The sequence below is a fragment of the Poecile atricapillus genome, chromosome Z (assembly GCF_030490865.1).
Source record: "Poecile atricapillus isolate bPoeAtr1 chromosome Z, bPoeAtr1.hap1, whole genome shotgun sequence".
Classification (NCBI taxonomy): domain Eukaryota; kingdom Metazoa; phylum Chordata; class Aves; order Passeriformes; family Paridae; genus Poecile; species Poecile atricapillus.
The window spans coordinates 125,936,044-126,224,401 of record NC_081289.1 but is presented as its reverse complement, the minus strand read 5'-3'; the positions used below and the strand labels follow the sequence as shown (position 1 = coordinate 126,224,401).

General features: G+C 38.5%; 4 protein-coding genes across 9 annotated transcripts; 3 read left to right on the top strand and 1 right to left on the bottom strand.

The window, feature by feature from the left end:
- The first annotated feature begins 72,629 nt into the window (after positions 1-72,629).
- On the top strand, positions 72,630-131,156 carry KIF2A (kinesin family member 2A). 3 transcript variants are annotated; one of them, XM_058826168.1, is made up of 21 exons: positions 72,630-72,790; positions 96,917-97,011; positions 98,271-98,390; positions 98,823-98,877; positions 100,909-101,031; positions 101,575-101,675; positions 104,043-104,138; positions 104,908-104,962; positions 107,934-108,096; positions 111,412-111,502; positions 111,646-111,709; positions 112,112-112,203; positions 112,435-112,577; positions 113,267-113,471; positions 116,364-116,474; positions 120,620-120,687; positions 122,354-122,467; positions 123,622-123,772; positions 125,388-125,489; positions 127,456-127,591; positions 129,391-131,156. In XM_058826168.1, the coding sequence occupies exons 1-21, from the start codon at positions 72,727-72,729 to the stop codon at positions 129,474-129,476; spliced, it is 2,235 nt and encodes a 744-aa protein (XP_058682151.1). In that variant the 5' UTR covers positions 72,630-72,726; the 3' UTR covers positions 129,477-131,156. The 3 variants fall into 3 exon arrangements, with proteins under 3 accessions (XP_058682151.1, XP_058682150.1, XP_058682148.1); XM_058826167.1 differs by lacking the exon at positions 122,354-122,467 and having other exon boundaries at positions 100,909-100,974; XM_058826165.1 differs by lacking the exon at positions 122,354-122,467.
- DIMT1 (DIM1 rRNA methyltransferase and ribosome maturation factor) lies at positions 131,113-138,520 on the bottom strand. 2 transcript variants are annotated; one of them, XM_058826170.1, is made up of 13 exons: positions 138,432-138,520; positions 138,280-138,391; positions 138,069-138,142; positions 137,518-137,604; positions 137,086-137,147; positions 136,882-136,975; positions 136,737-136,786; positions 135,748-135,871; positions 135,539-135,631; positions 134,765-134,829; positions 134,417-134,480; positions 133,800-133,906; positions 131,113-133,059 (listed from the first exon to the last, which is right to left on the bottom strand). In XM_058826170.1, exons 2-13 carry the CDS (start codon positions 138,332-138,334, stop codon positions 133,017-133,019), a joined length of 918 nt encoding a protein of 305 aa, XP_058682153.1. In that variant the 5' UTR covers positions 138,335-138,391; positions 138,432-138,520; the 3' UTR covers positions 131,113-133,016. The 2 variants fall into 2 exon arrangements, with proteins under 2 accessions (XP_058682153.1, XP_058682152.1); XM_058826169.1 differs by having other exon boundaries at positions 138,280-138,434.
- Positions 138,521-139,348: 828 nt separating this feature from the next.
- On the top strand, positions 139,349-219,602 carry IPO11 (importin 11). 3 transcript variants are annotated; one of them, XM_058827286.1, is made up of 33 exons: positions 139,349-139,439; positions 139,916-139,984; positions 142,465-142,534; positions 146,301-146,384; positions 146,663-146,806; positions 150,137-150,237; positions 155,001-155,073; positions 158,427-158,630; positions 160,261-160,393; positions 161,316-161,374; positions 162,182-162,230; positions 163,330-163,400; positions 164,763-164,955; positions 165,728-165,880; positions 166,147-166,190; positions 167,068-167,158; positions 168,581-168,628; positions 169,246-169,351; positions 172,980-173,106; positions 175,072-175,105; positions 175,286-175,326; positions 176,417-176,533; positions 177,893-178,006; positions 179,219-179,334; positions 180,810-180,886; positions 185,629-185,708; positions 186,308-186,388; positions 188,711-188,806; positions 190,322-190,435; positions 191,378-191,499; positions 210,681-210,776; positions 214,240-214,324; positions 219,291-219,602. In XM_058827286.1, exons 5-33 carry the CDS (start codon positions 146,669-146,671, stop codon positions 219,453-219,455), a joined length of 2,928 nt encoding a protein of 975 aa, XP_058683269.1. In that variant the 5' UTR covers positions 139,349-139,439; positions 139,916-139,984; positions 142,465-142,534; positions 146,301-146,384; positions 146,663-146,668; the 3' UTR covers positions 219,456-219,602. The 3 variants fall into 3 exon arrangements, with proteins under 3 accessions (XP_058683269.1, XP_058683273.1, XP_058683272.1); XM_058827290.1 differs by lacking the exon at positions 142,465-142,534; XM_058827289.1 differs by lacking the exons at positions 139,349-139,439; positions 139,916-139,984 and having other exon boundaries at positions 142,434-142,534.
- LRRC70 (leucine rich repeat containing 70) lies at positions 200,959-204,542 on the top strand. The gene is made up of 2 exons (XM_058827291.1): positions 200,959-201,113; positions 201,611-204,542. The coding sequence occupies exon 2, from the start codon at positions 201,622-201,624 to the stop codon at positions 203,545-203,547; it is 1,926 nt and encodes a 641-aa protein (XP_058683274.1). The 5' UTR covers positions 200,959-201,113; positions 201,611-201,621; the 3' UTR covers positions 203,548-204,542.
- Positions 219,603-288,358: the final 68,756 nt, after the last annotated feature.

The following is a 288,358-nucleotide window of genomic DNA, read 5'->3' as shown; positions in this document are numbered from 1 at the left end:
GTGTGTTCTGCAGGGACAAATAAGTTTTGTTTTAATGATTATTTCTGACATGGTTCTTACAAGATTTCATACTTACTCAGAGAATAGATTAAATAATCAATCTCTGCTAGAATTACAGCAGGGATATGAAAACCTTTAAACCCTGAGTACTGCTCTGGGCTCAATCCTAAATGTTTTCACAGCTGAAAATGCATGATGATTTTAGAGAAGTCTTGCTGGCATGAAGGATTTGGGACCAGATATAGAAGTTAACTCTTGAGTTCAGGGCCAGCATGCTTCATCTCAGCTCCTGAGTCCCTGAAGTGATCAGCCCCCAGGCACCCATGCAGCACCACTGCCCAGGTGTCAGGATGAGAAGGTAACAGTGGAGGCAGAGGAGTGTGTGCTCTCAGTTTGATCCAGAGGGCCATGGCCAGAGAGATACTCTAGGATGCTGTGATTTCAGTGCAGATGGGCAGCGATTTCAGTGCAGATGGGCAGCACAGCTCTGCCTGGTTAAATCAATGAACATTTTGCAGTTGATTTTTGGGGTAGCTGTGATAGGTAGTATGGTTTAATCCCTCAATTTCTGTGGCACTCCCCTCATTTTAAGCACATTAGCAGCTTGATTGAAGTCAACGGAATAGTTCAGACACTTAAAATGAGTTATGTTCTTAAGAATTTTGTTGACTTGAGGCCTTAATGAACATAGATAATGAAGGTGGGATCCTCTGAGATTTGGACCATCTTTAATCTCATAGTTCACACTTCAGAGTTGCTCGAATTCAGTAGTAGTCCTTGTCATCAGAAGGAATATCACCTCCCTCTTTCCTAAAAGATGGTCTTCAAGTCTCCGGCATTGGGACCTGCAGTCACGTTGTTGTGCACTGTGCCAGTTTGGACCTGTTCCCTGCACATAGCTGGGCAGGCAGCAGCCAGAAACAGGGTGCTAGGGGTGGTGACAGAGGTGCTGGGGTGTACCACCTTCTCTGGTATGTTCTGGTTGGAAAGGATCATGTAACCACAGCACAACCAAATCAAGATAAAAACCATGTATTAAACCACTGGGCTGATTATCTGATTACTAAGTATCCAACAATTACCTCAGAGGTTTAACAAGCATATAAAAATTCTTTACCAGGAAAAAGCTGCATTTACGTAGACTGTCATGAGTGCATTCAGGCTAAACCTTATCTGCAAACAAGAGCATATACAACTAAGAAACATAATGAGTGTACCCCCTAGTGCCAATGGTTTGGGATTTCAATGTATTATTTCTGATTGAAATAATATGCACATTTTGGGGAGAAGATCTTGTTAACCAGGTGTGCAGCTATTTTGGATTTCTTCATGAATGTTTAAATCCATTAGCCTTTTACATGCTGTTTGCCTAAAACCCACACTCATATTGTGAAGAGTTTCTAAAAGTGTTTTAATGGTTCTGGAACCCATGAGTATGATGCTGACATATGGTACAATGGGGAAGGAAATTAGTAAATGTGACAGAATCAGAGAGGGACATACAAAACATTGCAATCATGTATATACAATAAGCCCAGTGGTTTTAAGGTCAGTGCCACTGCACACCTGTGGTTCATTAGAAGCACATTTCTGGGTGTCCAGAAGCCCAGATGAAATTAAATTAAATTAAGAGAAAATTAAAAGAAAAACCACAACTATGTTTTCTGCTGGATCAGGAGAGCTGATAGTATAGTAAAAGAAATCCTGTTTTCTCTGTGGTAGACCACAACTGTTTGATTCATGTGGTGTCCTTAGAACTCAAGGGTGAATGCCATGTTCTTTTGGATCCTTTGCCATGAAATGTGAATGGGCTTTCAAGTAGAAAGTGCACAAAAGAAAAAAACTTTGGATGAAAATGTCTCCAGACTTGGCAAGTCATGACTTAGACATGAAGAGTGAGATCATAACACAAGAGAAAACAAATCCTATCATATTGTAAACATTTTAATTGAAAAATGTTCCATTTGAGAATCATTAGACATTAATTTTTATAAGCTCTACAATAAACGTTTAAATTATAAGAAGCATAAAAATGATGCTTATCCTTCACAACCATCCAGTCACTCTATTCTGAGCAGGTAATCCCATGCCCACACTTTGTGACATTTTTGGTATCATCAACTAAGCAGAAAAAGGCCCACAGATAGACAACATGATGTGGCAACAGACTGTCACTTGGGTTTAGAAATGGGCAGAAGCACAGCAATTTTTTCTAGACAGGATGAGGAAACCTGCAGGCAGACCAGGCTGGCTCTACTCAGCATGTTTCACGCTTGAGGTATATCAGTAAAAAGTTCCTCCTGAGACTAGGCATGAAGTCCTGGCTGTGGTGAAGTTGATACCAAAACCTCTGTTAACTGCACTTGTGGCACCATTTCACCTGGTGCTTCCAGTGATTTACAGCATATGGATGCCAGCTCTGGAGAGCTAGCCTGAGAAATCCATGGGAGGATTTGAAAACAACCCTCACAGACAGAAAACAGCCGTGCCAGGTGCTGTTTGTCTGTCCCGTGTTTTCTTGGCAAGAGAAGGTCAGAGGGTGGTGTTCACCACTGACCAATGATGGTGATGTAGTGATTTACTAACCAATAGGAGTTTCCTTTCTGTACTTTCCACGAAGCAGTCTATAAAACTAGCCTGAAGCAATAAACTAAGGAATTCTCCTGTTCTGACTCCATGAGAGTCTGTGTCGCCTCTTTCCGGCCATTCCTTAATAGAGCGACAACAGCACTTCTGAATTGGATTCTGGATTGATATGTTTATTAATCTCACAAAGCTGCTTACAAAGTGAGGCTGCTTGATGGGACTGCAGCACACATTGTGTGGTGATTACTCCATACCCATTTCAATCCTATTGTTGATTATTATGTGAATATAACTTCAGCTTTGGAAAGCTGCTAATAGTTGCCATTCATGAAGTTGCCAGCTAATTCCATATCTAATTACTTTTTAAAGACCTACACACCAGTAGGGGTGGAAAAACCCAGGACAGATAGAGTTGGCATTGTAATACCCTGAGCCAGGGCAACAGTGCAAAGAATTCTTGCACAAAGAGAGCAGAAATGTAATAAATTTGACTTCAGATTTAGGAAGGACCCCTTTGATTGATGAGTCAAACTATCTACTGAGAGCCTATCTGAAAATGATTTGTCATTTAATGACAAAAATCATGACCTGCATAAGATCATTAAATTACAGGTCCACTAGTGACATATGTACTGCAGGACAAGAACTGAGTATTTTCTTCTGTAACACTGAATTTCAGATCTGTCTGTTAGAGAGATAATAAAAGTCCTTTGAAAAATAAGCTGAATGCATCGATCAGTGAAGGGGACAAGTCCATCCATCAGATCAGCTTCCCTCACAAGCACCTGGAACCTGTGGAGCCTATCCTCACACACCCTCTCACAAATGAAGCTCTCCGAGAGAAAGAACACAGGTGAAATAACAAGGGCACACATATGAAACTACAAAACTCTTGGTTGAGAGAGCACATGCTTGTGATAAAGAAAACCCCATCTTGTTCTCTCTAAGGAATAAAGTGGATGAAATGAAACTATTTTCTTGTAGGAATAAAGAGTCTGTCTTTATTAGCAATGTATCAAGAAAACATGAGTTTTGCCTGGCTTGGAATTACTGAAATCTGTCAAGTTTCATAAAAGTCAGCAGGTAAGGCTGCCTTTCGATGATATAATGAGACACATTTCTGCATTGTTTTTGTCCAAGTTGATTTTCCTAAGTTAGGTTCCTGTACACAGATTTCTGTCTTATAGGCAGAACCTCTTCTTGCTTAGCCCTGCCACCTCCCATCAAGGGAGAGTGGATTGAGTTTGCTGTGGAAAAGAGCACAACTAACACTTGTGCTGGCCCAAAAATGTGATCCCACTGCAGGCTACTATGTCACATGTACATTCCTCCACATCCTGAAATAAACTGCATTCAGGTCTCTGCCCTTTTCTACCTGCCCACTTTGTTATGTTCCTTTTCTGACGTTACAAATACGGCGACTTCAGACCAAATGGCATATAAAACCTTAATATCAGACTGAAAAAGAGCACCAAGTATTCTGCTCATGTAAAGAGGCACAACCAAAGCATGTATTGATTTGAAACGAAAACCACAGAACAGCCATGTGGAGTGTAGTGTTTTTCTAAGAAAAAATACTACATGAATGTACTTTACTGAAGCTGCCACTGCAAGTGTCAGTAATGATAGGAAACAGCTGGATTGATAGGTGTGACTTCTGGACTGCTCCCTTCAAGTATAGGCAAAAGTTTCCATATGAATTCCACAATTCACGTCATATTCTTGTCCTGGAAAAAAAATATTCTTCCAGCAGAAAAGGACTACGTGTTTTGTCTGGACAAGCACCCTGAAGTGCCAAACCATAAGGTGTCTTCCTACAAATTACCTTCAGTTCAAGGGAGCTTGGAAGCATTTCTTAAGTCAAATGACAATACTGTCCCTTGGCTCTGTCAGTTTTGCAACATGTGCCTTTCCAAATACAAATAAGTGTTTTATAAAGTTTTGCACTTCTCAATTACTTAAGTACATTTATTTTGTTTATAATTGATAGCTTGAAAATACTCTTGCATTGCTTGAAGAGTTGGTTCCAGCTGGTTAGATTTTTACACATAGATGTCAATCGAAACCTCAGGCAAAACAAGAACTGTCTGTCATACCTTTTACTTATTAACTAGTTCTTGGCCTCCTAATGCCATTCTTAATTGGGCTACACTGTAAGTAGCCATTAAGAATAAATGGCCACTTGCTGAGAGCTGGTGAAAAATAAACTGCACCTTTAGGCATTCATGTTCTCCAAATAAAGTGCAGTTGCCTTACTTTGGTGTTAAAGAAAGAAGCTTCTTTTTTTAATAGCTTAGTGTATTAAAGAAAAAAGAATTATTCAATTCACAGCAGGGAAATTGATTTTGACTGGAATTATATTTTTTTAAAGTCTTTTTTTTCTAAGTCCACTTTGTATATTTAAAAGCTCCTGACTGATAGCACTGGAGGTCGGACTCCCTGGTCCTAGAGCAAAGCAGTGACAGCTATAGCTGCAATAACCTTACCACACTGATCTACCTGTAACTAACAAAAGCATCCCAGGACTAGAAAGAGATTTTCTGATGCAGTCCATGCACTGCTAGTCTGTCAGATAAATACTGGATGCATGACTTAGCAGTGTAAATGAAATCTATCTAACTATTCATAGCTCTAAATAATCCTGAAGCCCCTAACAGCCTATGTAAGATCCTCCCTCTTCAGAAATAAAGCTGTGTGAGCCTCATGCCCTTCCTCTTTAGTGGTTAAAATAAATGCCTACGGTGAACTTAAATTATCTTTGGAGGATCACAGATCCTTATTTGAGAGAAAAGTCACATTCACTCCCTTAAGGCACTGGAGGAAGGAATTTGCTGCAGTTAAGAGAAAATTTTGTTTCTGAATGGCTAAGCCTGAGGAGGACCACTGACTCTCACAGCTGGCAGTCTGCTGCCTTTCACTCAAGCAAAAGTTGGGATCCTGACAGTTTCCTAAACTGTTTCCCCTTCTAACCTTAGCTGCACCCTGCCAGCATGCATCCTTCCAACTCTGATGCTAAGCCAGCTGCCTCCTGCTCCCATTCTCAGGGCACTGCTGAAAAGCCTGTGCTTGGACACCTTCTCTCTGGTTTAGCACTTAGCAGCCCCTTCAGCCACCGAGTTCTCAGCCTGCCTGAAGGGATTTTGTCACTGGAAACCTTCTGCAGTACTGTCCAACTGGGAATAAACCCCCTCGTGGGAGACAGACTCCATGCAAACCGGCTGGATGGGAACAGTGAAAAATGCAACTGTGGTCTCAGCTGTTTGGTCTAAACCTGGACAGAAAATACAACCAAGAAGATACCAAGTTTTGTGGGAGGGAAGCCTATATTTATAATGGTTGATCAAGAGTTCAATCAAGGTATCAGCCATAGCCTCTAAATGTGTTTCTGAGCTCTGAATGACAAGACTTCCACATTGGCTTGAACGTAAGGAGATCTGATAGGTTTTCTAGGAAAGAAAATTATTTCTGTGGCACATTCTTACTGAAAAAAAGATCTTTGTGAATCCCAATGCTCACATCACTTCCATATGGACTGTAAAAGCCTGAATGCCTAGGGATTTGTCTAAACCATATTACATGCCAGGAATTTCACCATAAGTTTTTCTTTGCATAAAACATTTAAAAATAGGAAACATATTAGTTCACAATGTTATCTGTATGTACATTTACATTTACATACTTTTAACTTTCTAAATGCATTCTCTCCCTCCACTGAAACCAAGATCTGAAAGTGCCTTATCCACTATTGCAGGAAGTCTCAATATCATTAGCATCATTTCATCACGAAGTATTATCTAGCATCATCACTAGAATGACTTAGCCTGATGAGATAACACCAGCAACAGTGTTATTTCATTATTCTATTCCCCAAAATGCATTTCTTCACAGTTTAGCTACTACTTAGCAAAAATACTGCTGAACACCTGCAGGATATAAAGCAAACTTAATCCAATTTATTTTGCAGATTCTGAGTGCCAAGGTCCTCTGCCACTCATGAAGTTTAGATAAGACTTCTGCACATTTTAAAGGAGAAGCAAGTTGTTTGCCTTGTTTCTGGTAGTGATATAAACAAACATATTCTGCCTTTCAATGATGCTATGTGCCTGGGAAAGGCACAATGTGAGGGAAATGGAAGAACAAACGTCTCAAAGCATCCAGGTATAAATCAGTAGCAATGGAGGAAGAAGCTGCTTCACTATCTGTTTCTCTGTCCATTTGTGCATCTGAGGCCAGTCAAGGTGAAACAGAAGGGATCAAACAGAAAGCCACTTCTTACAGTAAATGATGCACACTGGGAACTAGGCTCTGAAACACACTCTATAATCTGCTCTGACTCAGAGACCAGATGCAGCTAATTGGCACAGTTCCTTAATTAGCAGAGAGCTGCCATCTCTGCAGACAGTGCAGGAGTGTGTGCAACGTGCTGCAGTGGAGCACAACACCTGTCAGTTGGGAGCCCTCTCCTCCTATAACGATGCCCTGGCCAGGAAGGTTGCCCTTGGCTAGAGAGGACTGGAAGCCAGAGGACACTATGAAATGGTTCTTTCTGAAGTGCAGGGGCTCATGCAGCTCAGCAGCTGTCGTGGTTCTCTCCAGGCTGTATGAGAAGGAGGCTGTCCCTGGGGAACTGAAAATTGGAAAGCAAATGTGCAGGTGGTTTCTTACACTTGTTATATCCTTACTACAAAGGGAAAAAGGTGGTGCTTCCTTTGACATGCTTTCACCTACATTCTCTAAATGCATTCAGCAGTGCAAACCTTTCATGTCCTGGAATGGGCTGGTGTTTTCACCTCTAACCCACAGATTTCACTGTCACTTCAGTACTGTCATACGCAAACGCTCTGTCCACAGATCAAGAATATTTGACTAAAGGTTTTTACTAAACAATTCATATTGAGTATTGAGCTACCTCTTCAAAGAATAACATAACATATTATACAAAAGGCACCAATTTTTTCTCAGCTACCAAAACAGCCCTCAACAGGCAAAACAGGAATTTTACTTTTTTTGGGTTTCTTGGGAAGAGGAGACATTTTTCAGAATACTTCTGAGGTTACATTTGCAGAAGCAGTTATATGTTCTGTTGTCCAAAGGGGTCCACCCAAAGTGTCCTCTGCCACCCATCCTTTTCATACTTACTATTCATCCTGCAGCTACTGAAGCAAGGAACTCTCCTGATGCTTATGGGGTTGGGTAGGGATGCAGAAGACTGATGCTTCCAGGGCCATATTCAGAGTCCTGTGACACTGTGGGAAGGCCATGGGGATAACTCTAGTCTAGTTAGGTTATCCCAGGAATCTCCTGCCAAGGAGATACAGAGACACTTGCATACCATCTATCTTACAGGCCAAATTCTTTATACTGTTACCACTTACCATATCTGCAACAAGTCCAGTTGAGCCAGCTTTCAGTGTTAAATTACATCTCTCTGCTGAGTTATTCTGGGTTGATGTTGCTACACAAAACCGGAATTTGGCCCTTATTATAAGCATATTTTTAAACAGAGGATGACAAATATTAAAAACATGATTTTTTTTTTTTTTTCTGGAAAGGGCTATTCTGTTCTTGAAGATAGGAAGACCCTAGGAAAGCTTCCCACTAAAATAAAATTTAAAATTGTATCAACCCTTCTCTTTCCTTCTTCCAGGAAGAGACTGGGAAGAATCACTGCATATAATTACAATTACAATAATTACTCTTAGGCCCAAATAGCTTCCCATATTTACAAGTCTATGTGCCATTATTATAGAAAGTTTTTATACATAAAATGCCAGTCTCTGTAGCTTGTGCTTGCATTCCTAAACTAAGACATAGAGCTATGCTTTTAGTTTCTATCCAGAAGAGATAATGCTGCCAAGTTAACAATGTAGCTGTAAGCTTTTCACTAATTTTTCCAATGTACTTTGTCTTAGTGGGCAATGTAGATTTGAAAGATGTAGATGGAAAGAAAAAGAAAGAAAAAGCCTGTTAGGAAGTCAGTAGCTAATGACACAGAGCAATACAGTTAACTCCAAATTTTAATGTAATCACATGAGCTGTGTGCAAATATATAAGGTTTTTTTTAGTTTTAAATTTTTCAAATTTGGAACATTCTTGGTGGAAAGAAATCCTCTCTTTTTCTCTCTTGCTGCAGTCCTTTACACACATACAACTTCCAGACCTTATGTGCTTCATCCCTTTTATGCCCCTGAGGCTGCCCGCACACCTTAGGAATGGAAGTGCATTTGTGTAAGAATCTCTGCAAGTGTAACCCAAGCAAGCAGGCTTGGTTTCGTTTGCTATTCCTCCTGCTCATGGGCTGGAGCAGTAGATACTGAGAAAATGACCTGTGGCTGCATGAGAGTGTGCACGAGAAAATTCAACAGGAATTTTCCATAATTCAAACAGCTTGGGATGCTTTCCCTCATCTTGAAAGGTTCAGGTAATTCTGGTGATATCCAGGGAAGGGAAAACAAGGCTTCAGGGAATAAGAGCCTGGCTTGTGACTGGGTTCCTTCAGATCCAGCAGAGTCTGGCTGTTTCAACATCCCCCAAGTACCTAATTCCTAGCAGTGAACCAGTTTTCAGATGTGTTTTTCATAATCTCCTGAAAAGCTCACCGTACTCCCACACCCTAGACTGTATGGGACTTATTAAATTCTTTGTAATAAATATACAAAGTCTGAGTTATGTCACTCAAAAAACAATGTGTCTCAATTCTGACATCAGTCATCTGCCATAAAAACAGCGTGATGCAAGTGAGAATAATATATTTCTCACTGGCATATTGTTGAGGATTGTGAAGAATGTTTCAGATTGATGATAATAATATGGTAAAACTAGATAGATGATTTCTTACTTGTTTGAGAACAGTGGAAAATGTAGATGGCCTAGGGAAAAGATTATTTTTTTCACAGAGATTAAGTGGAAAAACCTCTTTGGGGTCCATTATATCCATTATATCCAATGTTTCACGGTTTTTATTCTGCATTTTAAAAAATTTAATGTCCTGGGGTGGGGTGGGCTAACTCTACACATGTCACTTCCTGGGTGAGCTTGTCCTGATGCAATTAAAAATAAAGAAAAGAACATCCATAACAGATAGAACTTCCACACAGAACAAAATCTCCTTTACCCTCAGTTTTTCCCACCCAAATTCTGTTTCCCACAGAAGAGACTTAAGTATGGAATCAAATTAGAGCTAATCAACCATAGCATTTTGTAGTTAATAAGAAAGCCACATGGAATGATGGGGTTTGACAATCTATTGCCAATTTTGTGACTTTTTCACCCATTTATCTGGGTCAAACTCTGTTTTCTGTGGAAGAAGAGTGAGTGAGTGAGTGAGTGAGTGAGTGAGTGAGTGAGTGAGTGAGTGAGTGAGTGAGTGAGAAATAACTCCACTGAAAGGCATGGAGTTACTCTATATTTATATACTATAGAAATAAGTCCAGATTCTTTGTTTTGAGGAGCAGATGCAGATTGAAGGCAGTTCGGTTCTGTGACAGCCCATTACAGTGGACTGTCGGAGGGGTTTTACCCTGTGGTTCAGGCTGTGTCTCCTCTGAATGCATCATTCCATCATCATTACTCCTGCTATGCAGGAACAGCAGGACTTGAGGTTGTAGTAACTCCCTTTGCTAAAGCAAGGTCCCTTTAAAACTCTAGGAAGAAGCATAAAAATACAGGAGCTCCCCTTGCTCCAAATTTCCCATGTGAGCAGCACCCAGTCTCACTTCCCTTCCAGCATCTACAGAGAATTCTGCTGCAACCCTGAGACAGCAGGGTGTCCCAAAACAACTCCAGCTGTACCTTGCATCAAGAAACAACACTATCTGCACCCTGCATCAAGGCCTCCTTTGTTAAAAAGAAAAAAAGGGTCGTTGGAATAGGTATTTCCCTTCTAAGGGGAATGGAGGCCAGACCCAACTCACAAGAAAGTCATCTGTCCCCCAGAAGCTGGGGGCAAGGCACATTACTGGGAAAGCTTCCAGTCTAGTAAGGCCTTCTGATTATTTTCTTATTGGTTGTTTCAACTGGCAGCATCAAAAAACAAAGAGAAGTCTGAGGGTGATTGGAAGAGACTTCAGGGCCCTGGGGTGATTGGTAGAGGAATCGAGAGTACTGGTATTGATTTCAGAGATGGGAGTGAAAAGTGTCTGACAAGAGATTAAAAAACCTTTGAGAATTATTAAGGCAGAACCCATCTGATAAATCTCCAGACAGCTGAGTATTCAATTAGCATCCACTTTGTTAATCCTTTTACCTTGCATTGTCCAGACCACCATTTTCGGGATGCATACCATGCCACTGTATTGCAGTGATTTTATTCTGATGCTTGGTTGGATTTTGACTGTCTTCTAAGCAGAAGAAGATCAGTGGAAATATCACAATGTTTATTTTAAAACCATATGTTCTTTTATGTTGAACAGTTAGGAATTTCACTAAATTTGAATTATTTAAGTGCTATCTTAATATTTCTACCAAGGCTGATCAGTCTAAAACATTCTGCCTAAGTTGTTTCATGGCATAGACATGGTAATTGCCTGAGCATAGAGACAAAACTTCGTTTTGTTTTGGTTTTGTTTGGTTTGGTTTTTGTTATTGTCCAGGAATGACACTCAGAGACTCCTTAATTTATGGGGAAGCAAAGCAAAAACGCATCTATTGGTAAATCAGATCATATCTTTCAGACAAGATGCACAAATGGCTTCGTTAGTGACAGAATTATTGAATATTTAAACCAAATAGTGAATGAGACCAAAGCTGTAGAAGACTTTGTCCCTCATGTCTTTCCAAGTCTTCTGCTTACTTAAGGAATTACTTTCTATAAATGAACATGTGATTTCTAATAGCAAGCTCATTTGTGTTCTCTTAGCTCAAAGCAAACACAAGCTGAAAAAAAAAAGCCCAATCACACTGGCTTATATTTAAAATGTAAAACACTACACATAAATATGTACAGAGTCAACAAAGCGATTGCCTTTTAAGCAAGAGACATGAGAGAAGTTCCTAGAGAGCTGTTGTTCTGAGGTACTAAATTTCTGAGTAGCTTCAGAGTACTTTTCAAATGAATAGAGATATTCCCTTTAATTACTAAAATACTGTACAAATCTAATTAGTGTCCATCATTTTCAGGAATTGTCTTACTGAATTAAATGGAAATGCTAATGGAAGCACTAGTCTTAAAATACTTTTAGGATATCTTTGTTTTAAAAAAAATCATGATCTTAAAATCAAATTTATTGTTTCTCCTGACGTGTTATGCAGATTTCAGCTGTGTCTACCACCCAGCCACTGTGAAAAGCCCTGTCACTCTCGACGATGTGCCTGGAATCCTGATGCAGAAGAAAAATGCTACCCAACTGTCAGCTGTATTCATTTTTGCAAAGCCCTTGCCAGAACAAAAATCTGTTTATTTGGAGTAAAACACACTACTGTGCTCCTGAAATTCTAGGGTGGGTCATTTTTCTGAGTGTAATTCTACAGTTTCTATACTGTGAAAACTGTTGTTCCTTGTGTGGGTTGTTTCCAGCCATTTCAGAAAGGTCAGAGGAACCAAGTAATGTCCAGCTATTCCTCCAGTGAGGCTCTCCTGCACAGGCACCCCCACCTCCCTTCAATATCTCCATCACTGAGCAAAAAGAAACTGAAAGGGAGGTTTAACCATAGAATATCCCGAGTTGAAAGGGACCCACAAGGATCATTAAGTCCAGATCCTGGCACTGCACAGCACAATCCCAGAAATCACACCATGTCCCTGAGAGCATTATTCAAATACTCCTTGAGCTCTGTCAGGCTGGTGCTGTGACCATTTCCCTGGGGAGCCTGTTCCCTGGGGAGCTGGTGCCTGACCACCCTCTGGGTGAGGAACATTTTCCTAACAGCCAATGCCCAGCTACCCTGAGACAGCTTCATACTGTTTCCCTGGGTTCTGTTGCAGGTCATGACAGAGAAGAGAGCCCCTTCTATTTCGCTCACAAGGAAGTTTCCCACTGCAATGAGGTCTCCCCTCAATCTCCTCTTCCCTAGGCTGAACAGACTGGATGTTGCTCCTAAGGCTTCAACTTCAAGACCCTTCACCATCTTCATGACCTCCTTTGGACACTTTCTAACAGATTTTTGTCCTTCTTATATTGCAGTGACCAGAACTGCCCCCAGCACTCGAGGTGAGGCTGCCCCAGAGCAGAGCAGAGCAGAGCAGAGCAGAGCAGAGCAGAGCAGAGCAGAGCAGAGCAGAGCAGAGCAGGAGAATCCCCTCCCTTGCCCCACTGGCGATGCTGTCCCTGATGCTCCCAGGACACAGGTGGCCCTCCTGGCTGCCAGGGCACTGCTGGCTCACATTCAACTGGCCATGGACCAGGCTTCAGGAGACTTTTCAACGTAAAACTGAATATCCCTAGTTTAGATGAGTAAAACTGGAGATAAGTTGGGCTATTAAAATATATCAATATTAACTTTAATGAAAATACAGCTGAACCAGCATAAAATCTAGAGACCAAGAAGTCTGGGATTTATCTGGGTATTTTAGTGCTTGCTCTAAGGTGACACGTTTTGAGCTAGGAAAGGTGGACTTTGGTCCTCTGAGAAATATTGACCCTTGTCTCCTGCTCCAATGAACAGAATTTTGTTATTTCACCAAGCAGAACTTGCATAGATGTGAAAAATAACATGAGGAAAGAGAAAATATGGACAAAAAGTATTTATAGACTGAGGATAGAGCTTTCCTTCTGAGAAAAATAAGTCTTAGAAACAGTTACCTTTATTTTTGTACGTTCATAGGTCACAAATTATCACCAAAGTCACACAGTGATATCCCAGCAACTTTGTGCTTAATGCTGGTTTTTTAGGGATGGGACATAACTTCCTATTCTTCCCATTCAAGAGAAATTCTACTGAAGACTTTAGACATTAATTACCTTCATTGTTCTTTATGGCACTAGCACACAGCTGAATTTTCGTTACAGGTTGTAACTGCAAGGGAGGCAGCTGCCATGAAGAAGGAATTCACCTTATCAGAGCACCACTAGTGGTCTTTCACAGGCATCAAGCATTCAGACAGAGTCCTGCAGCTATTTGCACACTCAAAGAAAGTTTCCATGGAAATTTTACTCAGAAAACACTCTACAGCAGAACTGAGGTAAGTGTAAAGATAATGGTAATTATCCAAATATAAAAAGAAACTGTTAAAGAAACATCCAGTGTTATAGCTTTTTAGTTGACAAGCATAATCCAATTACTCAAATTTTGTGCTAGCACAATTCCTGAAAAAAATTACACAAATTAGAGTAACTTTTCCAAGTTATTATTCCAAAAAACGCAAAATAATAACACAACAATCTAAGCTGAATTTCTTCTCTCCCAAACCTGAAAACATGTATGTGACGTGTTTTTTCATTAGTGTATAGAGAAGTGAGAGAGAATGAAATGAAGAAAGGGTCTGAGTAAATTAGGAGAACAGGGAATGGAATGGTACAGGGAGAAGGGGCTGAGACCAGAAGGGAAAACAGAAGAACAGGAAGTACCCCAAGAGGGAAAAGGTGAAGATAAGCAAGAGGTAAAGCACATCCATCTGGAACTGTGTTGAATCAGGACAGTTGTAGATTTGCAGGAAGAAATTAATACCTGGTGCTCTATTTTCCTGAAATCTCTACACCTCATAAATTCAAGGTGTCTCAGATTGGTCATGCTTGTGGTTCCCACAGAGGATAAACAAGCTCTTTCTAAATAGGCTACCTGACTAGTATCTCACATCATGCAGGCAACTATACCATTGACATTTATAAACCTTCTGCTATACAGAATATCCCCAAATCCTTTTTGATAGAAATCAAAATTCTAAACTGAAGTGGAGCTGAGGAAGGGGTGCAAATGGAAATGTGAAGGTAGAGTTCTTGACTTTCAGTTAAGAGGATTAATGTCACTGAAGAAAACAAAATTTCTCCAGATCTCTATTGGTGTAATTGAGGGCAGCACCTGGCCCTGTGCTGTATTCACCTAACATTGAAGAGGGCAGTGTGCTCTTCTCCAGCTGTAACTTTCATGATCTTTAAGTCTAACAGAAGCAGCTCAACAACTTTGAAGGATATTTTCTGGTCCAAGGTGGAAACTGAAGCAAAGAGAAGGCAAACAGCCCTGTATTGGAGCTAAGATCACCCAATTAATTAGCCCTGTTCCACTAAGCTTCTGAAGCTGGCTAGAAAATTCATATGTAACCTGAAAGTTACAATAGCCACTCACTGTTTCAGAGAGGAAAAAAAAAATATTTCTATACTATGCTGACTAGCTGCAGCTGGCAGAGGTCAAAGACAGCATGGCCATGATACTATTGCTCTCTTCTGAATCTGGAATGAAATCTGTTGTATACACTGCAATGCAGTCAACAGTGAAATTACTTCCAGTTGGGTTGCTGCTGTTTTTGCTAATCTCAGCTAGAGTTTAGCTGGCTGTTTTCTCCTGAAGAATCAGTGTAAAGAGGAGGAAGCTAATACACTGATGAAAATTACTTCTGTTCAACATCCTATATTCAATAGTATTTGCTAGGCTCCTCTAAATATAGCGGTGCATGTTTGGTGGTGGATGCTGCACACTGTTCAGATTCACGGTGCTATGTGGGAGCAATGACCTTCCCAAACTCCTTGCGTGCAAATCACTCCCACAGTCTTCCTTAACATCAGCTGCATCAATTTCTTCTTCTTTAGTGAAACAAAATTGCAACAGTGAATTAATTTCCACTGGCTACATTCTTCCTTTTCATTCAAGTATTTTTCAATTTTAAGCACAGAAGTAAATTAGGACTCAGACAGACTTGTAATTAAAATGACTGAAGATCCAAGGATGAGTCAGATGTGTACTGATGTACACAATTTCCACCAAAAATGCCAGTTAATTGAACCTAGATAGCTCTCCTCAAAACATCCCAGCTTGATCCTTCTTCTGGCCCCAGAAAGAGGTTTATTGTTCCTAACAGCTCCTGTGGGGAAACCTGGAGCAGTGTATGTGTGCCCAGGCAGGAGCCAGGCTCCAAGTTGTGCAGAAGGTGCTGCTGGCATGACCATCCCCACCAGTGGTTGCTGGACATGTCCAGGACCTCCCAGCAGCAACTCCCACCTCTGCCCAGAGCCACAGGTGATTTCCAGAGCCCCTGTCCATGGCAAAGCTGACAAGGACGGTCATTCCAATGGCAGGCTGCTGGGTTGAAGGAGACTCTGGTTCATGTGAATTTGGGTTAGAGAAAGATTTCTTTTCAAAATACATAAAAGAAATACAAATCTGTAAAGCTGCACACCTGGTTTCAGGGCAGTTCTAGTATTCTTCCAAGGCATGAAAATCACCATCTGTATCAGCCATAAGCTTTGATTAAGAGACTAAGGGGAATCTTATATCCACGTGCACATCCTCACAGCGTCAATCCTACAGTTTATAATGCTCATGCAGACCACTCAAGTGGAGCACTATTAACTTTAATGTGGATTCCAGCCATGCATTTTAAATTGCCAGATCAGAGGCTGAAATTATATGCACACAGGGGCAGGTGATGTCTACTTTATCTTCTACAGTGTGGAGCACATTGTGAGCATTTAACAAAGGATAATAAAAATATCATAATAATAACAACAACTATAACAATACCAATAGAAAGTATGACCAAAAAATAGATATCACTGTCTACAATATTCTGTTTCAATTTTCTTTGAGTAAAAAATAAGCATTTTTAATGGAATAAATTAAGATTTCTGACCCACTATGCAACATTAGTCCAATTTGAGAAAATTCATCCCAGAATATTGAATTATTTTGCTGAATAAAAAAACATCATACAGAATTATTTAAATAAGAAACTTTTTATAGCTTGTGCAGCTTTCCAATTTCTGATCATAGACTAGTGGTGGATGTTTTTGTGACTGGAGGGACTCATCTCAGAGTCAGCAGACTCATGGCTCTCTCCTCAGCACCTATGCCTGGTCCATTTACCCCCTCCTCCATGGCCTCTGGACCACCTTTCTCCAAACTCCACAGATATGTGGGCAGCCCTCCCACTGCCTCCCACATATTCCTCCTCTGAACCTCTTGGTCTGTTCAGCCTGGAGGAGACTGAGGGGAAACCTCTCTGCAGTTACAGCTTCCTCTATAAGGTAAGAAGAGGGGAAGGGCCTGATCTCTTATCTCTGGTGAGCAGTGACAGGACTGAGGGAATGGCCTGAATTTATGTCAGGGGAGGTTTAGGCCAGGTATTAAGAAAATGTTCTTCATCCAGAGGGTGGTTGGGCACTGAATAGGCTACCCAGGGAAGTGGTCACAGCAGCAAGCCTGACAGAGCTCAAGAATGTCTGGACAACACTGTTGGTCAAATTGTGTAATTTATGGGGCTGTCCTGTGCAGGGTCAGCAATTGGACTTTGGTGATCCTCACAGGTTTCTTCCAGCCCAGAATATTATGTGATTCTATAAAATGTAGAGAAGCAAAACTTGGCAGCCATCCCACTCTGTTAACTATTAAAATCTGAAAATAATTTGAATTCAGTTGGTTTCAAGATAAGTCTATCTTTTCACTAGATCTTTCTCTGCGAAATGTGAGGGACATATAATGGTTTATATTTTCTCCCCTGTAGACACCTGTATACCAAATAATTTTCATTATTAATTTTCATAAGATAAATATCTCAAGGTCCTGAAGTTTGTTCTTTACAGCTTTTCCTCTGTGCATTTGCTGAACCTATTTCTGTATCCACATTGCTAATGCTCTTCTCAGAGAAATACAACCAGTCCCAGCAATGCCACACTGCCAGTTAATCCTCTTGCTTCTATTTGATACTTCTATGATTGCATGTAAGGACAGCTCAGGGTGAGAGACTTCTTTTTATGTCTATCCTGGACACAGTTTTATCACTCCTTATTTTGCCTTCCACAGATTTTAGATTGCTGTAATGCTGCACCTACCTACAGCTGACCAGTAAAAACATTAATAAACCAGGCATAATCCTGATTCCTGCATAGTTGCCCCAGGAAGTTCCATGATGTGCATATCCAGAAACCTGTAAAAATCTGCTTATTAAAGTAGTACATGCATATATGTAAAGGTCTTAGAAATTATTTGTATTTTTGACCTCCACTCTGGATAGATTCAATGGACACATTTTTGGGCTTCAAGAGAATATTGCTTAGAAATATAAACTAGGACAAAAAGGAGAAATTCCCTTTGGCATGATCTAGAGTTTAAATCCAGAGAAATCCTCTCTATCTATACATTTTAGTTTACATATTTACCAGAATTGCTAAGAGGGATTATATCTAGCCTTGCAGACTTATTGAAATTTGAAATCCTGGAAGACCACTTCCCTAACCACATGCTATCACTGCACATTGTGACACATTGCAAGAGATTCTAGATATTAATTCATTAGACCTTTCTCAAGTGTGAGATATAAAAGCCTTCCTAAATCAATATTAAATACTAGAAATTACTTATACATTTTTTATTAGGTTACTTATATTACTTAATACTGGATCTAGAATTTCTATTTCCCACTTTAGCCCTTGGGGTAGGCATAAGGGCTTATATGGAAATGAATAAAGAAATTGAAGAGAGATACAATTTAAAAAAAAAAACCAAAATAAACAACCAAAACCCAGAAAAATGAGCAACCACATTAAAGCAAAATTATGCAAACCAACAACCCAAAACTAAATGAACAGGAAATGCTCCTAAGCCTTCATATTCTTGGCAAAGGCCATGACTCAGGAGGCAACTTCACCAAGAATGTGCCGTCTCCCAAGCAGTCCTCTCCAGCCACTCAAACTTTGCTTTAGGCAGCTCTAGACTTGTTTTTGTTCTTGCTGGGAACCTTAATCTCAGTTTTCCCACCAGTCTCTGTTTTTGTAGCTTTCAGAAAAGACAGGCATATTTTGTGAGGCTGTTAATTGCTGACTTGTTAGTATTAATGTGCTTACTACAAGCCACTTGTTATAAATGTGAGAAAAAGCAAAGTTTTTTTCTAATCTATCTCTAAACAGAGATATATTATACTTCATAAATTATCTATAAAGTTAAATTTCTTTTAGACTTATTTTTTTATTAATATATGGTACTTCTTTGGAACATGTTGCCCATTACACATCTTTCTTAAAATGCATTAATATAACTAGGTGAAGAAAACCAGCCGAACTTTAGCATATGTCCTAACCTTTGAGAAGAGCAACATGACCTTAGAGGATTGAAATTATGTCTATCTTCCATTAAAGAGACTTCCATAAAAGAAAGCATGTCTGATAAGGGCAAGCTATGAGGGAGAGTACATTTCTGTAAGCACAAAAGCAGCACAATACATAAAAAGAAATACCAAAAACAGTGAGGCAGTTGAAGGAGAAGAGAGACCCTTTCGGTAAGCCACTCAGCCCATCTGGTAAATCCTACAGATTTATATTCCTCCCAGTGTTTACTGCATAACTTCCATGTCAGTATAGTTAACTCTAAGCTTTCCCCCTTTACTTAATAGTAGCACTCATCTACAGAATGCAGGTAACATCCACATTAGTGACATAAAAGAAAACAGAATACATACTCAAACAATGCTGCAATAGTTGTTCTCTAGTAGCACACAACCACATAAAAATTTTCTTCCTATTTAAAATATTTTTACATTTTCTGTCTTAAGCAATTGTTTATTGAGGTATGTAGCCATACTCCCCTGCAATATGTTGATGCAGTAGTATATGTTTCATATTGGGAAAGAGATATCAATTTCTTCTTCTTAAATGGCTTGCAAATATCTAGTGAAGGATCCTGCTCTGTTCAGATTTTTTATCCTCAATACAGTGCCAGTGCACCATCTAGGAGCTTATGAGGTAATGCAGCTTACTGTCCAGTGTCTGAGGGTTCTTACATTCTTGACTGGGATGATGTTAATTAGCCAAAACATGAGTTGTTTGATCCACCATTGTGGTTGTCTAGTTTAACTCTTACGTTACGGTGCCCTGACCATATTATTCAATTAATTTATTCATTAACTTAAATAATTTCCTGTTTCTGAGCCACTTACACCATTACAGGCATTCCATTATTGACTGGGGAGAAAGCCCAAGGTTACAAAGACCATCTACTTCATCCCAGGAAATCTGTTTAATTTTTAATACAATACAGACTGTCAGAAGTCACAATTTCCTTCTTCTGGCTCATTTGGCTCAGGAAAACCTTGACAGCCTGCTGAGCTGAAGTGGAAGCAGAAACACAGTAAAACAGAAGGAAATTAGACTGGGCTACCATAATCAGCTCATGGACCAAGTACATGTTCCCAGCAGCCAGTCATCTCCCCTTAATGTAACAGCCATGAGCTGGAAACAAAATGTGTTTGTTCTGTGGAGTGTCAGGAGCTCTCTGCTGAAAGCTTGTGGTCCAAGACACAGTGAAGGTAAGTGTCAGTGGCCCTAGTGTGCTTCACTGAATTTGTTTCTAACCTCTTAGATAAAAAGGAAATCGCAGACAAAGTGAATATGATTTAGATTTATGAAGTCAGGAGGTGAAATGCCTGATTGAAGGTAGTGTTATCCTTTGAGACAGGTGTTACAGGGAGGGCAGACAGAGCATGGCACAGGTGTGCTGGGAGCAGCACGTGGTGTGTGCAGCACAGGTGTGCTCTTTGTGGTGCATGGTGTGTGGTGTGCTGTGTGCACTGCCCTTCCCAGTAAACTCATTTTATTCAAACCCATGATCTTTGCTTTTTGTGTCTCCAATTCTCATGTCCTCCCACAGAGAGGGGAGAGGGAGAGGAGAAGGGGGCAAGCAAATGACACATGGTTTGGAGAGTCTCAGTGGGAGCACTAAATTGGGGAGTACCATTCCTAAACCACAACAGGGTGTAATGGTGCCAATATGAAGGTTCAGATGCATGACTTACAGGGTCAAGATACAAGTGTTAAACCTATATGAGTTACTAAAGAACCTTGGTCTTGTTCATCATGTATACCCAGATAAAACCTTTCTCTCTACTTCTGCCCCATTCATCATGCAGACAGGGGTTTAAAGATCTCAGTGCTCTGACTCTTAATGTTTTAATTTATTCTTAAACTTTGCAAGCAAAGCAAAGGGCACAAAAATGCAGAACAGGTGTGATGATAGTTTTCCTAGTAACCATGTGCTGCACCTTACTTAGGCCTCCCTTGTATAAAGGACTGTGCAGACATGAAGAGGGATACAGCGTCTGCTTATGAGAAATTGGTAAATATGACAGTCCCAGAGGAAGGAGGATATGTGAGTATGATAAAAAGCATGTGAGGAGAAAGGATCTGAGATAACATTTCAAAGAGCAGTTTTACCCAAATCCATGGTGATATTCCTTCAAATCTTCCCCTATGATTCACATAGCATGATAACCTTTAAACACAGCTTCCTTATTCTGAGTTGGGCAGTGATAAACTAAAATAGCTATGTATAGCATGTTCCATTTTTTTTCTGCTCATAACAGCATAAAAGCCCTTTATCATTATCTGGTAAAATTATCAGCCTTTTCATAAACTGGCTGTGTGACTACTGAAGACCTCTGGTTATCCCTTACCTCCTGAGCCTCTTTTTGTTTGTTTGAACTGCCATATCTTTTCTTACCTTAAGGGTACAAACCCTTCAAAGAAGAGGGTGTCTTTCCCCTTTTTTTCCTGCTTATTGCTTCAGTCTATTAGAAACCAGAAGAGACTGTATTAATGAGAATGAGAATCCTTATTTATGTGAATGTGTTTATTGAGAAAACACTCCAAATACTCTTGACATACTTTTAACTGTACATAAACAGAAGGGATACAACCCAAAACCTAACTAAAGCAGCAGCATTTTATCCTCAGTCCCTATGACCTTACCATTAGCACAGTTTTAACAGTCAGACACAAATTGTGCCACCCTGTTTTAACTCAAAACCCACTTTCAATAAAATTAACTTTATCAATAGCTGGTCACACAGGTGGGTGTGTTGTGAAATGTTTGGAAGTTAAACATGTAAGGGCACATCAGAGAGTGGAAGAAAACATCGCCTTTAAAAAGAAGTAATAAAACTCTGGCTGCAAACTCATCAATCTGAATAATTTGAAACCTCCAAAGTAAAAAAACCTTATATCCCTTTTTAAATAAAATAAATAAGCCTTATTACCCCATGCAGCCATTGCAGGTAATTTTGTTATTTTGTTCTTTTTTCTGGATTTCTAAGTTGACTGAGCTAGATAGACCTTGATCCATGCCTCTGCTATACTTCCCTCTTTAATTTAAGGCAGCAGTTTGAGTGCAAGGAGCAGTAAGGGGCAAGAAAGTAAAGGTATTTGTGTGTTTTTGGGAAATTGGATTTTCAAAGAAATCATCACTAATACAATGAATATAAGGCAGAGATAAAAAAGGAAGTTTAAAAGAGAACTTTCATATGATGGTGAATAGGAGGATAACAAAAAGATTCACTGCAGCTGAGAAAAATGAGTTCATCTATTCTTTGAGTACTAAAGTATTACGCCACAACTTTGGAAAAGGCCAGAACAATATAGCAACATATCCAAGATGCATGCAGGTAATGAACTGACTTAAATTGAATAAGAAGAGCAGATTGGCAGGACTAGAGTCTAGAAAGTGGTGTGAGGACAAACATGGCTGAAGGTAGTTATGCAGAGAAAGTGAGAAAGAAGTGTTAAAAATTGCAGTTCAACTGTGCACCAGAGTCACAGAAAACAACAATATTGGTGTGATTGGTGTTTAAGAAAAGCATGGAAGTTGGCAAAAGATTGAAAGGAGCTCAGTTCTGACCAAGTTAACTTTAAGCTAATTATCAGATATCTGAAGAAGAGAGAAATATTTTATTTGATCAAGGGAGATTACTATGGGTGACAGAATAGTTTAAAATAGTTGCTTGGTTTTTTAAGGTAAAATATAGTAGTTCGAGCATTAGAGGATATCATCAAAGGGAAGGTCATAGAGTAGACAGGGACCAAGAACTGCTCCTCAAAGGAGAAAAGTGGGGGAATTACCTAAAAGAAATTTTGAACTGGTGTTAGGGAGGATGAATAGACACAAGAGAAGACAGCAGCAAAGCAAGGAAGATCAGCAAGAACTTCAGGTGTGGAGTGTACTCAGTAACATCAGAAAGAGTAGAGAGATAAAGGTAGGGGATGAGGTGTTCCTCTGTGAGGTGGTTAATACAGACCTTAGTCAGAGGCAGGAAGGACAGAATGAGGGCTAGAGCTGAATATAAAAATACAAGAACCTTCACAGTGCTAGGCAGGGTGCACTCTTTCAGTAAGGTGCCACCTAATGGCAGGGAGACTGTGAAGCACTGCATAAGCACTTTGTAAAACTTGCTTTCTGCTGACATTTTACACATAATGCTTTTCCATTTTTAAGCACAAAGTCCTGCATGTGGGTGCTGCACTCATAGTTTCAAAAGGCCTTTGTAAATGCATTTGTTGTACCACTACCTGTACTCTTCATGTTCTTATTCCTGCTGCCAGAATTGTAGACTGGACCTGCCAGGGTCAGAGCCCTCATGTCCTGATGGACCCTCCATTATCCAGCATGATCACATAGCAGTGTGTACCATTTTTGCCACTGCTTTCAGTTAAAGTCATTTGGAGACTGTGTTTCACTGGTAGCTTGGTCATATTTTGAAACTTTCTGTGAGTCTCACTCATCAACATAATTAATTTTACATAATTTGAAAAGTTCAGTAAGAAATATTTTAGTCTATGCTATTTGAATTAAGTCTTTGACAGAAAATGTCCTTATTCTTTCTGCTTCTGTAATATATTTTCAACAGTATGGAACAATTTTGGGTACCAGATTTATATATTAAGGGGTGCGTTTACAGATAGTCAACCTGAAGATGTCAACACATTGAGCATTTGGAAGGTCTTCTACTGAGCTGTAAGATTGTAAATTAATGGTAAATTTGCTTAAGTTCTTTCTGTTGCTTTACGGTGCCCTTTTTCTCCTTACTGCCTTGGTCATCATCTTGTGCTCTTCCTTACAATTCCCCAAAATTTTCCCGGCTGTAAAAGGAACTGTAAAGTGAATCAGATGTGTCACTTCGTAATTCAACAACTTTGTGAAGAGATTACTGATGCAAAGAACACCTAATATGCAAGACGGTGTATTTATCCATGGCTACAGAATCAGTGTGTGAAGAGCCAAAGCTGATGATGAAGAGATCCAGCCTTGCCATGAAAGGGACTAATACTAAGCTCAGACCAAAACATGTTTCTTAAATGCTCTGACACTGCGAGGCTTGAACTTTGAGATTTCAGAAAGAGCCTTATTAAAGCAGGAGGTTCCCCACTTATGTACACATGATTCTGCTTTCTTAGTAGTTCACTGTTCAGAGTAATAATTTGGAATAGGAGGCATGGAAAAGGCAGAGCTAGGCAATGGATCTTGCTGAACTCAACAGCAAAATACCTGTTCATTTACACAGAAAAGAAGCTGCAATTCCAGGCAAATTTATTGCTGACATTGGCAGGGGCATAAGGGAGACAATATGTGTCTTGGAAACTGTTTTCCACTAAGTTGCTGTTATGTGGATGGGAGCACTTGTGTGTTTTATGAAAAAAAGGGGGCGGTGACCTTGAAAGAAATTAGCAGGAAGAAGTAGGATGTAGCAGAGTTTGTTTTAGTCCTAATTACTACTTTTTTCTATTTTCTCCTTCTGTTCAGTCAACAAAGAAATGGCAAAATTATAATAGTGTAAATGAGATAAAAATTAGGCTGAAGAAGCATTATGGGACAGTAGAAAGGCAAATGTGCCTCACAGTGGAATAAGATTGGAAAAACAGGAAAAAAGTCAGAAAACACAAATATTTCTAAGCCTAAATTTTGCCAACAGACTTAATTGTTCTTTATAAAAACAAATATTATCAAATAAATGTTTTGTAAAGACAGAAAGTAATTTACTAACATATTGTTCTAAATTTAATTCTTGAATATTTATAATGTTTCTATGGAAACACATGATCCACAGTATTGGAAGGACATAGATGCATTGAGCCTACACCTGAGCATTCAGACGACTTATAACAAATTAATTACTTCAAAATTGTTTCCTCTGTTACATAAAAGCTATTACTATAGGCCAATTAATGGAATAATGATCAGGAAGACAGTATCAAATTGGCTTAATTAGTTGCATGGCTGGCCAAATTTCACTGTGTATATTTATCTGAATTTAAGCTTTGGGTTTTATAGAATAGAGACTATAACAAGTTACTACAGTGATTCTCTCATATGGTAACCTACACTTCATTTCAAAACATGAGCATTTTAAAATAGGCCTAACATTGTGCAAGCCCTCATGCAGCATCAAAATCACATAAAATCATACTCACAAATAAGCGCTGATTCTTCTACTAACAAGATGCTTAATTGTGCTGTGAGAAAAGACAAAATTCTTATTCCATACAAGACACTGGAAAACTGGAAAAATTCAAATTTTTTTGCAAAACACTGTATTTTAACTGTGCTATTTCCTTTGCTATGCACGCCCAGCTACCTGAAGGATTTAGATTGTCACTCACCACCTTTGTTTCCCAGTGCCTTGCAAATTAAATTTTGAACAACAATGAAATAGCTAAAGGAACCTCCATTTCAGTAAGACAAGGATAAAGTCAAGTGTCTGTCTCCAAATGACTCAATCCCATTGCAGAACCACTGTGACACAGGAATACTTCTATCCATGGCTGTTACTCTGCCGTGAGGCCCTTGGTAAAGTTTATTAGAATGAGTTCTAGTTCTCAGTTCCACATGAGGAAGAAAATAAGCTTCCTCTCTCATTTTCTTCTCCCTGGAGCTCTTGAACCTTTGAAAAAGAAACACATGGAATTAAATTCTCATTGGATAAAATACAGTACATTCATACAGCACTATTTCTAGTTGCTGGATTAGCCAGAGACAGCTGGATGAGATGTCTCTGTCCCTCATCTGGAATTCAGCAACAGTATTTCAATCAGTTCAACCAGCTTCCTTCCACTGTCTGCCTCACAGGTCACTGCCTTAAAAATAAAGCTGGTCATGACAATCCAACGTAAAATATTTATAGCAAGAAATACCTTGACCAAAGGCATTTCATATAGCACAGGGCATTTAATTTTAGCTCAAATACCAGCTTGTGAAGTTACTGAGGGCTTCAGTGTGTTGTGGTTTTAAACCAGTAACTAAAAAATTACTTATTTCTTGCTGTGAGATATGGATTAGAACAAGAGAAAAACAGGCTTAAAACTTAAAAGAATAAAGAAAGTTTATTAACAAAACTACAAGAATAAAAAAAAAAACCCAGAATAAATTTCCAGAATACTCTTTTATCCCCCACTACTTGACCATTCTTTTGTACACGTGACAACATAGAGACAGAAAAAAATTTAGAACTTCGGTGGTTAAAACAGTCCCAATTCCTGCTACAGTCTTTTCATCAGTCTTTGTAGAGAAACAGAAGTCTCTTTCTGTTAATCTATGGAGTTTCTCACAAGAAAACTATTTCTGTTATAGTTTTCTATTTCCCTGATGCCAGCTGCCCAGAAATCCTGTCATCAGAGCTCACTCCTCCGATTTCACATCACTCTGAGGTGTGTATGGGCCATGAGTCTAGGGATGTCATTTTAAGGATGAGTTATTCAAAGGCAAAAGTCCTCTTCATCTGTCTCTGTGAGCTTCTCTGGAAACAGTTTTCTCATTGCCTCAAGTGGCCTCAAATCTTCGCCTCACTCTGTTCCAGCACTTCACTGTATCACAATTACTCTACTTTTTACTCAAAATCCACACTTTGAACACTCCATTCCTCCCTATATACTCTGTCATGAACTAAAGGAGTTTTTTCAGGACACTATTGTCTATCTCCATAGCTTTAACAGAAAAATATTTCAGCTTATAAAGCATCTCCTTATTCTCTACCTTTTCTGAAGCTTCTTTTCTTTACTGTCTCTGATAGTTTGTAAAGTCTCTTTACATGTTGATTACTCTCTTTTTCTCTCTCTGGATAAAAGGATTAATCTGCAAGTCTCATCTGGGTAATGAAAGGGTTAAAATCTTGCCCAGGCTTTGTAGATGGTTCTGTGATCTCTGCTGGAGCAGCAGCTGGAGCTGTCTGCAATGGAAGATTCTTCATGGCTGCTCTGGAGAGTGTGGTCACTGTCTCAGCACGCCGCAAGTCAAGAGTTTTTCTTTCTTTACTCGGCAGTCTCTGGTGAATTCAGTCACAGCAAAAAAAAAAAAAAAACTACAGCCGAGCCAGGGACCGGCCTGGCCCAGCCAGAGCCCGGGGCAAGCCCCGCAGGCCCCATCTCCGGGCCGGGAGCCGCTGGGCCCAGCCCAGCCCCCGCCCGGGCCGGGGAATGGGAACCAGCTAAAGCTCTGTTACCTTTCACAGCCAGAAAACAAAGAGAACAAGAGTGCTCTGACTTTATATCTTAAGGAGGTGTTTACAAGTTGACTTCACTTTTTAATGGTTAAAACTGCAGTCAATTCTTAGAAATGACTGATAATTGGTCAGGAGAAAAGACTCCCATCAGCCACCAGCTGCTTCACCTTCCTTAGCTCCCAAAGCTATCTTAAAGCTAAAGCCACCCCATGACACAGTGTTTTTTGCCTCTTAGATTTATCTCCTGTTATCCTCCTTGATAATACTAACTGCTCATATTCTGAAAAATATTCTGTTGACACAACCTTGCACTAGAATCCACAAAAATACAAATACTGTATGTTTTGTATCTCACTGCTAATGTTTATTAATTAATCCTACAGGAATACCATGTTTTTATAGCCTAGATTTTCGATGAAACAAGTTAATGAAAAGGTTGCACAGCAGAATACCTGCAAACAGCACTTTTTGTTTTCTCAGCATTTCATTTCTAGTAAAATTGGTGTGGTTGCACCATTCTGCAGGAGTGATTTGTGAAGGAAATGGTAAGGCTAAACGTACTGAAAATCTGACATGTTCCCTGAGCAACAAAGGAACTCAAGGCAAATGTTACAGTTTTAGTGACAGCACCAGTGGTGCTTGTTTAAGCATTTGCTTCATAAACATTAAAATGGAGTATTAAAAAAGAAAAAACCACACAGGCCTCACTGCTTGAATCAGCTTTCTTGTGCTGTTTCTCTTTATTCTCCTTTAAAAGAAAAGTTTGTCTGCAATAGCTGCTTATGAACCTTGGTGTTCTCTTCAGTAGCACCTCCTGCCAGATGCCCTTGTCCTCGAAGGTTTTCTCCTTGACATGAGGGAGATATTTTTTATTACTTGCCTTCCAGTGTCATCTCCCACCCTCAGTAGCTGCACAATAAACAAACCATAGGGAAGTTTCTGACCTGAAGACATCATATTCTGTCCTGTAGCACTGCAGAAAAGGCACATCAGTGGCAGGTGAGAGTGTTGGGTTTGCTCATTCATGGGGTTTGTGTGGTTTTGCATTTGATCCAGTTGACTGGAAAATTCAGGCCAAGGGATCTGAAGTCCCATGGCCAAAGCGGCTGGATACGCTATTTGTGCAGCATCTGAAAGCCTGGGAGGGACCTCAGATACTGTGAGAGACTGGGCTGCTGGAGGTTAATGACTCAAACATTTGATGACTTTCAGTAACCAGGGAGGTGCTGTAAGAGACTGGATTATTGGTGCTAAAGGTTCAAACAACCAGCTGTGTGCTTTACAAGTGATGCACACAGTGGCCTCCCAGGTGCAGAAGGGCCTGAGGCTATAAACTGGGTTTCCAGATAAGGGAAAAGGTTGATAAGAGGCAAATCCTTTCAGGTGAGATAAATCCTTCCTATCATCCCAATGTCCTCTCTCACATGATGTCAAAGCTGTGAAAGCTCCCCTCCCAAGTACTGAGTAATTCGCTGGTCTGATGAAGGATTCAGCTTGGCTGACGGGCTGATTCAACTACACTAACTTCAGAGACAGCAGCAGTTTCAAGAAGATATGAAAGATGGAGGAAGTGCCCAGTGATCCAGTATTACCTCATCCAGGGGAGGTACATTCCCACCCAGCCTCAGCATATAAACCCCAGGGACATGGTGTTTTGTAGATGTTTTCCCTCACCAGTTGATGGATACAGTCTACAACCACCATCTAGACACAACTGCAATCACTGAGAAGACTGGAAGAGCACCAACAGGATATTGTTGGAATCTACAGAGCCATGGTATTTTTTCTACTTCATATGTTTCTCTGTCACTCTCTATTTCTTTCCCCCCACCGTTTCCTCTCTGTCTTTCTACCTCTTGTCTGCTGTCTTCCCTGCAATCCTTAATGGCAGAGGAATCAGCAAAAGCTATAATTATAACTCAGATCCAGCATAAAAAACCAAATGTTTACCTTCTCTTATTCTGGTGATGTCTGCTTCCAGAGGGCAGATGAAATCCTCAGGTTTCATGGTGTGATACTGTAGTTTCACACCAAGTGTTATATTACAAGATTATACTAAAGTTAGAGACTGAGCTGTGTAAACCATCCCCTCTCGGATCTTGTTTTGCTTTCATTTCCCTTCAGTTCTGTCAATATTCTGTCTTCAGTACCCTCATAGATTTTATCCAGCTGAGATTCATGAAAAAGAATGTAGAGGTAAGCCTGTTGTCTCCCAAAGAGATGTCAGCTTGGAAAAATCTGGGGAATTTTCCAAAGAAAACTGACAGGAGAGTTTAGGTCACTATTTGAAACAGCAAGAGATAGACATATTCATTACAAAGTGGCTAAACCTCTGACTGTCAACTCTTTCAAAAGAAAGAATAACTACTTTTCCTCATGTGAGTTTTTGAATTTAATAACCAAGAAAAAGCAGTAGCAGCCATTGGTGGCAACTGTGCAGCTGCCTACTGGTACACACAGAAATAATTAAATTGGAATGCTAAATGTCAAGAGGGAGACATGTACAGAGTTCTAGTAGAAAAGCCTAAGAAAAAATTCTGTTAACATGAAATAGACTTTTAGTGCTCTGAAGGGTTCATAATCACAATACACATTTGGGCACATTAGAAGTGGCTGAAATAAAAAATAAATGGAACATTATATTTTCAAGTGCTCAGAAAATAAGCTGAAGGGTAAGATATACAATCCTTGAGGTGCACTGAATGTGTAGGCCATAAAGCTGCACAAAGAAGTAGCAGCTCTGATTGTGGTTAGAGCCACAATTTCACAGAGGAGCCATCCAGGGGACACCCAGTGCCAGCATGGCTTGACCCAGATAGCACTCAATGCCACAGATATCTGCAGCAGCTCACAGCTGGCAGGAAGTTGACTTTTGTTGTTTGTATAATTTCTTAAAGGATTAAAGTGGGGGCTTCTTTTCTAGACACTGAGAAAATATTCGAAGAAAAGGTTTGAAGGGCAGCATTAAAAAAGACAAGAGGAAGAAAAAGGTAAAGAACTGACTCCTCCAAATCTGCAATGTCCTTTCAGAACATTTTTCTTATATTTCTCTGCCACTGAAGAAGTAGCTACAGCACTAAAGCCAAGAATAATTTGAGTTATAAAGAGAGCAGAAACCATACCAAATTAAGTATTATCCTCAAAAACTAAACTCTAGAAAATAAGGCATCTCACACGTATAAAAGGACTAAATCTCATCAGCAAATCACTATCAAGCATGTTGTGTGCTCTGGGTGTTTGCAAGTGGCAAAGGAAGGAATAGCTTCCAACACTCCCAGCTGCAGAACTCAAGAGCAAAATCAGGAAGAAAGAGGAAGAAAGCAGATGGAAAAGCAGCAGTGGCCACGTACCTTTGAGCATGCAGTGCAAAACACTCCTGGCCCATCTCAGTTGTTTGACTCAATCTTTTTTAGGGTTCAGAGACACCAAGGCTATTTTCCTTTTGATAGAAATGACTATGTCTTCACCTCCAAAGAGGCATCAGGAATGATGTTCTGGTTGACACACTGGAGACTCAGCAACCACAGCACTCTACTGTGAAAGGAATTGTCAAATACTGATAGCAGTAACATGTCCCATCAGCTTCATCAGCCTAAGGGCACAGTTTGCCTTCTGACTGATGATGTTTGTGCACATGGGCTCCTCCCATCAAAAAGGAGCCCTACACTCTTTTCCAACAATGAACTAGAAAGGCCAGAAATTATGACAAAGGAATGGGGATTAAACCAGAGAAATTAGGTAGTTTATATCTATTTAAAGATGTGTGTATCAATTCAGATTAACAAGTGAAAAACCTACTGAGTATTACAGAATTTGTAAATAACATTACAAATTAAACAAACAGGTTTGGGTTGGGGCTAGTTTTGTTTGGTTTTTATTTTTTTTCATAGCATTTTAAAAACTAGAGAAAGATGGACATAAGTATTACCTTTCTCACTAACCATGAAAGTGGGATTGTTCCCTACTGAGACACTGAAGGGTGGCAGCAACAGACTTGTGTACCTTGGGGTTCTAGTACTTCCTGGGGGACACTGCTGACTAATATTGCATGTTCACAAGTACAGGGGTCTTTATATTACTAGCTCAGCTTCCAGTTCTGATTGTCACCACCACTCCCCTATTTACATATCTGTAACATTTCCCAAAGACCATACTTTTCACAGGTTTTTGTTTGTAATAATTGCCTAAACAAACCATAAACATTTACCTCCACTAATCTTGCCTGAAAATCTCCAACACATTTGCCTCCATTTATTCTTGTGTCAGCCCTAATGATTTCAACTACTTGAGAGCACACAGTAATATTCTACAACACATTTCTGACTGTGGAAGTTCTAGTAACATAAAATTTCTATACTGCTTTTGCATTTGCATTTTGTTTTGCAGCCTGAGAAGTACTTCTCTCAATCTATACCTTCATGTGAATCATGTAGAAGAAGAAGTCCAGCTGAGGCTTTGGCAGAATGGAAGGATTGCTTCAATTGCTCTACAGCATCATGACATGGTTAATTTGTGTTTGTTTTTTGACCTGTTAGAGGATGATCCTTATCTGTGCTACTGCTGCCTGTTTCATTGCCCAGCCCTGTCACAACACTGCAGTTCATTTTTTCAGTCAATGGGCAGAGATTTTCATTTATCCTCATTGAATCACAGCCTATTTATTTCAGTCTGTTTAAACTCATTTAGATCTCATTTTCATTGAGATCCTTTTGAATGCCACTCCTGTTATTTAAACATTTTCAGTCCTTCCCAGCTTAGACTTACATGAAAATATGTTAGGCATCCTCTCTCATTTCTCAACCAAGTCTTTATTCAACAATAGCCAACACAAGGCCAAAGCCCATGATATGCCACTCAATTCCTGTGACCAAGTTGGAGGTGAACCAGTAATTGCTATTCCCCATGGTCAGTTTTCTGAAGACCTGTGTCATGGATTTTGGTAGTTTCCCCTGGACAGCATTGCACTAGTCTGCCTATGGGAATGCCACAGTGCAAAAAAACACACTAAAGCTGAAATATTACATCTCTACTTTATCCCTTTACCACAAAGCTATTTACACTGCCATAGAAGGAAATCAGACTGGTCTGACATGATGTATTCTTGGCAAATCCATATTGCTAGATACTTATTGTTTTATGAATTTCTTGGCATTGTCCCAGAGTGTATACATTAGCAAGATGCTGACAGTACAATTTGGTTGTATCTCAGTGGCAGTAAGTCAAGAGAGGACCTCCAGCACCCTTCTGTTTTTCTGTATTTGTCCTGTCTATCAGTATCATCACTCAAAAAGCCCCATGACTGCACTCCCTCTCCTCTGTTTGAAGAAGAACAGACAAAGTGATGTGGCCAAAAATTTTAGTGTAACTCCTCACTTCTTTTAGCTGAATGTGCTCACCCACACATGGGTCACTTGCACCACTAAGGACATTGCTCCTAACAACATTCTGTGGGGAGAGACCTTTGTGTGTTGCTGCTTCAGAAAAATCACAGCTACTCTCTGATATTTTATAAGCTTAATGATTTGACTGAAAACTTCGTTTCACTTTGTGTTGATTGGTATTGAACCAGCTGTGAAAACTCTTTTCTGATGGTCTGGGAATAAAGATGTGAAAGAGAGAGCATGAGGAGAAAGGACTGGATAATAAAATGTTTAGGCACAGGAATGTGTAAACACATGGGTAATGTGTGTCATTAACAGGGTTATCACAAATGCCTATGGAGGGCACATGAGAAGACAAAAATGGCCAGATCTGTCTGTGAATTGTAGAACTGCAGTGAACACAGGCATAACTCATACTTATGTTCATTTCTTTGTTCATTTTAAAAAAATGTTGTACCCAAATGTCAGGCTTTCACCTTTATGAAGAGAGGAGAACATACTCTACCTGAATCCATGTGGTCTTGCACTTTAACAGTGATGGCAGACAAACCAAAGTGGGTCTGGAGATGCTTGATCTGTCTTCTCCATTAAACAGAGTTCTAATCCCACCAGCATAAATGCCAGCGTGGATTCTATTTATGCTACTTCTGGTCAGTGAAAAGCCATGGGCACAGTTTGTGGGGTTCTGAGCTTCTCAGGTACATCTTGTTTTCGCTCAGCTGAGCACAGTACCAGAGCCACTGTGGGTACCAACACACCAACAAGAATAAAACCACTACTGCCTTCTCCCCACTGTTATTCCCCTCTGTAAAAAATGTTGAAAGAGGAAGTTGAAACATGATCCTTCTCCCTTACATGAACTTCCTGCCTCTTCTTTTTTTTTTTTTTTTTGCCATACTACAGTGTTTTGTATTTCTTCCCATCCTTAAGCCATTTGCGTGAAATGCTGAACTGATTAATGTGGCATTTCTCACTAAACTGTTTCAGGAAATACTGCACCTTACAGTGGGATGCTTTAATCTCCTCAGTTTAATTAAAATTACATTTTGAAGTTAGTACCTATTTTCCCTGGAGACGCTCATCAAAATGTCAAGTGTTCCCTCTAGTGGAACAGAAGTCCCATACTACAAACAAATATATTTATCCACTGTTGCTTGCAAGTAGGAGACCTTTGCCTCTATTCTTTGTCACTTCATGTTTTAACATGAGCAAATAGTGGATGAAATACTAAACAGTCTTTATGCACAGAGTGACAGAATATTTTAAAAAGCTTGAAGAAAAGAAATGAAGCACCATAGTTGACAATGATTAGAAGTTTTTTTTTTTCATTTTACTAATTATTTGAGTGTGATGCTTAAAATCGAGTTTTAGAATCTACTTATTTAAAAACAGAACAAATATTATTAAACAAAATCTTTGCTCCCCTTAGCTTTCTCAAGGCATGATTTTGCCTTAAAGAAAAACAGGGTTGTAGTGCCACCACCTGGAGAGCCACAGCCATTTCGTCTGTAGATCAAGTTTCTGACAGTTGCTGGGGCTGAATCCACAAGTTTACAGCTGAGTATTGGGCAAAACTCTATTTAAAATTATAAGGACTGGCCTTTCCCTGCAGCCTTCGGCCCTGGGCCACATGAAAACAAGAGTCTATCCTGAAATCCAAAAGTATCAGGTAGAATGTATGTTCTCAGTCATGTTACTTACAGAATTACATACAGAATGTATTTGAGAGTCTTTTATTTGCTTTTGTTAATTTAAAAGAAAACACAGCTAGAAGTTATGATATGCATTTCGGGAATTGAATAAATTTCAGCTAAAACCTACATTGTGTTTGAAGAACTTGAATCTGTTCAACGTATTGTTATTGATAATTGCTCATCTTGTTTAATTTGGATGTAAAATACAGTACAGTGTTAGCTAGAGATAAAGATAAGACAGTTAAATAAATACCTGTTGATCATCAACTTCCTCCAAACAGAGCTAAAGACAGAACAGTTAAATATCTGCTGATCATTATCTTCCTCCTCCTAAGCTGTCATATATAAGCCATTGAAGTTATTATAAAAGACAGTGTATGTTAGTGCAATATAAGCAACACAAGATAGAAGTTTGACATTGTCATACCTAACCTAGGCCACTGGGAGTATGCCTCTAGTCTAAGGTCATCAGGTAACATCCTCCCTAATCACTGAGGACAGAGATACACTGCTGGAATTCTTTCCCCAGCAACAATTTCCTAAATCTCATGCAACAAACTATCCTCTGGAAAAGCCCATCTGTCCTCACCAACCCTAGACACAGCCTGCATACTCTCCATACAGTAGGTAACTCAGCTTGCAGATGGCCAAATGTCTGGTAGTTGTACCTCATCCTGTTTCTAACAACATAAAAGGATTACATAAGCCTAGTGGAAGCAATTTCACTACGTTGTACAACAGAAATTAAGTGAATGAGAGCTTTCAGGTACATGTTTGGAGGAAAACAGTTCTCTAACCAAATCTGTAAAGATGTTGCCTTTATTCCCAGTGGTGGCATTTATATACACATGTATTAGTCATAGCTACTCTGCACTTCCTGCAGCTAATCCTCCTGTTTATCGCTTCGCTTGCAATGCTCCCATTGTAAGAGCACCAGACACAGGGGGAGTGACTGACAACACTGATTAGTTTAATGCATAACATAACTTCATTAGTATCTTCTAAGTACACTTGATGTTTAAACATTTCATGGTTTGCAAACATTTCAACCCTAGCACATCAATGCCATGCTAGGTTAGTTGCTCTTACTAATCCACTAAAGGAAATCTATTGCTTTTGTATGAAATGGAAAACCACAACAAATTTCTTTCATTTATTGGCCTGTTGTATCAAGCATGCATAGTTAGCAAAATTTTAAGCTGAGCCTCCTTAAACCCTACGTGCTCTTATTTTGTATATGTCCATTATCTATTAAGTCTAAACCCCACAGCATTTAGCAGCTGCCTGTGCACAGGCAGGCGAGTAGCAATGCAGCCATACAGCCATCCCAAGGATGCCTTTGGGAGACTATACCACCAACATGCATGAGCTTTCTATCTTTTGATAAACTAAAATTGTCAAGGATCAGTTTGGTAGGGCTTTTAAACTCTTTATCAAGAAAATAAACCTCCATGGTTTTAATTGTTTAAATAATCTCGAGTGTCAGTTATGTATCATTATAGTGTCCAAATGCCTGTGTATGGGATGATTCTAAAGGATGAACTATATGGTGTGGTTCTGGATTCAGAAATACCACAAAACTTGTTCATCACAGCAGCCATTAGTTGTTACAAGAGCCCCTGCAGTGCTTCTGTCATGGATCAGCCTAGAGCACCCTAAAGGGCTGCTGGAGCAGATTCAGCCATCCGTATTGCCACCCTGCTGAGTATCTCAATTTGTCCTTCCCACCTGCACATGGTCTGAACATCGCTGTGCCATACACATCTCCTCCAACCCAGAGTGTAACAGGTGTCTTGTCTGGCACGGCCCAGAACCAGGCAAGTCAGCCTGCCTTCATGGGCAGATCACAAGAGAACTTCCCAAAGTGGGTAGTCCACTGAGAACAGGCTTGTCTTTTTTTTTAATTCCTCAGCTTCATCAGAGGGGTAATTTTTTTATTTGCTAGCATTTTCTTTATCTGTAGTACGAGGCTTACAGTATGTCCTACAGCTCATGTGGAGCATCATGATTAAATAGCTGGTATTTGTAAAGATATGTGTCATGATTTAACCTCAGCCAGCAACTAAACACTGCATTTAGTCCCCCTGGTGGGAAGGGGAAGAGAATCAGAAGAGTAAAAGCTAGAAAACTTGTGTATTGAGATAAAGACTGTTTAGGTAAAGCAAAAGCCATGCACGCATCAAAGTAAAACAGGAAATCAATTCAGCATTTTGCTTGGGCAGGCAAGTGTTCAGCTTTTGCTGGGAAGGCAGGGCCCCATCACATGTATTGATGACTAGGGAAGACAAACAGCATCTCTCTGAATGTCTGCTTCTTACTTCCTCTTACCCCAGCTTCATATGCTAAGAATGGGATGGGATATCTCTGTGGTCAATTGTCCCTGCTGTGTCACCTCCCTGCTTCCCATGCACCCCCAAGAAAGGATAGGGGAAGGTTTTTAAGATTTATTTCACTTCACATTCTCCTACTCTGATTTACTTGGTAATAAATTCAATTTATTTCACCAAGTTAGGTCTGTTTTCCACTTGAGAGTGGTCAGTGAGTGACCTCTCCCTCTAAGAGTCATGAGATTTTATTATAGTTTTTCTACCTTGTCCACTTGAGGAAGGCAGTGATAGAGTGAGTGGCTTTAGTGGACACCTGGCTTCTAGCCAGGGTCAAACCACCACAAGCACAAATCCAAAACATAGTCATATACCACCCATTATGAAGAAAATTAACTCTAGGACAGCCAAAAACAGCACAGTATGGTATGGAAATGATGGGTTTGAACTCCTATGAAGTGGAATATTTTCCTCTTTTCGTCTTTCAGCAATTTAGCAATACCTGACAAGAACACTAATCTGTCAGGTTGAAAATAATATAAAATAATCTTAAATATAGAAAAGCCCCAATGACATCATTATTGTCCAAACTCATAAGGATGTCACTGAATGCTGTGTTTCAACTGTGATGGAAAATAGGCTTTTCCAGTGGGTACAAGTGGAAGTCTCAATCACCTGCAATAGTCATATCACATTCTGCAGCAGAGGAAACCTGGTCATTTTATATACATCTACTGCACTAATGTGAATTTATTTCATCCTTAGTCTCTGGTGGAGTTTGCAACAGTTAATCCTGCCTATTTTTTTTTACAGGGCACTACACAAGGTGTTAGACTTCTCAGTGTCACACACACAGGCTCAAAGTATGAAAGAAAATGGCTCAAATTGCTAAATATAACAGCAAAAGATCCAGAGAGAGAGAATATACCAAAATAAACTCTCATTTAATTAATAAATGGACTGCATATAAAGTACTCCTGGATGTTCCTAGAACTACTACAGATACATATTCATAATTTCTGAATTTACAATATGGCATGAAGAATAATATAGAAAGAGAAGGAGTTCTAATGAAAAAATATTGTAGGTAAAAATTGTTGAAGGTGCTGTGACCAATATACTTTTAGATATTGTGCTGTTTTCCAGAAGTATAATATGATAATGCTGCTCAGAAAAGAACACAGAGAAAGAGATAGCCTTTACCTTTTAGTTTGAGGGAAATAAAAAAGAAGTATGAATATTCTTATTAGGAATACTGATATGTATTTTCTCTAGAATGAGGTGAAATCTTCTTCAGCCTTATGCAAAATTAAATTTTAATATTTTAAAAGATGCTTAGCTTGCATCTGGTGACTTCTGGTTTGGTTTGGGGTATTTTTTTTGTCTTACTGGTATTATCAATTTCTAGGATTTCAATTTCCTGAGGCTACTCAATGGGAAATTTGCAGAGCAGGCTGTAATTAGCCCTGCTGGATAGCAGCCTGGTGGTGGCAGCGCTCTTTGCAGCTCAGAAAGAAGAATGTCAGGATGGACATAATCTCACCCATTTCCAGAGAAGGGATCTGGATTATCACAAAATCTGTACTGGACAGTTAGGGAGTCACTTTTTATAGACCCTTCTTCACCACTTTGGCACTCTGCAGCTGATGTGTGGTTTGGAGAATGAGTATTTATATCTCATCCAGATCTGAGACCTCTCTAATGTAACAACAGAAGTTCCCATCTCAGGAAACTCTGAATACTTCTTAACTATCATATTACTCTCATCAGTGCAGCGAATGTCTGTTTTAAATTGGAATCTTTTCAGCTGGATAGAGACAGACAAAGATTTTAACCTTAAAGAAGTTCATACATATAATATGAAATAGCATTTCACTTTTTCAGCATTTTTGTCCCCTGAATTCCACTGCTGCTGACTGCTTTGTAAAGATGTCTCACGCTGTTTTTACAACCCCATCTGCCTTGGCTCATTGCTGAGCATGGAGAAGAAGTTCAGTGTCCCCCGTGGAGGATGCCAACCCAGCCTGGCTAGACCCCTCTCCACACTCACAAGTTGCTTGGTGTGCCCAGACCTCACACTCTCCCCAATCTTGGCTGCTTCCACCTGCTCTGAGTCACCCACACAATCAGACACCCACACAATTAGACTTCCACCTTTGTTTAATAATTGCTCAGAGTCCTTCAATTTAAACTGTCTGCACTTTGCACTGCCAGGCACAGATTTACGTGGGCACAGAACACAGTCACTGCCAAGCAGCCAAGCTCCTGCACTGCACACAGGCAGGACTGCTTGCCTGTTTCCTTTTCAGTCAGTATTTGCTTATATGTGCATCCAACAGTTTTCCTGTACTTTCTTGCTCCCCAGGAAGGACCACAACCTTCCTATGATATTAGGTTCTGCCTAAGGTTGGTGGTAAATCCTTGGTTTGTGCAGAAAAAAAATCTTGTGAGGTTCCATGTGGTATAAATCAGTGCTTAGATACTGAGAGGGTGAATACCATGAAAACATACCCAAATCAGCATTGAATTTGACCCTTTCTTTTTTCTTACACATGGTCTGTTGGAGACTCAAAGCTTAAATGTATTCCTTCACTGAAGTAAGCATCTGCAGCCTGTTAAAGGGCTGATTTTTTATAGTACTGCTCAAGAACATTTAGATTAACATTTAAAATATATTTTCAAATTATTTTAGGAAAAATTACTAACTTTGAGAAATGAACCTTAGAAAATGAGATTAATTTTGTATAAATATAGTCACATAAATAATGTTTCTGGCTTCAACATGTTTAGTTTAATAAGGACATTTATGATTATGTCATATATCAAGAAAAGAAACCTGAATTACTTAACTAGGCTTTAAAACTCAGCAAATTGTACAATCCTGAAATATTTAAGTTCCCACTGTAGTGTTTTTTTGAGATATAAATAAATGCTTTGAACTGTCTATAAATCTATCCTTCCAAATGTTGAATTCAGATGTGAAAAAAGGCTTATCCTAAAAGAAACATGGAAGAGCTTTTGAGAGCTGAAATCAGTACCTCTCTCAGCTCCAGTGTAGCATATCACCAGCAAGCACATGCTTAACAGCCTCCTCTTTCCAAATATAAAGCTGAGGCAAGAGAGGTCTGACATCTGCTTTGACACCAGGTCTGTACATAGCAATTGAAATGGCTCTGAAACACACCCATTTCCACTCACAGTTTTCACTGTTTTGCCACAGCTGTGCACCAACATAACCAAAAATAGATCTCATCCCCCCAGTTCAGTTTTGACTGCAAGTACCTGCCTGTAAGAGGAAATTGCTTGGAGAACCTTTGAACCAAATCTTTTACTCTACTTTTAAAAAGGTTGTCACATCTACAGTTTAATTGGTATCATTCAATGTCACTTTGGCCCTATAAATCTTTGGCTTAGAATATACTCACTGGGGGGAAAAAATGACCAAAGGGTTTATACAACTAGTTCCTGAATAATTTATTTTAAAAACTACAAAAATACTTAACTTATCAAGCTTGAACTCTCGGGATGCATTTCAATTGGCAAGTAATATGGGATTATAGAAATGGAAAAGGTTCATCTGAGTATATTTTCTTCCTAAGGACAAATAGTGATTACACTAATAAAGACTGAAATTCCAGAAGGAAATACATCCATAGGGTTAAAAACAAGATGTACAGGTGAATTCTGACATGGTGTCTCCTTTTAGCCTGGGCCAGATATCTTCACACATAGATCTTCTTATCTCCTCACGAAGTATACATACAGTATACATGATGGGTGACACTATAAACCCAGTGCCAGTCCCTCCTCATGCTCCTGCTCACATGCCACCAGCCCTCATCCAGAACCCACCCAGCTGCTGCAGGGTGGATATGGAGCATGTGTCCAGGCACACACCAGAGACTGTCTGCCTGCTGCTTGCATCCCCCAAGCACTGTGTGCATCATCACAGCCTGTCATGTGCTGCATGATTTATCTGATGCTGGTGAGAAACACTGGCGCCAGGACAGAATACTCAGGGTCTCATGAATCCAACTTGAAACCATCACTACAGATGTCAGAGCTTCTATGAGGATGAGGGAAGACCATGCCTGGAGCTAGCTGTATTTCCAGTGCAGAGCACCACAGGGCATGATTTCTGACCCTACATGGCATTAACGTTGTTCCACTGAATGGGTCTGCTCAAGTCCCCACGTGCATCCTTTCTCAAAATCCATCCTTTCCCCTGGCCAATGTGGCAGTGTGCTCCCCTCAGCTCCACTGGAGCCATAATCACCAGTGGGGCTGTGATGGCTGCACACAGCTCACTCTGGACTTTGGGGCATGGATGAAACCTGGCAGCCAAGGGCTGTCCAGACCAGTGGCCCCCACATCTTGCTGCTGTGCACCTGTGACTGTCAGCCATAAACAGGAGGCAGCCCAGGGCTTGGGGCTGTCCTGCAGGATCTCCTCCTGAGCAGGAATGTCTGTCCAGGTTATGCCTGAGGGTGAGGGATTCCTTGCAGCAGCACATTCTCAGGAAGTGACTAAGTGCATGCTAAACTTTGACATCTCAGCTGAGTGACACACAGGACTGATTGTGTACATCTCATCCTTCACACATAAAACACGGTCCAAGCCTGGATTGGATCCAGCCCCACCTAAACTCCTCTCTGAGAAGCTTAGAAAGCAAGGGGGCCCTGTCTGAAACTCATGGCTCAATGAATGGGCCTCCCTGACAGCTTTGTCTTACTCTGCCCTCTCTGCTGTAAACAGTCAAGTGCACCTTGCCATCGAATCTTGTTGAAACACAGTCACATCTACTGCTGAAATTTGTTATATCAACAAAGCATATTGTGTCTTCTCTCCTACAAGTGAAGTGCATCACTTCACTGCAACAGACTGTCTTCAAAAGTACAGTTTCAGAAATCCACCAGCATTTTCTCTTCTTTCCTATATTTCATGTTATCTGTGTGTATTCCTACTGCATGTCCTGCCTCTGGAGTCCTTCAGGAGGTAAGACTGACAGTGGGGGGAAAAGGCCCCAGTAATGTCTTGAGGAGCATGTGGTCACAGATATTTCTGAGAGCATAAATTTTTAATTCCTTCAAGAACATTACAAAATTGGCCATTTGTGGACTACACCAAGAGAAAAACAATAAAGAAATTCTGAGGTAACATGCACATTACAAGCCATCGTGGGAAAGTATTAGCAACAAGATAAGGCCAGAAGATGACAATAACATCCCCTTAGGAAGCCAGGAAACAAACATTTTCTAGGTCAATATGCCTTATCACTTCCCACACGGAGCCCAGGCTACAGACAGTATGTTTTCAGGATTGGGGAGGCCACATATTATCTACTAAAGCAGAACAAGTCAATAAAATGAATTTACATTACTAGTGTGAACTTGCCTTTAATAGATCAGGTAAGATCCAACAGAGGCTCTTCATTTACCCAAGACCAAACAAAATCAAACAGAGGGCTCTTGTCCCCTGTTTTAACCAAGAGGACTTAAACAGACAGGTTTCAAGCCTTTTGCATTTTGCTGACCCTTCCCTTGCAGTTTCCAAGTTTCCCATGCCTCTGTATGCCTAGCAATAGCACTTACCTGCCAAAGACATACAAAAATTACTCTGAGACCTTGTTGTTTATATCAGTCAAATATAAAATCAAATAGAGGAGTCTCCAGACCAGGATTCTCCTTCAAATGACAATAGCTGCATCTGGCACTACATTTCTCTTTTCCAGTGTTAGGACAAGGCACGGTGGATTGATGTGATGTTAGGTAAGGCCCATTTTCCTTGATGGTGTGCCATCAGCCAGTTCCCTCTGCCCTGGATGTCAGACATGTCCATAACACATCAGAAAAAGACCTGTAGCCAGAGATTGATGATTCAGCTCTTCATCTCAAAGCTATATCTTCGTGCTTTCCTAGTGTCTTGTAGTGTCCAGGTCAGCCAAGCAACTGACCCTTCAAGAGCTAAACAGACATGGCTGAAGCAGCTCCCCCTTCACCAGGAAGGGTGCCAGAATTTCCCTCTTATGGGAAAACTGTTCTGTATAATGATAGGCCCTGAAGTATGGTCAGTATAGGGCATATGGGAAGAGAAAAAAAGTCTAAAAAGCCACATTTCTACAGTGAGGCAGTCAGCTGGCTCACACTGGATGAACTGCAATTGCAGACGTGTAAAAAATCAGTGATAATGGACTAAAGCTGGAGTTTGATGTAAGTAAAGATGTGTGAATTCAAGAATCTGGCTACAGCTGTGACATCCTCTAAAAGTAGCTCTGCATGGCAGACACAGCACCAGGAGCATCTCCCAAACCCAAGAGAGTGATTACACAGTTGAGCATTGAAGCAGTCTCATCATGGGCTCTGAGTGCCCAGCCATGGACCCATGGCTCATGGATAGAAAAGGATACAGCTTTTATTTTCTTAATCAGAAGGAAAATAATTAATTTATTTCTTTTGAAAAGATCTACCACTGTAAATCATAGAATCAGAGAATGGGTAATGCTGAAAGGGTTGACAGTGGGTCCACAAATGAGGTATTGCCGTTTTACTCATAAGCCATAGATGTGCAGGAACAGAAAGGAGAGATTTTTTGTCTTAGTAAAAAGACACATGTCACAAGATGGGTTTTCCAAGAAGAGGCAATTTATAAATGGTGGAGCTGCTTTTAAGTATCCATTAGTGACCTACCCCCTTTCTCACTCAATTGTACTATTCACTCTAATTCACAAATTATCTTTCCCCAGCATTAGGATTTAAAGCACTAATGCTTCTATTCAAAGCAAAAGAATACATTTGATGGATGTGATACATATTATTAGAAAGCTTAAATCAAAACAATAGTACATAAATCAAAAGAATAGTACATTTTATTTTGGAAGTGAATGACTTGAAGAAATATTATTCTAGGGGGCAATTTTATTTTACTTTTTGTCTCATACAGAATGTGTATATTTTGGAAATGTCCACAGTTCCAACAAAATCCAACAGACATCCCAGGGCCAGGCTCTTTTGTCCCAGAGCTGCTATGGTCTCTGCTCACTATGGGATGGGAGTAGAATGTGCCTGACGCACCAACAATCTGGGAAGCATATGTACTGCCTGATTAAATGTAAACAATGTTTCTTTCCAAATCCTTTTCTAATCCATGTCTGATAAGACTGAGCAGTAAATATTCAAGCTTGACCTCTCCAGACGTACAGATATTTTCATGATGCTGAGCACAGAACATTTCTAGGAATTAACTCCCTCATGTGTTCTTTATTTAAGCAAATTCCTATAAAACCAATATAGCTGACAAGTGCAAAGTGAGTGATAAACCTAATAAACTACAATGGCTTTTTTTTTTTTTTCCCAGTGTTTGTCTGATGGAAAGCTCTTTCCTTGTTTATTTAAAAATCCTTCATGAATCAAAAGACAAGTGAATTCAGGATTTTTATTTATCAACAGTCACCACTACAGGTCCCATCAAAACAATTTAAAAAACAATGGCAAATGACAACAGGCATGATGGCTGAATTAACAGTCCAGTGAAATTATTGTTTCCTTGTGAGAATTAGTACAAACCTAGTCATAGAATCAGTTATTTCCTGGAAGTAGGATTGTTCAAAAAACATAACCCTGAAATGTTTCAGCCATCACTGAAAATACAGTGTGCTGAAGGAATTATGGTCTCCTTCACAAGCTAGATTTACAGAAGAGACTATGAGCTTGAACTAACCAAGCTACCTACACTTAGGCCTAGAAAGAGAACAAAGTCTTGGGTTCTAGATTTTGCTGGGTTTAAATCCTTCAGATCAGTGATTTCCAATCTCTTTCAAGTTATGGAGAACTACCAATACTCAAGACCTCTCAGAGAGCTTCAAGATATTGACAGCAGTCTCCTGGACTTGAAACTGAAATTCTGTTGTTCTGTTTTCCATGGCCTCCTGCCTGTCACCCTGCAGCCACCCACTGAATTGTCACAGAAGTGGCAGAGAGGAGGGAACTGTTGGTTTTCTGGCAAGCTAGCCAAAATGACAGCTGTCTCTGTAAGGATTCACAAAAGAACAAAGCATGCAGCTAAACAAAAAAAGCATTCTCGTAGATGTATGAAAGGATGATATATGCTGGCTGAGACTGAAGTCCTGATAAGCTGAGGTAATATTTTCTGATAAACTTCTTGCTCACATTAATCTGTACACATCTGGCCCTCAGTGAGAGTAGCACAACATTTCATTTATTTAAAATAAACAAGTTTAATTACAAAAAATAATTTATATAGGTCTATCTACACCAGTGAGTGCATTGGGAAAATGATGGGCACTTTTAAAAGCAGTGAAAAGAAAACTGGATTTACAGGATTTTCCTGTTAGTCACACATCTGTTTTTACCAAGCCCATGATGTTTCCAGGTGTTTGGCTGTGTTATTTGCTTGGCCATAGATGGCAAACACATATCAAGTGACCTGATTATTCTTCCTTAAGGAATTCTGCCTGCAGAGCCACAGCTCCTCATGTGCCTTGCTGCTGCTGCGTGGGATTACAGACAGCTCTTTATAATCCGTGACTCACGTCATGATGGGCTAATTGTACAAACGCAGCCAGCGTATTGTGCAGCACCCGTGGACCCAGATCAACACTCCTTTGTTCTGTGCTCACTGCCAGGGCTGTTGTCCCATCTCTCGGGTAGTCAGCGTTGCATACAAATACCTTGTTTTTTGCCACTAACTCTGCAGCTGAATTGCTAAATATGAGTTCTAAAACCTCAGTTTGCTACAAGTCAGTGGGGTTTTGTTACCACTTCCAGAGGGTTCAGGTGTGTGCACACTCCTGGCTGCTTGTTCCCTACCAGGCCATTGCTGCTTGTCGTGCTTTGACACTGGCCAAATGCCAGGCACCCACAAAAATCGCTCACTCACCCTCCCCTGCCACAGCTGGGCAGAGGAAAGAAAAATTTAATGAAGGCTTCAATGAGATAAGGACCAAAACAAAACATTCCAAAGGCAAAACACGTGCAACTTAGTGGTGCAAAGTTTATTACTATGTTTATTATAAACTAAGAGTTTATTACTAACAAAAGCAGAGGAGGATAGTGAGAAGTAAAACAAGCCCTTAAAAACACCTTTTTTCCCCCAGCTCCTCCCTTCTTCCCACAGACAGCTCAGGGAGACAGGGCATGGGGATTTTAGTCATCACCCGAGATTTTCTTCTGCTGGTCAGGGAGATGAGTCCTTCCCCTGTGAGACCATGGGGTCCCTCCCACGGGAGTCAGTTCTCTGTGAACTTCTCCAGGGTGGTTCCAACCTCACAAGCAGCAGTCCTCCCAAAACTGCTGCAAGGTGAGTCCCTCCCACAGGCACACAGTGCTCCCAGAACTGCTGTGGCGTGGGTCACTCTTCCACAGGGTGCATCCTCCAAGGACAGGCTGCTCCAGCCTGGAAGCAGGGCCCCCCTGTCTCCACTGTGTCTCCCACTGGATCACAGCCTCCTCCAGGCATCCACCTGCTCCAGCATGAGCACCTCCCCCAGGAGCTGTAGCTGGATCTCTGCATCCCCTGTGGATCCCCAATGGCTGCAGGGGCACAGCTGCTTCACCATGGTCTCACCATGGCCTGCAGAGGAATCTCAGCTCTGGCACCTGGGGCACCTCCTCCCCCTCCTTGTGCACTGACCTTGGTGTCCCTCACATGTTCTCACCTCCTATTCTCTGGGTAGGAAAAAAACCTGCACATGCCCCACTTTGTTCTGCTTTCTTCTCAAATATGTCATCACAGAGGTTTCGCCAATATCTTTAATTGGCCAAGGTTTGGCCAGCAGCACATCCATCTTCAGAGCCATCTGGGATTGGCTCTGCTGGACATGGTGGAAGCTTCCAACAGCTTCTCACAGAAGCCTTCTCTGTGACCCCCTGCTACCAAAACTAGGCCATGCAAAACTAACACACTGCTGCTAGTTGGTTTTTGGAATTACCAATTTTTGTATTTTCTTACTTTATTTATCTTATTCATTTGTCTTATTTTATTATCACCTTAGGCATCATTTCTCTGTTTCAGAGAGTTGAAGGTTGGTCACTGAGGCTTCAGAGACTTTGAGAGAAGAATGAATTCTTACCAAATGCAGAGGTCATGAGGGGCTTGGAAGGGGATACTTAGCCACAGTGAACAGGAACAGACTTGATTTATTAATGCACAGTGTTCTTTGCCCATGGCCTGCTGGTCTCTAAAAGAACCTCTGAAGTCACAGACAATCCCTGGAGTATGTTATTTTTCAAAGAGGTGCAGTTTACTTTCAGTAAATCTACAAAAGTGTTGCTGTAGGGCCTCTGAGTCCTTCTTTCCCTGTGACAGTAGTGATGTCCAGTAAAAGTGGGCAAGTAGCACACCTAAAATTCAACTGAATCTTTTTAGTTTGAAATAATGCAGCATGTGCTTTATATACATTAAAGCCATAGCAACAGCTTGTGGATACCAACCCATCCCCAGGAAGATGTCCAAAACCCAGGGAGAGGACTGCCTTGCTGTCCCCTCATCCTGCCTAGCTCTTTGGCTGTGAAATTGTAATAAAGGGTCAGAATTGTATGGTGTCACCTTAAGACAGAGAAAAATTGATGAGACTGATTGAGAAAGCATGAGCTGGATGCCTTGTTTATCTTGCACCTGGCTTGAGCAGGACTATCAACTGCATGACGTCTGAACTGCAGCTGATGTCTCACAGCCCAAGGTCGTTCCACCTGTCCCTCTGCACCAGTCAATGGCCAAACTCCCCTACCATGAAAAACAAGCCTTGCTGGAAATCTAGTTAATGAAGAAGAAAATGATAGGTGCAATTACCCTCTGATGAGAAACCCTTCAATGCCACTTGAGAATGTGGAGTAGGACCAAAGTGTTTGTTCCACTTTTTTGTCCACTATAAATCCTGATTGGAAGTAACTGAGATGCTCATTAATCTCCATTTAGATATTAATTTACATACCCCTCCAGATGCAACTGAGGGAAAACATGGGGTACGTAAAGTATGCACATCATATGTCTCCAAACCCCACCTATAACATGTGGTTGTTCCATTCCTGTGGGACAGGCCAGAATCTATGGTGTAAAAGGAGAGAGCAGAATGTATTGGAGGGAGAAAACACCTCTGGAAGAGGAAAACAACTCTGCCTGCTTGTAATCTGTCAGTGGGCTGTGTCTCTCCTCCACTCCTGAAGAGGATTTTTAGGTGAGATTTTTACCTCCAACTGTGTTTGTGTAGATCCATGAACATTTATTGAATATATTGGGATAACAAATCACCCTCACTATACTTTCTGTTGTGCCACATGTTAACACTTTAATTAGTATATTACCATGTATCACCTGCAACTCTGAACTTGTTTTACTGTTGCTTCAATAAACCACACTATTCATGAATTTGGATTGTGCAAATCCATATTGAATGTGATCACATCTGTAGTACTAAATTGGTAAATTGGATTATTTGTGCATCTGTGCTCATGGAGTTTTTTCTTTTGAGCTCAACCAGACTTACAGTGCTAAACTGGCTATAATGAGAAAATTAGCCCAGCCGCACAGAGCTCTTCTGATATCTGTAGACCAGACAGAGCACAAGGAGGTTTATGCTCTGCTGAATTCCTATACCCTTAATGAAACAGGAGTGAGACAGCCCTGGCTGTGAAGTCCTGTCTTTCTGCCCTGGGAAATTCCCATGGTCCCGGCCCTGGGAAGCTGCTAACCACTACTGTGCCCCGCCATGTGTAGGGCATAAGAAACAAAACCGTTCTGAAATGCAGCTGCCCATCATTCGTCTGTGTCCAGCGCCTGCCTCACCAGCTTTCTAACAGCTGAGGTATGCCAAGACCCGTGTGAAGCTTGGTGACATCAAGCAAAGCACACTGAAAGGAGAGGACTTCAGAGATTCACAGTTTTTTAACCTTGTTCTATATGGGTCTAGCACTCTGACATGGCACTCTGTGAATGCCACAAAAAAATGGATTTGTTAGTCAGGGAAAAAAAATATTTAGCATCCCTTTGTTTCTACTGTCAGGAAGAAAATGCCAAGCACTCCACGGACTTATCAAAAGCTCAGGCAGAAATAAACCTCCCTGAGAAAATCTCAGCAAACTTCAAAACAATTCTGCTCAGGACATTAAAAAATCTGAAAACCTACCAGCACATGCAATGCACATTTTATTTTTATGGACTATCTCTGAAGCAGTGTTCCAAAACACACAAGTGAGGGCAAGGTTTGATATCAGTACAAATAGTTAAAAGGAGATTTATTTCAGTCACCAGCTCTACAAAACTTATATTTTACAATGTGACAATTTACGATTTGCAAAACAACAGCAGATCTCAGTATGGCTTCTCATGTGGAATCAGCTCTGTGGAGCGTAATGTAGGGGAACATCCTTCTCACTCCACTCCTCATGGCAGTTCAAGGAAGATGGATATGACCCATCCTACAGATGCCAAACTCCACTGCTGAGCAGTGAGAATCAAGGTATGGCCCTGCTCTCAAATCTTTCTTCTTTAGGAAGAGAGCTACACTAATAGACAGTACTGTCCTGCCATTTGCTGTGGCTGGCTTGGACCCTCACAAGAAAGCATAATCCAGCAGATAAAGCTTTCCTCCCTGGATACCCCAACCCAAAGGTCACTTCAGTTAAGGGAGAACACTTCTGCTAATTACAGTGAGTGCTTAATCACAGATAAGTGATTCAACACCTAGTGCCTGTTCTCAGGAGCAGGACTTCACCTGTTCTTAGGACTTCACCTCCTCTGGCTAGGGCTGAAACTGTGAAAGGGAAGCTGAACACTTGTTCTCTCCCAGCCAAAGTATAGAATTGTGCAGCATACTTATACTCTTACTGCCAACAGAGGGAAAATGCAGCAATGAACTGGGAAGGAAAAACTTCAATCTTTTTAACTACATGGGACCAAAAAGTAAGTTGGTAAACTCACAGCTTAATCCTCTCTCTACTGCAAATTGAGCCAGCAACAGTTTTGGAATCTCTCTATTTTTGTTACAAAACAGCAGTTGTATGTTTTGGTATTTACCAAAAAGGTATTGTTATGCTCTACCCCCTCTTCAAAAATTAAATCTTCATTTCCAAAACAAATATTATGAATGTGCCTGTGGCAATAAATTATGTTTTCTGCATCATTAATATCTCCTTCTAGGAGATTGCCTCAGCTGTGAAGTAAGAGCTCAGTCCCAGATACACAAGAGTAACACAGTGCTCAGATTAAGCATTGTAGATTTCTTCTTGATTCCCTTATATTTATTCATGACTGTGTATTTTTCCATATTAATCCCAAATCTGTCCATATTTCTCATTTAAAAAAAAAAAAAAAAAGTCTGAAGGACATAGGGAAATAATCAGCCTCATTAAATACTTAAAAAAAATAAAACAAGAATGCAGGCAAACTGGAAATAAAATTGTGTGCTGGACCATGTTATTTTAAAAGTCCCAAGAGAACAAAAGCTGTTAATTTGGCAGTAAATTTCAGTGAATCCAAATAGTAAATAAGTTGTAGATAACACTAATTATGAAGATGCTTCAAATGTTACTGCTGCAGCTGCCAAAACACTTTCTATAGCTCTATTCTGTGACAATGTTTTTATGAAGAATTCGAAAGAAATAGCATCATTTCAACAAGCTGACTTATGTATTTATATGGCTATATTTAAACAGATACTGTCAAGCTTCATTCCTACAAAGCTTCAAGAATACTACAGACTTCTGATTGAAAAAAGTGGAACACCTAAAAAAAATCACAATCACAGCAGAAAATAAAGATCTTTTAATTAAAAGGCTCTAAGTCAGCAAAGATCCACTGAAATATGAGCACACAGGAGTATTTTTCTAATTCTTGGCCTAAAAAATATGTGCCAAGTTTAAGTATTCTGAGTCCATGCAGAACAGAAAAGTCATTGCAAAAATCCATCTGCATAAACAGGGCTGGTTGTATACTTCATGCACCCAAAAGTCAAATTGCCTTCCTTCCTGCCCTAACAGTACTTCAGCAGCTACAGTGTGGTCCTTCTTCTTTTGTGCATAAGATTTGAAGGTTTTATCACTGGTATTTGTGAATAGCAAATGATGTTTTTCAAAGCTGAAAGGGATTAAGTAGCATTTTTCAAAAAACGAATGCATTATGAAAAGTGATATATTCCTAACATTAATCTGTCACTGTAATTTCTTTCACTGAGCTGTTACTTGTATCAAAACAAGTGAATAACTCAGTGGCCTCTACTATTTACTGCATGGATTCCTGCTGTGATCTAAAAGGCTCCAGAATTTTGCAGCAAGTCCATCTTTTTCCAGACAATTATCCCTGGATATTTCAAAATCTATGGACTGACATTGTGTAACTCCTGATTAGCTCTGACAAGGGTAAATATTAGGTTTTTCTTATTATCCTATTAAAAAATTGGGTTTTGATTAATATTAGACCTATTGTAACACAGGAAAATCCAAGTCAATCACAGTGATGGTTTTATTACACTTGTTGATACTTGGTTTGGGTATTTGTTGTGAAATTGTTGTGTCCACTGAGTGATTATCTACAGAGCTTTAGAAAAGAAGAGATGGGGAAACTTTCAAAGTGTTCTCCTGCTGCTTTTAAAAGCTCCTTGTTTAATATTCCTCATTTACTCTAAGCAAAGAATGTGATAGAAGCAAGCTTCTCAGAAAATTCTTTATTACACTTCAACAAGATATAATTCATGAAAAGTACATAAATGATATATTAGGGAGATAGTTATTTATTCATAAGTGTTGTTACTTATTATCATGGGATATCTAACCAAGGGCAGAAAGCAGGAAATGGAACTTTCCAGGCTCCACTTTACAGACTTTTTTTTCCCTTGTATTGTACAAAATAAAATAGGTTTATTCCAACAGAAGCAAAAATACCCTCTTGACTACAGCAACCTCATTGTGCTGTGTTTTCAGGGGAGCTTGTCAGCAGATGTCTGATCAACTCTGATCTTGATTCCCACTGTAAACATCAAAGATGCTTTTTGTGGTTTACCATAAAAAAAGCACCAGACTTCAACAAGGGCTGTTTTGGGTTATAGTTTCCTGGAGACAATAAACTGCAGGAATCCTATCTGCAGAAGTGCTAGAAGATATCCAAACAGTTTCTGCAGCTTCTGCTTCCCTGTTCCAACCACCTTTGATTAATCCTCTTGTTTCACTTACCAAAGTTGCACTATTGGTCTTTTATCCAGACCAATTTATCTCAAAACCTGTATAGTGGCTTGAGTGCCAAACTTGAAACACTTAATATTAGACACATAAACATCTGTTCAACTCCCACATACAGTAGACCAGACCATCAATAGACCCTAACAATACAATGGTTCTATGGATTTTGTGTCAGATTCTGTACTTGGTTACATAGGTAATGTTCACAGTGTTAACCTACCAACACAACAGAGTTGGATTTGTACTGAGAAGAACAGAACATGAGCTTGCAATTTGAGAATTTCTGGAAGCATATCAGCTTCCTTGAATATCTCTTTGGCAAGGAATAATATTAATGTTGTGCTTGGTTTAGGCAATATTGACAGTCCCTCCTGTTGACATCAATTCATTCCTCAGAGAAGACAATTAGAAATCCACTTTAGTCACAGTAGAATTGTATCTCTGATGAAGGGTGTATCTGCAAAAAAAATTGTCAAGGATGTGACATGCCCATGAGGTCACCATGAACACACAAAGATCCATGACCTATGTACAGGGATGTTAGAACACAACGTATCTCAGTATCATTAGGCTGTTCTCAAAGCAATAGGAAAGTTCTCAGCATCATGGAACATCAAAAGCTTTCTGAAAATGTTAATGGTATGTGTACTCCAAAGACTTGCTTCAAATCTGTCAAAGGTCAGGAAAAAAAGGAATTTAGGCAGATAATACCTTATCCTTTTAATGAACACTTCTGTGCAAGCCATTTATTATTGTGATATAATTGTTACTTGGTTAAAGAATCATATCCCATGTTAAACAAATGAAATTGTTAGTATATTATATATTTTTATGCAAATTTCTTGAAAAAGTAGTGACTGGCACTTAGCTTGTATCTAGTGAGTTGTGTCAGTGGCATACAAATAAGATTGCATTTTATATGTGTAATGCATTGGCCAAGTTTGTTTGTATTTTTATCAAACATTTAAAAAATAAGACCCATAACTAAGTGGTTGAGATTTTAGGTACTAGTGGACAGGCTAGTTAGTGCTGGTTTGCATAGATTAAAAGTCAATACACCTTTTCTGGTACAATGATCATTTTATATAACGTGATCCCCATAGCATCACAAAAATGTGGATGTCCTGAGGGACTCTCTGAGTAAGTGTCTCCACGAAACAGCTTGCCTTGAGACCAGTCTTGCCCTGCAGCGAGGGAGATGTCAAAACCCAGTCTCTCTGTCTCAGAGAGAATGGCTCTGAGCTGGGTTCACTGCTAAACCCTGAAGTACCAGGGTTTGCTCTCCTGATTGCTCACCAGGGCGCTCTCCAGTGTGCCTGCTGGAAACACTGCTGGCATAACCATCTGGCCCACAAGGCTTCCTGCTCACCATGCCACCCTGAGCTGAAAGCATGATGACAACTTTCATAAAAACAGATGAAATAGCACAGGATTCTAGGTGTCACTGATGGAACAAGTCCCACAGAGACTCTTCTAGCAATGATTCATTTCCAGATACCAATAATTATGCTCTGTATACAAATACCGCTCCTGTAGGGAAGTAAACAAAACTAAGCCTATGTATCTAGTTATCAGGCAAAATGCAAAGGGAAGAACGGAACCTTTGTCTGTACCTTTCATGGTATTTCCTATGCCTTTTAATAGTTTCAGTGTTTGGAGTGCCAAAGTACTGTTGAAACTCGTAGAATTGCATTGTTTAAAGTTACTGCAGATACATTCATTATTTCTGATTATCAGAGAGAATAACTTTAATCTCAAAACATATCCTGAGTGTTGAGGGAAAAATCTAGGGCACAGGAATGCTCAGAATAACTTTAAGCTACTATTCAGAATAAGTTTAAGGCAATGACAGTTTCTTCCCCATCTATAAAAGAGGATTTCTTTTCATGTATCTGAGATCATACCCTACTTTTCAGCTTTAAAATTCAACAGCTTTTTCTTAAAAAAAAAAAAAAAAAATAAACCTCTCAAATCCTTTTCTAAAATATTGACTAATAAGTGGATTGTCTTGAAATTCTCTGAATCATCTCTTGCGAGATGCCATGTCTTCCTAAGTTACACTGCTGCCAAATATTTTCACCAAGTGAAGGGACAACTAGTGTCTTATTAGGGACTTTTGGATTTGGGTTCTTTTTCCCTTTGAACTGAAGATTGATGAGAGGGAGGCTGGTTTTTTCTCGTTCGGTCTCAGTTGTTTATTTTTTCTTATCAGCATTACAAGGTACAAGGAGCTATGTGCACTATGATAGAAAAGGGGTAAAATGGCTAACAAAGATCCTCTTCAAGGTCTTTTATATGTCCATTTATCCAATTAACAGATGCCAACCAAGCTATTTTTCTTAGTGACCCAATGACCCAACACCTGTGTGCTGCACTGCGGCATTTTTTACCCAATCACTTACTACTACCCAAAAACCCCTAGGAGAAGAACATGAAGAAGAAAGAAGAAGGACAAGAGACAACACCCTAAATCCTCCATCTTGTCTTCTGCTCTCTAAACTACTTTAAACTCTAAACCTCAACCCATTCACCCAGTGATTCAAGAAACTTTCTAATTTACACATTTACATTTTCAATCTTTTCTACTTAACTCTAACCGTTGTCTCCATGGTGCTATGTGAAACTCAGTGCTTTTTTGGGTGTCAGAGTTAGGCATTACAGATAAAGGTATATACCTTGCATCTCTGACGCCAACAAACTAGCATTCACTGTCAGGAATGGCATTTTGTCAAAATTTACCACTGCCATGGCAAATGTTATCACTTTGGTCAATCCAGTACACTGAAATTTAAATATTTTAAACTTTTAAAATATTAAAGAGATATAATTTTTGAAGATGTTGGATTTTTATTTATTTAATTAAATGGTTTAGAAATACATTCTGTAAACTCTTCTACATCTTTCATCTATTTATGTCTTTTATAGTAAAGCCATCACTCTATCACTTCTCTATTAAATAAAATTATCATCAGATTGTATGAACAAGGACCCTAATTCTGCTGTACTCCCTCTTTAAAAAATAATTAATCTTCTTCCTCTTCTAGCCCCTGTCACCTTTCTTTCATGATTCTTGTCTTTTAGTGACAGAAAAATGTGGCAAAAGAGATAAATTGTCTTCATAAGTATTTCAGATTTTGTAATATTCTGAAGTCAAATCTAATCTAACTAATCTAAACAATTCCTTTCCGTGTAAAAGATATGATGCCTAAGGAGTGCTTATTTATAATATGTTACTGTTTTAACCTGACCAAAAGAAGAACAGCAACAATTCATCCTTCATCTCTCCTTATACATGGAATTTACTTTTGATTTCAAATATGAAACTATTGGTATTGCACTGAGTGTAACTATACTGGAGTAAAAAGGTGCTATTCAGTTTGCCAAAATTCATTTATTTTTATATTAGGGATCGATTTTCTTTCTTTTTTTTTTTTTTTCTTAATTCTGGTAGTTTTCAGCTTTAATAGTCCTTAGAGTTTGACTTGCAAGTGCTATCAAATTCTTAAAAAGACAGAATTAGCACACTTCAAGGATTAAGTTTGAATTTAAATATTTAGCACTTCGCATAAAAGTGACCCAGTTTCAACAATATTATCAGGAAAATTCCACATATGGCTGCAAAGCTGGCATTGCTTTCTATGTATGGTTACTTATACCATCAGCAGTTTCCAATCTAATTCAAGAGAATCTATGAGATATATTAGAAATATGTTTCTCCACATGCATCTTTTAGGAACCAATTCAGGGTATTCCAGAAACATGCAGTCATACAGGAAATCAGACTTTCAAATTTTTATTGATCCTAGGGATTAGACACCAATTTGAATGTGATATGTGGCTGAAGTATCACTTTCATCATCCTGTTAGTGATCAACCAGGAAGACTCCCATTCCAAAGAAGCGTCTTTGATGGTGGCCTAGCTGAAGCTAATAAAAACAATTCTCACTTTAAGTAGATAGGTTTGAGATAGAAAAATTCTGAAATGACAGGAAATATTAGTCATTGCCCTGGTCTTTAAAAATGAAATTACTGAAGAACATTATGACATTCAAGTTTTAGGAAAGTATTTATTACATTTATTTCAACAGATTTTGACAAGCACTGTCACCGGGATTTTCAAAGGGGCTTGTCTAGGCACTAGTTGGAGCCACATCACAGGAAATGCACCATGACATTCAGAGTGACCTGGAAGATCTTGAGAAGTGGAGGCATGTGAACCCCATGAGGTTTAACAAGACCAAGTGCAAGGTGCTGCACCTGGGTTGGGGAAAGCCCCCTCTATCAACACAGGCTGGGGATGAACAGATCAAGAGCAGCCCTGCTGAAAAAGGCTTGGGGGTGCTGGTGGGTGAGAGGCTGGACATGACCCAGCCATGGGCACTCCCAGCCCAGAGAGCCAAACGTGTCCTGGGCTGCATCCAGAGCAGCGTGGGCAGCAGGGCCAGGGAGGGGATTCTGCCCCTCTGCTCTGCTCTGCTGAGACCCCACCTGCAGGGCTGCATCAGCTCTGGGGTCCCAGCACAGGAAGGACATGGTCCTGTTGCAGTAATTACAGAGGAGGGCTATAAGGATGACAAGAAGGATGGAGAACATCTCCTATAAAAAAAAGCTGAGAGACCTGGGGTTGTTCAGCCTGGAGAATAGAAGGCTCTAGGGAGACCTTACTGTCCCAGTACTTAAAATGGGCAGATTCAGACTAGATATAAGGAAGAAATTTTTACCATAAGTACCATGAAACACTGGAACAGGTTTCTCAGACAGGTAGAAGATATCCCGTCCTTGGGGCTTATTCAAGATCAGGCTTGACCAGGCTCTGAGCAACCTGCTCTAATTGAAGATCTCCCTGCTCATTGAAGGGACTAGCTGACCTTTACAGGTCTCTCACAACTCAAATACTGTATGATTCTATGAAGAGAGGAAGTACACAGTGCTGCAGCTCCCTCAGACCAAGTTTCACTTTGCACAGGCCCATTGTGCAAAGAGGGGTTCAAAGCCACCGGGGAAATGCTGGAAAGGGGGCTCTGTGGCTGCTGTGGAAAACTCTGAGCTGGCCCACAGCATCATGCACACTATGCACACTAGTCACCCCAGTGGGGTTCCTGGATAATGCATGTTCGGTAAGTGACTGTATTTCTTTAATTAAGGGAAAATTGCCTGGAGAGATTATAAGGTGATATAGTAAGTTATTAAAAGGACAGGTTGCCATATCTCAGTTACAGTTTTTCAGGGAGAGAGAAGGCTCTAAATGAATCTAAATGGAGAATACAATGAAATAAAATAATAAAAAATAAAATAATAAAAAGGAGGGTACAATAAATATGCAGAGTTGCTCCTGGTTGGCATCACAGAAAAGGATTGGGTTGACTTTTGGACAGGGCACTTCAGAACATTTCAGGATGAGGGTGAGCCTGCTGCACTTCACTCTGCAAGGGCCTTGTAAGGTGACAGACTAGAAGGAATGAGTACATATGGAAGAAAATTCATATATGCTGCATTTCTGATCATACATCTTCATCTGTTAGAAGCATATCATTAATCCTTAATAATATCTTTTTTTATTACTGCTCCATAGAACATTTATTCTCCTGTCCAAGGGTGTTTTGTCAGGATTGATAAATGTTTACACTTTACTTTGGATAGATAACATCTTTTTAAAATATCGAGTACAGATCTAAACTGGGGAGCAACATGTCATAGATTCATATATATCTTGGGCAAGACCAGAGAGTTTCTTACAAGGGAGAAATCACAGTCATTTTCTATCTGGTTGAAATCTACATCTTCTACAGAAAAGTGCTATAATTTGGAAATGCATTCCTGTTGATGTACTCTTGAAGCAGAAGGAAAAAGGAAAGCCACAAAAGAAAAAGCTGTGATGAAAATCAAACTGAAGATTTATACCCACAAAGAGGCTAAGAAAGTCAGAAATTGCAATCCAACAGAAATATATTTTTCAGAGAAATCTTTGATATATTGATAGAGTTTCATTAAAAGGAAGGATCTTTATGGGGAATAAATCAGAGAGCACAATGGAACTGATAAAGGAGCCTAGTATCTTAGGCCTAATCAAACAGAAACCATGGGAGAGACAGACACAGGTAACTACTCCCTAGGCTAGAAGTGACCAAAAGATACGTGGTGAAACTTTGTAATGACTGCTAGGTAACTGATGTCATGAAGAATGTGTAACCAAAGGGAAGTTGTTACTAAAAACAGAACCCTGTATAAGTGCCATACGAGTAAAACCCTATACAAACACCTTGTATACTCAATAAAATTGGTTTCTGATCTCGACTCAGATGTCCCTGTCTCCCAATTGCCAATAGATCTTATCTTACCTAAATTATATAATATTACTCAATGCAAACTGCTGAGCTTTGCAAACGGCAAAAGATGAAAAAAATGTGTAAAAGCTCTCAGGTAATAAATCAAATCCTTGAGCCAACTCAGGTACTATGTTTGTCCACTTGGACTAGTAAGATTCCTTACTAAAGCACTAGACTATGATCTGTGAATATTTAGCTCAGCAAATAATACTGCACTGTACCATCTCTATTATTGATTGTGCAGCAATAGGAGGTTATGTTGTCACTAGGCTAACTAACACACAGCTTCATATGTAGCACCAATTTCACACCAAAACACAGATCAACTGTTAAATGAATTGCTGTGGTTGTTCAGCCCTCAGAACAAACCCTCATAGAACAGGCAATGTGTGAAATACTGGCCTTCTGCATGTACTTGTAATTTTTTCTTACTCAATGTATTTGGATTGGAGGACTCCTCATGCCTCTGGTTTCCTGGGATACAAGAATCAAATCTGGACCATGGAAAAAAATTCAATAATTAGCTTTGTTTTCATACATACCAGTTTGTTTTGGAAAGACAAGCTTTTGTAGCAGAAATAGTACACAAGAGATAACACTAGGGTTAATGGTCTTGTGTTTGCCTTCATGGAAGTCCACTGAACATTGATGGTCTTGCTTGGGGGGGGGACATAACCCTGCACATTCCTGGTGTTCTAACACCAGCTAGGGTATCTAAGTGTCATTGGTCTAAGTAAAAATCGACATGTAGAGGACATCTTAATCCAAATAATCTATTAATAACAAATTTTAGCCAGGCCTAGGGAGAATTCTTCAACACAGCAACAATATTTAGACTTATCTACCTGGCAGCTTCCTGGTATTAATGAGCCATCCTCTTGGCACAACTTGCTTGAATATGTAATTTTGTTGCTTATTCAAAGTAAGCCTTTCCCACAGACTTAGACATTTATTATCAGTCTTCCAGCATGGGAGGTATTTTGCAGCAACACAAGTTTCCTTTAACAATTATTCTGATGTGAATACTTCACACTTGTGTGTGAAGTGACAGGTCACTGTTAAGGATTTTGACAAGTTAAAGAGATTTCTGTGAACGCAGTAAAACTTCATGCAAAAAAACCTGTACATTGCTCACCATGGGTCTGCCAAGTGCCATCATCACCCATTCTGTTTGCCTCTTTTTTGGTGAACACTGGGAAATCATGGAAAGCTGGCTTAATAAATATGTGACAATCTATAAGATAGAGACTAAATGAAGTTATGAGATGATCTTTTATCTCTGGGGAAAATAATTGTGTCTCTAACTATAATACCTCATTTGCAGAGTGTGAAGTACCCACACTTGTCTCCATAAGGCCTATGAAATCAAATTCTTCAAAGACTTTAATTAAAATAAGAAATCAAAGCTGAGGGGGGAAAGTTACAGTTTCTATAATTTAGCCACTGTGAATTAAACATCATTCTCTAAAATCTCTGGTAACTTCATGGGTAGATTATAACCTGTAGAATGGAAATCTGTAGGTTCCCTATTTCAGAGTTTCTCAATATGCTGGGTTATTTCACTGATTTATTTTACTCTACGGATGAACAACTTGTGTAAAAATCACCTGTCTATTTAAACCTCTTTCTGTTTCAGAAGGAGATTCATACAGACATTTGTAAATTATGAAGACAGGAAATTATGAAGACAGGGATTTTATTCTCATCATAACTAGGTCTTGTTTCTTTTCTATGTGCTTTGTGTTGATGGCTGCTGACATCCGAGCAACAGAAAACAACTTGTCTGGGAAATTTCTGATATATGTGTACATGTATTGCATAGCCTGAAATTGTCTGGGTTAGCCTGGTTTTGTCTGTTCTTTCTGATTTCCTTAGAGGAGGTTATAACCTCAGAATTAGAAATGAAAAATGCTAATAACTTCAACAACCTCAGTAATTACTAAGTAAGTTTATTTTAATGACACTGAATTCACTGCCACTTAGATGGTTTATATAGAAAAAAACCCAAAACCTCCATCTCTTCTGCCAGCATACTGAAAGGCAGGGATTCTTCCTTCAAATTCCTTAGCTGCATGCTCAAGCAGGTAAATCATTTGGGTGGTGGTTGAACACACAGGGTTAAACTTGTTGCTAAAATTATAACAGATATGAAGTTCAAATGAAATCTGTTAATCCAGGTGAGGGAGAAGGTTTAAGCAGGAGAAAAAGGATTTGTCATGATTACAATAGAAATATAAGGTTGCAAGGATCTGAAAGAGGTCATCTAACCCACCCCCTCCTGCTCAGAGGTATATACCATCCCTAAGAGATACTTAATCTCTTCTTGAATCACCTTCACTAGAGAATTATGATAAACACTTTGTATAATCTGATCCAGGGTTTAACTACACTTAAAAGATTTGTATTTTTTTTTAACCTACAACGTACTCCATGCTATTCTTCAAGAATACGTCTAGCCTGAACTGACCTCTGCTTCTGCAAGAGCAGCTTTACACCAGGTTGTCTTAAGTGTAACTTTTGTATATACTATGGGAATTTTCAAGGCACTAATATCACACATTTCAATATTTTACTTCTCATTTGGGAGTTTAACATTTCAATTACAACATTTAATCTTGCTGATATATTAATTTTTGAGGATTGTACCTTTCTTCTACATGCCCAGTATATCTTTTTAACAGGATGTTAAGAAGAAGGGAAAACGTCTCTTTAACAATGAAACTTTGAAAAAAAAAGGTCCTGTGCATGAGCTTTTGAGGGAACTCTACAGAGTATCTCATTGTTAGAAAGTCCAGAAGAGATAAAATGAAACTTGCTTATCTTTCAGAAGCTTTTCTGCCACTTGCCTGGATGGCAATGCTGCACTGAAAAGGATAAAATCAGTTACACCTTTGTCAGAGGAAATAAGAAAAATAAGAAAGGATCTTTCTTAGGGTGAGCTCTGTGGCTCAGCTGGAACTTTACAGCACTTTACAAGTATGTCTCGGAATTTTAGCAACCAGAACTAAATACAAATGCATTTCTTTAAGCTGACAGAAAAGTACAACTTCAAAACATTTCATACCCTTCTAGCTAAACAAAATAAAAAGCAGTTTTCTCCCCCGTATATTCCACTGTCCGTATATTACTTACTACAAGCATAAAAAGCTTAAATATTTTTAAATATATTTCACTGTCTGGACCCAAAAATATTCTAAGTGTTTCTTCCTTCATGTATTTTATGCAGTAAGCTTGGAAACATTGGAACTAAACTATGAATATTTAGGTGAAAAAATTTACACTATATTCACAGTGTATTGAGGCATGCTGATATTTTCAGATAACTGCTCTTCTGTGCCACCTGCGGCTGTCTCTGACTGTAGCCATGCCAGGCCTTTCAGCCAGGCACTGGATCTTCTTTAAAGGTGCCTCTCTCAATATGACAAATTTTATGCCTCTGGCTGGAGAGCCACCTCCTCCACAAGAAAAGGACTTGCCCAAAGACTGATGCCTGCTGGAGTCCTTCCACAAAAAAGTGCATCTTCTCCCCCATTTATATTTTCATCCTGAGAGGTATCTGTGCCATAGAATCCATTCCAGTACACTTTATTTCTTAACGATGAGTAGGATTTCACTGGTCTAAAATGTCTGTTCTTTCAGAGTTGCCCTCCTACACACTGAATCTAAAAGAATCCTTGATTTCAAATTATCTCGAAGTAGCAGTTCAGCTGCAACTGTACTGAGGTAAACATCTGCTTTGACTGGGAAGTTACTGAAATAAGTTCTTCAAATCATAACATTTCATTCTCGTTGCATTGGCAAAGTAAGAAGTGTTAAGACATTTGCCTAGGGACTGGAAGACAGTAGGGATTTTCAATTTTAAAAGGTCCACCATTTCTGAAACTCAGGAAAAAGGAAAAAAAAATACCATAATCCTTTAATATAGAAATATAACATATGGGTTGTTTTTTTTTTTTTTAAAGGTAGGGTATTAATAACTTCTAGCAATTGTGGTTGTTACAATAAATACTTACAATGTCTAAGATTATTTTTAAACTTTAAAAACAAAAACATTCTGCTTGCTGTGCTTATAAATTATAAGAGCTTCCTAAATACAAATTTGTTACAATATTCTTAAAGGTCTTCATTTTGATACAGACATGAAGCTTAATTTTTCAAATGCATGATTGATCAGAATAGTCTGCATGTTTCGTTCGTCTCTAGTTTCCAAGATAAACAGGTAAGAAATGCAGTGAGATTTGCAATGGTATAGAAGTTGATAATCTTTTCAAAGTGACTTTTTTCTCTGACATTAACAAAGACAAAAAAATGCATGAATCCATTTGCATGCAAATTTATTAATTTTTCCAATGAATCTGTCAAATTATTAGACAAAAAATGCATTTCAAGTAAATAATTTTATATAGCAGTGATATTCTTTATAAAACAATTTCTACAATTTTTTATTTTTTAGAAGACTTGATGAACCAATCACAGAATCACAGAATCACTAGGTTGGAAGAGATCTTCAAGACCATCGAGTCCAATCCATGCCCTAACATCTCAACTAGACCATGGCACTGTGTGCCATATCCAGTCTTTTTTTAAACACAGTGACTCCACCACCTTCCCGGGTCGACCATTCCAGTACTTTATCACTCTTTCTGTAAAAAACTATTTTAATATCCAACCTGTATTTCCCTTGGCACAGCTTAAGGTTGCATCCTTTGTTCTGTCAGTTGCTCCCTGGAGAAAGAGACCAACCCCCACCTGACCACAACCTCCTTTCAGGAACTTGTAGAGAGTGATTAGGTCACTTCTGAGTCTCCTTTTCTTCAGGCTAAACAACCCCAGCTCCCTCACCTGTTCCTCACAGGGTTTGTGTTCCAAGCCCCTCACCAGCCTCGTTGCCTCCTCTGAATGCGCTCAAGTGTTGGTGTGGCCTCACCAGTGCTGAGTACAGGGGGAGAATGACCCCCCTGCTCCTGCTGGACACACTATTCCTGATACAGGCCAGGGGCCATTGGCCTTCTTGGCCACCTGGGCACAGCCTGGCTCATGTTCAGCCATTGTCACTGTCACTGTCACTGTACCCCCAGGTCCCTTCTGCCTGGGCACTGTCCAGCCACACCATCCCCAGCCTGTAACATTGCAGGGGGCTACTGTGACCAAAAGGCAGGACTTAGCATTTGGACTTATTAAATGTCATCCCACTGGACTCTGCCCATCCTTCCAGCCATTCCAGGTCTCTCTGCAGAGCCCTTCTCCCTTCCAACAGATTGACACACACTCCCAGCTTAGTGTCATCTGCAAATTTACTAATGAAAGACCCAATGCCCTCATCCATGTCATCTATAAAAATATTGAACAGGACTGGCCCCAGCACAGACCCCTGAGGGACATCACTGGTGCCTGGCCCCCAGCTGGGTGCAGCACTGTTCACCACCACTCTCTGGGCCCGGCCATCCAGCCAGTTCCTAACCCAGCACAGAGTGCTCCTGTCCAAGCTGTGGGCTGCCAGCTCTTCCAGGAGTGTGCTGTGGGAGACAGTGTTAAAGTCCAAATAGACACATCCACAGCCTTTCCTGCATCCACCACGTGAGTCACCTGGTCATAAAAGGAGATCAGGTTGGTCAAACATGACCTGTTTCTCCTAAAGCCATGCTGGCTGGGTCTGATCCCCTGGCCATCCTGTAAGTGCTGAATGATGACACTCAGTATAAACTGTTCTATTACCTTACTGGATACTGACATCTGGCTAAAGGGCCTACAATTACCAGGATCCTCCTTCCTACCCTTTTGTGAATGGGCATCACATTGGCCAGCTTCCAGTCATCTGGAACCTCACCAGTGAGCCAGGACTGTTGGTAAATGATGGAGAGCAGCTTCACAAGCTCATCTGCCAGCTCCTCCTCACCCTGGGATGGACCCCATCTGCTCCCATAGATTTATGAACATCCAAGTGGCTCAGCAGGTCTCTGACTGCCTCCTCTTGGATAATGGGGGGACCATTCTGCTCCCTGCCACCATCTACCAACCCAGGAGGACAGTTGTCCTAAGGACAAGACATCTTCCCACTAAAGACTGACGCAAAGAAGGCGATAGGCACCTCCACCTTCTCCTCATCTGCAGTTACTTAGTTTCTTCTCACATCCAAGAGAGAACAAAGGCTCTTACTCTTCCTTTTACCATTAATACATTTGTAAAAACAGTTTGTATTATCCTTTACAAAGTTGCCAAAGTTGCCAAATTAAGTTCGAACTGAGCTTTGGCATCTTTAATTGTTTTCCTACGTGCCCTAGCAACCCCACTAAATACTTCCTGAGAGACTTGACCCTCCTTCCAAAGATGATACATGCTCTTTCTATTCTTAAGTTCCTCCAAAACGTCATTACCTATCCAGGCTGGATGTTTGATTGACTCATCTTTTGCCACACAGGGACAGTCTGTTCCCGTACCCTCAAGATCTCTGTTTTGAAGCATGCCCATCTTTCCTTTGTTTTTAAGAGCTGCTTCCCAAGGAACCCTCTAAATAAGTCTCCTAAATAGGCCAAAGTCTGCCCTCCAAAAGTCCAATGTAAGAGTCTTATTGATGTTTCTCCTGATATCGCCAAATATTGAGAACTCTATGATGTCATGATCACTGTGCCCCAAGCAGCCTCCAACCACCACATCGCTCACTAGCCCATCTCTATTTGCAAACAGCAGATCTAACATAGCTCCTCCCCTGGTGGGCTCACTCTCCAGCTGTGACAAAAAGTTGTTCTCCACACACTCTAAGAACTTCCTGGGCTGCCTCTTTTCTGCTGTATTAAGTTCCCAGGAGACGTCTGGCAGGTTAAAGTCACCTACAAGAACAAGGGCTGGTTATCCTGAGACATTCTCCAGTTGCTTATGGAATAAGTTTTCCACCTCTTCTTCCTGGTTGGGTGGATGATAACAGACTCCCAGTAGCATGTCAGCCTTGTTGGCCCCCTAATTCTTACCCATAAACATTCAACTTGGTCGTCACTATGATACCTGTGGTGTCATAACCCTCCCTAATATAAATTAAAACTAATGTAAAGGGTCACCCCTCCACCTCTTCCCCATTCCTGTCTCTTCTGAAGAGCTTACAGCCATCCAGTGCAGCGCCCCAGCAATGGGAGTTGTCCTGCCATGTTCCATGATGGTGACTACATCACAGCTTTGCTGATGCACCATGGCCTCCAGCTCTTCTTTTTTGTTATTCATGCTGTGTGCATTAGTGTTTCAGTGCATTTTTGTTCATTATATTTGGTTCAATTACCTTCTGTATTGTAGAGTTGTACTCCCCACCCCCCATGTTAATAGTTTAGTCTCAGTTGTGCTCTCCCACCCCAGCTGCTAATCCACCCTGATACCTGCCCCTTGTTCCCAAATGTTCCCTGTTCCCTTGCCCATTAAGTTGTCAATCCTCCCTTGTGCCAACCCCTGCCTTAACCTCCCCCTTTGGAATGCCCCTATTCCTCCAAGCTCCATTGGCCCATGTGCCCCACTCTCCTCCCCTTGTGTTCCCCATTGGTTTATGTATTATGTAACCCTGCCTCATGCTCCTCCGCAGCCTTTTCCCTCTTGGTTCATGATTTGTACCTTCCCCTTGATCATCCCTCGTATGTAAGTTGCTGTACCCCCTGCATTTTTTGTCTTTTGTCCCTGATCCTTCCAGAGAATCAACTGTTTTGGAAACCACACAGTGAACCTCTCCCTCATAATTGCTCCTGCCCTCGACGCTTGACAATCTGTGCCTAAGCCCTACAGCTGTATCCCGGACTGCACTGCTTTCCAGGAACAGCCCACTCTTGGCCCAGTGCTGGGAGTTGGCTAGGGGAAAATGTGGCAACATGTCACATTAGTGTACATGTACCTCAGCTGGGCTGCTGATCTCACCCCTGACTCAGGCTTACCACCCTTGGGCCTGCTTCCAGAGAGCCCAGCTCCATCCCCTTCCCCTTTCAAACCTAGTTTAAAGCCCTCTCAATGAATGCTGCCAGTTCATGAGTTAAAGTTCTTCTGCCCTTAACAGAGACATGAAGCCCATCTAGTTCCAGCAGGCCAGGGGTGCCAAGAAGTTGCCCCATGATCAAAGAACCCAAAATTCTGCTGATAACTCCAACCTTTGAGCTACTTATTAATAATGTGGGCTCTCCTATTCCTTTCAATGTTTTTCTCCACCACCAATGGGATTGAGCAGAGCACTACCTGTGCTCCAGCCCTATTAACCACTTGATCCAGTGTACTAATGTCCTTTTTTATTGCCCTGACACTCCTCTTTTCAATCTCATTGCTACCAGCCTGGAGTATCAGCAGTGGGTAATAATCACAGGGAGTCTCTTGGTAATATCCCATACCCAGGCCCAAGAGAGGCAGGAGCCCTCCCTGTGGGTTGGGTCCTGTCAATATACGGGGCCTCTGCTCCTCTCAGAAGGGAGTCACCCACTGCAACTGCCCTTCTTTTCTTTTTTATGTCAGAAGTGGTGATCCATCTGACAGATGAAGTGTAATTGGAAGGCTCACTGGGCAGATCATTTTCTTCTACATCCTCTGGCTGTACCCTCTAGATCCAGGGCCTCATACCTGTTCTGAAGTGACACCTGGGCAGGTGATGGGGGTCAGGAGGAATTTTTATTACCTCTCCGAGCAGGCACCCATTTCCACTCCCCTTTATCCACCAGTTGTCCTCCTATTGCCTGACAGCGGGAGGCATGGGAGTCCTCTGCCTTCTGGTGGGCCTCCCTTGAGGATGGGAGGGTGGAACTCCACCAATCTATTTCCCTTCCTCTTTCCCTAATACTTCTTAGTGAACGATGAATCTGGATGAAAATTTGTTTTTTGAAAGAAACACTGAGAACAAAAATGTACCTGACTGTTTTATAGGAAGGAATGTATGAAAAGCACTGTTTTAATTACTCTGATTTTAAAAAAAGTTATCTCACAATTTTTACTTCATAAAATTATGCATCATTATAGTTAAAGTGGGCTCTAGTTGCACAATCAAGGTACCAGTAGAAGGATATCTACTATCAGAGGTCTATGCTAGTGCTTGAAAGAAACCTTGAGATTGCTGTGCCATTATACTCATTTCAATGTTTCTGTCTTCCAGGATTCGTGTTACCAAATCCACTGCCCATCTTTCTTTAGAATAAATATCCTTTTAGCTTGAATTTAGGCCCTGACTATTGTGTGATTGAGGAACTGCAAATAGCTCTTTTCGCATTTTTTTCACTTGTATGTTGAGGAACAGGCATTTTCAGGACAGAGCTCCATGTCCTCTGGGCATATTAGCAAGTTTGGATGTTGACACTGTATGATGCCATGCAGTTCTAGCTGGTTACACAAGTATTACACTGGACATCAAAAAGGGGTGAAACCACAAAACAAGCATATTGACAATCTACATTAATTCAAATTTCAGCATAATCATGTGCTAAAGTGCTATGTGTTAAGACAAAAATACCTTATGTATGAATACCTGTTTTTGCTAACACTGTGTGCTACAGACAGCGTAGAATAACCTTTAGGGACAAGTAAAGAAACCACCCAGTTTATACAAGGTGCAATAGTTCTACATGATTTGTGGCAGAAGCCTTACTGGTAGTGCAAAGATGGGATGAAAATATTAGATTAAGCTCTAAAATAGCTTACTTTAGCATACATGCTAAAGTTACTTTCACAGTTAATATGTCACTGGATATTCCTTCTGACAGAAAAGTGAAATTAGGTGCTAAGAAATGTGTGTTTATCACACAGTCAAATTGCATGACTAGAACACTGTTTTACCACAATCCCCTTGAGATCTTCCATGAAGACTTGGAGAGACGTGCGAAGAGAGAAAAGGAGGGTGAAGGTTAAATATAAATATCCAGAGTATAGTTGTTTTGGGCTAACCTGTAGGTATTAAGAAGCTTGGACAGAGGTTCATCTTCTCCTCAGTTTTTCTCCAAAGCAGTTTGTTATCTAGTAGGAATTCTGCTTGTCTTTAGTACAATCAATAGGGTAGCATAATGAAAAATGACCCCAGATACATAGCTACCCTGGGCCAGACACCCAGCAGCAGCATATGGAATGAGTAAGAGAATATGTAATGTATGTGCTAGAGCTATTATGACCACATTACTGTCTACTACAATAAGGACACCCAGTTTTCTTATTCTTCTGTGCTTCCCCTATTGTTCTGTGACTTTTGAACTAATGTAGTTTTTCTTGGTCTGCTGTTTTCTCATAAGATGTGAATTTTGATGATGTAAAATTATGCCATTTTCATTTAAGAACATATTATAACTAATCCCACCAAGTGCAGAAGTAGGTATGAATACAGGGAAGAGCAAAAGATGCCACCATTACTACAAATGCAGAGCTGGAGTGAAGGGAGGTGTGCTTTTCCCAAAAGCAATTTGTTTCTCTCATATCTCCTGGTTTGAAAGGATTGAAATACACTCACACTTTTTTCACTTCTTGACTCATTTATCTACCCAGCAATGCTCTGATTTTATGCATGCAGAAGCTCTTTAGAGTGCAGCTCAATCTGGAATAATAATCCAGTAAGTGAAATAATGATTTTATTTCTATAGTTGCATTTGCTTTTGGGGACAACTTTGCTCAGTGATTACTTTTCTCCACACTTCTGGCTGACCATTCAAACCAGTAGAAGTGTACTAAAGCTTGTGGAGTGTACATGAGGTGTTTGCACAGTGATGGTGCCTGCAAGAGCAGAGATCATTGATCCTGGGTAGCTCACTGACAGCTGTATTAAATTAGACATATGACAAACATGTTTGAGCTTTACAGCAACGGTTTCAGCACTTATGTTCTCTATACAAAGAAAGCTATTATGCTTAGACATATTTGTTTAAATCTGAAAAAACTTTGAGTGTCCAGTAGGAAACATTTCAACTCTCAGATAAGGCAGCTATGCAAAATTATGAATAATACAATAGTTCATTATTCAGAGGTAGTTACATCAAAATCAGATTTTTATATATAGTAATGCAGTGGGAAATACATTAAAGTATTTTATCTTCAAGTAAGGCAGTTCTCTTTTTATTACTTTCTGACACTCTTGTATAGTGCAATTACTCAGGAAGTGCTGTGCCCATCAGGGGGTAGCTTTAAACAATGATATAATACAGATGAAGAGATGTTTAAAAGAAAAAAAGAACAGGAAGGGAGGGATCTGGGAGAGAGCCCAACTTTTCACCAAGGTACTGAAGTGGACAAGATGAGTCTATCACTATAAGCGGGAAACAGGGATGTCAAACTAGTTCAGGCTCTTCTTGCATATTTTCTTATCCTTAAGTGAACAAAATATTCTATTATTATTGGATTTGCTTTTTTTTTTTTTTTTTTTGCAACAGGTTCTCATGATGATCTGAGAAGATATTGTTGTATAATGTCTCCTTTTAAAATTTGTTTCTATTTTATAAACATGTTGACTTAATTTTTAATCTTACAAGTGACCACATGTTCCTATAACCTAACTGTTGGCTGCCCTGCTTACACATTTGATACCAGATGCATCAATGGAAACAGAAATATATTTTTAGATTTGAGCTTGTAAAAGAAATAATTTCATATCATTATGATTATAAATGCATACTGGGATTAATCATATTTGTTCACTAGTGCTGTGAAATAGTTAATAATAAATAACTTCTAGTTATCAAGCAGGTAGACTCATATTAATAACTTAATTTTTATATTGAAATAAAATAAATTGTCATTTTTAATTAATACAATTGTGTCTGTGTGAAATGCAAGCAGATGCTAGTGTTTAACTGTTAAAGATTGAAGAATTTCAGATAAAAGTTGAAATATAACTGATGCATGAGCATTTTCCAGTGTTTTGGATAACTAATCCAACAGCAGTCAAAGTTTCAAACTGAATGGCAAAGCTTCAGTAACTGAATTATTTTTCTGTATTGGCAAGAGCAATACGTACTAGTGCCCTTGATACATAAAAAGTAGACACATACAACTCTTGGAACTTTGTAAACATTACTTAGAAGCTATGCACAGGCTTTCTAAAAAATGATCAGAATAATTTTTTGTTGAGAGCCAATAAAATTTATATTCTATATAATAAAATTTTCTTGTACCTCAATTAAAAATGTGTGACTAGATTTTGGAACTCAAAACTTTATTCTTCTCTTTAAAACGGGATTAAATATATATTAATATTAATGAAAATTTTGAAGATATATATATATTTATAGAATACTAGGTAGGACCCAGGAAGTTTTTCAAGCTTTTTCTTTAAAAAAATAAAGAGAATACATTCTTACAAAACCCAAACCAGTTAGGAATCCTTAATTTCATAAGAAAACTTCCTATAATGCTTGGTCATATATTTTAAATACTTTGACTTCATTTACTATTAGCAGTGTTCATTTTCCAGGCACAAACAAATGGTTTTCTGGGCATTGCTGACTTGTTCAGTGAATGCTTCCATGTGTATTTCATGACAATTACAAAAAAAATCTCAGTTATCACAGCATATACAGCAAAACAATAATTGTTGGTCTTATTTTCATAAATCAACTTCAAACATGTGTTTAAAATTTAGGATATATTAGAATTATTTACTGGACAAAGGTTAAAGTGTTTCAGAGATTTTAGGGTTAGCTCCAGATCTATTACCTCCAGATCTATTTGTGCTTAAGGCACCTATATTATTTTAGAGTAGAACCTGATTTTGTAAACACTTAAGGTTGTGTATATTTTTCTTGGATACATTTTTGTTGTTACATCAGTGGGATGATTTGTTTGTAAAAGTAGTCATCTCTTTTTGCAATGACAGGAGTCAAATAATTTTCCAGAAAAGCATATATAGTTTACTGCTCATGTTAACATTTATAGAATACACAGAGCAAATAATGTGAAAAAATAATATCTTGGTTTTTGTTTAACTATTTCAAATGAGATGCTTTCCCATTCCTCTGCATCTGACCTGAGAACCTGAATTTTCACATTATATAAAACATGAAAATTTTCACATTTAAAAAAAAAAAATCAGGTAAAGTTAAACTAATCATAAATAAAACAGTGCAGGTGAACACAAAGTGCCTCATGACCGCCGTGCATTGCATCACAAGAAACTGGGTTTTAGACATAGCAATTTTCCATCCTGGCCACAATTCAGGTCTGTAACTTTCCTTGAAGGTTCAATGACAAAAATGTTGTTTGACTAGGGTTGTTTTTCAGGCAATAAAAATACGTTTCCAATCTTATTGATTAAAACACAGGAGATATTAGACAAGGTAAATTCCTGAGAGCAGTGTTTCTGATAAGCTCAAGAGCAGCTTAGCTGTGGTGCTGTTCATCAAGGCCTAATGAGTATTTCTGACATCGTAGTGCAGTGGGGGGAAGCTGTACCACCACAGCTGCTACTCTACACATACAAAGGTTGTAGGAATTGGGAGCCCTGCTTTCTTCACTCTGACTTTCCGGGTATCATACAGATTTCAGTACAAAACTGACAGTGGAGGCAGGGAGAAGAGGCTAAGCAAGGCGAGTGACAGGCTGGCTGGGAGGGCACAGCCCTCAGTGGTGTGACAGGGTGTCAGTGGCCATTCCATATAACCAGTTGATGTGTGGATTGGGGGATTATTTTTACTAGACTAGCTTTTACTTGGCAAATAATAAGGGAGTTTATTGTGATGCTGCTTAAGGTCACCAGAAGCTGTGCAGGAAGGACAATTTTAAACCAGTGGTGGATCCATCATGTGGGGAACTGCACTCAGAGGAAAAACCCAAGGGGCAATGTGTAAAACAGTGGCCTGCCTGGAATGAGCAGAAGACGTCACAATAGGGAGATGTGGAACACAAATCATGTTTTATTTTTATTAAAGCTGTAGAAAGACACAGGGCATGAGGCAAAGGTTATAGAATCACAGAACGTTAAGGTGTTGGTCTGGACCTTAAAGAACGTCTGGTTCCAAACCCTCTTCCATGGGACAGGGACACCTCACAAGACCAGGTTGCTCAAGGCCTTATTCAACGTGGCCTTGATCACGTGGGTTGGGACATCACCTACAGCCTCCCTGAGTAACTGTTGCAGTGTCTCACCACTCTCACAGATTTTCTTTCTAATATCGAACCTAACTTTCCCTTCTTTCAATTTGTGCCCATTTTTCCTTGTCCTATCACTACAATTCCTGGCAAAGAGCCCCTATCTGGCTCCCCTGTAGGCTCGGGAGATTGATGGATGCTGTTGACAGGGCGCCCTTCAAAGACTAACGAAATATTCTGAGTTGGAAGAGATACACACGGATTATCTAGTCCACCTGTTAGCCCTGCACAGCACATTCCCAGTAACCACACTATGTGCCTTTCTTGGACACAAGAGCTGTTGGCAGGCGGGGGAGCAGAACGACTGCTCTTAAGCTGCTCTACTGTGCACATGGGAGCCGCATGCAGGCAGCAGGTAGATAAAACTATTACATTAACGCTCCAGAACAGCTAGGCCACCATCTGGCGCCGCAGGGCAGCGCGCGCGTGTGCGACTGTGGCAGGCCGGGCAGGGCCCAAGGTGAAGCTCGCACTACGGCCCGGCCGGGCCTGGCCCCGCCTGGCGCCCCGTGCGCGCGCCCGCGTTGAGGGGCGGGGCGGAGGGGGCGGGGCGAGCGGGCTGCGGCCGCGCGGCGCCCCCGCCCCCTCCAGGGAGCCGGAGCCGCCGTGACGCCGCGGTGGCCGCGCAGGCGCAGCAGCGCCCACAGCGCCTGTTGTATCCGGCCGGCGCCTTTTCTCCGCTCCCCGCCTCCTCCTCCTCCTCCCCGGCCGCCCGTCCCGCCCGCCCAGAGCCACCGCCGCCTCTGCCGTGCGCGGCCTCCCCTCCCTCCCCGCGGTGAGCCCGGCCGGCAACACGTCTGATCTCCCCCGTGCGCCCCATGAAGCGATGGCAGCGGCCAACTTCGGCAAGATCCAGATAGGGATCTACGTGGAGATCAAGCGCAGTGATGGTGAGCGGGCCGGGGGGGCGGCGGCCCCGGACACCCTCCCCCCACCCCCGTTCTCCGCATCCCGGCCGGGCGATGCCGCGAGCGCGGGGCGCGGGGCGCGGGGCGCGGGCGGGGCCGCGCGCGCCGGGGCCATTGTGTGCGCGGGGCCGGGGCGGGGCCACGCCCGGCGCGCGCTGCGGTTGTCAGGGGAGCACGGGCGCGGCCGGGGGGGCCTGGCGGGGACCCGAGGGGGACCCACGGGTGGGGCTGGCACCGAGACATGCGGGTGGCCTCGGGTGGGGGGGTGGGGTGCGGTTTCGGGCGTGGGTAGGGGTGGGAGGGGAGTCGGGGAGGTTTTGGCAGGGAGGTAGGAGGGCCTTCGGGGAGGGGATGAGGTGATGGAGAGAGGGAGGGAGGGAGGGAAGAAGGGAAGGCCTTTCGTTTGAAAGAGATAACTTCTTGTCTGCTGCGGTGTTCTGAAAAATGACACAACGGTAATGCACTGACAGGAATGCCTTTGGACATTTCCATCACTTGGCAGAAAGCATGATGTTATTATTTCAGATGTTCTTTGTGATTAAAATGTAGGAAGAGTACTTGCTATTTATGCCCGTGAGTTGTAATTTCTCCACTGGGGATCCAGTGTTTCTCGTCTTGCCCAGCTTCTCCTGGTGGGAGGATGTGTGATGCTATCTGGAAATACATGCGAATCAAGGAGGCGTGTGTGACAGGTTTAGGGTGCTAACTCTTCATATTTGTCCCTGGAGATATTCAAAGCCCACCAGGATGTGTTCTTGTGTAATCTGCTCTAGGTGACCCCACTTTGGCAGAAGGGTTGGACTAGACAGTCTGTAGAGGTCCCTTCCAGTATGAGTTAAATTCTGTAGTTCTGGCAGAAGACAACTGTCATGGGAAGTTGACTGAGTCAATGACAGGTCACTCATTACTTCAGCTTTTGGATTTGAGTGGGAATATGTAATTTATTTTCAACCTCTGTGAGGTGTATGAAACCTGCTAAACTGGGGTGGAGTTCTGCTGGGATTTTTGCAATCCAGGGAAGTTGTGTTGCTGCTGTTTTTTTTTTTTTTCCCCCTGGGATCCAGAAGCTTGCTAAAGAATGAGCAGATGTTTCTAAGGGAAGAGAGATATGGAGGTCCAAGGCTCTGAAGCTAGCATGGTTCTGTCATGACGCAGGAAAAAAGTAGCCAGTAAGCCTTATGCAGCTTGTCTTTCTTGTATACCATGCTTCAATTCAACCGTATAATAAAATTGTCGCTCTATTGGGAACAGTGAGAAGAACGACACAGACTCTCTTGTGAGTTGAACAGGAGAGCTTCAGGTTTATTACCGCAGATCTTCTTTTGTAGACTGATATGCGAAAGTACAGAAAGGTAAAACTCTTATTGGTTAGTAAACTAAACACATCACCATTATTGGTCAGTGGGATACACCACCCCTTGACCTTCTCTTGCAAGAAAACAAGAAACTGACAAACAGCACCTGCAAGGCTGTTTTCTGTCTCTGAGGATTGTTTTAATTCCTCCTTATGATTCCCCAGGCCACTTTCTCAGGACTGAGGAAATTATGCGGCCTGCTTTTCCACAGGCACTGTGCTCCCTGCTTTTGCTCATATTTAGCATCCATATAAAATAATGGTTGGTGTTGGCTGAACACTGGATTACACCCAACCCCTCAATTTGTGCCAAATACCTTGTCTGCCATGTGAAGAATCTGATTGGTCTGGCAATTATTTGCATAACTCCTGTGGATCTCTGTCTGACATTTCAGAAAGCTTCACAGCAGCAACCTGTAAAACTTTTTGTGATGTCTGTGTGAACTCCTGAGAAACATTACTGTTTGGTTTGTATGTCTTTTGAAATTCGGTGTGAGAATGCTTTGCTGCTCTTGTTTTCCACTCTGTAGGGTTCTACACATTTTTTAATATCAGAAGGGATTTTTGTAACTCTCAAATATAACAATACTTATTTTCATTACTATTAGTGGTTTATGTATTTTGCTGTATCACTGGAAAAGGTGATGCAGCACATTAAGTATATTACTCATCAGTAATGTGTACTAGGGGGATGTCTTCACAGCAGTTACTCAAACTGTGGGGTTTTGAGTATTTGTGTTAAGTTGGTCGATATGGAAGCAAGCCTGCAGTGTCATAATTTTAAGTGGTGGTTCCTGGTTATTGTGCGGTGCCCTTGTTTTTCTGTGAAACTGGAAGAGATGTCCTGTTCTGTGTCAGGCTACTGTAGCTAAGTGTCATTCTCATTTCATTAAACTGCAGGAGAAGCTGTCCTAGGTATGTGGAAGGGAGCATTTTGAGGCAGATATGGAAGGACAGCCAGCACTAGATTGCATTGCCTCATAGAAAGTAGTTTTCTAGCCTCAGCTGTGGTTCCACAGCAGTGGAAATTGGTCTTGTTGCTGCTAACAATGTGAGGGTCTTGCTGCTTGTCCCTCCGTCAGCTGAATTGTTCCTACAGACACTGTCACATCCAGTGTGTCTGATGATTTTTTCTTCTGATTATTTAATATGTTAATTGATGATTTGATAAACTAAACACAGTTTAGTTGACTTCCAAACTAGCACATTTGGATGTGCTAGTTTTCTACACAATTAGTGTGCTCCAATAGCTTACAGAGGGATCTGTGGCCCCAGCAGTATAAGTGTGTAGGAAATATACATAGTCATAGTCAGGATGACATGGAAGTCTTTACATGTGATTTTGTGGATCTGCTCTCCCCAGAGCTATATCCTAGCAAGAATCAGGGTTGTCTATAATATCAACTGCTGTTGGCTGAGAAACCACTGTTAAAACTGTTTAGGAAACTTTTGGAGAGAGGAATGTGTTCATATGGGCTTTTCTTTTTACATATTGTCTTGTCTGTAGTGAGTCCTTTCTTAAAACTAAATATTATTTTGAGAAGTAGATACAGTAATTCTTTTAAGTTTTTCCTACTTACCTGATTATTAGTTGAATCCAGAGAAGAATAGTTTTACTTCATTAGTGGGGTCAGTGAAAAAGTGTGCGAGCTTTTTCATCTGTTTAAGTAATCTTAAACATTGTTTTCTGAATAAAGAGTTGTATTGATTCCAGAGAACAGTTTTTCTTGAAGTTAAAATGAAAGCTAAAAGAAATTCATTTTTTAGTGAAATGTGATTGTTACAAGTAAGACAAGAACATTCTGGAAAAAGTAAGTCACATATTCTGTCATTTTGACAAGTTCTAATTAGCCTGAAGTGAGAGATTTATTGTGGAATTGAAGAGAAAATGAATGTTGTACAAAATAAAGGCATTGTTAGAAGTCATGGGCAAAACCACATGAAAACCAATTTGGATAAACCCCTTCATTTTCAAGGACTGATGTTGCAGAGTTGCTTGATGTTTTTTCTCAGTGTGTAAACATTCTTCTAACTGTTATCTTCAGCTGCAGATAGTATTTCCAGTTACAACTGGAATAACTATTTATGTTTATGTATCATAAGAGGTACTAAATTGTCACCTAGTTTAGGTTTTCATAACAACTTCTGATACTGAAAGTTACTGCTTGGTTTAATTTATACATATTGATTGAAATATGACTTGATAGTCTGTCTTGGAAATGGGAAAGAACTACTTCGTTTTAGGTTGAAAATTGCTAAGAATGGACTGAATTTCCACATTTGGAAAATGTACCTTATAACATGAAAGCTTACAGCATTTAGTAGTAAACCTGAAGGCACCTGCCAGATTCATGGTAATGATCCTGTCCAGAAGATATCTCTTGTTGAGGTCTAAACATAGGCATTTTTCTGTTGATGAATTCCCTTTACACAGATAATAGGCTGCTATTTTATGTGTGAACTTGCATCTGTACCTACACTTCCTGTGCATTATCCCATTAATGATTACAAAGACCTGTATAAGTACTTGTATAAAGAATCTTTAACATTTTTTTCTACATAAATGCAATCTTTTGCTGTAACAAGATAAATCACTTCTGCCTGCAGCCCTTTAGTAGGTTGATTAATTTATTTTTTTTTCCTTTTTTCTGTGCATTTCCTTCTCAGACTGTTCCTGTTCTCTATGGCCTTGCATATCTAAAATACTGCCTAGAAAGGCCAAAAAATTAATTATATATTTGCTCATTTTAAAAGTGATGGGAGGGAGAGGCAAATACAAATCTTACCTCACTGCATCAAGAAAAAAGGTACAGGCATGTGGAGAAGAGACACTCTTGTAATTAGGAGACTGACTTAAGATTTGACTAAACTTTCTGGATTGGAAAAAATGCTGATTTTTTAAGGATTAACCATCAAATGGTGTAAAAAAGCAAGTTCATGCCTTTATACCTGTGTTTTTTGTACTACAAGAATTGGAGAGCTGTCAGTGTTTGGAAAGGAAAACTTGAAATTGTTAAAAGAAGAAGGGACTAGGTACAGTTATCACATGGAGCTTGTTACCAGAGGAGATTGAATCTAGAAGCATAACAGAATTTTAAGAAGGATGGTAGGAATATCTAGTTTTACAATAAAAACTAAAAAAATACACTAGCAACTGTAAACAGTTTCTGTTCTTCTTGAGACTGTAATTTAAATAACCTCATACTGATGTGAGGTAGGAAAAAAATCTTGCCCATGGTGTGATGTTTTTAATTGCCTACTGTTAAGAATTTTCTTAATTTGTATCTGTAGCAGATGAAACTGGTCATGGTAGAGTGTAATCCACTCAGTCCACAAACCTGCTGGGAGCTTCTCTGTACTATAGTCTTGCTAAAACATCGTGGTAACTGTTCTCACGAATGAGACTACATTTTAGCAACAGTCAGTGCTATACTTTGTTTCTTTAAAATCCAGCTTCGGTGAAACTCATGTTTCTCAGAGTTGAGAGATCCATAACATCCTCTGTATTTTGAGTAGTCCTGTATCTTCTTGTGCAACTCCCAGTAGCACGAAGGATTTTATAGCAGGAGAGAAAGTTTAATGATGCTATAAAATTTCTGTTCAGGTTTGGGTAGTCACCCTATTTTACAAGCTCTTGAGGATAGATTTAAATGGTAATGTGTTTTTACTCTTTCCTTTGGTGACATACATCTATTTGTTCCCTGTGATTAAGGTTTTTGTTACCACATTTAAATCATTTGACTCAATTACCTAATCCCTATGTAAGCTGTACAGACACAATGTGTCTTTGTGCTTCCATAATAGCCAGAACACACCCATGGTTTCAAGTCTACTGCTGTTGGTCCAGCTAATGGGTCCAACATTTAGAATTATCTGGTATTGGTTTTCATTGTTACATCCAAAGTTTCTGGGCACCGTTCCCTCAGAAAAATTGACCAAGAGGATATGTTAAATTTTCTGTCTCCTTTTTGAAGTCACTTTTTATTCATTCAGCTTTCATTAAGATATGAATTTTCATTGTAACTCACAGATTCTCAGATATTGATGTAGGCCTTCTGTATTTTGTGGAAATAGCTTTTTTGCAAGATGAATAACAAGAGCTGAGTCCTATTCTTCAGAGAATCTTCTCATCTTTGTTCCATAAATATGTTTTAATACAGCTTCTTTTACTGGTAGTAATGTCTTTAGAGCTGTACATGGCAAGTAGGATCACACTGTTTTTTGTTTTGCTATTTTTTCCTCCAGTAATCATGTTATGGGGGAATCTGTTCTTTGTTTCTATTTAATTATTAATTAATTAAAAATTATTAGTAAAATTATTAGTAAAATTATTGTTCTTTGCACCCATGCACTGTCATGGCCTGTTGTCTGGGCCTAATGTTGCTCGTCTTTTCTTCTTATGGCTTTGTGAATGAAAGACTTTGCTGGCACCAAGCATCACTTTTCCCCTTGTTGAGGTGGGACAAGACAATAAATCATGGGGAAGAAGTCATGCTTGACTGAAGAATAGTATCATTGCAAAATAATCTTTTTTTGTTTGCAGTAGCTTTTTGAGGGTTTTTTTCATACATTCACTTACTGTGGGACCAGCTAGAGAAATGAATTTTAAGTATTTGCTAAGGGAGCTTTTCTTTTGGAGCACAAAATCTGTAGCATATTTATTGTATTTACTTGTGAAGTGTGCTACTATGGATATTTGGGTGTTTCTTTTGTGCTTGAGGAATAAATAACAGAATGGAGTAAATTAACTTCATCGCTCTGTTACTGTTTAGATTCTTCCTTTGTAAACATTTACTAGTATAATAAAGTAGGATTTTTTTCCTCCAGCTTTTCTTCCTGTCTTATTGTTTTGTTCAGTTATCTTGTCTTCCTCACCATATTGTTTGACAGAACTTGGGATCTGGAGGAGAATGCTGTGCTCAACCCATAGTGACCACTAAAGTATATTTCCTATAATTGTTCACATCATGTATATTACATAGAGGAAAAGAATTCAATTACTCTTGATATATTAAAGGTTTATGTTAATTTCAGAATTAAGTTAAATTTCTAATGTGATATAAGAAGTAAGATATGGAAGTTCACAGTAAGGACTACTAAGGAGTCTTTACATTGTCCAGTAGTGAGAATGTGTACAAAATATATATGGTCATGTAATAAGGCATGATGGTATTTGTGATTTTAAAGTGCAGAGTTTTTAAGGAGACACTGGATTTTAATAGTAAATTTCTCATTATGCCTCTGTAGCATAATATAGCACCTCTGATTGGAGGTGTACATGCTTTCAGTGTGTATTTCCAGATGTAGGATAGAAGATTTTTCTGTAGCTGCCATACATTCTCTGTTATATCTCTTTGGCTATTTCAAAAACGAGAAAGCTTTCAGATACATGAACAGATATTTTTCATTGCTTGAAATCTTGTGTGTGTTTTCCAGATTTGTGACGCATGTATTTTCAGAAGTCTTTTCATGTTTTTGAAGATCCTTCTAACAACCTTTTAAAACATTTGCTTGTAGTTATATATTCCAAATCTTTAGGTTTTATTGTGACTTGGTATTTAGGGTTTTATTTAAGTAGCTCTCAGTAATGGACTGAATATAGATATAAAACCAGATATTCCTAGCTATAGTGTTTGGAGCAATTTTTCTTGAGTTTTGGCTACTTACATAAGATTGTTAGACACTTCTCAGAGTTAAGTTAGCTAGCTACAGCTGGTTTTGACTACTAGGATTTTAACTTTAGACTGCTTTTCTCTGCCTGCTGCATTTGGGTTGGCTTTTAGTTAAATGTCTTGTAGGGAAATGAGAAAGGGAGGACAGGGAACCGAAACTACGATTTAGATATGCCATTTAGATAGAGATTGTCTAAAACTGCTATTAGCTATATCCTCAAACCCATTTATATTATCTGTGTATGGGCACATGTGCTGTTTTCTTTTTCTGCCCTGGTTCCTTTCCTAAAAATATTCACAGTTCTATATTGCTTGTGGGTACAATTTTTTAAACTTTTCATTTAAAAAATTAAACAGTCTGTATTTTCTGTAGTTTTTAAAATATATATATAGATGGGTGATTTACATGATTTTCCTACACCTTTGACTTCTGTAAAGGGATCCCTTGAATTCTGTATTAAGTGTTTAGCCATGAGACAGTGTTTCCTATGTCTTATAACCTGGAAACACGCTTTGTTCATATCCCCAAAAGGTATCATGATAAGGTCAATTTTGACCTTAGAACATTCACATACCAACGATTTGCTAGAAGTCAATGAATTCATCTACCGTTGTTAAATGCTTTCTTGACATGGAGCCCCCCTGTGGAGGTAGAACAGAGGGCTTGATGTTGGTCTCCTGTGCCACACTTCTCTGTGCCTGGTAATTGCTCCAGTGAAGTGGTGCAGCTGCAGGTAGTTGTTCTCAGGGAGGGTATTACAAAGATGTCATTGCCGTTTCCTCATTAAAAACTGTTCTACAAAGCTAATTTTCCTGCTTTTGAATTTGGTCATTGCTAAATGACCAAAAACTAGGTTTTACATTTGTTAGACAAAAGGCAATAAAGCTGTGTGTAAAAATGCATTAGATTTACTTTTCCTGGATAAGAGTATCAATTTATCAGACTATGCTTATGTGTTTTTTAAATGTGTGTAGTCCACTGAACCATTTATATGAACAGAACATGCCTAGAAGACTTCTGATAACTCTACTATTACTGTCTAAATTAAGTTGCTTCTTGTTGCTAGGAACCCAAGTTAATTTTAGAAATGCTTAAAAGAAGTAGGTAGTGGCTCTTAAAGACAAATGTGTAAAACTGTGTTTAACCAGAACTTTTAATGATGGTTTTCAAAAATGTGAGTAATCAATTAGATTTAATTTAAATAAAAAAAAAAAAAACTTGACCAGTTTTTTTTCCTTTTGTCTTTTTTTTTTTTTAATTGGATCTTGTTTAACAACACTGGATCTGATACTCTATATTGACTCTTAAAAGATGAATGAGGGATTTTGTTGCTTTAAAGCCTTGAATGTAGTAGTAGAGTTTTTTATTTTGCTTTATTCTAATAGATATGCTTTCAGAGTAGCTTAGTTTTTATTTGTTGGCAGTTCATGGTCCGTCAGGCATAAGCTACTTCTGGGTTTCCCAGGCTTGTAAAGAGGACAGTCTGCTGCATTTTCTGCCACTGATGTAACACCAGCACAGTGTAAAACTAATTGGCCTTTCCCAATCAGGAACAAAGTGACTTGTAGATAACAAAAAGTCTTTTACTTTGTTTTCATTTTTAGTAGTCTGTTGTAGTTCTGTTCACCTACTGGAATGTTACTTACTTTCCAGTTATCAGAAATCTCATTGAAGCTTTGCCAAGTTGTCCAAGGTTGATTGATGTTCTCTTGACTCTCATCAGGCACTCACAGATTTATGTAATCCTACGTATAAGAAATGTATTTTTAGTCTTTTCTGTTAATTACAGAACTGTGTATTTAGGATTGCCCTCAGTAAACGAGCACACATTGGGTGTGTGGGTGGAGGGAGATGGGCTTTGTCTAAAACTATCTCTTCAGAAGCATGGTGTGCCTCATACTTGTGCCCTTGCAGGGTTTGGCTCTGGAAATTTTGTTGCACAGGGCTGCACATTTTGTAGTCACTAAAATGTATTACTGTATTCTGTGGCTAGACTACATATGGAGTTTGAGGAGTATTTCCAACTGATCTATAGAAGTGTTTGGCAACTTATCTGTGGAAGTGTTTCATCTATAGAGATGCAGGAATGCATAGTGAGTGATGTGCTAATGAGGATGTTGGGCTCTAGGAAGGGGACAGTGAAAGTAAATGCAGCTTGAAAAGCACATGAACACTTAGGTTTTTGAATACTCAAAATTTCTAATTCCACTTTAGGTTATGTTTTCTTGTACTTCTGTATTTTTATGATTTGAACATCAATATAAATTTTGGCATATTAGTACAAAAGGAATTCAGGTGGTGATGAATAATGTCAATATTTTAATCACAACTAGATGATTCTTAAGTTATGATAAGCTTTCATCAAACACAGAAGAATTAAAATCCTACTTAAACTTTTCTTGGTTTGAACTTTTAAAACCATGCTAAGCTAAAATACAAGCTTCAAACTTGCATGAGAATGAAGTCTTCTCACTTTCAAACTGGAGCAACAGTTGGCAGCTTTGTAATGAATGGTACGTGTTCTTACTAAAAACAATTTTGTGAAGTAAAGGGAAAAAAACCAACAAACAACTGTTTGATGGGATGGGTCATGAAAAACAGAGGGTACCATTTGGAAATATCTGTAGAAGGTGCTCTTAAAAAATTTCAGTGTGATGCAAGAAGCTATTGTTTTTAGGCAGGTATGGTCAGTTTCAGAGAAAGTAGAGAAAATCATCAAAAGGAGGTCTCTGCCATTTATTCAAATAACAAACAAAATGAAAAAGGAGGAGAAAGGGAGAAGACTGCCAAGTCATGTCAATCTTTTGCACATAATATTCACCAAACTATTTTAATCCACCCCAATCTTAAATCCTGTTACTAAACAGATTTCAACAACCACTAAACGCAAATGCTGGGCATGACGTTCTAGGTATGTAGTGACAGGATCATAGAATGATTTGGGTTAGAAAGGACCCAAAAAATTATCCACTACCACCATCTCATCACCCCTGATATGGGCCTTCCACTAGACCTGCTTGCTCAGAGCCCTATCCAGTCTGGCCTTGAAAGCTACCAGGGATGGGGCATTCACAGCTTCTCTCAACAGCCGTTTCCAGTGTCTCATCACCCTTGCAACCAAGAATTTTTTCTAAATATCCAGTCTAAACCTCCTCTCTACGTGTTGAAGGCTTTTACCCTAGTCCTATCCCTGCATGCTATTGCAAAAATGTGGAATATCTCTTTAGCTAGTTCAGGTCAACTCTCCTGGTTATGCTTCCTCCCAGGCTCTTGTGCACCTACTCACTGGCAGAGCATGGGACACTAATATGTCCTTGATTTGGATTTAGTTAAACATTAACTAGCAACAGGCAAAGCATAGGTGTGTTATCAACATTATTTTCAAAATAATGTGTCAAAACCACAGCAGTATACTGGCTGCTAGGAGGAGGGTAACTATCTCAGTCAGTGCTGTAGCGGGACACAGTTGAGCTGAATCCAAGTTTGCTTACATGTCAGAAATATAATGAAATTTATACTGAATGCAGAAGGCCTGGATCTGCAAAGATATATAAAGTGTTCTGAGAGTAACTTTGAGAAGCAATTTAGAAGTTTACAGAAGCTGTCTGCAAAATTATTCCAAAGGCCTCCAAAGAACTGCTGACTAAATGCACAGAAATATGTAAAATTCCATTTCATAATACTATATAAAAACCCCTATAAGATACTGAACTATTCTTGCAACGTGTTTGCAAGTTATGAACTCATGGGACAGGTAGAAATGTTGTTATCAGGAATTGAATGGAAATCTTCACTTATGCAGCATCAGTAAAGAAAAATTTGCTAGAGGACAGCAAATATGATCCTGTTAGACATTGATGACTTGTTCTTATTTGAATAAAGTTTTCATCTCTATTGCTTAATTCTTCTTAAATTTGAGAACTGCTGCATTGGTATGGGCTATGGAAGGGACCAGGAGGTGCTGGAAAACCTTGCAGGAATTTTGGAAATGGCTAGATTATTATTGTTTTATTTTGGGGGCTTTTGCACTTTAAAAGGGATATTGCTATGTGAATTTGTGACAAAATTTTTACTTTATGAAAGATGAATAAAACCTTTGCCTTCTCTCCTTATAGGACTTACTGAAATTGGAAAAAAATTGTTCTTTTAAAAAGCTTCTGAAGTATTTTTGCTTTCTGGGGGGGATTCCTTACTATTTAGGATACTTCCAGTAAGTTTAATACTTCTGTATGAAGTACACTAGTGAATCAGATGGATGGTTCATCTAGCCCAGCAACTAGAGGCTATTTAGGGGAAGCACATCAGCCTTGTATCTTTCCAAAGTCTTTGTCTTCCCCCACAATCTAGAATTATATCTAGAATGTTAGAAGTACAGCTTTGCTTGTCCTAGCCATTTATAGACTAGCTGTCTGTGAATTTATTGAATACCTTTGTGACCAGACTTACACTGCTTGCCTCTTACAGACTTAAGATCAGATGTTCCCTGCTTTCTGCATACAAAAGTACATTAACACTTTCATCTGTCTGTAACCTGTGCCTTAAGAGGCAACTCAGTCTCCCAGCTTTAGCATTGCAGAATTTGGTTAATGATAGTTTTCACTCATTTTGTCCTTTATGGTTGTAAAGTGCAACCAAATCCACCCTCAGTGTTCTCCTTAAAAGTGAGACGTCTTTTTCTGCTTAAATCCTCATTCTCTTAGTTTTGTTACCTGTTCTTCCCTTAACCTCCTTTAATTCCACTACATCTTTTTTGAGGTGTGCCATAATACTTGAGATGTGGGTGTGCCAAAGTTTTATTTATAGTTTGAAAAGGATACTTGCTTTTAAGTTTCAACAGCTTTTTTTGTCATTGCAGGTACATATTTAGGCAATGATGTTTTGAGAGAGCTGTGTCAACTAAAGGATCTCTAAAGCTGTAACTTCTAGTTCCAGATTCAGCATTATAAAGCTGTAATTAAGATTTGTTTTCTCTGGATGTGTTGTCTTTAACATTTGTCTCAGATTTAAAGACAGGTATCTACTAAAGAAAGCAGAAGCCTCCTTTGGAATGGAAAATAGGATCCCCTTCCCTCCAAATTATTATAACTTTGAAATTGAGGGGCTGTAGACATGATTTTCTGAGTCTAAGAGAGTTTTCAGCCTGTCAGTGGCTGATCTGTTCCCAAGGGAAAGTTTCCTGAGAACATATTCTCTCTCAGGGACTGTTTTTGTAAATAAGGTTTTGGTTCCCAAAACAGTATTGTACAGATGTCCTGAATGTGTTTCTCTTGTTCCATCTATTGGACAAGAGAGGTGTTGTTCCCTTTACCAGTCATGTTAAGCCTGTATTGGAACATCTTATAAAAGGGGCTGAAAAACCCCAAAATAAAACTTTCTTTGGATGATACCTCTGGCTACTGTAATTGAATCCACGCTCCTATCTTGTGTCCTTTACTGATATGGGGCTGTGCTGATTTTGCATTAATTGACATTTGGTGAGAAGGTTAAAGCCATCAGGGAAATTATTCTTCTGAGAGAAGCTGCTAAGAGCTTCCTCTGTGCCTGGCAAAAACCAATAGCCGGCTAGCTCTGAGAATTGACAACCTATTAAACCATTAAGAAGCTAGATCCACCTCTGTGTGATTCACATTTAAAGACAGTCAAGCCCAGGAAATGGCTCTCTTGCTTCCAGCCTTGAAGAGGTAACTGGGCACCGGTCAGGCTGGCCCTTGCCGAGGCCGGGTGTCCCCCCACAGCATGGGCAGGCAGACCTACGGGTCAGTGAAAACCCTGCTGCTGCTGAGTTTCACCAGGAGCTGCCGGGAGATCCTAGCTCCCCCACAGCATGGCCCCAGAGAACTTTAAGCGTAAGCAGCTTTGGCCTCAGCCTGGCAGAAATTGTGATTACCTGCAGGCCTGGGCGAGATATTAACTCTTCCACTGAACAGATGAAACTTGAAAACATTGATCCTCCCTCGAGAGAGAGAAAGCAAGTGAGAGAAAAGGACAGAATAAAGACACTTAGAGAAACAACATGAAGGCACCAAGGTCAGTATAGAAGGAGTCAAGTCTCAGATGGGAGGAGAAAGAGGCGATGCTGTAGTCTTGGGCTGAAAGCCTTATTTTGATAGGGCCATGGAGATGGACTATGATGCACTAGAATATCCCCTTCAATTCATGAGAAAGTATGGGGGAATGGAGTGTTCAAACTGTAGACATGAACAGAGACATCCATAATGAAGCAAAGCAGACGTTGAAGGAGCTGGGATCCCATGAGAAGCTTGAACAGAGAGGAAGAGTGATGAAGAACCCTTTGCCCCCAGGGAAAGAAGAAGCAGACTTCTGTTTCCAGAGATGAAGATAATTTCATAGATGAAGAAAACCTTTGCTTTTGAACAGTTCATCCTTAAATAGTACCCCACAAGTTGACATGGCCCATAAAGGCAGCTGTGGGAAGGCTGCATGAGATGGAGGAATTTCACAATTGCAGATTTTCTGGGTGGCTGCTGTCTGTGGAAGTTAAAAAGCCAGAAGAGAACTTCTTATGGAGAAGTCTCCATGGCATGGTGAGAGAAACTCCTCTCCCTACAAGAACTCATGAAAGACTCTTGTAGAGGTGGTAACAGATTGAAAATCCCAGGTTTTGTCTCTATGTTGTCAGTGGGAAGGAAAAGAAGTTGTGGGGAGGGGAGGAGAAGTGTTCTGAAGGTTGTATTCTGATTCTTATTATTCTTCTAGTCCTGTTATTAATCACTTTATTAAATGCTCTCTATACCTTCTAAGTTTTGAGCCTGCTTTGCCCTCCTAATTCATATCTCACAGGAGAAAATGAGCAAGTGATTCTAGTGGGTGCGCTGGCAATTTTAGCCAGTGCTAAACCCACTACATTCTTTGGTGCATTGAGCGGGGAACTCAAATTGGCAAACCAAAACCACTACATGGGCTTTCAGGCCCATGGGAGGTGGAAACCTCCCTTGAAATGGAGAATATGAACCCCTTCCCTGTGAATTATTATAACTTTGAAATTAAAGGGCTTTCAGGCAAAGATATGAGGAAAGGAATATCAGTTGTTTTCTACTGTGTGCATGTCTAACAAGGCAAACAAACAGCAACGCCGGCAGGAACAACGAGCAGGAGCAGAGGCCCAGCCCCAGCCTTCTCTGGGCCGCAGCCGCTTCCCCTCGCGCAGTTCCGGCACCGCCGCCAGGGGGCGCTGCCGTGACTCCCCCGCCGGCAGGGGGCGCTGTGCCGCGCCTCCCGCCGCCTCCCTCACGCGGGGATGGCGGACGCTGCCGGCGGAAGGGATGGGAAGGGGCTTCCCTTACAAATCCCGGTGTCCCTCCGGATAGAGAAAGGGGTGCAGCAGGAAACTCGGAGCGGCGGCTGGAACGGCGGGGCGGGCTCACCCGGGGCAGCGAGCAAGAGGCAGCAGAAACACCGCAGCTGTAGCTGGAGCCGCAGGGCATCCCGGCAGGCAAGGGGTGTGTGGGTACAGTGTAGCGAAAAACTCGAGCAGTGGCTGGGGAAGCGGGCAGAGGCAGCCCGGCACCTGAACACGGCAGGGAGAGGCTCCCTGGCAGGGGAAAGGGGCTCGATCCCGGGAGTTCCCCTGAGTCACCCCACCAGATGGTGAAGGATCCTTTTTTTTAAGTGCGGCAAGGTGCCAGTAAGGTCCCAATTCAGTGGCTGCTCTCACGAGCAAAAGCTCACCCACAGCACAAGAAGCAGGGCAGGACGGAGCTCCGGCAGCGGCAGCAAGTTCCCCCCACCAAGCAGCAGCTCGACCGTCCCCCTCCGAAGCCGGGAGAGCAAGAGACCCAGGAGCTGTGCCTAGTCCCCTTTTCTCCTGTATCTCTGCCCCTCCGAGAGAAACCCCCTAGCCTGCACAGTAAAGCCAGCTGCACTCCTCCCCCTTCTAAGCAGTTATTTCTTTTGTCTCTCTTTAAATACTGATCGTTATTGTTTCTTAGCAGCAAAAATGGGAGAAAATTTCTGAAGAGGAAGAAAACAAAAGGAAGAAATCCTAAATCCCAACAACATTGAAGCTCATCCTCCACTTTTTTCTGTAGTCTTGTATTTTTGGGATGACTCTTTTGGAGTCATCTAACCCAAAAAGCTGTCCTGTAAAAGGATCAGATGGCAAATTCAGTGTAATACAGAGTCTTACTAAACACCAGGCTCAAGATGTTCTGTAAGTTTGTAGCTAGTGTTTTGAAGAGCCTGTATAATGAAATAAAACATGCTTCTCTTTTCCAATGCCCTACTTCATTAGTACTTGTTTGCATGCAATCTTCTTGTACAGAGGATTAAAATATTTCACAATTTGCACTGTTTTGACTGTGAGTTTATCTTACACCTCATTTTAGTCTGGTGTCCTGGTACTATGATAATTTTCAGTGCACATGTGCTAGTTCACTTCCAGGCTGCCATCTGGAGTGAACTAAATGACCTGCTTCCTACAGAAAACCCAAACTCCTGTGTCTGGTTCTTAAAGAGAGGCCTGAATTGCATAATTTTGTCTGTCACTCATTGGACAGTCCTTTATTTTAGTAAGCATTATATTTTCATATTCTTATGAACATCTGTGGGCATGCTCTGAAAAGCATCATAGTGGGAGATTGCAATGCAGTTTTCTCATTTTTGTGTAGGTCAAGGTGAATTAAGAGGTCTTGATACTCTAGATGTGCCATTTAGGACCATAGGTGCATCCTGTAACAGGGATTCAGTTCATATAGAAAATGGACTTTGGACACATATCTTCTGATCATTGTTTACTTCCTTTTGCTGTGCGTAAGGTAACACAAAATTCCTTTTGGATGAAATGTAAGTGGAAAATGCATTCAAGATAGGTGAATGATGCACTCTGGCAAAGGTTTTTCAGACTAGTGTGGTGTGGTGCTAGACCCAGTCCTGTGCACACAGTATGAATGGCTGATCCCAAGCACCATCACCTTTGCTCTGCACACCTCTTTGCGCCTGTTGTAGCAGTGTTCTACTTGCTACCATGAGCACAGCTGAGGGACCTGAGCTGAGAACTAAAGTGCTGTACATTCAAGCAATATGCCATGAAAGATGCTATTCTAGATCGGTTGTGAATATGAACCAACCCCACACCAGTTGTCTTAGGGTTTCTGTCCACAGTGTGGTCTGAAAAAAAGGCACAGAAGGAATTTTCAGGACATTTTCTCTTACGTCCTAGTACTGCCTAATGCTTGAGAATGAAGATATTTGTAATGGGTTATGCCATGGTTCAGGAAGAGCATTACAGACACAATCTACCTTGACAGCAAATGCTAGATCCTCTTCTGAGTTCTTTACCCTCTCCACCACAAAGAGAAAGACTGTTGTGGTACCCCAATAATAAAACCAGCATAAGTGAATAAGATTCTAGGCCATGGAGCAACTGGTCATCACATTAATATCAGTTTCAGAGGAGATTACAGCTCATCCTGCTTGATCTTGAACTAAAGTAAATGGAAAAATTACAAATCTAATTGAATTGTTCTAGGAATGCACAGTACCTTGACTAAAAATAGTAGCAAACAGTGGAGGACAGACACTGAAGTGCTTCTAGTCTCTGTGTCCCAAACTAGTGTGATAGAGATGAAGGAGGTGAGCATGATGCTGAATCCTGGAGCTGAGTGTGAGGTGACCTGAGTTTGGCCCTGCCAGGGCATCAAAGTTTGAGAGACTTCGTGCAGCATTGCCAGTATTGATCATTTTGTGAAGGTAAGCTGTAAGTTTCTCTGAGTTTAGTAAACTGTTTAGTAGAGTATGAAAAATGATTCAGATGAAGTTTAACACAAGAACAGTAAAGTGCTTAAGACAGGTGATGATAGTGTAACTAGTAATTTTTAACTAACCTACTGGCATCTGTTTTGGGACTGCCTGGTTAGTTCTTCCTGTCCATTTAAGTTACTAATTCCTGGTCGTAACACAGAAAGTAACACTGCTTGTGGGAAGCTTCATTACTTCATTAGAGTGTGATTATCATCTGTCTGGAGGTATATGTCATGCCGGAAGATTAAGAGGTATGGAGCAAAATTACGGGGGTAAAAGTAGCACAAAGTGGACATGCTTTCAGTATACATATATAACAATAAATATATTGGGGTAGATTAGGAGATCATAAACTGTAAATGACTGGTGTAAAACCTTCATATTCTAACTAGTCACGAAGTGTGGACAGCGTGCCAAGTGGAGAAGTAAGTGCCATTTCAGAATTAGTGCTATTTGGCAATAAGTGTTTGTGTTGAAAGTGATCTGGAGATTCTCTGGGATATTTCATCTCTTGGTTGATGGTGTTGAAAAAGCAGATGCTCTAAAAAGACTGAAATAGGTAGAGATGATAGTGCTTGTACAGATGTGTTTGTACAAGCCATAAAAGAGAGCATGAAGTACTAAATGACTGTGAACACATGAAATATTTTTAAAAGTTTGTATATATTGACATCAAAGTGCTAGTTTTCAAACATTTCAACGTGAAATGTTTTCAGTTTATTGAAAATTTTCTAGAGGACTTAAAAAAGCATGTGTTAGATATGACTCAAAGGTACTTCCTTCCAGATACCTTTTTCTGTGGGTAAGTTAGTAAGTTGAGAACTCATATACTCTTAAAAATGGTGGGATGACTGACATAGTACAGCTGAGATAACTTGATGGGAAATACCAAGATATCAGTGCATCTGTTGGCATCCTAATGGGACACTTTGTTCAGGCACCTCCAGAAGCAAAATGTATTGTAAACTTCCCAATGCTACTTACCATGGTGAGATGCTGTTGAAAACCTTTTGTGAAGCCAGTGGTATGACTGCCATTGGTTTCACTGGCAGTTGAAGCTTCTGAAAGCTAATAAAGACATGCTTTAAGCAGAGCTTTTTAATGTAAAGTAATGCCCTTTGAAAGCTGCTTAAAAGGATATTAACACCCAACCCCCAGAAGAGACTGGACTTGCCTTGAAGGGAAATAAAAGTGTTCCTCTAACTCGGGAAACCACGGAAAACTTGTTTTGAATGTAAAGGGAAAATTTAGAGATCAGCCTGTAAAATGAAACATCAGCAGAAAAAGCCACCAAATCACAACATGGCAAGACTGGAGACAGAAAATTTTTAGAGAAGCAAAAACTATGACAGCAATGTGGGGATGTAGCTCTCGTTAACTTCTTTAGAGAAGGTGCTTCAGTATTGACAGCTAGCAAGTTCTGCTAGGCTGAGCATGGTGAGCTGTGATTTAGTGGTTCAAAGTGGAAGGGCTTATTGGTGTTAGATGGATGGGGAACCAAAAAGTCATTTACATCCTGTTTTCTGTGTGAGGAACATTAAATGTACTATTTGTATTTTGAAGCTAAATGTTGTACACAGCTCAGTATCATGTTTGTGTGTTGTTTATTTCTCCCCTCCTCATTTCTTTGTAGAGTGTCAGTAATACCTGTGAACTATGTTTTTCCTAAGTGCTATGTTTGGTACTTACACAGAAATTACCTACATATCTAGCTTGGGATAATTCTGAGTTTGGTAGCTTTTAATGTAGGGGCAAGAGTAGATTAAGTTGGATTTTAATTCAATAGAACATAGAGGCAGAAGTGGGAAACTTGATTTGGGTAATATTATTTTGGGTTCTTAAAACCCCTGTCTGCTCATTGTAGACATTTACAGATATGATAAGATGTGGTTGTAACATATGTGTCATATGAAGGACTTCGAGTGATAATTTGGATAATACAACAAAATGAATTGGTAGCAGCTAGGGATCATTCACAAAAATAAATATTAAGATATGTATTTAATTGTATTTTATTTTTAGTATTTAAGAACTTGCTTTAGAAATATTATAAGGATTGTGCTTGTTTGATGTCCATTTCATGCTGTGATAACACTGTAGCTACAATACAGACAATAGCGAAGGCTGACAAAGCTGAAATATATCTGTATGATTAAGTAAAACTAAAGTGGTGTAAAAGTAATAAATAAAATGCAAATAAAATACTTTGTGGATAAGTGAAACTTTATAACAAAATAAAATCGAATACATTTGGTGTTGTGGAGAAACTAGCATCAGTCAGCGCTAACTGTTGGTTTTTCCTTGAAGGATGAGCAGCAGGACTGTCTGTGTAGTGTGGGGAGGACTATGACAAGCAATGATTTGTGGGAATAGTGTGTGACACTGATGGAGACATCAAGTCAGGAATTTTCTTCTTCCTGGGGATTCTTTCCTTAAAGTTTGCTACAGGCATTATTTGGTGATTTTTTTTTTTCACCTCCTTGAGCAATGTGAGAGCAGGAAAACTCTTCCAACCGGAGTTACCGGGACTGGAATTCATAGCGCAGATGATAGTTTTCTGGTAATTCAATCTGGTATGTGCTGCTTCTGTATTTGCAGCATTATGCTTCTAATTTTTTTTTTTTTTTTTTTAATATATGTAACTTGGAGTTACATATTACTTAAAAGAGAATGAAAAAAATTGGAATTTTCAGTTTTAATTTTTCACTGTCAGTTGAGGCGGTGATGGTCAGTCATGTCCAAGTGTTTCTAGATCAGGTAACATTCACCTTAGTTGCTCATGAGCATGAATAGGCAGATCGTGGCTATTTTACAAATGTGTATTAAAATCTTTTAAGGCATGACTAGCTTCTGTTGCAGCGATCATCCTCAGCAAGACTGTAGTAGATAGGAAAAATTGTAGTATATTTTTACATTCACCTAATCTGTTGATGCACTTAAAAAAGCTAAGTGCTTGGCTGCTGGTCCACTGCCAGAGCTAATATAACACATTTGTGCTCCTGAAGATGTGGCAAGTACTAAGGATGTAATGTGAGCAAGCCATGAGCCAAGGTGAGGTTTGTCAACATTGACACTGCCTGGTCCTGCTGAAAATAGTTGCCTGTGTTTGGGCTGACAAGACAAGCTATATGATGGTCATATGTAATACTTCAGGGTAGGGTCCTCCCACTGTTTTGGGGGTGGAATGAGAGTATCATAGTGGAAGTTATGAACTTCTCCATAGCCCAATCCAGAGCCTGAGTGTAAATTTATAATTATTGTGGCTCAAAGCTGTATTTATAAGATTTCATAAAGCTTGTGCATGAGATGTGTGAATACAACGTTTTTTGGGGTAGACGCTCTTCAATTATGTGGAAGGGTGGGGAAGAATGTGGTCCAGCTCTATTTCTTGAATCACTTGGGAAAATACGGAGGAGTTTGTCACATGTCAGCCACTGCTGTAGTTCAGACTGTAATTTAGACACCAACCCATATTTTGCACTGATAACTTATGTTTCTGAGAAGTAGTAGGATGATGAAAGGGCTGTGGGTTTATTACTCTGATTTATTACTCTGATTGATCTCTGCTTCAAAATTGTGGTGGTTTGGAGAAGCTTGGCAGGTAGAAAATATTCTCTTTGCTTAGAGGTAAAGATCTAAGTACGCTTGGTATTTGAAATGAGTTGGCATTGCTACCTAGGCTAAGAGTTAATTAAAATGTTTGATTTAGCCCTGGTTATTTGCTTTCACTGCTCTTCCTGAATGTTTTGTGCACCACTAGCTGCCATAAGAACTTTTACAGTAGAGGATATTTATATCATACGTGTGGATATCAGATCAGTATCCTTGCTTCCTTCTGTTTGTCAAATGTTTATCAGAAGACTTGGAAGAAAGGAAATGGGGAGTTGATGTTTTTCACCTGATTGGACTGAGACTATTGTAATGTCTGTGTATTTAAGGTAATTGTAAAGTGTTGGCATCACACATTTTTCTGTTGTACTGATGTATTGGCAGCAGAATTTTTTAACACAGCAGTATTTTCTGGTCACTAGAGATTAGCCAGATGTCACGTGCTATATGACAGAATAATTGCTTTCTCAAATAATTTTTCCATTAGTTTTGAGCCCCATAGAATCATAGAATGTGCTGAGTTAGAAGGGACCTGACAGGATTATCAAGTCCAACTCTTGGCCCTAGACAGGACAAGAGTCGTAGCATGTGCCTGAGAGTGTTTTCCAAACGCATCTTAAACTCAGACAGGCTTGGTGCTGTGATGGGTAGCCCTACAGAAATGAAACAACTTCTCAGAAAAAGAAGTTGCTTGTGATTGGAATTCTAATCATGTGAGGAGAGGCACTAGAAATTAAGGAAATGCCAAGAGAAGAGTTGCTGTATCAGCTCTACTTCTCTTGGTTTTAAGGTGTGTGTCAGCTTATAATGCTGGTTCATATTTATGTGGGCATGCTGACATGTCAAATTTTGATACCAGCTCTAGAAAATGCACCAGAAATTAGAGCCATTGCATTGAAACAGTCTCTGCAGATTGGCTCTTACACTTCAGCATTTGTAGCTTGGTCTTGCTTTATATGCTAGATGAGGTTTATGCCAGCCTAATTGGTTGCTGGCATTCCTGAATTTCCCAGCTGCTGTATTCAGCTGAGTACTAGAAAAATATAATGGAATACTGTTTCCAGAGAGCAAGAAGCAATTGTAAAGATGTAAATGCTTTATCTGGCACTTCAATAACATGTGAACTTTTAGTAACACAAAGAACTTTTAGGAACAAATTGTATGAGTATATTGCTAGTTTAAACACTGTAGTGAACATTTTATGTTTAAGCTCAGAGTATTTGTTAGATGGACATAACTTTTATTTTTGTTAGTATGTGGGTTTTTGTGGTTTTTATTCAGCCCTGACTTTCTTGGCCAGGGAAGGGATGAAATCTGGCACAGAAATGGAAGATTTTTTGTGATTCTTTTGTTACAGCATGCTGGCTTACTGTATTTGTTAGAGTGTAGGGTATTTTCTGATCATTCATCAGCCTGCTTTGGTCTCTTTTTACTTGTTATGGCAAAGTTGAAACCTTTTTTAAATATTACTTGATCTCTGTCAAAAGTAAGAGCACAGAAACACATAGTAGGACTTAAATGATGGCTCTGTGACTATTCAGAGAATAGTGGTTTTCTCCAAAATTTTAAAAATTTGGTAATGTACTAGGTATTATTGTTATATTGTATAGAATATGTTTTACTAAACATATATTTTTCATACATTGTTTTTCTCTTGATTCTGAATTGACAGCTGGGCCAGGCTTTAAAAAAGAGCAGAAGATTATACCAATGTAAGCTTAAATTCCCAGTTCCCAGGGTTTTTGTGTCCTTGCGGCACACTGTTTGCGGAAGAGTCAGGAGTGGCATTACTACAGGAAGACAGCAGCTTCTGTTGCTACTTTGCTAAGGAACCAGATAGCTCATTGAAACAATACAATATTCTACAATAGTGTTCTTGCTCAAAATTAAGTCCCTAGAGGTTATTAAATGCTGAAATATTAATGGAGAGGTGTATTCAGGATGGTGAGAATGGTGCTCAGGAAGCACAAATGGAAGGGTTTGTTCAGAAAAAGCATGGGTCAGGGAAATAAAAACAAGAGAATGCCAGAGGACAGAAACGAAGTGAAGCAAAAAGGGGAGGCTTTTTATTTAGAATGTTAAAAAACTACTTAACCTGCCTTAGTGTGGGAGCGACTGTTATGCTTTGGGCCAGGAGAAGCGTGGAGGTTATAAATGCATCTGTAATGTGTGTTGCCAGTGAGGCGAGTACTGCAGATGTGAAAGTGGTGCTGCCCAGGGCTGCCAGCTGCTCTGTGAGTTCTCTGAATGCTACACCTTACCTGAGCTGCAGCAAGTCTCTTCCTCTGCGCTGTATGACACTACAGGGATTTGCTGTTACCTTCTGTGATGCTTCCCTGTGTTCTTCCTCCTTACTGAATCTTAAATAGGTGTGAATGTTTAGGCAACCTTTGTAGGAAAAGAAATATTAAAGGTATACATTTGCTGTTCTCACTATTGGCTGAGGTAATTCAGGGTATCATTCAAAGTTTTTCTTTCTTTCTGTCCCTCTGCAGGCCCTAGAGACTTAGACTGTAAAACCTTTATTTTATTTTGGAAAACTGTCAATTGTGACTGAAGTGGCCAAAACAAAAAGTTGAAAAAAACAATGGAGCAGAAAAGTAAAGGGGATTTTTGGGTCCAATAGCTTTAGAAAAAAAGAGAAAGTGCAAGGCAGAGAATGCCCAAACTGAAGTGTGTGTGCTTATTGTACTGTGTTTTACCCTGAGCAGGTGCCCAGCAGCAGCAGCAGCATATTCACAACTGCTCCAGTATGATCATTCATGCTTTGTGAGCTGCACATAGTCCTAGGGAGTGGCTTGTGGCAGGTGGAGCAAAGGATTGCTTCTTCATAGTATGGACCCTAGTTACAGGAGGGTGTGTGAGGAGCAGGGTCTTTGGATTCTTGTTCTTTAGAAACCTCAGTTCTTGGTACTTTAGGGCAAAACATGGATGTGAAATCAATGTGACACTTGGGTCTTGATCCTTTTGTGTCAGTGCATGACTGTCCTGCTCTTCCAGTTGCTCTTCTGTACTGTGCATAGGAAAGAGAACATAAAAAAATTGCCTGTATTATATATTTTAGAAGAAAGCTCTTTATTACTACTGAAAATTTACTGGTTTTATCTTACTCTATGGGCGCTTGCTTCCTTTGGATCTTGCACTGGAGAAGTCAGTGCAAAAGCACCTTAACTCAAGCTCAGTAGTCTGTGTAAGTAGCTCTTTCTAAAATAATGGTTTGTGTTATTTCAGGCAGTTTAAAGTGCCTACAAAAAATGAGTATCAGAACACAGTTTCAAAGGGCTTAATTTCAGTGTTCAGATGTGTAATGTTGTATAAGCCTAGAAGGGGAGACTAACAAGCCTTTGTGAAGTGCACCTACAGGGCCTTTGGCACCTGTGGGAATCTTCTGGTATTGGAGTTTTCTGTTCTCAAGGAGAGAGAGTCTAAGTGGTGTGGCTTTCCTGAGAGGTTCTGTTTACTTACCACTCAATTTTCTGTTCATTGTGATTTTCACTTAGATGCTGACTATCCTATTAGAGCCTCCACTGGTGTGTCGGGTCTGAGCCACTTCACACTGTGCGGCCTGCAATCACCTTCTATTTATCACCTAACGCTTTTCAACAATCTTCTTCCTACCTTTATCTATATGTCTCAGTGCAGAAATGGATGGAAATGCATTCTGGAAATTTTTGCTACCATTTAATAAATGATCACTTGTCTTTGCTTTCTAGGCCGAATTCACCAAGCTATGGTAACATCCCTAAATGATGATAATGAAAGTGTAACTGTTGAATGGATTGAAAATGGAGATACTAAAGGGAAAGAGGTAAGCTTATTTTTTTAGAACTTTTAAAAAAATGTGTAATCTATGTGAATGTTACCTGTAATTTGCACTGGAAACAAAAACGAGACATAAATTTTAATTTACATCATGATTCTTTGGTTATAGACTGTAACTAAATTTTGTACAGAAAGTCATGAGAAAATTCTGTTTCCCACTGTAAATTTGAATTCCTGAGCTCTGTGTCATAGCTTTTAGACAGTTGTTTTCATTTATTGATTTTGAACCAGATTACAAAGGGTGACTTTGTTACCCAGTTTTTACAAATTGGAAAAATCAAATATTTAAGAGGGAGAATGACACACCATTCAGACAGGAAGCTAGTAGGAGAGCTAAAATAAAAATTTTCTTGTGTTTATATTCTTGAGGAATTCAACTGCCGGTTTGTTTGCTTAATCACTTACTCTTGGCAGCAATTTTCCAACCTTGCTTTCCTTATGAAACTGTGTCTTTTTAATGCAACACTTTCCTACCACATATTCCTTTAAATTTTGGAACATGTTACCCAGTTTCAGTTTGGAGAAGCATTTCAGAAATAATTGCACTTTACTGGTTTTGTGAAAACACAGGAAAAAGGAAATAAAAATGCCATGAGCAGGTCCAGGAGATTTCACCAGCTAATGACACATAGAATCTATACAGCACTGAACTCTTTGAGAGCTTCAGCCAAGAGAAATCGAAATCTATACAGACCAAAGCTCTCCAACTTTTTTACAAAATCATGTTTTTAAATCTGCCCCTCTTCCCTTACATTTTACAGCAGTTTGAATAACACTCACTAATACTTAAAAAGAACCAAAAAAAACCATGATAAATTTAACATGGTTTCAGCTATGGTTTGATTTTTTGGCATCTTTGCAATTTGTTTATTTTGCACTCTCTGGGAAATTTAAGGTAACTGAGATCTCCTTTTTATGTTACAGAATGTCTTACATATTTTTCAGTAATTGTCAAATTACTATAATAATTGTAGCAACTTATTTTTTAGTTTGACTGCCTTACAAAATTATACCATCTATTGGTCATTTTGCATTCATCCCCTTACTGAATGATGTGTTTTCAAATAATAGAATGACCAAAGATTAGTCTATTTTTAGTGAACAGAAAATAATTCAGATCTTAGAAGGAACAAATTGTGGGGTAAAACCACTAAACATATTTACTGTTTATTGTCAAACATAGCAGGAGATAAAGAGAGGGTTTATGTCAAGTGTCATTAATGTGTTTTATGCTCTTTTTCACAGATTGATTTAGAGAGCATATTTTCACTTAACCCAGATCTTGCACCTGATGAAGATATTGAACATAACCCAGAGACACTACCACCACCTGCTTCATCAGCCAAAGTAAACAAAATTGTGAAGGTTGGTAATATCTATGTGGCATGTTCACGGTTACTTTACATAGCTCTGTACATGATGTTATGCCAGAATTTTTAACTTAACTTTTTTGTCTGTGGTGCTATTTCATAACTCTGTTATTTTCTTTTTCCTGTGGTGAATAGGGATTTCTAAATGTTTTTAAGAACAGGTTTGGCAGAGAGGGAGTTGGGAACCAGTATTTGTATAGCTAAATGTCTTAATGAAGGATAAAGAAAAGGTTTTGGATTTTTCTGAAACATTGCATACAGTTCAATCAGCCTTCACCCCTTCACTTTTCATGGTGGCATTTGGCAGCAGTAAGATCTCTTTTGTTCATGTTGTGTTATTTTCATTCACTGGAAAGAGACAGAGGTGGGGCTGCAGTTTATGCTTTCAATAATACGGTGATCAAACGAGAGACTTCTTTCTTTATAGAGTCGACGAACTATGTTACCTGCTAAGAATGACCCTCCTGCCAGAGACAATAGAGGTAAATGTCCTCTCTTTCCATTTCAATGAAGTAAAAAATACGGTAATATTTTAACCTCCTGTTTATCTAGTATTCCTTAATAGTTTTGCGTTTCTCATTTGATATGTATGCCTGTGGCATGTAAAAGATATGGTATATAATTCCTAGAATTATTCCTATATATACTTAGGAATTCATACTGTACAAATAATATTTATATGCAAGCTTAGGCAATATATCTTTATAAAAGTTAAGCTGAATTAACTGACTGCAAAAATTTGAAGATAATTAATTATGCCATATTAAATCATGCATGGACTTTCCATATATGTGTCCTCAGCTTATTTGAGTGTTTCAATATACACTAAGTAGTGCACTTTGAATTCTTAACATTTTCAATTTTTAAACTTTTTTTGTTAATTGCCAGTTGTTTTGTTACAGTCTGAATGTGAACAGTCATAAGAATATAAGAATACTTCAGTCCTGAAGGTTTTTTTATCACTCCACAGAGTGATAAACAACTCTGGAAAAAACCTAAAAAAAATTTGCTCAAATACCACAGAAGAATAGGTGAAAAATATGTATTGGATGAGTACAGATTTAATGCATCTATAACATGTGAAAGAATAGTTACTGCTTATTGTTTTCATTTTCTCTCCTATGTTCAACTTAACTGACTTGAATTGATGATGGTGATGATGATTCTTCTTCCAAACATTAATCTTTAATTAATGAAAAAACATTAATTTCTTCAGACTAGATTCTAGTCCATTTGTTTAAACTTGGAAAACAAGTAGGCTTGCATATCTTTGCAAGTGATCAGACTCTTCTGATTGGGACTACTTTTGCCCTTCTGCCATGTTGCTCTAGGGGTATTAAGCTGACTGAAACTACCAGAGTGTTTTGGGGTTTTTTCCTAGTTAGTGTGGTTTACATATGTGATGGCTTACTGATGGACTGTCCTTACATCCATACATTTTGTCATTTGTAGTAAAACATCTGTTTGGTATGAAATAACCCTGTAACTTGTATTTTAATGAGTACCATGCCTAGTCACTGTTGGCCTAAATATTTTTCTTTTGGCCTCATAATTCAGCTTTTCTCATCACACTGTTTTCTCTTGTGTAGTCAATTTATACTGTAAGCTAGATCTCCCATATGTGGAATGATCTGGGCATTTGTCTTGTCTGTCTTGTTAAAAACCTGTATCTGTAGTTGTTTCCATTTTGTACAGTGAGCTGGCCTTCACTTGGAGTCTCATCTCTGGCTGCTGATCAAAGATGATATACTGCTCTGACACACTCAGAAGTGTGTGCAGGAAATAGGCCAGCTGAAGCAGAGCTGATGAAAGCAACAATTTGAAAAACAATTTAAAGCATTCAGCTCTATCACACAGGCTTGCATGCTCACCACTCTCACTGCATTCACTGTAAAAAGATATCACAACTTCTTCAGAAACTGGCATTCTTAGCACGTATAGAATCAATGCCTAAGTTTAGACATATTGATTGTATCTGTATCCCTTCTGGTATAGAGGCAAAAAGGCTTGTTTCTTCTTCTTACATATTGTTCTGCACTTCAGTGGCTTTAATTTCTATTGCTTTGCTCCTCCAGTGATCATAGGCTCAGTTGGGTTGGAGCATTTTGTAGAATCTCGAAAATGAAAAACAGTGGGGCTTCTTTTCTTACTGTTTCTTTGGGTATAATTGTGATATAAATAAAATTGAAGCACTTCATGCTTCAGGACTGCGTATCTCCAAGTAAACACTTCATTCTGTGCACATAGTAAGTTGTACTAAATCTGCGGTATTTAAAAATATACATGTGCAGCATTGGTACTTACTAATCATGTTCTGTTAGTGTGCAGCACTAGGATAAAAAAGTCTGCATACCAGATGTTTTTGTTAATAGAGTATGGCTCCTCCTCATCCACAGTAAATGGTTGTGCTTAGAAAGGGGCCTCATTCTATCTCATCGTAACAAAGCATTTCAGAAATGGTTGGGAAGGTTACTCCTCCATGTCCAGATGAACTTTTTGCTTTTCCTTTGCAGTGGTTGGTTCTGCACGTGCACGACCTACTCAGCTTCCCGAGCAGTCTTCCTCCTCTCAACAGAATGGTAGTGTTTCAGATATATCTCCAGTTCAAGCTGCAAAAAAGGAATTTGGACCCCCTTGTATGTAAACCGTGTATCAAGCACTAATTCATTCTGGGCATTACATGTACATTCTCTTGGATTTTTTTGTTATCCATAAATGACAAATGTTCAGTTGTCTGTGAGCTTCCTTGAGGAGCTTTTCAGAAAGCTGTGGCTAAACATATGTTCATTTTTGTAGCAATTGTACTAGTATTTGGAATTTGTTTTTCCTTTATTTTCTTTTAACCATAGTAGTATTGTTTAGCTGTTTTTTTTTCCAATTTTTTTTTTATTTGTCTGGGCTTACTTTTAATTCAAACCCAAGAGATCACATGTATCTGTCCAAATATTTTTTTCAAGGTCATATACTTTTGTTTGTGTAATTTGTCCCATTCCCATGGTATTTTCCTAATAAGTTTTATGCATTTTAGAAATTTAAATGCCATAATGATTCTATACTACTTAGATTTGCTTGAAAACATAGCTGATAGTTGATACATCCTAATTATTGATACATTAATTAAATTAAAGTTTACAATGTAAATATGGAAGGTATTTTAAAATTGCATCTTTTTCTTTAAGCACGTAGAAAATCTAACTGTGTAAAAGAGGTTGAAAAATTGCAAGAGAAACGTGAAAAAAGAAGGTTACAGCAGCAGGAACTTAGAGAAAAGAGAGCTCAGGTTAGTATTTTTAGCTCAACTGGAAATCATATGTCAGCAAGATAAATTTGCAGAACTATTCTTTTTTCAGTCTTTAATAATTTTTATGACTGTGATAATCTTGAAATGGTTTTCATTCTGTGCACAGATTTGACAAATATTTTGGTGTTTGGTAGGACTACTACTATAGATGGTTTTCCCCCTTTTTCTTCCTAAAGAAATCATTACTTTCAATTGCTGTTATACAGCATGTTCTTCAGAGAACAACTACTGATGATAGCTGTTTCTTAGGGAAAATGTATTTTTGTCAATAACCGACCTGTTGCCTTTTAGAGAAGTCTGTTACTCTACAGGAAGTAATACAATATTATGATGAATTGTTCATTATGATCTTTGATACTTTGTAGATCTATTTGAGGCTCAGGTTTTAACAGTGACTTCTAATGTTTCTTTCTTTAAACTGGTCTGTACATTTGTAATTTCATCATACAAGCAGCTTGGCAGCCAGTTGCTAAAAACTTGTGTGAAAGAAATGAAGTGGCTAATCCTTCGAGAAAAATCTCTTAATATTAAATGACTTTCTGTCACAATGGTGTAAAAGCTTTAGCAAAGCTAGGAGTGTAATCTTGTTGGCAGCTGTGTGCAAATGTGTTAGTCTCTAAAGAGGGAGTACCAGTCTGCTGCTGACATGAGAATTACCACCGTCAAGTAAATCATTCATACAATTTACTTTTCATGGTTTAATGATGTTTCCACATTGACCTAAAATCACCTACGTTAAAATTTGTGTCTTATCGTTTGCATTTGTTTACACAAAACATTAATATGTCTTAATATGTGATGAATGACGATTTTTGGCTTTATATATTAAAATGCTTTGAAGTAGTGTTACTTGTAAAATTTTTTTTATTTCTCCTGTGAACACTCCTTTTGTGTCTGAGTCTTAAACTTCTGTATGAGGAAGTTGTCGTGAAATGAAATAGTAATGCATCAAGCACTGACTTCTAGTATGCAAGACCTTTAAACAGGGCTTGAAGAATATTAGGTAAATGCTTTCTCCATGATAAACAGTACTCTTTTCTGAATGTTATGTAGAGACATTTTTTGAAGACTTACTGTCAGCAATTTTTAGTTCCGTGTAGTCAGAGTGGATAACATCAAGGTAACAGTCAGCTTCTGGTAACCAGGATATAGTATTTTCTGAGGTGAGAATTGTCACAAGTGCAGAGAATGAGCTGGCTGCCTTTCAGCTTAGTAACCCAAATCCAGTGATTTCTGAGAGCGCCTACACCGTCTCCACAGCCAGCTGTGATTCAGAAATTTTATATCATGCAAAACTTAGGAGGGTCTGAGCTCCAGAGCTGGCATCAGCAGCATGTCCTGAAGGGTTGTAAAACAGGTATTTGCAGGGAGAAGTGATGTGAAGTTGTGTAATCAGTTCTGCAGAAAACAGAGTAGGCTCAGGCTCAGCTTATTGGTGCTCCATGCATGACCTCTTACATGTTCATTTACTCTGGTACTGATGGCTCCACATTTAAGGATAGGTTATCTTCTGTGCCTGTGTCATGGGTTCAGCTGTCAGCTGTGTAGACTGTCTTGCTGCTGGGGTGGGGTGAGGACCAAAAATGGACTTTGCTGTGTAAATGCTGCTCAGGAGTAGCTAGAACATCCATGTACTATCAATCCTCTTTCCAGCACAAATCCAAAGCAGAGCTGCATATCACACTCTTCTATGGAGAAAGAAGCCAAATCCCAAAGCCTCTATCCCAGCCGAAACTAGCACAGCCTGGATGTAGTCAATTGAGTATCCTTGGGATTGCTTTTGCCTTGCTGGGGTTCTGGGACCCTTGGAAGAGTTTGCAATGCATCCAGATATGTGTATAAATTAACAGAGGACCAGTAGTTAGGAGCAAACTATAACTGGCTTGTATCCAGCAGGACTGTGTTTAGAGCAGCTGAGGTTCCTGCACTGTCCTCTGTGGTGTGTGTTGTACCTGTCGAGTATCTATGCATCTGTCAGAGTGTCATATCTGAGATAAGGAAGTGTTGACTATATGTTTATTCAGTTTGAAGGTGCTGGCAAAGGCAGGAGTAATTTCTCTTTCTTAAGTAGATTAATTGTGAGTCCTCAATTTATAAGTATTTTCTATTATATGCCAACCAAAATGACATGAGAAGCATCTAATTGTTTCCTTTATGGTCAGTAAATTAGCTACATCAGAGTGGAAAAAGGTATTAAACCTACATTTAGCTCTCAAGAGACATTTCTGGTGTTTTGCAGAAAAAATAAGATTTCAGTTGATGTGTATTTTTTTAATAGATAATTAATTTAGGCCTTTTTTGGAAGCAAAAAGTATAATAGAAATTCTGTTGCTTACTTTTTCCTAGGATGTTGATGCTACAAACCCAAATTATGAAATTATGTGTATGATAAGAGATTTCAGGGGAAGTTTGGATTATAGACCACTGACAACAGCAGATCCTGTAAGTATGCCAGCAGCATGGAAATGTGTTATCCTTCTATGTTTTTTCTGTTTCAGTTTTTTTTTTCAATGTATATTTCTGTCTGTTAATGCAAAAAATAGGTATTTCAATATATGGCAGTATTCAGTATAACATGGGTTTGTTTTTCCACTAATTTGTTGATAATGAAATGAGTAGGTTTTGGAAGTCCTAGTTTACTGAACTTGTTAAGTTATTTAAATGTCTTTTTACTATTAAATAATGCCAATATGTACTAAGTAGTCACTCAGCCTTTGTATGGTAAATTTTCCAGGGATGCTAAGGGACTTGCACACAAAACCATGAAACTTACTTAAAAGCCCTCTTCAAATAATGATTACTGTTTGATCTTTGAAGGTGATGTGTTCTTTTGGTTTGCGGATAAGTCAGAGGAGTGGAATACTTACATGAACAAGCCTGTCAAATTCTATGGAAATCAGAGAATGTGATTTCTGTCAATAGCATATCTACCCTGTTAAAGCTGGATTTGCTTGCATAGTCCAATAGTACTTGTAACTGTGTTGGATTAGATCACTGTCTGCAGGGAGTTTTGTTAATTTATGCTTTCCCTTTTGGGTTCTTTGCTACTGTGCAGGCACAATGGGTTTTTACATGCTCAGATGACTCGCTGTCTGGGACATTTCTCTTGGTTTAAATGATTGGTTACTTAACTGAAAAGAGAAGTCACATAAAGTCAAATATTTTGTAACTGGAATTGGGGTGTAGTTCACTGAAAGGCTTTCCTTTGCAGATTGATGAGCACAGGATTTGTGTTTGTGTGCGAAAACGACCACTCAATAAAAAAGGTAGGATTGTTGAAGATTTTGTTCTTTTGTTTATCTGAAAAACTGCTTCTGATAGTAGCTTTATTTGTGTTAAACAACTCTGGAAATACTGATCAAAGGCGAATCTTTTATATTAGACAGTGTGTGTGATGAACCTAGAAAATTCATAGACTTGTCATAACCTGATGAGAAAAGTAGTTTACCTGCCACAACTTCATGGATTAGGAGCTGAGGCACAGAAGAGTGCAGTTTTTTCCCAAGGTCATCTAGGATGTATTTAGTTGATCTGGAAATGAATTCTGCTGAAATCATTTCCGTATTCTGACATTGTATTAGAATCACATTTTAAAGTATCCTTCAAGTGATCCCCTGAGCAGAGAGTTACACAGTGAAAACTTTCATACATGTTTTTGTAAATATATTTTTATACTTCCAAGTGGTCCTGAATCAGGCATCAAGGAAGTATCTTATGACATGGTTGGTGCCTAAACATGTCCAAGACATCCTCACAGAGCTAGTGGATTACAGGCAAACATGAGACTTGTACACCCTGGAGTGGTTGCTCGGAGCTGCCAAAGTTACTCTAGAGAATATCAAATGCCACTAAAAAACTGTTAGGTACTGAGAGAACTCCCTTAAGACTTTTTATTTTATGTGATGAGTGTTGGAACTATTTTTCTTGCTGCCTGCTCATCAGACTAGGGACTGTATGAAAAAAACAAAACAAAACCAAACAACAAAAAACTGTTCAGCTTTCAATTCCAGTTAAATCTCAATCTTCCTAGGAAATTCTTTGACTTTCAGTGGGAATTTAGGAAAACAAATGCTTACTGGATTGCAGCTTATCTGAATCTGGTGCTGCAAGATGTTTCTTTCCTTCCTTTTCTCTTATATTCTGTTCAGCTTAAGGACTCAAAAGAGCATCACTCTGATGCTGAGGCAATATGGAATACCATTTATTGTATTGATACTGTCAGAAGTACACATGTAGGATTATCTGAAGTGTACCGAGAGGAAATTGGGAGAAATATTTTCCCTTTCCCATGCATAAGTTGATACCAGTAGATAGTTAGGTTTTGTCTTATTTTTCCCCTTCACATTGCTGCTTCTATTTTTTCTTTTCATTTTTACTTACTCTGTCAGGAAAAATGTCACTTTCTACCTGTGCTGAAGGTGGACAAACTGAAATAGCAGTAAATGAAAACAAGTTGTTATGAGACATGAGTTTGGACTCAGAAATGGGATTTGATTTTGTAAAAGTTACTTATCTTTGGTACTAATGGTTGAGAGCTACTAAAAAAGTAGATCAGAGGTGTTTGTGGAAAGATGAATAAGTAAAAATGAGGTTGGTACTTAAAGCTGTTTTGCATTTTTAAGAATAAACTGTAGTAAAGAAGGTGTTAACTACGTAATCTATGCAGGGGATGATAATCTAGTACCCGCATGATACAATCTTCTGAAAACACTCAGTTCATAAGAAACAGTATTTCTCATAAAATCATGGAAAGTATAAAAGAATTAAAGATGCTGGACTGTAACCTTATGATTAGAAAAAAACAGAATTAATTTGTTTTGTCATCTCAAAACTGCAGAATTATCACAGAAACATAAAGTGTTCTCAACATCAATTGTTCTGTGGATTGACTTTGCAGGAAGTAGGTGTTCAGAGTGACACTTTGAGGTTTTAGTTCAGTGACATGTATTTATAATTGTGAAATGTATGATGGGTTTCAGAGACACTATTCCTAATTTTGATCAGCTAAGGATACTGGTTCTCATACCAAATAGCTGGGAGGAAGTAAATATCTTACTCCAAACAATTTTTTAAGAAAAATCGTCTTTTGACTGGTTAAACTAAAAAGTTTTTGCTGCTAAGAACTGTCCATCATACATTTATTTTTGTCACTGTTCCTTACTTTTTATCTGTAATTGCTGCGGAATAATTGCATTTCATTTTATTGCAGTGCAGTTGAAAAATTGATTAAACTTTGACTGGAATGTGTGTTTCCATTGGTGTGTAACGTAATGCAATGGTAACCACTGTACTGTTTGGTCAGGATGTTAACTCATGAAAAGGTTTCTATCTGGTTGTATAAAGCAACATCAAATTCTTGAACTGCATGCCTTAAGAAATTTTACATAGAAATGCAAGTAGGACACATTAGTGAATCCTGACTGTACATAAAAAGGGTCTTTATTTTTGTGCATATTATGGATCACTGGGTTCTCTGTTTTGCTGACTCATATACCATACAACAATTAGTGGTAAACTGCAGTGCTGTATAGTAATTACAATCTAGGATCTCACTGTTGAAGTCACAGTGATAGGAAGGATCGTTATAATTTTCAGCTTGTTCTGCTTACAAGATAATTTTTAGAAAGGTTTTTACTTTAGAGGAATTATATATTAAAGATATGTACTATAGGTTCCAGGAGTAATACACGAATAAAAATGTCTGTGAGGAATGAAAGCAAAATTTAAAGAAAACATCAAGATAAAATTTTAAAATAAAATGTATTATCTTAAGGATATTACTTTCTTTGTGTTTTCAAGTTTGATAGTCTAAGCAATATAGTACTAGTATCTAGTTTCTCCACTGGAGAAGATACTTACCAAAACTCAAAGGATATGGCAGTGAGCTGTAAAAGAGTATATAATCACTGAGGAATACGACCTCAAATCCATGAAAAGTGCTACAGAAGACATAAAAAGTTGTAATGATAGTGCTGTAATTAATGACCATAGTCTTTCTAAAACAGCTTTGTTCCTCTCTTTAATTTCTAGCAATTGGTAGGATAGGATGACTAGACTTCCAGAATGAAATCTCTTGCTTAGTAGACTACTATCTAGGCATCAGAAGCCCAAATCCATTGCAGTGTTGTTACTTGGAGGAGCTGTGTTATCTGAGATGTTATAAGAGTGTAAACAATGGGGAAATGTAAAAAATAATGATGTGTTGTTAGTTAAATATATATTTCACTTATTTTATAGAAACTTTAATGAAAGACCTTGATGTAATAACAATTCCTAGTAAAGATGTTGTGATGGTACATGAACCAAAACAAAAGGTGGATTTAACAAGGTACCTAGAAAACCAAACTTTTCGTTTTGATTATGCCTTTGATGACACGGCTCCTAATGAAATGGTTTACAGGTATGTGTATATGCTTTTTTTTTGGTTAATCTTTTTTCTCATGTTTTTCCATACGAATAACTGTTACATTGGTCTTAGACTTTATTCTTATTCTCTGTGTTACCTAATGGTATATTGCTACCTCCATTCTTTTACCTGTTTACTTTTGTTTTAACTCTATATCCCTAATTGTTCTCCTGCAATGTCATTTCCACCTCTGTTGACTTCAGTCCTACTCCCACTCCTCCTCCAAGCCCTGTTGCATTCCAGGCTCTAACAAGTATCACCTGCCTCCTCAGCTGCTGATTACTTGAGCAACGTAATCAGTTCTCCATTTGCTTCCAGATTATTGTCATATTAGTCTGTGTTCAGCACCTGAGGAACCTGAGCCATGGCTTTTGGTCATCAGGAAACCTGGAAGAAAAGGAGAGCCCTAGCACCAAAGAGCTTGCAGTCTGAATATAGGATAATTAAGAGATGGAAACAAACCAGTGGAGGGTGAGAAAAGAGTACCAATAGTGACAGATTGTGTAGTGCAGTATTGCTGAGATACCTGAGCTAATTTATTTTCTGGAAGCAATCTGGCTGACGTATTGTGGAAGTATGTGGAGCTAAGTTATTTTGCGGAAAATACCAAATCTTTCTAATTTAAAAACAAACAGCAACAAAGACATATATCCTCTTTTAGGCCCAAGGTATTTTGTTCTTTCGTTCTTCTGTTTCAGTTCTACTGTTGGTATGGAATAATTCACACAGCACTTTTAAAAGCATGTTTAGAAATAGCTATTACCTTTGAACAAGTAACTAAATGAAGTACATACAGTAGTGGGCAAGGTTAGATACCATCACATAATCTTGGGCAGAATCTTAGTATGCATCTAAATACTGTGAAGATTTTTGCAGGAAATACTGATATTAAAAAGGAATTTGGTGAAAATAATTTTTCTTATGCTTGGGAAGTGCTTCCCATAGTCTTAAAGAGTATTGGCAGAGAAATATCTTACTTCTTGTTTTTAATCCACAACTAGGAAGTGAAAGTCAGGATTGTGTCCTGATTGATAGTGGAAAACACAAAAGTCATAGTAGAAGAATTCTTAAAATGTTGTGAAAATAAAACTTCTTATGCTTGTCATAGAGAAGGGGGTGAAACAAAAATCTCATAAAACTAATACTAACAAAAGAGTTGTGACCAACAAAGCTGTGTCCTTCTATCTTTGCTGGCTGTCTGCTGGTATCATCTTTCCTTTCCTTGATAGTGAAGAGCTGTAGGAGAGCCAGCTGGTTGATGATGCATGAAATAATTCTCTTGCTTGACAATCCATTCTTCTAATCTTCCACCTTCCTTTATGTATATGTGTGAACATAGTGTTTAATGTGGGGGTGGTTTTGGTATAATGTTGTGTTTTTGTACTGAGTTTAATCAGAGTTTTTATTAGTTATGTAATACATTAATGGCAATACAGGAATGTATTTTAAGATTATTGTATTCATACTGAAACAGTAGATCTCTAGTCTTTCTCCTTCTCCCTCATATGGCACAATAATGATCATTACTTGAAGGGCAATCTGTTTTAAGGTCTTCTGTAATAACAGAAGTAAGGGCAAGATAGGTGTCATCATGTGCTCTCATCAGATCCTCAGGGTCATACTGAGAAAAAAAAATACTGTGACAAGATGCTCCAGTTTTCTCCAGTAAGCTAAATTTACTGTATACTGAAAAGATATTTTTAGTCCAAGGTAGAAAAATACTCTATTATTATTACTGCTTCTACCATTATTATTATTACTATTATTCTACATTATTATTACTACTGTTATTATTTTGCTTAACCTGTATTTTAAGTATTTTTAATCTATGAACCACAACACAGAGTTGCAAATTTTTGTAATATTAAAAACACTCACTACTTGGAATGGATATGCCTTATGAATTTTAAAGGAGAACCAGTTTATGTTTCTGAAAGACTAAGTTGCAAATAAAGGTTCTAATAAAAGTAAAGTTGGACTCTTAGCATAGTATCATTTGGAGTTGTGTAATCTTTTATGAAAATGTTTTAAGATATGTTTGTACTTTGTCTTACTTTAAAATAGATACCTTTAAGTCCCCTGTTAGTAAATCGGCAAAATAAACAGTTTCAAATTTAATAAAACAGAAGTAATGGAGTGTGCTTATAAAGTGGATAGAGTTTTGTGAATTTTTTAATTTTTATACATAGAAAAAGCAAACATCAAAATATGGGAATATCCTTTTGAGAAGACAGAGGTACATACTTAGATGAAGCAAAGAAAGAAAGGCTAAGGCTGCTTAGGAATCATCTGGTGTATTGATGAAAATTCATGGTTCAGCTAGATGTAGATTCTTTACATAAGCCTTCATTGCTGTTTAATGGCTCAGTCTTGCCCATATTATTTTTGTAAGTGAACTTTTGTTTAAAAGCAGAATGAAAGGAGGTTGTAGCATCTCAGTGTTTCTGTAATTAATTTTTTCCTTTATTGGTCACCTATTAGTTATTTGTGTGTAAACAACTGGAAAAAGTTTAGGAAGAGTTTTGCAGAGAGAATTGTCTCCATATGTAACTCTCCATTAGTTTACCCTTTGCTTTTGGAGTTTACAATGAAATAATAATTTTGATTGATAAAATTTGGTGATTGATAAAATTATCACTTTTGGTGATAATCAGCTGAAGTAGGAAGAATAGCTCTGTGTTTTTTTAAATTAATTAGCTAAAAAAAGAAATGATACTTGAGATAATACATTTGATACAGCAAGTTGTACCTCAGGGATAAGTAGATTATTTAATTCTTAAGAGTTTGGGTATCCATTATCTTGAGCCCTTTCTTAATGTATGCATGTTCTCAAAAATTGAGAGGTGCAATGTTGTTTTAGCTTCTTGTCTTTCAAATTTAATCTTAGAAGTTGATTTGGGAAGGAAAAAAAACCCACAGCAGAATTTTAGTATTGACAAAACTCCTATCTGCTACACTGTCCTACTTCAGTATCTTCTTTGTCACTTTGAGGGAGCTCCAGACTCCCTTTAGTAAATTGTGGGATGTTGGCTCAATAGAACAAGGAAATCATTGGTTTAGGGTTTAAAGGAGGATAATGTTGTTGTAAAACAAATGAGAGAGACCTCTTAGCTTGTGACGGTTTGGAAGATTTTAATACCTTAGAGGTGGTAGTCTCCTTAAGTCAGAAATTAATGTATAAATGTCCTTTGACCTGTCAAAGTACAGGACCAATTTTGTCACTTTTGGCCTTAATATTTTAATTTTCCTTGTGGCAGTGGAATCTTAAAGTACTTCAGCTTTTTAACTACAAGTTTTTTTGCATTTAAGGTTTACAGCTCGACCATTAGTGGAGACCATATTTGAAAGGGGAATGGCCACTTGTTTTGCATATGGACAAACAGGAAGTGGGAAAACCCATGTAAGTAGTTCTTCTACAAGTCAGCAATACTATGTTTTTACTCGACATACTTAGGTCTGAGTTCTAATAAATAAAGAATATGTAAACTACAGTTCTGTGATTTTTATGGTGTTTTTCTTTGCTATGTCTTTTTTTAAATTTAGACAATGGGTGGCGACTTTTCAGGAAAGAACCAAGATTGTTCTAAAGGCATATATGCACTTGCAGGTGAGACTTCATTGATCAGTTGGATTTGGGCAGATCAATTGAGATCAATGAATTTTCTACTCTTTGTAAAGCAAATGTAACAGTTGACATACTTTGCATTGCAGTGGAGCTTTGGTAACATCAGAAGTTGTCCCTAGATGTATATCCTTTATGAAGTAATGTAAATATAGACTACTTAACAAAAATGCCATAACAGATTAAGTTTATTATTTTGGTGTCTTCTGCATCTTCCAGTGTAATGTGGCAATTTAGACTGCTCTGTTTTAGGCTTGGTTGACTGATCCTATCTGTCATTCTTGCAAAATATGAGGTGCTGTAAAACAGAGTTTTACACGTGAATGAATCTTCACTGAATGAAAACACATGATGAGATTTCTTTTTATTCTGGGAATGTATTCACAGCTCGAGATGTCTTTTTAATGCTAAAGAAACCAAACTATAAGAAGTTAGAACTTCAAGTATATGCAACATTTTTTGAGATCTACAGTGGTAAGGTAAGTACCTGGTCTTTTTCTGAGAAAGGAGTTTCATACACAAAATTGTGGCTTGTCACATAAAATATTTTTCCCTCTTTGTATTAAAAGCTGTATTTCAAATAATTATTTACATTTCCCTTCCAATCATGTATTTCCATTGAATGTTTTGTATTATTTGAAATAGAATTCAAAACAGGAATGTTTTTTTAAGCTCCTTTTTTAATTGCTCTGTTTTCCTCCTTCCCTAAGGTTTTTGACTTGTTGAACAGGAAGACAAAATTAAGAGTGTTAGAAGATGGTAAACAGCAAGTCCAGGTGGTGGGATTACAGGAGCGGGAAGTCAAATGTGTTGAGGATGTTCTTAAGCTTATTGAAGTAGGCAACAGCTGCAGGTATCTTTCACAGCTTACATCATTTTTTCATTGTATGTTAAAAAATCAGAATAAAATTTTTGGGGGTATCTTTGTAGCTGTGTCTTTTAATACGCAAGATATTTTTTATGATGTTGTCTGCAAGTAAGGACTCTACCTGCATTTTAAATAGAAGTGTTTAGAGTTTCCCTGTCTCCTTGAGAGAAGTAACCAATTTTCCAAGAGGTTGTGAATTGCATGCGTTATGTAAGCAGCTTACTGACTTAAATTCACATAATTTAAAAACTGGAATGCTGCCAGGTTCTTCATCTCTAAAATGCCTTGATGCATACTGGCAGAGGTTAAGCACAATTTGTGCTTAAAAGCTTCATTGCTTTTAAAATTAGCCTTGAGCATGGACTGCTGCATAATCAGATAAAAGTGCTATCAGCATTTTTTGTGTAAACTCTCTGATAATCTGAAGTATGTGAAGATCTGATTTTAGAAGAGAGGCAAAATATTACTAATCTTTCATTTCCATTCAAAGAGATGGAGAAAGAGGCATAACTGTACTATGTATATCCAGTTATTAGTTTCTATGTCTAGTGTCCATAGGAGTGTTAGACAAGCATGTCAACATGTAAGAAAATACAGGAATCTGCCCTGGAAACTTATCATTGTGAGGGTTAATCACCAGTTAATGTCTTTCTCTACTCTTCTCCTGTTTAAAGGACATCTGGCCAGACATCTGCAAATGCACACTCATCTCGAAGCCATGCAGTGTTTCAGATTATTCTCAGAAGGAAAGGGAAACTGCATGGTAAATTTTCTCTGATTGATTTGGCTGGCAATGAAAGAGGAGCAGATACTTCAAGTGCAGATAGGCAGACGCGACTGGAAGGTGCAGAAATTAACAAGAGCCTTTTAGCACTCAAGGTAACTGATATGTTTCTATTGCCCTGAAGTAGGTGGAAGTCTACATACAATAGCAGTGACAAGTAAAATTAGTGTTTTTGCGGGCTTTGCTTGTCTGCATTGTCTGTTGATATGACAGGTAGAACAATGTATTGATTTTTCCTCTAAATGCCTGAGGGAACACTCAGTAAGTCCCAAGTAGAAGCAATGCAGAAACATTGTGCTATCAACTTATATGTAGTTTTTGTAAAATAGTATCAAAACATCCCAGCAAAAGCAAGCAAGCAAGCAACCAACCAAGTAAAAAACCAAAACCCCCAAACAAAAAAGAAAGCATTTGCAGACATCTCTGATATATATGTAAAATAGGAGGGCCAGTGATTTACTTTGGTACTCAAGATATCAAATACTAACAGGAAGTAGTCTTACTGATCTCACTATTTATTTATTTTTTAAAATAAAAAATAAAACTACACTGATAGCATATTTACTGCTGTAATTTATTGACTAAAGCAAAATAACAGCAGCATGTCCAGAAAAAAACCTAGCAAATTAAAATAAACCTTGAAAGGTGAAATATATTTTTTTCTCTTCTTCAAATTGTCTGATACAGTCTCTTTACAGATCCAATCCAGGATTGGATTACTACTTAAATATTCATCTGCCTTTTCTGTTTGATGTTTTATAGTGATTAAAAAAGGTTCAGTCTAAATAGGGGAAGTATTTTTTTTTTATTTCAAGCTGGAGAAACAGTAGTTTTGAATGTCTTAGAATTTCTCTGGTTTTTGGTTAATTTTGCTTAGGTTTACTACTCGTCACTAACATTGCACTTAGGTTTACTGCTCTCATCACTAACACTTGTTTTTATATAAAACATCTGAACCCCAAGATCTCTGTGTTTACTTTTTTATTCCCCATATAAACTTGGGAGAAGACTGGCATCTGACTAAACAGATCTCATAATACATCATAATATTGTGATGTATAATGTGTCATTACAAAATTCTGTGACATGTTGCAAAATCGGAAGTAGCAGTTCCAAAACTTTGGCCTATTCTGACTTAACATCAAAGCAAGCAATGCGGGGACCATTAAGATTGATGTTACTACTCATTACCAAAAGTAATTGAATAAAGCTATTTTGTTTTGGGGGTTTGGAGTTTTTGAGGTTTTTTTCAGATTATTTATTTTGTACTGGATTGTGCTCATACAACGTATTTGGTTAATTTTTATACAACTTGTCTTTTTAATTATAGCAAAAGGTTCTGCTGCTGCTATACTAGTGATATGAATCCAAATTATATAGCAAAGGGGGAAATAAAAATAAGTGGAGGTCTTGCAGAGGTCTGAAAGGTGGCACAAAAAGACTGAAGTTTCTCAATGACGTTTGCCAGTTTTCATCTGTCCCAAAAACATTACACAGCCTTCTCCGTTTGTATTCAGGAGCCATGAAGTTATTTTCAAGTTCCAGTTAAACTAGTCCATTCTGACAAAGTGGTCTTTGTTGCTAATACAAGATTTTCTTTTTCCATATGGATATCACTCCTGTTCAGGATTTTGGCACAGAAGGTTATTTCTGCAATGTCTGTACATGGAAGTAGTGTTGTCACTTTGTTACCTGGTTTTCATAAATGTAATGAAAACCAAATGTAGTTTAAAAGTCTGTTACGAATTTAGAAGCTGGTGGTGTCCTTCTGTAATCTTTTACTTATAAGGAGATAATCCAATTCTAATTTTTCAGGAGTAAACAAACTAAAAACCATTATATTAAATTAAAATGTCAATTAAAAACTTGTTGATTGTCATATCAGTAATTCAGTAGAGGATATGTCTGCAGCTGGAAGATGAGCTGAGTAGAATTATTAATGTAACGCAAAGGCCATTCCATCTATTAGTGCAGCTAAAAGCAAAGCTCTAATTCAAAATATATTTTACGTATGGTTGGTTGTAGAAGTTCTGATAATGTATCTGATAAGATACTTTAAAAGTGCGCCCAGGAACTCTTGCATCTGAAGAAGTGTCTTTTAAGGCAAAGGCGAAGTCTGGAATTAACAGTGAAAATACTATTATGACAACAATGCAGAAATTTAAAATTTCTTTGCATGAGAATAACTTCTTAGGCAATATTAAAGCTTTGAGTGGACAGAAGTGATGGTTAGATTAATGATATGACATCATTGGTGTCACTGTTGTACTTAGTTGCTGCTGTAACTTCTCTAATATTTACATCTCTAATATTTGCATGCAGCATTCTCACTGGAACCCAGACATCTGCAAATATTAGTGTAGCCCCTTGCCTCTGGGAATGGAAGAGATTTTACCCCTGTTTCTTCACGTAAAGACTATTTTAAAACAGAGAGTATCTAATGTCTTCAAGCATCTTCTAATGTTAAGTAAAGAGTTTGCTTCCAGTAGAGAGCTTTGCATACTTGGTTTGTGACATGTGGAGGCTTTCAGACAGTTTGTTTTCTTCTAAGCTGTAAAGAGGGACAGTGGTAAAATCAGAATCAAAGCTGCTGCTTTTAACTGATACAGTTAACCCATGTCCCTGCCCATACTTCTGCTGCTGGCAGAGGTGGTATCTCATTCAGGCTTTTGTAGCTGATAATCAGGAATAATTGTGAGCCTGGACATTTCACATCAACACTGTTTAGTTTTGTTGTTTGATACAACAGATGTAAACAATTTAGATGAGATTGAGACAGTTTTTAGGCTTCTAGGTCTTTTTGAATTCTTTCCTCTCTGCTGAGCTTAATGAGAAGTAGAATGCTTACTGAATCCAAGCATTAGCAGTAAATTTTATTGATATTTTGGGGGGAATGTATCAAATATAAGGCATGTATTTTCTGATTATAAATTGCAATTTCATTAAGTTTATTTAACTCATGATAAAGAATCTCTTTGTTCTTTCAGGAGTGCATTAGAGCCTTAGGCCGAAATAAACCTCACACACCCTTCAGAGCAAGTAAACTTACTCAGGTGTTAAGAGATTCATTCATTGGAGAAAACTCACGTACCTGTATGGTAAGTTGATTTGGATAACTGTTCTAACAGTTACAAAGAGAATAGACACTACCAACTTAGACTTTAATGCTTGAAATAGGTTTCTTGTCACTGATAGTGTGTTGGACTTAAATTTATTCACAATTTGACATTGTATGTGGAGGGGGATTTCAAAAGAGACGTTTGTCAATGGTTTAGATTGAATATTAGGAGAAATTTCTTCACCAAAGGAGTTGTCAAGCATTCGAACTGGCTGCTCAGGAAAGTGGTCCAGTCACAATCCTTACAGATCTTTAAAAGATGTGTAGATGTGGTAGTTAGGTGCATGGTGGTGGGCTTGGCTATGTTAATGGCTGGACTAAATGATTTTAGAGGTCTTTTCCAATTCAAGTGGTCCTGTGATTCTGTGATTTTAGATAACTTGTTCCCTTCTCACTTTTTTACTGACCTTTCTTATTGCTTGTTCTAGTTTTCTAGCTAGGCTGGTAGCTAGAAACATTTCTAGCTTGAGAAGTTTGTTTGTTTGTTAATTATAAAAAAGTCTTGTTTGTTTTCCAGAATTCTGGAAAGAGGGTGTAGACTGGAAATACAGTGATGCTTTGTGATTTTTAAATGACAAGAGATTAAACTAGAAATTGGTATCAAGGTCATCAGAATATGCTTCAGGCTATTGAGGGAGAAGTTATTGGGATAGATGGGATGAATAGATGTTGTAAATACAAAAAATATATATATATAAACATATATAAAATAGAACATAAATCACAATTTTTCTAAATATTATAATTTTTATTATTATAATTACATAAGTACATATAAATATGTAAATAGTTGTTGAATAGCTGTAAATTTGCATTTGCTCCAGTCTGAAAAACAGAATTCTTCTGACAGATGAGTGAAAGGACAGATGAGACTCCTGATGTCCAGTTGTTTTTTTGTGCATCCTTAACATTTCTCTTTATGAGAATGCAAACTCTCTGCAGTACCTACTGATTACTAGGCTTGTTAGTGTTTGTTACTTTTCACAGGCTCCTTTGAATTAATTAGTCTAGAGGCCAGAAAAGTCTGCATATCAAAATGTGAAAACCATGGCCTTAGAACAGCCTAGTCTTCCCTTTAGCTGTTAGGTATGTTTCTAATTTGAAAATGATGGTAAAATAGGATTTCTATGAACCTTTTTTCCTTCTAAGCTTTTTAATGAAACAGCAGGATAGTTTTCGTTCCCACTGAGACATACCTGACTAAGCTGAAGATGTCCCTGCTCGCTGCATGGGAGTTGAACTAAACCTTTAAAGATCTCTTCCAACTCAGATCATTGCATGACTTCATGAATCCTGTGCAGGATTAGATAGCTAGATGGTTCAATTCTTGCAGGTGTATCCACACTGCTGTAGGAGGTTTGAAAAATTAGCCTGTCCAGAGTTACTCTCTGCACATCAAATAATCAGCATTTGTGAATATTTTCTGGAAGTTCTTAATTAATAAAAAGAATCCCCTCTGAAAGTGGAAATATGCTGGAATTATGTTTTGTTTTTAAATTTTCTCATTCACATAAGCTTAATTGTGTAGACCTTAAGAAACCTCTTTGAGGATAAGATACTGCTTTCAAATTCATTCTTCTGATATTTTTCTTAGTAGTAGGACCACTTGTGACATTCTGGTTTTAGTGTCTGTTTACATGAATTTTTTAATTAAGAATGTAATCAGCAGAGTTTCATCTTTAGATACTGTTGTGGTTTAACTCCAGCCAGCACTGGAGGTTATTACTAAGGACTTTCTCAACAAGACAGATTTGATCCACTGTTCTAACATCTGTTTGAATAAGACATTTTGCAGCTATGTGGTGCTTTTCAGTATAGAATGCATATAAAATGATGTAGTAAAATCCTGTTATTTTTAACTTACTAAAGGAATCCAGAAATAATAAAATATGTGCTATATGTTTTCCACTTGCTTTCTGATATGTGAATGTGTAAAAAGGATATTTTGAGTAAAACTCATTGGGTAGTTTCTACACTTCATTTTTATGTGACTTTTATTGTTTATGGATATGTTGCAGTTGTAAAAGTTAGGTCTTTAGGGATGGAGTATATAACGTTAAACAACAATTTGGAAATTCTTTGTTTTTTCAAATTTTAGAAAAGTATTTTGAAAATATGGACAGTTATGACCAGGATTTGCTTTCTTCAAAAAAATCCAGAGACTTACAGTCAGCATAATTTTTTTTTAAAAAAAATCATCAGTCATTGCTGTTTTACTGTCCTTGTCTTTAAATCATTTGAGAAACCATTTAAAGTTTTTGAAGAGTTGCATTGTAGGATAATGAATCATCATTTGAAAGTTGCAGTGTTACTACGTAGAATAGTCTCACTTTTTAACCAGTGCTGCTCCTTGACATGTTGCATCCTTCATGTGCTACAGTCATAGCTGAAGTGGCCAGACCCCTCAACTCTCCAGGGTGGGAGTAGGAACCTGCAGACTTCTGTGTCCCAACATGGCCATTGATTGCACTTTGATCAAAGCACTGTAGATAGATTCAAAATAGGAAGAATGATTATTACAGGTCTTAAAGATACTCCAGTTCATAAGTAGTGCAGCTTTTTTCTGTCCTCATTTGGAATTAGTAACAAGAAACTGATCAACAGAGAGGTCTGAATCCTCCTGTCCTGACTGGACTGGGCCTGTTGGGACCTGAGGAGAGGTTATACACCAAGACTTGTGCACAAGTTCATGTGTCCTGAACAGAGTGTTCACGCAGACTAAGGCACCTACAGTGGCACTTCTCTAGAACACTATACCTTATGCTCTTTAAAATGTTGTCGCAGTGTCAGTGTTACAGCAGTGGCAGTAAATAGGTAAAGCAAAAGCCACACACACAAAGCAAAGGAAAACATGGAATTCATTCACCACTTCCAATTATCAGGATAGTTCAGCTCTTCCCAGACTATCAGGTATCACGTGTAACAATGCCTTGGGAAAACAAATACCATCAATCTAAACATCACTGTCTGTGTCATGCTCTGAACATTAAACTGGTTGAAGAGATGTATGAATTTTTCATGTTACTTGAGTTTGGAAGAGCTTTAGGAACTTCTAGATTTTTGTTAATTAGCACCCAGAACAAGAAGCATGCAGTTGTGTGGTCTGAAATACAAGCTTGTTGTTTTCCTTAGTAATTGATGTGTACCAGTATTAGAGGTTTAAACTTAGGTCTCTATGGTTACTTCCACCACGTATATTTCCTTTCTCCCCAGAAGGAGAAATTCCTTTTGGGATGACTACCTCTGCTTCTATACAGGAATGTTAGCAGCAGGATGAAAGAGGATTATTTAATCACCATCAGTTTCAGTCTCCTGAGTCTGTGATGCCATAAAAATGTTAGTATGTAGGATCATAGAGGTGTTTGTTCTGGGTAGAGCCTTTATGACTGTTTAGGAAAAAGCACAGGTGGAAAAATTGAGACTGAGAAAAATTGACTACTGAGAGAAACTAGGACAAATAATGATCCCACTTTTCCCAATCACACTTTTCATTTTTGCTGATTATGGGAAAGGTGGCACTGTCTTTAGAGTAGTTAATTTAACTGGAAAAAGAAAGACCTTTAGATTGGAGATAGGTCTTGTGAAAGGTTTGCCATCAAGTATTGTTTACGGATAATTTCTGATTGAGAAAAAATATAACTCTACTTAGGAAAATAGTTAAACTCAAGCTTATCTTTACTAATATTAAGTTCAGTTTCTGATGTGGCTAAAATTGGCATAGAATTTCCTTGAACAGAGAAAAGTCTCAAACGATGTACAAAAAAATAATGGGGTAATTGTTTATAGGATATATTAGAGTCTCCTGAGTTGCATATTTCCTTTTTTGAGGAATTAATTTTTAAGGTTACAATTTCATTTTTACACAGTATGTTACCAAGATGGTTGGGGAAACTGAATTTCTGGGAATTCTTGATGTTCCTTGTAGGGTTAAAAAAATTAAATTGAAGCTTTGACTGGACATCTGTGTCTCTGAGATGTCACTGTACAAGGACAGCTGTACATAGCAGACATTTTTTGTAGAAGATTAGAAATGAAACTGGACATTAAAAATATATATACATTCAAATTAATCTACCCTTTCATCGGTACGAAGTGATTTACTAACGTGTGGCTTGTTTTCTCGAGATTGCTACAATTTCTCCGGGGATGGCATCATGTGAAAACACTCTAAATACATTGAGATATGCAAATAGGTATGAAAAATGCTATTTCTTAAAGCTATACTGGCTGTTGATGACTGACATTTGAAATAGTGCTGTTCCATGATGTGTGATTGTTTTATCTACTTGAGTAATTCAATGGTAGTTGTGTTTCTTAATATGATGGAAACCAAATTACTGATCCAGGCTCACATTTAATTTAAATCGTTACTTTGTACAACCATTACAAAAGAATCTATTAAAACTGCACCTATGCCATTATCCAGAGATGGATAATGTGGATTGCAAAGTATGTGGGACATGCTGCTATTAGTTTTGCCCTTGCTTTGAAAGGACCATCTCTTGCATTAGGTTGGTGTTCATGTTTCCCTGGGGTGTTGGCTGAAATATCTTTCTGTGATGTGATTTTTTTTCCCATCCCTTTGGTGGAACAGTGTGCAGTTGCCAGTGCGTATTACATATACATATAAAATTTCATGCTTCCCAAATTCAGGCAAACATCTGAGAACTCTAAGTAAAGGCTTAAAAAGGCAGAAGATCCAACAGGCATTATATTAGCTGTAGAGAAATTAGCAACTCCAGGGAGGGATGCCTCACTTGAGACTTGTACTGCTCTAAGAAAGTGTTCAACTTTTTCCAGTGAGTGTGAAAGGAGCCCTCACCTGCTGCAGTTCTCCTGTGTTTAAAATCTGTGGAGATGGTGTAGTCAGGTACCATGTGTCCCTGCAGACCTGGGACTCAGAGACACCCCACACTTTGCTGCAAAGGACAAAGGTGGCAGGCAGCCTCTGGGCCATCAAAAGCCCTGGCTTTGCCAGAAGAGGCCACCATCTGGGGGTCTTTTTGCCCCAGTGAGAGGTGAGGCAGAACCACAACTGCTTCTTCTTGGCTAGGCACAAAGGCCTGCTGCCTACTTCTCTTAATCTCCAAATGTCCCTGTTTGTGGGTTAATGGAGCTAGTAGTAAACCTGCCTGGCTTAGACCAGCCTGTGTCATTTCCTCCCTGAAGAAAATGAGGCATCTACTCCTCTGCTTAGTGTAACATGATTCAGGACCTTGCACATTTAAGACTTGTTGGAACTTCTACTCCTTATGTTGCTGAAGTGACTCCATAAAAAGTCACTCTAAAGCAAATTAAGCTTTACCTCTTTCTAGTGTACTAAATAGTTGTGCTGAAACAGTTTCCTCCCCTTAATGTTAAAATTGTATGTTGTTATGGAGTGTATACCTGTCACTGTGATGTTGCTTCATGTGTTTTGTATAGTCTTCTATGTTTTTCTAACAAGACATCATTTTCATAGTAGCTAGTTTTAGGAGCTGGACACTAGAGTGTGGGCAGTGATAACAGGAGATGAAATAGAATTTACACTTTTGTAGCTGTAGTTATGTGATATTTTGAAAGGAATCATTTAGTGGAATATTGAATGTAGACCAAATCATATTAACTATACAAACCGAAATCTAGAATTACTCTTCTCTAAACTCTGATGTTATAGTCCCCTGCAAGTTAGCAGCACTGTTCAGTTTGGTTAGTGATCTGAACTGTTTGCAGAGAATTTCAATGTGTTGAAACACTTGTGTTATAAAATTAATTTTGTAGTTAACCTATTAAAGAAGTATGCTAAACAAAAAGTTGTCATTTTAACTGTGTTTATGAGAACATTTACTTTTAATTTGCCACTGTATTTTGCTGCTGCAGAGTAAAGGAATTTGGAATTAGTCCTTCGGACATTCCCTTCTCACAGGGTAGTGGCAGTCGCTCTGATCTCTCTCCTTCCTATGAGTATGACGACTTTTCTCCTTCAAACACCAGGTCTACTTCATTCTATACATGGAACTTTATTTTTAAGTTTTCTTTTTGGCTATGTAATTTTACAGACCAACCTTTCATTAGTACCCTTGCCTTGAGTCACATGTACTTTGTTTTTATTTTGGTTTGGCAGGTGATGGTTCTGCATGATATGCAATCATCTTCCCAGTATTTTGTTTACCCTCCTTAAACATCCACATTCTGTATCCAGGCTTGCTAGTTTCCTTCATACATTTAAAAAAAATAGAAATGGTGATGTCATCTTTGTACATTTAGTGGACCAAATCTAACAATTCTGTACTTAGGGTAATTTGAATATCTCTGAAAGAGAAAATTTTCTTAAATATATATATATTTATATAAATATGTGCTATTACAGCATTTCAGCACTCTGAAAATGAAAAATATTTTTTGCAAAAGCTGATACATGAAAACAATTTTTCATTGTAGTAAATAAGTGCTACTTGACAGAACATTTTTCCCATTAAAAAAATTAAGAATATGTTCTAAAACTTGCTTTCAGACTTTCATGCATCTTTCATAAATTTGCTAAACAGGCTTTTTTTTCCCAGAATCATGATCAATCTTTAAACTACTTACATGCTGAAAGAGCCTACTATTTTATTAAAATATTTTCACCTTTGAAGTAGAAAGGCTCTATTTATTGTCTTAAATATTTGGTTGCAAATTAGTATTTTCTTCACAATTTCTTGGTTGATTTGCTTCTAACAGCTAGTGCAGGGCTGATTAACTAACTTTTTAAAAGCAAAACTGTGTATGCAGGAAAAGAAAGATTGTCAAATCTAGGGTGCTAAATGACCTTTTATTTGAAATATCACACATTGTTGAACAGTTAATGTTGAGGGGTTTGAAATTTTTGCCCTCCTAACTGTTAACAAGTGGTAAGATTTCAATCAGAACATACTTCTTGCTAGATTTACTTTATTCCACATGCAAGTAGTAAAAAGGTCCGTGCCTTTTAGGAACTGGACTAATACCTTTTGGCACTGAAAGTACATTAAATTTGTGAAGCTGGCATCATCATCTTCCTTATTAAATGAATTGATTGCTCATAAACCCATAGAGCTTTATTTTTGGTTGTGACTCTTTTGCACAGGAGGTTACGAATTTTCAAATGAAACATTTTCTGCCCATAGGGTGAAGGAACTGACAGTTGATCCTAGTGCCACAGGAGATATCCGTTCCGTTATACACCATACTCCCAATCAGATGGATGACCTGGAGACACAGTGGGGTGTGGGAAGCTCTCCTCAGAGAGATGATCTCAAACTGCTGTGTGAGCAAAACGTGAGTGGTTTACAGAATTACATGGAAAGAGATGATGACATACAGTGGGCAGAACAAATCTAGATGAATAGCCTGTTAGTAAGATCTTAAATACATACAAGCATAGCTCTTCATCTTTTCTCTTTATGGTATTATGCTCATTTCCATTCAAAAGAAAAGCCAAACCCAAAATTTTTTCTTGAAGTGTTTTATCTTCCTTGCTGATTAGTGCTTTTAATGTCTAGGCAGGCTGTGGTGATGATCTACAAGTATCCATTTTTTCCTCAATAGTATCACATTTTTTTAGGCAGTGGGAAGTATCCTAAAACTCATCTGTTTTATTTAACACCCTTTGTGGTTTTGAACATTATTTTCCCTGCATGTAAACCCCATTTCAACTGAGTTTGCCTTTCCCTGCATGTAGAAATCTGGCTACCCATGATTCCTCCTCCTAGCATCCTGGTTTTCCTAGGGTGAAACCCCAGTACTCTGTTTGGGAAGACAACCACATGGTGTTCCCAGTATGTGTCCCTGGGCTGGAGGACTAGGGAGCTGAGAGATGTCTTCTAAAGGTCATTCTCTCTCATTGTTGATGATCAGCTTTAGTCCTGGTCCTTAAATATTCACAAGGAATTAAAACTCTGTTTGTGAAAATGCCTATGAAAAATAGAAAGGAAAAATCCTTACAATCCTAACATTTTTCACAAGACTCTCAGTCTTGGCAGACATCTCTTTGTGCTATCTGCATTATATTTCACTTTGGTAAACAACCTTTTTTCCAGGACTCTGTTTCATAAGAACATGGTAGTGATTCCTAGAGCTTCCCATTGGATGTTCCTTCCAACCAGATATCCTATCATGTCCGTTGTTCATTGCTCATGTTAAATAAATTTAAGCCTTACTTAATGTTTTAAAAAATATTTCTAAGGAGCTACATTGTCTTGCTAAGCATTAATTACAGCCTACAGTATTTTCCTCTTCTATTGTTGACTATTCATTTCTAAAGAAGCCTTCTTTGTCCCAGTTTGTAAATCCATGAGTGCATTCTTCTAATTTATCAATCACTATGTACATTTTAGATTTCTCCCTTCACATTTATTTAACTTCTTTTTTCCAAAAGTTTAATTTAATTTTGATTTCCTGGAACGTATTGAATGTACTTGCTGTTCTCTTTTTTTGAATTTTTTTTCCTGTCTGTTGCAGCATGCACAACAAAAAGCCCTGACAGAAACCCAAAGTTTTCTGTGGGCATTAAAAATGATTTATTTATTATTTATTTATTATTATTTATTATTATTTTTTATTTATATCTATTAGGAATTGTAATTCTTCCCTTGAGACTTCTGATTATTTTAACTTATTATTTTTATGTGGAATATTCTGATTTCCAGTATTTGCTAGGATTAGTGACTGGAAATTTTTGTTGAATATTAATTAAATTTAACTCTGTAAATATTTTTAATTTATTGCCCCTTCTATTAATTCCTGAATGTTTCTTAATACTTCTTAGAAGTATTAAATTCTATTTTTGACAGGTTTTGCCTTTTGCATTTTTTTTTCCCCCATGTTTTGGAAATTGAACATTTTTCTGTAGCCACAGTTCTTTCCAGGCTAACAAGGTTAACTATTGTTTTAGGAAGAAGAAGTTTCTCCACAGTTGTTTAGTTTCCATGAAGCTGTGTCTCAAATGGTAGAAATGGAAGAGCAAGTAGTAGAAGACCACAGGACTGTCTTCCAGGTAAAAATGGAGCTCCACTTCGTTTTATCCTAATTCAGGAATTCAGGTTTTCCCAATGAAAGTGCATACTCTTGAAGATGGAGGAGCATCTGACCTGTAGCCATTCTGTCTGTCAAAGATTCCTAAACTGATTTATTATGTTCAGCTGATTGTATCAAACAAATAGGAACAGATTCCATAACACCTGTTCTTAATCCTGATGGTTAAAGTGAAGTACATTTCTCTGACACTCCAGAAATATAGTAAAATTTTCTTTTGCTGGGTCAGTAATTAATAGTTACATCTCTGTGAGCACCATTTCTGTTTGGTCAACTCCCTACAAGTACTTTGCCTGGATCTCCGTATCCTTTTGTGACATCGTCTGATATTCAGAATACACACGTATTTCAAACTGCCTGTTTGCTTCCATGTTACAGCTATGTGAAGATTTCACTCACTGTTAGTCAGGGCTTTTGGAAGGAATACTGTCCATGCAGTTTTGCTCAATGCTATGGAACCTTTTACACTCACAAAATCGTGGCAATATGAATTATTTGTTTTCAGAAGGAAATGTGGATTGCTTGTGTTCATAACCTTAAAGCCTTTAGGCAAACTGTCTGGCACACCTGTTCCTAGAGAATAGCAGACCATCAAACCTGTAGGTAATACACAGTATCTCCTCAGATGAGGTGTCTAGCTTAGTGGAACATTGATGTGTGTTCATAATAAAGCAAGATGCTGAATAAAACATCTTACAGCGGATGGAGAGATATTATTATTATGGAACATTAGCCAGAAGTGTGAAAGTCATGCCATGTGCTGTGGCTATGTTCTAATGTGGCTTCTGGAGAGACAAGCTGCATTAGTTTAAGATGTAATTGCCACTGTGTGTACATCTGGCCTTCTGCTGGAGATTACTGCTCCTTCTGGCAGTCCCTGCGAGGAAATGTGTCCAAGCCTCATGTCCCTTCCTTCATGGCATGGCTTGTGAGTTTACACTGTGTATGTAGGTGGGCTGCACCAATACAAAATCCAACAGCTGTACCAGTCATCTTCTGTGAGCGTTCTCCTGAAAGCAGCTGATACACAGCATCCTTTCCTAACAAAAATGGCTAAAATACACCAATGCAACTAACTTTACATGTTCAGGAGTCTTTGTCTTAGATGTACAAGGTTATGTGAGATGAAATGAATCTTACCCTAGTGTAACTTCCATCTTTCCTGAAAGCCAAAAAACAGGCAAGGGGTTTGAACTACATTTTCAGTTTTGCTTGGGCTATGGAGCACAGAGGGAAAGACTTCATCTTAGTATGTCATCATCCTAGAAGTGTCAGCTGCTTTCTTTTCTTTAAACCAAAGCATTTCCAATGGCCTCAGTTCTTCTGATCACAATTTTGCATGGTTATGTAACATTTAAACTCCTGGCTGCATTCTTCTTTGCTACAAGCCTTTTTCCCCTCTAATTCTTTGTAGTGTTCAGAGTGCAAAGATGAGCTTCTTTAACCAGCCTTTATTGTATTCCTGTGTGTGGATTTAGATCATATAATAGTGAGTTTAAAATAGGTATCCTTTTATACAGCTTCTCTCAAAACAGGGCTGAATTATCTTGGCTCTTGGAACGTAATATTGGCTGTGTGATTATATAGTGGTAAGCAGCCCATATTTAAAGCCTGACTTTAAAGTTTGACTCTTGTCTAAGGGGACACAAATATGACAAAAATCTGTTCCCTAAATTTCTCAGCTTTACAGCCATCTAATGTTCTGAATTTGAAGAGAACTGGGTAGCTGGGGTGATGTGACCACTGAAATTAAAAAATAATGTAGAAAAAATGCAGTTTTGCTGAATTAGGAATAAAGTTTCATTTTTGGATTGCAGTCTGTTTTATTGAGGTGACTAGACAGTAAAATGTGGGGTCATTGTGCAGAAAGGTCTTAATAAGCTCTTTGTCTTGACACTTTGCTGATATATTTTTGAACTTTTATCTAGGAATCTATTAGATGGTTGGAAGTTGAAAAACTGCTTCTTGAGATGACAGAAGAAGTAGACTATGATGTGGATTCTTATGCTACCCAACTTGAAGCAATTCTAGAGCAAAAAATTGATATTCTGACCGAACTTAGAGGTAAGTTGCTTTTAATAATTTCTCTGTGCATTATTAGCATATCCATGGAGACTTGCAGTAAAAACAAGGAGGAAGAAAAAAGTAGTTATATTCTAGGGTCTTTTTTCCCTTCTTATGCTGGCCTTCAGTGGAAGGAACATTTATTTGCGGTCTAAGAACAAGTTCACATCTATGATCTGTTCATCCTAACATAATGGAAGAGTCTGTGTTTTACCTCGAGGAAGTACAAACTCAGTCTTGCAACTTTTCTTTTTTTCCAAAACAGTAAAGGAAGGTATGAAAATCCAAACCAACTGTATGAAAAACAACAGAATGCTATGCTATGAGGAAAAAGTAGTAGGAACTCCCAGTCCCTGCTATTGTGTTGTGTAGTGTAGCAGGGAGCCTGCTGCCATTATTAAGACTGTGTTCAAGAGTGCCATCAAGTTCTGAGTATTTTAGTTGTTTACTTTTAGTTTCAACAGCCTTTGTTTGAATTTTGTCAGCCTGTCTTTGCTGAAAAACAAACTGCAGCTAATTCTTAGTGCTCAAAATTAACTCTTCCACTTGTCTTCTAAATTCAGCATGTCAGTTGGGTACACCCTGGAGATAAATTTTCCTTTTAATGTTTTTGTTAACTCTTTAGATTCCAGTAGACATACTGCTATGCTGGCAAAAGCTCAAGGGTGGGTTTGGGGGCTGATGGAAAAGTTGTCTTGATCTATGTTAAAAAACTTCAGTTAAAATCTCACTTTTTACTCAGTCTGGGTATCTGCTCGGAATACAACAAGCAGATCAGATGTGGCCTGCTTGCCTCCTGAGCATGCCAGTTACACTTTTGCTAGGAGTTGGAGTTCCCTTTAGTTTTATGGACGATGGCTTTCTCTTCAGAAAATGCAAATTTGATACACCAGCAGTGAAAAAATGCAGTTTAGGTGACTACTTGTTCTTCAAAAACTTAGCAGATAGTGATAGTGTTTTTGAAAAGGCTACTGGACCTTGGATCCTTACAGCAACCTTAATACAACTGTAGTTTTACAGGAGGTAGCACATACAAAGTCAAAAATGCTGTCTTGCTGTCGTCTGTGTTCTGCTCATGGCTGCTAATGGTCAGCCTTTACTTCTGTCACTTTGGGACTGCCATATTTTTGCCATCATTTTGGTCTCCTTCTCCCTCTTACTGGGGAATGGAAGGGACAGGAATAGAAAAAATGAGGATGCCACACTTCCTTAATTAGATTTCTCCCATTCTTACTGAATTACAATGAAATCAGTGAACAATGCATTTAACTATTTACAGTGAGTAAGTTCCAAAACTTATTCACAAATACTTTTTACATTCATTTTCACATTTCATCAAGAAAAGAGGAGGCTAGAATTTACTCTTCTGAGTTTTAGAACGTACAGAAATAGCAGACTGTACACTAAATATGATTTTGTATGTCCCTAAGAGCGGTTTGGAAGGTGGTGGGAAGGAAAAGGATATAGGTGGCATGTGTCTCCCCAGACTCTCTAAGATAGAAGTAGAATGGAAGTGTGAATGGTTTACATGTTGGGAATACAATTGTGCAGTTTACAAACCTATCCTGCCTAGAGACAGGAGTAGTATCCAAGAAGAGACTAAGTTGCTAAGTAACTTGTTTGTATGGTTTTGAATACAACTTTAGCTCAATCCTCTTGTAGCTTGTAGTGTCAGCTATTTTTGTGGAGGAATGTTCTTTGTAATTTGTTAGGGCGGGCATGTGGAAAATCGGGGCTTAGTTTCAAGATCTGTTCAGCACAGGCACATCAGTACTCATTCTTTTGTTTTTTCCTTAAAGACAAAGTGAAATCTTTCCGGGCAGCTCTGCAAGAAGAAGAACAGGCCAGTAAACAGATCAACCCGAAAAGACCACGTGCCCTTTGAAAAGGGCCTCTGCTGCTGAAGGAATTCACGAACCTGTACTGCTGTAGCACACATTTGTTACAAAACCTAGTGACCGAGAGAACTCAATTACTTGAAAGTGTAAAAATGTTAGAAATGTTTGTGGAAATGTCCTGTTTCTTATTCACCTGAATGACATTTTCAGTTTTATGTGAAATGCTCCTATGATGTCTACAAAATGCTTCTAGACCAGACAGCACAACCATGCAGGGTTCAGATCTGTGAAGCACTTTGTTTTAAATATTTCATTTATTCAAATAGTGAAATGTTTGGAAATACTTGCCATATTTTTCATGAAACTGTGGCCATTAAAAAGTCACAGCACTTCCTTCTGACCATGTTCAGTTTTATGACAAAGACCAGCTGTGCAGTTTAAAATTGTGGCGTGCATGCACACCTCACTAGTGGTTTTACGTAACTTCTCTTCCACAGACAGCTGTGCTTAACTCTTGCAATTCTGTGCCTTGATGAAGGCTACTTAACCCTAAACATCCTCTTTCTGAAGCACAGCCTTAAAAAATACATTCCTTATTTGTCAAGATAAATTACTTTAGTGTGTGTACATTCTTGATGTGCTTTAAGAAGACTTATTTTTTGGTGGCTAGTTTCATTTCACAGGATGTGCCATATCATTTTAAAGAGGAACTGCAAGCTGTTAAGAGTGGACAAACAGCTGGACATTCCATTTTTCTTACAAAAATCTGGAATCTTGTTTTATTTGAATACCATAAAGAATGGTTATATAATTCTAACATTTTATCTGTAACAATTTAAAAAAAAAAACCAAAAAAACCAACAAATCAACAAAAACCCACAAAAATATAAACTAGTTGATGTATATCAAAGGGTAATGTTTTAAGTACTGAGGAGAGTTGTATCTTAGGATAATGCAGATAATATGATATGTGGTATGGTGTGATAATGCTATGTATGGATAAGTTAACTATCAAACTTTGGGGATAAATATGTCCATACTGGCCTTTCACATACTGTTTTAAAAGCTTGGATTTTGATGCATGACAAAGTTACATGTACATTAACTGTAGTTTGCAGGTAGCTTGAGTAGTTCTGTTGCTTTAAGAAGTAGCTAATACCTATTTTTCCCTTTGTACAGTGCCAGCAGCTGAAAAGTGGGGTGAAATTGCATCATTTGACGATTTTGCACAATACCTCTACCTAGTGCTAATAGAAATCCCACAAGTACCTGAATTCTCACAAATGGCGCCATGTGTATCAGCACTTTTTAGGTGGTGGCACTCAAGTTATTTTTGCAATTCAGTGTCCCAAAAAGATTGACCTGTCATTTAAGAACTTGTTGTCAAATGAAGAACTACAGACCTCTCTAGGAGTTCTCCCCCTTTCCAGGAGTTTGTATCAGCAGACTTTCCCTTGGAAATGTTTAACAGTGTACTTTAGGAACACAAGCCTGTTTGTTTGTGTCAGGCCTGGGGGGGGGAAATATGGGGAAGGCAATTAAAAGAGTTAAAATGAGCCAGAATTTCTTGTAGTGTTTAATGTTTTTATCTCCCATAGAAAGGTAGGCTATGGGAAGCTCTTGTCGCATCATGGTTACAAATAAAAAATCTTCCTGTGTGTAAACATGAAAACTGAAACAATGTAGATTTTACATAATGTGTTTAATAAATTAAGCTAATAAATGAATTACATCTGAGAATTTCTGTTATGCTTTGGGAAGGGTTTCAATTTGTAAGCACATCAGTTACATTTTTGAAAAGGCCTCTGATTTCAAAATTAAGCCAACTCTTCTCTACAAGTTTGTTATATAGAAAGAAGTTTCCCAGACCCCTGTCCTAACTTCAGTTTTGCAGCAGATCTTAAAGAAACGTCACACCTATTTCTGAACATTTTTAAGATCATCACCATCACAGTGAAAAGAAAAAAACAGTGGAATGGAAAGCAATAGCTTCTGTTAGCAGGTGAAAGTACAGGTTATCATATATCAGAGGTTTTCTCTGAAGCTGCTCTAGACAAGTTACTCTTTATAAAGCTTCTGAAGACTGAGGCATGCTACAGAAGTAACAGTGGCTTCCATACTCTTCGTCCATGCAAGCCTAGCACCACAACCAGTCTGTAGCTTACTGTGGGTCCGAAAAGAAAAGGAAGGACAGTTAGCTTTCAGCACCTTTTTACAAAGCCCTGTAAATTACATGTGTTCTGTCAAGTAGCACATGCAATCGGAAACTGTCTACTGTGAGTCGTGCCAGAGCCTGCCTTAAGTCAAATCTACACTGATACCAAAGCAGTTGGAATCAAGAAAAATTGATAGTGCTGGTTGTGGCACTTGAATTTCTGCAGCCCATTGCCGTAATTACATGAACAGGATTCAAACAAGCTTATCCTTGATTCCTCTCCAATAAAACAAAAACGTTAAGGAAGTATGACACATCTTCAGCACTTGTTCCTTCTGTGTTAGTCCAACCATATTCCTATTTAATTAACTCATCATTAGGTTCTGCATGAAATGAAGCAGCACTAGAATTACCCAATTCTTAAACTGTGAAATAAATGTGCAAATTCAGTTTTTGCAGAATTGAAGCAATTGCTTCAGGATGTCAATGCTTCAAGATGCCTGTAAATTTGAGTGCCTATTTCTATACATGCTTCTGAATCAATGACTTTTAAAAAAATGGGATGTCAATGGAGCTGCTAGTTGAATTCAAGTCTTAGGACATCTTTTCCAACCTTAACGATTCAAGGATGTGTACAAAGTTTTTATTAGAGGACGTTTTGCTAATTTGCATGCATTGCTCTAAATTTCACTGAAGGCTATTTCCTCTCTTAACAGTGAAGTAGTCACCGTAAAAAATAGCTGGTTTAATTTAGTTAACAAAAACCCAACCCTGCTGTCTGTGTTTATGAGCCCTGGCCCATTGGTAGTTCTTTTCCAGTTCCTACACTGGAGGAGAAGGTAAAGGCACTTCTGTAAATGATATAAATCCCATAAGGTAAATTCTTTTCTGAGAAACACTGGGATTCTCTATGAGATGCAGATTACTGACAGGCTTGGAATACCAGAGGGATGAGAGAGACGGGCATCTCAAATCAAAAGGAAGTGTTTAAATATATTTTAAAACAAAGACACAAATGACTGATACAAAAAAAAAAAAAGGAATTACTGCAACTTTCTTTTTGTTGTCCAGACCCCTTATGAGTTGTTCTGTTGAGTATCGTGCATGAATGCACGTGAAGCCCACGATCAGAGAGCACAGATGTCAATTATCCTCAATCCATGTTTTGGATATATGTAGAAAAACACAGTCATCAGGTAGTCCAGCACCTCACTTTAGCTCTGAAAGAATTTACTGTTTGTAAAATACTGAGCGTCAGCTTCTTGCCTTCTGTATGTGATAAAACCACATCTAACATTTTGAGTCCAAGCATATACGTCATACTCTGTTCATTGCTTTTATGAGGAGCTTGTTGTATTGCACTCACTCTGGCTTGGGTAAAACTTTGATGAAAAAATACAGCATCTTTCATCTTTAATTCTTCTAGCAGTATCTATGAAAAATGGATGCCTTCTGAGTTGAAGCCATGTAGCAATCTGAAAGAATGAAATATGTATATTACAATTCTGGCCATTTAAACTTCAGCTTGAGGCATTTTTAACATGTGCAAAGAAAACAGCATGAAAGCAGTCATCACTGATCAACAGCAGAGAAAGAATTTTTACAAATCTGAAAACAGAAGTTATTAGCAAATTTGCCATTTTAGAGATGCAGGTTTATTTTCAATGCAGTTCCTTATGTTGGATCCTACCATGTTCATTATGTTTCTTCAGAGAGCATTACCTGTCTTAGTTCTCCAAATGAGAAACAGCTAGGAACTTTTACGTTGAATTATGAGAGGATTCATGATGCCACCGTAAGTAAGAGCGGAATATAGATGTTAATTATTCATGTTTAAAATTACGCTATAGACTGTGGCCTTATCCTCAAGGCACAGAAAGGCTGTGGAAGACCCTAGGGAAATTTTAATAACCAATTTACATTATGGCCATTTTAAAAGGAGACACAGAAAGGTCTAGTACACAAAAACCTGAAATATGGATCCTTACCTAGTTGCTCCACAATATTGTGAACAGCATTTAAAATATATTAGTAGGTCTTAATTGTTTGCTCATATTCAGGACTGGAAGCAGGAAGAGTCTGGTACTGAGAGGGAAACTCTACCATTCCTGTGCAACCCAATAATAATCTGTGCTACGGAGGTACAGCTGCAGACAGAATTTAAAGAAGCTTAAAAGGAAGGCATAAGGAAAAAAAAAAAAAAAAAAAAGAATACCGAATGAAATCATCTATATCCATTGAACGGGCTCGTTTTTCAGAGTAACCTGTATCTTTTAGAACTGTCTGTATTTTCTCTGCAATTTTGAAGTTTTCAGGGATTTCCTGTCAATGAAAAATGGGATAGAAATTATTTTCCACCCATAACCCAGAAAAATGTTCATTTAAATAATCTAATTCTTTCCTGCTCTTAGAACAGTTCTTTTTTCAAGTGATAAAAAAGTAAGTTATACTTTTTCTACTATGGATTATAGTATTATTCTATCGTATCTGAATTTTTGTATCTCAGTTCATTCATTATATCTCAACCATTCATTACATATGAATCACAACAGTATTGAAAAGCAGACTAATTATTAAATTAGTAAAAGACCTTCAGACATACATATATGGACAATATTGTAATAACATACTTGATTTTAAGTTTTTCACTATGATTTAATTACCCTTTTAGATTTTTCTCTAAGAAAAAAGGAAAGTTCCTCCGACCTCTAAGCTCTTCTGGAAAACCTTTGATACATTAAGCTTTTCAATGTTAATTTTTTATTCTTATAAAGAAGTCAGTATGTAGGTCACGTACAGAAATAGAATGTAATAGATTAAGAAGGAACTTACTGTATTATGTAAGGAACAATGAATTCGGTAATTATGATCCAGCAACTGCTCTACAGCACTTGATCTGAAAGAAATACATGTTTAGCATAAAATCTGAGATGTAACTGTTGTTCACTTGATTGATTGTTAATGTCTACTACAAAAAACCGTAGAGATTACACGGAACTGTTCTTTTTAAACAGCTGACTAGTTTTCTTCTAACAAAAAAAGCTTGTGACATCAGTATAAATCTTCCACCATCGTTTACCACTGGCTATGTAAAACTGCTATGCATTTGCACAAAATAAATGGTTAACTGGATAGGCTTTCAAACTTCAAAAAATATTTCCTTTGATAGAAATTACTTACTTAAATGCTGCAGAGAGTGTCTTGTTTTTCCTAACAAAGGCTATCCTTACCAGACCATCCCACTCCTGAAATTAAAAATTTCAGAATTTTACAAAGTAACATACATCTGCTACAAAGAAGAACAGTCTACCGGCAACCTTAGAACAATACTGAACACAACGGAAAATCCTTCATGAAAACATCCTTCTTAACAGCACAAACCCAGCTGTATCCTGGACAAAGCAATATGAATGGAGGAGAAAATAGTTTACTCCCCAAACCCTTTGAATTGTACTTTTTTGTGCCTAGGTGCTATTACGTGCAGAGAAGGCAGATTCTTCAAGAAAATCTGGCTAACCTTGGACATGGCTGAAATGGTCTTGATGTGTTTTAAAATTAAGAATACTCTTCTGTAACATTTGTCTTCTTAGATTACACACTCTCATATGAAGATAAATCTCATACATTCCCTTGATCAAGACCTGCAAAATCATCAGCCAGAAGCACCTCTGGGAGACATAAACCATGATGAAAGGGACATTATTACTAGCAGGTACCAAATTGACCCTGGTCTTATAAGAAATACTGTACACAAAGCTGCACCCTTTTGATGGTGGCATGTTCTGTTAATGTCTTAACGTAAGTCTGATCAGCACAGAAATAAGCATTTTGGAAACTCCAATGAATAATTGGTAGTTTGTACTAGAATCTGCACATGGAATTGAGTAGTAAGTGCAAAGAAAAATTAAACAAATTATTATTACTAGCATGTTATGTTGAGTATACACTGCTCACCTGGAAGTTGATAGGTGGTGGTGGGTTCTTTGGCTCTATTCTGACAACACTGGATTCAACTTTGGGGGGAGGCCTGAAGTTGTTCTTTCCAACCTGTTAGTTAAGAGCAGTCAAGCAGCTGTGTGAATAAGTAGGAAATTTCTCATATCCCTTGCACCACTGTCCTTCTGTGTTTGATAGCTGAGTTACCTACATGCAGAATGACGTACCTTCATCAGATGGTCCACTCGAGCCAATAACTGGGTGTTAACAGAGAGTCTGCAGTACAGTTTACTTCCTGGTTTTGCAACCAAACGAAGTGCAAATTCCCTTTGAAACATAAGGATTGCACACCTGAGAGTAACAGAAATGAGAAAATCAATTCTAAGTAATCGATTTTTATGCCAGAAGGCAACTAACACGCTTGGAAAACACACAGTCTGCCTCAGCACTTAGAAGAGTAAAAGTTCATAATAAATAACTCTGCCGTAATTAGTTGTTGAAAAAAGGTGCGTTGAAAGAAATCCAAAACCCATCACAGAACTTGGTGAAGCCATCTAACACTCCTTAAAGCTGTTACATAACTTGATTATTTATACTGCTAAATGGATCAGAGACAGTCAAAGAGACAGTCTAGTCTCAGAGTTATAATTTTGAGTTCTTCTATGCTGAATCCTTCAAATACAATCTTCCCAAAAATTCACCAGTAATGTTACCAACATTCCTCTGAAAGAAATCAAGAGCTGCTGACATACTGATGTCTGACACCAGTATGTCTGACACAGACAGGGCAGTTAAATATTTAGATCAGACAAAAAGAAAGTGACTTGGCATTGATTCTACCCTTTACAGCCTACCTTATGTAGGAAGGTAAATGAAATGCACTGAAATGCAATGATGCCCTTCTCATCCCTGGAACAATACTTAGTTGTAATACCAAGGAGGCATAACTCCAGTTTTTATCTGCTGGGCACTCACTGTTGCCAAGTTTAAATTTTCTCCTCATGCTCAATACATCAACATAAACTTAATTTCCAGGCACTATCTATGTCCCTGGAAATAGCTATGTATTATAGAAAAAAATTAATGCAGCTCTGATCCTTCAAACTGCTATTTTATAAATTAAAAAAATATTGGATTTGAAAATATTTTAAAAACTAAATAGTTTTTAAATTAGTCCTTCCCCCCAGGTAACACAGAGCTCTATTCTTCCACATACCTGAAAAAAGGTCTATGAAGCAATAACTTGAAAACAAAAGGTGAAGAAATCTGAGGAAAAAATTAATCATGTTAGTATAATTTCTGAGAAATTAGCATTTTAAAATATTTTTTTAATGTTGTATGCTATGTTTCTTGGCCCATACCTGGTAAGGCAAGTTAGCCACACATGCATCAAAGAAGGGTAAGTCTGTTTTCAAGATATCTCCAACCTTGATTTCAAGTTTGTTTGCTAGACACCTGGGGAAAAAGATACATTGAGGTTATACTCATATAAGCAGGTTGCCAAAATTTGTACTAAAGTAGCTCTGCTGCTTTAGGCTTTCCCTGTTTCCATAATTTATACTTACGTGCCCTGGACTCTCTTCTGAAGTTCACCAACAAGTCTAGGGTCAATTTCACATGCAATAACCTGGAGAAAAAGTATATATTTGCAACTTCTATGTGAAATTTAATCATAAAAACCCCAACCCTGTTGCTAAAATCCCCGTCTGTTGCTATGCGTTTAAAGAATCCTTTAAAAACCCACATAAGGCTACGCACCTTCCTCCCTCTCCAGATACACACAAGCTTTATCACATCAATAGAAACAGCAATGCAGTTTGATAAAACAACACAGAATTTACGTGATCAGCTAAAAACCCATTGGGATTATTCAAATAAATAAATAATAAAATATCAACGGAGTAATTCTACTTATGTGCATCATGCCTATGAAGACCCTTCTGTTTGCCATAGTCTAAGCCTGGAAAGGAGATGTATGTGAGAGAATCTGCACTTACTTTTTTGACTTTCTCCAGCATCTTTACTGTCAGGTTTCCAGTTCCCGGGCCCACTTCCAGAATTACATCTGTTCGGCGCAGGGCAGCCTAGGGACAAAACAGCATTTTGAGTGCATCACTAGCACCGATTTCGTGCAATCATTTGACTTTTGAATGAAGGTAAGCGCTTTTTACACAGTAAGAAATTGGAACTGGGTATCAAGGGAGCGTGAGAGTCGTTTAGAAAGGGACGAGTGGGAAACGGGGAGAACAAGAACGTCCTGGCGCTGGTTTGCGCCACATCGCTGGCCACGCGTAAAGAACCAGCGAGCAGCCACGTTAAGAGAAAAACACAAAGGCACACACACAGGCGGCAAAACACACACACACACACACACACACACACACACACACACACACACACACACACACACACACACACACAGGCCGATGATGGCACCAGCCGCGGTTCAGCAGCAGGTCCCCCCGCCGCCCGGGGAAGGCCGGAGCCAGGCTGAGGGCCCCGCACGGCCGCGCCTTCCGGCAGGTCCCGGCCCCCCCGCCGCTCCCACCTTATCGATGATGCTGTTCACCACGAGGGGGTTCTTCAGGATGTGCTGTCCGGCCCCGGTGTTGAAGACGATGCCTAGGGCAGAGACCGGCGTGTTACCGTCAGCAGCTGAGATCCACCGGCACCCCGCCGGCCCCCGCTCGGGTGCGAGCGCCGGCCTCCGCTCCCGGGATCCTGCCCGCCCGCCCCGATCCGGTCCGGTCCACACTCACCGCCGGCGCGGCCGTCCCGGCGCTCCGGCCGCTTCCCGGCCCTCGCCTTGGGCATGGCGGCGGCTCCGCTTGGATCCCTTCAGGCCCCCTCGGCCCGGTCCGGCTCAGCTCGACCCCTCTCGGTCGGGCTCGGCCCCTCTCGGTCGGGCTCGGCCCCTCTCGGTCGGGCTCGGCCCCGCTCCCCACGTGCCGGCGGTACCGCGGCTGGCGAGCCGCCCCACGTGCCGCGCGGGCGGGGCAGCGCCCCCTGGCGGGCAGGCGGACCGCGGCGGCACGACGGGCTCGCTCGTCCCGGGAGCGGCGGGTCCGTCCCGCCCTTCGGGGGATGGGCGCAGCCGTGAGGCCCAAGCGACGTGGTCAACAGGCACGACAGAAATCAGCGGGTCCACAAAGCTTTCCACGGTTTATTCGTAAATGACACGCGGCGTAAAAATGGGTGTGCTTAACACTTGGTACCCTGACCTAGTCCGTAAGCACACGGTGGGTTTTAGATAAATAGGCAGGGTGGAAATGAATAGAGAAAATGAGAGATGAATGGAAGAGGGGGAAAGAAGAAAGGATGAGAGAAAGAGAGATAGGAGAAAGAAAAGAATTAATCAAAAGAATGAAAAGAAGGAGAGAAATAAATAAAAGAAAGAAAGAAGGAATTTGCAGGGCGACCCTCATCAGTTTCTGCCGATAAGACAAGGCGGCGCTTTAACCCTTGACTACACAAATCTGCTCATGGCCCGGAGTCGCAGTGCCGGTGCAGTCATTGTCATACGTTAGCACGCCAATAAAGTATACTCTCTTTTTAAGTACTTTCTCTATTTTTCGCTTTACTTTCTCATATATATTTTTAGCGCTATATTCTGACATAAACACCACGCATGTCCGTGATGGTCTGCCCCGCGCCGCTGCAGCCGCCCAGAACGCCCCCGGAGCAGATCAGCCAAGCGCGGCAGAATTCCTCACGGGATCCTGCTCCACGAACACGAACCGCGCGCAGCCGCCGCGCTGTCGTCAGACATCACCGCGCTCCGCAGCTCCCGCCTCCGCCGCCCCCGGCGCCGCCTCCTTCCCGCCGCGCCCCGCCTCTGCCGGCGGAGCGGCGCGGGGCAGTGACGCCAGGGCCGCGCGCCGGGGAGGCGGTGGTGCCGCCGCGGCATTTGCTGGTCCCGGTTCGTGGGAGGCCGGGGGGGGACGGCGAGGGGGGGAAAGGCGCTGGCGGCTTCCAGCGAGGCAGCGCTCGGGGCACGTCTGCCTCGGGGCTCGCAGCCTCAGGGCTCTGCTGCTGCGGGCGGCGCTGCTCCTACGCACTCTCTTCGGCTGCTGCTCCGCCGGCTGTGCCCCCACGGTGCCGTGGAATGCCCGCCACGGTGCCGGCTCTGGGGCACCGCCCCCGGGGTTAAGGCAGCGGGGCCTTCCTTACCTATTGTACTGGCAGCGGCAAAGGGCCTGCTCGGAGGTGGAAGGAAATAACTGTTGCCTGATTCCAGGGAACAGTTTCCCGCTTTCTCCTTCAATCAGTTTTGAGTCAGGATAGAATTAATGGAAGGCATGGGAGAAAGATGAGGCGTTAACTTGACAGAACTTGTTTTTTGCGGGAAGGGGCACGTCCTGGCCTTTATTCTAGGTGGTTGTTTTCTTCCTGCAGGCTGAAGAACAGCAGATTTTTCTGCAGAGCAGTCTTCCCTTAATCAGAGGCAGGCTCAGTGCAGCAGTGGTGAGTTATTTCTCCAGTTCGTTACCGTAGAAGACAGCAGTGTGTATAAAATACGAGAACAAGGCCCTAAGTACAGTAGTGATGCTGCTTCCCATTTGGTTCCATGTGCCTTGCTTCCCATCAAGTCATGTCTGTAACATATTTGACATGGCTTTTAAATTAGCCCACAGGGCACATCAACAAAATGCTGCTGAATTTAAATTATATTCATAGTTTGTAAGATACTGCTGAGTTTTTGCAAATAGCATGTTTCTCATGGAGTTTGGTTTCTTGAAACTTCATACAGATTTGTCACTGCACTGTTTTTTGCTTCTCATTCTTTCATTGCACCGTTCTCATGAAAGGCATTTACTATAATGTGTATAAATCACAAAAGTTTCTGTCACCCATGCTCTACATACAATATTTTGAAACTGTACCGTCAGAAATAGGATTTAACTGTAGTTTAAATGAAAGGGGTTAAACCTGTTCCAGAGCATGAGGGCTGACTGAAACTTGCATTTCCATTTCAGCTGTTTGGCACTAGTTTGTTCTTAAGTGGTCTGTCAGGTCTTTATGAAAATCCGTTAAATTAGGTGAAGAAGTCAAAGGAATGAGATTGACTTTGTAGTATTGGTCAGTCTAGAAATTTACTATTAAGTGTTAAAAATATTCTTACATTATATCCATTTGGCTTTTCCTATATAATCAGTACTGAACCCTGTGGCAGAGTAATTTTTTAGTTAATCCTTGGAATTGTCTCACTTATTTCTTTAGTCCCTGTTTCTTCTCTTGGGAATTTTTGGTCACTTTGATGGTTTCAGTTTAATGTGAATTTTTCTCTTCTGAATTTGTAACATAATCTGATTGACTTTCCTTAACATTGTTGCCAGCCTTGCTTGTTGCTGTCCTTTATTACAGCGGACCTCATTGTTCTTAGCTCTTGTATCCTTCATATCTTCTGCATGCTTTTTGCAGACCTAGGTTTTAGTTTCAGTGTTAAATTCTTGTAAAAATGAAATTCTGGAAATTCTACTCCTGTATTTCTGTCACTAGCAGTATGGGAGAAAAACCACTTCTGACTCTTCTCTGCTCAGAGCTTTTCATTTGTCTTCTTTACTGTGCCTTAAATTGGGCAAACTATAGATTGTTTGGTTCAATTACATAAAGAAAAATTAATAATGTAGGTTTTGAAATATCTTAATAATGCTTAACATTAGTCATTGTGTTTGTTTTGATGATTGCTGCAGTTACTAGTGAGTTTAAGTAGTACTTTCAATAACCAGGGTAGTTTTAGTTCTTTTGGGTGCACTGCTCAGTGGGACTGCTGGCATGTGGCGATGCAAGCAAAGAGATTAATGGAAAAGTTTGTAGAAGGCTGGAGGGACATCAGGGTAACTACCATCATTTCCTGAAGGTGGCAGTATCCTTGCTAATGTATTATATCTACATGACTGAATGCCAGCATTTGTGTTACTCATTTCAGGAGTTCTTGTGGCTTCTCAGCATGGGAACTTTGTTTTCCCTGTTTTCATTGAAAAAAATGTGCTGTAAAAGACAGTCCTGAGTTTCTGCTGGAACCTACAGAGCTGCAGGGTGTAGTTTTATAGTTGTTCATTAGTTGTATCATCAGCTGGTAAGAAACAGCAAATCCTTTTTGTAAGCACTCTTCAGGGAGTTAGTTTAAAGTGTCTGCAAAGCCTTCCTTAGGTTCCACTGTCTTAAACGAGTCCTCAAACTCTCCTCACAGATGATTTGCTTTAGACTACAGACTATCGTAGTAGCTCTGGCCTCTCTCCAGCTTGTGCCTTCATGAACTGAGGAAAGGGAGAACTGTGGGAACCAAACTGGAAATGGTGTCCTAGAAGCCATCTCAGACACTACATACACAGATACTACACTTCCTTACAGTGGGAAAGAATTAATTGAACTCTTAACAACAGAGAACAAAAATACACAGAATTAATTGTCTGGATATGAGTGAGTTATCACACTGCATTCTCTCGGAAAAAGTAGAGTAGGGAGGTGTTTAGTGATGAAATCCTTCATGTAGTATCCCTTCAGATGTTTAGCAGTCACTGATTTCTTTTCATAGCTAATGTGATTTTAATATTAGGATGTATTTTAGTGTGTTGGGAAAAGTACCTAGATACCTTTTTGTCTGTATCAGAACGATTGGCTGTTCAGGAAAAACATTAAACTGGCGTAGCTAGTATAAAACTAGAACGTTTAAGATACTTGGAACAGTCTTGAAAGGTAAAATGTGCTTGCAGATACTCCCTTAGAAAGGGAATTAAAGAGTAAAGAATAGAGCAGAAATGAGACTTGAATTTTTGTCACTTAAAGAAGATGAAGGAGTTTGGAAGCAGGACATTGGATGGTAATGTTGAGGAACTGTTATTGGTATTTGTGGTCTTTGAAGATATTAACTCATTGTGCTAAAAGATGGCATTTGATGTTTTTTTTCCTGGGTGTAACTGTGCTTGCTTTCTTCCTGACAGCTGAATGCTATTGTCAAGTTCGGTACTGTCATATCCAGAGGGATCTTGGAGAGCAGATTTTCCTTGTGGGGTGAGGATAGTCTCTCTTTCCTTTTGCAAGACAGAATTTTGGCATTGGTATTGGGAGTCATGATTGGGTTTGCAGCTGATGGCATTGAACACTTTCTAGTGAAAAGGGATTTCTTTGCCTTCTTCCAAAATGTTTGTGTACAGTTTGGTTGTTATAGCAGTGGGTGTGGACCACAGAAAAGCAGGAGAAAACAACAGACATTCCTGCTCCTGCTCAGTGTTTATTGTGAGGACACAGACTAACAGGAAGAAGGAAAGGGAAATTGCACCCTTAGTCAGTAGTCAAACCGGGAAATTCTGGCTATTGCGACACAAATTCACACCTTGCCTTCCTTCTAAGAATGTGTTGCTTATAAGGTTAACAGACTCTGCCAAAATTTCTGTATGTGCCTCATGTCTCTGAAAGTACCCAAAAGACAGTAGCTGTTTAATACTCACCTCCTAGTGACTAAAGCTGTAGAAGTCCCATGAACTATGGAGAAAGTCCTTGTCCCTGCGATTTAACCAATCTCTGGGGTAACCTATGTCGCTTTTGCCTTCCCCATGCAACAGTGAAGTTGGACGTGTAAGAGGTGAAGATTGTCTCTATCCCATAGTATTAGCACAAATATTCATTGACTTTGCAGTTGTCTGGGGTTAAGAGCATCTATATATCCTCTGTGTAAATTAGGGTCTGAAGAGTCCTGGTTCATCAATTAAAGGATAACAAAAATAAAGAGGGCAGTGTGAGGCTATCTGAGTTTGGAGACATCTGGGTTTAAACTCCTGAAGAACAGTTGTGTCTGTCTGCAGGTATAACTTTTACATGTGCGTCTCTACATATCAGTAATTGAAACTGTATTTTGAGCATTTCCCACTAAGATAGGAGCTGGTGCCCTTGCTGAGTCGATTGTTTTTACAGGGGGCATGCAGAGAATAAATTCCCCATAGAAATCTTGTTGGTGAGAAGGGAAGGACTTTGTCAGAGTTAAAATTAACAGATAGGACCTGAGCCTGTAATGGCTTGACATTGTTGGAAGTCACATATTCCTCTTTTCTCCTGTAGTGTGCTCTGGTGTCTGTTGGACAGTGTGCTTAGATGGCTTGACATTTTGCCTTGTTTGGGTTTTTTTGTTGTGTGTGCTCCCAGTACCCCACCCCTGCCTTTTGCCTTTTTGTGGGCAGTTATGGCTCAGTCACAATTTGTACGTTTGTTCTAAGTTTACATCACATTTTGATAAAAGCTGCTTGCTGTTCTGCCTGCCTTTTTATGCCTAGCACATTTACCTGTCTAGCAATGAGGTGTGAAAATTATTGGAAAACTTGATCAAGACCTGCATTTTTCCTATTCCTTCCATCTTTGGATATTTAAGGAGTTCATGGAGGAGTAGAAAGTTACACTGCTTATTTTGGTGACAGTAGCTATTTGTTTTAGCTTATCTGTACCTAGCTTAAACTGCGAATTTGAGTTTTATGCATTAAGGATTGATTCAAAATAGTTTGTTGAAATTTTTTATTTTTATTTTCCTTCTGCTTTTTTAAAAAATAGAAATTAATACAAGTAAGACTGGTGACTTACTAGAAGAAAACAGAAACTGTTCAGAGGAATTTTTAAAAAGTAGTAGCAATAGACAGTTTTTTTTACATCTCTGTCATTTGTATTTACTACACATTTATTAGATGTTTTTCCAGTTAATTTTTTGCTATCCAAGTCATACAGAATATACCACTTTCTTAAATATTTTACAGTATTTATAAACCTTATCTAAAAGGTGACCCATCTTCAGGGAGATTATTATTTAATTTAGTTTTTCTATTTGGATTGTGATAGCCTTATCCAGTATTGTGTTAGGACTGTTCTTTACATGGGATCAAAAAGCTACTGTGCAAATTTATTGAAGGGTAAATCTTGAGGGCTCTTAAATTCCTTGCCTCTTAATAAAAAATCCTTGAGTCAGAGTTATCTGGATGATGGGTCAGCATTATGTACAAATGTCCTGACCTGGGTATCTGCTGTGGTGTTGACAGAGAAAGAACATTGGGTTAAATAATTTTTTTTTCTGACCCACTAAGCTTAGTTTGATTTTTCTTGCAGTTTTTTTTTTTGAGCGGTAGTTCAAGCAGTAGCTGCTCCAGTTTTTACATGGAAGTACAAACCTCTTTAAGAATGAGAAACATTATTAAAAAAGAAGCGAATATTTTGCTTCGATTTTTGTTGTTCTTTGTTGCTGTCGTCTTTAGAACTGCCAGCTGACTGTTTTGAAATAAGAAACTGAAAAAAAAGTCACATATTTTTTGTGCTTGCATTTACTAAGTTAAATAAGTATGTCTTCCAATGAGAACTGTTCTAGATGAAGCATATAAATTTCCTGTAGAAGCAAAAGCCTTCAGGTTTTTCCTTCCCCTTCTCAAAAATGTTATCCTAGAGGTGCTTCCACTGTTGCTGGTGGGTTCAGCCTTGGCCAGTGGCTGGTGTGTCTTGGAGCCATCTGGCACTGCCTCTGTCAGACATGGGGAAAGCTTCTTGCAGCTTTTCACAGAAGATACCCCTATAGTAACCCCCCTTCTGCTATCTTGTGCATAACTGGTTAAAGCAGAAAGGCTGGAAGATTCTTCACATGGGAAGTATAAAGCAAAAATAGAGTCACCTGTTCAATTATTGCTGTAAGGAGAGATGTGATTTTGTGTTTCATGGCTTTGAAAGTAAACTTTCTTCAACCTTAGAACCTTCAAATTTTAGTCAGCTTTTGTTGAGGATGATTGGAGATCTGGAGTTGAAGAACTGTTTTTTTAGGGGTGTAATAGTTGTTTTTTATCAATTGTGCAATGCTATTACTGGTATAAAAGGTCTTCAGTATCGTGGCTAGTTTTATTGTTAAAGTGATTTTTCTAAAAAAATCAGAATTTTAAACCTTATTAATATCAATGTTAAAGAAGAAATTTAATTTCTCCCAATTTCTTACTTTGTTGCTGTAACAATTTTAATCTTGATTTTTTCCTGAAGGTGGAAAAGTAAACATTTTTTTCCCATTAAACAAAAGCAAATCAGGGAGTCATTATGGTTAGAAAAGATTGAGTCCAGCCTTTGACTGATCACCACCTTGTCAGCTACACCACTGCACTAAGTGCCACATCCAGTCATTTCTTGACCACCTCCAGGGACGACAGCTCCACAACCTCCCTGGCCAGCCCATTACAATGCTTAACAATCCTTTCCATAAAAAAATTCTTCCTGATGCCCCACCTGAACCTCCTCCTCTCTCCTCTTTGAAGGAAGCTATTCTTTGTTGTTTATTTAGAAAACCTAAGTATATGAATATTTATTTGTGCATGTGTTATTAAAAGTTAATGTAAGCTTTGAACAGTTATTTTTTATAAGCAGAATACGGACTTCATAGTTTCTTTCATATATGTGCCTTTTCCTTCTTGTAACGCTTCTGTGGTCATTATAAATGTGATCTCTGCCATCTGAAGAACAGTGTTTTGTTTTGCCTTCATAGAGTACAAGGGTACATAAGGATGTAAACACATTGGTAATGTAGCAATACACATTCATGGTTCAGCTGGTCAGCATTTGTGTGCTAAATAAAAAGGAACCCAAATATATTGAGGAAAATTCTATTTCATATAGAACTAATTGTGAGATTTAATGCTTGCTTTTTTAATTAATATTAATTGTTTTGATGACTTTGGATTGTAGAATTTAACTAAATGAATGTGTCATTTTCTCTCTTGGAGGAAAAATAAAATGCAAGAATGTTAGTAATCTGCATTTTTGCCTCTTTCAGACAACCCCATGGTTTACTCTGCTTACAGCTGAGTAATCATCTCTAGTTGCAGTTTTGCTCTTACTGCTGTGCTTCACAAGAGAGGTAACTACTTTACAATCAAAATATTTCCTGCAGTTCCTGAAATCTAGAAAATGTGCTTGTAATGATAGATTTAATGCTTGCTCCTTCTGCTGAGAGATTTCTGAAAGCAAATAGTTCTATCCCTGTACCAAAACTGCCTGTGAAGGGGTGTCATGCTATCTTTATACTCTGTAGTCTAATGAAAAATGAGCGTGGGATGTTTGCATAATGAGTGGAAAATACCTGTCTGTGTTTGCTATCTTTTTCTCCATAAGTGTTTTTTCTCCTTTTTTTTTCAGATTTTCATGGATCTCAACAGTGCTAGCACTGTTGTTTTGCAAGTGTTGACACAAGCTACTAGCCAAGATACTGCAGTGTTGAAGCCAGCTGAAGAACAGCTGAAGCAGTGGGAGACGCAGCCAGGTTTTTATTCAGTCTTGTTGGTAAGATACAGTGGAGAAGTGCTACTGAGTAGCACTCTGAATAATTTTGAGTACTGTTCTCTAGAACCTAGTTGAACCGTGTGTGACCTGTGGCTGAGACAAGCCCTGAGTTGTCATGGTCCAGCCCCTAGAATCCTTATGCTGAAGGATATTGTAGGTAGGATAAGACAGTGATAGGCATTGTCATCACTGTGTCTCAAAGTGTCTGTGTCTAATTTCCCAAGCATTCAAGAGGTGGAAATCCAGCATCTGGCAGTATGAGTAGGTGGTAGTGCTAAATTTTTTATGGGCCTGTTGTGAATTTTAGATGGTAGAAGGCCAAGAGGGCCCTTGTCAAAGGAATTGCCTTTGTTACCTCAAAAGACAGGGACCCTTTTATAAACCAAGGCAGTAATAAGCTTTTCTTTCTTTGTGGAGGTGATGCTTTATGAACATTTTAATAGAAGTTCTGTCATGCTGCTTTCCATTGCACTGTGTGATAGCTCTCTGGGATTCCTTTCCTTCTTGTTAGAGGAGGGAGACTCCCAGGTAGTTTAGCTGATCTGGCTGTGATAGTAAGATCCTGGAATGGGGAAGGTGAATACTTCCAAAGGTACTATGACCATTAGTGAAATGGATGCATTGATGTGGTGAAAGTGATGACAACACCATCAAAAAGGATATTAAACCATTTCAGCAAAGGCCCCTGAAAGTTAACACTGTTGTTATTCTCCAATATCTATGCATACATTTATAATAGTCTTAAAGATACAGATAAAATGTATTTTCTACAAACATCTTTCCTCAGTGCATAGATTGAATGACTCAGATTTGTAGGGTGACATACTGTGTTCTCTGTAGACCCTCTCATTTGTTTGGAAAGTTTAAGCTGAGCCCAAAGATTTAGGGAAAGGAGTAGAAGATACATTAAGCTGCAAATTTCCTTTTTTGCCCTGTTTTTGTCATAGTGTAGCTGTGATGGTAAATGATCTTGATTGGAAACAGCAGAAATTGCTGCTGGTGACATTTTTTTTCCTCTGAGTGTTTGCTTTGAGACCTTACACCTCAGGATGCAGACAAGTTGAGCACTGACAGGTGTAACTGGAACAGATATGAGTTAATTTTAAATATAAGGACTGAAAATTCAGGGGTTTAGGTGCTTATCAAAGAGGATCAAAGGCTGATAATTCCTTTTACATGGTTAGGTGGATTTGTTGGGGCCACATCATCCTTTCTCTAAGTGTGAAATATCAACGGAGTCTTCCAAACCAAATAAGCAAAGTGTCTACTTCTTTGTTTAACACGGATCATGACAGGTGGGATGTCTGGTAGAGAAACTCCACCTTCTTGGTGGAGCAGAAAAGGGTGCAGGGAGACGGTAAATGTAAATGGAGAGTGGATAAGAGCTGGTATCTATGGGATGTGGCAAGTAATATTACTTAATAGTTACAGTAATTACTTGCTGTGAGATACACTTGCTTCTGGGACAATCAGAGTTAGAAAAAATCATAAGCATGAGACATGGATCTTTGATCCTACCATTTTTAATACCTAGTGGAGTTGCTGTTGTTACTTTCCTGTGTTTCTCCTGAAGATACTGCATATCTCTATTTTGATTCAGAGATAAATTGGATGGTTTTGAAAAGAACCTCTGTACAAGTTATATCAGTTTGTATATTGGCCTCATTCCTGTTATTTCTATGACAGCATTACTGTGGTACATTAAATGCTTCATGTTTTAGGAAGTTCATATGAAGGCACAGAGTATAAAGAGTAGTTCTACTGGTTTCTGTGTAGATTCTTTTGTCTTTTTTCCATTTTTTATCTAGGCCTGGCCTAGATTCTTCTTTTTTTGCTTCTGCTAAATACTTTAGTAAGGAGAGGAATAGTTGTAACATCAGTGGAAGTTTCAGTATGGATTCAGTGTGGGTTTCCCCTGTTTCATTTATTTTAAAATGTTTTATTGTGATATGGAAGTGATGTTTGAAGTTACCTGTTCATATTTTAATGTGCTTAGGTTGCATTTGGGAAAGGTCAAGTCTTACAGAGAATTAGTCTGTCTTCCTAAATGAGCTTTGGGGAGGGAGGGCATCTTACATACAGATCATTTTCATATTGTGCGGTATTTATTGGTGGTCTACCACCTTTCTGATATTTTTCTACATTTTGCTAGTTTTGAAGTTGATGTCATTGTTGGCATGTAAGTCTGTTTATTCTAGTGATTGGAGTGTGTTTGGTTCGCCATTACCTCTAGAAAGATGTTACTATTCCTAGAAATAGATTTTGAGAGAAAGTTAGGGTTTTGAATTCATAGTGAAAATGAGGTCCCAGGTTTCTACAGTGCTGAGTTATTTGAAAGGTTTGTTTATGTATCTGCAGGCATGGCACCCAAAAGTAGCAGATGCTTTTGACCAGAATCACTGCATTTTTTAGGTCACTTCATACTGGACTTGTAAACGGAATGAATGCAAGTGGTGCACGGTATAGTAACTGAGCTCACATATGCTTGCTCTCTAAAGGAGGGACTAATGATGTCTCACCCCTTGAGAGGGATCCATCTGATGCAATAGAAAACAGGGAAGAGAACTGCTGTTCAGCATAGTACCTGTGTTGAGATTCAATAGCCTACCTTTATTTTAGTTTCTCTTGGTTGGTTAATTTTACAGCATTACTGTACAAAATAACTCCTCTGTGTTTGTATGCACATACATACATATAAAGCATATGTAGATAGATACATATGTGTGTGTGTATGTATATGTAGATACATAGCTTTTTATTGGTAGTAACTAATTTCCTAGAAAAAGCATAGTCGAATTTGAGAATTGCAGACCTACCAGGTCACTGTTTTACAAACAGTATTGGTAGACAGGATGGTTTTTGGCATATGACAATATAATGAATAAATAACCTGAAGACTGGATTCTGACTAGAATAAGGCATTACTCTGTGTTCTACAGTGGTTCAAGCTTCTGAGAGCCACATCATTAAAGAATATAAAAATTGCCTATATATAGAATATATATATTACATATATATGTATAGAATATGAAAAATATAGTAATTACCTACCCTTACATTTTCTTCTCTGCCAGGCAAGTTTGTTTTTTAAAAATCAAAATTTGGGCTAGTGATAAATATAGTTTTAATCTCTAAAAATTTGTTTAGCACAGTATTTTCACTTTTTTACTAAATAATGATTAAGACTTTCTGTTTATGTATACCCATATCACAGAGGTATGTGTCTTTCCGCACATACCAGGGCATATGTTGATACAATTCCTGTCTTGGTTGTGGTGTCTTGAGCAATTTTTAACTTTTTTTTTTTTTTTTTTTTTCTTTTGTAAATAGAATATCTTTACAAATCATAGCCTGGATGTGAATGTAAGATGGCTAGCTGTGCTGTACTTTAAAAATGGAATTGATCGCTACTGGAGAAGGGTTGCACCACAGTAAGTTTTGCATTCTTCCACTTAACTGTCTTAAAGTTGTCTTTGTTATGGTTCTCACGGTGGAAAAACAGCACATCCTTAGTTCATAGAAGTTACTTTCGAATTTATGGTGAAACTGACAACATGCTTCAGACTTCAGGACTTGCTGATAAAACCTTTTGTCTTTATATTGATTTTTGTGACTCTGTTCATGATTTACTTTTGAGAACCAAGTTCAAAGGCTATTTCATGGTTAATAGGTTTTGAAGTGATGCAGTAAGTGACATTAACACCTGGATTTACTGATAGTGAAAGAAGTGCAAGGTAGTCTCTTGGAGAGCAAGAGAGACATTTCATATTGTTTAAGCTGATTCATATTGAATGTGTACATGGGAAAGAGGCAGTAGTTATCGTACTAAAAACTTCTAGTCTTCATTTTTTGTTGTTCTGATGGTGCATGACAAAGAGTTCTCCAAAGAAGATGAAAAATATAAGCTCTTTTCATGAGCACCATTTAATTTATATAAAAATTACAAAAAGTGCCATTTTAATATGTAACCCATAGAATTATATACTTCCCAGTCTTTTTTTCCTTTAAAGACAGGTGTGATTTCACGAAGGGTTTCAGTTCCAGAACTCAAAGGCCTGCAAGTGTTCAGTCTCTCTTAAATGCTAGTAATAAGTGGGACTGTCACTGTCAGATGTAAGGTATTAGATGGATTTCTAGGTACAGTTTCTCTGCATCACAATTCCAAGTTAGTGTTATGGTACAAAGTATGATTTTCATTGTTGATTGATTGAGATAGTTCAGTGTATTTTGCCTTGCATTGTGGGCTTTTCCAAAGATCTACCAAAAGAGGAAAAAATGATAAAATACTGTATCCACAGCACATTTTAAGTAGTGTAGGACTCTTTCATTATTGCATAGAGTGCTAGAGTGTTTATTTGTATGTGTGAATTAGTATATAACTGCAAAACATCTGCAAGTATTTGGATTCTTTATGTGAAAGAAAAATGACCTCTTTTTCGTGAAAGATGGCATATATCTTTGACACTTCTGGTTAAAAGGATTCTGCTTACAATTCTGGTACTTTGCAAGACATTTTTGGAAGAAGTTAAACATTGTTTCAAGTTGTTAATATTTTTATATACTAGTAGAATTTCTGGTAAAAAAGCATAGTTTATTTCTTGCTGAACTAAAGACTAGGATTTTTATGTTTGAGGTAAAAATTAAGTAAAAACCTTTCAATGTAGTTTTACATTGAAAAAAAAGTACATTGTACTTTTCAATGTAATGTAAATTAAATGCAATTTAAAAATAATTTTTTCTTGGCTATTAAAGATTCCATGGGTTAAATTGATATTAAATTTCCAATGCAACCCTATTTTTCACCATTTCTAGTTTTTCTGCCATTAATTTAATGCAATTAAAGTATAAAATAAATCTTAAGAATTGTTGGCTGATGTTGAGGATTCAGTGGAGTAATGCATACTAAATTTGTCTGTCCAACTTTTTCTTCCTAAACTTGTTAGATGTGACATTTTGTCAACACTCACCCAGATCACGTTTCTCTAAGAAAGTCATTTTCAGAAATCCTGATTTAAATTAAATTCTCAGTTGATTATTTTATGAACCAGTCATACTTTGAATGTTGTGATTTTTTGAAGGCTTCATTGTAGAGCCTGCATTTTTGTTGTCTTTGCAAAATTCTTGTCTCACTTCAGCAGCTGTCCCCTCCCCATCCATACATAGTAGTACATTGAAACATATTTTAAGATACAGATCAGGCTTAAAACTGCATTTTCCGGTGAGAGTGAATTTGAAGATGAGCCTATGAACTTCCTCCCTCCTGCTTTCTCAGGCAGCTTTTCATATAGCTGTGGTGAAGAGCCTGGAGTTGTCATAGTCTCTTTTCAGGCACAATTTAGTCTCCTTTTTTTAAAATTTTTTAGAAGCCTCCTCAAAAACTGGTCTCACAGGATGATTTTGTATGTGTTTTATTTTCTTCACAAATGGTTTGTCTTGAATTCAAGAGCTGAACATGTTTTTGATTTTACAGACAATTACTTTTGTATCCTGTCTCTCGTGGACTTTGTTCTCTTATTTGAGTACCATGTTAGCAACTTTAACAATACTTTTCAAATACATGTTTATACTTGCATGATGACTCTTCATGAGCCAGAAATCCAAATCTAAAATACCAGACTTTCTTAAAAAAAGTTCCAAAATAATATTTTAAGTATTTGAATATATATTTTTCCATGCAACAAACACAGAGAAAGATCAAAGTAATGTTGAACTTGCAAATTGTGAAAGATTGCAACATAGAAGATTAGTACTTAGAAGTTCATGTGTAGATGAACTTGTTTTAATTTTTGGGCACGTATAATTCAGTGCTGAAGGGAAATCTGGCTGAGTAAGGCACTTTCTTCCTTATTTCTCACCTTCCTATAACTTTTATAGGTGTAATTGTGGAATTGGCTTTCTTGCAAGGCGTTAAGGGAGGCTGGGGACCGTGGTGCCGCTCTGTGTCTCGGTCAGGGGCTGGGGGTGTCCCTGTTCTCCGGCAGATGTCACTCTCGCGTTGTTTAAACGCTGGGTTCCTCCACCCCTAAGGGTCTGGCAAACCCTTAGGGACTCTGTCACACAGTGCTGTGTGACCCTTGCTTCGGCACTCATTTCTTAGATTTTTCTTTTCATTACTGTTTTCCAGTTTTGCTTATCGCAAGCTAGTGTATTTGAGGTGTTCATCTTCATGAATTCTTTTCTTTCCTTTGTTTTGTCTGCAATGACAAAAGCTTAATTACAGTGTTTTTATTTACAGTACTTAATGAACTGAGTTCTTGCTGCTGTTAGACTGTGCATATGATAAGTTTAATATAATAATGAAAAACTGTTTAAGGCCGGGGTCTTGTGAGTTCACAAACAAAATAAATGAAGTAAAAAAGGAAAACAGTATTTTTTTCTTTACAAACCAGGTTTTAGGTGCTTTCTATTGTCTCTGGAAGTGAGATATTATACAACCTACATTTAATTGAGAATGGATTTTTAAATTTTATAAATAACAGCTTTTAAGTTTTAGAAACCACTTGGAGGGTGCCTGTATGCATGGAAATTATATACTGCATTTTCTTATTATAAAAGAAAAACGCACAAAAATTTATTTACCTAGAATGTCATCTCATGGCTTTAAATTAAATGCATTAAATAGTTACATGCAGAAAAGCTTTTACTGTTTCAGAAATCTCTGTAGATTTTAGCCAGAATTTTTTAGGCATAATTTAATTTTATGCAGAAAAAATCTTAAAGCCTGCATCTTGATTTAAAAAATGGAAAAAAAAGTTGTGGCTCCTGAATGCTATAATTACCTTAGAAAATAAGACTTAGTGTACAGTTCTGGGTCACCACTGAAAAAATGAATTGCCCCCCTTCTGTACTGTACTTCAAATGATAAGTCTGTGATCTAGGAAATGGTGAATACTTGGGTTTTGTGCTGGGGTGAAGGGAAAATGAAAACTAGAATATTTTTGCAAATATTTGTTCTCATGGCAATTCCTGCCTCTATTGTTTTTTTATTATTTTGAGATTAATATTTAGTATTTGTCTAGATTAGTGTAAAGGCTATGCTCTAGGGAGCTTTAGACATCATTTTAAAGCTCAGTATATAGAACTAGCTGGTTAATATCTGTGCCTGAGGTCAGACAAGAGGAAGTAGTTTTGTTGGTGGGTTTAATCTTCTTAATTTCCAGCCACTAGTCTTCACTGAGATGTGATGTTTGCATGCATGCTTCTAAGTCAACGTTAGCTGAAACTTTAATCTGAACAACCTTGGGCGATAACATACAGGCTTTTTATGAAGAAGAAACAGCTTTCTAGATGCAATCAGTAATTGGAAATGTGTCAGGGCTTTTTGTTTGGTTTGGTTTTAGTTTTCTTTTTACCTGATAGTATAATAATATAGTTTATAAATACCAAAAAAAAACATTTTTAAAACAATGTATTGTGTGTCCTGCTTGGAAATTATAAGACAATTGCATGACTCATATAAATTCTGAAGTAATATGGGAGTGATAACATATAATAACTTGTAGTCTTAAACAGACAGAGGTCACTTAAAATGAAGTATTAAGATACCATAATGCTGCACTTGAATGAAAATTAACCTTTATGGGCCTAGAATTTGCCCTGCTCACTATTTTCCCCAGCATTTTATGGAGGATGTATTGACATACTTCTCACACAAAGGTATAAGTTTCAAAGGATCTGTGCTTCTAAGTGTAAATGTATTACTCGTTTGTAGAAAAGAATTTATAGTGGAAAAGACTTAATGCTTTTACAAAAAGAGCTGTCATCTGATAAAGTGATTGCCTTATTCTGGACATTCCTTGGCCATTGTCCATTAGCATACATGAGCAAATTCATGTATAAAATCCTCAATTCTAGCAGTAATAACAGTATAGCAATTGTCTATGAGCGAGCTGTTTGTATTTTGTATAGTTTTATGTTTTTTCACTATATATCTGTGTATCTCACTCTGTCAAATGTGTAAACTCTTTTGACATTTACATTTAAAAAGGTCACTTCAGGTCTCAAAATGTGAGACTAAAATGCCTTCTAAGTATTTTTTCCACTGTTGCCTTTCTTTTTAAAGATACTCGAGATAGTGGAAAAAAAGGATGTTCTTTTATTTTGAAAGTGTTTTTGATAGTAACATATGAATTTTTAGTGAATGAGTAATACTTTTTAAATTGAAAATAATATTTTAATAAATATATCTTGGCAGCGCTCTTTCTGAAGAAGAAAAAACTACATTGCGTGCTGGACTTATCACCAACTTTAATGAGCCAGTGAATCAGGTTAGTGGTGGCTGTTTATTACTCTCCCAAGAAATGCTTGTATTGATAGATAGCTTGTTTTTGTTCTTCACAAAGTATTAATTATAATAATAAAGTTGCAGTTTACATACTGCTTTTCAGACAGTTCTTGAAATGAGATCTTTTAACATAGGTTATAATTCATTGAATTATGGAACCACATTGGTTGGAAACAACATGTTTTGTCTCTCTGGTTTGTTTCTTTGGTGTTGCAGTGGTGGTTTGTTGTCCCTTGCTGTTCATGCAACCATTTGATGAAATGGTTCAAGGAATGGATGTAGTTCAAAAATAACCTTACCCCGAGTGATTTTTGGTTTTTTCAGCTGTGTCTGTTCTCTTACCTGACTCCCAACGTGGCCATACAAGGAAGTGTGGCAGTGGCATAGCAGGAATGAGCTGTTGAGATTGCTGCTACATAAACCCACCTAAGTGGTATTGCTGTTGCATGTCTAGTTTACAGCATTATGAATTTAAATAAGCTTAATGAAGCTTCAGTGTGATAGTGTCTTTTCTTACATAAAGTGACTAACTGTAAGCCCTGATCTTGATTAGAATCAGAATTTATTAGTGTATTGAGTACAGAACTAATGTTACAGGAACAGAATATGCCCATACTTGATGAATTAATCTTACTTCTGCTAACTTCTTCATGTAAGTATAAGATTCTGCAAGGAAGTATAGCTAGATCTTAAATAACTTTGTCAAGGAGGTACTGAAATGATAGGCATAATGTAAAGATTAAAAAGAAAAGGCATTGGAGATAAACTTCTGTTCTGCAGACAGTTTTAACTTTTTTGGATTTCTTCACAGGATTAATGTAACTTCTAGGATTAGAGCAATTTATCATAGTCTGGGTAATGTAGTCTTTGTAGAAGCCCATTGGGAAATGGCAATTCTGACTAGAGTTAAAAATTTTCATTGCAAATGCAATTTTTAAAAAAGTATATAAAGTATTGTAAAATGTGTTCTGCAGCTATAGTTTCAATGTAAACAATATGACCAAATATTACTTGTTTCTGTATTTTAACCAAAAAGAACTATAAAGTATGTCAAGCTGAATAATGTGTGTCATTTATGCTTCTTCTAGGTAGCATATAATTTATCAAATGTTTAATTTTGAAGTATGTATGTTTTTTGCACATATAAATAGGTAAATTAATTATAAATCTAATACTAATTACATTGTTTGTAAAACAATTAAAACTGTTTAATTGTTTTAAACTTTAAAAATTGTAAAACTTTTTATCAATACTTTTTCCATACATTCATTAGTATTTGATCAGTTTGCCTGCTAAAATGACAGCATACCATGTTTTGTAGTTAAAAATGCCACTCCTGATGAACAGTTCTGGAGTTCTCTGACCATAGTTGCTGTTGAGATTGGAACATCTTAACTGACATTTTAAAGACTGGTAGCTTCATGTTTTGATTTGTGTGTCCTTATGACATTTTTTGGGATGTAATTTTTTAAGATGTGGAGACTTCAGTTTGTTTTTATGGCAGCGGTCTAAGTAATTGCCCAAACAATTATGTGCAATATTGAAATATGTTTACCAAGTCCATATCCCCTTCTTTCCCCTTATTTCCCAATCTGTTGTAGGTATCCTAAGGATATCCTTTCAGAGGAATCTTTCGTTTAGTTCCCAGCCTGCTTGATATGTCTGAGTTTTGATATCCTGTGTTCCTGATAACTGCACATTTCCAGTCACAGATAGTTCATAACACAGTTGCTATCTACTTGTGCTTTTTGCATCACTGAAGGCAGAAAAAATTATAACTCTTGTATAGAAAGAATAACAACACAAAAAAGTGAGAAATAGGCATAGTATGGAGATGTGATGATACAACTTGACTTCCAGGGTGGGTGGAGAAGAGAAGGAGAACATACCATCTGCTGAGAGCATAATTTCCCTGCCCTCCAAAGATATTTAGCATATGGAGGGAACAGTGGAACAAAGTACTTCTTCAAATAAATGTATGACAGCAAATTCTTTTTCTTCTTTCTCCCCATTTAAAAAGTCAGTCCTCAAGACAGAAGTACTTTTAGCCTTCCTGGGAGGTTACTTCTTGTACCACATAGGGAGAAGACTTTATTTGCTCCCTCTGTCAATTAAAGTAATTTGATCTGGTAAAAAGTAGGACTCCCAGCTCTTCCTTGGGAGTGTTGGCATCATTTTCCTGGAGCAATTTGTCTCATTAAGCAGCATGGTAGGAATAAATATTGTAGAAAAGTTGGGGGGGTTGTCAGACTCCAGATGAAACAGCTCAGGAAACAGTAAAGAAGAGCACAGCTCTATCCTTCTTAGGTCTGTAAATCGCTTGGATTCGTTCTGGTAGCCTAAGAAGGTGACTTCTTCCCCAGGCTGGAAGTGTGGTTGTTCTAGTGTGTTGAAGGAGAGAGTGCCTGCTTTACTAATCCAGTCAAGGACCTTTTCAGTTAGAATGGTATAAGAACAGGGAAAACAAGAATGTGAAATATTTGGATATTTGAGGTAGGGTTTTGAGGGACCATGCAAAATATGTTATGGATGTCTAGGAGAAGGGAGTTGCACAGCAGCCAAGTGTGGAATAAACCGAAAGAGGGCATAAGAAAGGCCAGTCCTGCCTACACCATGGGTGGTCTGTGCCTGTGTCTGAAGAAACCCTGTGCCTGACGACCACTGCCTGTCCTGCAATCTGATTGCAACCCTTACCCGTTTTACAATGTAATCTCACTCTGTTCATAATGTGTGTGTGCTGCAAGGACCAGGTTCCAGTTGCTGGCAAGACTGGTGCGAGTGGGATGTCGGCCAAGCAACCAAAGTCAGATAGCATGGGTGGTGCAGGTACCCCTGGAAGATCTGGAGCAAAAGTCTCAGTTCCATTTACTGGGATGCGTCATAGGTTTACATATATGTACACATGTGCCTGGGGCTAGGAATAGCTCTATCTAAAAGTCAGCTAGGGCAGAATTAAGGGTAATGTGTATTCAGCAGTGTATGTTAATAGAAAGTTATAGAAAAACCACTAAGTAAAAAGTGGTTCCCAAATATTTGTTTCTTCATTTATGTGATTTCTAGAATAAATACAGTTACTGATCTTCATGAAAAATTTTAACAAGGTATTAAGTCAAGTATTTTATGCAAATAATTGCTACAAACATAAAATAGAATACTTTTTCTCCACAATTGTTTGCAGTCAGCAAACTTAAAAACAGCTTGAGAAAAAGCACACAAAAATCTAACAATCCATACTAGTTTTTTTTTGGTTCAGGTTTTATTTGGCTGTGGATCTCATCATTATTCATTTGCTAAATGCCCTTTGGCTTAGTGATGTCTCTTGCTTTTTTTTTGCAGATAGCAACTCAGATCTCTGTACTGATTGCTAAAGTTGCCAGAGTGGACTGCCCAAGGCAATGGCCAGAACTTATACCCACTCTTGTAGAATCTGTGAAGGTGCAGGATGGTCTTCAACAGCACAGGGCACTACTTACGTTTTACCATGTTACAAAAACCCTGGCATCCAAACGGCTTGCTGCAGATAGGAAGCTTTTCTATGATGTAAGTAATGTGATGCAGTATTGTAGAGCATGCAAACTGTGTGTTGTACATGCGCGCTTATTCCTGAGTTTAGCTGGCACGTCTGTGGACTTCAATGTCTCCTGGAATAGAAGTGTTCTTATGTTGTGGGTATCTGTATACTGTGTAATAACTGGAAGTCACTTTCTGGGTGAGATGTTTGAGATATTTATTAATTTTGTATACCGCTTGAATGTTGTCTTAATTTGTGTAAAGAAGCAGAGCTTCATCAACAGAACAGTATCTGCATATCAGCCTTATGATGTACATGATCTTACTTTTCTAGGAGTTTATGGAGTTTTTTTGGAAGTGTATTCTGAATTCTTAAGTCAGTATAGTCTTTAAGAAATACCAGGGTTTAGACTTTCCTACTACCTATTTTAGTTTTTTGTCATCAGCAGGAATGTGTTTGAGGTTTTTCCAGGCCATCTTTACAAGTTAATTAAAAGGCAAGATGTGAATGCAAATGCAAAATCTCATGTCATTCAGCTTATATTCTCCACTGTAAAAATCCACTGATTAGAACACAGACATCACTTTGTCTGTAGGCCATGCATCTCCAAACCCCTTTGGATGTAGTACAGTTAACTGAATTTCGTGAGTTAAACATTTTGTCCAAATATGTTACTCTTGAATTTTTGAGATTTTAGTTTATTCCTTCATTTTAAAGGAAAGAGTGAGCACAGAAAATGAAGACTGTTTATTTAGGTTTACCTATTTATCTCTGTAGAAATTTCTGCCTATGTAATCAACAAGGTGAAATAACCATCAGGAGTCTGAGGCATTGAAGACTGACTTGTAAATAGGACCTTTACTAACCTTTACTCAGTCAAAGCAACTAAATAAACAAGTCATGTGCTTTTGACTCCGTGATATAAGGTGTAGCAGACTAAGTGGAGATTTCCATAATTATGAAGCTGTCATGTGCTACCATAACTGAGTGAGAAAATCTTCATCTTCTGTTTGTAATTCAGATATCTCTGTATGTTAAGCACTCTGTCTGAACTGTAATATGAGTTAAATTTGAGATTTGTTCAGTTCTACCTGATGAGAAACTATTTTTCATTCTGTGTTTTAAAAACATTGAGGGAAAAAGTGTTTGCAGTTATCAATAATGTTAGTTTTGGAGTAGGCATTGTTCATTACTATTGCACCTGTAACTGCTAAGTATGTCCTAGGGTAAGCTGATTCACACATTAATTTAACTGTAAGTTGGACAGCTTGTTTTTGTGGGAGGAGAGGTGATGAGGAAAGCTGATAATTTTTTGAAGCATCATACCATACTATACAGCAACAGCTGTATTTACTGAAAGTCAGGTAAGAAAGGAGCCCTAAATAGTTTTCTTTAAGGTGAGAGTCATAGACCCAAGTAGTCAGGGAAACAGTGAGTCTATCATAACATCTTCAAATAAAGGCAAGGTATTTTTCTGAAAATACATTTAGATTAGTACAACTCATTACAACAAAACAAATTAAACATCGTGGCCTGCAATGCATACAAGAAGCTGGATTAAATATTTTAATACTCTAAACCAGCCTTTAAAATTTTGTGATTTATTATGGTATAGCAAAATTCAGGAAACAAAATATATTCTCGACCTTCCTTTTGCAGCTTACATCAAGTATTTATAGCTTTGCATGTTCCTTGTGGAATCATCATACGGATACATTCCTACAGCAGATTTGTACAGGGGATGAAGCTGCAGCTGCAAATTCACTTGAAAGGACCTTGTTGTCATTGAAAGGTAATAATACAGAATGATGTTAGGGGTAACGAATCAAATAATTTTCTTCACAGGGAATGTGTATAGCTTCATTGGTAAATAGTTCCCATTCTCTATTCCAAAGCCATGCCCATTGGGAATAACTATATTCTTGGTTTATTTTACGTGTACTGTTAGCAAGGCAGAAGGAGGGTTGCTCATGCAGAAGGGGAAGAGATTCTCAGTATGTGAGAAACTGCATTCCACTGTGCATGTTGTAAGAAGTCAGTGTCTAGGAGGTTGGAAAGTGGGTGGTATAACAGGATGTTTTTGTATGTTTGTTGTAATTTAGGCTTTCATGTCTTCAGCACTTAATTGAGGAAGCTGGACTACAAGTTTCGTTCCATTAAGTTCACCCTGTGTCTGGTGAGAAGCTAGCCTTAGCCGTTAGTTTATGTTTTAGGTTCATGCTCAAAGGTGTATGAGTTGAGTAAATGCATATCCTGACTACTTTGCTGCTTTGAACAACTGAGATTTTTGATAATACGTGTAGATAATGCACGTCCTGAATTGTTTCAGAAGATGCAGCATACAGCTTTTCTAGTTTACTGGCGGTGGTAAACCTGAGAGTATTTACAAGTAGCTTACGAGCCTTACTTAACTGTACTTGGCCCTTTTCCTACTGCAGGATCCTTCAGGAGTTGAATACTTAGAGTTTTGGCAGAATTCTTCCTGATTGAGTAATTTTTGGAGTTCTCTTCATTATTTTACACAACATGTATTTTAAACTAATTTCAACAAGGTGAATATTAGGTATGGATGAAGCATCTGGGACCTGAAATTATATGTATTTTTTAAAGCCTTGAGTTGAAAGAAAGGCACAGGAAGTGGAATTGTAATTGTGTTCTGAAATTTGTTGAAACAAGAGCTAATAGATGGCTACACAACTAATTGTTTTTCCTAGTGCTTCGGAAACTGACGGTCCATGGCTTTGTAGAACCCCACTGGAATGCGGAGGTGATGGTAAGTGTGTTTCTAGTTCTAGATTAGATTAGAAATCTTTTGTGATGACAAGCTGTGTTTGAAAATTGTCAAAAGGCACACATTTGTATTATGCAAAGGAGGATCAAGCAACATTCTCTCAAAGTTGTCCTCCCATCAGTCAAGAGCTCTCAAATCCTAGATAGATTCTAAGCATTATGACACTAATGGCATCATGTTTAAAAAAAGCGCCCTTTCCAATTTAAGCACCACATGATGGTGACACTTGTTGCTTACTGAAAGATGTCTTGCTCTCCTGCCCCCAGTTAAAAGCATTTCATTTAGTGATGAAGGTGATGACATGCTTGTCGTATCACATTTATTTGATTGAGATAAAAGCCTGTGGTCTGCAGCTCATGGAGAGGGTAGTGTCAGACAAAGAAACCCAAGCACATTCCTTAACTTCCAGTGCTGCCTGTTTTGCTGGAGGAATTGAGTACCTATGACCTATGGCAGGAAGTTGAGAAGAGGGTAGAACTGGATAAGCATATTTTAAAGAACATGTCTGTAGATACCTATCCTTCCTTCTACTGGAGCTGCTATGCTGTTTATGTGGTACTAATAAGGTCAGTTTGGATCATCTGTGTAGTCTGTTTATTAGCTAATTGTTAATTTCTTGAACAATTAAAATTGTTCAAAATAATCAAAGAGTTCAGTTAAAAGTCATGTCTGAGCTGGTAACACATCTGAACTTAACAGACATCTGTCAGACTTCAATCTGACATAACTTTGTTCTCATAGTGCAGTGCAGAATAAGCTTGATCTTTCAAAGACATGTTTGTTTTTCAGGGTTTTCTACATGCCGTATTTGAACGGCTCAAACAGTTTCTGGAGTGTAGTAAGTATCTGAGTATTTTTCTTTGTATTCATTGTTAAACATTAGAAGGGGAATGAAAATGTACAGGCTAGTGCATCACCAATAATCATTTAGTTGCAAGGTATTTCTGTATAATTTGAAACTATTTCTTTAAATGCTGCTGAAACTATCAAAGAAGAATTCAATAAAAGTCACTTTTTGTATCAATGGACTAAAATCACACCAAAATTGTATTTGGTGTCATATTCCAACAACACTTTTTACAAGAGTAGATGTCTAAACTAAACAGTAAGGTTTTTATTTTTTTTTTAAATAAGTTTTATGTAATTTTGATATTTTGATGAAGTTCCTGAGTTCAGGAGCCTGTGCTTTGGTAAGAGGGCTGATCTGGGCATTGAGCCTCATTTTTAGAAGAGAGGGAAACTGCTCCTATTTGCCACTTTCATTATACTACAGTCATCAGACTCCTTCTGGCTCTTCTTTCATTTTGAAAGGAGAGTTGCCAAGTTTGAACAGAAGAAATTGAAGGCCATCCCATACTGAAGTTTAGTGTTTATTATACTGCCCTAGAATATGAGGACATCAGTGTTTCTGTCTGTATGCCTTCAATATGGCCTTTTCTGGTTTTTCTCTTTTTTAACAAAAGTTTTGTTTGGTTTTTTTCTTAATTCAGAATGTTTTCTAATGTCCATAATAAATTATTCTTTAAGGTGGAGTTTCTAGAAAAGCACATAATAGTACACAGTGATAGTTTTATTAAAAGAACATCTTTATATTTCCAAAGCATAATTATTTTTTGACTCTACTAGCATTTGCTTGCATTATTTTAACTACCTTTTATCACTGAATTTTCTGTAGTGATGTCACAATTATTACAGCCTGATCAAATGCAGTGAATTTCACTACTGTTGAAACAGTTTAAGATATTTTTATTTCCAGTACTCACTACCTTGAATTTGACTTGGAATTTATTTTGGCCCGGAACTTTTTCAGGATTAACTTAATCTCTTAACTACAATAAAAATAAGTTACTCTTTGGTGTTAAATATTTAAAACTTAGCTACCCAGTGGGAAAATGAAAGTCTAAGAAATGATAGTTGTGAAATGTCTGATTTACCAGGTAGACGTATAAGAGCAGAAAGCATATGCAGAGATCGTCTAGAAAAGACCATAATTCTGTTCACTAAAGTGGTAAGTAAAATCTGCTTTCAGTTACGGTATAGTTTATAGCTCATGAGAAGCAGTCCCCATCCAGACACAGCCTTAAAGTGAATCTGTTTCAGACCTTTCAAAGAAATGGAAGGTATTGCAACTTAAAACTTCTTTGTTATGAGATGTGTTTTTGATAAAGTGGGTGTCTATTTACTCATGCTGATGTAAGTTGCAGCAGCGAAGAATACATTTTCTTAGCTCAAGCAAAATTAGGTGCATTCTGTAAGTAAATTATTTAGCTAGGATTTGTTTAAAGAATGGTTCTGGAAATATTGGTAAAACAATGGTAATGGTATTAAGGAATAAAGAAGAGATAGGCTTTTCATCTTATTTTTTATTGCTAGTTAGATCACTGTTTCTATGGCTTTGTTAATTCTGTGGAATTATTGGCCACACTCATAAATCAAAAGAAAGTGAACAACATACTCTCTTGCCCTCTGAGGCTTGTATTGTGTAATACACTTGGACTTATCAGCTGATTCTATGTAAATGTTAAATGCATATTGTATTGAAGGTAATTTTAACGTAGACACTTGGTCTGTTTTGGTTTTTTGTTTCTGTTTTTTGGGTTTTTTTTAAAGTTACGAAACCTTCAGAGTTCCCATTGTTTTCAGATTCTATTCTGAGGACATGGGTTTATTTTAAATATTCATCCTAGATATCAGAAGTAAAAAGTACCTATCAGCTTCACCAGAATTGAGCTGAAGATGTTCTGACACATTATTTTTAATCTTTGTCATAGTACTTAGATTGCAAATGTGCAAATTTTTTCACAGACCTGAAGAGAAAGTAAAGTTGATTATAGGTAATCTACCACCTATAGAAATTCACATGCACGAATATAGGTTTAGGCATTTTTGCAGTAGTAAAGGATATTTAATGAATCCACCAGTGTATTTTACATTACTAATTCAAGAAATTAAGTTGAGGAAGCAAGTGCTTGTACTGCAGTGGTGTTGTTGGGGGCGACGTTATATATCCCTCATACCTCTTTTGCTAACACTGATTCTAATAGGATGAATTATTTGCTCAAATACTCACTGTTTTAAGGCGGGCTAATATATTTTATTTACTACTAGCAAGCTGGTCCATTTGAAAATTGGTATTGTTCCTCATACTTAAAAAAAAAAGTAATTTTGAACCCAAATCAGGAATTTTGCTGTTAAATAATGTTTCATTAATAATTGATACTGATCTCTTCTTAATTTCCTGTCCATGTTAGATTTTCTATAATTTTTAAGTAAATTGGCACCAGTTTGTTATAACTAGCTTACTAAAGCATTTAATAAGGCTTCACTATAAATGTTTTGATTTCTCTTTTTGTACTTCCTTTTTTTTAAGCTTTTGGACTTCCTGGATCAACATCCTTTCTCATTCACTGCTTTGATTCAGAGATCACTGGAGTTCTCTGTAAGCTATGTTTTCACAGAAGCTGGCGAAGGAGTTGTATTTGAGCAGTTTATTGTACAATGCATGAATCTCATTAAGATGATTGTAAAAAATTATGCATACAAGCCATCCAAAAATATTGAAGGTACTGTTAATATTTACTGAAATAATTTTTTATGTTTTGAGAAACATTTTGCTAGCTATTCTCAACAGCTAAATTTCTTTATTGTTTTAATAATTACTGAAATGTACGGTTCTGTTGCTGTATTGGTAATTTTAACTTTCAAAGCATTAATGTATATAGATAATGACATTCCAAAAGAATTTTAAATGCAAAATGAGCACAAACATATTTTCTTTTTTGATTGTTTTAGTTTCCATTGAACTAATTTTAAAAAGTACTGAGGTATAAAGTTTGGTTTCTTTTAATGAACTAGTTTGTTGCATCTTTCCCATATGATATGTTGGATAAAATGGTGTATCTTCTGTAGTTAACTAATACCAGTACAATTAAATACAGAAACACAGTGGATTGGAGATGCAGTTGAATATAAAGGAGTTCATACGTTTTGCTTTGTAGGATTGTCTTTCATTTTGAAACTTTATGCACTTCTGTACATGTGAATTAAAAAAATACCTGAACCTTTCACATTATTTCACACAGATAACAATTAGTATTCTCTATGAATTTGAAAAAAGTTTTGTGTATGTACGGGTATGTGTCAGAATACATTACTTGCTTAAAAACCTGTCTTACCCGATGAAAGTGAGTTAAAGTCTGCCATGAAAAGAGACTTTTTTCTGTTTTTCTCAGAGGATAAGAATTTTTTATTTATTGACTTTTTTCTAATTTTACTAGTCTTTGATCATTTAGCCACTTAATTGTAATCTGAAATCTTCTTCATGTTTTACTTCAGACAGCAGTCCTGAAACTCTTGAAGCACATAAGATAAAGACAGCTTTTTTCACATACCCAACACTAATGGAAATATGTAGGAGATTAGTCACTCACTATTTCCTGCTGACAAAGGAGGAATTGACCATGTGGGAAGAGGATCCGGAAAGCTTCAGTAAGAAACATGCTGTATAGTTGGTTGTAGTGTAATTAGATACTTGTATAAGTGCTTTATATCTACACTGTCTCTACAATTTGCCTACTGCAATATTGGCCATTTTATTTTCTGCAGTCTTCTTACATGGACAAATATTCCCTCTAGACATTTTTTTTGTAATAAAAGATTTCTCAGTAGCCTATGATACCCTCTTATCCTAACATTAAACTTAGTTTGAACCATAGTTGAAATAATGCTTTTTTCTTTTCTTTATGAAATAATAGCTGTAGAAGAGACTGGAGGAGATTCTTGGAAGTACAGTCTCAGAGTAAGTGTTGAATTTGAGAGAAACACATTAAACATTCTTGAATGCGATTCTTGATAGTTTTGTAACCAAAACAAGTAATGTTTGAAAAAAATTCCTAATCTTTCTTCAGGTTTAATAAAGTTTAATTTTATTCTTTTTGTCAGTGTTCAAACTTGCTGAAATACATGGGAATCTGTGTACTTCATATTTTAGGAGGGAGGGAAAAAGAGTTTGTTTCAGCATTTGAATTATGTAGCATCTGGTTAAAGCCAGCAGTTCTCTTTTTTTAAACTGATAACTGATGTAACCATTTAAGACACTGTTAAGTAGACATGACAAGTGAAGCAAGTTCCAGATGCATCTTCATTAGTTAATTATATTCATTAACTAGTTATAATATTAGTTAATTTAGTTCGGATCAGAAATACGTTGTTGTAATGTATCTCCCATTTCTAACTGCTGTGGTTTGCAGAGAGATCTCAAAGTTTATTTGCTGAATTACTTTTATTTTAAAGTTAAAAATGCAGCATGGTACATTTGTGTGTTCTGGTTGTAAAAGGATGCTCAGTCCAAGTCCCTGACTAGAACCCATAAGCCAATACAGAAAAAACCTGCAGTGTGGTCACTGGCAGCACAGCACCAGCTGTTTCACTCCACAGATTCATTGTTCTGCCAGAACAGTGGTTGATATAGATGCAGCTATCAAAGTCTTGCTAGAGTTACGCACAATGTATAGTAGAAAGAGTGGTACTTCTTACAAGGTTACTTTTGCTACTATATATTGTGTTTTAAATTGTGACCTTCAGTGTGAGGTATTCAGCGCTTAAAATTTTAGCATAATATGTGTTTTAATTGCCTTTATTTTAATAGATTCTAACCAGATCTTTTAATTTTTCAGCCGTGCACAGAAGTTCTTTTTATTGATATTTTTCATGAATATAATCAGACTCTTACCCCAGTTCTTTTAGAAATGGTTCAGAGTTTACAAGGTAAGTTCTTTAAAAAAATAGTGGAAGTATAAAATGTAGAGTTCTTTACATTCATAACATAGTCTTTTCAGCTATTAAAACAAACTTTGACCTTGCAACGTCTGATTTTATATAGTGCGTTTTGTCTGTATTTTTGAAAGGACATGTCAGTATTCTACAATTATTTCTAAACCTACCATAATGGAATGCGTTGTGTATCTAGGAGGAGGAAGTCCTAAAGGCTCTTTGGTTTTCATCGTAACTATTCTAGATGATTGAAAAATGTGGCATTTCAAATTCATGAGGTTTCAGGCTTTCTTGGGAGCGATCCACAGGCTTAATGAATTCTTTGGGTTGTTTTTAGTTGGTAGCTTCCTGTTCAAATGTTGCAAGCCGGTTCATGCTGTGTCTCTGCCAAAATTGTGGGCAGGGGAGAAAAAACGTTAAAAGAAAAAGTTAAATTATGCTGTCATTTTGGATAATATAGATTACTTTCCAAATCTGAAGAATCTGCTTAAAAAATTTATGGGTTTTCTGTATGAAGACTGAATTATTCATAGGTTGAGAAGTGATTCATATTTTCTTTGTTTTACTTAGATTCTTTGCCCCCAAACTAAGTCTTATAATGGCCAGGAAAGATAATAAGTGGAAGTGGCTTCTTTTCCCCCCTGTTATTTCAGTTCAGGTTGTTTCCCGTGGTTTTCTTAGTTGAGTTACAGTATTTTGTATTTAGCTTATCAGGAAGGGTAATTGCATTCTATTAAAATAAAGTAAATACTCATTTTCTGAGAGTAGTGTCTGACTTCACAAAATCTGTTTATAAAGTACTTTGTGTATGTAGGTTTTGGGATGGCTTGGAGTAATAAACAATTCTTTATAACAGGGTTGACAGTTAATGTGTTTTTGTTTCCCAAAAATTTCATAAGTTAATACTACCGTGCTAAAAGGTATACCTGTACTTTTTTAATTCTCTTGGGGGCCCATAGCAGTTTTCTTCTGCTCTTCATGTTTTCAAATTGAGATTTACTGTTAAAAAACTAGATGATATGAAGAATCCATTAATTCTTAAAACTTCAGAAAATATTTACTTTTAGGTACACATATATAAAAAGTCAGGGAACTAGGTCTAGGACCCTTTTGGATGTAGTACTGTGTGATTGACAGTTGCCTGCAATTTGCAGGTTTTGAGTCTATTCATTTGAAATTGTTGTTATTAAAAATTACCGTCTCGAAAGAAGTCAGAAATAGTGTGTGGAAGCAGAGATTTGATTTTGATATATTCACTGAACAGAGTATCAAACCTGAAATGACTGAACTAGCACATTGAATAAAAGCAGTGAAAGCAGTCTTAATTCATGTCTTCCTTTCTTAAAGCATTTAAGTGCAAAGGTGCTTGCATTGTTTTAGTGACATTTTTTTATTTATTTTAACTTTGGCTTGTAGGATCTACCAACATGGAAAATACCAATGCTATACTGATTAAAGATGCTGGTAAATTAAATTTTACTTTATCTTTTAAGCAACAGAGCCACTTTCGTGTTTGTGTTTTACTTCTTAAAAATTGCATGAAGAATTTGCAAGATTTTTTTAAAGTAATTTGGAGAGTGGGACCTAAATCCTAATTCTCCTTTCATTTATGTTGACCTTCACTTTTGAAAGTATTTATGTAAAAATACTCTACTTTTTGGCTTTTTTTCTGGAACAAGCAATCTCCTTTACTGTCCTGTTCTTTCTGCTTGGCCAAGTAAATGACCTTCAGTATTTTTGTAGAGGTACTCTGTCCATTTTACAAGTGAGATTTTATGACAAAAGAAAAGAATTGTTTCTTATGAAACCTCCTTGGTGATAGAATAAGATCCTCATTATTCTTTTTGCTTCTAGCTATTTTCAAGAATCTAACCTTTCATCTATAGTGTCTTACTAATAATTTCCAACTGAGTTCCTTTCACCATGATCTGATAAAACTTTCTAAAGATATGCTTTAATTTTGTTTTATTTAGTATGTTAAGGTTACCAAAATGTGGTTTGAATATTAAATTAATCTGATTATTTAGTATTAAAAATTAACATTTAAGCAAACAGTAAGCATAACTATTGTTTTTCCCCAGTGTATAATGCGGTTGGACTGGCTGCTTATGAACTATTTGATAGTGTGGATTTTGATCAATGGTTTAAAAATCAACTATTAGCAGAACTACAGGTTTCTCATGACAGGTAAACACTTTGGTTTGTTATGCCTTCATCATTTAAATACAAACTGTTGATACAAATTTGGTAAGATATAATGCCTAATGATTGCTGAGTTGAAAAATGCTCAACCTTGAAACATACCCATTAAATGAGGAGAGATATGGAATGCATACAGATAACTGATAGCAGTCACAGAAGTGACAGTGTTCTTGACAGTTCAGTTTAAATTACTGTGTGGTGAATACTTCCAGGGTTCTGTAAAATTATGTTGTCCGTCTTCTTGCATACATTGGAGTTTACTGAACCTTCTCAGGATAGCCACCATTGCTTGTTTAAGAAAGGACATTTAGGCCTCCAGAGACCCTGGAGTCCTGTAAGCAGCAAAGTTCAACTGAAATCTGTGGAAGTCGTCCCTGTAAAACTGTAGGTTTTTTAATCAAGATAGTGATTTGTTCTTCTCTTTACATTTAAATATAAGCCCTCTGTAATTCTCTTCAGTTACTATTTCTGCAATAAAGAGGGTAACAAGGGTTTGGTTTGCATTGTAGGTGTGATTTCAGCTTGTTCTCCATCAAGTGTTTTATACAGTCCATCTACTGTGGTGTTTCCTTCTCACCAAGGTCGCCCTCACTTGTGTGAAGGATGGCCTTCTATTGTACCTCCTATTTTTTAGTGGATATCATGGGGTATTTTGAAAGATCATTTTTGGTATCTCAGTACAGACTGAGCCATCTCTCTTTGTAACTATCTGTTATGAACAGGAACAGCTGTTCGTCCCTTTATATAGTGAGCGGGACACTGTTCCTCCCTTTTCTTCAAGTTCACTTTTTGCCCAGGGAAAGGGCAGTGACCACTACTGTGCATGCTAATCCTTATCAGACAAGTTCAAATCAGCAGTTGACTCTAAATAAGTATGTCCAGTTTTTTTCAATGCAGTAATTAGCAGTGAACCGAGTGTCCTTTGAAGACTGTTACTATGTTTTTCTTCTACATTTGCAATTCATCTTACCAGGAGTAATTTTTATGTGAAACATGAACTAATTTGTTTCCTTATACCTTTTGGAGCTACTATAAATTGTAAAATGATTTTCCATAATGGGTCACTGATCAGCTCTTTTATTTCCAAGCGCTCCATTTACAAAGAGAGTTCAGTTTCCTGTAGAGTGGAACTTAAAATGTTAAAATGCTTCTTTCCACTACAATAAACATTGAAATAATTAATTACTTACTTTTGGATGTATAACCTTATGTTAGTGTCAAAGAATGATTGCCACACCTATACAGCATAAGTAAAACTGACAAGTTTTACGTTGTTGATGCAGTTGTATTACAGTCAGGAAGACACCTGATCTAACTATTTGGTTGGCATTTGTGATATCCCAGGATGAAATTCTTGTGGGGAGAGAAGCTTGCAGTAGAAGTCTGGAATTTTGAAGCCCTTTTTACTTGGACTGCTTCTACTGCCTTCATCATTGGAGATTTTCATGGCAATAAGGGAAGGCAGTGTTAGTGGCTTGAGTGGAGTACTGCTTTAACAGCAGCTTTAGGAATACATAGGCAGTTCAGATAAAGTAGGTTAGAGGGTGTCCTCTGCTGTCCCACAGAATGTCCCATGGTATGCTTGCTTAGAGCTGGTTGATGTTCAGAAACACAATCCTATGTGTTGTGAGCAGTGACTGTGGAGTTTGCGGTGTTTTGTTTTCTCTGAATTTTTTGTTACCTGTTGATAGTAAACCCATCAACCATGACCATAGCAATAGAAGAAATATGGAATTAATAAAAAAAGTTCTAAAATATTTTTAGAAATAGTGCACTGCCAGATTTATCAGTTGCCATGATGCTTAGTTTTGTACTGGTTAATGAGAAACTTTTCTATAATATGGAAGTAGTTTACTGAATATTTTTTTTTTTTGTGATAACTCATCTGTAAAGCAACATTTCCTGCTGAGAGAGAAAGTAAAGTACTTTTCACTTGAATATCTGACACAGTCCAGGCTGCTTAAAGGTACTCTCCTATGACTAATGCAGCAGAGGTTGCCTTAATTTGGAATATGGTCACTTTTCCTACATGAGCTTTAGGTCCAGTGTGTGGACCTATGCTCAGTGAATGTGTGCTCTTTTTGTAAAAGCTAATCTTCTGAGGTGAGCTTTTCCCAGACATAGTGAATGTCCAAAAGGTAGGACCTCAAAAATGAGCACCTATGAGAAACTTCAGTATTAAAAAACCCACACCAAACCACCAAAAAAAACCCTAAACAAAAATACCCCACCCAGAAAATACCCAAACACACACCTACCCCAAAAAATCTCAAAGCCATGTTGTATTTTCTCTACCATGGACAGAGAGAGAAATAATGTAGAGATGCAGAGGTAGGATGTATGCATTGAATAATAGATATGACCAGACCTGAAAATAACTCTAGAGACTGTTATGTACTTACATCATGTCACTTAAAGATTCTTTATGTGATAGTGGTTTGAAAACTATCCAACTCCAATTTCTTAGTTAGAGAGTGATTAGAAATTCACTTAGCTTGTTTTGATGTTTACAAGATAAGTGTCAGATACAGGCCTTTTAGAGTAGAAAATACTGTATCATCACAGCTTCTTGACAAATCGAACAGTGCATTAATGAGACAATGTTTTGTGTAAGTCATGCTTCAGCATGCATTACGTATGCTTCACTGCCACTCAGTAAACATCAAGCAACGCTGGACTCTAATTCCTCATTAGATATGTGTTCCAGTCTAATGAATTGCTTTCTATATACCATTTCCACAACTTTCATGTTCTCTGAGGATGTTATTTGTTTATAGTCTTATAGTTTTGGGAATATTTAATAAAACACACTTACTTAATGTAGAGAAACCTCAATGACATCAGTTTAAATGGCTTCTTGATGGCTTACAAGGCAGTAATTCATCAAATGGAAAATACATTTATGATAACAATATATTAGTTAAAATTCTCTAAATATGGTTCATCTTTCTTAACTTTATACATCTGTAAATTAAACATAAAAGTCTGATTTACTTGATCGGTGGAGAAAAATAGCAGTACTGTGAAATGCTTTTCTCAGTCATTGTTCTGGTTTGTTCTTCCCATCAACTCTAAAGCTGTTTGATTTGTGCCCTTGTCATGGCACTAGTGCAAGATTAGGTAATGTCTGTTCTAGGAATAGTTTTAGACTGATGAAGTGAGCTACTCTGACAGTTGCTGTAGTCTTTAAGTTTGTGTTTTTAAATTATATCTGACTTAAAATTTTTGAGCATAAACAGAATGTCAAGGGAATTGCTGGGAACTATAGTGAAAGCAGTAGATACCATGATTGCAGTAATAAATGTAACATTTATTTTTGTTTTGGTCTGCTTTGTGCAGAATGAACTGTATCTCTAGGGAGACATTCAAGATTCAGACATTTAGGATGAAAATTATCTTTTTCAGGCTAAGCTGGTTTTCAGGTTTTTCCTGAGTCACCTTGTGAAGAATTTTAATGGAAATGGTTTTTGCACTGAAGTTGATACTGACAAAGAAAGTGTTTTAGGACAATAACATTTTCATCATGATTCTTGACTTCTTTTTCACCAAAGGATTCAATAACAACTAGTGTAATGAGTTAACGAGTGCAATTTTTTCCCTTCTACTTTTAAAGGTATAAACCAATACGCCGACGAGTAATATGGCTGATTGGACAGTGGATTTCTGTAAAATTCAAATCAGACTTGAGACCTGTTTTATATGAAGCAATTCGTAACTTGCTTCAAGACCGTGACTTAGTGGTAAGTATAAATAACTAATCTTTTGGATTACACATTAATTGTAACCACACATGAAACAGAAACACCTCACTTTGTGTAAACTTGATTGAGAATTTCATAACGTTATGCCTTAAAGTCTGTTGTGTCTTGCAAAAGATAAACATTGGGAAGATGTGGTGATGTTTAATTGCGGAGATACTGAACAGTAATGTCAAAGACATTAAATGAGGCCTGAAGATGTTCAGTAAGTGATGAGCTTGATGGGAAAATGAGTTTCAAGAGTAACAATCTTTTTTTTATAGGAATAAAATTATGAAATGTCTTACAGTAGTTTGTAAACTAATGCATACTTTGTGTAGATTGAACAGATCTATTCTGTGATTAGTCCCTTTACTATACAGCACTGACCAAGTGAGTTTGCAGGCCACACCAAGCTGTGTGGGTTATTGATCTGCTGGAGGACAGGAATGCCCTGCAGAGGGATCTGGACAGGCTGGATCATGGGCTGAGGCCAGTGGTGGGAGGTTCAACAAGGCCCAGAGCTGGGTCCTGCCCTTGGGTCACAACAACCCCAGGCAGCTCCACAGGCTGGGGCAGAGTGGCTGGAAAGGAGCTGGGGGTGCTGGTGGCAGCAGCTGAACATGAGCCAGGCTGTGCCCAGGTGGCCAAGAAGGCCAGTGGCATCCTGGCCTGGCTCAGCAATAGTGTGGCCAGCAGGAGCAGGGCAGGGATTGTCCCCCTGTCCTGGGCACTGGTGAGGCCACACCTCGAGTGCTGTGTCCAGTTCTGGGCCCTGAGTGCAGGAAAGACACTGAGGGGCTGGAGTGAGTCCAGAGAAGGGCAGGGGAGCTGGGGCAGGGTCTGGAGCACAAGTGCTGTGAGGAGCAGCTGACGGAGCTGGGAGAGTTTAGTCTGGAGAAAAGTTGGCTCAGGGGTGGCCTTGTCCCTCTCTACAGCTGCCTGAGAGGAGATTGCAGCCAGGTGGAGGCTGGTGTCTTCTCCCAGGCAACCAGTGACAGGACAAGAAGAATTGGCCTTGAGCTGCACCAAGTAAGGTTCAGGTTGGACATTAGGAAAAATTTCTTCACTGGAAGTTGCCAAGCACTGAAACAGGTGTAGTCACCTGGAAATGTTTTAAAAAGGTGTGGATATAGCTGGGGACATGGTTTAGTGATGGTGATGCTGATTTGGTGGTTGGACTGAATGATCTTAAAGGTCTTTTACATCTGTAATGATTCTGTGATTCTATGATTATTTAGGCATTAAAGTTACCTGCTAACAGGATATGATGAATGACATTGGTTGCTAAACTGCTTGAGTACAAATCTGTAGTTTAAAGCTACAACTTTATTTTACCAGCAGGTGAGATGAAGTTGAGATGCTGGTTTTACTTTTGTTTGTTTTGTTTTTATTTTTAAACAAACTAGGCTAGCAGCCTACAAAAAAAAATGACCTTGGCTAGTTTGGTAGATGCATGTTAGTTAGTAATTGCCAGTCATAACAATAATTTCTGTGATTCCAGGCAACTTTAGCAGAGAAGGGTGTGTTTCGTGTCAGCTGTTTTTATTTAATGTTTTCTAAGGCTGTTGTAAGCATCTACAGGAAGAACAGTCTAACTTGTTGAATTTATTTGATTCTGTGCTTCTTGGTTGACAGGAGATAATTCTAAGTAAAACTCCTCCTCTATTGCAAGAGTTTTTATCACAGTCTTGATAGATATCTTCTCATTTAATTATTTATTGTGCTTGAAGGTTTTGTCTCAGTAGCTTTTTAATTTCTACCACTTCAGCAATGACAAATAAAATGTAAAAGATACTGAAATGAAAGTAAATGAAATGAACTAACTGCATTTCTTAGAGGATGATGGAACACAGAGAATGATTCCGTTGCCAAAACATCAAGTGATCTAACACTGTCAGGTACTCTGTGGATAATGAAAATGTTTAGTGGACAAATGCATGATGCTTCTTGATTTCTGTCTTTCAGGTCCGTATTGAGACAGCTACGACACTGAAGTTAAATATCCTTTCTTGCAAAGCTGTTTGATTAGTTCTTAATTCTGAGTTACTGGAAAACAATAAAATTTAAACTTACTCCTTATTCTTCACATTATATTTTTTGAGTATCCATGAAATACTTGTTCATTTGAGTCTTGGTATCTATCTGCAGTCTGTATTATTTTTCCTTAATGTTTGTTTACCTGTAGATGACTTTGAGTTCAGAACTGACCAGTTCTTACCAGTAAGAGCATTTATATATTCTGAAGAGTAGACATATTCATAGAGAAAAGCAGGGAAAAATACTTTCAAGTTTCACTTTGAACTATGTTGTTTAGTGATTTATGTTTGTATTGTATGTTCAGTCTTTACAGACCAAAATGTATACTCACACTGCTGCTGTCAAGGTTGCTAATGTGTAGATACTAATGTGTTAAAGTTACTAATGTGTAGTATTATGCTATAATTTATATAATGTGTAGTATTATGGTATAACTTCATAGCAGTGTGTTTAGTGCTCTGTATAGGGGGTGTTGCCAGATACTAGGTTTCTTTATGATAAGAAAATATTAAAACTGTGTCTAACAAATACATCTCCAGGACACTGTGGCTTTCCCACATGTCTGTTTCACTCAGTACTTTCCAACCTGCTGCTTCTTAAAAATATTAAATGCAAGTGTGTGGTTGCAGTAGTGCCTTAAAAAGGCACCGCTTTTTGGTTCTTCTATATTAGTGTTTTTTACCATGGTCATTACTGTTGTCATTAAATAAACAGTGGAAAGAGATAAGTACAGCAAAGTTTTGTTTTGGTCACTCAAATTTAGCAGATGTTTCTTCTCATTTCATTTTGACTTCATGTTAATTTCAACTCAACTGAAAACAGATGAACTGAAAATGCAGAGTGCATCTGCATCAGACTGTAAACACTGGAATTTTCTAGGATATCTTTTTCAGTTCAACCTTCATCTGTTGGCCCAAAGGCTGGAAGACTGTACCTTTGGTTTGACTCTAAGAAGTGCTCCTTCTTGAGAAACAGCCTGTTTTACCTGTGAAATCATATTAATGCTTATCAAAACTTGAAAATGGTATACATTCAAACTGATCATGTTTGAACTGATATGTAGGAGTGTATCTGAATTTTTTTACCTCGCTTAGGCAGTGATTGGCTAATGTGCTTTTTTCCAAGTGAAAGGGTAACATTCTGCACACTTTTTTTAAGTGTTTTTCAGAGTTTATGAGTATCTTAGAGTTTTAAGCATACTAGAAAATTACCAGTTCATGTGACCAGTTATATTTTTGATGCTCTAATCTGTAATTCTTTATTTTTCTTTTAGTATCTGGAGTCCATGTTTACATTGCTCTTTCAGCTACTTCAGGAAGTAACACAATGTGACACCAAAATGCATGTTCTTCATGTTCTGTCCTGTGTGATTGAAAGAGTCAATATGCAGGTATTTTTTTAATATGTATTTCAGTTTTAGCTTTGTGCCAAGAACACACAGGAAGACTTGTTGTGGAAGGAAAATGTCATCAATTAATAGACTGGATGTTGTTGTCAGAGATGCCTGCACTGTTGGCATTACTTGGTCCTCTTTTCAATTCTCATTTTTCTTTTGTGTAAAATGTTAATTTATTTTTCTAAAGTTACTCTATTTTTTGTATTGAATCAGCTTTTAGAGTGCCTAAGGATTTTTACGTCTTGTGGCATTTCTTGCAATTTCATTTTTTCATTTGTGATTTACTCTGTCTCATATTTGAACTAATTTTTTAATCTATCTTGCATCTTAAAAAAGATATTTTTGGGAAAAAATGCTTTGCACTCATAGGGGGTGTGCAGCTAAATTTGTAATTTTTTGTTGCTGCTGATATGGGTCAGAGTTGTCTCTACAGCACTCTCCTTAACTGCATGACAGGCTTCAAATTCACATTATTAATGCTCAGTACTTTAGTGTTAAAGTATGTCCTTCAACTTTTTGCATAAAGAATTTGAAGGTGGTTTTGCAGGATTAAGCAAAGAATAGTTGACTGCTTTTGTCTCAGGTTTTCTTGTGGCGGGTTTAGTTTGGGTGGGTTTTTTTTTTAGTATTACTGTGTTAAGGACAAAGATAATGCCTGTTTTTGAATTTACCTCATCTTTCTATAAGTAATCCTGTCTGAGAGCCAGGTGAAACTTTCATAATTATCCCTTGTAGAAAAATCTGCATGACAGCAGATATCCCTGCAGTTTAGAGAAGCAGTTTAGAGAAGCAGCACTAAAAACAAATTAAGAACCCTTGTATATGTGTAGGTTAATTCCTAATTAAATACTTTCTAAGACAAATAGATTAACCTTTTAGAAGTGAAGACCCCGGTAGAAAAAAATACAGGCTAGGACATATCTCTGAAAGGTACATAGTCTAACTGCTGCTCAGAGGCTTAATGGCTCCCGAGGTTATTCAGCTTGCTTTTTGGTTTGTATTTTTTTTCCCTTCTGGGACTGTTTCTGGTTTTAAAGAATTCTGTTGTTTAGGAATCCTAAGGGAAGAATATACTAATATGAATATATTTCTGCATATCAAGTTTTAAATATTTTTTGTGTTCTATTTACTACATAAGCTTGATTGCCAAGCACAGATGTCACCCTAAGTAATATGTTCTTTTCAGCCTACTCTGCAGTCAGAAGTTACTTCAGTCACAGAGTAAAGAATACAGTGTTTTAGAAAGATTCAAGCAAACTCTGTGTTTTTATTCAGAGTTCAGAAACTATGCTTTGGATAAATTATTCATCTCATTTCACATATTAAGAAATGAATTTATGTTCTGAACTTTAGATACGACCATACGTAGGATGTTTGGTTCAGTATTTACCACTCCTTTGGAAGCAGAGTGAGGAGCACAATATGCTACGATGTGCCATTCTAACCACCCTAATCCATCTCGTCCAGGTAAGGAATCTGAGTCACATAAACATTGTCCTCAGTTCTCTCTTGATGGTAAAACAGTTACATTGCCTGCAGAATCCATGGTCTTAACTACTTCTTTAATACAGACTATATTAAACACACTACTTTCTCCAACCCCTGCTGCATCTCAGAGAAAATGTATTAGGACTAGCAGTGACCAAGTGCTCCTAGGACAGTGTCTGTACAGGAGCAGACTTAATATGAGGGCAGTCTCGAACTTGTGGAAATGCATGACTTAAAAGGATGATATTGTAGAGGTTAACATTGGAGAGAAAGTGAAAGGGAAATGACAAATATTATAAAAGAAGAAATAAAGGTTCTTTCCAAAGTTGAATAACTTGAAATAAAGAGGAAATAGATTTTTACCATAAACCAATAGTGGAAATTCTTCTTTCTGTCCCCTGTGGAGACTAAAGTATGAGTATTTTTTTACAAAAGGTGTATCTCTTGGTGTATTTGTAGAATACAGATTTGTAGAAGAATCTTTTAAGGCATAATTGTTTAAGTAAGTAGATAAATCCACAAAGAAGCTGCAACTTAGAAATATCAAGTAATTTTAAATTTTCCGTTATCAAAATGCAGGAATTATACAAGTTCAGCATTCCACTAGCTTCAGTTCTCTTAGGTATTAATATTACAGTATTTTGTAATGCTGTTCAGTAATTTGCAGTTGTTCCAAATTTACTTTTCATTGTTCAAAAGTCTCATGGATTGTTTAGAAACTGAATCACTGTCATCAGTCTGTGAATCTTTGTGTAGCTATGAAAACAAACCCTTCTCCTGAATATTAGAATATATCAAATGGTTTTGTAAATTATAAGAACCAAACAGTAATTCTTTTCTTCACCTGTAAAACATTCAGCTCTTAGTCATTTGTTGTTTGTTAGACTAATGACTTCTCCAAGAAAGACAATGACCAGTAAATGTTTTTTGTAGGAATGCACGTTCTTTATCATTTTTTCTTGCAGACTGTTGGGCTGTTTTCAAAAAACATAACTTTCTCAAGACATGTTGAGAGAAAGCTTAGGAATATCAGACTATTTTACTGCATGAAATGGAAGCAAGGTCAACCTTTGATTTCTTGAATGCATGTTTATATGTGAATGTAACAGCAGTGTAGATATTTTCCATGCTATTTTTGAAATGCTTGCTTTAAGGCTTTTTAACATATTTTACATTTTTCTTATTTTGTAGGGATTGGGAGCAGACAGCAAAAATCTCTACCCTTTTCTACTTCCAGTTATCCAACTAAGTACAGATGTTTCTCAGCCTCCACATGTCTATCTTCTGGAAGATGGTTTAGAGCTGTGGTAAGAATGTTTTCTTTCTATTTCTAATTTTAAAACAGTTGGCTTTGTATTCCTGGAAGAAAAATGTTGTAAAAAGCTTAGAATATTGAAATTGATATATTCTTGTTACCTTACCTTGACATCACCTATATCATCACACCTTTTCTCAGAAGACAGGAGGTTAGGAAATTTACATACTCAGCTGTTTCTAGTTGTGTTTCTTCTATTATTCATTTTCAGGCAGTTGATACTGAAGATACTACTCTGTAGTGATAATGAACAGCAAGACAAAAGGTCTAGACACTCTATAATGTGCGTGCTAATTTAACAGTTTGGTGTGTTTGACTTTGGGAGAACAGTGAGCCAATGGATCAGAACTGGTTGCAGGAAGAGATGTCATTAAAAGGATAAAATGTAGAAGTTACTTTCTTTATCTTGGGCTGTTTGGTGACTGAACATAAAACAAGAAGTGACACGGTGCTCAGTTTCCCATGAGCCTGATTTATTTGTTTCTGGTGCAGCTGATGCTATAAGAGGGGAGAATGGTTACCTGGACCAAATTCTGAAAAATAGGAATACGTAGAGTTTGTCTTAAAATAGTGAATGATTCCTTTGATCTAAATTGAAAATGAGCATTTCAATTACAAATACTTAATCTACAAATGATCTGTTCCATATATAGCAAAACTGAGATTTATAATGCTGTTGGCACCAAGTCAAAGTCCTTTTCAAAAATTTAGCATAGGGGCCTTTTACATGTATCAATTCAGAACTTTTATGTCTTCTTAATAATACTGATCTTGAGATTGCTCTTTTGATGTCTGTGCAGAAGAATGATATTTTAAGATGTCCTAGAGCATTAGAGAAATGTGGAGAGCTGGCAGAGACAGTTAGGACTCCAAGGGTTTGAACCAAGAGCAGGAAAACAACTAAGATATTTCATGTAACCAGATGTATGGTAGACCCATGCCTAAAATATAGAAGAAAAAAAGGAATTTGTTGTTGTGGTTTTAAATACGAGCTTAATTTATAACTACTGTTTTCAAATCTCAGTAATTTTAAAATGTTATAAACAATATCTGGTAATCATTGTATCATTTCAGATGTAAAAATAATGTAAACATGTGAGCTGGTCCATGACAGTTTCTCCGTTGAGGCATAGAATACATGTTGTCCTTGCACTGTAAATACCCCTCTCTACCCACCTTCTCCAAGTTCCCGGGTTAGCTACTCAGACATTCTCACGGTCGCATTTCAGAGCTTCTGTTGTCTTTATAAAAAGACAGTAGCATGTTTTTCTTTGTTTTCCTACTTTTGCAAGACCTGATAAGTGTGTTGTAAGGAGTATTGCTCTGGGTGAAGTATGCTTCTGGTAATCGTTACACATTGTTGATAATACAGATGGTTACTGGAAGTTAAAATGTTTACATCTGTCAAAATTATTGCTTAATGTTACTCGTACAACATCTGAAATATTTTGCTTAATCTGTTCTTAGGTTAGTGACACTGGAGAATAGTCCATGTCTTACTCCAGAACTCCTGAGAATATTTCAGAATATGTCTGCCCTTCTTGGTAAGCCTTTCACTAATAAAATTTCATGGTTTTTCTCCTGCAGCTTGTTGTTCATGCACTAAGCAATGCTCCTGTGGCTGCAGGTACTAATGGAGTTTGCAAAATTGTAACAGAAATTGAGGAACAGGTTTTTGTTGTCTGACTTTCTCATCTTTTTTAATATTTATGATCTACTTACCCTAGTTCTCTTTTTTAATAAATTTGAGCTGCTGTGCCTGAAAGATAAGACAAATTTCAGTTTATCATTTCAGAGGTTATTTTAAGAAGTTTCTGATATTTAACACCAAATGTACCAAGTGTTTCTGATACTGTTTATATGGAATACTTGCCTGTTCTGCTTACAGCCAGAATGAAGTTATTATCTTTTCCCTCATTCAGATAATAACAATATAGGATGTTTTCAAAATAACTGAATATGTCTATAAACATTTGGGTCAAGCACTGAAATAAAAAACAGCAGTCTGTTGGCAAAATATAAACTTAAAATTAGGATTCAAGGCTTAGGAAATACTGATACTTTAAGTGCTTTTGCTTCATAATTAAATGAAGTATAAAAATTCTGAGATTTTAATTTTATGTTAATATCTTTGCGTTTAGATCTTCAGCTGCACTTTTGACGTTTCAACATGAATATAGCAAATGGGTTAATTATTTTAGAGAAATGTGTTCACAGAATTACAGAAGTTAGCTTCTTAATTGATAATTGTTTTCAGGACTTAATGTTTTGTTTCTACTGGTCAGTAGAAAGTTAGTCTTGTTAGGTAGTTGCGAGGTGATGTCAAGGTTATTTTTCTTCGTATACAAGATCTCTAATGACAAATGCTCTTTTTAGTAGTGCCTTTATGGTTAAATACTCCACAGCTACCATTAAAATTCTGTAGCTGCTGAGTCCTTAGTGTTGTCATCATCCATAGCTATACACCTGCCCTTCCACCTTCTTGTTCTGTGTCAATCAGAGGTGGTGTCTACTGCAGGATGCCTGTTCTGTATGAATGGCTGTGATTTTCATGGTTTGTCACACTGCTAGTTCGCTCGAGTTAAATTCAGAAATACTATGTATTTGTGGCTTGTTTGTTTGCCACTGATATTTTCTCCCCAGTCCTCATGTGATACTTTTCAGAGTAGAGAGAAGTAGAAATGGAAACCTTGGCAAACTTTTCTTAAAAAGGCATTCTGGAATATTCTATACTTGTAGTAATTTCCTTGTTTTGTGGATGAATCCTGCAGAATAGTGATGCTCTCCTTTGGAAAAAAATTACATTCTCAAGTGAAGTTACTTATTCTGAAAAATGAAAGCTGTATGATACTTGTAGAGTCAGTAATTCAGTTAAGCTGCGTAGGGTTTCTTTAGGACAAGCCTGGAAACATGCTTATGTCAAACTTTCTTTTTTAATCAGGGTTTGGAGTGAGTGGCAAAAACACAGCAGCTGATGTGTAATCACAGAGTGATTTCATCCTACAGGCTGCTCTACTACTTTACTTCCTCAGAGCTTTTCTGAGATACTGTTTTTCTGAGTGTCATATTGGTCAAAAATTTTGATGCAAAATATGGATCATTCACATGACACAGCCGTGGTATCACAATGCTTAAACAGAGCTGGAATTTTGGATTAGTGCTAACCTTATTTTAAAACATGGTAGTTAGAAAACCAGTACAATACTGCTGTCTGCTACCCCTCAGGGAGCTGCTGCATTCAGGACACTTGAATCTTCTTCACATAAATCAAGTGCAACAGTACAGTTTAAGGTGCAGCATCTTGCAAAAGAGAATGTATCGATCAGTGATGATCAGCTGTGCTAGTTAATTAAATAACTGTTCAGTCTTAAACCTGTAGCAGAGTTTTTCCAGTACACCACTACCAGTATTCAGCTGAAACTTTCAACACTTATGGTCAGACTCTTCTGTCCTTCTTAACGTGATGATGTAGCTGTCAGAACAAGGTGTTTTAACTGAGAAGTCAAAATTGCAAAGTCTTGTGTGCCTTAAATGTCTGAGATAAAGCAAAAAAGATAATCTCTCCAAGACTGGTTTTCAGTGGATTTCTGGATGATGAAGTCATCAAAAGACAGATGATGTGAAGGGAAGTTCTAAATAGGTAACTACTGTGCTTACATCTTTTGGAGTAGGGTAGAGAAGTAGCAACAAGATGCTCCAGAAAATTAGTTCTTGAAAATACGATGTAAGGAATATTAACCTCCTGACCTTTGTTTTCTGAATTTATTTTTAGTGAATGAAATTACTGTAATATACAAGTAATGTAACTGTATTTCTGGTATGCTTAGCTTCTACATCAGCATGTAAGACATTCAGAAAATATGTCAGAGGTCAACATGGATGAACTAGTAGAAGAGCTGGAGGGCAGGGAAGGAAGAATTCACACGTGAGATTTTTGAACTTGAAGGGGAAAGATAGACAGATATACGTATTTGATTTATCTTTTTTAACTAATCTGAAAATAATTTGTAATTGTTCCCTTTCAGATAGAATTGTCCTTATGAAAAGATCCTTTTGTACCCATTTCAGGATACTACTGGTGTTGGAAGTGCTTGACAGAGGAGTTACACAAGTCAATTAGATTTGCCTTCAGGAGCAGAGTGTTGCAGTTCATATGAAGGCTTGACTTCACTTGCCTAAGTGACTGACCTTCAAAGACTATGGTGCTATCTATCACTGATGTACAATAATAATTCACAGCATAATTGTCATACTTTGTTTTCAGTTAAGCACTGCTGCTACCCATTTCAACTCTGTTGAAAGTAATTGCCCTGTAGAGAGATTGCACAGTCTCTTTAATACATCTCTTTCAATGTAATGAATAATGCGGAATGGAGAAATACACTAATTATCTGAGGATGGAAGCATTTCTGCACTGAGGCTGCTTAAAATAACATTTGAATCTGATACAATTTAAGGTTGGGAATATGGTCAAAATCTAAACGTACCTATTCCAAGAAGCATCAAGTTTAATGTGCACATGCTGTATTTGTAAAGGTACTGGCAAAAAACAGGTTACTGGAACTGGACTAACTCCTCTGATCCTAACAAAACTCAAAGGAGTACATTAATAAATTTAAAAAAAAATGTTTGATTCAGGAAAACCTGGCAAGAGAATTGATGTATAATTAGCTTCTAAATGTAGTTAGTTGAACATGAGATCTTTATAGAAAATTTTGCTAAACTGTGAGCTGCAGATGCGATGGAAGTTTTGTCATTTCCATTGCATCTGTCATACCTGTTTTCATTTTGACCTGAAGTACAGTTTTGCAGTACACACATTTTATTACCTTTTATCAATTCTCACAGAATCACAGAGTGGAAAGTTATCGAAAACTTAGTAGTACTTCCTGTTTATATGACCATTTATTTTGAATTTGTCTCCTTGTTTCAGTGTCCAAAACTTCAAGTATGATTTCGCCCAGTAAAGATAAAAACACAAATGCAGACCTCTAAGGAGAGCTCAGTATGTAACTGTAGTAATGTGCTACTAAAGCTAAACTCATAGATACCTTGGAATCTTTTGATGAGCATTTTGGATTGAGAGGTCATCTCTTTTCAAGTCAGTAGACAAAAATACTCATAATAAATGATTACAAGATATGACATGGCATACAAATGTATTCATGTCATGTAATATCAGTGGCCATATCAAATGGAAGAACACTAATGTTCTACCTCATGGGTGGAGAAAAAAGGAAAATCTGTTGAACCTCCTCAGAACTACACAGATGTTATGATGGAGAAGCAGCCATGGTCATGGTGATAATTGGTTTTAGTAGTATAGTTAATACCACTGGATGAAAGCCACACTTTTGTACAGCTGCTTTCATCTAAGCCATGGGAAACTTATGAAGTCTGATGCTTGCTTCATCTGGGAAAGTAATTTTATTTTAAAATTAATGTAAAAATATTTTCCTGTTGCCTCAATGGTGCTAAGGTCTGCGTCTTTTACCAGGAATAGTTTGTCTCCCAAACTGGTTTTTAAAGAAATTATCCCTTTTTCGGTCTTTTGCCTTGTTTTTATAAAATGTGGACTTTCTGCACTAGTATCAACATTCATGTTAAACTTTGAAACTTTTTGTTTTGCTTATACATGTTCCAGAGCGATATGTCTTTTTTTCTTAAACACTCTTACAGGTAATGAGTGAGGATGTATCTTTTTTCCTCCCTTCAAGCTTCTGCTGTATATCATCCTCTGTGTGCATCTATCCCTTAGATGGGTATGCTCTCTTTACTGAAACACTCAAACTGTGCCCCAGAGCTCAGTGTGTGTCAGCTCAATGCCATTTGGTATGGCATCTGGGTCAGAAGAGCAGAACTGCAATCTTTATTTTATTCTTTCTGCTCAGCATTTACTGACTCAGTGTGAGAGAGACCATTTATCAGTAATTGCAAGTCTCTAAAGTACATGTTTCATTTTTTCTGTCTTCAATATCTTCTTAACCCAGTATTACATCCAAAATGTGACTTTTGTTCAATTGTTTTTTGTTTTTAAATACTGCTGGCTTTTGAGGTTGGAGGACTTCTTGTGCTTCCGTTTGAGCACAAGAGCTGTCATCCGACTTCTGTACTTGTCTCTGCAGGGAGAGAGAACCTGACTGGCACTGGATCCAAGATATTTTTTTTACTTGTTGATATCTGGCACTACAAGCTGCAAGAGGAAAAAGACTTGGAGAAGCAAATCATCTTGGTTGTACTTCAGTTTGGTGATCAGATTCTGAACTGTGATTTCTGTTTTTTCCAGAGCTGAGTTCAGAAAACCTCAAAAATTGCTTTAAGATCATCAATGCTTATATTTTCTTATCATCATCTGAATTTTTGCAGGTATGTTATTAGTACCATTATATAAAGATCCATATTAGCATCTCAGTTCCTTACTGGCAAACTGTTTTTTCTCTCATCTTAGAAAATACTGTACACACAAACATTTATACTTGTATTAATTTGTGTGCATACAAACATACTGTTCTAATGTTAGCTCTTTATGGTGCATGGTGGACACTCAGATTTGAGAAATATTATTATTTAGAATTGATGCTTTGTGGGGATTGATTTAGTAGTTTGATATCTGAAAAGGTCCTATGTTGAATAATAACAGTTTACTCTAATTACCATACCAGATTAAAATTATGAATAAACATTCTATCAAGAGTTGAAATAGAGATGTTATGCCTTGTTGTCATACCTTCTTCATTAGAAAATTCTTTGAGATTGATTGTTTAAATGTCCTGCAATGTTAAAAATGCAACAAAATGCTTAGATTAGATTTTAATTGGTTTAGAATGATGAACATTTTAGCAGATGTGATCTATGAAGAGAAACTGGGTCTTTAGGCATGTGTAAATCAAAAGGAATTGAGTTTTGAAATAGATACAAATATATAAAATATATTGCATAGTACCTTCTTTTTTATTTTATTTCAGATGTATGCTGCTGACTTATGTCGGTCATTTTGTGAGCTTTTGAAGGACATAACTACTGAAGGTCAAGTTCAAGTTTTAAAGGTGGAGTATAATGAAAGTAATATCCAGAGGCTCAGCTCTCTACATACAATGTTTTCAAGTAGAATTTAGAACATGTAGAAGAAACCAATGCACGTAGCAGAATTTGACATTGAAGTTAACCTATCAGTGGTGGTTTAACTACTTATTTGAAGCTTGTGCATGTGTGTTGACACCTAGTGAGTGTAGAGCAAACTTTTCCAATCTTTATTGAATGTTGTATGTATGTCGTCTCCATGAAATTCCTTTGTGTACCGTACTTCCATTTATACCCGTCACAGAGTTGAGTCTTTGTTTGCCTTTGCGTAAGTTGCTGTTGTAATGGTATAACTACTTAAATAAAGTAGCTAAAGGTTTGTCAAAGCACCAGAAAGTTACATTTTCACACAGCCTTCAAATGGTGCTGTGGAACTCCTAAGCTTTTGAAATGTTAATAACAATAATTTGAATGTGTCTTTTGAAGAATTTCAGGAAGTAAAGTTGGAATATACATTGAAAGATAACTGAATAGTAGCTGTAGTGTTCTACTGCTAACATTTCCAGTGGTTGCACTAACTGTGTGGTTGCTCTGTGTTGCTTATGAGAACTTGGACTTGAATTCAATTAATTGTAAATGTGATAGAGGATATAAATTGGATCCCACATATTTCTTTGGTGGATCACACAACTGCCTCCAGAATCTAGGACAGAAAACACCTGTTGAAGTTGATAGTCTTCCCTGTTTGTAGTTACTGCTGTGAAGAGCTTAAGGCCTCTAGTTCTGAAATTTAAAATGTCAATTCCAGTCTAATAGTAATATTATTTAAAGTATGTAGCTGGGCAAATGTTTTATGCAGCAGCTTTTAATCAGAATTCTAAAATGGAATTACACTGCTAATACAGAATCATTTATTCAGTTGAGTCCCTGTGTGGCCTTGCATTAGCTGCACAAGTTGTCTAGTATACTTGGAACACTTTCCTAATATGCCCTCTTGATTCCAGAGGAATAATTGAGCTGTCATCCTTGTAAATGTTCTTAGAAAAAGCAAAAGTTTTGTCAGGCTTCACTAGGCTGACTTGTTAAAAAAAAAAAGCCCCCAAATCTAGATAAGCATTGGGAACAGAAATACCCATGGGTGTTCTCTGATAGTTTCCTACAAACAGCTTTGGCTGGACTGTAAATAGACATTAGAACTGTAAATAAATTAACAAGGTTGAAAAATACTAATTAGGACTGATAAGACAATTTTTTGCAAGATTGCTGAGTCTTGATTTTCTAATTACCTGACACAATGAAAGCTTTAAAAATATTGTGCAAGGAACAAAGGAGTTGACAAAAACTTCCAGTACCCAGAAAGATGAGTGAAGGAAGTTATGTTTACCTCTGTATATAATAAGCCTGTTTTATACCTCTGCATATTAAAGGTTTACAAAATTGAGAGGCATTGAGATAGGTCAGCTGCTTAACACTTTTCTCAACATGAAAAATAGAGTATTAAATGAAATTATTGGGAGCAAGGTTCAAAAAGGAGAAAAAAATATTTAGGAGAGATTGGTCAAGAGCACAGAAAAGTTGGTCCTTGTGGAAATTCCTCTGAGGTGGTATTAAATAGAGATGAAGAGTGTTTAAGTGAGGTATCTTTATGATACCTTTATGTGCTTTATAAACACATCAGTGTCTTCATGCATGTGTCATCACTGTCTACCTAGAAGACAGTGATGAGCCCTCAGCCTGTTATTCTCATAGCATCTTCCCATCTCTCTTGGTACAAGGGTAGAGCACAAACATCTGGGCAAAAGAAAAACTGAAGAAAGCAGGAAAACAAATTACTTCAGGGTACAGCACATGGGGGGGAAAAGGAGCTGAGAAACAAAGGGTAAAGAGTTTAAACACGGGGAACCAGAGCAAGGTACCCAGAATAGCACCTCTGAGAGCACACCTGCAAAGAGCTAGTAGGTCCTAATCAGTGGTTTCTCTAAAAAGAAACATGACAAAGCTATGAAAATACACTCTGAACTACTGGTACTTCACCATACCAACCACCTCAATATGCTGGTTTTCCGGGAACCAAAACAAGATCCCTTTTTCCAAACTGCCTCATCAACTTTGGGCCATGGGGGAGCTTGTGTGGTGCTTGGCTAGGGTTTCATTGAGCTTTCACCAGGTGCATTTATGCAGATGAGGTTTGCAGAATGTTTTACAAGAATAGTTTCAGCAAGCTGGGGTTTGCTGGTAAGCATCCTAAGAGCACTTTATATGTGTACACCAGTACACATGGTTGTAAACTTCTGGTTAAGATTTATTAATGTACTTTACTAATGGTCTCATTTGCTCTTGTTCTTAAGGTTGTAGAAAATGTCCTAAAAGTCAGCCCTGTGCTGGGTCCTCAAATGTTTCAACCCCTTCTGCCATCAGTATTCAGGGGGATTATAGATGGGGAGGTAAGAGTTACTTTAACTGCTCTCTACTTTTCCTTTGGAAAATGACAATACCTTCCATTATCTCCAGGTTTTTCATACTGTTGTTGTAAAACTCTTGTTTTAAGAGCATCTATTAGATTTTTCACATCTAGTTTAAAAGTCTGTAAAAGTAGCACAGTAGCATAAGAAAAAACAACCTATCCATTGCTTGTTTTGTCATGTAGTGTTTGTTTTAATAAAACAGCACAAATTTTATTCTACTATTCCACCGTTCCTTCACTGTTAACACTTTCAAGAGCTATAACATTAGGCCATTAGTATAATGCTTCGTCAGTGTTAAGAGTTTTTTGTTGGGTTTTTTTAAAGACACATACTATTCCTTTTTAATTGTACCTGGACCAGAGAAAAACAAACTGAACCAGGAGAAGATCAACTTGACCTTTTTTCCTAATTGGCATAGCTAATATGAAGAGCTGAAGGTTGTGAGAATGGTTTGTGTGAGACAGTCTTTAAATTTTTTCTGGCTTACATGTCTTAACGTCTTGTTTTTCTCTCTTTGTATTCAACAAACTTCTGTGTTGGATGAAAATGAGTAAATCAAATATACTTTAACTGTGTTGAACCTATCAGTTATAGCAGGAACCAGTGGGTGGAATTCTTCAAGCTTTCTGACTTCTTTGATCAAAACCTTTGCTTTTTTCCCAGTTGAAGACTTTCAAATATCAATATGTGGCTCCAATTACTGAGTTGAATAAAATTTCCAAATTTAAGCCAGTACTATATAGCAAAGTACATTTTGCTGTTCAAAGCACAAAGATAGAGAGTGGATTATTAAAATGTCTTTCAATTTGAGACTAATAAATTCATTATACCCTATTCAGAATGTGTTAATCTAGGTTAGCATTTTCAGGTAAATGTTGGCATTTTGTTTTTCAAGTAGGCTATTTTACAAAATACAGTTATATTGTTACGTGATGAATTTAATAGGAAAAAATGTATAGCTTCTTTTAAAAATAATAACCAAAGATAATGAACTTATTAACTTATTACTGTATCCAGTTGATTTTGAGGCTTCCGCAGGTTAGTTTTTTGCAAATATATTATAGTTTCTATCTGAAAAAAAGTAATAACTGCAGAAATACTAATTGTTCTCAATGTTACTGAAATTGTAAGCAGTAACTTGGAACCATAATCAATTTTAAAAGTAATTTTTTAGCAGTACAATAAGCTGTTAGTTCCTTAAGATACAGGTTTTAAAATTTAAAGTAAAATCAAATTGTCTTGCAAATTGCTTGGCTGTTTGGATGAAATTGACTTTGAAATTGCCATGGTTTTCATATTGTGTGAACTGAGAATTCTGGTTAAGACTGCTCATTCAGCCTTCTGCTCCTAGATGCTCTTAAATTGCAATTCATAGTTTAAAATCTAGTTAAAGACATAAGGGATGCATACAAGTATTTTCGAGGTATTGCTGCTGCAAGTATTTTTCTTTTACTTCAGCTAAGCACCTTTTGTTTTGGTTTATTTTTGTTCCAGAGATACCCAGTGGTGATGTCTACTTATCTGGGGATCATGGGTAGAGTTCTACTACAAAATGCAAGGTTTTTTTCATTACTTTTGAGCCAGATGGCATGTGAATTGGGTCAGGAGGTAAGGTTTATTGTCCTTTTTTGCCCTTTTTGGGTTTTTTTTGTCTTGGTATTTCAGCTGTATTACTTAGGGAAATCTTGCTTTCTTTAGACCTAAAGAAATTTGCTCATGCCCAGTTCATCTTGAAAAGGGGCTTTTTCCCCCTCCTTTTCTCCTTTCCGTGAACATCCTGTAATAACATATACATGTTCCCATAATTACTTAAACCATCCCATTAAAATTTTTATATAGTTCTTAAATTCTCTTCCTGCTGCATCTGACAATTAGCCATGTAAACTCCCTTAGTTCACATGCAGTTGTAGAGTAAGAATTTCTTCCCCTGTGCCATCTTGATGGGTCTTGTGGGATGGAGAATGGTCTAATCATTCTCCCCTGAGTTTCTAGAGTATCAGGTTCAGTGTGCTTCAGTTCCACTGGTGAAGTCACTGAGGGTCTTCTGCTACAAGTGTTCTATTACATCTTTAAGTGACATTTTAGTAGTTTGCTTTGCTGGGGTATAATACAGTTTTCAAAGTGATAACAAGAAGTTGTTTTTTGGGTTTTTTTTTTGTTTGTTTTTTTGTTGGTTTTTTTTTCTGTGTTTTTTGGTTTTTTTTTTAATTTGTCACTGCGTAGATAAAACAAAGGAAGTCCATGTGCTTTGTTTCTGTGAGACTGTTAGGGGAAAACTGAATAATTTGCTATCCTGAATTAGTTCCCTCTCCATAAATGAAACGATTTTCAAACATCTAGGTTACAGCTAGTGGTATGGAGGGCTCAGGGCCTGGAATCATTGTCATAGGAAATTTAAAAAGTACCTGTTGCTTGTTACTTCTGTCAGGTGTACAACTGTATAGTGTCTTTCCAAGACTAAATAATACCTTCAGTTGCTAGAAAAATTAAAATAAGTTATTCTCTAAACACACTCATAACTGAAAAGGAATGTTGTGTTTCCCAATGCAGTTGGACCAAATTCTTGGTAACATGATTGAAATGTGGGTTGATCGCATGGATAACATCACTCAGCCAGAAAGAAGAAAACTTTCTGCTTTGGCATTGCTTTCTCTTTTGCCGTCATTGAATAGGTAAGCAAACGTACAGTAACTTAAAGAAGAATGCTTCAAAGGTCCTTGGAATGGTTTTTAAAGTATTTCACCATTCTGCAGCTAAATATTCCAATACAAGTAGTTTTATTTACCTATTTTTCTCCCCCAAGAGAAACTTAAAAAAGATAGAACTTCATACTACATTATATTAACTTCTTACTTGGCTTCATAGCAATACAGTAGCCTTTCTTCCATTTCATAGGAAATCTCATTTAGTAGAAGTGAGGAACCAGCACTGCAGATTTTATTGTTGATTCATATTAACTTAGAACTGTCTGCTTCTCTCATCTGTGATTAAGTAGTGGCTTTAGTTGACATGTTACTATTTTGGTGTCCCTTCCAGGGAACAATGTTTAGTTTTCTTTCCTGTTGTAGGTGATCTGAACTTTCATCCTAGTTTTCTCCTTTATGACATTAAATAGAAGAAAAAGTTGCTGTGAAAGGCTCTGTTGTTGCTGTGAAACAGTTTTTGCACAATAGATTTTAGAGCAAGCACACTTTACTATTAACCTTTCAGTAGCCATCATCATTGCTGGATATACACAGAAAATGAAAGTTTTAAATGAAAATGCTGAATATACTGACTTCATACTTGTCAATACTAGAAGCAATGTGTAACACATTTAGGTGACAGTTCAGTCCACAGTTACCTTCAGATTATTTTTATCTGTTTGACATTCAGGAAGACAAGACTGCATGAGTTTACATTTAGTCTGCTAGGTTTCCTGAACAGTCTTTAAGTGTTGTCTGGGAATTTAGATGTTGATCCCAAATCCTAAAAGTTATGTTAGTAACTGTAGAATATGTAGTATTGTCAAAACTGTGGACTATGTAGTCATTATCTAAAAAAAAATCAGGGAACACTTAGGTGTAATTTAGCAGCTTTATTGCTTTTTATATGCACAAAAATTGTCCTCTTTTATGTCAGGTGGATAGTCAGGATAACATCTAGCTAAAGGTGAACCAAGCAGCTGCTTTATGAGAGGTTTTTTCCCAGTGAATATAATAGTATTATGTTGTTTATAGGTATATTTGAAATGTTTGTAAAGAGGTATTAGCTAACATTTAAGGTGCCGAAGTACATCTGTCTTCCTGTGAAGTTTCTGTTAAAGAGAGGAAGGAAAAAAAAAAGAAATTCCTTTAGATAACCATGTTATTTTGAACTATGTTCAGCTGCTCCAGGTTTCCTGCTGCAAAAGCCAATTATTTCTGGCAGTCCCTAACATAATAAAGCCTTCTGCAAATGACAGCTTTATTTTTCAGTTACTCATATAATTTAAGAAAGCTGCTTCTCAAATAAAAAGACTCTCTTTAGTGGACGTATTTATGTCAAAGCTATGAAAATTTCACTTGTACAGTTGATAGGCTGCCAAACTTGCCTTCAGACAGTGTGTGAAATGGATTCTGTCAATTGATTGTTTCTTTTACTAGAACAATGTGAGTCACTCTGATTTTCCTATATCTCAGGGATTATACTACGCATAATTGCTGTATCCTGTATTTGTAGGCTTCTTGTGCAAGTCTGTTTGCATAGTTGAAGCAAAACAAAATGTTTTAAATATAATAAAGTGGTTAAACAAAGTGTTTTGATTAATATAAGTGTTTTCAAGAAAAGCTAAAGTAATTTTTCCTGTTGGAATGCCTCACTAACTGGTTTCCTGATTAGATTTTACTTTGGATATCCAAGGCAAGTTCAAGATTTCTTGACTGCACAGGCAGTCCACAGAATTGTGTCTTCTGTGGATGGTTGATGGGCTGTTTTGGGACAGGTGAAGGTGAGATTCTTTCCTCAGCTTGCTGCTCTGTGGTGGTCAGGATTGGTACGTGTAGCAAGCTCGGATTTTCAGCATTCTGCTGTAAGTGCTGTGTCTAACACTTTCTGAGAATTTTTTTTCCTTTTGCCAGTTGCTTCCTCTAGCCTATAGCTGAAGCACTGGATTATTTTAGAGAGGAAAGAGAGGGAGTAGACAAAAATAGTGGGGGGAGAATGAAGATAATATGTATTCTCATTCTTCCCTCAGAGTTGTTTTGTGGATAAAATGTTGGGGAAAGTATTAAACAGTGACCTCTTATTCTCTGTGTAAACTGTAGTATTACTTAATAGATATTAAGTGTTTCTCTAGTTATTAATCAGGTTTATAATCACAAATATGTGGAACTATGGACTTCCTGCATTTCAGGGGAAGGTAAAACTTCTATCATTATTAATTTAAAATCAGATTGACACAAATAATTTTCTGTTTCAAGTGCAGCACCTTTGACAATGTCATGAGTGAAGGATTTTAGAGCAGATAAGACAGGATTGACTGCAGAGCAGTTGTTCACAGTGGCTCTTGGGCTGACTAGTTTGACTAAGCAGGTTATAAAGTGACAAATTGTTAGCCACACTGTAATTTTCTCATCTAGGCAGTACCATACAGAGATAGACATAATGGCATGCTTTTGGTATCAATAGTAGTGCTGCATTTTAATCGTGTACGCATGTCTTTCAATCCAGCATCCTGTTTATCTTCCCACAGCTGCACATTGTGTTAGTGGTTAGAAATTAATATTAAAAAAAGAACAATAACTGCTGCTTTCCTGATCAGCGTGTTGCAGCACCTTTTCACGGAACAGTAATTTCCTGGTATTACTTAGGGATTTGCCCAAATTAAAAGCTGTATAATTATCTACTTTTGCTGTCCAAGTGCAGTCAATGAATGCTGGCATTTTTTTTGCATTGCATTGCATTGCATTGGCAATATTTTTCATATTTTGTATTCCTACTGCCCGTTTATCACTCATCCATCCTAGTGCATTTTCATTCATTTATTAAGAAATCTCACTGTTTCATAAAACAGGTTAAGGACTTCTGTCTTTAAACTGTTGTATATACAGTGGGACTGGTAACATTCAGGCAGTAAGGATGCACTTGTGGAATTACAGTGTCTCCATATTTAATACATGAGGAAAGTGTGCATAGACACACAGTAGCTCTAACAGGAATGGCTTTTTGAAAAACACACAAGGACTTGAAGTTTCCTGGAGGAAAATTTTATTTGAGCTAGAGTGTGAGACATAAGATGTGACAGTAACCTGGATGAGTAAATTCACAAATTTCGTGATTTTCCTACTATCATAGTTCAGTTATATTTGCTCTTGTCTACATCCTTAATGGCTTGTTTGTGAACATACAGCTGCAAGAGTACTCTTCAAGACTGAGTTGAGTTTTACTAGAAGTGCCCTTGGTCCCTAAAATAGTGCCTAGTGAATATGGTCAGTAGCAACATTCTGCCTCTTATTTTTTGTGGGGAAAAAAAACCCCAACCCTATCTACGGTTCTGCATTTGGAACTCTTCAGCATCTGTTGTAGTTGCTGATGCTGAAGTGGCTAAAATAGTACTATGTCCCCTTCTCCTACCTATATCTGTCTGCTTGTCTATCTGGAAATAATTAGCTTGCTTACTGCAGTATAAAGCCAGTATTTTACAGTATTTTGTCATGTCCTTCTTTGATAATATTGAGAGTTTTTAATTATTTCTTTAGCAAAGTAGGTATCTTTTTTATTCCTACAGTTGTGTGTATTTTAGTAGAACACAACACCAAAAGATGCTAAAGTGTGATGGGAATATTTATTCTCTAGTAAGGATATGGAAATAGATTTTGGAAACATTAAAGTGTCAATGGTCAGCCTAGTTTGGAGTGATACCTAACTGTAACCACAGGTAGTATTTGACACCATGTTGAAAGCTAAGTACTCCCCTTCTACAGGTGTGTGTTTTTTCCACCTTGTCTGTCATGCTTGAATGAGAGATTGCCAAGTTTACTTTTACTCAAAGTGAGTGCTTTTGAAAATAGGCCACTAATTGTGGTCCTTGAGGATAAGCTCATTTTTGGTGGACCTTCCTGTGTAGAGTGGTACCATTCTAAAGTACAGGAGACTCTACTGAGCTTAAAATATGAAGTATTTTATTGTCTCTTCATTTTGGTTTCTGGTAATGAGTGGTTTTCATTTTACCCCTTTGAATCAAATATGTTCATGTATTGTGAGGAAAGGGTTAAGAGGTTCTCCAGGTTTCTAGTCATTATGTAAATGAATGTCTGCTTTTTCTCATTGTGTATCAAGTCTGATATGTCAGCCAGTATGAGTTCTGCCAGTTAGATAATTGGCATTTTGTGAGTGTAAGTACTTACAGTATGCAATTATAAATCTTCATTAGGTTATTATAGAGTTTTGCCTCTGTCATTTGGTAAAATTAGTTAGGAATTTTAATTTTCCTCTCAAAAAGTTGTCTATATGTAATGTTAGTAAATGGCAAGAAAGTACCTAATAAAATGTCATGTTCTCTTCAGGATAGTTATGTCCTCATTTATAAAGTCAGAATTTCTTACATAATTACTGTACGTCCTCTTTTCTTTATAGAGATGATACACTGAAGCTATTTTATCTTCCCCTCTATTTTTTTAATCCCTCTAGTTAAAGGCATGCTCACCCACACCTCTAATAGACTATTAGCATTTAAAGGAGCTCTTTAAATTATGATTTTGCAGTTGTCATCAGTGTTTGGCCTTGGATTTATTTAGCTTGCCTGACAGGTAACAGTGCAGTTTTAATGATAAGAGTGAAAAATGTGACTTTGGTCTTAGTCTGACTATCAGAGTCTGCATAATTCAGAAGGTTACACAGAGCACTGCCAACTTCTTTAATTGCATGTCACATTATGGCATTGGCAAAAGGATGCACTTATTAAACTTTATTTGTTCACAGTCTCCATCAGTTTTTCTCCTACACTTGATTGCTAGTATGGACTGGTCAGAAGCATATTATCTTTTCCCCTAAGACCCTTAAGCCTTGGTTTCAAGGAAAAATATACCTTGATAGCAAGGAATTATATCACTAATTGCAGCTAAACTGCTGCTGCTGTTGCTACTGAAAAAAAAAACCAACCAAAAAAACTGTAGTCATAATGGTTTGGTTGCTGCAGATATCTTGGTTTTGTTTATGGCCTATATAAAATATTTCAGAAGTCTTAAAACTATTCTGTTTTACCCTAAATTTTAAGATTTTAATTATATAAAAGTCAGCAAAAGATAACAGACTAACTAGCTTCCTGCAAAATCTTTGCAATGTATGGTTTACATGTTTAGAAATTAGATACTGAATAAATAGTGACTGCAGTATAGCATATTACTAAAAATGTGTAAAAATTACAAGATTGTAACAAAAAATTAAAAAAAACCAAAACCTAAAACATAGATTTACATCTGGTTTTGCACCTGGATTTGTCTGAGCCTTGTTGGTACATCTGCTTATCTCTCTGTGCTATACTCTGTGAAATCTGACAGAGAGTAGAGATTTTTCAGTGACTTTCTTTAACAGTGCCAGACTATTATGGTAAGATACCAGAAGTGATAAACATCACAACCCGTGTCACTACAAGACCTTCTGCAAATAAGTACTGCCTTGAAAAATGGTGTTTCATAATCAGACAATTTAATGAGAAAAGTGAGTGTTTAAAACAAAACATCAGGGTTTGATATTAAAAATTGCCTAAGTATAAAAGTAGCTTGTATTTTTAAGAAGTAGCTTTTGTATTTTTTGTGTGGGTATTCTCTGTAGTAGTTGTTACAAACTATTGAAGTTTTCTCTTTCTGTTATATATCTGGAGCTATCAGCTGCTAATGCCAAGTATATGCCCATCCTGTCTCCTAAACTAGCGGGCAGAATGTGGTTTTGCAATTGAGTTTTGATTAAATTTCTAGAAGTTAAAATTTGGGAAATGAATTTAAATTCTTTGGACCTTTTGGTTTGAATTGCATTCATATTGAGTACATTAATACTTTTACAGTTTGAACAGAATTGCAGTGAAAAGTAAAGGCTAAAGCTACAGTGTTATTGTCGGCATATCACATCTGTGTGTTACATTTAGGGCCAGCCTTTATTATGTTACTGTTATGTTCACAAACTTAGTGGTTGCTCCATGGAAGACTTAGATTTCTGGATAAAGAGAAGAAACTAACTAAATTCTAACAATTTCTCAAATGAGCTTTTAGTTTCATGAGAGCTTTCTGTCATATTATTTTGTTGAGTCTAAGGTCAAATTAGGTTTATAGAATAGAAACTTATTTTCAAATCCTCAATGGGAAAAATAATTTTGTAGTTTTCATGCTGTGGAAGAGAAAAATTTTTGGTAAATGGAGCAGAAAGTCAGTATGCTTACTGAAACAGAAATATTAAATACTATAGAAAGTATCTATAATATTTGAGGCAATCAGAAATGTTTAGTTAAACTCGATAAGGAGAAAAACAGAAAAGTATTTTGGGATCTGGTAAGTTAATAAGGTGTAAAACAGTTCATCTGCCTACTGGATGTTAATTAAATGTTGATGTCTGTGCTACCTAAGCAGTAGTTTAGTTCCTGAATTGCTTAGATTTGTGGTCATGTCTAGAGATGATGTGGGCAGAAGGAAGTAGATATTTGAAAAAATAAACTTGTACAATAGCCTACCTGTGGAGAATAAAAGTAGAAGGAAGACCTGCAAGAACAGATGGTTGTTAAGTACACAGTGGGAGGGCAATACATAGCTTCACTCTTAAAAGGTTAAGTGAATAATTACAGTGCTAAAATTTTGTTCTCGCTTTTGGGCTTTATCATAATTTTGTAGTGATTATGAGAATGAAATCTGTTCTCAAACATTGACTTTAGACCCTGTTTTTGAACTTGTTGCATATATTCTGCTATATACGTAAGTGAGATTTGGATGACTAGTTTGTTCCACCTAATATTCATTATATTGGCTTTATATTGCATGGGTGCAGTGCTTGTATGTTCTTTCAATTACTTCAACCTGTCATTTTATGCACAATTTGACAAATTGCTGTTACTCAGGCTTCAAGCTTGTATTTACAAGGAGTCATTGTTGAACTAGATTTTAATGTTAAAAAGCCAATAGCATCAATGGCTTCATCAATATTAGTATATTAAGATAAAATTCACTTGTGGGTTCAAAAATAATTTTCTCTCTGATCATGTGAAGCTGTATTCAGGTACAAACCTAGAAGTTCTCTCACTGCAGAAGAAAATTTGCAGTGAATGAAATATGAGAGCTACCTAAGCTTGTTAGTGTTCCCTGGATTTTTTTGTACAGTTTTCAAAAAGTAATGGATTTTTTTGTTTAAGTACAAGCCAGTTTGTGAAATGCTGATCCAAGTTACGCATGTATTCCACCTAGCCTTTTTTATGTTTTTTCCCAAAATGCTATCTGTTATGCGGTACATAGTTTTGTGTCTTGTTCTTAACAGGTACTGCTTTCAGATACTTTAAAAATATGTAGTATTAATGAAGTAATAACTCTAAATGACATTGCAGTTAGATCTTCAGGCCTTTGGGTGCAGTATTGACAAAGTGTAAAACAGGTCTTTACATTTCCTAGTGCAGAATGGAGGGAGCTATGATCTAGATTAAGATTTTTTTATTTTTTTTTTTCCAGTTTGGGCATGGGAGTCAGCTATCAGAATAGTCTTCAGTGTGCTCAGAACCACAGTGAAGCTAGGATTTAAGCAAAAAATTTTGTGAATACTCGTAAGCTACTTTCAGTGCAAGATCACAGGGACATTCAGCCAGCTTACTGGTCATCAGCTTTCGTTTATCTGGTCACTGCTCTACTGGTTCCTCTAAATTTTTATGCTGTCTGATATACTGGAGAGCTTCATTAATTCATTTAGTTTTTCAAAATGTGTTGCTTCTGACATTTTGCAAAAACAGAGCTCTATGAACATTTGCCTTTTAAAAGTTCTTTTTTTTTAATTTGACTTTTTGTAGCTATAAAGGGTTGTTTCATAAAGCACACCTTGGAAGAAAAATTTTTTTGTGTTTTTTGAGGTTTTTTTTGTACAAATATAGGTTTTAATATAAAGAGGCTATAGGTAGTGAAGTTTAGGTAGAACAAAATTTCCTGTTTGAAGTCCCTTTCTGTTTTTGGCCAGTCTCTGATTCTCCCCTCATCTTACTATTGATAATCTTTTTCCATTACTCTTACTGTTCTGTCCCCCACATCCAGGATACTTCATCAATGTTTCTGTGAACTATACAGTGTTTTCCCTTTAATTAAATGACATGGCATTTTATTTTACTTTTCTCTATGTCAACAATTATGTGAAATACTGTGAAGAAATATAAGTGTGAAAATAAATATTCAAATCTGAAGAAGAATTAGTTTTTGATCTGTTGGTCTCAGAAAAACAGAAACAACTGCAGTTCTAATTCTGGATTGTAACAGGCTTTGTCTAAAATGGCCCATGGACCAATTTTACTTACTGATTTCTTATTTTAGACTAGATATTTGGAAGAAAGCTTCTTCAAAAGCATGTCCTTGTCTATTCTACTTCCCTTTCTCATGTGCGTTTCAGATTGGATTATATAGATAAAGACATTTGGGTTACTTTTCATTCCTTATGTGAACTCATGCTTCCTGTGTGAGATTACTATAGCTGAAGGGACTTGATTCTTCTGCTGTTGCACCCTTTTTTGGGTACGGCTGTTGATGGGCTTTGTCATCTTTCTTTTGCTGAGCAGAAGGTCTCGTTGGAGGAAAATTATGAGATCCCCTTTGATGATGTGACTGAGTTTTGCAAGTATTTCTTCCCTGTGATGGATGAACTTGAGGGTGTAATGTCCGGTCCTTAAGCAAGAGGGATATTTATAGCCAATGAAATGTTTTTCTGCACAGGGGACACTGCAGGAAATGAAAGCTGTGCATGAAAGGTGTGGCTCTCAGAACCAGAAACACTCTCATAGTCTTCTGTGGATAAATTTGCTTTAAAAAGGGTGGCCTGAAGTGAGTCTTAACAAAGTGCTTGGGTCAGGTTCAGAAATACAAGTACATAGCAGCTTAATGCCACATCGTATGGGTCTCATGTCCTAGGATTTCATAGGTTTCTCTGGGATTGCTGGCAGGTTGTGCCTTGCCCAGAGGGCAGGAGACACTGGGCTCTTCCCTCCAGAGTGTGTGTTTTCTCTCTCGGCCAGACCACTGGAATGTGTGTGAATGTGGCAGCAGTTTGGCTCTGTAGACAGAGAACAGTGTAAGTGCTGCTACCGATTTAATAAAGCATTTCATGTTCTGGCTGAAAGATAAGGGAGGTACAGGTAATTCAATACTGCTGCTGCAGATAGTTGTGCTTTATTCTGAAAGTTATTCCTAGCTCTCCTAGTTAAATCAGTAGATTAAAAAAAAAGAAAAAAAAAACAAACAAAAAAACCCTAAACAAAAAATCTCAAACAACAAAACTCAGCAGTTACAGACTAAGATAGTTCTTGGTTTTCTAGAAACAAATCATTGAGATTTCCTTTCCAACAATGCTTCTGAAGCACAGATAAAATGACTTCCTGTCCCAGGGTTTCCTGTATCCATGGCAACCTGACTTTAGGCACTTCTTTCTTAGTTTCCTGAGCAAACTGTTTCAAACCCAGGGGCAAAAATGTGAGTGCTGTAGTACACAGCAATACTGCCTTTACAAAGGTTTCACAAATGAGTGTAGTTGGTCAGCTTATAACATAGTCCAGCGGACTGCAAACAGCAAAATAACGGAAATAATGAACTTCAGATTTGGGGTAAGGAAATGCTTCTATTTATTTTAAAAGTAACTCAGCCTTATAAAAGTAAAATTCAAATTGTAAGTGAGCTGCCAGTAAAAGGTAACTTGTTTACAGTTGGCATTTCTACTTGAATGCTTTTGAAACATTTCTTAGTGATGGTTAATTATAAGTAGTTAATATATAGTATTTTTAATTTAATAGAAGCTGTTATTTTGTCAGGTTAGATGCTTTTATGCTACAGCAAATTAAATGTTTTCTGGCTGTGTTACCAGTATATTTATTTAATTGTCCATTGACTTAAAATTTTTTTTGCAGCGTAATCCAGTTAGTAAGCTAGAGTTTTTGAACTGCTTGTTTGGCATGAAAAAATAATAGGTAAAATACCAATATTGAGAGCAACACTAATATTTTTAAGACTGTACGCATAGATTCAAATAATTTTTAATCATTAATAGATATAATGAATATATTTGAATTAATAATATTTATATACTTCTTTTTATCTCTACTAGTGAAGTCAGAGATGAGTAAGAAGGCCAAAGACAGGGATATGTGTATTCTGCAAAGTTCTCCACCCTGCCCAGGAGCATTCCTGTATATATTTAATTGTTTTCTTTTGTTGCTGCTCCAGAAGGAGGCTTTTGGCTGTCCATCTGCTTGTCAGCTCTGCACAGGGAGACAAGTTAGCTGTCGTAATGCAGGGCTTTCAAGCATCCCTTGGAACCTTCCAAAAACAACAATTCTTGTTTACCTCAGTGGAAATAATATATCACATGTCACTCCAAAGGATCTAAGAGGTTTTCAGAAGCTTGCTACACTCTACATGGATAACTCCAGTATTTTGTATGTACACCCAAAAGCTTTTGTGGACCTCCCCAAACTGTGCTACTTGCATCTAAATAACAATAATATTAAACGCCTGGATCCAGGAATCTTTGAAGGCCTTTCCAATCTTCATTGTTTATACCTTCAGAATAATCAAATAGCTTTTCTTCCCAGAGGATTATTTAGTGATCTTCTTTCTGTTAGATATTTAACACTTCAAAGAAATCGTCTCAGTGTCCTTGGAAGTGGGACTTTCTGGGGAATGATAAGTCTTCAAACACTAAACCTAGCAAATAATAAGATTTCACGAATATCAGATTCAGCATTTCATCATCTTGAAAATCTTGCATATTTGTTTCTTGAAGGTAACAACTTAACACTTGTGCCATCAAATGCTATTGGACGGCTCAAAAATCTTGAAAGACTTTCTTTGTCTCACAATCCCATTGGATCAATTCAGCCTTTTGCATTTAAGGGACTTAACAAGCTTAGATATCTGTCTCTGAAAAATGTGAAGCTAAAATGTGTTGCTGTAAATGGATTTTTTGGATTAAACAATCTTAGCCAGCTAATCTTAAGTTATAATGATTTAGAAAGTATTAATTCCAGCACTTTCACTCTGTTGAACAATTTAATGTATCTACAGCTAGACAGAAATAAAATAGCCAATATTGGTGATGGTACCTTTGAAAAAATGGGGCAGTCACTTAGAGTACTCAGTTTAGCTTTTAATAATATCACAGAATTACAACCTGAAGTGCTCAAACCGTTAGTATCTTTAACTCATCTGCAGGTACATTCTAATCCTTGGAACTGCAGCTGCAAAATGCTTGCGTTACTTAATTGGCTAGCATCATCTTCTGTTTCTGCAAAAATCCACTGTCAGAATCCCCAGAGTATGCGTGGGAGACCTTTGCATTATATGAAGTGGGCTTGGTTTTCAAACTGCATTGGCCCCACTGCCGACCCGGGCTCTGCCCCGAGTCTGGGATCTGTTGGGATGCATCACAGCGCTACCACTCTGCAGATGGCCTGGCATAAAGGGAACAGGCACAACACGTTGCAACAGTTTGTCACTGCAGAAACTAAGTACATTGCTTTCTGGGAAGGAACTAAAGCTACATCTTCTACCCCATTGCCTTATGAGGAATATGCTGTTGAAATGCCATCACAGGCAGCTACAGTGTTATCAACATTACCAGTGCAAATACCAGCGGAAATTACACCTACTAATAGAAATGTAGAAGAAGAACAGTTGTTTACAACAGATCCTGCTCCTGTATCATTGAAAACAACTCTGATTTGTACACAACAGGTTGAAGAGCTGAATCAAGCTTTTGACATTTTACTAGCCTTTTTTATTCTGGCTTGTGCTGTTATCCTGTTCTTAACTTGTAAAGTTATTCAGTTTAGGCAGAAAGTAAAGGTGCTGGAAAACTCAGGAGAAAAGAGTATAGAATATTATGGCTTTTATCAGCCTGGCAGATACAACATAACTGACTCAGTGCAATCTCTAACTCGGAAATCAGTGGAACATTCAGAACTGGACCAAATAAGGCTGCTCAAGCGAACAGCATCAGAAAGTCAGGCACAGGTCATCTTGTTCGAACATTCATCATTGTAATTTATCTCATTTGATTTGTTGTTAACTGTGGTATGAAAGGTCAAGAAATCAAGAACTCAATTCTATAAGAATACCTCCACCAATTAAAATCAACTGCTTAACAGAACTGTGGAAAATGGCACAGTTTGGGTTCTGCATCACCATTTGCTTACTGAATGTTTTGAAATTTATTGATTATTTCATTATGTCATTTCAAACTAACATGGATAGGTTTATTAACCTTAGTCCCTATTTGTAGTAATCATTCACCTATGCTCAATTATACATGCAGTATAAAGTACACTTTAATTTATTTTGCAGTATTAATGGTGTAAGTTCCTATAGAAATTCCACAGCTATTGGGAAGCAGCAGAACATCTTTTTGGGATCATGAAGCCAAGAAATTTTGGGGATGTAGAAAACTGTGTTTCATGTCTTCATTGTAATAGAGTTTCTACTCTTCCTTTATTAAATAAAGCACAGTGGAAAAAAGCACATTTACAGCTAGAATGTTCAAACTCTTGAGTAAGAGAATAATGTCAAACTATACAAATTCTGTTCATACCTATAGCATATTGTAATATACAAAGTTGTGTGTTCAGTCTGTATAATGAGTATATTAAAGTGATAGTGTGTATCTGTATCATTTTATGAAATACCCCAAATTGGAGTTAAGAAAAACTAAATTTCTGTTGAAATTTACCAAAGTTTAATGACCAAATTTATTATGTCTAAGGTAGTAGAGCTGGTTAATTATTGTCAATAAAAGATCATCATCTATGTCATCTGTGTAGTAATATTTTGAGGGACTTTTTAGCTAGATAAGAGGTGCAAATTGAAGGAGTACACTATGCTGTAAGTACATAATGCTAAATTAATGGTTGAAAACATTTACATATTTGGTTTATATTTGGATGTGTCAGCTCAAGAGATGTGTTCTTAGTGATCACGTCATCGTTTCTATATAGTTTGCATTTAACTTTTTCTTTCCATTTCAAATGCTGGTGTTCTGTTGTTGTCAGGTTATGTCTAGAATGTTGTAGCTTAATTTTCAACCTTAATTTCTGCAATTTTTGTTTCTCTATTTGTTATTTCAATATTTCAAACTTTATTCGGGAATTAAAAGTCATAAAACTATGTTCCAAATAGTCCAATATTGTAAAATTTACAACCAATGGGACTTAGTCTTGTAGATACTGTTCATCTTCTACAGGCCTGTGCCCTAGAGATTTCAGCTGTGTTGTTTCTGGGTTACATGGTTTACAGTCAGACTGTTTTCCTTAAGGAAAAGTGGGGAACAATGCTTTGATAGACTTTCCTCCATGATGTTGATTTAAATTGTGTAAAGTGTGTTGCTGTTCCAGGCTGCAGCCTGGAGCCTGTGGCATTCTCCAGCTGAGCCAGAACTGCTCTCAGCATTCTTGTTCTATACCCTCTCTTTCCCGCTGGTGTAAGTCCTGTGCGTGTCCAGGCTGTGCAGGTCGCGGAAATCCTGTTTCTCCATCTGCAGTTCTTTTCCAGAAGGGAAAAAATCTATTACCTGCTACCAGGATATATATAAATCTTCAGTGCACTGAGTGGGTGTGAATGTGCTAGTGTGACTTCATTGTTGTTGTTATTAGTGTAATGAAATAATAGTGCATTTGACTGTAATTTTCTGTAATTTTCTTTCTCTATGATACAGTTATCATAGATCAGATACTTCTAAGGAAAACACAATTCAGCTTCTTGAACAAAAGCTTAAGCAGTTCAGTATTGCTTGAGTAGAAACTACTTTTTAAAATATTTTTCTCACTTGAGATCAGATGTTAAGTATAATGGACAAATGCTTTTTAGAAGTGAAAACACTGGCTGTAATTTATGCACTTTTTTCCGGAGGCTAATCCACTGCAGTCTCTTTCTCCTTAACCCATTTTTGTTGCTTTCTGTCTCGCCTGCACAATTCCTTGTGATAAATATTAATTTTGTTTTCACTTAGTAACAACTGCACAATCAATGCTTGCACAGTAGTAGGTTCAGCAATTTTGTGTGTTATATTTCTAGATTTTTAATTTTACGTGGACAGCTTCAGAAATAATGGACTTTGAATGCAGTAGAAACTAGTGAAGTTTTTCTTGCTAGAAATGCTGCTATGCCTTTGTTACAGAGGAGTTCTGGTTGTGCACAGAGGTTAAAAACTGAATAAACCTAATTCTCAAAGAAATCTGGCAGGGAGCAGCTCTGTTATTTTAGGCTCTGGTTTCCACATCTGCTCTTTACATAAAGGCATGAGAGGTTCTTTCTGTAGGCGCATCTTTTTCACTGACAAGCTGCTGTGGGATTTGTTTCCCAGGTATGAGTCTCACCATCTGTGGTGGTAGAACATGAAAGGAAACTGGTGTCACAGCTGTTTGTGCAGCAGAGAGAGCAGTTGAAAGCTATCCTTAGGAGTGGAGACATCCTCTAATATCCAGCTTGCCAACACAGAGATTAGACTAACAAGGCACTGAGAGATTTATTATGCAGTTGTGAGGGAAATGCCTTTCTTTAACAGTCAGAATCTTTTGTATTTAAATGTTTGCACCAGGAAACCAACCTTTTCATGTACATGTGTGGTTCATATGTTTATTAAAATCATTAGGGAATACATCAGAAGCCTTAGTTGAGTCTGCCCTCATAAAGCAAAGTGGTGCTTTGTGAAGATTAGGTTTATGGTCAGTCATAGGACTCCTCTGGAAAAATTGTTGTAGCTTGACTGCTTTAGGAGCTCCTGAGAACTGTGAAGCTCCTAAGGGGTGTGTTTGTGTGTAATAATCATTTACATCACTTACAGTATGTGCAGAGTAATCTCTATTTGTCCCACTCCACCTCTTTCATTGGCTAATGAGATAAGAATAAAGAATTAATTAAGCTTTCTCAATATGTACGCTAGTAAAGATATGAAATTAAACTCTTCTTGGTGTTCATTGCGTCATACATTCATGAATGTAGAAAAGCCAAGAATGTTTTATCTTTCTTTTAAGCTCTGAAGGAGTATTTTTTCTCATATAGATTTTTTTTCGCCTTCTCTGAGGGATATGCAAAGTAGATATGGGGTCTATTTTATTTAAGCACCACTAAAAATATGTCAAGACATGTTTTAACATTATGATAGAGCTTTGTTTACTGTAGTTGGCTATATAATTGAACTAAAAGTTGTGGATTTTTGCATAAAACCTCAGGATAATAAGTTGAATAGGTAGCTGTATGTGTTAGAAATTAGAGACAGAATGAGAAAAAAAACTTACCTTTTTTATTTTCAGAACAGATGGAGGCTGTTTTGTCCCTTGCAAAGCCTATATTCTTTTATCTAAAAACTTATGCAAACTTCAGAGTAGAAGTTTCAAGAGTATTCATATGGAAGCTGCTCTGAATGCTAAGTTTTGTTTTCTTTATTGGTAAGGTGAATTTTATTAACAGGCAGCATAAAATATCCTTTCTATAATAAAAAAAATGTAGTCATTGTATCTTTGAAACTGGATTTTGGAATGTTTTAGGTCCTAACTGTGGGCCTTCTATTTTTGCTGCATACCAAAAGAGGTTTTGACCCAGTAATTTAGGAAGGCTGGGTAGTGCTGGTAGGCTGGTAGTGGGTATATTATTTGCATAATATATTTTGACATCATCTGAAAGTAAAGTGAGAGCAGTCATCTGAAATCATGTGCACTGTAGCTGTCCAGACTGAAGAAAAATGGCTTATGTCCAAACCGGTTCAGAAGAAAGATAATGTGTAGCCCAGTGATTATCATATTAGGTAATTATTTTAGTGCAGGAAAGTTATAGCCTAATGCTCTTTTTTGTTTCATTGCTAATCTGGATTGTATGCAATTCAAGGGAGGAGCTGCCTAAATGGTGCCTTCCTCCAGGTTTAAGATTTTAGTATGAAACATTGACTGTTCTGTTTTGAAAATTCACCTGAATACAGCATTTGTCTTCTTTGAATCCTCTCATATGCCTTCTCTAATTTTTTCTTGAAATAAGCAGGTTAATTTTATTCTCTTTGAAAAGGTATTACATTGCGTGACATGGCTAGCTTTCTTATCTATCTAAGGCCTGATGCATTTTATATTGCCACTGAACTTTGAGGTTTCTTTTTTTAAAGCATGAGTCTGTGGTATCTTTATATTTCACCAGCATGTGTCTTGTGTTCTAGAAACAGTTGCAGTGTTTAATGCCTCCACACTTGGTAAATATTTCAGTGCTTCTGTGGTAGAAAGAAACTGTATGTCCCATTTATTTACTGAAAGCTGCAGGGAAATTACATTTTGAAAGGTGTTCTACATTCTTTGGTTTTGTTAAAAGAACCAAAAAACCACTCATGAATCTTCCACTAAAGAAAGTGGTGAAATACTATTTCTCATTTATGTCATGAAGTAAGAATATCCTTTCTAAGAAATTAATGATTTCCCTATGTGCTTTTGCCCTGTCAAGAACAATGTTCTTGCCACTTCGTGCTGACGAGATGCCAGCTGGAATGTTGTATCCAGCCCTGGGGCCCTCAATATAAGAAGGACCTGATAATTCTGGAGCAAGTCCAGAGACCACAAGGTTGATAAGAGGAGTGGAGCATCTCCACTATGAAGACAGACTGAGAAAGTTGTGGCTGAAGAAACTGTTGTGTGGAAACCTGACTCCAACCTTCCAGTGTCTGAAAGAGCCTGCAGGGAAGCTAGAGAGGGACTGTTCATCAGAAACTGTAGTGATAGGACAAGGGGGATTGGCTTAAAACTGAGAGTAGGTTTTTATTATATTTTAGGTAGAAATTCTTTACTGTGAGGGTGGAGAGGCACTGGATTGCCCAGAGAAGTTGGGCATGGATGGATGCTCCATCTGTGGAAGTGTTTTAAGGCCAGGTTGGATGGGGCTTTGAGCAGCCTGGTCCATTGGAAGGTGACCTGCTTATAGCAGGAGGGTCAAAACTAGGTGACCTTAGAGGTCCCTTTCAATACAAACTGTTCTGGGATTCATGCAGCTTGGAAGGAAGGAATAATACAGGTATTGGACAGCATCCTGTATTATGAATTAAGTAAATGTATATGAACAGGGCATAGTTTACTTCTCCAGGGCTCAAAGTGTTCACATTTGTTCTCCGTTGAGTGCCCCTTGCCTGCTATTGACGTGAATCTGAGGGCAGCTTGTTGGAAAAAAATAACTGTGTTAATGGCATTTTCCTAGAGATGTGTTTCAAAAACAAGGATGAGGCACAAGAGTCTTAATGGAGGTGTTCTAGGCAGGATCTCTGACTTTGTGAAGAAACCTGCTCTGTCTCTGAGGGCTCATTGTGCACTGAGGCACTATTCACTTTCTCAGCTGTGCTGTAAGGTCAGGAGGTTGGTTGCTTGATGCTGCAGAACCTCACAGAGATTCAGTCTAGCAACATGTAATGCTTTGCTCTTCTGAATGAATTGGGAAGCCTTTTGGCAAAGGAATAAGTGTCTTTTGAAATACATAGCTGGCAATCAGGCAGTAAAAATTATGTCTGTTTTCATTTTGTGGAATTCAGGAATTTCAAGTCTGATGATACAGAATACACTTCAGATTCTGTCATGCAACAGTAGCTGAATTTAAAAAAAGGAACAAAAACTAATGCCTTTGAAACAAAGGATCATGAATGAAATTATAATTTTATCAAAACAAATATAAAAGAAATGTCTTCTTTGCTTAGTATTCTAACTTGATAAGCATTTTTTTCTAAGACATCTATTGCTATTTAACAGTTTTTCATATGTGTAAAATTTTGTTGAGTGTCTGACAAGAAGTTTTTCAAAAACAGCTGCTATTGTATAAGTAGCTACAGTTCATCCATGTCTTCAGTTTTCATCCAAATAAGAAAAGGAAATGAAAGAATATTAGGAAATACATCTGTCTGTGTTAAAATAATCATCAACTACAATTTAAGTACAGTATATGAACTTCATGTTTGGTGCCTGTAAATAAATCAAACATGTCTGCTTCTGCCTCTGTCTCTTAGGGAGCAGCACCAACAGCATCTTTTTGGGACAATTAAGCCTAAAATTCCAAACAGGGAGCAGTAAAATGCTTCAGTCCCAGGCTGTCCCAGGAAAAAGGTTGTAGTTTACCATCATCAGGTCCTTTCTTTTTCTTTGCTGCATGTAGCTAGAGATATTCCTGAGATGAGCAGTTTTTCACTTGCAGTTTGTCTTCACACTTCCACAGTTCATAGAGTAGAAGTCTGAGAACCCAGGTTCTACAGTAGCATGTCCCTGGCATTTGATCCACAGTAGCATGAAATGGTGCAGAAGACACAGGTGGCTGCTCTCCATTAATTAGGAGCTGGTGGCACCTACTTTCCAACACGGGGAGACCATGATTATATACCCTTACTCTACAGGCACATGCTTTCTCAAGGCAGGGGCAAATAGAAATGTGCTCAATGCAATTTTGGGCATTGTGAGCTCATCTAGTCAAGCCTTCAGGTCATGCTGAGTAAAGGTATTCCTGCCTTTTAATTCCCAAGCGATCTCTACCAGCCCTTTGAATTATTCCTAAACAGCTTTTTGTGTCAAATGGCAGAAGGTGCCCATGTTTAAACAGATTAATCCTGTTGCCCTTTCTCTGTACAGTCGGGAAAGTCATATTCTTGCAGAACTGGGTGCAGGGTTTTTCTACCCACTCTGGGGAGCTGGCTACTTAGGGTGGTGAAGAAATAGAGGTGAGTAGAGGAGTGTGCCTTCTTTGCAAGCAACCATCACTCAAGGGGTTGTGTTTATGCATTGAGTACTGATGGTAGAAAAGGTGTAAATGTGTTGGGAGAAGAAGCCATGACTCTCTTCCCTGCTGGTAGGAGCATGCCTTTCCCACTCAATTCTTGACTCCTGTGCTAATGTATATTTTTTTTCTATTCCATTTACAATTACTTCTAGGTTTTCAGTGGCACATTAAGTTTTGTTGTATTTAAAAATAATGTTTCATGTATATTTTAAAGCCCTTTTGTAATTAAAAAAAAATTACTGAATTAGTTTCTTGATAGCATGCTCAGCTAAGCAATAAGCAAGGAAAATACCTCTCAGTAAATGTACTCCACAATTGAACAAATTTCCGGTGCAGTTCCTTTAGCTAAGTCACTTTCCTGTTCTTTTCTAATGTTATCCAAAATAAATTTTGTTCTTTTACAGTGTTATCCAAGATAAATTTTGTGGTATCATCAACATTTCAGTGGAAGGACTGCATGATGTTATGACTGAAGATTCTGAAACGGGAACATACAAAGAGTAAGAAGAAAATCTAATTTAAACTGGGTTTAACACTAGCAGTACTGTTTTATATAAAGTGTTTTCATTTGAAAAATCTGTACAGTTAAGACATGTTTGTTAAAGTCCTGTTTTCTCAAAAAGGAAGACAGGAAATTTCTGATCTTAAAAGAACATATTTGCAGTGGGGAAAGAGTGCTTAAAATAATAGTAAAATTTTGTATTGTTCATTAAGTTATCTGCAAAATGATGTCTTAAAACATTCATATGCTTAGATTTGCTTTTTACTTACTGGACTGTTTCATCTAAAATTTCAATAAAATAAGCTTGCATGTTGATAAGGGACCACCCTAGCTCAGAGGTAGCTCAGAGTTTCTTTGAGTATGACATGAACCTCATATGAGTTTACCTAGTGTGCAGTATTTCACAGCCTGGAGAACTTAAAAGCATATCCCACCACGGACAGTTCTCCAGTTGTTTGTTCCATGTAACACATGTGCTGCTACAGGATGTATCTCAAAAGACAGTTTCCAGAGCTAGGAGCAAGAGATTGCTTGTGGCAGAAATGTGGGTGTTGGAGGTGTCCAGAGTGCGCTGTCACCCAGCAGCACACTCATTCATCTCCTGATGGCTCCCTGGTTACTGGCTGTCATCCATCAAAGCTGTGGGGGAAAAAAACCCAACCTAATGAATAGAAGGATATTTCTTGTACAGAGATCTTAATGTCATTTTTATCTCTGTAATGATTACTTACTTTTAGGATGGAGAGTTGTAAGACATTAAAAACAGGTGCTCTGTAGGATATTCTTACAGACACTACATAACTGATGCTAAGAATCAAGCATTTTCTTTCAGATCATAACATGGTGGTGGAACAGACTGTATCTCTGTATCCGAGCTCAGTATCTGAGCTAATTAATTAACTGCTTAAGGGGATGTTTGCTGCCACTGAAACTGGGTAGCACGGAACAGCCAGAATGCAATCTAATCTCCGCTTAAAACAGGTGCTATGCACACAGCTGTGTGTAGAGAACAGTCCACACGCACTCACACTGTGCCTGAGCTACACCTAAGAATTGCTTGCCAAAGTACTTTCCACCAAACTCTCAGGAAAGAAGATGTAACTCCAAAGTCTGGGAATATGTACAGTGCCTGGTGCTGTTTTGTTTACTGCTGGAGACAACATTGTAGAGCCCTTCTATTTCTAAACATGTTGCTTTGCCAGCACTGTTCTCACTGAGAAATAAGTAAATTTTATCCTAGTTCATTTAATATTTTAAGTGTGAAGGCTTGTAGAACTTGTCACTACTTTTCCAAACTCTGGGCATTGTTTTTACTTCTTAAAATATACCCACACAGAACCAAGGACATATTTATGTTGACAGGTTCTGAAAGAGCTGTTTGAAGGATTCTGACATTTGCATTATATATTTTGACATCATCTGGAAGTGAGAGCAGTGATCTGAAATCATGTGCATTGTTTTCGCTCTCCAGACTGAAGAAGAATGGCTTAAGCCCAGACTGGTTCAGAAGAAAAATAATGTGTAGTCCACTGATTAGCATATTAGATAATTATTTTAGTGCAGGAAATAAAATTGTGTGTGCTTTACACAGGAAAATCAAAGCTGAAACACTATTGAACTTTAGCCACTGAAGGATGAAGAAAGGGTAAACATGTACCAGGACAATTGTAAAGGATAAACAATGGCAATGGCTTAAGTGGCTTAACCAGTTTAAATGTATTCATTTAAACTGGAATTTTAAAGAAACTGTTACAGTTAGAGCAGTGAGATTTTGGAAGTTGTTTGTAATTTTTTAGATTTATATTGGATTTTAATCAGGTTATGGAAATGTTTACACTGTCTTGCAATACAAAGGGATTATGGACAGATTTCCTAGAGTTCATATTTCACATTGTAGTGATAATTAGAAAAGAAAACCTCACATTTTCTGGAAAGAGGAGCATTCCATTGCTTTAGACTTGTTTCACCAATCCTCATATTTTTCCCAGTTTTATCACCATCTCTTCTTTTATTCTGTGCTCTCCTCATGTTTGGAATTTTGTGGTACCTAAAATTTATGAAGGTCTGGAAAAAGTTAATTCAATCTTTTGTGTTTTGACAATTGACATTTTTGTCTCCTTTTCCTTAAATAAACTGAGATGCAAGCAGCCATTTTTCATCAGAGGAGATAAGCAATTAGCTTATTATATAGTTATATATAGTTATTTTATAATAACTATAAATATAAAATAGTTATTTATAGTTACTTTGAAATAACTAATCCCTTTATTAAAAATGGCCTTTCTGTTAGTATTTGACCCTGCTTGCTGTGCTGTTTAGCAAGTTTTTCACACAGCTCTCTACTCGTGTTAATAGAAAACTAAGCATGTAAACAGAAGAAATCTGAACATTTTCATATAAAATCATACAAAAACACAAAGAATGAAAACTTTATTTTGATAACATTAAAATGGGTTATTCATTTTAGTTGATGGAGCATTTCACATCTAGTGGAATGCAGCAATTAAAAATGCACAGTAGTGCAGGACTGAAAATGAGCAGTAATCTGCATCTGTCTTGGTGCTTTGTAATATGTAAATAATGTGTCCTTCATGTCTTAAATCATATCAGATACATGGTGCCAAGTTATCATCACCTGCATGTCTTTTAAATTGCTTTGGTTTTTAAGGGAGAAATTCCAGGAAAAGATTTGATAAAATGGTGAAATATTTGTCTATTGTTTCAGTGTAGAGCCTGTAAAGTGAATGAAAGACATTTTCTATAGGATAGCTTTCATCAATGTCTTTATGAAGTCCATTCAGTCCATTTCAGCAGACAGGAAAGCCTCTGACTTTTAAACTAGTGTTTTTTCTTCATTTTTTCTGGTTTTATACTTACTTCAAAAATAAAAGTTAAAACTTGGCTGTTATTTGAACGTATGGGTACCTGCTGGTTGAGGGCTTCACAAAGGAAAAAAAAAAAAGAGTTTTAAACCTTTGTTCAATGTCTTGCAGATTTTATTGCAGAACCAATAGCACTGGCCTTACTAGTTTCCAGGTCCTGTTGTAAGAAATCTCATGAAAAACATGAATGCTATGAGACATCTTTGCAATCTTTGTGTATGTGCCACTTTGACTTAACATAGAGTGCTTGTATAGCACTTTCTGGAAAATTTTTATAAGGAACAGTAGGTTTTTCTGTGTTTTTTTTTTAAAGCCACATAGTCCATTTTCTATGTGCACAAATGCATTTTAACTCACAACTTAAAATATGGGGGATAACTGAGATGGTTACATGGGTAGAGGTAACAGAGAACATGCATTCAGGCTTCTTTAGATGCACTGTTCTCAGAAAAAGAATTATTTGTGATTATATTGCTTGACTTTCAGCAAACTCCCATATTTGTTCTGTGTTTTCAAAAGTGCTTTAAAATAATTTTTAATGATAGTGTATGTTAAAACTGTTCTTACTCCTATTTTTAGCTGCATGTTAATGTCTCATTTTGAAGAGCCCAAGGCTACAGAAGATGAGGAACCTCCCACAGAACAAGACAAAAGGAAAAAAATGGTAAGTTTTAGATCTGTTATTCAGTCATAGAACTGATTCACTTCTGCCACACAAAATTCTTTTTAGGTTTGGTTGATCTATTGTTTTTGGAAAATTCATGTTTTGAATGAAAAAAAAAATTAATGCCAAACCTTGCAACCACAGCACTTACGCTTCTGCTTGCCTTTTGCATCTTGGTAGCTGTTATGAAAATAAACATCATCTGTTCACAAAATCTGGACATTACGATATTAACACAATATAGAAGGACTTTACTGAAGAAAGCAGAGAACTAAACTTTATTGAAATATCACGGCAGGCCAAATTTCTCATATTTAAAAGAATTAATGTGCCTGCACAGAATTTTTTCTAGTGTAAAGAACTCTTACAAAGAAGCCAGTGTGTACCTGTGTAATTTTCGTTTAAATACTAATAAATATATCAGAATATATTTATAAAAGCAATATAATATGTCTTCTTTAAAAAATACAAAAACCTTTACATATTCTTCTGCTATTAGAAATGCCTTAAGAGAAATTCCTAGTGTCTTGCAATTTCAGATTTAAACAAAATATGGAAATATAATCTTCCGTGGTCCTTACACAGTTCTATAATTGTTATTATTAAAAGCATCTCTAGACTGTTAAACTTCCTTCTTGCTTGTGGGCTTAAATTCTAGCTGGTTTTAGCAGATAGCATTTATTCTTGATGGTTTTGTATAATCTCTCAGTGTAGATATGTATGTATATAGTGTTATCAATAGGGATTGATATGTCTATAGATCATAGGGAGAGAGACATGTTTTCTTTGTTAATTAGATTTAAAAAACAAAGTAAATTTAATTCTAAAATGCTTTTATCTTCTTAGTTTTGAGTATACTCAGACTACATTACTGTCTTGTTAAATTTTAATGGCTTTGTATCAGATGTTAATTTTTCTGTTGCAGGTTAACTTCAATAGTTAGGATATATGTTGAGGAATTTAGACTTGCTAGATTTTTAAAGGACTACCTTCATTGTGGATATGTCAGGCAAAATGAAAAGCAGCAGGGCACATTGAATTATCCTTTATCATTAAATGATACAACAACAATATTTTGCTGATGAGTACAGTTATAGTGAGGGAAGTGTTCTGGGGTCACATGCAATATGGCATCAATGGTCATTTGAATAAAGATAAATGTGCTTTGATAAGGAGGAGCTTCACCAGACTAATAACACCACATTAAAGGTCTTGGTTTACTTCCCTTGCTTGTATTTTCCCTTACATATATCTTCTTTTCCATATCACTTTCATTTTTTTCCTAAGGAATTGCTTGAGATTTGTTCCTCATCTGCTCTTTAACATTAAACTTAAACATGTTTTCAGTTTTTGTTTTCTTGGAAAGTTTACAGAGAATAAATTATCATGCATGAATGTCAAAGCTTAATTTTCATTTTGAATCTCATAGTCTAAATTTAACTATTTCCATGGTTGCTGTGCTTTCTAGATTCCTAAGCATTAGGGAAATCCTTTATTTTTCTCCTTCCAAGCCTTCTTTGTAAGAATAGCTATTTTAGTCTTCTCATTCTTATATTTAGTTAATTTGTCCTGATATATTTCTGACTTAAGCCTTCTTCTACACTGTCATTTTTTCAGCTAACTTTAGTATACACTGTATTCTTTGTCTTTTTAATGTTATTTCTTGCAGCTATGAAAGCAAGTGAACTGTAGTTGTTATCAATGTTAGCTAGTAATTTATCCTGAATCACAGCTGAAATAGCTTGATATATAGCTTTGCAGATGGTGCAGAAATTGAGACACGACACTTGGCTATTTATTTCAAATTTGTACAGGTCATTTGGGTAGGTCACTGGTAGCAGAAGTGTCAGATAATAATCAGAATTGTTAATCAAGGCTTCTAAAGCACAGTTAGCATTTTATTTTAGAAAGTGGATTTAGAACAAAACATTACCTGGGCCCATTCCTACCTACTTGTGATGGAAATTTCTTCCTCTCTGTAGGGGCACCAGTGCACACACTCACATGAAACTTGGCAAACTGTAGTAGCTGACGCTACTGGTAAAGTAAAAGGGGGAATAAATATATAATGGGATAAGAAAATCCAGAACAACCTGAAGGGAATCAGCAAAACCTCTGAACTGTTTGTCTGCTTCAAGCCAGTGTTTACAGCCAGTGAAATGATTTATTAGTTTCTTCAGTCCAGCCCCAAGGTGGGCACCTATATCCAGTTTCAAGATCAATTAAGATTTAAAAACTAGTCCAATCCAGGTTTTCACCAAGTAGCAAAAAGGACATTTCAATAATATTATTACAGTTACTGACCAAATTTTTGTTTACTGTCTGTAGCTGTTTTGACTGAGAAGCTGTTGAAATTTATTAGTGGGTTTTTTTGAACTGGAAAATAGGTTTGTTTTGCCTTATCAGAATCAGGCGCATTTTAATAAAGCACCTATAGCCACACACCTAGGAACTCAGACTTAATATATAGTCCTTACAGAATATATAGTCCTTTGCCAGCTATGCTTACTGTTCTTTCAAACTTATGATTTTATTTGCTTAGTGAAGACTGCAGCTGTCTGTCAAATATTGTTGACAGACTCATTATATCAAACTGTGTTACTTACTTTATTAGTTCTGAATACAAGTTCCAAAAAAGTAGAGCAAAAGAAAATCAATTTCTTCTTGTTGCAGGAAATTTTAATTTACTTAAAATATTTCTGGTGTGACTATCTGAATGAAAACAAATTAGTGTATTAACTCTTAAGTCATATTTAACTTACAGATGGTAGATGATGCTTCTAGCAGCAAGCATTAGACATACTACAGAAGTCTCTTACTGGCTTCAAGTGCTACTGCTTTGAGTGGTGAGGCAGCCAGGGAGCAGTGAGATATGTGAGAACAACAAATCTGGAGACACCAAAGTCAGTGCAAAAGGAGGGGCAGGAGATGCTTCAGGCACCAGAGCTGAGGTTCCCCTGCAGCCCCAGGTGCAGACCATGGTGAGGCAGCTGTGGCCCTGCAGCCCCTGGAGGTCAGTGGTGGAGCAGAGATCCACCTGCAGCCCATGTTGGAGCAGGTGGATGCCCGAAGGACTCTGACCCCTTGAGGGTCCTTCCCTTCTCCTCTTTGAGTCCTTCCTTTGGGAAGCCCACACAGGCTCCTGTCAGGACCTGTGGCCAGCCATATGGAGAGAGGAGCCCATGCTGGAACAGCCTGTTCCTGAAGGACTGCACCCTATTGGAAAAAAGGGATCCACACTGGGAAGAGTTAGTGAAGGACTGCAGCTCATGGATGCAGGGGGTACTGTCTCCTGTGGGTGGGGCCCCATGATGGAGCAGGATAGGAGTGTGAGGAGGAAAGAGCACCACAGACAACATTTGAGAAACTGGCTGCAATCCCCATTCCCCTGTTCCTCAAGGTGCTCCAGAGGAGGTGGAGAATTTAGGGTTAAAGTTGAGCCTAAGGAGGGAAGGAAGAGGTGGGAGGAAGATGCTTTAAGATTGTGTCATTTCTCTTTATCCTACCCTGATCTGATTTGTGGTAAAATAATTTCTCTAAGTCAAATCTATTTTGCTTATGTGAGAAACTGGTGAGTGATCTCTCCCTGTTCTTATCTCAGCCTATAAGCCTTTCATTATATTTTCTCTCCCCTGTCCCTGTTTTGGAGGGTATGATTGAGTGGCTTTGGTCAGGGTCACAAGGATGAGTACACTTACATTTAAATACCTGTGTTTCTGTGCAAAATTCCCTAGAATAATTTTATACATGACTATTCACAGCAATGAACTTCCAGAAACTAACTATAAATGCATTATATGTCCCAAATTACAGTTTTGGATGAACAAATGCAAATCATTCAGAAACTGGTAGATTCTTTTCTTGGCAAGACAGGAAAAGAATGTCACTAACTTCAGCAAATATGGATTACAGTAGTTGTGATTTAGAAATTTCGTTAGAAAAGTCTATTCTAGAGATTCAAATTACAGTTACTGAAAAAAAAAACCAAACCTCCTACAGAGTACCAAACTGTTACTGCAATTACTTCCCAGTTCTAAAGAGTGTAATGGGAGTAATAGGTAATAAAATGATCAAATCTTACCTTGAAATAGCAAAATAGTTTCCTGACCTTACAGCATAAACAGTAGTGTAGTTTGGGTTTGACACTGAATCACAGTGCAGATCACCGGTCTGCATTAATTCAATATCCTACTTCATAATGCAGCAAGCACCAGGCTTTCCCATCTCCTGTCCCCTCCTGTCCAGCCTGGTGGACTGAGGGACAAATGTGGCATAACTGTCAATGCCCTGAGCCTGCCCATGTGTCTGATGGCACTGAAATTAGCAGCCAATGCTGTCAATGCAGCCTCTTATTTTACCTATTTTTGCTTTCATTAAAAGGCAGTTAATGTCAGAAGATAGTGACAAATATCCTGTCCTTCCCTGCCCAAAAGAAAATTGTATAATCCAGCTGGATTTATGAGGTTTATAGGTACCAGTACTGAAGTGTGTCTATTCTTTATACATATGGACAGTTTATTTTGTTTGTTATATAGTTAAACAAGTTTAGCTTTTTTGTCGTTTTGTTTCCTTACTAATAAAATTAAACTGACCATAGTGCATGCCATCACTAAAGTCCTTGGTAAGATCTGATCTGATTTTTAGTAGTTACAGGAATCTCATTCAGCAGTAAAAAGTAGTTTTGTGTTATCTTGTAGAAGCATGAAACCTTAGAGCAAAGTGTAAGACTCATTATTTGACACTATTTCAAACAGTTTCAAATTGATATTTGCCTTGATACTAATTAATTTGATCTTTGTTTTGCACAAGTGTTTCCTCTTGTTTCTCAAGTAAGTTTTATTTTCTTCAACAAAGAAAATAAAAGCAGATTTCTTTCTTGAGGTGAGGTTGTAATACAAATGCATAAGTCATGGAGTATTTTTATTGCATTCTTTTATAGATGTGTTTTTTTACATGTTTTCCACAGCTTGCACTGAAGGACCCAGTACACACTGTGTCACTGCAGCAGTTCATCTATGAAAAGTTAAAGGCACAGCAGGAATTACTGGGAGAACAAGGTTTTCATGCCCTCATGGAAACTGTGGATACAGAAATAGTTGCCCAGCTACAAGAATTTTTACAAGGCTTCTAAATAAGCAGAAAAAGGATTTTGTATGTCAAATTTTTATTTCAAAAGTATCAAAAGAACTCTAGGCTACTATCTTGTATGGATGAGTCTAATGAAAGGTGAAAATTACTTGTGACAAAAATTAAAAAAATTTTCTGCTGTTGCTCTTGATCTATGCTCTTTTGTTTTTTTTTTTAATAATAAAGGGCTAATTAAGGGTTTTATCATTTCCATGATTCCTAACATGGCCTATGCTGCCCTAGGTGTAATACCATTTTTTGGTACCGCTAACAATGGTTTTGGTTCACAAAGTTATGTCACATAAAGTCAGAGGTCTGCAGGAACTTACTGATGTATATTAATGTGAAGCATCTGTTAACAGAATTCAGTATCAGAAGCTGCTTCCCTTAATACTGATCTGTAGATCTGTAGATCTGTAACTTTCTCCCTTTCTATTGCTGTTTTTAGACTCTATGTTCAACCTTACAAACAGTGGGATTTAGGAAAGCAGTAAGACTGTGAACAGAAATATTCCTTTGTGAGAGAAAGATAATTCCCATTTGAATTGTCTCAGAGAAGAAAAAACTTTGATTGTAACACTTAAATTGTATTTGAATTGTTAGAAAACATCAGTGTATATTTCTGTCTGAAGATGTGAGTTTTCATTTCTATCACCAACTTTTCTTAATTTCTGTTACCAAAAAATGAGTTTCTTGAGTTACTTCTATTTCACTTCTGGCGATCATAACACAGAGAAACTCACCACAAGTAGATGAGCAATTAATTCTAGTTAATCTGTGGCCATACCTGGACTACTTAAAATTACCATGTACAGTATCTCAATTCTTTGTTTTTTCATCAAAGCCATGTCATGAGGATACTTCAGAATTGTTGCTAGAACATTTAAGCCTAAATGGTCACAGTTAAAACAATTATTTACAACATGGGCTTACTTTTATTTATTAGTTACCGGCAGGGTAAAGCTGCTCCTTTCTGTGTGCCTTTGTTTTTTGTACCTTGAAGTGGGAAGAAAATGCTGATTTCCATTTTCAGACTTTTCCTTTTAAGTACTGATCTTCCACCTTCAAAGTTGAAATTAACTTTACCTCACTACAGGATGATTCAGCTGGTGAATCAGGTTTTTTTTCTAGAAGGCATTAGCTGTTTAAAGACACCTACAAGCTTTTGACAATCTTACCAGATTACCAGATGCTTTTAAAAATACGAGCCTTTTTTTACTGATCTTTTAGGGAGTGATCTTTTTTGAAACCTTCCCTCTATTTGCAGAGGAAGGCTCATATGTGTGAGAGACAGTTGGGGCTGTCACAGTTCTGAATGCAAAATCTCCCCTGTCCCCTGATGTCAGCATCTACCAGAAGTTGTGTGAGAACTCAGCTCATTGTTTACTGCATTTTACCTTGGCATAGGGAGGATTGCCAGAATAATTGCTACTATTTGTTTGTATGTTATGTGTATGTTATTTCCTCAATCATCCACCATCATCATCTCATAATTAATAGGTTTATCTGGTTACATTTGGTACTTGCAAGGGAGGAGACTCGGTGTGCTGATGGTCCCATTCAGCTGTGAAACACAATTACCAGAACCTGGCAGCTTTTGACTGAGTTTGGATTTGTTGTGCAGTTCATCTGCAGTCAGCTTAAGCTTTTAGCTTAAAGTCTGTTGTGCAGATCTGGTCGCCCTTGCTAGCTTTGACCCCACCTGGCATGATTGCCTGGCATACAGAAACACGTCCTGGCAGGAAGCAGTACTGTCCTTCCACTCTTCTGCAGAATCCCTTGTGCGGTGCCAGAGGGTGCTCCCTCAAGTTTCAGAGGGAGGCAGGTCCTCCTGGCTGTTGTCAGCCTTGGCCTAAAGGCTGCTCTCTGCTGAGTGGCCACCCAGCTCCCTGTACAGCGTCTCACAGGTCAGGTCTGTCATCGTGGCTGAGACAGACCTGCCTGCCTGCATCATTCTCAGAGCAACTCCACCCCCGTTACCTCCTGTGGTGGAGTGTTAACTGCGGTCTATGTTAATGCATGGTGGTGGCAGAGACCCTGTCAAGATTGATGGACATACTTCCAGCTAATAACAGCACAGTAAGTTGTGATTAACTTCCTGAGTCATGTCTCTGAATAACTGCATGTGTTCATTTTCATATGCATTCGGGAACAAGTTAAATTTGTTACTAGGTGTTTGGCTTGCAATCTTGGAAGATTTTACTCTGAGGCTTGGACTATAATTGAAAACAATTATTATCTTAACTGTTTATATGACACCCATTGTCAATGAGCACAATGCCAAACAAGTGCTCATCTGCAGCCAGCAACAATCTGGTACTGAAAGTGGAGAAATTTCAGCTTGAAACAGCAGAAAAACTCTTACTTACTATCATTAGATATTAAACCCTTATACATAGCATTTTCCCTGGAAGAGGACTAGGACTGCAGCAAACTACAACCCTTTTTGAATTTGATGGTGAAATTTTTAACTTTGGTCTTTAGGGAAAGAACAGAAACCAAATACAGCAATTAGCCTAACACCAAAGCAGTAAAATACAGTTTCTGAAAAGCTTGTGAGAAAGGATCTTGGATTCTCTTGTTCTCTAGGCTTTGATTTTCAAGACAAAAGTAATTTAAATTGAGGTATTTTTTTCCTATGGCAAAATTGAATTCTTACAAATGCTATCAGTTTACTTTTTCTAAAAGCAATGATGAAGGTGAAGACAAGCTCTGGTTCTGATAAGAATTAAATGAAAGGACTAATTCTGCTGCTTCCATCCTCAAAACACTAGCTTTGGTGTATCAGTGAAGATCTAACTGAAGTGTTAGTAACTCATGTGATCTCTTTGCAATCTGTTAAATCTTCTTCAGCTTTAGAAACTAAAATTATCCAAGCTATAACTTATTTCTATTTAATAGTTGAGGTGTTTGTCTCATAAAAAATACATACACATTCCAAAATACTTGGAATAACTTCTAAGGATATTTTCAGGTTGGATAACCTGTGGGCAGGGTATTCTGTTCTTGCAGTGCTCTTTGCCTTGCCAGCTGTGAGGCCATGGCCTCCCACCCTCCCTGCAGAGAAGTGGTGAGGATTTTGCATCATTTGTGAGCAAGTGCCAGGATCAGGCTCTTTCTGGAGACCTCAGCCATGGTTGTATCCCAGAGGGAGTGTGGGGTGCCTGTCCCAGCAGGCATTGTGGGCAGGGCTGCCGGAGAGAACCCTGCTCCTTGCCAGGGAAGTGACTGCTTGCAGCATAGCTGGCAGATTGGCAGGGGGTGTTCTGCCCGCTGTGCCTTCACTACAGAGGGGTTCCAGGACTCCAGGGAAGAACACACCATGCAGGCTATCCATGTCTACTTCTTTCTTCTCAGGATCTTTGCATACACAAATAACTCATCAGCTTTTTCTAGTGTATTTTCCCTAAATTACTGAGGCTATTTCAGATGGGACTCTGAGCACCCTGGTCTAGTGGAAGATGTCAACCCATGGCTAGAGCTAGGTTGTTTTAAGGTCCCTTCCAACTCAGGCCATTCTATGATTCCATGTTCTTAGCCTTGGAGGATTTGCAGGAGGGAAACTTAGGTGTCCAGTCAAGATATTTGGAGTGAAGGCCAAATTCCTAAGCAGAATCATAGCTCTTAGCTGCAAATCATAACAGGTACACTCTTTTTTGTGATGATTCAGCAATGATAAAATCACTTCTTTACATCATATTAACACAGATACTAGGTTTGCAGTTAATATTGAATACCGTTTAGTATGTTTGACTTTTTTCCTTAGTTTTTATTCAATTCCAAACTCTAGTAATGCTCCTAAATTGCAGCTCACAGTGTTAGAACAGTGAATATGCCACATCTTCATTTAGCAGAAGCAGCATCTTTATAACTAAGGTACACATTTTGAAGGCTCTTCAGACTCATTTACTTGTCTTGCTTCAATGCTGCTGCTTCAAAAAAATAAATGATTACTAATTTTAAAGTGCTCGCAATTTCCATCTTGCTGCTAACTATGATTAATAATGATGACTTATCACCAGGCAGTCAGATCTGACTACTTCTGTAAAAACATTTCATAAGGTTCAGTAGCTTGTTCATAACATATTTCGCTGACTCTTGGGAAAATGAAATCAAATTAAGTGAAGACAACCCCCTTAAAAATTTAATTGGGTGTCCAGAAGGAGTGCTTACAAATGTTACATCCTCTGCTCCTCATGCTAGCCACGCATTAGTTTGTTAGGCTGTGTATAACCAGCCTATATACAGCATGCTTGAAAACACTGATTATGAAGGAGTTAGTTTTAAAATTTACACAGAATGGATGATCAGTTTTGGTCTAAAATGAAGTGAAAAGGATTAAAAGAATTTGCTGCAAACAAGCAAATTACACCAGAAATATATAAATGCAACTAGAGCAACTAGATCAACTTAGAAGTTGATTATAGGGAATAAAATCACAACCCACATCAAGGTGAGTGTCATTTCTGAAGTAAACAGTGGATATTGGCAGGTGGCAAAGAAGGTCACCTGGGCTGGAGTTGTGCAAGCAGTTTACTTTTCATTCCCTTTCTGAAGAAGGGAAAATGCTCAACAGAAGCATATTACTTGACCTAGATTTAATGCTGTATTTCTCTCCTTTTTAAGACTTAACCCACTTTTAATAAAATACAAGCCAATTTTGAAGTCAAGCTGTCACCTCTAAACCTGTGAAAAGCCTGAAACATTCACAATAAATCCTCTTAGATAAAACTATTTGTTGAATGTGCAGATTGGTTCAGGTAGTATGAAAGTTTTAGTTTTCAGCTGTTACACTGAAGCTCTTGAAAGCTCATCTAATTCCATAATAGAGTGTAGAGCTAACGAAGAGATGCTACTTAAAACGATGACAAAAAATTAGTCATGTTGACTGTGATTGCAGGTTGTCATCCCCTCCTGCTGGAATTTTAACCAGCAGAAGTGATTATTAAAGCAGCATTTAAAAACAGAAGATGTTAAGCTGATGCGAATATTTGACCCAGAAGTTACATTTGTTTTTCTAATATTTTCACCAGCAAAATCTTTGGTGTTAATCAGAGAAAGTAACAGAACATTGAGGGGCCTGATAGATGGTAGTTGTGTTTTAAACTAAGAATGTGTCATCAGTTATACAATATAGACAAATACCCAATAACTTACCACCTTGAGAAAATGGAAATTCCTGATAGGTAAATTGTGAGCAGAGAAAGTGTACACCTTGTTATTTTGTTGCTTGGCAGTGTTTCAAAAATGCACCATAAGTAATTTTAAAAGTATTTTAAACCAGTAGTCTTTGTTTTAATGGCAAATAACTATTTATTAATTGTTACAATCTGTTGGTTTTTTGGGTTTTTTTACTAAAATGATAAAGATATCTTGCAGATATTTTTTATAGGATTCTGAGAAAAACTAGTAATTCTTATACATCTGGATTGTGGGAATGACTCCTGACTCACTAACTAAGCTTTCAAGGGAATAGACTTAAAAACTGTACCTTCACCCTGATGTTTCACCAACCCAACCTTAAACATCAGGCAGGTATGCAAGGAAGCTTACAGGCATAAACTACATGGACAAACAGCTTTTCTACCTTGTTCAGCTGTTGAAATGCTCTGCCCTGTATTTTCCCACACTTTACACTACCAAGTGTAACTTTTTGGTTTACTACATCTGTAACAAGTGCCTGCTGTTTCACAAGCACTTGTGTTTTTCAGTTCTTAAATACATAAATGCAGTCCTTGTATGCTGGCCATCAAGTACTCTGCTGAGGAACAAAAGATACAGATTGGCTTGTGCAACAGCTGTGGGTGAAGGAAGTGGTGAGTCCCATATTCTCCTATCTGGCTTTAACGCTATTAAAGCATTTTATTTAATGATATTGTAATGCCTCCTGTGTGGGTAAACACCAGGTCCCAGGTGTCCTAATCCAGGCTTTTGCTGCTAGCCGTACTCATTTGTTGAAGCATTTTGACATATTATTGTCTCTCTCCTTAGAATCCGAGAGCCCTGCAAGCAGAATTGTTCTGCTCTGCAGAAGTTCCTTTTCATCCTCCACCTCCTGAAGTACTTGGGAAGAAATCAACAAATTTATCTCAGCCTCTTTCTTGAGATTCTGCAAGCGCAGTGTCAAATGCATGGCTGAATGAGAGGAGCTGGTCTTTCGGAAGGCTGCAGCACAGAGGCTCCTAGGGAGGCTGGGTGGCGGTGCAGTCAGACGTGGAATGCTAACATCTAAGTAACAGGCAGAAATCAGGAGAGTGAACAAGCAGTTTTCAACCTGGCTGAAGAAAGATTCTGCAAAGCTTCTTTATTAGGACTGAGTTTTAGCAAACTTTATGGATGGTTTAGGAGCATGGATGGAAAAAACTGCCAGTGAAGTAGAAATGGCAGAGACTGTAAGCAAGCAGGGTGGAGCAGTGTTGCAGTTTGATGCTGACCAAACTGCCACAGCTGGGCAGAGGAGAAGAAAATGAAGGCATCATGAGTTAAGGACCAGGAGAAAACACTCCAAGGGCAAAATAGGCTCAGCTTACAGGTACAAAGTGAGTTGATTACAACAAAAGCAGAGGAGGATAATGAGAAGTAAAATAAGCTCTTAAAAACACCTTTTCTTCCCCCCAACCCCTCCCTTCTTTCCACAGACAGCTCAGGGAGACAGGGCATGGGGATTTTAGTCATCACCCGAGATTTTCTTCCGCTGCTCAGGGAAACGAGTCCTTCCCCTGTGAGACCATGGGGTCCCTCCCAGAGGAGTCAGTTCTCTGTGAACTTCTCCAGGGTGGTTCCAACCTCACAAGCAGCAGTCCTCCCAAAACTGCTGCAAGGTGAGTCCCTCCCACAGGCACACAGTGCTCCCAAAACTGCTGTGGCGTGGGTCACAGGGTGCATCCTCCAAGGACAGGCTGCTCCAGCCTGGAAGCAGGGCCCCCCTGTCTCCACTGTGTCTCCCACTGGATCACAGCCTCCTCCAGGCATCCACCTGCTCCAGCATGAGCACCTCCCCCAGGAGCTGTAGCTGGATCTCTGCATCCCCTGTGGATCCCCAAGGGCTGCAGGGGCACAGCTGCTTCACCATGGTCTCACCACAGCCTGCAGAGGAATCTCAGCTCTGGCACCTGGAGCACCTCCTCCCCCTTCCTTCTGCACTGACCTTGGTGTTTCCATGTTCATGTTCTCACCTCTTCCTCTTCTCTGTCTGGAATTAAAACCGTGCTGCTACTATTGCTTTGATTTCTTCTTGAATATGTTAGCATAGAGGTGTTGCCATCATATCTAATTGGCTCAGAGTTGGCCAGCAGCATGTCCATCTTCAGGGCCACCAGGAATTGGCTCTGCCAGACATGGTGGAAGCTTCTGGCAGTTTCTCACGGAAGACACCACTGTGTCCCTCCCCACCCCGCAAAGAAAAAAAACCAAAAAACGGGCTGCGCAAAAACAACACAAGTAGCAACACAAAGATAGATGAAGCACTAGAGCTAGAAAATGCTGATCTGCCTTGTGACAGACGGTTTAGAGTCAGCCCTTTTGTGTCATGTTTTGCTTGGGGTTTGTGAAATGGAAATCTAGACGGTGTCATTGCTGACAGAGAGAATCTGACCAAGGTCCCACAGCTGGAAACGAGATTTCACAGAATTGTACAGGTTGGAATATTCCTTTGAGGTCATGTAGTTTTCCCATCTGCTCAAGACGGTCAGCTGCAGCAGATAGCCCAGAGCCATGTCTAGTTGGTTCTTGAGTGTGTTCACAGATGAGGGCTCCACAGCCCGCTGGGCATCCTCTCTGATCATACTCACATCTTGTGTTCAAACAAAATTTCACATTTCAGTTTTTGTCCATTGCTTCTTGTGCTGTCAGTGAGCGTCCCTGAGAGGATTTCAGCTCCCTTTTTCTTTATCTCTCTTGTTGGGTATTTATACATACTCCTGAGATTCCTCAAGATTTGACCATCTCCTTCTGTGGAGTGGCTCTGGGGGAAATGTTCTCTCAAGGAAGATAAAATGGTGAAACTCGGTGGATTCTAATGTTACTTGCTGTGGAAAAGAAACAGAATTGCTCATGGGCTAGAGCAGAGTACTGGTCTTTCTTTGGGTTGGAGACTGGATGGACCCATAAAAAGAAGAGAATATTAATTTCTGCAGACTGGAGGAGTCTTACAGGTGCTCTGTCATGAGGAAGTAGAAATATCTGAACCTTCACAAAGAGGATATGTCCTAGAGGACTAGAAGGAAATAAGGATCTCTTCAGGAGAGATGAGGTCATGCTTTAATTTGATTTCTTGTAAAGGGAGGACTAATGTGAGGAAAGGCAGAATTTGAAAAGACTTTCTGCCTTGACATCTGGCAAGTTAATTGTGGAAGAAGTGATCTGATCTTGTAATGTCTAACATTGAGTTTGCTCACAAAATCTGCCCTGAAACTGACGAATGAAGAATAGATTTCTTTTGTCCCTTTTTTTTTAGGTGAACATGCAGAACTGGAGACAGATGAACCCTGAATTTGTTTGGAGGCATCACATATGCACAGTCATGTGCATATTTCATCACAACAAAAAACAGCAAATGTTGGCTTGGCCCATTTATAAAACAGCAAGGAAGACATTTACTTTAATTTGAGATGGGAATGTTGACTGTTTTTCATGACAGCATGATCTCAGGAGTTCAAGGCTCTTTTTTTAACATATACGCATATAAGTGTGACTTAAGCACCAAAGACATAATGCAATCTTTAATGTCTTATTGCCCACAGGCATTGAATGGAATTATCTTAATTTGCACAGTATGTAAAATCAGTTTGTAAATAGAAAAAAAATGACAGAAACTGGCTTTAGAAAATGACTATTTTTACTTTGTTGAGTCACTTCTTCACTGTTTTGAAGTAATGCTAGAACACTACACAACCCTTAGACCTAGCAGACCATATCAGGGCTGGTCTACTTCTATATTTTATTTTTAACCTCTTTTACTCTTTATTGTGGAGGAATCCAGGATACTGCTCCTAACTGACCACTAAGTTAGGGATTTTCCTATTCTATTTACCAGAGTCAAAAGCTTTTTTTTCCTTAAACAGAGTTACCTTCAATGTGTATTTCTTAGGCCATTGCTAATATGCTGTGTTACCTTGACAGACATATAGAAGACGCAAGTTAGTCACAAGCTGCAACTAAATAAAACTCCGTGGCATTAGAGAATTCTGCTGACCCTAAATCTTGGGACTCTTTTAACTGCTAGGTAGAAATTGAGGAAGAGTTTCTCAGGCTTTCAGAAATATTCTGTTTGCTTCAATTGGCACTTGACAAAGATAGTGATGGCAGTCAGGTGAAGTCCCAGGTGAATGGAAAAAGGGAAACATGGTACCTATCTTAGAAAAGGGTAGAAAGGAAGACCCTGGGACCTCATTTCTGTGACTAGGAAGATGATGGAACAGATCCTCCTAGAAGCTGTGCTAAGGCACATGGAGAACAGAGAGGTGATTCAGGACATCCAGCTTAGCTTCACCATGGACAAGTCCTCCCTGACCAACCCAGTGCCCTTCTATGACGGAGTGATTTTTCCACATCAGTGGAAAAGAGGAGGTCTATGGATGTCATTTATCTGCACTTCTGTAAAGCCTTTAAAGTCCCCCACACAACATCCTTCTCTCTAAGGTGAAGAGAGAAGAATTCAATAGGACTGTTTGGTGGATAAGGAATTGGTTGGATGGTAACATCCAGAGGGTAATGGTCAGCTGCTCAGTTCCAATGGACATCAGTGAAAAGTGGTGACCTTCAAAGGTTTGTACTGGGACAAGTGTTATTTAGTGTCTTCATCAACGGCATAAAGGAGTCAAGTGCACCCTCAGCAGATTTGCAGATGATCCCAAGCTGAGTGGTACAGCTGACATTCCTGAAGGATGGGATACCACCCAGAGGGACCTGGACAAGCTGGAGAAGTGGCTCATGGAAACCTCATGAGGTTTAACAAGCCCAAGTGCAAGGTGCTGCACCTGGGTCAGAGCAAACCCCACTATCAGTCCAGGCTGGGGATGAACAGATCAAGAGCAGCCCTGCCAAGGACTTGGGGGTGCTGGTGAGTGAGAGGCTGGACATGACCCAGCCATGGGCACTCCCAGCCCAGAGAGCCAAACGTGTCCTGGGCTGCATCCAGAGCAGCGTGGGCAGCAGGGCCAGGGAGGGGATTCTGCCCCTCTGCTCTGCTCTGCTGAGACCCCACCTGCAGGGCTGCATCAGCTCTGGGGTCCCAGCACAGGAAGGACATGGACCTGCTGGAGGGAGTCCAGAGGAGATCACCAAGTTTATTAGAGGAATAGAGAACCTCTCCTGTGAGGAAAGGATTTGGATTGTTCAGCCAGAACAAGAGAAGTCTTTAGGATGACCTAATTGGAGATTTCCAGTACCTGAAGGAAGCCTACAAGAGAGATGAAGAGAGACATTTTACAGGGACATGGATTCAAAGGGCAAGGGAAAATACGTTTAAACTAAAATAGGGTAGCTTCAGATTAGATATTACGAAGAAATTGTTTGCTGTGAGAAATTCTTTGCTGTTTGTTTTACCAACCTGTGGTAAAACAGGTTGCTCAGAGGAGCTGTGGTTACCCCATCCATGGAAGTGTTCAAGGCAAGTCTGGATGGGGCTTTGAGTAACCAGGTCTAGTGGTGTCTGTGGCCATGGAAGGAGGTTGGAACTAGATGATTTTTAATGTCCCTTCCAACCCAAGCCATTCTATGATTCTATGGCTCTAAGACTCCAGGTGCACCTTTGAATTTGCTATATTTTCAAACTAATTCTCCCTGGCCTGTCCTACCCCAAAGATACGAGGAATTTAACCATAACCAGTTTATATTGTCTGCTGTGTGATTTGTCTTTGTAGCTCTGGAGAAGGCAAATTTTACCTGCCTGCTTCCAGAAAACAGGTGCATACAAGATTTCCTCAGTAGGACCCAAAGAGAAATGGATTGCCTTAGGAAAGAAGAGCACAGAAAAAGTGTATTTAGGAGAAAAAATGTAGTGGTAAAGAAAAGGAAAGAGGAAGGTGATGAGAGTTGACATAGGAACAGACATAAGAAATGAATGATACTAAATTATAAAAATGGTAAACACAAAAGGATGGAAAAGAGGAAAAACACAGTGTAAGGGTAATAATGTTCAGTTCAGTGTGCATGCACTGACCTGTGTTTCTGTCACTGTTACCAGGATCATTTTATTTCTCAGAGCTTGCCCAGTGAAATAGGCCCTTGAATCTTGCATCGGGGGCATTCAAGTTTGCTAGAACTTCTCCTGTTTTGGAGCAAGAATTTGTTTGTTTCTTGCAGCCATATTTTAGAGTAGCAATAGAAATCATGGCAGAGTTGGGATGCTGTTAATGTAACCTGTCCTCCTGTTTTAAATAAGAAACACAAAGCATCTGCTTTAAACACCATGAACTCATACTAAAGATGTGTGGGACTGAAGCTTCAGAGCTTAACAGTAGCAGATCAGTGATAAGTCACCAAGTGGCAAAAACACAATTGTTACTGATAATTTTTGCACACCCCAAATATAGATGTAAGACTTTTTTGTAGGCATCACCAATGAAAAGTATGACTTTGAAAATATGATTAAGAAAAGACAAACAAACCCCAGAAATACATTTGACTCCCCTTCAGAGATTGGGATTTTTTGTGTAATCTTATCTCTGGAATTGTCAGTCTACCAAATACTAAATTTGCTCAAAGTTATTACTTTAACAATTCTTTCAGTAGAAATTATATTAAAATCTATATTATTTCCCTTTGCCCACAGTTATGTTTGCACTTCAAAGTCTATAAAATCTTACGCCAATAAAATCCTAAGCAATTTTAAGTTCAGGCAAGTACAGGGGATCTTGTGTGCAGCTTCAGGTTAAATTGAAGTTCTAACTCAACTTCATTTTGTAGTAAATTTGAATGAAGTAGCTAATATAAGCTTTAGTGCCCATAAATACAATACATTTTAGTTGAGGCTCTAGAGACACAATTTAAAGTGAAAAGGTTGTGACATTAATAAGCTAACATACACTCTTACTATAAGAGATTTCTAAGTGCTGGAGTAGAGGCAGGGCATCCATTCCTCTCCAGTCTTTTATGATGTGAAATTATAAAGCATAGGTCAAGAACTGACAAACTGTGTGTTCTCAGGGTAAGAGATGGGAGGATTTGATTTTTTCACCATTGAGTTGTTTAGGGGCCCCATACAGCAGAATAATTGTAGTTTACTGCTTGGATAATTTTACTATTAGAGAACATAGTGAGAAATGGTGCAGAAATATTTTTTATACCACATGGAGCTCTAGCAGGCTGTTAAGGCTCCAAGTCCAAGCTGGCTGTTCTTTCCTCTGCACAACTGCTTAGTGTGCTGTCCTTCTAGGGCTTGATTTGTGGAGTTGTGCTATCTCCCATGTCCATGTTGGACAGCCTCCACTGCTTTGTGCTTTCCCTGAACCTGGCTCATATGAACAGACTCTTCAAGAATTAGCTCAGCTCTAGCTGAGCCAAAACTGATGGTATTTGCTGCACCACAGATGTTTTTGCTACAAATACCCTTGTGCATGCAGCATTCTCAAGTGAAGAAAGGTGACCAGAAACACCATGCTGGGATCTGCTTACACAGGCTCAGACACATGCTGTTAGTTCTGGCTCCTCATAGCACTGATGCAGCAGCCAAACTTATCTGTCTAAATTGACCTGGAATCTATAAATGATGCTCAAATTGGTCCATATTTGAGCTAATAATTTTTTTTGTCAAATTAAGTTCAGCCAACAGCATGGCAATTAGGGTGTTTCCATACCTGTTGCCTTCCTAATCTACAGTCTGAATGTCTCAGTGGTGTCTCAACAGCACAAAAACCCAGTTAAAAGCACTTTGAGGAGTTTAACTTGTCTACAATTGACCTGCACTTGTAAGTCACAGGCGCCCAGATAATATGAAGTATAGTCCTTTCATATGTAGTCTGCCCAATTCTGTTTGGGATCTATTATTTTTTTTTCCCCAGAAAGCACACTGAAATTTGGAAGACCAGCTCTGTACTGTGGCTGCTTGAAGATGTTGAGCTGAGTGGGAGGTTTGTGAAGAGCAACAATGACTCAGCTCCTAAGGTGGGACACCTTTCCTGGAGAATCACGAGCAGTATGGATTGGATGGACAGGGCAGAGAATTAGAACACTGCCCCATGCTCACTCTGGTGTTGTGTGGAGATTTTTTGTTTTTTAATATTTACTCATTGCTGCTGTTCTCAGGAAAGGCATGTGTTGGGCACTGCTGTCTGAGGCTGGGCAGCTGCAGGGCCTTGATGTAAATGCACCATGTGGCTCATGGTGTCTCACTGTGGTCACAGAGGTGGTGGCTAAGGCACAGCAGACAGAAATGCTGCTCTCCTCATCTTTTTACTTGGCTTCAGATTCTTCTTGGACCTTGTAAGCGTTCCTGGGAACAGTATGATGAGTTCTTCTGTGTGTCACACTTCACACTTCACAGTAAGGATCGTTACTGTTAAAGAAAAATAGACTAACCAAAACTATGAGATTCTTATTTCATGATACTTCTTGCTTTCATAGGATCATAGAATCCTTAAGCCTGGAAAATGCCTCTAAGATCAAGTCCAACCATATCACCACTGTGTCACCACCAAATCGTGTCCCCATGTCCACATCCACATGCTTTTTGAACATTTCCAGGGACACCACCACTTCCCTGGGCAATGCTTGAGAACCCTTTCTGTGAATTTTTTTTTTTCAAATATCAAATCTAAACCTCCCCTGGTGAAACTTGAGGCTACTTCCTTTTGTCCTGCCTCTTGTAACCTGGGAGAAGAGCCCCACCTGGCTACACCCTCCTTTCAGGCAGTTGTAGAGGGCAATAAGGTCCTTCCTGAGCCTTCTCTTCTACAGAATAAGCAACACCAGCCTACTCAGTTGCTTCTCATCAGATATTTGCTTATCATCACATTAAACTGACAAGCAAAAATGAACTGAAGTGCGTTAAATCAAGCTATTAAATGATTTGCCACTAATTATGTCTGCCAAAAAACCCAGAAGTACTACGGGCAAATTCCCCTTTTGGTTGAATTGATATAATTTGGAGCAGACTAAATTACAGAGAGAGTGTTTGATTTAGGAGGTGACATATGCATTTGTCCTGGATTTAGCTAGATGCTGTACAGTGATTGCCTACTGACGCTGTGCATAAGCAGAGAACAAACTCTCTTTTGGCAGGAGAGCCTCACTTGAGCAAAGCTTTCTGCTAAAGGACCTGCAGAAGAAAAGAAAAAAAAAAAAAAGCAGTATAAATGGGATAATGTTAGTTTTTAATGGTAGTACACAGAAGGAGAAGGTATAATCCTGTATTAAATATAATTATTGCAACAAATGACTACACACCCTAACAGCACAATATGGTTTTCTGTCTATGTAATTGATAAACGCTCTTTTTTTGGGTGGAATCTTTCCAAATACAAAATAACAATTTTACCTGAGAGGTTATTGGTGTTCAGGAAGGAAGAAAGAGGATAAATCTTACAGATTTGCTTACCTTAGCAGGCTTTACCAGGCCTCATTATTCAACTCTGCAGCTGAATATGGTCAATTCCATTAACCTCAAGTATCACCAATCCATCATATCACGTGTCCCACTGCAGTACTGCTGTGGTGCTTCTGCACTAATATAGAAGCTGTTGGCAGAGCTGAAGTTCTGCTAATTAAACAAACACACCACCAGTCCCTGAAAACCATCAATATCAGAAACCTATACATACTTTCCTCTATCTATTATTTTGAGTCATCAATTAATAATTTTTTCATATATGGGAAAAGTGCATGATGAAAAATTGTCTCATGAAGATTTGATGGGTAAGGGTTTGGTTTGGCTCTGTAAATATCAAAACAACTGCTTTTCCTGGAATTAATATCTGAAAAAGGCAAGTGTTATGCAAATTATATTGCAGAATATATTTACTTGGTTTAGGATTGTGTTTTTTTAGAAGGTCAGATATATCAGCTGATATAACTTCAACTGTTCAGCTGTTTCAGCTGGTATTTTTGCTGTTTCTTTTCTTCCTGTAGTGATGTAATGACCTTAGGAATTGATATTTTGGGACAAAAACAAGCTCTGTGTTTCACATGAAGTATCATAGTTTGGGTTTTTAATTTCTAAGAAATGGCAGGACACTCAATTTTAAATTTGTTTCTCTTTCTAGACTGAATTGTGTGAGCTCCCCATATATCCTTGTACTGGAGTTAAATGCATTAACAAGCATCTGCTGTTAGCAATGAGAGAAGATTCACAGAGATTTAGCTATACATATGTGCTATAGCATATATATGTTGCAACATCACTGTATTTCCTGAGGCAGGATGAGTCATGTAATCAGAGAAAAAATAAATGCTCTGGGGAAACCCTCTAGCAGTCTTTCTGTAGCTAAGGTGGCCTACAAAAAAAGCTGGAAAGGGACTTTTAATATGAGCAGGCCGTGACAGGACTAGGCACAATGGCTTTTCAACTAAAAAAGGATAGGCTTAGATTAGATATTAGGAAGAAATTCTGCAATGCAGGAGGCTGGTGAAGCACTGGAACAGTGGTTGCCCACAGAAGCTGCGGATGCCCCATCCCTGGCACTGTTCAAGGCCAGGATGGATGGGGCTCTGTGCAACCTGGCCTAGTGGGAGATGTCCCTGCCCATGGAAGGGGGCTTGGAAATAGATGATCTTTAAAGGCTGTTCCAACCCAGACCATTCTCTGATTCTATGAAATACAACTTAAATTTCTAAGTTTAACACTGCCCTTGCTCCAGGTCTCCTCCAGTGTCTGAGTTACTGCAGGGTCATTGTTTATCCCAGAACTTTGGACAGAATATGCAAAGAACATAGAGTTGTTCTTGATAGTAACTTTTAAAATGCCTGGTATATTTACAAATCTCACTTTTCATTTTTAATTCCTGTAATGAAGGATTTCCCATCTCACTGAGTTGCACGGCCTATTTGCACACATTGTCTCAAAATAAACCATGAAAACTGTGTTAAAGAGACTGAGCTATCTTCTGTAATGTAGAAGATGTTTCTACACACAGTGAGTACACCTGTCTGAGTTTTTTAGAAGATTTCAGCATTCTGCTTAGGCTGCTTGCAAATGTCAGTCCTCTGAGCATTAATGAGACAATAACCAGGTTGAGAACAAAGCTTCTGGTAATTCTGGTGATACATTTGAGGTAAATGTAAGGGGCTGTCTTGGGTGGAAGTAGAAGATATGTTGCTCTGGGGAAAATATTTGTGTCAGAGAAAACACTAGGCAATGTGAAGTAAGATTTTTGCTACCTGCATGTGCTTTTGAAAAATGTGCTTAAAAACAATAACCTGAAAATAGAAGGTAGCATCCTACAGAATACAGAGTACATTCAGGACTCCTGGAACCATTCAGGGGGAATCTATTGTGTGCAGTCTTTTTGATAAACCCTGGATGAAGGCTGGATGCCTGTTAAGTCTACAGCTGTCACAGATCAAAGAGATGGTGTTTATTAGGCAAAGCACTTTACACCAAGATGTCAGGTGTTTTGTTCCCCTGTCACTCGATGCACTCAGGAGTTCACGACAACTGGGGAGAGGAAAAGGTTGCTGTGAAGGACAGTGTGTTGATTTTCATTTTTAGAGACTCATAACTCAGAATCCTGGGTCTACATGTGTGTATTTATTTGTACAGCTCTAGAGTCAGTACATGGCATGTCAGAAAAGAGTTTTACTTTGCATAGTATTTTTTTCATCGTAAGTTTAACAGTATTAAAACAACAATTGTCTTAGTTTACTTGATTTTTGGCTATGACTTATCTGGCCGGTTTTTTCAAATGTGTGAATAGTTTCCATGTATGCAATTACCTGTGGAGTTCTTATTAGAGGCACAGAGTGAGGTGAGCCTTGTGAGCCTGTAGAGCAGATGTGCATACATCAGAATTGGTCATTTTAGTCCCTAGAAAGGGACAGTGTGAAATAACTAAATCAGATGCAAAGGGGATAGTTTCTCTTCATCAGCACTAATGTGTTTTGAGTTGACCTAAGGTTCTTTCACACAGAAATTGGGATTTCCTGGGCACAGCATTCCTGAAACCTGTGAAAACCTGTCGTGGTTTTAAAGCAGTAACTAAAAAATTACTAATTTCTTGCTGTGAGATACGGATTAGAACAAGAGCAAAACAGGCTTAAAACTTAAAAGGAAATAAAGAAAGTTTATTAACAAAACTACAAGAATAAGAACACCAGAATAAACTTTCAGAAAACCCTTTTATCCCCCACTACCCACTATTCCCTTGTTCACATGACACCATAGAGACAAAAAAACTTTGGAACTTTGGTGTTTAAAACAGTCCCAATTCCTGCTAGAATCTTTTCATCACCCTTTGTAGAGAAACAGAAGTGTTCTTCTGCTAATCTATGGAGTTTCTCACAAGAAAGCTACTTCTGTTATAGCTTTCTATTTTTCTGATGCCAGCTGCCCAGAAATCCTGCCATCAGTTCACTCCTCCCATTTCACATCACTCTGAGGTGTGTTATGGGTCAATGAGTCTAGGGATATTATTTTTTAAGGATGAGTTATTCAAAGGCAAAAGTTCTCTTCATCTGTCTCTGTGAGCTCTCCTGGAAAACAGAAGTTTTCTCTTTGCCTCAAGCGGCCCCAAATCTTCAACTATTACTTCTCTCCTTCTGTTCCAGCACCTCACTGTATCATAATTACTCCACCTTTTGCTCAAAATCCAAACTTTGAACACTCCATTCCTCCTTATATACTCTGTCATGAATTAAAGTTTTTTCAGGACACTATTGTCCATCTCCATAGCTTTAACAGAAAAATATTTCAGCTTATAAAGCATCTCCTTATTCTCTACCTTTTCTGAAGCTTAATTCTTTTCTTTACTGTCTCTGATAGTTTATAAAGTCTCTTTACATGTTGATTACTCTCTTTTTCTCTCTCTGGATAAAAGGATTAATCTGCAAGTCTCATCTGGGTAATGAAAGGTTTAAAATCTTGCCCAGGCTTTTGTAGAAGGTTCTGTGATCTCTGCTGGAGCAGCAGCTGGAGCTGTCTGTGATGGAAGATTCTTCATGGCTGCTCTGGAGAGTGTGGTCGCAGTCTCAGCACACTGCAGGTCAAGAGTCTTTTCTTTCTTACTCGGCAGTCTCTGGTGAATTCAGTCACAGCAAAAACTGCAGCGGAGCCAGGGACCGGCCTGGCCCGGCCAGAGCCCAGGGTAAGCCCCGCAGGCCCCATCTCCCGGCCAGGAGCCGCTGGGCCCAGCCCAGCCCCCGCCCGGGCCGGGGAACGGGAACCAGCTAAAGCTCTGTTACCTTTCACAGCCAGAAAACAAAGAGAACAAGAGTGCTCTGACTTTACATCTTAAGGGGGTGTTCATAAGTTGATCTCACTTTTCAATGGTCAAAACTGCTGTCAGTTCTTAGAAATGACCGATAATTGGTCAGGAGAAAAGACTCCCATCAGCCACCAGCAGCTTCAACTTCCTTAGCTCCCAAAACCATCTTAAAGGTAAAGTCACCCCATGACAAAACCTTAAGGTATTCACCTCACATGATGAAATATATTTGACTGCTGAGCCAAACAAGAGGCTTAAAAACTCCCCAGTAGCTGATAGCACAGAGAGATTTCAAGAGCAACTTTGCTATACTTTGGCTGCTTCACATGCTTTGCTTTTTCTCTTCTCTTTCCTTTGCCATGAATCCTCTTCTTTGCAAGGCATTGTACTGTAAAAATGAGAAAAGTAATCTGTATGCTGATGGCAGGCCTAATGGCATGAAAGGTTTTAAGAGTTTCAAAACAGGTTTTAATCTTCTTCAGTGAACAAAAGCTGATCTTCATGTGTAGTGTAGTTTTTCATAGGCTTTCAGTGATAATACCATAGTGTTACAGAAGACTGTGTAACGATGACAAAGCTGAATACAAAGTATTCATGAAGATACAAAGATGATGCAGTGTTTTGCTGGGAATGTTGGAATTTAAATATACTTGTGAACAAAGACAAGACAGAAATAAAATGTGCACTTTAAAAGCAAAAAAAATATGTATCAATGGAAAATTGCACTTGAGATGGTCGAATTCACCAGCAGTTACTTATTTGGGCCAGTATATTAATATAATTCTTTGAAAAGGATGATCAAGACAGTTTCTAGAGATTTGAAGTTCAGCTCTTGTGATGCTCTAGCACCTGTTCATAGAATGATTCTTCTCAAGGGTCAATCCTTTAAAAACTTTGTAAACACTTTGGTCTTCTTACCACTTGCAGCTTTTCTATAATAATTACAGTGTCTGTGCATATGTTGTGTGGGAGGTTCATGTTCCTCAATTACCTACTATGAATACTCACTCCAATTTTTATATTGCATTTTTACATTTATTTGCTGGAGGTAGTTTTGAAAGTTTCTAAACCCCTTTCGGTGCCTTTGCTTTGTTCTGAATGTTTTTATGTTACGCAAGTATGGATAGGAGGCACAGAGCCTTAATAATTGTGTCTTGGTCCTATTTTTGGTCATCAAACCTCAGGAAAGTCCAATTCATCATCTGCAGTGTCTAGGGAATGGCATTAATGACTCTACAGTTTATATCATGTTCTGAGATTAATTTAGTTACTGCTGATGGTGCTGTTTTAAAATAGCCTCCTTTTGACTAAAGGATTTCAGGGATCACTAAATTTCAAAAGGCAATACAAGGTCTGAAGGAACCAGAATCAGCTTTGTTATTGTTGAACTTTATGTTCACATTGAGTAAAAATTGAACTGGGCTGATAAAATAGTAAAAGATAAATAGAGGTAAAAGAAGTTATGATGCAATTCTGTATTATTTCTGTAGGGCAGGGTTTTCTGAAGGGAGAAAGAGGATATTAAAATGGAGATAAAAATTATACATGTCCTATTGCTGTAGGTAATGTGGAATAAGAGAAAGCAGAAACTTTTGAGTCTGAGTAAGGACGGGATAAAAAAGAATTTTTCTTATAGCGAATTGTATCGGGATTTGGGTTTTGTTTTTCCAGGCAGTATGGTTGCATCAAATTTTAAGTAATCTTTCAAACTTTTTGATCTGTGTCTGGGTTCATTTCCTAAACTACTTAAAACTCACTAAGCAAAACCTTGTGCTTTTTTGAAATATGGAAGCTGAGTGATGAGCATTTGTTTCTGTGACAGACCAGTTTAGGTCAGCAGGACTCAGGATTTAGCACCAAAACTTTCCAAGGAAGCACATATGTTTCCAATATGCACAAATGTGGTTTCTCCTATTTTTTTTTTCTAAAATAGAAATTACTCTCATAACCTCTTATGATGTGGGGTAGCTTTCATTCATGGTTACTTCTTCAGTCTGTAATGCTCTTGCCTGGAAAAGATTTTATTTTCTTACAATTCCTTCACATACTAAATGCCTTGAAGGTTAAAGTTGAAGAAATTGTTTTCATGCTCTCTAGAGCCAGTGCAAGAAGCATTTTAGTTGGTTGAGTTATAGATATAGAGAAATACATATACATTTCTCTCTCTCTCAAATTGTCTTGATTTTTAAAAACAATGTTCTATGAGTCAAAGGTATATAAAAAAAGTAATTACACAGATCGAATGCTTTTCTACTATCTACTTTATTTGATGACATGACATGATATAGGAGGAATATTAGGAACAAGAATTGTACAAGCGGGTGGTGAGTTCACTTTTTCCGCTGTATTCATTTGTGCTGCTGAGTTCTGGTTGTATTTTGTCAAACCCATTTAGTTTGCAGCTGGCAAGGAATGGATAGGTGTGAGACTGCCAAACTAAATCTAGATGGTGCAGATGGTTCACCTCCTTACAAACACTCTGGCTTCTTTATGATGAAGGAGGGGCCCTGTGCATGGAGGAAGAAAGTGCAAAGGCAACAACGCAGTTGTCTAGGAAACAGGTTGTAAAGTTGGAAAGCATTACGGCATGTGCCGCAACGAGATCCCAGAGAGCGACCTGCGTCCAAGCCTGGAGCACACCACAGAAAATGCATTTATTTACTGCGATTATTTACAATTCAATACAAAGGGGTGGGTTCTCATTTGGCAATCCAGCAACTGGTTTATTGAACACAGCCTCGAATAGGTGCAGGGACAAGAACCAAGGACTGGGCTCAGGGCACAGGGTTAAATGAGGGACAAAAGGGGTGGATCTGAGGGTCAAGGTCCAACAGGGACAAGGGAAAGTGGTGCAAGGGAGTGGCTAAAGACCAGGAGAACAAAGGGGATAACAGGGCTGGAACAGTGCAGCAAACAGAGCCAATGGGGGTTAAGGGAAGGAAGAACATTCTAGGAAGGGCACATAAATGGCAAATGGGGGCTGAACAAGGTTAACACTAATCCCCACAAAACACTAGAGCACCAGAACCCCAAAGGCAGCAACATGTGACTGCAAAGGCCTGTGGAATCCACAAGATTTTCCCCACTCTTATCTAGAGGGGTATCGCCCCTCTCCTGTGCCATCCCCTCAAGTGTCAAGTCACCCTGGCAGCAGGCCCCTGGGCCTCCACAGAAAAGCAGGGGAAAAGGCTGATCCTGTCATACTATGTGTGTCTCCATACTGCCACCCTGGTTCAGCTGAAAGCTCATTTAATTGTGGTTTGCAGGTTTTTTTTTGCAAATGGCTTTGCTCCTACAGTGCTGCTGGTACAAGGGAGGGAGCAGGAAGGGGTGGGGTGGGACAGAGCTCAGCTGTGGGTTTGCTGTCCCTGTGCTTTTAATATCCCTTCTAAATTTTCCTCTGTGGACTAGCATGGCTTAAGGAACACTCCCAAGCTCTGGAGGGTTTCCTGCTCCTGCTGAGTTAGCTGATATCCCAAACTGACTTCCTTTCTTCCAGGTGCTATGTTGCTGTCCATGGAACAGTGAAGACTGATAGCTTTAGTGCCAGGGAGAGCTCCCTGAGCAGCTGGCTCAAAGGTGAACGAGGCCAACTTCGGGTTTTGCATGTGTGGCTGTGATCAGCACAGGAGCTTCCTCTGGTGCTGAAACTGTATCTGTCCAAATGCAGACTGAACAGGACTTTTCCTGCCTGACCATTACCATGCACAGTTTTGCTATCACCATGAGGATGCTGGGAGGCCACTGAGCTGGGTACATAGAGAGAGGAAAGTATTGCTTAGAGCTAGTATTCCTGTTCATTTCTAAAAGGCAATTTCTCTTTTAGGGCTGAAACTGCCTCTGTTCCTATATCCAGGAATAATTGTTTGCTCTCCCTGTCCCCACTTTTGCTTCCAAATACAGTCAGAAAAGCTGTCTGTTGAAAAGATTGATTTGTCTTCCACATATCTATCAACACATCTGAAATTCACATTGTGCTTGAAAAATTTAGGTGCAACAAAACTTCTGTTCCACAAAAGAACCTCCTTGATAACACCAGCTTTCATTTCTTTGTATCATTACTTTTGGAGAGAGGTAACAAGCAACTCTTGTTAGAGACAAATATTTTTGTTATTAATGTGAGATTTAACATGTTTCAGACACAATGAATAACATATTCAGCCATTTGTTTGTGGGCTAATTGAGCCTATATTTCAGCCCATGATGTGGTGGTTCTTCGTTGTACCCCAGCGTACCACTTCTACCTCTCTCTCAGAAATGAAACATCTGCATTCATGAAACATTTCAAGAGTTATACTGGCTTTACAGAAGACTCTTTTGAAATGCAAAATTAGGCTTAGAATTTTGTCCTTTGTTTTGTCCAAGAATTGAATTGAATTGAATTTTGTTCCTATGAGGATTGGTTCAGATCAAAGCTAGAAATTTCCCACCAGGGAATTCTTAATACTGTGATACCTGCCTTAACAGCCTGTACATTCTGTTTAGTTTTCTACAATTTTAATGTCTCTGCATTGTCTGAATAAAAGATTTGTTAGATATTTTAGGTCACTAAGCTCCTTCATTTTGAAGGTACATTTTGGCTGATATTACTTACCATCTTCTTTTCTTCTATCATTTACATAAAAATGAAAATAAAATTAAATAGATAAACCACACATCTGAACAACTTACAGAAAAAAAAAATGTCTGGAGATACACTTGATCTTTTTGTCAAATTACTCATTTAAGGGTCAGAAAGCATCAGCACGGAAGTTCACTCAAAAGAGCTTTGATGCTTTTTTTGTTCAGCTTGAAATATAAACAATAGTAATAATTTTAAAAAATGAAAATTTTCTGAGTCAATCACCTGTGCTTTCCTTGCCATTTTTCTGATAAAATGAGATCATGATTTTAAGGGAGAGCAGATGGTTCTTTACAGATAAAGATCAAATAGTTTTCACTATTCCAAGTCATTTCTCCTCAGTGTGCCTCTGACCTCAAAGGTGAAGAAAAAACCTGAAAAATAAAAGCAGTGAGAGGTAATGGTGCAAAGTGCTAGCATGGATATTGAGTTTTCAGGGGAATGAGCTGGAATGAGTGAATAGGGCATTATAGCTCTAATCTCTGTGATTGTGGACTTTTGGCTGCTGTTGCTTTGCTGCCAGACTCTGAATGAGATATTTAGTTCAGAGGTCAGGCATTTCTTGAGCCCTCTCTGCTCACGAACATGTTCTTCACTCATCTGTCCCAGCAGGATGAGTGAGGGTGTATTAAATTGCCGACTACAAGCACTGTTGTTAGGTTACCCATTAGTGGTAACTCTGGGCTGTGCTTGAAAAACCAGTATGATTGAAAGATATGTCTGCAGAAATATTTGGTTTTTATCCAGCTGTGAGTATCAAATCTTTAATTTGCATACCTGTTTTTCAGATATGCTCATGAGTATGCATTTTGCTTTGTGATGGTCAGTTTTTAGTGTGAGAACTAGGCTAAATGAATTTTATATTTAGTTATACATGATTTAATCACATCTATATCTAACTTCTTGAAAGTGCTAACTGGAATCAATTTATCACTTGACCATCTTTTACTGGCAATATATATATATATATATATATATTTACAATGTTATTTGTGTCCATGTATGCACATACAGGTTTCTCAGATTTCTCTGATTTTTCTTTCCCTTTTAGCCAAGATTGATTTCATACTGACAATACAAACTGGGGAAGTGGCTGATACACCTGAAGGCTCTGCTGCCTTCTGGCTGGACCTTGGTAGGCAGGAGAGTTGGACAGAGGGAACCCTAATGAGGTTCAACAAGGGCAAGTGCAGGGTCCTGCACCTGGGGAGGAATAACCCCAAGTACCAGCACAGGCTGGGGCTGCCCCACTAAAGAGCAGCTCTGTGGAGAAGGACCTGGGAGTCTTGGTGGATCACCAGGTGCCAATGAGCCAGCAGTGTGTCCTTGTGGCCAGGAGACCCAGTGGGATCCTGGGCTGCTTTGGGAAGAGAGTGTGGCCAGCAGGTCAAGGGAGCTGACCTCTCCCTCTACTGGGTCCTGGTGAGGCCACACCTGGAGTGCTGTGTGCGGCTGTGGGCTCCTCAGTACCAGAGAGACAAGGAGCTCCTGGAGCAGCTCCAGTAAAGGGTCACAAAGATCATGAGGGGTTTGGAGCATCTCTCTTACAAGGAGAGACCGAGAGAGCTGGGCCTGTTTAGTCTAGAGAAGAAAAAACTGAGAGGGGATCTCATCAATGCATGTAAGTGGCTCAAAGGTGGGTGCCAAGAGGATGATACCAGACTTTTTTTAGTGATGCTCAGACACTGGATGAGGAGCAGTGGTCATAAACTAAAACACAAATTCCACTTCAACATAGGGAAGAACTTCTCCATGTTGAAGGTGGCAGAGCATTGGAACAGGCCCAGGGAGGTTGTGGAGTCTCCTTCTTTTGAGAAATTCAAAACCCAGCAGAACATGTTCCTGTGTAACCTGCTCTAGGTGATTCTACCCTGGCATTGGTTTGGATGAGATGATCTCAGGGGTTCCCTTTCAACCCCAAATATTCTGTGATTCATCATGACTGAAGGGAATGACTGAATGGCTTTGAAAGGGTGACTTGGGCTTAGTTTGGAGAGAAAGAATTGTTCACAAGTTTGTGATGAGGTTTTGTTTCAATGAGTCCATCAGCTGTCCTCATATTACCCTCTATGAAAGTGTCATGACTCCCTTGACATGACTCCTTTCTCTCCATTAATGAACTTGAAGTGTAAAAGGCTGACTTTTTTAGTCTGTGCTTTTAATAGTGTTCTTAAACTCAGAGCTCACCCTGCACACCCCTGAGCAGCTCTGCTGGGGACCTTGCCTTGTAGTAAGGAACACATTTTACCAGGCCATCCTACTGTGTATTGTGGGTGAAAATACTGAGATATGTGTCACTAGGCAGCCCTTACTGGAATAATTTAATTTACATTAGCAGTATTGGCTGAATGTTTAGCACTGCAAAACACAAACACAAATTATTTTTTATTTATTATATATAAAGTAATTAATTAGGATGAGTGGGTGTTATGGTAGAATATTAGGTAAACATATTTTAGTTTAGAATTTTTTTTGGTTTTTTTGTTGGTACTTTTTCATTTTGTTGTTTTTAGTTTGGTTGCTTTGGGTTTTGTTGGGTTTTGTTTTTGTTCATTTGTTTGGGTTTTTTGTTTGGGGTTTTTTTATCTTTTTTTGTTGCTGGGGGGGTTTTGGGGTGGGGTTTTTTCTTTAGCTTTTTTAAAGTTTGTAGCTATACAATCAGTTTTACTCATTGCTTAATACAAAGTAAGCTTGTTACTTAAGAAAATAGATAAGGTACCTGAGAGAGAATCCATACTGTATATCTACGGAAATAAATATACTGTATACTGTATATAAATATACCGTATATCTAAGGAAATCAGCATTTCTTTGGCTGTGATGAAGACAAAGCTATTTAAAAGTTCTCTCCCCATTTACTAAAGCCATTGATAGATATTATTGTCATAATTCTGTGATTTTAGTGATAAAACTTCATTATGATCCAATTGTGCTTGGAGAGTTTTGTTCAAGGATTGGTCCAACACTGTTAGTTTCCTGCTTTCAGGCAGGACCCAGCTTAGGCTTTGCTCTGTTTGGAAAGAGGAGTGAAAAAAAAGGGAGGAGATGTTGGTTGGGAAAAGGTGGCATTGGGAAATAAGGCACTGCCTTGATGGAGAAGGCAGGGAGAGATGGAAGGTTTGAGAACCCATAGCCAGAGAGGATGATGTTACCTCCACTCTGGCTGCTGCTATTCTTGAATCATAGAATAGAATCATTTGGAAAAGATTTCTGAGGTCATCAGATCTGATCATTAACACAGCATCACCATATTCCTCTGTGAACCATGTCCCTAAGTGACACATCTACACATCTTTTAAAAACCCAAGGAAAAGTAAGCCTTTTAGATATTCCCCTAAAATCTATCTCAAATGAATAATAGCATATTCTACACTCTGCACTTATATCCTTGGTATTGCCATAATATGTATGAATATTGAATGTTTTCCTTTGAGATTTTCTATCCAAAATCTGCAGCATCTGTGAATTGAACAAACTTATATGAGGAAGAGAAAAACCCCCAATATCTAATATGACAAAATCAGCTATCTTTTCTTCTTCAGCTGATATCAGACCTACCAGAGCCTTTCTTCCTATTTTTATCTTTTTTAAACTTAAAGAGATAGAAATAATGCTTGGAAATATCAATGTTTCAACAGCTAGGGCAGAAAATTATTTCACTTAAAATAACAAAATACAAAAGCTAAAAAAGAATTCTTCCAGGTGGGAAGATTATAAATTTTTCAAGTCCTTAAATCAGTACTATGGTGCATAACCATTTTTCTGACCTTTAAAATTTATAAAAAAAAATTAATAAAATGAATTCAGAACGGAACAGAATTATTTGTGCAGAAAGGAGAAGTGAAAACAATGTTGTCACTGTGGACTACATGTTGCCCTGGTAGTTTGACAGGGATTCTGGTGGTAAAATCCTGAAGTACACAAATAAAATTTGGCCAAAGAGTCTTCTGATTTTCCAATTTCCAGATTTCATCTTCCCTCCTCTACAGCCATTGAGGGAACTGCAGATCTACTGTTTATCTTATAAACTTACTTGCTCATACATCTTTTTGTTGCGCAACACCTACGTATTGTGTTCCTTTGTTATTGATGCCTTGCTGATTGTAGATCATAAAGGTGGTGCTGAGAAGGGCTGGTCAAGACTGAGCTTGACATCTCCCTGCACACAGCCAGCCAGGTCTTCCTCTCCTCTGTCCAGCAGCTGCCAGAGCCATGAGTGGCCATCAGCACAGCAGATTTCATGAGGCACAGCCACTGAAGTCTGTCCCTGCCATGGGCAACCTGCCTGTGCGGCTCAAAGGGATTGTGTTTGTAATGACTGTGCTTAGGATAAACACTAATCCATTTGTAATCCATTTGTCTTGATTTACTCTGCACAGTAGAGTTCTTCTAACACAGACCACAATTCAAAATTGTGCCATATGGACGGTGGTCAAAAATGCCACTACTCCATGTATTTAATTGGATGTTCTTTTGAATCACACTGGACCTTCATTACATAGGGAGTTTTTGAAATGTAGGACTTGTCTTCACTGTTTGGAACCTCCCATCAAACATACCATCTCTGGTTTTAAGTGGATTTATCAGCACAGGCTGCGACTTCACCTTTAAAAGAGATAAAATTATCAGTAGGTAAATTAATTTTCATCACTTCTGTACTTGATTTATTAATATTAAGACCCATTGGCTTGGCAGAGTTTGCAAGATCATCTGTCTTTTTGTGAATATCTTCAGCCAAATGCTTTTCTGTGCTAAGAAATCAGGGTTGGTGAACTGATCCAGCACTGCCAATATGTACTATAAATTTTGTTTGAATGCTGAATAGGATGTCAGCTGTGGATAGAGGTGATGTTCACCTACATTCACACAATGATTGGTTGAGAGGAAGGGGTGATGTTTAACCTGTCCTTAGAAATCATTCACTGGCTGTGTGCTTGCTTTGTCTACCTGCTGGCCAGCTTGGCCCTTCTGAATAGGCTCCAAAGGCTGAAGCTCTGAAGAGTTAGAAAGAAAAGGGCTTTCTCTAACTCATTTCGGTTTCATTGTGGCTGTATCTTTCACCAATTGCTATTTTTTTTTAATAGTTGGTTTTAAAGAGCGTGAACTTACATGTAGCTTTATGGCATTAGAAATCCCAGTTAAAGACCTAAGTTGACTGAATGTATCAACAAAACGTTGTAGAACCATTTCTGAAAAATTCAGTGTAGTAATTACAAGTAGAACACCTACTTTGAAGAAGAATTAGTGCTACAAGAAATCAGGAAGCAGCAACTTCAATGGTCTTGATAAGTTCACAGAATATTCTGAGTTGAAAGGGAACAACCTTAATGCTGCCCCTACTGCGGCCTTTCCTGCTCCGGCTAGCCCTGCCTCACTGACCGCTGGCAGCGTCAGGAGTGGGGAACGATCTGGGAGCTGTTTGTCCCAGACCGAACCTTCAGAGCTCTTAAGCCCTCAGGCTCTGCGGTCTCAGCGCATCATGGGTGCTCGGTGGAGGAATGGAGGAGGCTCAGAGTCCAAGAATCTTCCCAGAAACCGGATTTATTGTAGGAAACAGGAACAGTGGACAGGGAAGGGACTGGGAAGGTCAAAGGTAGGACAAACTGAGCGAGGAGCACCTCTGTGCGCCACAGTTTAAGGTGGGGAGGGTACAAACTCAGGAACCAATCAGGGTATTTCAGGGGAGGAGTTGGGGGGAGGGTTTACAATGTTGGGGACCAATAGGGATAACACATGGGAGGGGCGGCAGTCATAATGCCAATGGGGCTTCGAGTAAGGGATGAAAGTCAGGGAACAAAGGGTTGGGTTTACATAGATTGATAGGGCTCAGGGGCAGGATCAGGGTGATGTATGGGGAACAATCTGGAAAAAGGGGCTAGGGTTTACAATAATTGACAAGTGGGTGAAACCAACACAGAACCATGGGGGGACAACAGGAACAAACCAACTAATTGTGACTGCCTGCAACATCTCCCCCTTTCTTTTTCTAGAGACGACGTTGCAGACTCAGGGGGTGCAGAAGGCTCAATAAACCAGTCTTTAGGTGATGGAGAGGGAGGGGGCGAGGAGGAAGGAGGAGAAGGAGCATTGACAATATTAACTTGGGGAGAGGGAGCTACGAGGTGCAGAACCGATTGAACTAAACGTCTTTTCAAAACTGCAAATGCAACTAGAACTACAAAAATGATGAAGACGACCCATAAAACAGTCTTTAGGATGGATGCGAACCATCCGGACAGTCCCCAGTTGGAAAAAATATTGGTGGCCCAGTCTTCATGTTCTTGTTTTATTTGGTGGACCATGACTCTCTGTTCGATGGTCTGGCGAATGGAGGGGCTCCTTGATGTCAGGTTTAAGCAGCAAAGCCCCTCAAATTCCCTGCTGTCATGGTTGTGCAGGAGCAGCAAGAAATCTATGGCCGCCCGATTTTGGAGGGTGGCCTGCCTGGTAATTTCCTCGTCTTCGAGGAGGTTGCTTAGCGTGGCTGACGTTAAATTTGCTTGTTTTACTACCCAACACTCAAATTGGCCTAATTCTCCAAGGGCTTGAGCAGCGGCCAACCAAGGCAGAAAAACAGACACTGCTACCCATTTTAGTTTGCTCCAGTGAACAATTTCTGAGTCGCAGTCTGGATCTAGTTCATCCAGGCTGCGCTTCTTGATAACCGCATTGTTCTTTTGGCTCCAATTTTCAATTTGGGTCGTGTTGGGCGAAAACAAGGACAGCCGGCCCAATGTGCACGGCCCTCCGAGAAGACGAGAGGGGATACCTGCCCACGCCCGATCTCCACAAATTAAAAATAAACCTTTGGGCAACCGAAGAGGGGTAGGGCTGAGGGTTGAGGGCATCTTCACGTGGGCAACATTTAAGCACCAACTTGTTGCTTGAAACTGATGGTTGACTTGCACCACTCTAGGATAGGGAGCAGGGTCAGAGGGGTAATAACAAAAATGAACACAAAATGACGCCGGGGAGGAATCTAAAAGATCAAACTCTTGGGGCTCAGCGGTCGCTTTCTCTAGTGTGGCTTGCCAGTCCCTCCAGAGGAGGAGGGGGTTTTTTACTGGCCTTTTGATTTCATACACTGGAGCAGAGCGGATGACACGCTGAGCTGGCTTTCCCCGGTTGGCATCCTGAAGTAAGGTGGTAAGGGAGTCGGGAAACTCTTCTGGTTTTAGAGGGATCCCCACCAGGCATGTCATCATTGGGTTTCCCGCTGCTCGGGTGAAAAGGCACAGTTCATCTCTTTGCAGGGACTTCGCCAGCATGACCCGTATGTTCTGTTTGGGTTGAGGCACGATCCACCCTTTTGTCTGGATCACAGCTAGCAGCACACTGAGGATGGTGATAGCGATCTTTGGGGCTGTCATTTTCTGGATGGCTCTTCCTAAAATGAAGAAAACAGATACCAAGCATAACTCAACTGAAAAGATGAATCCTCAAAACAAAAAGATTTGGGGGTTTTCTCCTCCTCCTCATTGGGGGCCCGGAGATGACCTATTCAGACGAAACGACACCCTCGTTTTGATCTGGTGGCCTGCTTGGATGTTTCAGGACGTACGGTTTCACCTATCTTTGTGGGATCCACCGCAGTCCTTGGGGTGAGGAGACGCAAGCGTACCCCCTCCCCCATGTCACCAAATCGAGCGGACCCATAACTCGGTGGGTCTCGGGGTCCCGGACCAGCACTGGAGGGCGCTGCTGTAACTTGTAGCTGCTGGCGGATGGAAAATGCCGGGCCACTGGAGGATTAGGGTCGTTATCTGAGCAGTTTAGGAAATTTAACGTGTAAAGAGCTTTGCACAACCGTTCTTGTGGGGTGCAGCCCTTCACCGTCTCCCTTTGATGGACAAGGACCCGCATGAGCGATTGATGGGCTCGCTCAACAATCGCTTGGCCTGTGGGGGAATGTGGGATGCCTCTCTTGTGTGTCACTCCCCACTCTTGCAGGAAATCTTCCAGTTTCCTGGAGGTATAAGCTGGGCCATTGTCTGTTTTAATCTCTTTGGGGACCCCCAGCACAGAGAAAGCCTGCATGAGGTGTTTACATACATGCTTGGCTTTCTCCCCTGTGTGGGCAGAGGCATAGATAGCACCCGAGAAGGTGTCAATGGAAAGGTGCACATAGCGGAACCTGCCGAATTCCGGGACATGTGTGACATCCATTTGCCACACTTCACAGCTCCCCAGACCTCTGGGGTTGACCCCAGCTCCCAGAGAGGGCATGGCAGTGGACTGGCAGTGTGGGCATGTGGCCACAATGGCTCTGGCTTGATCTCGCCTCAGGTGGAATTGGTGGACCAGTCCAGGCACATTCTGGTGGAACATTTGATGACTCAGCTTGGCTTGCTGGAACACGTCAGGGAGCTGAGCCATAGTAACAGGGGCAGCGAGGGAATCGGCTCTTTCATTTCCCTCGGCTACTGGGCCAGGGAGCTCTGTGTGTGACCTCACATGCATCACGAAAAATGGCTGCTTTCGGTGGGAAACAGTAAAGATTAACTTGGAAAGCAGCTTGAACAGCTGCGGATTGGAGACCTCCTTTAGGGCGGCATTCTCTGCCCTAGCTACCACCCCCGCCACATATGCCGAATCTGTGACCAAATTAAATGGTTTGGGGAATCTCTCAAAGGCTCTGATGACAGCATCTAACTCAGCGACCTCTGGAGATCCCTCCACATATTTAACATCCGCTTCCCACCGCTGAGTTTGAGGATCCACCCAAGTCACAACTGACTTGTGGGATGCTCCAGATGCATCAGTGAAAACTGTCAGGGCTTTGAGGGGTTTTCGATTCCGAATTGATCTTGGAATAATGTTGAATTTAGCATTAAAGAATTTGTGTGCTGGGGCGTGGACTGAAACTTGTCCACTGTAGCTATCAAATGCGATTTGGAGAGCCTCGTTCTCCTGCAACAGCTGTTCAAACATCTCCTTTGTCAGCTTATCCGGGGACGCCTTGTCCCGAGACAAGCCGATAGGCACCCGTACACATGCAAAGTCGCACCCTGCCATCTCCCTAAGCCTGGCTCGAGCTTTCCTGACAAGCTGAGCCACCAGCTCTTGTGGCCGGGTGATACTCTTGGATCGTTGATGGCTCAGGAATACCCACTCTATGATCAAGAGTGGGTCCCTTGAACTTTGATCCCACTGGAAGATGAGCCCACACAGGTGTGGCAACCTTCCCAAGATGATATATTCAAACGGCAGAGTCGGCTCATATCGATGTGCTTGCCTTTCCATTAAAACAACTTCCACCTTCCCTAGTGCTTCTTTCGCCTCTGGAGTCAGGGTCCTAGGAGAACTCAGCTCCTTCTCCCCCTTCAAGAGCATGAAGAGGGGGGCTAGGTCTTCGGTGGTGAGGCCCAGCCAAGGCCTGACCCAGTTTAAAGTTCCACACAGGGAATGAAGGTCCGCCAAAGTCTTTGGATTACTGTTTATAGCCAGTCGTTGAGGAAAAATGGTCCTCTCAGTAATCCTCAGTCCCAGATACTTCCAGGGTGGCATCCTTTGAACCTTGTCTTCCTGGAGCTGGAAACTCGCAGATGTTAGAACTCTAACCACTAGGTCAAGTGATTGAGTAAGCATATCATCACGGGGGGCGCACACTAGGACATCATCCATATAATGATAGATGATGACCTCCCCCATTTCGGCGTGGACGGGAGTCAGCAATGAAGAGACATACCACTGGCAGATGGTTGGCGAATTCTTCATCCCTTGTGGTAATACTTGCCAGTGGTATCTTTTCATTGGGCCTTCTCAGTTAAGGGTGGGCACCGAGAAGGCAAACCGTGGGGCATCGTCGGGGTGTAGGGGAATTTGAAAAAAACAGTCTTTAATGTCAGTAACAGCCAATTTCCAATCTCGGGGGAGCATGGTAGGGGTAGGCATCCCTGGTTGAAGGGGCCCCATGTCCACAATGATTTTGTTAATGGCACGAAGGTCGTGGAGGAGGTGCCACTTGTCCTTCCCCGGCTTACGGATGACAAAAACTGGAGTATTCCAAGGGCTAGCTGTCTCAACAATGTTACCCTTAGTCAACTGCTCCTCCACGAGTTCGTTGAGCGCCCTTAATTTATCTTTTCTAAGCAGCCACTGATCAATCCAAACTGCTTTGTCAGTTACCCAATCCAGTTTTTGGAAGGGGCGCTCTACAGTGGCCGCCTCTAAAAATCCCGAGGGGTTTTCGGGATCTCTATTTTGACCCCCCACTGGGACATGAGATCCCTCCCCCACAGAGGAACCTGATAATCCGCTACGAATGGGCGTAAATTGGCCAATTGCCCATCCGGCCCCACAATTTGTACCTCGCTCTTCGAAATTCTTGCCAATTGTGTGCCCCCTATGCCCTGTATCTTACCAGCCACGGGTTGCAACTCCCAATGTGACGGCCATCTCCTTTCGGGGATGATCGTCACATCTGCTCCCCAGTCAAGCAGTCCCTTCATCTGAAAGGATTCTGCACCCTGCTTGACGCTGCAGTCCAGAATGGGCTTTTCCTCACCCACCACTTCTGCCCAGTAGACGCCTGGTGCGTGATCGTCTACTGGGACCTGCTCTGGTACTGGTATAAACTGGGCAATGATTTGCCCCTTTGGCAAAAAGAAGGGTGGATGAGTGCAGTGCACCAGGAGAATGAGGTTCTCCGGACCACCCGGAAAGGTGATCGGAGAAATCTCAATCTCCGGAGGGGTGTGCTTGGTGTCCCCGATGGCGATGTACTTACTGTCACGTCCGGTGTCCATAGTCTTTTCCTCCAGCGGGTCCACAGCTACTACTGTCCAGTGCTGGGACCGGAAGAGGATGTCTTGTGTCGTTATCAAGTGTCTCGTCCAGTGAATAGGCCATGTCCGGTTGGTGTTTCCTCCCCCCTCCACGATACCTGCCCCATTTGTTGCTTCGCGCGGGGCAGGTCCGCGCCGCGCTTTTAGTTTTTTTTATTGAAGACTCCCTCTCCCCCTTTTCCCCCCATGTTGCCCCTCGCAGGTCCAGGGCAGGGATGCGCGGCAGGGCAATCCCTGGCCATGTGCCCCAGCTGCCCACAGCGATAGCACTGTAGAGGTTTTCCAGATAGTGGTGGAGGTTGGCCTGGCGGGTGCTGAGCTATTGCTGCAGTCGGTGGTCTCCTGGCCACCGGTAGTAGTGGTGGTGCCCTAGACGTCCCCACTAATGTCACTTTCTTCTCGCATGCATCAATGAGGACATCTAAGGTTGGCGGTGGATACAAAGGCAGGCTGAAAATAACTTGTTTGCAAATGTCATTACAATTTGCCTTTGCCATTTCCAGGATAAGCTGCTCCTGCCGCTCAGGTCTGTCAACCTGCCTCTCTATCTGCTCCTGTAATCGGTTGACAAAAATGGTAAAGTCTCATTGGGGGACTGCTTGATATTTGAAAAGTTGGTCAGGGGTTCCCCTCCCGACAAGATGTTAAATACCTTCTCAGCAGCTTCTGTTATTTTAATTAGGCCGAGGTAAAACCCTGGCCTGTTCTTCTGGCTTCCCCCAATTCCCTTCACCGCACAGGTGGTCTATCGAGAGGGAATTTTCGTCTGCGTCAACCGCAGACTCCTCGCTGTGCAACAACTCAGGAAGGATGGCCTCCAACGATTTCTTCCACCTCTGTTTCCACAGCCTATAGTCAGCTGGGGAAAGGAGGCAGGCAAACAATTCTTTTAAATCGTGGGGAACCATCTCGTTCGCGGAGAAGGTGGCTTTTAATAAGCCCTTAAAATATTCACTTCTCCTGCCGAACTCCTTCTGGGCTTTGCACAGCTCCCTCTTTGTCTGGAAGGAGAAGGGTTCCCATTCTCGGTACCTCCCTCCCCTTCCTCGAAAACTGACCGGTGCGGCAAAGGGAATCACAACCTATTCCGGGTTCTGGTCCTCAGGCCTGTCACTTCCAGTCCCCAAAGCGTGGGGACCGGATGGGGCGGTACGGGAACCGGGAGGAGGGGCGTGGGAACCAGGAGGAGGGGGGTGGGAACCAGGAGGAGGGGCGTGGGAACCGGAAGGAGGGGCGTGGGAACCGGAAGGAGGGGCGTGGGAACCGGAAGGAGGGGCATGGGAACCGGAAGGAGGGGCGTGGGAACCGGAAGGAGGGGCGTGGGAACCGGAAGGAGGGGCGTGGGAACCGGAAGCCAGAAGAGGCGGGGCTGGAGGACTGACTGAGGAGGACGGTTGGAGGGAGGAGCAGCGGCCAGAAGGGGTGGGGTTTTGGGAGGTCACACTTTGGGGACACACCCCCAAGGAGGAGGAACCACCCAAGGGGAGGTGGGAGGAGTCAGGGTAGGATGAAAGGGAGGGGCTAGGGAAGAAGGGGTTGGTCGTCGAGGGAAGAAAGGGGTTCTGGGAAGAAGGAACACAAGGGAGGGGTCCGACCATGCGGTCCCCGCCATCTTGTGCCCCTTGGGGGCCATTTTGAGGGTCAGGCAGGGCATGGGGAGACATAAGAGGACACTGGAGACAAGGGAAAATAGGGGATTCAGGGCTCTGGGAAAGTAACTGGGGATCATTAACTATATTAAACTGGGGATTTGCAACTTGGAAAGGGGGTAACTTTGGATTGTCAACTGGGGGAATAGGGGACTGGGTAAGAGCTCCGGCAGCTTGGCCAGGGCTACCGGGGCAAGGGTTCTGAGGGAGGCTTGGGGAGCTAGGGAGACTGCTGCCAACTTTGGAGCCCTGCATTCTACGGGTTGCTCCGCAGGTCTCCCCCAGCTTAGGAATAAGGGATGAGGAGCATGGGGATGGGGAAACTGGGGAAACCGAAGAAACTGGGGAAGGCTGCGTTGGTTGCCTCTGCATCCCCCTTTTTTCAATTAAGGCAGTCCGAATTAAAACAAAAAGTGGGATTAATTTGGTGGCTGTTTTGTCCCCCTGAACCACCAAGGCCGTTAATTTGGACCCAACTGAATTCCAAAATGACACTGAGCTAACATTTTCAGGGGACACATGGGGAAAATGCAGGAACAGCCAACATACCAGCCTTTTGACCAACCCACACGAAAATTTATTATTCCCACCCTCGAGGATACCCACAACTTGGAGGAAAATCCCCCTCTGCGGAGCCGACAAACGTGTGCCCATCTTCGATTCCCCCCCCGGCTCCGCAGTTCCACCACCTCCCAGCAGCTAATGTAAACTTAAAGAACTAAAAATAAGGGTCAGGACCCGACTCACAGCACACAAGGGGGGCTCACACACACACCCCCCTCCTTCCCCCACTGGGGAAACTCACCAGGTCCTGACTTGGGCTGTGGAAGGCGTTCGAGCCCCAGAAGCGGTCTCCTGCGCACCGGAGGTTGTCGCTTCTTCCCCGGGAGCACCGCCGGACAAAAACTGACCTGCTACAACCGGGGTAGCTGCCGCCCACAAGTCTTTGTAATCCACAGGGTCGACTCCTCTGGGGGTCTCCACAGGCTGCAGAGGCCCCACGTTGGGCACCAGTTAACGCTGCCCTTACCGCGGCCTTTCCTGCTCCGGCTAGCCCTGCCTCACTGACCACTGGCAGCGTCAGGGGTGGGGAACGATCTGGGAGCTGTTTGTCCCAGACCGAACCTTCAGAGCTCTTAAGCCCTCAGGCTCTGCGGTCTCAGCGCATCATGGATGCCTGGTGGAGGAATGGAGGAGGCTCAGAGTCCAAGAATCTTCCCAGAAACCGGATTTATTGTAGGAAACAGGAACAGTGGACGGGGAAGGGACTGGGAAGGTCAAAGGTAGGACAAACTGAGCGAGGAGCACCTCTGTGCGCCACAGTTTAAGGTGGGGAGGGTACAAACTCAGGAACCAATCAGGGTATTTCAGGGGAGGAGTTGGGGGGAGGGTTTACAATGTTGGGGACCAATAGGGATAACACATGGGAGGGGCGGCAGTCATAATGCCAATGGGGCTTCGAGTAAGGGATGAAAGGCAGGGAACTTGCTGGAACAAAGGGTTGGGTTTACATAGATTGATAGGGCTCGGGGGCAGGATCAGGGTGATGTATGGGGAACAATCTGGAAAAAGGGGCTAGGGTTTACAATAATTGACAAGTGGGTGAAACCAACACAGAACCATGGGGGGACAACAGGAACAAACCAACTAATTGTGACTGCCTGCAACACAACCTGACTCATTGAATCTAACTCCTGGATCTGCTCAGAATGCCACAAAAATCTCACCATGTGCCCAGGAGCATTGTCCAAATGCTCCTTGATCTCTGCCAGGCTGGTGCTGTCACCACTGCTCTGGGGAGCCTGTTCCAGTGCTCAACCACCCTCTGGGTGAAGACCTTTCTCTTAACATGCTTCAAAGCAGCTCAAAGGAGAGAGCTGTTTTTCTGTTTATTGGCACACCAACTGAAGATTAAAAATCAAAATAAAAAATACTACCAAAGTGCTAGTATTTTCTAATTAAATTTTAAGAATCAGAAACTACAGAGGCTATAAAATTCTCAAAAGGTGAAATTTCTAGACCTATACAGGAGGGGACCAACTTTGGGAGCATTAGCTTCTCCGAAAAGATTTCCATGCTGTTTTTAAGTCAGGTGTTTTAATGGATTAGTGCATCAGAAATCATCTTTAAATGGGAACTTTTGTTGTAGCACGGGTACGTATTGCTGTACATATTCCTCAGTCTTTCCTGAGGAAAAGCAAACCTTTGCAAGCCTTTTCAGCTTGGCTACTTGTGGATTAACTGTTTGTAATTTTAAACTATTCCAGCTTGGTATTTGGGTTTGCTTTTAAGAGCTGGACCTCTTCTATAATGTACAAAAGACTCACTTTTTAGTTTTGAAAAATACATTTGTGTACGCAAAGCTGCATCTTGGAGTTTCCTTCCATGTTTAAGACCTTTCTTACTGGAAATTGTTATGATACTAAATTTATATCAAATAATTCTTCTTTATGTTGTATTCAGTAGTACTTTTGACCTTTTGACACTCTAGTTGCTGCACAGAAGAGCTATGAACAGGAGTAATCCCCAGAGGCTTGTATTTTCAGAATATCCTGTCTTTTGTAAGAAAGTTTGCATTTGAGATGTCAGAAGTTACTAATGGTTTTTCAGAAATCCTCTGACCTTTTAAGAAACACTGTCAAATTTTCTCTTTGTACACCTCACATCTTCATATTTCTCCTGGATTCTACTGGAAGCTTGTTTCTGGATGCAAGAGCTCTGGGCTCACTTTGCATCTGGTTATCCCAGCACACAGTGAGTGAGTGGCAGGCAGCTGGAAGGACAGCTGCAAAGTGTAGCTGACTTGAGGCACAACAAAGGCAGCTTTTCGCAGAAGGAGCTCCAAATCTGACCTACCTCACTGAAATACTGAGATGAGGTGTTTTTCAAAGGGAAAGACTGGAGGGAAAACAGACAAGTAGAGAATTCTTATTCAAATTGTTACTACAGATTTCACAGAGTAAGTTAGATTATTAAAAAAATCCAAAGCAACAGAAAATCAAATCAAGGAAAAACCCAATGACAACTAATACCAATAAAAAAATCAACATCACATAACCAAGGTAAATCAACCAACCAATCAAACCCCCCAAAACAAACAAAAATCCCAACCCAAACCAACCAAAAAACTGCCCAAAAAATCGAGGTGTGTTTTCAGTTGGAAAGTTGCTATTTAATTAGGAAAAAATCCCACATGTATAATTTAAATACAGGAACATTCTTTTCTAAGGCTTCTTTCCTAACTGCCCTTTGCTGTAGCATTACTGGCACCCTGGATGATCACACCTGCTGCTCCCTCCAATTCTGTTTTGGTTTCTGTGTTATGAAAACTTAGTTTCCTATTACCAGTTTCCTCAGTCCTAAACACTTGTGTATTATAGACAATTATATTTTCCTTATGTAAAACTTGCATAAGACAAGAGGATTATATTGAATTTGTCTTGTTGGAATCTGGAAAGTTATAGAGGGAATGAGCTGTTAACTGGGTGTTTGATGCAGTACTTTAGTCTATAACACTGGGTAATACAGGGGGATTATGGTTGCTTATTCTTAAGGCTGGATATATCTTTTTATCTTTAATGCTAATGCAAAGACAAAGTCCCTGGGCTCAAAGGCTACCACCAGAAAGAAGCAGGCAGATTTGACATGTAATTTCCATTTGCTATTGCCCCAATGCACTCTTGTTCAAAGATATTCTTCACATTCCCTTGACAGGAATGAAGCACAGACATTTGATTTTGTATACTGGCTACTAAATAATTTATTCTCACTTAGCCATTCATTCCCAGCATCAAACTATCCATTCCAGACATTGTAGTGGGGCATATCATTTTTATAACTGATGTCTATACCATATGTCCGGGGAGTCAGCTGAAGGTGGTTGGATTTTTATTGGAAATGAAATAAAATTACACAGCTACACTATTTATAAAGGCTTCTAAAAGTTTGGTCTCAGCAGAGGCTGTTCAGAAGAAGAATAGACCTACAGAGATGTTTAAATAGTAATCAGAGATTGATGGCTGTTGAGATTGTGAACAAAGAAAAAGCTTTATTGCTTCTGGTTTTGTGTTTTGCCAGAAATATAGATGCCTTTTCACAGAGATATTTCTCTAGATACTTGACCTCTCTGAATTTAAAGAAAAAAATAGAGAAAGTAAGAAATCTTATAGTCCTGAAGAACTGAAATAAACACTTTAAATTAGAATTGAATGTTAAGTAATGTCAGCATTCAGGATTAGTAAATTATGCCAATGTTATAGTGCTAAGTTAAAGCAGAACTGCTTTCATCATTGCTTAAGTCACCAAAGTAAGTCCCACATTGATTCTTGTTCTTCCAATTCTTTCTGGTCAGTCAGGTAATCATTTTGATTCTTGCTCTGGTATTTCTTATTAGAAGGTTTTGTGCCATCATATTCACTTCAACTGTATCAGATTATGAAATGTACAATACTTGTTTGTGATGCCACTTCATTTTCAAAGATCTTTTTCTAGTAATTTAGAATAGCTGCTTTATTCCATCTTCAAATTAATTTCTTTATAACAGCAACAAAAAAAAAATTCAACAAATGATTACTTACTTGAAAGAAAAAATACATGGGTGAAAAATAAATAAATGCTTTTCTTTTTTTTTTTCTGTGGCAATGTTGTTTTGTTCAGAAACTTACATTTCAATTTCAGTTAAGAAACTTTATTTGTAGAAACAGGCTGCTGATGTTTAGCTGGGTGGTTAAACCAATGGATTTTTATTGAGAAAATGATGAAATTTTCTGAGGTGTTTAGCTCTGCTATAATGACCACTGGGTGCTTAGGACTCTGACAATGAATGTGTCTTATTTAAACTGCTAAACAGCATGTTTTAATAAGGAATCAGTGTTTGATAGTGGGTAATAAAGCTTATTGTGGTGTCCTGTGACTGGAGCATTTGGAAAATATCAGCTTCCTTGTATATATTCTTTCAGAGGAACATTTCAAGATGACTTACTTGAGTATGTAGGTCTGTCAATGCATGCTATATACTCAAATATCTGTGTACCTTGGCAGTTCTTTACTAAAAATGTTAGCAAAAGACTGGGGTTTGTATCACTGCTTGAGTTGTGTGAGAGGGAGCATGTAACACTTGCCACAGCATCTGACTTCAGCTGTTGGTCTCTGAGAACATCATTGAGGCTGTTTGTGACAAGTGAGCTTCTTCCTTCCAGCAGCACCATAAGACATTTACCCATGTCCAGAGGAACTAGCCAGTGCCTGTGTATTGTCTAAGTCCCATTTCAGTCTCCCAGAATGGATGTATTAGTAGCAATGCTATGTGGAATGATACTCTTAACTTTCTTGGTGCCAGACTCTGTATCAGGCTCAACAAAATTGACCTTGAGTGCATAATTACATTGAATAGGGCTATCTAAGCCTGCCTGGGACTGATCCAGGTGGCAAAACTACTGCAGAGGCTATAATCCAGACTGCACTTCTCCCATTTATGTAAATTGTGTGAAGTGTTGGTGTATTTAAGAGATGAAAGCTATTTATCCCAAAGGGAAACAAAGAAAATGTTAACATTTAGTTTGAGCACCAAACCTTCCAATGTAGATCATAGTATTTTGTACATTAAGCATACTCTGGCAAAGGTCCACAGAAAGCTTTGAGACGTTTTATACCAAGTGGTACTGCCATGCTGGCATGTACTGTGCTACACAGTGCCCCTGTCTTTCTGATTATTCTTTTGAATATAAGAAGTGGCTATTGAAAAAAATAATTAAAAATTGCAACTAAGAAACATGTCTCATGTTTGAAATCGTGTTTCTTCTCCATAGCTCCTCTCAGCAGATTTTCAGTGGCATGATCCTCTGGCTTCCTTTTGAATAAATTGTGAAATATTCCTGCCACAGTCCATAGCATGTGCCTAATCTAAAATTATGTAGGCAACATGCATTCAATAGAACACTTTTTTTGTTTGTTTGTTCATATGCTCTCCATGCTGGTATACAAAATCTTTACACACCTGATCAATGTCAATGAAAAAAAATTCACTTGGATAAAGGGTTTATTTAAAAAGCTGAGTATGAATTGCACTGTGACCAACTCAGTAATCCATCCATCCATCCATCCATCCATCCATCCATCCATCCATCCATCCATATTTATTATTGATAGATATCTATTAAATTCATCATGATCACAGTTCTGGGCTCTATCATGTTTTGAAGAATGATGACACACAGCAAAAAAATCCCCTTCAAGCTATTTTAAAACATTTGCTTTTCTATAACAGATACAGAATTCCAAATATCTTTCATGTTAGTTCTTTTGATGGAGCCCTAAAGAAACCAAGTGGTGTCTACTGTGTAAATATGGCCGGTGATAATATTAAAAACACCCCATAAAATTACATATTTTGGTTTTCCTGTCTATGGGACTTTAAAAAAATATTTCCCAAGAGACTTGCTACTCTATCTTACAGAAAGAGAATGGAGTGGTTAACTTTAATGTCCTCTTCAGGGATTTTCAGAAGAAACTCCTACAAGGATGTAACCTACTCCCCAGTAGTAGCCATATAAATTGAAGCCAGAGAGTTTTTTTTCCTGGAAAGTATTATGGTTGAGTAATTCCTTTAATTTCCATGAGAGAGTAAAATTTCTGCACTGGTCTCTCTGGGTTTCTGTCTTTGATCACACAAACAAGGAATGAACTCCTATCATGCTACTCTTATAAAGAAATAGATCTGCTGTGGCTGGGGCTTTTTTCATGTTCCTGGAAAGATGTTTCCCTTCTTTTTTCTGTACAGCCTCTTGATATTGCTTGCTTTTAATCTGTGTATTTCACTACAGGAGAATATTTTTAATTGTATTCTCATCAATGCACAGATCTCAAGTTTTGTGGCTAGTTAGTTTAAAACTGACAATGTAATAGTGTACCAGAGGTTAGGGAACCTCAAGTGATTTTCACTTGTGAATGACTACTCACATTGTGCATCTTCTTTTTGCAAACTAAGCATCTCTAAGTTAGGGAGCAAGTTTGGGTCCTAAGGAGCCAAGATGTCCCTTGGGACCTGTGGTCAAATACCAAATAGTTCAGTTATTGCCAAACTGATCCTGTGGTAATTAAAATGATCAGGATGAGCCTTCACAGTAAGAGTGTCTGATAAGTAACTGTGCAATATATACAGGATATACAATACTGTACAAAAAAAAAAAAAGTACATAACACTGCATCTTAAAAATAAATCTGAAACATGCAGTGACTCTGGAAATTACCATTAATACATATAGCTATGTATATACAATATATAGATAATACATGCACTGAATCTCCAAACTGTCCAGCAGTGAATGTATTTCTTTGTTATTGAATACCATTTTTGCACAGAAAGAATCCTCCATATCTAATTCATCTATGACCTTCAACATTTTTACTTCATTACAGTTGCACTACTAAAGCTGATAGCAGGAAGCAGGTGAATATGGAAATGGAGCATCTGAGAAGAATTCCCATTGCTTTTAAGGACAATATGTACAACTTATAAAGTGAAATTATTTTATTTATAGTTCTATTTATTTGCTTGCTTTACTTGAATCATGCTCTAGTCTTCTTTTTTTTCAAGGATAACCAGCAAAGAAGAAGAAAATTGGTGTGACATAATATTCAACTCCTTTTTAATTTTTTATAAGAAAAATAAATATTCTTGAAAATACAGCTTCTGGGCTGTTACCTGTCTGGACTGATATTCAGATTTGCCCTGGCTGGAAGATGCGCATCTTGAGGAATGCTTGAAATTATGACAATAATGAGACAAACCTTGAAAAATGTTTAGGGTAAAGGCCAAATTAAACAATTCAGTTCACCCTGCTAAAAGTGTCAGGAAGTAATAAAGTTTCAATTAAAAAAAAGAAAAAGACATTTCATAATTTTATAAAACCTTCCTCAAAAACAAATTGAAATGACATTCTGGAAAGTCTTCTAAGATTTAGAGACTTTTATTGAAATCAATAAAATGCCAGATGCAAGTGCAAGACAGGAGATGTGGGCACAAATGAAAAATTCTTTGCAGATCACTTGAGAATCTAAATGTTTAGTTGTGAAAAAAAGAGATGCATAACAAGTTCTTTCCACAAGTAAAGATAGGAAAATAAAAATAAATTTATTAATATACAGTTATTACTTGTGGTACAGACTCTTCAGTAAATGATGTGTAATAATTTAAAACCTTTTGGGGATTGCTTCTGATGTCACATTCACAAATGCACCTCTCAAGAAAGGGCAAATGACCTCCATTCTTCCAAATGAGGGGTTTGATCCCAAGTGTAGAGGGCATTTCATTTACTTTGAGTGAGATTATTTGCATACATAAATATAATACCTTTTTTAATTATGTCAAATTGAGCACAAGCCAAAAGCACTCACAGAACAGAACTTCAAAGGACATGCTTCATCAAAGCAAGAATATATGAAGGAGAGTTTTCAGAATTTTTTGGTGCCAGGATTCATGTCACTGAGAAAAATGAGAAGATGTCAGTGTCCTTCATACAAAGATAATGAAAAGATTATTCCAGTGTGTATAGAGCATTGTTTGGCTGTATTATTAAAGACCTTGGCTTGCTTGAAAAATGATCTCTGATGTTTCATTTTCTTATGATCTATGCACTGAATAGAAATCTCTTCATGGACTAGTACTCTTAATGAAGGTCCTAAATATATGGTAGCTGAATATGTTAAAGGAGATTATTGTAATAGTGGGGCATGAAAAAAAGGAACAAGAACTTTTTAAAACCTGGATTGCTACATGGCCTTTTGGTGTAAAAAGCACTGTTAGGTAAGTGATCTGCCACCACTACAATATATTAAAGGAAAATAAAAGGAGTAAAACTTCAGTATTTCTTCATCCTGGAAATCTGTGTGATTAAGTCCTCAAAGACCTGATCCTCTGAGACCTCCCTTTTTTTTTTTTTTTTTTGTTTTTTTTTTTTTGGTAAAAATTGAGTCAGTTCTCTTTTCCTGAAGAGAGTTCCTCTGCTATACGTAAAGTAAAAAATTTGAAGCCTGAGGGTGTTTAGACCTATGTCTCTAAATCCTAATTTGTCTTGGTAGAGGTCTGGTAGGGCCAGAAGCATAGAAGTTAACTATTTTCTAAAGAACATCTACAGAGCAACTGGAGTAGCATTATCCCCATTAAAAAAACCCAAAAACCCAAGAGACAAGCAACAACCCTGCCGCGGCGACGGAAAGCCCGGAGCACCGCGACTTCTCTAGAGAAATAGCCCTGAGAAGGGCTGGGCCGAGCGCGTGCCAGCAGCTTCGGGCAGGCAAGTGATTCCAGCTCAGCTCAGTGGTGGCGGGCAGGCAGCACAGGAAGCACGGATGAGAAAGCTGGTCCAGCGTTCCACTAAGCAATACCTTTATTCAGGCAGAGCTTCGGCAAAGGGTGCTGGCAACAGCGAATCTCCCGAACAGGGGAATACCTGGGATATTTATATGAGGGGAGAGGGGCGGGGGGAAGCCCGAGATACCTGTACCGGGGTGGGACAGCAGGGGGGAACACCAATGAAGCACAACAGTTTAACATATCTAACTCAAAGACCCCTGGGAGCGATACACTGTGTCTCTCTTACAGAGAAGTATCTTGTCTCCAGGGCAGAGCCAGGATCTCGGGCTCCGCAGGCTCCTCCGCACCCACACAACCCCCCACTGAAAAACTCTCAAAATCTAACACAAACAAAAAAAACCTGCTCACCTACCAAAAAACATACGAATCTGGTATGACAGCATCCTAGCTGGATACTTTTCCAGAACTTTGTATTGGTGCAGATTGACACAGAGTTTAGTTCTTCACACTTCTGAATGCCATGACTGCCATGTGATAGGTGACCACATTTATAGAGGAAAAATTACTTTTTGCCAAATCTTCATTGCATTTGAGGGGAAAGGAAGTATTTCCTGTTTACAAGTGGAACTATTCCTACAGCTGGTTTTTCATGTTCATAAACTTGCCAATAACTTTTTTTCATCAGCTTGTAAGGTAAATTAATACTTTTCTTGTTTTCTCGTTTTCATGCACTTGCAGCCCAGCAGTGCTGTCCAGCTGATGGATTGCCAGGACTCTGATGGAACCATGCTTGGAGAAAGAGGTTTAAAATACCTTTCCCCAGGTGTTTTCATCCTGCAAGAAAAGTTTTTAAAATCTAGTTTTGTGGTGGCTAAGTGAGCAACTTTGCTTTCCAAGGTCCATAAAACCCTTATCCTGTAAAGTAGCTATTAAAGAGCAAAAATCGTGACACAAGATTAAATTAATAATCTGTTTCCTGTAATTTACTACAAATTAGGTATAATCATATCCTTCCAAGGTTCACTTGTAAGAAGATTAAATCTGTTGGGCCAGGTACATCCAAGGCTGAGATAAGAGAGAAAATTTTAAGAAATGGCTTTGTAATTTTCTTTCTAGTTTCACAATTTTGTTTATACTTCATTTAATACACTTATTTTAACTTGAAATTGATTGCTGAATCAGATACTTTCTGCAGAACATAATGTGGTAACAAACCAAGGAATCATGTCTCTCTTGTAGAGCAGATGGAGCGATGCAGTTGCTGGTCTGTCCTTTGTGAAAAGTAAACTGAGTGGGTACATGTTCCATTTCATGCAGTAGCTTGCACACACAGTCTGTAATGTTAAACCCAAGACACTGAGCAGTGTGATGGGATGAGATATTGCTCGGTGGAGTTCACCTCTGGGCCTCTAACTTGGTCATTGATTTTTGGGGTTTTTTAAAAGCTTATTATTCATTTAAAAGCATTTATCTTCCAAAGGAGATTTTCCAAGTCTATTTTTCCAGGATAGAAATTCTTTAACTCCACTTTGCATTTAGGTACCTGAGAAATTTGGGTAAGGAGAGGGGATGAACTCTGTGCTGAGCAAACAAGGGAGTTGTTTCCATGGTGAAGACCAAGAACAGCTAGCTAAAAGGCTGCTGCTATCAGGAGACAGCTGAAATGGTCAGCTGATTTGCACTCCAGAAAATAAACTGGATTTCTTAATTTTTCTGAAGAAGTTAAGGAGCTTTTTATAATATCTTAAGTGATAAAAATACAGAATTGTTAAACAAACCTCTACTTTTCCATGGATCTCCACATATTTGCTTTTAAAATAAATTACTACTGTATCTTTCAGTGAACAAATTCAGGAGAAAAGCAATTACATTCCAAATTTTTTTTTCAAAATTCATGTATAATTTTTTTAAAAAAAGAAAAAGGAAATTTCTTTGAAATTTGTAAGTGCTGAATATGGTCTAGTTGCTCTTGTCATCAGGATATTCACTGAATTCTTCAAGGAATAGAAACATGTCTTTGCTGTAAAGATATGCAGAAAGACTCTGTAAGAGTTTCAGAATCCAAGTTATCCTCAAAAGAACGTCTGTATGAGTCAGTATACAGAAAAAAGAAAAAAGCAGCATTTAATGACAAGGAAAATCTCTGTCTGGGTGCACTCTAATGACATTTCACAGTGATGCCACTGCTTAGCACAGACACTGCACTGTCTATTCAGAAGTGCTTAGCTGTTCTCTTATTTTTCTAATTTTTATCTTTCCTTCATTCCTCTAGGACTTCATTGCCCCTCGCCATGGATCAGACTGTTAGATTATGAACTTTGTTTTGGAGACTATGTGCCATTGTACATCTGCGTGGTATTTAACACACTAGGAGTTTAGCCCACATACTTCCATGGAGATCTGGGAACTTTTCACGATTCTAGCAGTACAAATATATAATAAATTTGGCCTTGTTTTCAAGAATTAAGAATCCCTGCACATAAACATGTGCAAATGTTTCATGTACGTCTCACGTGTTTGCACTGTGGTTTGGAAAGGGTCTAATTGATCAGAAAAAGCTTAAAAGGACAGGTAGTCCTCTGTACCTACTAAAGGTATACATGTATATAGACTGTAACTTCTGAAATTAGGTAAGATCAGTTTCTCTGGGTTATAGTTTGTACAGAGTGTTTCTTTTAAATTTTGTGTCAGATTTCATTAAAATTCTTACCACTGACCTTTAAATCATGGAAATGCCAATGGACAGTTATTAGGATAGTGTGGATGTTGCCATACTTATATTGATGCAAATAATGCATTAAATCCCCATGCTCAGGCATTACAGCCCTGAAACAGTCAATGCTGAATCTCTCAGTTGTCAGCAGCAATAGTGTCTAACCAAAAAGAACAGCTGGAATGATGGCTAATACCTTGAAAGGGCACAGTGTGTGAATAGTAACGAACCCACTCTAGAAAACACTGCTCATCTTCTGACAAATCATGCTGGAGGTTCTGATGTCCTCTGAACTGTTGTCTTGGCACATGATCACTACTCATTTTTATCTGGTATGGCATGAGCAGTGAGTATATGGTATATATATGTAAATACAGCACAGAAGAAGGAGGTGCAATCTCTACTTCTTCACCATCCAGTCCTATGGCTCATTTATTTTCAGGGCATTAAAATGAAAGACTAAACATAAAAAAACTCTTAAGGGTATATCACAAAGCCTGTGGGGTTTTTTTTGTTGTTTTTTTTTGTTTGTTTGTTTGTTTGTTTGTTTTTGCAAAAAAGTGGGGCATAAGGCATAGCTGAAGTTGCTCTTGCTGTGGACTAGTAGTTTTTCAAGGGGTTTTTTTGTGTCAGCCTATCTTGTGATGTCTGTTCTAGCTCTGTTTTTTTTTTTAAGGTGGAAAGAAGGGTAAAAGCTAAAAAGACTGTCGTTTATCACTATTTTAGTATCCTTGTTTTCTAAGTGGACAATGAATATTTTAAAAAAATATTATTATTGATCATGTATTATAAGTTATTCCACTATATAAATTCCTGCTAAATTGAGATGTCTAGACTTGATACAACTAGTGCTCAGCTGATATATGCCAGAGAAAACAACTTACGTGTTTCTGCGTTCAGCATTAATATGGTTTAGGATTTTAAAAGGAAAATAAAGACCTGAGAGCAAGCTTTAGGGGCCTGCTGAGTTCTCCTGTTTCATCTGTGCTCTCCTTTTAATGGGGGAAATAAGATATTAAAAAAATCAGTTAGTGATAGATAAATGAAATGGTGCCACCTTAGAAAACTCAATTTATTGTCTTGTTTTCTTCACAAATGTCTTCCTGAATATATATATATATATATATATATATAAAATTCCTTTATATATAGAATAATTGAAGTGTTTGGGCGTTTTTCTACTGTTGCCAGAAAAGTACTGTGCTGAGAATAAAAGCTTTGATGCTTGTCTTGTGTCCGTGGATCCATGCAGACCTGAAGCAGGTAAAATGAGGTGGCTGGGAATGTAATCCCAGTGAAGGGAATCTCATTGCTGCTGGAGCTATGCCTTTAATTCCAAATAGAGATCCCAGGTCAATGGCAAATGGAGAGAGCCTGAAGGACAGTATTTTGATGTCAGGAGTCCTGGGCTCTTCCTGCTCCTCCTCTTTGTATTGCCTTCACCTGAAGCCCAGTCTCTCTCCCTGTGATTCCTGGGAATTCTGGTACTGTTTGCCTTCCCAAGCTGACAGCTGTGGTCTCCTAGGAAAGGGGCTGTTATAGTAATAGAAAACATTTTAAATGCTTGGCTTTCCACATTAGGAAACGTGATGTATGTGTGGAATCTTTCTTGATCAGATCCTAATGTCTCAATAATTTTGTTTCACTCCAAAGCATGGCCAGTGTTTGTTTCATGTTGATCATCAGGAAATTAGTTGAAATATGAGTCCTAGTAACAGTCATTATTTTAAGCGTATTTTTTTGTTTAATTTATAAATGCCAGCAAAAGTCAGATAATGAAGTGATCAATCATTTTCAAATAAAAATATTGTAAAAATATCTAATCAGTGAAATCAAAGCACTAGGGATTACTTTTGCCAATAAACAGAGAAGCCCAAAAAACTATGAGAGTCTTACTGATGGTGAAAATGCAGTACAATCACCCAAACCCATCTCTTTTAGTTACTCTTTTGATATTAAATTTGTAATTAGAATCCTTGATTACCAAGGCAAGAAATAGCCATAAACAATTGGATTGAGTAACAATAATTTTATGTAGATTTCTAAATAGTTTACTAAGGGCTTTTGTTCTTGTTCTATAAGCTTTGGAATTTGTCTTTTATTGGGGGAAAATGGCAAAGGAATAAAATTACAAATAGATTTTTAATATCTACATATCTACCTACATGAAACTTTTCACAATTGGACAAATAAAGGAACTGAAACAGGAGGTGTGACATGTGGCAAATTGAAAGCTAATTAACCTACTGTTAACGATGACCTCATGTAAGTGACACACAATTTTTCCAGGACTGACATTATTCAAATAATATGGAAACACTTGCTGTGACATAGTGATGAATATTTTTTTAAAAAACCCCAAACAAACATAAAGTTTATTCTGAATCTTTGTTCAACCACAGAATAAAATAGCTACATAATTTTGTAGGAATCATGTGGTGTGATCAAGATGTTTTGGAGGAAGGAAAGATAGGAAAGGAAATGTGCAGGTTTTTCAAGCGAGACCATAGGCACATGCAGTTGTGTCTGGGTGGAAAGCTGCCTCTCGAATTTCTTCATTTGTGACAACGCCCACATAGAGCTGTGTTTATCATTGTAGGAGTTTCATAGTTCAGATGCAGATATCTTAACAGTCTGCTGTAGATACTACTGGATTTAGTGATGATTTTCCAGATCAGTATGCAGGTAAACAAGAAAACAAATGACATCAAATATTGTAACAAATCTTCAGGTAAAGTGTTTTGTAGAATATTGTACCATCCTCCACAAATTATTTTTTCCTGCACTGTGGATAGTCTCTTCTGTTTGTTACTGTAGGATGGTTTTCAAGACTTAAGCTGTCCTTAGAACTTTGTTTTGATGAAACTGTGTGCAAAGAATTCTCAGGTCTGTGCTGAAGTGTTTACATTGACAAATCTCCTACTGACATTTGTAAGAGTTTTGTCTGACTTAATATTTTAGGTTTAGTTCAAGAAAACGAAGAAGAGACTTCAGAAAGAAGAAATAAAGACATAAGGAAATTCTGCATATTCAACAGCAGAGAATTAGATTGGACCTGGCTTCCCACAAACAAGATAAGACGAAATGAATGCCAAGACCATCTGGTCTCATCATCCAAAGGTTGTTCAGGAGCATTTCAGAAGGGGTCATGGTGAAAAAGCTGAGCTCTCAGATATGTTAGTTCATCCTTTCATGTCACACTTTAGCACAACTATAGGAGTTCTAGTGCTATAGTGTAACATATCTTTAAATTCTGTACAATATATGGTTTTTTCCCAGTTGGAAAATCATAAAACTGAAATATCTTGAACTTCTGTTGTTCACTATTATATACAAATTGCATATATATATATATATCATACTATATATGTGAGTCTTTTAGGAAAGGAGCACTTCTGGCCAGCCCAGCAGCAGCAGCAGCAGAACAGGACGACAAAGCAGCCAATGTGCCCCTCTGCAGAGACAGCATAATGTGTCAGGACTCCCACCTCAGTGGGTCTGGCAGTGCACAGCAAGGAGGGAATGGCATTTTTGGGATTTTGTATTGTCTGTTGAGTGGATCCTGGAACCACCCTCTATTCTGTGATGAATAGATGTGCAGACACATTTGGGATGTACAGGCAAGTCTTCTGACCTTTACATGGGACTAGGTAGAGTACAGTTATGTGGAACATACCTCCATAAAAAAAATTCTAAAGTAGACTTAAATTTACAGAAAGTAGGTCACGATATACTATCTTCTGTGTAAAATTAAAAAAAAAGATGAGGAAATCTCAAATAGATTTGGATTGCACTTGCCCTTTTCCTTTCATTGGAGAATTTAGCATGATATTTGAATGAAGGGGTGAATACGGGAGCCAGAATGTTATGACTGGTGGAAAACATTCCCTGCAATATTACCTGAAGATGTGTAGATTTTTAAATTAACTTCAATGGTAATCCACAGCTTAATCTCCTTACTGAGAATATTTTCTTGCTCATTTGTCATAAAATATAAATCTAGAAAAGATTGTACTTGTGTAGTTTGATTTCCCGTATTGACAATATATAGATATTTGCAAAAGTTCCTATTTAATCTTGAGTATCTTCAGAAAACTGGTGATGAAAGATTTTGTTGTTGACAGATTTCACTGCAACATTTGGTGGGTTCTTTGTAATCTCCATCACTTGAAATGAAGTAAGGTACTTTTGCTTATTTCTAATGTAATGAGATTTATTCATGGCTTTATCATTATTGTCCTGTCAGAGTACAGATGCTGCAGTGTTTCACAGAGTATAAATGGACTTTTTGATGTTGCTTAGATTTCATAAATTAATATCAATGGCAATGAGGGCTAGTAGCTATAAATGTTATCAGAATGTCCCCGGGGAACAACAAGACCTGTTGGAACAGCTGAAGGCTTGAACATGGGGAAGTCAGGCAGCCACATGCAGTTCCAGATGTTACAACTGCATCATCCTCACGTTCAGCCCTAGGTATGTGGAGGGTCACAGCAGCTCATAGTGGAGATGGAAATGCAGAGATCCCATCTAAAAGGGGGAGGAAAAAACCACAGACATCATTAAAACAAAGTAAGCCCCAAATATTTGTACACTGATACTACTGCTCCCAATGTATGGAGAAATCCAGCAGGTCTTCAGGGTTTTGCACAATACTGATGTGTAGGATACCTGCCATCAGCACGTGTAGAGACAATACATGTCTTCCAAAACCAGCAGCTTCAGCTGCTGCTCACCAAGCCTGATCTTTCCCAGGAGGTATAGTTATAGTGAACCAAAGAAAAAGATGTGAGAATCACCATCTGGGAAGAGAAAACCCTAACCACCATTTCTACCAGAGACCTTGTGCCAGTATTTAAAATAATATCTAGATAGCACTGGTTCCAGCTGGGACCAGACAGCAAATGCTTCCACCCACAGTCACTTGTTGGGTCTTTGCTATCCTGGACAATTGTCAGTTAGGTGAGGACGTGTCAGTCTTCATTGACCCTGAAGCATGGTGATACTCAGCCTTGCTTAATGGCCACATTAGCCTTGTTTTTTCCTTCATAATGTTTCCTTCATCCTGTTTATGTTGCATTTTACTATTTACTCCATGAGATACCAAATTAGGTTCTGCCTTTTTTTTTTTTTAAGTCTTTTTAATGGTTCATATATTGCCTATCATTAGGTTTATTATACTCTGTCACAGCTGAAAAATGTTTTTTTTAAATAAAGATAAGTCAAGGATGAATAGCTGTGCCATGGTAGTCACAGTAGCTGAATCTCAGACTAGGGGTTACAGTGGCATGACAATGGAATTATTAGTGTCTAGCTTTCTTTATATAAGTACCTCAAGTAAGGCTTCCAAAAACCTGAGAAAATTTATAACAAGGCACCTTTCCACGGCAGTTTAATTGTATGACAGATGCATGGTAATGCACATGAAGTAATGTGTTAAAAAACCCCTGGATCTTAAACTGAGCAGTGCACAAGAAAATATAGTACATATCAAAATTTAATTAATTATTTAGAAAAAGAGATAAACCCTCTGTTCTGGGTTCCATTGTAGTTTTATTTTGCTTTACTGATGCGTTCTTTTGGAAGGATTCAGCAGTTCACTACTCAGGTGAAATATGGCATTAGTACTTTTGAAAGTAGACATTAGCATTTTTGAAAATTAGGATTTGAAATTTCAAACCAGAAAAATCAAGTCTACAATGGGAAAGGTGGACTTCAAGTGAAATTTCAACCCTCTCTTTATACTTGATATGATCTCCTGGGGTTTTAGGGGTTTGGAAATTGTGCATTGAGTCAGATTGTAGCTAGAATAATGAAACTGAGTTCCCATTAGTATTTTTTTTCATATTTGCGTAATTCATTGTAGAGTTTTTCACTGTTCTTGTAGTATTTGTGAGCTCTTTTATATATCAAGAATATTTATAGATAGAAAATACCAGAATAAATTTTGCTGCAGACAGTGGAAATGATTTCAAGCCTGTACAATCCAATTTAAATTCTGAAGGAATTGTCCCATGACCCTTATATCACATGGTATTGGTAGAATATATAGATCACAATATAATCATGATCATATGATATAAAAATATCTTGTGATTTAAAGGCATATAAGTTTGCTGATAACTATTTTCATCTTTCCTACATTTCCAAGCAAATAAGAACTCTGTCTTCAAAAGCAGTTTGGGAAGTGTCAGCCTTCAGCTGATATGATTCTGTGGGATGGGTGTGCATGTTTGTCAGATGCATTGGTTGCATTTAGTATGTGATGCTGAAGGATACACTGAATGTCATAAAGATGTAGCCAAGGGAAGGAAATCTGCATGTTATCTTGAGTCTGAGGAGCAGCACAGTTGAAGACAGTGCAGGGACATGTCTCTGGAGAAAAATATTGACTAATTCTGCAATTTGCTGTGTTCCAAAACCAGTGCAGCCATTATAATTTTCAGTAAAATGAAAAATGGAGCAAAATTCAGAATTACTTCAGCTGGGCAAATGTTTCAATCATTAATGATTTTTTGCCTCAACTATAATCTGTTCAAAGTGGCTCACATCATGTTTCCTGGTTTGGCAGATGAGTGGAATACACTTCACTCAAAAGAGAAAGCAACAATGTGTTTTATGAAGGTAAAATAACAATTTGATAGAATTCAATAAATTTAATGGAATTTATGAAATTTTAACAGTGGTTTGAAAAGATTTAATGAGCTTGATGGCAAGGTTCATCTTATTAGATACTGTAGGAAGAAACATAGAAAAACTGAGTTAGAATCAAATTAGAATGGTTCATTGAATTGTAGTATTTTGGTATTAATTCAGTACACTATCAATCACTTACTGTGGATCTCTCCACAGTGAGAAAAGGTATTTTAGCCTCTGGTAAGGAATCTTAACTTTGAGAGATAGCCTTGCTCAAGGAGTGAGTCACCTGATGTGCAGTCCCGCTGCAATTCAGGGAGAGCTCAAACTGAGCCCATCCTGATGGTAATATTTACAGATACAAGATAGTTGTCCTCATGTTAGCTCTGGTTTTCTGTTCTGTACTTTGGTTATCTTGCACTTTTGGGTTTCAGAACCACCTTTGGAAAAATATGTTTCAAGACACTTTCATTCTCCTGCACATGATCTAGGGTCTTTCCAGCTTGTCAGGTCACCCCAGGTTCATGAGTCCTGTCTCTCCTTACCCAGCTTGAACCAAAGTACCTGGGTAGAAATTTGTGATCCACAGCAGGTGTGCACTAATCATTGCCAAGAATGAAAGATGGAAATAAAGTAAGATGGTGCATGATATGGAATTTAATAGGGGTTAGTTTTAGCATAGCTTTTCCAGAATGCTAGATTAATAGAGATGCTGCGGTCTTGACTGCAAAGGGCTGCTTTTATGCTGTTCTCAGTCCAGCTCAGACAGACCTTAATATTCTGTCATTGCAAACTGTGCTTGAATCCAGGGGCATCTTGTATGATAAAACTTGGGATGTGCAACTAAATACTTGCCTTCAATTGTCTCTGCACCTTGTTCACAGGGCCAATTATTATATTGACTCAAAAAGTAGCTCTGAGATGATACACATGAGCAAGATACAAGATGGGAAATGGGGTTCTTTAGTAGCTGATTTCAGTAAAAGCCCACAGGAGAGGACAGAGTACTGAAAAGTGAGATTGAGTTTAGTGGTAATTGAAACTGTCTGTGGTTTCTTCACAGTCTGATGACATAGTATGATAACATGTAATCTGATGGGTTTTATCACCCTTGAAAGAAGACTGATAATGACTTAAAGTAAAAAATCTTACTATTAACTTCACAGAAGTGTCCCTAAAATAAGGCCAGTACTGGTTTCATTGAATTGCAGTAAATTTTATTGCAGGAAATGGTGTTCTTATTATATTGAAGTTAATTGCTTGGTAATTGTTACATCTCATGGTATTTATGCATAACATTTGAAGAGATTCAGCTTTACAAGAGAATTCCCAAGTTCCAGAGTTTAACAGTTACAGTATCAGAAATAATTATGATATTAATAAAGACTTAAAATTGACTCTGTAAGAAACAGATATTGCCTGAACTTTGTCCAAATTCGCCTGAATTCCCTGGAAGATCTACAATATTTTAGTATAATCTGGGTGTGGAAGTTTTTAATGCATAGAGTTTCAGAGAAATTTAAGCCTTAGTCAATTTTCTAGGTCTCATATCTTTGAACCGGTTTGAAACATGCAGAGACAATACATTGACCAGGTCCTCCACAACCAGCAGCTTCAGCTGTTGTCACCAAACCTGATCTTTCCCAGGAGGTCGAAAATTTGAAAAAACCCTTGAAAAACCTCTTGAAAATTTATCCTTCCATTATTTTTATGTTGTTTCCCTCATCACTTTTTTTTTGTCTGGGGGAGATGTTCTTATTGAGATTCTCAATTCAATACATTAGACGTTGTCATGGGGTTTCTTTACCTTTAAGGAAGTTAAAGTTGCTGGGGACTGAAAGGAGTCTCTTCTCCTGACCAATTATTGGCCATTACTGAGAATTGACAGCAATTTTAACAATTGAAAAGGGGGATCAACTTGTGAACCTACCTTAAGATGTAAAATCAGGGCACTTGAGTTCTCTTTGTTTCCTGGCTGTGAAAGGTAGCAGAGCTCTGGCCTCTCACTCTCTGCCCGGCCATGCGGCCGGGGGGGGGCCGGGCTGGGCCTGCCGCGTCTCCGGGCCGGGAGATGGGGCCTGCGGGGCTTGCGCCGGGCTCTGGCCGGGCCAGGCCGGTCCCTGGCTCCGCTGCAGTTTTTGCCGTGATGGAATTCACCAGAAACTGCCGAGTGAAGAAGGGGAGAGGCTCTGGACCTGCAGCGGGCTGGGTCGGCGACTACACTCTCCAGAGCAGCCATGAGGAACTTTCCATCGCAGACAGCTCCAGCTCCTGCACCGGCCGAGGCCACAGAACCATCTACAAAAGCCTGGGCAAGATTTTAACTCTTTCATTACCCAGATGAGACTTGTGGATTAATCTTTTTATCCAGAGAGAGAAAAGGAGAGTGATCAACATGAAGAGACTTTATAAACTACCAGTGACAAGAAAGAAAAGAAACTTCAAGAAAAGGTAGAGAATTAAGAAGATGCTTTAATTAAGCTGAAATATCTTTCTGTTAAAACTATGGAGATGGACAATGAAGTCCTGAAAAAGAACTCCTTTAATTCATGACGGAATATGGGGAGGAATAGAGTGTTCAAGGTGTAAAATTTGAGTAAAAAGTAGAGTGATTGTGATAATAGTGATGTGCTGGAAACAGTAAAGCGAAAATTTGAAGCCTTGGGAGGGCAATGAGAAAAAACTGTTTTCTGGTAAAGCTCACAGAAAACAGATGAAGAAGACTTTTGCTTTTGAGTAACTCATCCTTAAAAATGGTATCCCTAAACTCATGACCCATACACACCTCAGAGTAATGTGAAATGGGAGGAATGAGCTCTGATAACAGCAGCCCTGGGCAGCTGATATCAGGGAAAAGGAAAACTATAACAAAAATAGTTTTCTTGTGAGAAACTCCATAAATTAACAGAAAGAAACTTCTGTTTCTCTACAGAGACTGGTGAAAAGACTGTAGAAAGAGGACTGTTTAAACCATCAAAGTTCTAAAGTGTTTGTCTCTGTTGTCATGTGAACAAAGGAATGGTGGGCAGTAAGAGATGAAAAGGTTTTTTCCTGGAAGTTTATTCTGGTGTTGTTATTATTATAGTTTGTCAATAAACTTTCTTTTCTTTATTCCTTTTAAGTTTTATGCCTGTTTTGTTCTAATCCATATCTCACAGCAAGAAATAAGTAATTTTTTCCCTTTTGTTAATTACTGGTTTAAAACCACGACAGACATTCAACATTTGGACATATCAGCAGAGAGGTTTCAGAAAAAAGTCAGGTTCCTGTGGTTTTCATCAGATTAATCTACTGTTAACTTTTTATAACTCTGTTACTAACATGCTTCATACTCACATTTTTACTGATGAAGAGAACTATGCATTCGTTTTCCATGTGCAGTTACATTTAGTGCAGTTAAACTAGAGCTAATTTGCACTTGTGTATAAAAACCAGGGCCAGACAGTATTTGTTAGCCTCAATAATGGAATCAGCTTTGCCGGAAACTTATAATTAGACTATTCCTTTTCGAAAACTGTTTGGAGGTATTTTTGATTTTTGTGTTGTATTCCCTGTTGATTCTTGTTACAGTGTGTGAACTACAGCTTTCTCCTACATTAAACTCAGCCTGAATTGATCTTAGAAGAAGGGCTCTGGCAGAGTTTCTGTGTTTAGACCAAAAGTTCTGGTTTAAATTTGTCATGGATTTATGTGAGATACAGAATATGGCTTTAGCAGGTAACAGCTGTGTAATCAGGATAAAAAAATAGCAACAAAAAATCCTGTGCCAGGATTTAAATCCAGGCAAGATTTAACTCTTTGGTTGGCAGATGTCACAGCCCCCAATGTTCTCAACACAAGCAGTGAGGATCTTCTGATATTTTAACACAACACATTCAATTATTGACATTATTTAACCTAAAACATGACAAACAAAAGTTAAAACCCCAACCAACCAACCAACCCCAACAAAAAACAACAAAACAAAAAACCACCCCAAACAAAAAACAAACAAAACAAACAAGCAAACAATAACAAACCAAAACACCAAAAATAAATTCATTTGGCAGGGATAATAAAATCTCTTCAAAGAAAATGAGCAGATTTCTTTTGCAGTTTCACAGAGACTTCCTGCCCTTTGCACGTCACACAAACATAGCACTCTCCTCACTGAGCTGTCTTGCTGCAGAGGTGTGTGGCATAGGGTTTTCTGCTCCACAAGAAAAACAGAGTTTGCATGGGACATGGCCCTCTTCCTGCTAGCCATGAGAGCTATGATTTACTCAATTAAGGAAAGTAAGTGCTTCTGCTTTCTAGGATTTTGTACTATATGTAAGTTGAAGGTATTTTACTGCTTTGGCTTGTTCATGAGTTCATGAGTACTGTAGGCTTACTGGAATGTATCAGTATTCCATTTGTACACTTTGTACACTTAATTTCAGCTAAAATTTCAGTTTCACAAACACTGAAAAATCTACAGCCAATACAATATCATTGATGTATTATGCATGAGATTTAGGGTATTTCTCTCAGTTTCTGGAGTCAGTTTCTGTGGTTGTGGGATAGCACTCAAGAAAACCACTGAGAATGTAAACAAATCAGAATATGCCAAACATCTATCATGGACATAGGATGTAATTTTAGATGGAATTGTTTTCATAGTTAATTATTGCAGTTCTTAAATTAAAAAAAAAAAAAACAAACTATGCTATCTTAATTAGAATAACAATATAGTTTCATTTTCTAATGAAAAGAAAAAGGCCCAGGAAAGAATAAAGAAAATTTGAAAACAAAACAAACAATAAACAACGAAAGAAGATTATAGACATTGTTGAAATGAAACATTGTTCTGTTTATTTATTCTGTGACTACTGAATAATGGTAACTCTAAGCTGCCTCCTTGTACACATTAATGATAATGTAAACATCCATTTCCCAGTATTAATTTGCAAGGGAAAACTGACAGAATGGTCTAATGAAGGAATGATAAACTATGCAGTTATTCTTACAGGCCAACTGTATGGATGCTAGCTCTGGAGAGCTAGCCTGGGAAATCCATGGGAGGATTTGAAAACAACCCTCTCAGACAGGAAACAGCCGCGCCAGGTGCTGTTTGTCTGTCCCGTGTTTTCTTGGCAAGAGAAGGTCAGAGGGTGTTATACACCACTGACCAATGATGGTGATGTAGTGATTTACTAACCAATAAGAGTTTCCTTTCTGTACTTTCCACGAACCAGTCTATAAAATAAGGCTGAAGCAATAAACTAAGGAATTCTCCTGTTCTGACTCCATGAGAGTCTGTGTTGTCTCTTTCCAGCTGTTCCGTAATAGAGCGACACAACTGGATTGAATACAAGTGAATCTTTGAAACTTTATTTTACTCAATTGCCACTTCAAAAAGGTGGTGTGCATGAGAAGCACATAATTTTATTTTGCCAAAGTAAATTCAATTCAGAAGGTTTTAATGTAATTCCTATTCCTATCTCCCATCAAGTTTGATGTTGTTGTTCTTCAGCTAATGTTTCTGAAGGAACTGGAATGAAGCAGCTAGGATGTGCTGAGTGTGTCTGTGTAGAATAACTGGTTTTTCCAGATGTGTAGAGGTTGCTGTTGCTGTGCAGTGATGTGTCTGACTAGTCAGCTGCCTTTGGATATTTATGGTCACTGTCCAGTGATATCTCAAATAGCAATGTGGACTGCCAGCTGCTAAAGAAAGCTGTAAGACCCACCACTCTGATGTTAAGAGGAATACAGAAAGTGCTTCAGCTTCACAATTAACATTTTCCCTCACACACGTGTTCCTTTTTAATCTGTTGTATTGGCTCTGAGATTTATGAGCTCCACTGCACACACAGCTGCTGACACAGGCTGCAGACACAGAGTTGCTCTGAATGGCTGTGCCAGGGTATATCAAGAAACAGGAGAGGAAATTGAAATGGCAAGACTTTGGAGGTAGTTGATGAGGCTGGCTGATAACTCCCACTCTGGAGGGAGCCACTACTGCTTCTGCAGTAGGGGAAAAACAGGCAAGCCACTTGGAGAGAATAATGGCAAACATATTTTCTTGCCATTCATTAACAGGCATTCTGAATATCTGTGTTGGTGACTGTTAGGCCATTTCAAGGAAATGCAAAAACACGCCTTCTGTTGTAACCAAGGAAACACATCTGAAGTTTAGGACACACAGCTGCTGAGAGCAATCCAGCTCTCCTTTCAGCTATCTATCCATTGCAGCACTGCAGTGCAGTGCAATGCAATTACAGCAATGCTTGCATTGCAGCAAGGCTGCCTAAGAGCTCTATAGGTGAGAGACCTGCTCTGCAAAATCCTCCAAAATTTCTCCAAATGAACTTCCCAGGATGTGGAGCTGAGGATCCATGATGCATCAAGTTGCTGCTGGGAAATAGCTGCAACTTTGAGTCAGAAGGAGAAGAACTCTCCTTCAGCCCTGTGGTCTGACTTCTCAAGTGACAGGCAGGACCAGCCTCATGGGGCACCTGGCACTGAGAGCTCAGCTGTCCCTTCTGAGGTCCTGCTTAGGTGGCTCCTCTGTCAGAAATGAGGATAAACATTTAATTTCTTCCCCCAAAAGATCTGAGTCCAAGATACACTGTTTTCTCAGAAGCTTATGCTCACAGGTTCTGCAACAAGACTTTTGAAGTACATAGAGGGAAAAAGAACATAAGGCTGGTGTGTGGCAGATGGGATGATTTGAGGAAGGGACTTCTGGTGGAGCAGGCTGTCTGTGAGTCACCAATGCCAGTGCTCCATGGTAGCAAGGTGTGCTGTGCCCTTGTGCCTTGAGGTAGGGCAGTTTCTCCTTTCTGCACTTCTGTTTGATGAAATTGTCCCCTCCAGCTAGTACTTGCTGCTAACGTGAAGGCCCACCTTAACCTCTGTGAAAGATGGGACCAAAAAGTAGACAATGAATTACTTCTTTCTTAATAGGATCCTTTCCTTATCATGGTTTTATGCAGTATGTTATATTTCAATTGAATTCTAGTATAATTTTTTTTAAATTTGAAAGTATTTTCAGACTTTTTTCTTCTGCTAAAGGATGAAAATAACAGAAATCATAACAGGAAATGTCTCCATTTGATTTATGAATAAAACATTTTGGTAAATATATTTTTATCATTCATTTGGAATGGGTAGGATTATTTTACTGCTTTGCATATAAAACACATTCATTTACTGGATAAAAGTAATGTCAAGGTGTCATTAGAGACATAAGTGAGAAGCTGGAACTGAGCAGGTGTTTAAGAATCTATTTTAAGCAAAATTTTTCTGATATAAGGAAAAGCATAAATTTTCACATGTAAAATTGAAAAAGAAGTTTATAGGTAAGCGTAGCTGAACTGTCAGTCTAAAAAATTATCTTACTATTACCTAAATCTCAGTGTAGAAAGACAAAACCTAGGAGAATAGAGCTTCTCTGAGGATTTTTCTCAGAAGGTTATGTCTTCTCTCATGTGCCCAACTAAAAAAAAAAAATAGTCCATCTACCATAATAATTTAAAAAAATATTATAGGGAGAAGATTAGATGATCTGTCATCAGTACAGTGATCTGGAAAAAAATACATACGAGAATACAGTCTTGTCACCAACGAGGCTGCAGCATGTACTAACAAAACCAAAATTTCAAACTTAATAAAAAATTAAGTCATATAGTTAATGAAGCATGGTTTTCCTTATAATAAGAATAGTAAAGGAAAAGATAGATTTGTGGTATCAGGAAACTATGACAGAGGAAGCAGAGTCTGGCAGTTTTAGTCAAGAAGTGAAATGGAAAGATGGCTCCAATTAGCACAAGATGCCTGGTTTCATGTGCCCTCTCACAAATCATTCTGGTACATCCTGTCACTTGAAGACAAGTCCCACTGTAACTTATACAGATCATAGCTATTATTTCCACTGTCTTAAGCCATGCTGAAAGTGGGTTGCAAATATAAACCCTATTTTCAGCTTTCAAAGTCAGAGAAATAGATTCAAGTAGAATGAGGTAATAAATTTAAGTGAGGTAGATAAGCCAGTGCACCTGGAATAGAACTTCTTTCATTGCTGTCTATTACATCCCATTAAAGGTAAGAACAACTTGCATATGTATCTGCTTCCTTACTTTCCAGACAGAATTGATATTGTTTAAAATTGTAGATGCATTTTCTAAGCTAGGAACGCTTCTGATACATAATTTTGCAATTAATTAAACTTTTTCTCTTCTCCTTTCTCCTGGACATTTTGGGATTAACATTTTACGGGAAGAAATAACGTGAGCTTTTTTCTCTTATGTCTTTGTTTTACATGTATTACAAAAAGATAATAAAACACTGAAGAAATATGGATGTTCTTTTATTACTTAGGTTATTTATAAAGGTGGTAACAGAGTGGTTGATTTCAGGCAAGTATGTTATTTTGTTTAAACTCCACCACTTGAACTGTAGTGCTTTGTGAATTTCTGGGAAATTCACAAAAACTTCAAAGTAAAAATATTTTGAAATTTAAGACAAAACTTTGAAGCTTTTTCCAATTTTCTATTTTGTGTAATTTTTTCTTATTGTAAGGATCTTAAGCCTATAAAAGCCTTTGTTCATGCTATGTCTGTGCTGGCATGTAGTCATTACATGCTCTTATTTTAGTCTTGTAAAAGTTAGCTAGAGGTGCTGCTACCTACTATTTATATACTTCTTTTCATTTGGATCTTCATTCCTCCTTTGTTTGCTGTAGTGTTGCAAAATCTTATAGAAATTAAACTTAAAATTAAAAACAGATAGCAAACATTCACCTAAAAAAAGTTTCTAACCATTATGTCATAATAGGGTGGGCAAAAATATGATGAAAACCGATAAAGATGGAAATTCTTTAAAAACACTTTAATTTCAAAATGGGCAATACAGATTTCAATAAACTTTTCAAAACTTTTAAACAAATCTTTTTCAAAACAATACGGATAATTCTATTTCATCAGAGATATCAAACACTTATTTTGCATTTCATTCAAAGAAGTTTTTTTACATTTAATTTGCTAACACTGTCAGTGAAAAACTGATACAGGAACAGTTGAAGGAGCCAGACTTTCCTAACACTTCCTATTACCAGATTTGTAGAAACCTATCCTAAGATAAAAAACTATCCTAAGATTCCTGGCTGTTCTGCTTTAGTAGATCTGCTTGAGTTGAAGCAGGAGAAATATCACGGATCATGGTTTTGCATCTAGTATGACAATTTTTCGAGTTGTGAGTCTTGTCATTCAGTACTAATGAATGGAGCAAAATAAGAACACATTTTCAGCTTATCCTAGAATTTAATTTTATTTGCCTTCTTATCCCCACAACCAGTCCTGCTTCCTTGTGGAATACTGGCCTTTTCTCTGAATGAATAGATAGCACTGAAAGCAAAGTGATGAAGCTTTTCTGCTTGACCTCAGATTGCTTATACTGTCCAGTTAGCACTGGTCTCTTCATCTGCAGGAGTTGGGTTGTTGCTGTATTCTGAGCTGCTCTGCCATATTCTTCATCTGCAAACTATCTTGCAACATCCCATGTTTCTTCTGCATTGCCTGATAACTGTTTGGCAGGGGGACTTTGCTCCTTGCAGTGCGAACACAAACCTTACAGCCTTATAATTAAATTTCTTCTTTTATTTCCTCCCTCTTTTTCAGTAAATGAAACTGCTGCTCTAAAAGATATTGGTAAAAATTTAATATAGATTTGGGTTCTGATACTGCTAGGCAGAGCTGTCACTTATTCAAACTGGTAAGGGAGAACTGCTTGCTTGTTTAATTTGGGCTGTTCTCTTCCTTACATTATACAGAGTGAGGATGCAGCAGACATGGGGAGGAGACTGCTGTAGATAACACTGTGCATGATGCTTTGTCATAGCAGCTTTCTCTGGAAAGGTACCTGACAAGTACACAAGTACACATAGTGCCAGGGTGAATCAGCTCTTCTGTCTGTTCTTTTCTGGTTCCACAGGACATTTGCTAGCTTTGACTTACTCTTAATTCATAGGTTAATAGTTTATGTGCTTCTGGCATCTCTTGGCACCTTTGTGTATATCCAGTGTGTCTCCAGGCTGTTTCATTCTCACTTTTTAATGTCTCCCTTAGTTTTAGTCATTCCTCATAGCCTCACAGTGGACTTGCTGCACATCTCCAGGAGAGTTTTCAAAAATGTAAAACTGAAATTCTGGACAGGTTTTTAATCTCTGGGAGAAGTACTGAATTGAGCAGGGAGAGGGGTTGGGTAGGTGGCTAATATTGGCTCCCTGGGAGTTTGCCAGAGCAGGTGTGTGCAGGGAGCTGGGCTGTGAGCTGAATATACAGGAGTGAGATAAGAAAGATCAAGCCTTTTTTTTCCTTTTTTTCTTGAACTGGCTGGTTCAGCTGCTGCTCATGGAGGGCACAATGCCTGAACACACCTTCCAAATAGGCGTATTTTTTCATTACCATGGGACTGAGATGATATTACCCCATGATCTCTGAGTACTCGGGTACCTTGTGACATGCACAACTTTGACAAAGCTCTTTGTAATTGAGGGATTGGTTGCTATGGGCTGCTTTAGACCTTTTCTGACGTGAGGGAATACAACATTGTTTAGCTAAAGCTGCACAAAAACTTCCAAAATCCTTTTTATATTAAACTTCTAAATTTTATATTTCAGATTTTAAATTCCTTTAGTGAAGGAAGGAAAAAGTTTAAAAATACTTCAGTTGTAAAACACCTTAAATCTGCTGCATAAATCATAAGTATTTGGCTCTCATACATGACAGTAGCTTTGAGGTTAGCATACACTGTGGAAAAGCATGCATTCTTTGAAAAGTGCTCCTCATGACCTGATTCCTCCGTGTCTTACTGTGTTTCATCTCTCACTTGTGTATATCCTAGATGAAATCAGAATTGTTGATGACCTGTATCAGACAGACAAAAATGAGGGTAAGGTCAGCCCAGGCAAGGTCAAAACCTTCTTTACAAGGTACACAATCCCATTTGCCACATTTGCACAATTTGAGGAAAGCATGCAGTTTCCAGAAGTATCACATGTGAACCTGCAGCTTGCCACAAAACTTGTCTTCCTTTCTCCCAGAAGGACCAAAGGTCTCAGAAGAGTTTGCTGTGATTCACTTGCTGTGAGGCTGAATGTGAAAGTGGAGAACATATCACACAGTGAATGGGTCAAACCTCAGCTTGATATAAAAAAATAAAATAAATTAGGATACAAACCATTGTCACAGGTCAAACAACACAGATCATAGTGCCTCAGGGTTAGTGTAGGAAATTTATTTGATGTCTTAGGAATTCTCTGAATGAAATATTATAGGGAATGCAGTTTTTGCTTTTAGGGGGTGTTTCTAAGTTTTTGGTTTGCCTTAATACAAGCAAACAACTAATACCACATTCTATTCAAGAAACCCAGCTATTTAATATGGTAATTGGTCTATCTTAAGAGCATTTTAATATTAAGGAATGTTAGTTATATTAAGGGATTATGCAATGCAGCACATTTCTACAAATGTACTACAAATATTGAGCCCTGTGTAAATTATATTTTAATTTACAAATAGTCCCTTTATGGAACCTGCCGTTCCTAGTGTCCAGTGAAAACAGCAGAATCATCTGCTCTGTAGCAAATGCCAGCACCAGCCTTTCAGAAAATCAGGCATACCCATGCATCAGTACCAACTCCTCTGGTTTTCCTACCTGCCTAAAACAAAAGGGCAGCAAAGATTATTGCTGGTCATTCATGTACACACATTCCTGAGTTGGCTGTACAACTTCAGGCAGAATACCAACTTTCAGTAAAACCAGGTTCTTCAAATATCTGCAGCATTGATGCTACAGAAGAAGTAGGGTGTTTTTTCTTAGTCTGCACTGCAGCTTGTGAGACTGCAGCTCTAGAAATGTTTTAATCATTTCTGCAGTTAGCACGTTTTTCATTATAAAATGGAAAAAGAAAATAATTGCTGTCCAGTTTCAAAAGCTCAACATGTAAAACTACAGAAGCAGAAATAGCAATGTAAAATGCTCATCAGTATCTTGCACAATTTTACTTTGTACTAAAGACAAAAAAGGCACATCTGCTCCTTTTTCTCTCCATCTGTATTGGCTCAGGATGGGAAGATTTTCTTTTCATCTTGTACAAGGCTTAGGATGTCTTTTAGTCAATGTTGTGAATTTTACCAATAAACTTCTCTCCTTCTTTCTGCAGCTACTTTACATGGCTTTCTTTTCATTTTGGATAGCTTACATTTTTTTAATGTTCCTTAGAGAGACTATTACATCCTTTCCTCCTTGTGGCCTGCAGATTTTTTACTTGCTACAATTTTGCTAATTCTGTAAGGTTTTAAACTGTTTTGCAAGTATGCTTTTGCTCCTGTAGTTCTTTTTCTGTTTTACAAATAATTTTTCTTAATGTTCCTTTTCCAGGATTTTTTTATACAGTCACATAAGATCTCTGATAATTACTGGCAGCTCATTATTCATTTTCATTATGCCTGTGTATGAATTTTGTGATTAGCGCTAGGGAAACTATAAAGTTGCTCACCTTCTAAACTTTGCATCATGTCTGGTGATTGATACATTATTTTCCTATTAATGATCCCTGATGAGGTGGAGTTTGTTTTGTATTAGCACAGTCAGAAAACCAACAGAGCTAACAGGTGGAGGTATTTGGGATAACAGCCCTGGAAACTTCCCCTATTTCTTCGTAAAAGCCAAATACTTTGTGCTTAGCCTAATTCTGCACAAGTCAACAAAGTGGCCTCATGTGGGGGACTGGATGGTGAAATAGTGTATTTCCTGTGTGGTCTGGTGTATCTGTGTTGAAATAACAGGTGTGTGAGGCAAGGAGATGTGTGTTACCTTTGCATCAAGCCTAGAACAGAAAACTACAATGCATTATTTTAGTATATTATATTTAGTATATTTAGTATTTTAGCATCTATAATATATAATAATAATATTTAATATATTTTAGTTCATAACTTTGCAGCATACATGTGATTCTCAATATAAAAATAGCCAATGTAAAAGTACTACTGAGCCATGAAGCTTCCTTTACATTTTATTGTAGCTTGTAAATCTTTTCCCTGTTACGTGGCATACACTGGATTTTAGCGCAGTAAAATAAGGAATAATTATCACTTCCATGCTATGAAGCACACAGAATCCGTGTGCATTTCAGCTTTTGCCCCTATAACAGTGCTGTTTTTCTGGCTTCCTGCGATATTCAGTTCAAGCAAAAGAAAGTAAACCCCAGGATTTTCCTCAGGAAAACAAAGCTAACAGTAGTCCAAAATGCAGCCATTAATTCTAGGAACTAGATAGAAACTTGAGCGAGGGCTGAGTCCTTGAATTTTCACTGACTTGTAAAGGTGGCAGTTAAAATTTATGAATGAGAAAATGCTTTTGATCTTTAAATGTGGATGAGGGTAAAGTCATTGCAACTATCTCTTATGTCTTATTTCTCTACTAGAAATCATCTCTACTGTTTGAAAGTCTTCAACATGTCCTGAAGGCATGTGTGTGTAAATCCTCCCTAAATGTGTCCTTTATAGCAAGGAAAGCTGGAAATCATGTCTGGGGTGTCTCTGCCTTTTTCATTACACATGCAATATTATGAAAACCATATATGTTAAAGATGTAGTTTTTGGGCAGAGAGTCACCTCGATATTATCCATATTGGATCCTTCTTGGTTTAGTCTCTGTCGTGGTTTTAAACCAGTAACTAAAAAATTACTTATTTCTTGCTGTGAGATATGGATTAGAATAAGAGCAAAACAGGCTTAAAACTTAAAAGGAATAAAGACAGTTTATTAACAAACCACAATAATAAGAACACCAGAATAAACTTTCAGAAAACTCTTTTATCTTTCACTACTTGACCATTTTTTTGTACACATGATAACAAAGAGACAAAAACTTTAGAACTTTGGTGGTCAAAAACAGTCTTAATTTTTGCTAGAGTCTTTTCATCAGTCTTTGTAGAGAAACAGAAGTCTCTTTTTGCCAATCTATGGGGTTTTTAGAGTTCACTCCTCTCATTCCACATCACTCCGAGGTGTGCATGGGTCAATGAGTCTAGGGATGCCATTTTAAGGATAAGTTATTCAAAGGTAGAAGTCCTCTTCATCTGTTTCTGTGAGCCTTCCTGGAAAACAGCTTTCTCCTTGCCCCCTCAAGGCTTCAAAATCTTCACTTTACCCATTTCCAGCAACCCACAGTATCACAACCACACTCTCTTTTTCTCTAAAGTCCACACTTTGAACACTCTATTCCTCCCATACTCTAGTCATGAATTAAAGGAGTCTTTTAAACTACTATTGTGCATCTCCATAGCTGTAACAGAAAGATATTTCAGCTGTAAAGCATCTTCTTATTCCCTCTTTCTTATTTAAACTTAACTCTTTTCCTCACTGGTTTTTGGTGGTTCTATGATGTCTTTTGCATGTTGTCTCTCTTTCTCTGTCTTTCTGGGAAAAAAGAGTAGTCTGTACATTTATCCAGGTAGTAAAAGAATTAAAGCTTTAGAAAGCTGCAAGAGTTCATGGTGTCAGGTTTCAGTTCAGCAACAGAAACTGAAAACCAAGCTCGGCTGACCGGCTCTGCTTCTCCCCCCCCGCTCCCCCCCGACCCTCCCTGCAGCCTTGTCGGCCTGGAGGGGGAGGAGGCCAAGGCCTGCTACCTTGTCAGAAGCTGGAAACCAAAGAGAGCAAGACACTTCTGACTGTACATCTTAAGGAGGTGTTTACAAGTTAAATTCACTTTTTAATGGTCAAAACTGCTCTCAATTCTTAGAAGTGACTGATAATTGGTCAGGAGGAAAAACTCCCATCAGCCACCAGCAGCTTCCACTTC

Excerpts from the sequence above, each read along its gene's own strand:
- KIF2A (XM_058826168.1), top strand. The coding sequence starts at position 72,727 with ATGGCAGCGGCCAACTTCGGCAAGATCCAGATAGGGATCTACGTGGAG. Across the intron at positions 101,676-104,042 it reads TTAGAGAAAAGAGAGCTCAG|GATGTTGATGCTACAAACCC; the intron begins GTTAGTATTTTT and ends ACTTTTTCCTAG. Across the intron at positions 111,503-111,645 it reads CAGGAAGTGGGAAAACCCAT|ACAATGGGTGGCGACTTTTC; the intron begins GTAAGTAGTTCT and ends TTTTAAATTTAG.
- DIMT1 (XM_058826170.1), bottom strand. The coding sequence starts at position 138,334 with ATGCCCAAGGCGAGGGCCGGGAAGCGGCCGGAGCGCCGGGACGGCCGC. Across the intron at positions 136,787-136,881 it reads TGGCTAACTTGCCTTACCAG|ATTTCTTCACCTTTTGTTTT; the intron begins GTATGGGCCAAG and ends TTTTTTCCTCAG. Across the intron at positions 135,872-136,736 it reads CTTCATAGACCTTTTTTCAG|GTGTGCAATCCTTATGTTTC; the intron begins GTATGTGGAAGA and ends TGTTACTCTCAG.
- IPO11 (XM_058827290.1), top strand. The coding sequence starts at position 146,669 with ATGGATCTCAACAGTGCTAGCACTGTTGTTTTGCAAGTGTTGACACAA. Across the intron at positions 146,807-150,136 it reads GTTTTTATTCAGTCTTGTTG|AATATCTTTACAAATCATAG; the intron begins GTAAGATACAGT and ends TTTTGTAAATAG. Across the intron at positions 161,375-162,181 it reads ACTGGAATGCGGAGGTGATG|GGTTTTCTACATGCCGTATT; the intron begins GTAAGTGTGTTT and ends TTTGTTTTTCAG.
- LRRC70 (XM_058827291.1), top strand. The coding sequence starts at position 201,622 with ATGAGTAAGAAGGCCAAAGACAGGGATATGTGTATTCTGCAAAGTTCT.